Source organism: Alternaria ventricosa (genome assembly GCF_023758065.1).
Source record: "Alternaria ventricosa strain BMP 2768 chromosome Unknown scaffold_10, whole genome shotgun sequence".
NCBI classification, from domain to species: domain Eukaryota; kingdom Fungi; phylum Ascomycota; class Dothideomycetes; order Pleosporales; family Pleosporaceae; genus Alternaria; species Alternaria ventricosa.
The window spans coordinates 2,835-276,241 of NW_026055690.1; the positions used below are offsets into that span (position 1 = coordinate 2,835).

Here is a 273,407-nt window from a genome sequence, read left to right on the forward strand (position 1 = left end):
CTGTCGCTTCCTCGTTTTCTCGAAATAAACACCCAGACGCATACATGTGTTTGTCGCTCCCTCTTTTGCTCTAAACTGAGCCTCGACTGTGTTATGCGTGTGTCGCTTCCTCCTTGTCCCCAAACCTCAAATTGGAGCGCGAAAAAGGTACATGTGCTGCGTTTTCGAATCTTCCTCTAGAAATTGAAGATTGGCGGTTGTATGAACTGGCGTTTTCTGGAAAATTCAAAAAGTCAACCATGATAAATCCACCTCAACACCATCCTTACAAAGACCAACGCAGTCTTCGACCAACCTTAGCCGCAGAAGCGATACGATCAGGTGAGGTCTGCCCAGAAATGATGTTACCTCAGCCCCGTGGCGACTGTAACAACGAACAGCAACTAAACAGCCTTTTGGTCGAGAAATGACGTTCCTCGCACCACCATCATGGGGAAATACGAGAGCGCACCTAGCGTCTCCACTGTGGCCATGTTGGCAACACTGGTAGACTAACTACATAGCGGTGGCACACTCACCTAATCAGCTCACAATCCGAGGGCATGGCCTGCACCCAATATCTTATCGTCCGTCCATCTCACCCCAGAAGACGGTGAAGGAGCACACTGTTCGCATCGTGGGAGAAGGGCATAAGACGTTGACGCCAAATATAGGCCACAGGTGGACCGTGATGCGCGCGTTGTGGTTAGTGGACGGGGACAGCCTTGTCTGCGCGTTAGTGCGTCATGCCGCGAAGGGCAGTCTCGGCTGGCGATCTCGGCGCAAAGTGACGTCTAAATGCCCGAACGAGTAAACTTTGTCCGTCCGTACGGCTAATAGCCGTATTGGCGATTGATTAATCGGCACGACTATGCCTTTGGCTGTGGGTTGGGGGCTCGTATTGCGAAGATTGGGGATTGTATATTAGACCTTCGTCGCGTCGTTCGTTCTGCTGTACTCACAACCTCACACAATCACGCCTCACACCTCTACATCTAATACCAACCCACCAAACCCACACATACCAACCGCAAACATGGTATCCTTCACCGCCCTCGCCCTCCTCGCGTCGACCGCCATGGCCGGCCCCGTCGCCCGCCAAATCGCCATCCCAGAAGGCTGGACCTGGCAAGTCGAGAACTGGGAGGCCGGCTGCTCCCGCCAAGGCTGCTACTACAACTTCAACATCACCGTGCCGAGCGTACCCGAAGGTCCCGCTGGCGTCAAGGCGTACTGCCACGGCTACGAGCAGGGTTACGACCAGAGCTTCATGATTCCTTCTGCATACGAGAACTGCCAGTTGCTTGAGGGTGTCAACAACGGTGTTGCGGCTAGGCTCTCCGAGAGGGTGCACGATGGTCAGGGTCTTGGACCTAAGGAGATTGAGGTTAGCTTTGAGTATGGCGCGTATGGTGACCGGTAAGTTTTGTTCTCTATCTTGGAAATGTGAGAGCGTGTAGACTGACGATGTCATAGCCCTGCGTACAACTTCTCCGGCACCCACGAGGCTAGGTACAACCAGTTTGTCACCTACCCTCTCAACTTCACCATCACCCCTACCAAGGTCTTCGGTATCGCATAGATGGGGATGACGTGGAGATCATAAGACGCTATCCTCGCGAAGTCGTACCATAATGAACAGAATCAGCATAGAATAATATTAATGACTGCAAAATGCAATAATTGAGCCCCCAATCCACGACGTGCGTACTCTACTATAATTGTCATGCCACGTCATTGGCCAATAGGCGCAAGCCTTATTATTAGTAGGGAAAATAACGTAGAAGACTAAAAACAGTATTTACAGAGATATTTTATTACCTATAAAGCTATTTTATAGCTTTATAAATCTATATTATAATATAAAAAGATCTAAAAACGCTACTAAAGTAGAGGTATTATTTAAAAAATAAGCTAAATATTTCTATTAATAAAGAAACTAGCTTAAAAGTACCTAAAACTACTACTAAAGCCTACTATATAAAACCTCTATACTAATCTAGTTAACCTTATTAATTAGAAGGCAGAGCTTCTTATAAATAGAATAGAAGCTCTCTAGAATACCTATAAAGGTTAGTAGAACTATAAATAGTATAATATAGAATATAAACTTACTACTAAAGGCTCTAATAGAAGAAGAGTTATATAAAAAAAGAGTGTTTTAAGATATAGTAGAGTTAAAGCTAAGTATAACACTAGTACTACTATAATTATAGAAGCTAGAAGAGATAGATAGCTAAGCTAGAATAAATATATCTTAACACTTATAGAACTTATAAGATCTAAATTCTAGTAGAATAAACTTATCTTTCTTATCTAAATCTCTAAAAATCTTATTACTATAGCGCTTTTAAGAGGTAGTCTTAAAGGCGCTCTTCTTTTTAGACTTAATATAACTATCTATAAAAGTATTAATAGATAGCTATAATAGTCTAAAAGTTTATAATATATACTATAGATAGTGTAATAGGTACTAGAAGAGCTCTAGTAATAACTACTATATATACTAAAAGTAATACTCTTAACTAAAATATAACTAGTAAACTAACTACTACTATTTACGCAAGAACTATAAGTAGTAGTATTAGTTTTTCTAGTTAACTAGATTAAATAGGCTTTAATATTTATAGTATAATCTAATCTATAAAGTTAATAAAATAGTCTATAAAAGATATTTTTAGACTAAAATATATACTTATAATCTTCTTTATATTAAATTTAACCTTCTTATAGAGATTAAGTACTCTTCTATCTCTCTTAGTAATTATATCTATAATATTCTTAGTCTACTTATTTATCTATCTAGTAGCTATATAGATTAGCTATAACTAGGTTTTTAGATTCTTAAGGTTACGCTTAGAAGTCTTATTATCTAAATTAAAGTCTAAATAATTACTTTTTAGCTTTTTAGCGTTCTAAGTAGTAATATAGATATTCTATTTAGAGGTCTTCTTCTTTACTAGATTATTCTTCTTAGATATTATAGACTAAAAAGTAGCTATTATAGACTAAAAGCAAAGTATAGTAAACTATAAAATAGAGTTTATAGATAGAATAGTGTAGATATAGAATAGATTAATAAAATTTATAGAGCTAGAATCTAGAAAAATATTAGTAAAAAAGCTAAAAATTAGATATTTCTAGAAGAAAAAGGTATATAAAAGTATAGAAAACACTAAATAGGCTATAAAAATAAAAGAGATAGAATAGTAGAATATTCTAAAAAAAGATAGACTTACTAGGCGCGTAGGTAATTTAGAGTAGAAGATAGAAAAGATAGAGAATTTAGAGTAGATAGAATACTTATATAGCCTATACACTAAAGGCTTAGTACTAGAAATAGCTAAAAACACGTAGTAAAGGTAAGTAAAAACTAAATAATAGTAAATTTCTAAATATTTATTTACCTAATTAGAAAATTACTACTAAAAAAAGTAGACTGCGCTAAGATAATAATCTAAATCTATATAATAAGCTATATTATATACTACTATAATAGAACCTCTTTATAAATAATATTCTAGATAGCGCGCGCCTAGCCTATAATACTAGAATCTTCTAGTAAAAGAACTAAAAGTTCTGTAAGTATTATTATACGTAATATAGTAATATATAACTAACTATAAGTAAAAACTATATAGTAGAGATCTAGCTCTATAGTACTTAATAACTAACTCTAAGACTTATTTATAGTTATAGCAAAAGAAAGACGCACTAGAAACTAAATCTAGTTAACTTAGAATAGAAGCTTATCTTCTATAGATATAAGTTTTATATATAGAATTAACTATAACTCTTCTATAAAGTTACTAGCTAAGATTCTAGCCTTAATAATATAAAAACTAATTTATAAAACTATAAGCTAAGTTCTATTATAGAGCTCTTAGCGAGAATATAAGTTATATAATAAAATAATTAGAGTCTCTACCTTAAGAAATAGCTATATAAGAGAGAGACTAAAGAGCTTAAAAGACTATAATACCTCTTTAGAAGGTATATTCTAGGCTGTATAATTCTTAATCTAAGCTAAATTAGAAGATATAAGCTCTTTTATAGTACTTAGAGAGTTTTATAAGATATTAGAATTAATTATAGCTATATTATTATTCTAGATAGCTAGAATAGCGTAACTCTATAACGCTATATAATCTATAGTAGCCCGCTAGAGTAACTTAGAAGAAAATATATAATTAATAAAACTACTCTTACTATATATAATAGTTAACTAGCTAAGTAATAGAACTATTCTATCTAACTAGGTAGTAGCTAACGTGTGTACCTAATTAGTAAAATAAGTATTTTTATTTTCTAAGAGTACTTATATATTCTAATAGAGGTAGTATATAAAAAATCTAGACTATAATAAAAACTATTATAAATACGTATTTACTATATTAGGCTGCTAGCTACACTTTATAACTAGTAACGTCTAGGCCTAGTCTCTACTAGTAAGAAATAGAAGACTACTAAAAGGCCTATTACACTAATAGATATTCTATAATATCTAATTTACTATCTTAAAATAGTAATAGTGCTATATAGAAACCTTATTCTAGATAATAAAAGTAGTCTATCTTAGTAACTAACTAAGATCTAAATTGTAAAATACGCTATAGATTAATTTATTATATATTTAGATTAGAATCTTAAAACAAGAATAAGTAGTACGTCTACTAGGTAATAATAAAGCTATAATACTAGAAAACGCTATATAAAGATGTAAAAGTAGGTTAGATTAATATAGAATTATATAAACGCGAACCTCTACTAAATAATCTAAGTAGAGCTACTACTTATAAAAGAGCTCTCTAGATTTCTGCGCTAGTAGAGCCTACTTTTACGTAGACTAGCGTAGTTTAGAAAGGTCTAAAGAGGTCTAGAGTAGTCTATAGCTAAGTAGCTATAATAAAGTCTTTCTTCTATCTAGAAGTGTATTCTATATAAGATAGAAGATTAAAAAAATTTAGAGAATTATATAAGCGCTAAGCTCTAGCTAAAATATAGCCTATATCTTAATATTAGAGAATTTCTTTTTAGACTACTTACCTAGACTTCTTACTTCTATCTATTATTTAGTAAGTATTTCTAAATTCTCTATATATTAAGATTAGTCTAGACTACTCTAGATTAGAGTAGATCTAGGTTAGCCTAGCGTAGTCTAGCTTTGCCTTTTTCTTTCTTTTACTAATAAAGATAGAAGCCTATTAATTAATATAATCTAGTATAATTTAGTACTTTCTTACGCTATTTACACTCTTCTTACACTATCTAGAGCTTTTTAGTAATAACTAGTAGTTTCTAAGACTTATCTAGCTTAGTACTTCTTAACTTAGTCTTATCTATACTAATCTAGCTATAATATAAAACCTCTAGACTTAAAGTTTTAAAGCTGCCTATACTACTACTAAGTTTAACTCTAATAGCTATATTTAATATAGTAATACTCTATATACTACTATTAAGAATAGTTAACTATCTTCTCTAGCGTCTTACTACTATCTAAGAGATAAAAACTATAAGATATAAGTTAGTGTCTCTCTCTAGAGCTATCTAGACTATTCTATACTAACTTAGACTTTATAGAGTAGAATAGTAGTTATACTAGCTTATAAGATTAATAAGAAGAAGGCTAAGACTCTTCTACGCTACTATAACTATAATTTAGTTAGCTAAGATTACTTTTAGATATATAGTACTACTCTAGTATAATTTAGACTAATCTAGGCCTATCTAGCTTTCTAAGTACTCTATCTTTATAATTCTAGTAATCTAGGCTAAGATTTATATAATATATTCTAGAGTAGCTTTAAATACTATAGTCTATAACGTCTTAGACTTCTTTAAGAATAATAAGGTAGCTCTAAAGAAGATAGTTAAGGTCTAGACTACTAAGTTTACTATATAAGTAATCTAAGCCTATTTATACTTATCTATACTAATCTAGATAGAAATACTATTTAGTACGTTAATAATAAGTAGACTCTACTTTACTCTAGTAAGTATATCTTCTTTAATATTAGAATTCTTAGCATTACTTAGAAGTCTAAGCTTAGCTATAGAGGTAATATTACTTCTAAGACTCTATCTAAGTAAGTAAGTATACCTTTATCTATTCTAGTCTAAACTTATCTAATCTAGTCTAGAAGAAAAAAGTTATAAACGCTCTAGATAAGAAGGTTAAGCGCCTAGAAGCTAAAGTTAAGACTCTTATAGAGTTACTATTTATAATTAAAAGTAAGCTATCTAAAGCTACTAGAGATAGCTTTAGAGATAATTATTCTACTCTCTTCTAAATTAGTTTAGTCTAGTTTAAGTCTATCTAGGTTATCTCTAGGTTCTCTTAGGTTATTTTATTCTAGTTTAGAGTTATCTAGTTATAGAGTTTAGCGTTTAGTATACTCTAGTGTAGATTAGTCTAGGTTAGGCTCTTTAGAGCCTTCTCTAGTTCTAATCTATTTTATCTTATTCTTTATATAGTCTTTAGGTATTATCTAGCTCTAATAGGTCTAGATTAGTATAGATTAGTCTTAGCCTTAAGAATATAATTATTAATTTCTCTATACTTATAATTTAAGATTTAAGTAATTTTAGAATTTTTTATACTTAGAAAATTTATTAGTAATTTATAATCTAATTCTCTCTATAGCCTACTCTCTTAGAATACTAGACTAGGTTAATCTAGGCCTATCTAGCCTTTTCTAGGCCTACCTTAGCGCGTTTATCTCTTATTAGAGTATTCTTAGAACCTTTTAAATACTCTTATTACGCTAAGAAAGATTTTCTCTAAAAGTAACTACTAATTATTAGAGTCTAGGTAACCTATCTACTTAACTAAGTATATTTAAAAGTCTTTTACTTTTTACTTCTTAAGTATTCTATCTATTTTATATACGTTATTACCTACCTATAAAGTAATATAATAAGGTAGATTTTAGTCTCTCTAGACTAGATTAGTATTAAAGGCGTTTTCTAGTAAGCTAATATAGAAGACTAAGTATATTCTACTATCTTTAGAGAAGTTTAGTTAGTAGGCTTACTTTTTAATCTATTTTGTTACTTTAAGTAGGCTCTAGTACTTATAGTTTAGTTTTTTCTTTAGTCTTATTATCTAGATATTACGCGTATCTAGTATAACTTAATTACTAATCTTAAACTTCTTAGGCTTATAGATTTTATTATACGCCTTTTATTAGTATTCTTAGGCTCTTACTAGGTTTTATTATATAGTTTTATACACTTTCTTATATAGTTTCTAGTCTTATAGAGCGTACTTAGATAGCTTAGTTAAATCTAGACTAGTTAACTTTAGTATAGATAGAATTATATAGCTATATACTAGTTTAAAAAAAGTAATACTAGTAGAGTTATACTTAGAGTTATTATACGCGAATTCTGTATTAGCTAGCAGAGTTACTTAGTTATTCTACTTATAGTTTATATAGGCTTTAAGGTACTACTCTAGAACTTAGTTTATACGCTCTATCTAGCTATTAGTCTAGAGGTAAAAGGCTATTAATAGTAGTTATCTAGTTTCTAGGTATTAAGTAAAGATACTCTAGTATGCTAACGTAAATAGTACTCTCTTATTAGTAACTACTAACTTTAGTAAGCTATAGAGGCGTATAACCTTCTAATAGAAGGTTTTAGCTAGTTCTAGCGCGTTTAGATTATCTCTAGATAGTATAAAGTATACTATTTTAGAGAAGTAGTATATAACTATAAGTATACTATTATACTTTTACCTCTCTAGAGTACTTAAAGGTAACTTAGTAATAAAGTCTATTATAATGTCTTTCTAGATATTAGCTAGTATAGGTAGTAACTATAGTTCTTTATATCTAGTATACTTAGTAGGTTTTATTCTTACGTAGGTTATATAGAACTAGTAGTAGTCTTTAACTATTTATTAAACGCTTAGCTACTAGAATTCTCTTATTATAAGATCTAAGGTTTAGATAAACCTAAAGTAACTAGCTAAAAGATTATTATAGTAAGCTTATAAAACTCTAACGTAGGCTACTTCTAGAATATAAAGTCTTCTCTTATATAGAAGTATATTATTTAGTTCTATACTCTAATAGCCTACCTACTATAGTTAAGCATTATTTAGTATTAATAGTACTTCTCTAGTAAGGCCTACGTACTTATTACTAAGTATACTTTCTCTAATAGCGTTGCGTATTAGGTATAGTAGCCTAGTCTAGTTAGTAAGTAATAATAGTTAACCTAGAGCTATAGCTCTAGTTATGCCTATAACTACTCTAATCTAGAGTTCTCTTACCTTTTCTAGAGTAACTGTGTACTCTTTAGAGCTATCTTTATTAGTTAACTATAGCTTACGCTAGAGCTCTATTAGTAACCTCTTATTACTACTAGCTAACTCTACTACGTTCTTACCTAATTTATAATTTAGGCGTCTAGATAGTCTATTAGTAGAGTTAGTTTATTTAGAGTAGTAGACTATAGTAAAGTAGAAAGCTACTAGTTACTCTACTTATCTAGTCTATCTATGTAATAGTACTTTAGTAGATATAAACTCTTATAGATTATAGTAGTCTATATAGAGAGTAATGTTATAGACTATACTCTTAAGGTAATATCTCTAGTATTTAAAAGCTTCTACTACTATAAGAAGCTCTCTATTATATATATTATAATTACACTTAGTAGAGGTTATCTTATATAAATAGTACGTAATTAAGTACTATAGGTTCTTACTATTAGGTTCTAGCCTAGATTAGTTTAGAATTCTAGAGATAGTAAAGTCTAAGGCGTTAGTCTCTACTCTATAAGGTAGGCTAGAGTTAAAATAGACTAGTATAGAGCTTATAGTAAATCTTTCTTTAAGAATCTTAAAAGCTTTAATAGTATTAGGTTCTAGCTTAATTAGACGTAATTTCTTCTATTATTAGTAGTAGCTACTCTTACTTGCCTTAGGTAGCTTTTAGGTAATCTAGTGTAGAGAAGCTACTATTCTAGAGAACTCTTTAATAAAGCGCTAGTAGTAGTTAGTAAAGCTTAGAAAGATCTAGACGTCTCTAACTAAGGTAGATATAGGCTAGAATTAAATAGTATTAATATAATTAGTCTCTATTTCTACTTCTTAGAAGGTAACTATAAAACCTAAGTAATCTACTCTTTAAGTATAGAACTTATACTTAGAGAGTTTTGCGTATAGCCTATACTAAATAAGTCTAGATAGTACTTCTTAAACCTAGCTAACGTACTTCTTCTTATTCTATAAGTAGATAAGAATATTATTAAGGTAGATAATATAGTAGATATCTAGTAGATCTAATAGAATTAAGTTAATATAATTCTAAAATACTATAGAGGTATTAGTAAGGCTAAATAGTATTATAGTATATTTAAAGTAGCTATACTTAGTGTAGAAAGCTATCTTCTATTTATTACCTTTCTTAATATAAATATAGTAGTAGACGTCTCTTAGGTCTAGTTTAGTGTAGATTAATATAGATCTAAGTTAGTTAAGAGATTCTTCTATAAGTAGTAGTAAGTAGTAGTTCTTTATAGTAATAGTGTTAAGACTATAGTAGTCTACGTATAGTTAAAGTAAGCTATTCTTCTTCTTTATAAATAGAATTAGCGCTTCTACCTTAGAGGTAGACTACTTAATCTATTCTCTAGTAAGATTCTTATTAATATATTTACGTAATATCTTAGCTTTAGTTACTAATAAGCTATAAAGTAGCCTATAGAGTAGATTCTTCTCTTTCTCTAGGTTAATAGATATCTTATAAAGTTTATATTTAGTAAGAATAGTAGTATCTTTCTTAGAAAAGGCTTTAGCCTAGACGCTATAGTACTAATAAAGTAGAGTACTATTATTAGAACCTACTTAGTCTACTACTAGTAGAAATCTATTATTATTCTTATTAAGAAGTATAGCTATAAACTACTTAGAGGTTTCTAGAGTAATCTTATAGTATCTAGCCTACTTTATAAATTATATAGACTTTAAGATAAAGTTTAGAGTAGGCTACTACTACTCTAGCTATAGTATATCTAGAATTATATTAAAACTCTTAAGATTTTCTAGGTAGAATTCTTCTTATTCTTCTTAGGTAGTATTATAGCTATTAGTTATAGTGTACTTTACGTCTACCTAACCTAATATAGCTAGTTCTTAGCTATTAAGGCTATAGAACTAGGTTATACTATTATAGTATAGAATATATCTAGCCTTATTAGCTATAGTCTAGCTAATAAAGTTAGCCTTAGCGCTGCTATTAAGAAGTGCCTAGATATAGATAGGTCTAGACTTATATAGAACTATGCCTTCTATAGTAATTAAAGATAAGCTTACTATTTCTAGTCTAGTCTTACGTTTACTACTTATAGTAGTAATAAGACTCTTAGAGTATATAATAAGTCTCTTAGACTATAGAGTTAGGTAGTCTAAAAGTACGCTTTTCTCTTCTAAGTACTAGTAGAGTTAGAATATTTTCTCTTATAGTATTCTTTATAGTAGTAGTTATAGTATTTAATCTAGCTAATATCTCTTATACTTATTTAGGCTACTAGAGTTATTATAGATTCTCTCTTAAGTAGCGCGCGTAGTTTTACCTCTTAGCTAGGTAGACTGCGCTAGTTAGCGTTATACTATATCTACTTAAAGAGTAACTAGTCTCTTCTAGTGTTATTTATACCTATCTAAGCTTATCTAACTTAGAGTATAGACTCTAGAGCTCTATATTACTAGTTAGCTTTAGCTTTTAGCGCTACTAGGCTGTACTACTTCTACTTAATATTATTTAGTTATTTATATATCTTTAGGTTAAGAGTAGAGTAGAAGTTATAGATATAGTTCTTATTAGTATTATTAAGAGTAGCTTAGACGTTAAGCTTCTTCTACTATATCTTAAGATAGTTAAGAAGCTTAGTAGAAGTGTAATAGTACTACTTTATATTCTTAATCTTCTCTCTAGCTATCTACTTACGTTTAAAAGAAGAACTAAAAAATTTAAGTATAGCTAACTTTAGAGTAGCTTAAGTTAGAACTAGCGCCTCTAAGTTAACTATAATAGCTCTAGCTATTCTCTTCTAGTAGTTAAGTTAGTAGTCTTTAAGCTATCTAATCGCGAAATTAACCTACGTAACTAGGTTAGCTAGAGTAGAGTTACTCTTAAAGAAGTGTTTATAGGCTCTAGCCTAGCTATTAAGTTATACTCTATTCTTACTTTTAAAATAAGTTAGAGAGTTAGACTTTAGAAGTAGAATCTTAAGAGACTTAGTCTAGTATAGATTACTTTTAATAGGCGTAGTTAGAGCTAGTATTAGTATAGGTAGAGATAGAGCGTAAAAGTTACTACTAGTAATTATAGCCTTAAGAGCTTTACGTTAGACGTATAGAGTAGTAATTTTTACGCGCTATTCTACCTCTAATAGAAGCTATTCTTCTTATTTAAGTTTCTATTAGAAGGTTAGTAGTGTTAGCTCTTTAATAGGTGCTTCTTTCTTAACTAGAGGTATCTTCTTAGTAGGTATTAGAACTTGTAGCTTCTCTTTAGTAGTAGTTATAGCTAATAGAGTATTAGCTAGCCTAGGCTAGGCCTAGAACGCTACGTTTTCTACTGCGCTACGTACTTATAACTAAACTATATTTATAGTATTACTAATAGTTATAGATAGAGATTTATATTATAAAAGTAGATTAAGTTAATATAGAATTATATAAACGTAAACCTCTACTAGATAATCTAGGTAGAGCTACTACTTATAAGAGAGCTCTTTAAGTTTCTGCGCTAGTAGAGCCTACTCTTACGTAGGCTAGCGTAGTCTAGAGAGGTCTAGAGAGGTCTAGAGTAGTCTATAGCTAGGTAGCTGTAATAAAAGAATAATTTTACCTATAGAGTAGTAATATGTATAGATATAGCGCTATAAATACGTTTTTCTAGTACCTACTAGACTCTATATAAAGAAATAGGCCTCTATAAAGGTAGCTATAATTATATCTATTATATTAGTAAAAACGCGTTTCTAGTTATTATTAAGTCTATTATAGAGGTCTATATAGAAGTTAGACTACTCTACTATATTATAATTATTATAAACTAGCCTTAAAGTGTAGCTATAATAAGCGTTAGTAAAGATATTATATTTCTTAGAGAGAGAGCTTATAGTAAGCTTTACTTTATATACTAAGCTAAGGCTTAGACTTTGCCTAAGCCTATTATAGTAATCTAGTTTAGACGTAAGAAGCGGATTAATAGAACTATTACTCTAACTATACTATACTATAGGTAACTAGAAATTAGCAATTTACTTACCTAACTTCTATAACTACTTATCTAATAGATATAGACTATAGTCTAGATACGCATCTATAGCTAAAATAACTTATAGAGTCTATATATAGGCTTATAAATTATTATATATATTATTATAGTTAGCTTTCTACACTATAGGTAGGTTCTCTATAGAACTTATTAAGAGCGCAGTAATAAATAGTAACTATAACCTATACCTAGTAGTAAATATAGCTACTTTATAGAAGTACGTAAGCTAGTTACTATTATTAATAAGTAATCTAAGAGTATTAGCAGTAGCCTAAAATATAAAATACTTAACTAAATTAATAGTATAAAAGTTTTAAAAGCTTATTAGTCTATAAATAATAGTTAGTAATAGCTATAAGTAGTACTACTTACTCTATATAGAACTGTAAAAGTACATACACCTAATAGTAAACTTCTACTATCTAGAGATTTAGACTTTCTTAGCTATATTCTATATAAACTACTAAGAAAAGTTCTAATATAGAATAGTATAGCTATACGTATACTAGTAATTAAAGTTAAAAAAAGCTATAAGTGTTATAGTAGACCTATCTAAAGCGCGCGCTAAATCTAGCGTAGTAGTATTCTTTTAAAATAAAACTATTTACTTACTTAGAAGATATATAGTAAGTAAAACTATAAGAGAATACTTCTTATAAACTAGAAACTCTATAATATACTAAATAGCCTTAGATAGACTAATATAATAGCTACTAATATACTATATAATCTTATTCTAGTCTAAAATAGTTAGGTTCGCTCTATTAGTGCTTTTATAAATATACTTATAGACGTATTTAATAGCTTTAATTATACTATAAACCTTTATATTAATATAAGCTACGTAGTAATAGAGAAGCTTAGAGTTATACAAAATAATCTAATAGTTATTAATAGTTACGTTAGCTCTATAGGCCTTAATAGTAAGCTTATATCTATTCTAGTAGCGCCTATATTTAGAATATCTATTCTTATTTACCTTTATAACGTTAGAATATAGCTTAGAAAACTACTTAGAATAGACTAGAAGCTATCTACTAGGCTGCTATACTATATAAGAAGTCTAAAAATTATACTTACTATATAGCCTATAAACTATATATTTCTTTATAATAGCTATTGTGCTAGTGCACAAGGTGTTCTTATATAAATTAGATCTTTAACAACCTAAGAATTATCTAGAGAGAGAATGTTTTTTAATAAGAGCTCTTTAGAATTATCTAATAATCTACTATTTTATCTTTTACTTATACTTTTTAATATTAGACTCTTATATAATACTTTAGATAATAGAATCTCTCTATAATAGAACTCTTTTTTACTAAACTAACGTCTATATACTTTCTTACTTATACTAACTACTTTGCGTCTTTATAGTAATATATCTTTATACTCTCTAATATCTATATAAATAGCAAAGCCTATAAAGATATATTCTACTATATAGTATAAGAAGTAGTTAGTATACATTAATATAATATAAATAGTAATAATAACTACTAAAAACACTATAAGTATAGACTTAGCTCTTTTCTTTAAGTTAGCTAGAACTATAATAGTAGTTATGTTTAGGCTAACTATATTCTTACTACTAAGTAATATTAGATAAGATAATTGCGTAGGTAAGGCAGCTACTTAGAAACACTAGAAAACAGCAATTTAACTAATACCTAGAATAGTAATATTAGAAGTATAATAAAATACTATATTAACTAGGTTAGTATAATACTATAAGAGTATATTTAGAACGCACACTAGTGCAGAACTATAGTTTAATAGAACTAACAACCTAATAGAGTATTATAGTAAGTAAAACGCTAAGCTATACTAACTATAAAGGTATTTAGAAAGTATTCTCTACTATTAGATAGAAGAGATTAAATACTATTAAGTATTTAGAACTTATCTTTTAATTACATAATCTCTATAGTATAATAGCTATTTAGTATTTAGTCTATTAAGTAAAGAAGTATTAGCTCTTTTATAAGTTATTTAGAACTATAATAACTATTAAAGAAATAGAAGAAGAAGTGTAAGAAGTTAAGAGATCTAGTAATTCTCTTACCTAAGCTTTTATCTACTACTTCTTTAACTACTTTAATACCTAAGATACTAACTTTTAGAACTATCTCTAAAGCAGAGAGCGTATTATTATTTATAATAGTAACTAATAGTATAGTCTCTATAGTTTACCTTAGACACGCTACTCTAGTCTTTACTAGTAAAGATATTACTAAGTTTCTTAAAGACTATAACTAATAAGCTAATAATAGAGGCCTCTTTAATAAGATAAGAGTCTCTGTTCTTCTAGATTATATTAGTAATAAGAATTACTCTATTACTTATATTGTTAAGCTTTTTACTAGTTATAAAGAGAAAAACTAGGCTAAGCTTAAGGCAAATATAAAGAAATACTAAGTAGATAAGAATACTACTATTAAGATAAGTAAGCGCTTATACTTATAGGCTTTTATCTATAAGTATATTATTAATCTACTTAGTCTTACTAAGTATTATACTTACTTCTACGTAACAGCTAAAGCTTACGTTACTAATAAGTAAGTTCTATAGAAGAAATTTAGCTTTCTCTTCTACTATAGACTTCTAAAGTATAATAAGTAGATAGTTACTTTTATAATATCTAATACTTCTAAAGGTAATAATTAGACTAAGTACTAAGTAGATAAGATCTATACCTTTCTTAAAGAATACTATAGAAAGGCAAATACTATTAATAATATATATACCTAGAAACGCAGTAGTATAGATACTAAGATAAAATATATTATACTTACTAATAAGCGCGCTACTTTTAACCTAGAGAAGGTAAAGAGCGCTATTACTAATCTTAAGAAGTAATAGAAGAAGTAAGAATCTCTACTTTCTTCTAGTATAGATTCTAAGGTAGAAGACTTTATAACTTTACTAAATAGATTAAAGCTTAACGTAGATACGCTTTATTTCTTTATAGTTTACTTATTAGTTACTTTATACTTTAGAAACCTCTATAATACTCTATACTTTATAGGCTATACTTCTAAAGTAGACTCTTTTATTAAGAGAAATAATAGTTTCTTTATTACTAAGACACCTAGAAATATAGCTTCTAAGAGAGAAACTATTTAGTATAGAAAGGCTAAGTATACTAATACTTACTATATATATAATAAGAAAGAATATAAGATTACTAATTATAAACTCTATAATAATTTCTATAACCTAGAATAGATTAGTTACTATTAGAATAATAAGCGTAAGTAAGAAACGTACTATTTTAGCCTACTCTATAATTACTTTAATTAAATCTCTAGTACTTCTCTATTAACCTATAAGCTTAAATAGCTTAGGTCTAAGATTAAGAAGTATTTTAACGTTACTAATAATATAATAGAATAGCTTACGTCTAGTGTTCTTTCTAAGAAGTTTAAGAGAGACTCTTACTCTAAGTATATTCTTAAGTAATTAAACATAGCTAATATAATTACTTACTTAGACTATCGCGTTAATTATAAGAACACTTAATAGTAGTTTATTTAGTTTTAGAAAGGTATTAAGTACTCTAAGTAGTTTTAGCTACTTAATAATATTAATTTTAATAGTATTATTATTAGTAGTAAGAACAGCGCGTTTCTTTACAGCGCTAAAGGTAATGCTATTAGGCGCCTAAATAAGAGTATTCTTAATAACCTTAATTAAGTTTGTAATAGCTATATTAAGAAGAGAGGTAGACTCTCTAAGTAATTATAGAGCTCTTAGCTATTACCTAAAAAGAATACTATTAGATAAGTTTCTAACTTATAGGCGTTAGATACTACTATAATACTAGAGAATAGTTAGTTAGAATAGCTATTTCTTCTATAAGCTTCTAACACACTATTTATAGTTATATATCTACTTACTAATATCTATATTAATAATAGTATATTAGCTAATTCTAGACATTTATTATAAGGCTATAAAAAGAAGGTAGTTAAGTTCTTAGACACTCTTTCTAACCTAGAACTTAAGAAGCTTATTAAAGAATAGCCTAATTATATTATAACAGCGCTTCTAAGTTAGAAAGTATAAGAGGTAATAGTTTTTAACTTAATAAATTAGAATAATATTACTAATTAATTGCGCAATCTTCTAAAGAAAAATAGTATTAGTATAGATAGTGTTAGAATAGTAAATAGCTTTAAGGCTAGCTACGCTATAGATTTTAGGTAGGCTCTATTTTTACCTAAAATCTATACGCTCTTCTACGCGTCTACGCTCTACTATTACGCCTTCTATAAACGTTTATTATAACTCTCTCTAACTATATAGTTACGTTAATATAATACTAACACCTTCTATAATATTATTAATATATACTACTTAAATGCGTAAACTTAATATAAAGTTACTAGTTATAGTAACTTATAGAGTAATACTCTTAACTATATACCTACTAAGATAGTACGTAGAGTATAGAGACGCGCTAGACGCGCGTTTATCTAGATAGACCTACTAGAGGCCTAGGTTTATATTTATAGTAATTCTATTAAATACCTTATTAATATAAACGCGTAGATAAATATCTTTTATCTTAGCGTAGCGCGCGCGTTAAAGATACTATATAAGTACTAGATATAGAAGCTTAGTAACCTACTATAAAGTATTACTTCTACTAATAGTAGCTATAAACTATTTATTAGTACTATATTTAACGTCTCTATACGTATTAGTACTATAGTTATTTATACTACCTTCTATATTATTACAAACCTTATACGCTTAGCTATACTTAAAGAACTATAGTATATAGTGTTATATATTAGAATATAATATAATATATTTAGTAGAGTATAATATTGTATTTAGTCTAAAGATAGAACTAAGTTAGTTTTCTTTATTACCTTAGACTCTAAGCCTATATACCTATTCTCTACTATAGATTATAAGTAAGAGAAAAATAATAATAATACTATAGAACACGTATAAGTTAGCACTATAACTAACTCTACTTTAGAACTAGCTAAGAATTCTTCTATAGTTTAATACCTACACTAAAGAGTGTAGTGCAATCTAATATATAGTTTTAGGCAATATAATATACTATTTCTAGTAAGTATCTAATAGATATAGAGAAGATAAATACGCTCTCTCTTTAATAATAGCGTAGAGACACTTTAGGTAGATAAGAATGCTAAGCTAATTATTTAGTATAAATAAGAGCTTACTAAGTATACTATTATATATAAGATTAACTATAAGAAGGTACTTAATTACGCGCGTAGAACTTATTAGTAACTAGAGGTTACTACCTTATATAAGACTATAGACAAGAAGGTTTAACCTATTAATATTTCTTAAGTAGATAAGCTAATAGAGTTTAGATAGAAAGACTAAAAGAAATAAGCTATTTAGTGTTAATAACTTTACCTATCTATTTATAAACTAGACCTAGAACTATATAATAATATATTTAAACTATAATACACTATATTCTTATAAGAAACTTACTTTATATCTAAGAGACTAGCTAACTTTTATATTAGCTTATAAGTTACGTAAAAAGAGAGAGATCTCTTTATCTAGATACTTTATAATAGAGAAGTAGCTTTATTATAGAAATTTACTAAATCTAGTAGAATATACTCTAATATATACTTACTATATAAGATCTATATAGTTAAATACAAAGCTTAGTAAGTATAAGGCTTTACTATTTCTAAGAAGCTTAAGCAGGTTATAGTTAATATAGCTAATACTTACCTTAATAGAGGTACCTAGAAACGCTATAATAGTTAGTATTATAACTTATAGTACCTAGTTTCTAAGAAGAATAGAGAAGCTTAATAGATCTCTAATACGTAAAAGATTAATACTATTAGTATACGTAATACAAACCTACCTCTAATAGTAGATAAGTTCTCTAAGCACTTTACTAGATATCTTATTAACTCTCTTATAAATCTCTATTCTAGTTATAATTAGATTACTCTTTATACTATAAGCTAGAACATAATAGCCTTTTAGATACTAGTTAGTCTTCTTTATTTATATACTATAGTTATAGAGGTAACTAACTTAGTTATAGTATTCTAGCGCGTTATAATAAAGATTTTTAAGAACTATTAGCTAAATACTATAGTATTTGTTAATAATATTACTTATAGAGGTTCTAAGATAGACTATAGTAGTAAGATAGCTATATCTAGTGTTTGTTACTATGTCTATAAATATATTCTCTAACTTAACTACGTTCTTATAGACATTAAGCGCGTAAAAAAGATAGTCTTTAGTAAGAAATACTACTTTCTTATAAAGCGCCTAGAGGTTATTAGCTATAAAATTAGCTCTAAAGAACGCTATTCTAATAGTAAGAAGGTTTAGAAGCTTTTAGACTAGCTACCTTACTACAATATATATAATATTTGCTTATTTCTTAGGCTATATATCTACTACTATATCTAGGTAAAAGAATTTACTACTATTACTAAGCCTCTCTTCTATCTCTTTTACAGGAATATAAAGTATAAGTAGAGTTTAGATTAGAATTAAGTAATATATACACTTAAATATGCTATATATTTAGTACTAGCGCTAGTAAGCCTTAACTACTTAAATATATTAAAGTATAAGGTCTTTCTTATAACTAACGCTAGTTAGAATAGAGAAAGAGCTTATCTTAAATAGCTATAAGCTAATAGTAGACACTACTCTATTTAATTTAAAAGTACACTCTAGTTAGTAAGAGAATATCTTTAGCATTCTACTAAGTTAGAATATAAGGTAGTGCTATAGGCTTTAAAGAAGTTTTATATATACTTATATAGTATACACTTTACTATTAAAACTAATATAGTAATACTTATTACCTAGCTTAATTACTCTTCTATAGATAACTTAGAATTAGTTATAAATTAGTAGATTTCTACTATTCTTCTTTAGAACTTTAATATTGTCTATATCTCTAGAAAGAAGAATGTTATTATAGACGCTCTTTCTTACTACTCTAAACCTAATAATTAGGTTCTACTAGAAGAATCTAAGAATAATCTTAAGAAGTTTATTAACTACATAATTAGAAGTATAGAAGAAGAGCTACTACTTATTAAAGCGTTCTAGGTACTTAAGTATAAGTATACTAAATAGTCTAAGTAGATTACTTAGTTTCTTATTAACCTTAAGGTTTCTAAGAGTATAACACTAAAAGAGCTTTACGTATAGAAGAAGAGAGCTCTAAACTTCTTTATACGTAATTGCGCGCTCTTCTATAAAATCTTAAGAAATATTACTATACGCTGCGTTATTAATAACACTAATATCTACTTATAAACTATATAGTTAATATATAAGACTATTAGCTATTATAGAACTAATACTATATACTCTATACTCTTCTAATATTACTAGTAGTCTAATATATATAAGAATGTTTAAAGAAGAATTTAGCGTTATTCTAAATACTAGCTTTACTTCTTAAAGAGAAGAGTTAATATATTAACTAATACGTATAGCTTCGCAATCTAGAAGTTAGTTATAATTAATATAGTTTACATACTTTACTACTAAGGTAAGAAATATCTTATTATTACTAGAGAATACTTAAGTAGATAGCTAGAGGCTAGAGCGCTTTCTAATAATAAGTCTAGTACTATTACTAAGTTTATTTATAAGAATATTATCTATTAATAAAGTATAATATATAAGCTTTTAGTTAATAGTAGACTAGACTTTACTAAAGTAGTTAAGTATCTTGCAGCTAACTATAAGATTAAACGCATTTAGTTATTCTTATATAACCTATAGGCTATAGATAAGATTAAGAGTAGATATAAGCTTATTATTAATACTCTTGCTAAGCTATTAGGCCTATAAGTAAATAATTTACCTACTATTCTTCTTACTAACTGCATTTCTACTTAGTCTTAGATAGGCTATTTACTATACTAGTTAATTACTAGTTTAAACCTAGTTCTTCTATTAGAATTAGAGCTTCTAATATAGTAGACTCTTCTATTCTAGAAAGTTAAGAATTACGCATAACTCTTAGTAATACGCGTAATATAACTAGACTTTAGAGACTAATTTACTAAGAATACTATTATCTATACTAATTAACTACGTTAAGCTAAGAAGAATTATTAGAATAATACTAAGAAGATACGCTATAAGAAGCTTTAACTTAGTAACCTAGTTCTCTTATAGAACTCTATATAGAAGATTAATATATCTAGAGATAAGAAGCTTAATGCTAGGTAGATAGGTTCTTATTATATTTAACAACTATAGCTAGAGTAAGGCACCTACTAGATTAAGAATCTTAATAGAACTCTACTTCTATACACTATTTCTAGTAAAAGACTAAAGCTCTTTTACTAATAAACACTAAAAGATATTACTAAGTAATATTATAGCTAGATAAAGCTCTATAACCTAGATAATTAGAAGAATACTAATATCTTTACTAATATACCTACTAGTTCTATTAATAATAATAAAGAAGATAGCTATAATACCTTTTTCTAACTATAACTTAAGAAAGAGAAGATAAGTAACGCTCTAAAGCTTATTAACTAGCTAAATATCTTTCTAAGGCTTATTAGTTAGCCTAGTATAGTTATTACTAAGCGTCTTATAGAAGAAGAACAGAGAGCTTTTAGACTAGACTTTGTTTCTTTCTCTAATTCTAATATATTATTAGCGTTAGATAGAGAAAGAGCTTAGGCTATAGAATAGTCTTTACTTAAGAAAGAGAAAAGAGAGCTAGCTATAGGCTCTCTTGTCTAAAAGTCTCTTTAATAATATATAGTAGATAATTACTAAGTATTTAAAGTACACTTCTTTATTTTCTTTTTATTTCTTTCTCTTTTATTATCTAGATAGCGCGCCTTAATAAGTATCTCTCTCTCTCTCTCTCTTTTCTTTATATTCTTTTTACTTAGAGAAACTATTCTCTAATAGCGTAATATAGTACTTACCTTTTAATAAGTGTAGGCGTAAGTATAACTCTAAGGTAGATAGTAGAGATTACCTTTTAGATATTATAGTACTAGATAATAAAGAAGATAATAGATTAATTCTACTCTCTCTCTTTTTAAGGCTAAAAGTAATAATACTTAGCGTCTTAATTCTAGGTTAAGAAGAAAGTATAGAAGTAAGAATACCTTTAAGTATAGTAAAGAGTATAAAAAGTAAAGCTTAATTAGCATTCTTATCTAAGGCCTCTAGAAAGTAATAGGCTCTTAAAGAATAAAAGCTATTATATAATAATATAGAATTTAGCTCTAATATAACTATACCTATATAAGAAAAGAATTTAGATAAATAAGAACTTAAGACTTATAACGTCTATAGTATCTAGTACACTATTAACCTATATAAGACTAGCTAATTCTCTTTCTCTCTTTCTCTTATTAAAAGAGCTCTCTTTTCTTTTTACTCTACGCCTATAAAAGAAGCGTCTAACTTCTTTATAGTTACGTACTATACTAGATAAAGTATTATAGACTATAAAATAAGTAGTAATAAAGATAGTATAGAAGCTACTACTAAGGCCTAAGGTAAATACTACTCTAAGTACTCTCTATCTACTAGTAGTAGGTAGTATATATTTAAATACTTTTAGTAAAAGTTAAGAAGATAGAGTATAAGTACTATAAGCTTTAAGATAAAGTAGAAAGAATAGCTACTATTCTTACTACCTTACTATATTCTATCTTATATTAGATCTTCTACCTTCTAGTAACTAGACTACTAGAACACGCAACTACCTAGCAATAACTACTTAGTAGCAGCCTATTTCTCTACTAGTATTAGCTACTTAGACTATTCTAAGCCTCTTAAGCTACTTAAATTAGAGCTTAGAATAGTATATTCTAGTTATATTAGTCTACCTATAGTTAGGTTTTTAGAAAGTATCTACTACTAGATAGATATAGACGTTTATATTCTACTACTATCTTAATATACTTAGAATTTCTAGAAGAGTACAGCTACTACGCCTGCTATAAGTAACTACCTAGAAACTACTACTACTACTATAACTACCTTACTTTTAGTAACTATATTTCTTCTACCTCTATACGCCTATAGAGGTAATAAAGATAAGAGCTATAAGTATTAACTCTCTAGTAATAAGCTAGAGAGTAATCTTATCTATAATCTATACGCAAAGAAGAGTAGAAAGACTAATACGCCTATAGATATAACTTTAGTATTAGAAATACTAGTGCTAATTGCAAGAAGTATTACTCTTTTAACTATTCTATCTAACTTTAAACTTTCTTTAAACTATATTTATATAGCTATTATAGTCTATTAGCTATAATACTAGTAGTTATAGGCTACAATAGTTCTAATATATAGATTTTAGGTAGAATAGAATTTTACTTAAAATCTAGTTGTTACTGCTACAATAATATAACGCTGTCTATTTACTAATACTATTATACGCGTAAGAACACTACTAAGTATAATAGCTAATTACGTAATTAATTATCTTATCTTTACTACAATTTTACTTTCTAACTTTACCTATTAATATCGCGATATTACAATACTATAATAGATAGATGTCTCTTAGTAGTATATATATATATACCTCTTTTTAGCTATTACTTCTTTCTTTCTTCTATAATCTTTTTAATCTTTTCTCTTTACCTTTATATACTATAGTTACCTCTTAGAAGTAGACTATATCTTTCTTCTCTTTTTAGTTAGCTAACCTTTCTTATATTATATCTTAATAATTCTAGTAATAACTATAATTACTACGCCTAGCGTAGAGTAATATAATAAGCTTATAAGCTACCTAAACCTTCTTTATAACTCTTAGTTACTACTAACTCTATATATAAGAGCGCGCGCTTAGCTACTATCTCTATAATTAATTTCTTAAATAAGTGTATAAGCGTAACTATATATACGCGTATAAGCTTAGTACTATTAGTTCTATACTATAAGCTAGTCTAGCAAGAGTTTCTTTGTAAGAGCTAGTCTTAGATTACTAAAGAAAGACACCTGCGCTGCTAAAGGCTTAGTAGAAGATAGCTAGTAATAAAAATAAAAGTAAGAATAAGACTATAAATACTAGATAGTTAACTTCTTTTTATAGCTAAAGCTTTTTTTTATAAGAGACTTCTTCTTAGAAAAGTTTATCTTTTAAGCTCTATATACTTAGTCTATCTAAGAGTTTTACTACTTTAGGTATCTAAAGTTAAGCCTCTAGAAGTAATACTAGCTCTTTTTCTACTACTTCTTCTAGTTTACGTCTAAAGAAAGATACTCTTATAATTGTCTAGGCTCTATATACTAAAGCTAAGACCTAAGTTCTTATCTTAGCTTAAAACTAAAATCTCTAGAATCTAAATATTAATAGTAAGGTAATAAAGTTTATTACTAGTCTTAAACAGTAGTCTTCTAAGTAATAGAAGGTTATTCTTAATACTTTTATAACTAACGCGACCTTTCTATTTAACTAGATTACTAACTTTATTCTTAAAGTATCTAATATAGTTAAGGCGCTGCTAGAGCTTATAGATAAGTATAGTAGTGTTAAAGTATTTAATAGCTAGTATTTAGTCTTAAGCTAAGCTAAGAATACTAAAGATAAGTGTATTATAGAGCTAACTAACGCTACTAAGTATATTAACGTATTAGAGCCTAGTCTTATAAGCTACGTCTTTTGCTTTTTAAGTAAGGTTCTATATAACTACTAGACTATATCTAATATATAGTTCTGCCTTAGGCGTCTAGATATCTATAACGCAGCTCTATTCTTAGTCTAAGTAGTAGCTATTTATATTTATACTCTACGTAAAAGTACTAAGACTAATATTATTATATAAGACTAGGCTACCTTAAAGAATACTATTAAGGCAACTATTTAGTTTACTAAGAAGAACTTACTTTCTAAGACACTATTTCTTTTAAAGCATTCTATTAAAGTATTAAAATAGAACTATAAGAAGTATAGTATAATACTAGGTATACTTAGCTTTACTACTAGAAATAGTATAGTTTCTTTTACTTATAAGTATAAAGAAGATAGTACTTATAATAAATAATATAAGTTTTAGTAATATATCTTTCTATATATAGCTAATAGGTATTCTAACTAGAACTACCTAATTACGTATACTCTTTATAGTAGTAATAATGTAATAATTACTAATACTATAGCTAGATACTAGATAAAGCTTTACTCTACCTATTAATTAGCTATCTCTATTATAATAGAACTTAGATTATCTCTATATAAGTTAAGAGTAATTAATAAAGGTAGTAATTGTATTAAAGTAGAGCTAAAGAAAATTAGAGTAAGGTAACTTAGTAGAGCTAGATTAGCTACTTCTTTAGTAAACTTAAAGAAGCGGGCATACTAAGAGCGCTAGGCTAGTCTTAAGGTAGTTAAGAAGAGAACTATAGTAGCTAAGTTATAGAAATTAAGGCTTTATAGTATATAAGCTAGTCTTTTTTAACTACTACTACTACCTAGCGCTAGCGCTCTAAAATCTACTCTAGCTTACTAATTATTGTCTAAGAAGATAGACACTACGCTTAATAAAGATAACTTAGAAGATAAAGACTAGAATTTAGATAAGCTTAAAGCCTTAACTATAGCTAAGAACTATTATTATCTAGATAGAACTTCTAATTTTCTTTAACTAATTCTTAATAGATACTCTAAGTACACTAAACTTAATAACTATAAACGTATTAAAGTTATCTAAGCGTAGTATTAAGAAGTCTATATTAGTCGCTACTCTAATAGCTTATTAATTAATAGTACTTATATCTATTAGACTTATATATAAGTAACAGCTACCTATATAGGTCTCTTTAAGTAAGCTATAAATTTAAAAGCTATAAATAATATTCTTCTTCTTCTATATCTTTTCTAAGATAAGTAGTATAAACTCTAAATCTATCTAATTATATCTATTCTCTTTGTTAAGCAGTATAAGCTTAGTAAATAAGACTTTAACCTTCTTAGCTATTACTTTTATTCTTAGATAGCTTATAATCTATACCTAATTTCTTTCTAGAAGAAGGTTAGTAAAAAGATAGGTTAGAGTAAGCTAGTAGAAGACTTTAAGTAGAAGAGTAATATTACTATAGAGAACTTTAAGTAGTTATTCTTTAATAATAATAAACTTAAGAGAATTATTAATAAATTCTTTAAGATATATTATTACTACCTCTAACGTATTAATAGTAATAAGAACCTTAGCTAGCTTTATATTATATACTATTCTCTTATTTAGTAAGCTATCTATACTAATCTTTATTACTAAATACTCTATGTAGTACTTTGTAAAGAGTATACTATAGTTTTCTACTCTTACTATACTAAGTATACTATACTAGATAATAAGACGTTCTTCTACTATATTAATCTTAATCTATTAGTTATTTACGCTTAAGGTCTAGGCGCTAATATAATCTAAGAATTAGTCTTAATTAATAATAAGAACCTTTAGAACTATATAGAGGTCTTAGAAGGCTTCTATTATTATGTAGAGCTATACTTATAATAGTATAAGACTACTAAGAAGAATTCTAGTAGTTTTATTAAAGAATAGAAGAATAATATTAACTAGACGCTAGAAGTATAAGTAATAGCACTAAGTGTAAAGTAGGCTAAGTTTATTTATAGAGAAGAAGACATTTATATTACTTACTTTATAACGCTCTATAGCTCTATAGAACTAGTAACTAAGACCTATTAAATAATTCTTCTATAGTATATTATAGTACGCTAGAGTATTATAGAGAATCTAGCTATAGAAACGTATAATAAGATCTTAAAAGCTTATTATAATCTTATAGCACCTTCTAGGTTACTATCTAGATATTATAATAAGTATAGTAGTATTAAGTAGGTATTTCTAGTAGATGTATATATTAACTTCTTCTTTTAGATCTAGAAGGCTATTCTTATATAAGTCTCTTAGAATAACTCTCTTATACGTAAGAAGATCTATAAACTTTTTAGTAAGAATAAGAATAGTATTTTAGAGTATATTAGAAAAGAGCGTAAGTATATTATTAGAGAGATTAAGATACTATAGCTAGTAGTCTAGAAGCTTAAAAAGACTGCCTTTACTAAGAGCGCTAATAGTAAATACCTAAACGTTTTCTTTTTTACTAATAAAGGCTAACCTTCTACTTACAAGAAATAGTAGTATATTTAGAATTATAATTATAGTATAAAAAATACTATTAAACATCTTATTAATAAAATTAATATAGAACTAGATATTTATTACTACTTCTATAACGCTGCTAACCTTAATACTATACCTACTTCTTTCTCTCTATTTAAGACTTCTTAGGCTCGCGCTAGTAGTCTAGCGTCTAGTTTATTATTACTCTCTAGCTCTTTGCGCTCTCTAATAATATTACTACTACTAGTTCTACTACTTTCTTCTTAGTTTAGAATACTAATATACGCTCTATTAGCTTCTACTACTAGCCTATCTAAGCTATATTGTAGTAGATAAAATATAAAATAGACTAGACATGCTAGTAATATTACTAGTACTTAGATTTTAGGTAAGCTTCTTATTTTACCTAAAATCTAACTACTACCTACACTATAGTAGTGTATTACTAATATTTCTACTTAATTATTTATTTTGCTTTTTACTTTCTTTTCTATATTTTTTCTTTATCTTTTCTTTATACTATAAGTAATTAATATACTCTAGATAGTATAATAAAACTATACTACTAGAAAGAGAAGGTTTATACTAGTATATAAGGTGTTCTTATATAAATTAGATCTTTAATAACCTAAGAATTACCTAGAGAGAGAATATCTTTTAATAAGAGCTTTTTAGAATTATCTAATAATCTACTATCTTATCTTTTACTTATGCTTTTTAATATTAGACTCTTATATAATACTTTAGATAATAGAATCTCTCTATAATAGAACTCTTTTCTACTAAACTAATGTCTATATACTTTCTTATCTGTGCTAACTACCTTGCGTTCTTGTAGTAATATATCTTTATACTCTCTAATACCTGTACACTATAAGTACTCTAGTAGAATTATTCTCTATACTTAGAATCTTAGCTAAAATATACTTATTAATATAATCTAGACTTATAAACTTATTACGCTTATCTATAGGTATAAAAAGTAGTAAGTATATATATAGTAACCTTTATTTCTAATACTTAATTATATATACGTAATCTATATATTATCTAAAAAGACCTTATTATAGCTTATAAAGTAACTATTGTAACTTTATATAGAATATATAAGAAATAATATTAGGCTAGTTTATTCTAGTTTCTTCTTAGCAGAGCTTATAGTTAACTTCTAGCTAATATCTACTAGCTATAAAAGTAATAAATAGTAAAGAATATCTATATTTTTAAATAATAGCTATAGAATTCTAGTAATATTAACTTATAAACTAAGAACTACTAATATAGAAAGATAGTAATATAAGCTAAGTACTAATAGAACTAGAAGCTTAACTATCTACTTAACTATCTACTATAATAGTATCTATAATACTACTATATAGTTTAGAATAGATAGTCTTCTAGTTATACTTAAACTAATTTAGACATAACTAATCTAGAATAGCCTAAACGTTAATAACCTACTACTAGAATAGTTAATAGTAATAAAATAAAATAGTTCTCTAACCTTATTATAAGTATAAATAATACTAATAGAATATGTGTATAGTAATCTTCTTCTATTTCTATTTACTACTTTAATCTATTATATCTATTTTAGGCATCTACCTCTTATTACTATATAGAAATATTAATAGATACTCTAATAGTATATATAATAGATAATAGATAGATAAATAATATAACTAATTAGAGTTATAGGCTATAAGCACTACTAAATAAACTATTTTACTAGCTATAGTATCTAGAAGAACTAGTCTAACCTTATTAGCGCGCTGTATATTCTTGCAATAGTAATCTATACTTTCTACTAGCTAAACCTTAAGACCTAAAGTTAATATAACTTATTAGTTATTAACTACTTTACGTAAATAGCTTCTAGCAGTCTTATAAATAAAAATATATAGATTATTGATCTTATATAATATATTTAAGATACTCTAGAATACTTTAATTCTTAAATCTAGATTATACTTTTAGCGCCTAGCAGCTATATACTAAAAATTAAAAAAATATAGTTACGCGTACGTTAGTAGTAAATTAGCTAATACGTTAAGAGAACTAGAATAATAATATAGCGCTCTATAGATAGTAAAAACCTATATACCTAAAGCTATAATACCTCTATTAGTTTGTTTATAGTCTAAGAATATAAACGTAAATATAGTATTATATACGCGTAAGTCTTTATAGAAGTTCTTTACCTCTAGATTATTCTATTATAATAGCTAGTATAGGTAGTTTAGTAGTATATAGAATAATAGAAGTAAAACGCGCTTATTTTTATAATAAGAACTAAACTATAGTTCTACTATAAATAAATTTAACTTCTTTTTATCTATCTAGTAGAGTATATAGCAGAAATTATATTTAAAACTCTATAGCTCTAGATTATTATAGTTAAAACTAATTAGTAAAATAAGTTTATCTCTCTATAGAAGACCTACAAGAACATTTTTAGATAGTAAATTATTAATATTATTACTATAATTACTTCTAGTTAGAGATAGCGTGCGCTTATAGAGTAATAATATAACTAATATATTAGGTAAATTAGTATAGTAGCGCTAGCAAGATAGCTTATCTTATAAAATAGAATTAGAGAACTATCTTTAAGTAGTGCACGCTCTATAACTATTAGTCTATATTTATTAGTAAAAAGGTCTACGCAATTATATAAAAATATATACTACTTTATAGCTCTTATATAGCTAGAATAGAGCGCTAATATAACTAAGTATAAATTTATTCTCTAAAAAGTATAACTTATAGTTACAACACTAAATTAAAGATAATAGCTAACTAGTAATAAGTTTAAAAGTCTATATAATAGCTAGCGTAGTAGCGCGTCTACATTATTATAAAGCTATACTATTAGTTACTAATGTTTTTAGTAAAGAGTAATATAGAAAAAAGTCTAAAATTAAGCTACTCTAATAATAATTAGCTGCACGTAGCTCTAATCTAGCTACTAACTATATATAGTTAATAAAGATAGTAGTATTAATAAAAATCTTAATATAGTATAGATAAAAAGTAGTATATTATAATAATAACTATAACTACTATAGGCTATAATAAACTATTAAAGGTCTAAAAATAAAAGTATTACTAGCAAAAGGTTGCTTTGTAAAAGTTATAACCTGTGCTAGGCTGCTTTGCAGGTGTTAGAGACTCTGTATTGTATTGTTAGATTAATTCTTCTCTTTTAGTTGAACATAACTAGAACTAATAGCAAGATACATGCTCTCTTTAGTCTCTCGACGGAGAATAGTATATAAGCTCCACGAGCGCCGGCCTTTCTGACTTCTACATTACCTTTCCACACGATGTTCTCCAAAAGTCGGAGATGACAATCCGATGACCTTCTCGCCTGCACTAGAAAAACACCGATGATAAGGATATGTGCTTTCTCTCCAAGACGTACTACGACACGGTTATGTCCCACTGTGTGCTCGAATCTAAAAGATGGAATTACCGTGTCATGGCTGGCAGCTCAAAACCACTCGCCATGTCCACATGTTGTGAAAATCGACTGAAGCACTGGATATACTTCCTCGAAATGTACACAAACAACGCACATGGCTTCGGCGAGTGGAGAAAGTGCCGCTAGGCAAAGATATATAAAAGCTACCCCTACGGATGCTTCTCTCTTCTTCCTCATTACCAACCCTTCAGTCGTACACACTGAAATCGAGGCAGAGCTCCACAATGATCTTCTGTGCTCTCTTTCCCAAAACTTGCGGCATCAACCCCATGTGAAGCAGCAGGAAACATATCCGCTTCATCTCCTGGCTTAAACGAGTATCAAAATCATGGTATTGAAACCAGTACATCGATACCAGAAAACAGCTGTACCACAGTTCATGTCTGTCGTCGCGTCGAGAAGAAAACAAGCTGGGCAAGACATTCATGCTGTCTGCGTGCGACGATCGAAAGATTTGGAAGTTGTGAAAGCTGTTTCCTTCACACTCCTGATTCCAATCCATAGTGACTGCGAAACTACAAAATTGTACCTAAGAGACAAGCTATGGCCTTTTCTCGTGGTTTCTCTCGAAGAATACACCGACACATGGTACTTGAGACCAGTACTTATCTCTCAGCAACATCATGGGTACCGACGGAGCTTCAAACTCATCCACAACGTCATCATGCGCATGTTGAGGCTCCGCAGCCGCTAGCACGATATTTAAACCGCAATTGAGTCTACCCAATTGCTTGTTTCCTTCAACACCACCGTGCTGCTTTGCATACCAAAATCAAGGATGCAAGAGCTGATATTTTGTGCGAGCTCGTTCCGTCAAAAGCGGAATTGTCGGTCGCATGTGTTCAAAACGCTCCTAGACGTGGACATGCTTCCCATCGATCTACTTCAAATTTCCACCTTATCTTTCGTATGCTGCAGAGCACGGAGTGACAAAACTCCATTGCCTTGGAGTATATTTCGCTTCTTTTGGCTGCCCATTCTGCTTCTTCCTCATATTCACGCGAGGCCCATGATTATCAAACAAAAACCTATATTGGTTCATGTGTTGGGGTTCCGCTTCCAAAATCTACTTAGTCGGTTTGCATGATTTCTGCGAGAAAGAAGACTGCTCAGCCATCTTTATGTCATCTGCCTGGCAAGACTAAAAGTTTACGCTATGGGGCTTTTATGAACCTTGAACACTCCCAAAAGTGCTCCGAAATAGGCACCAGGCCTCCAGATGCTTTCTCTCTCTTCTCCCAGCTCTTGTACTTCGTTGCACTAAAATACAAGATACCACATTTCATGATTTGGCGAGTTGATCATCTACAAAATACAGAAAGAAACGTACATGTCTCAAAACCACAGGATGAGCAACTTATGGCTCTTCGGCGTCGCCAGAAACAAAAGATTTGGCATCTTGGCCCGATGCGTTCCTCGATTAGTGGCACGAGCCGTACGCACTTCGAAACATATACGATGATATTATATAAACTAGAAGCCTACTATGCTTAGACATGGCTGTAAGAGCAGAAGTGCTGCGTATTAGACCTGTCTCCGGTGCTCTTGGTTCCATTCTTCCTTACTTCAATATCAAAGCGCAGCTCTTGCCAAAACAAAGAGCAAAGCAACGTTATGTTTTCTAACCTCCTCGTTCTCCAAAAACATAGCCCCGTTCGTTCTGACATGACGAATCCACTGTCGACTCACCTAAAAAAGCTGTTCAGCTTGGCTGCCATCAGAAAGCGCTACAACTAGAGCGACTACTTCAACTTCACCACCGCCCTATGACCGAAAGTTAAGCAAAATGAAAAGATGAGCTCTGGCGGCGAGTCTGCTATAGACATGTGACGCATCCGGCGATTCTGGGGTATTTAAATCTTTCTCCTCTTTGTCGGGTTCTTCCTTCCTATCTACAACTCTCGCATTGTGCGACCAAAAACATCAAAACAGAGTATCGATGTCCTCGCCTGTCTTCTTCTTCTCTACTAAAATGGAAGAACACTCATCCTATGTCGCCGCCTCTCTTCTTCCTCACAACTCTTCTCGTTGCTTGTTCCAAAACACAGCAAGAGGTCAAAGATGTTCCGCGAGGTCGAAAGTGGGCGAAGAAGACACCAAGAAGCACGAGAAAACGTGCGATGGTACGGCTCGATAGTGATCAAGCTACATGAATTCGAAAGAGAGCTGCGGTGCTACTTTCACTACCTCCTTCATACCTTGGTCTCGTCGGATGAAAGCGTCCTACTGGTTATGGGCGGTCACGCAGAGTCATGCGTACGTCTTTTGCGATGTCAATTAATGAGACTAAAATGGAGGTTGTATGGATATAATCGGTTGAGTTACAGTTGCATAGTGCCTGCTTTATTTCCTGTATTCCAATCATGAATCTTTGCGAAGATTTCCTTTACCCAATACTATGTATGTAGCCTCTAGGAGGTGATGAAAAGTTCATAGCGGAGAATGAAAGAGACCATGTCGTCGGCAGTCTCATATCGCAGAATGGAGGTCGTATCTATATGATCGTAATCGTGTATTTCCCCTCATCATCGATCGATTCGTACTCCAACCACGACTCGTTCTGGAAGCTATCAAGCTGGTTCCAGTCCACAGGTTCCTTCACACCGAATGGCGTGCGGAAAATACCCACCCTTCGAAACTGGCCGCGTGTGTCTCGCGTAGGTACAAGTAGAAGAGCACACAAGTACCCGAGACAGTCGATGAAGAGCGGCATGCAATGCAACTGAAACGAGGATGGCCGGCGATCAAAGTGAAACTTATAACTACTCATGCTTTTCCATTTCCCATCGCAGTGAATGTCGAAGTTTTTCTCGAGTCCGAAAGTTGGGTGCAGCTCCATCGTGGTCAGATAACCGCATAGCTGCATAGTAGCGTCGGTGACGGCACCTGTTCGGTCTCCTGTCGCAGACTGAACTTCCCAACGGACGACGTCAACCAAGCATTGGCCTTCCGCCCGGAAGTATCCATTCCACCATATGTGACGATCCGTACATGCCCATGACCATGAAGGTGCCCGGTAGTGGATAGGATCTGCTTCCGTTTGGAATATGTAATCGTTTTCACTCTTCTTGGGAGCATACCAGGCCAGTCCTTGAACAATGTCATGACCCCAAAGGCCTGCACAGTACTCTATCTCGAGAAGCTGCTCCATATGCTTTGCGACTCCCGACAGTGCAATCAACTTGTCGCTGGGGAAGGTCAGGTTGCATAGACTATATTCCGCTGTAACCTTTCTCCATAGAGTCCGGAACGAACTCATGTTCAGCGTAGCGCTCTTGTCCGTGGATATACGTAGAGGCTCGATGCCATTAGTGGACCTTGAGCCAAAGATTTCGATACCTGCAGGGTACCCCGTGGACTTCAGCGAATGCTGTATTTCCATGTAGCTTGGCATGCCGGTCGGCCATGTCTCACATGCTTTCAACCCGTGACACTCCCAGAACATCTGAGTACCGCAGAAATGAAGGATTCTGGGAGCTAACACAGTTTCCTGAAAGACCCATGCGCGTGAATTTAGAGGCATACGTTCAAAATTCTCATACCAATAGGCATCGTTGTAAAAGTAGTAGGTGCCGTTCGAGTGGTCCGTCCATGTAGTCTGAACGACGTAAGGTTCAACAGTCGAAGCTCTTTCGCGGAAGAAGCCGGCATCGCTATCGACGGCTATACTGGCAGCAATGTTGAGGAAGCTGTTGCGATACACCTGGCTCATGAGACCAGCCTCTTGTGCCCAATCTTCTTTGGAGTCTTGGAAGATGCAGAATGAGTTTATCCATAACAGCTTCATGCCAAGAGATTGCGCAGTGAATATAGCATTCTGAAATGTCTTTGCCAAGTCAGTGACTGCCATGCCATCCCTGAAGCGTTGGAATGATTTCGATGTCAACCTAAGTGTTTTGGATTTTCCCCAACAATGGCTAAGTGTTGCATAGTGTGAAGCAGTGCTGTCTAGCTCAGAGGACAGCCGAAGGCGTACCTTACCAGCTTCTGGGGAGCCGAGTTCGAGGAGACGCGTTGGGAGATATGGAGCGGGCTGGACTACAGAATGTGGTGTTTCGCTGACTGTGTGCCCGTTCGAGCGAAATGCTGGACATTCGCTGTGGTTTTCCATGCACTCGGCTATCCAAGTTTTCGCACACGTCATACTGGCATTCCAGTCTGAATAGTCGTATGGTTTCTCATTGTCGGAAATTCCGCCGTTCCCCGTTTCTAATGTCAGCACGTACTGCTCTACTATGTCGAAATGCGCGTACCATTTGTGGGCTCGCAAAAAAAGTTCCAGTCGCGCGTGTAAGGGGACAAAGCAGCTGTGAACTCCAGTAACTTGGCGCTTGTATCTCTGTAAGCACTCAATTTGTATTTCGTTGAAACCTGAATGTCCTCATAACCTGATGCTGACATGCTCGGGATCTCATCCCAGAAAATGCGACAGAGTTCACATTTCTCGAGAACGGAGCGCTGCAAGCTTTGGACCGAGCCATGGTGCTCAGTGTATCCCGTAGAAAATGAGCCTCTGAAGATATCCAGACAGACATCGCACAGCATAGTAAAGGCCTGCCGGAAGTGACGATCGATCCTGAATTGTCAAGGAGTTCAACATGCGGCTACATCAGTCGATGGCAGGTATGTTGTTACGGAAAGGTGCGTCGTAGTTCGGACGAGGTGCATTTGTTGTTGAGAGGAAGGGGAGGAAGGGGAGGAAGGGGAGGGAGGGGAGGAAGGTGCCGATAGCTGCCTAAGCGGGGTCAGCCACATCAAGAAAGCGCAACTGCCCATCCCAGTCTTTCATGTCAACATGCCTTCCTTACTTGAATGCCATAATCCGAACCGCTCGCATTCGCGGCCAAAGTATTTCCCGCATCCGATCAGGCTTCTGTCACTCACAAGTCAAACCTTATACCTAGCGTCCTACGCCCTTGCCTCAGGCTGACGCGACGAACCCACCTTGGCAACCGCCACCCGTCTCCAACATCGTACGACCTCGTACATCACTTTGTATACTAATCAATGCACCAATCACTAATCCTTTACTTTGCTTAGCAGACTCAATACTGGTATACGTAATGGTATTCATTGAGGGGTATATTTTACGCTATGCTACGCTACGACAACTACAAGAAAATCTGTAGTGGGGGATATATGTTACAGAAAATATGGGGGTTCGGTTTGCTCGCTCAGTGCGTGGTAAGATGTGGGAGGAATGTGTGAGTATAAAAGAGAAAAAGAAGCGATGGAGCCCGCGGAATACTTCCTGCCATCGAGAGAAAAGATCGTGGGACGCCGTCCGTGTTGTTGCTCATTATGTCTTTACGCGTCCTGTGCGCGAAAGAGGTCCTCCGTTGTGACATTTTGTCATCATCGTCATTTCCTGCCGTTCGGTCCCCATGGTGGTGGCTTTGTACTGTCTCTCGGAAACAAGCCATAGTTATTGGCGTCTGGCGCCGCGTTGCCCCAATTGCCGACGCTACTTGTTCGTTTACTTCGTGTAGGTTGCCGCGTGATGTTTCCGGCCACTTCTTTCCTGTTGATGTTGAAGACGCTTGTAAAGCCAAGAACTTCAGGTCGATCGAGGTCGAAAGGATCGGATTGTCGGACGGTACGACCAGTTGGCATCGGGGTGAAGAAGTTGGTGGCGGGCCTGCTCGGTCCTGGTTCTCCAAAGAACATGTCAGAGTCGCGAGAGGCGAACGTGGAGGTTGCATCCACGGTCGATAGCGCGTTGAAGCCAGGTAACGCCATTGATGAACGACGGGTATGGCTTGGTAGAACAGCCTGACTGGGAGCAGGTGGCGCATAAGGTGGATCTCGGAACGGGTTATCGGCCGTGTAGAATGAGGACACGGGATGTGAGCTCAGGGCTGATACTGAACTTATAGTACGTGTATGATGATGAGTCGGTACTTGAGCCCAAGCTGGTGTAGCTCCAGGTGGATCCTGGATCGATGCGAAAGGATCTCTGGGTTCCGTGTCGGCAGCAGCAACAGGGACCTGCGGTGTGACGGGCGCGCTTCGAGGATCCGGGTTGAGTACCAACAGCGTACTTTTCGGGTCGGCAAAGGGATTTGGCGAACCTGTGTCTTCGACGATCCCTGGAAATCGGTAATTTGATGAAATGCTGCTCGGCTTCTTCCGGAGCAGATTCCTCTCGCTCTTCTTGCTTGACATGCTGTTGCTGGAGCCCGCGCGCTTGACGCCGAGGAATCCCTGCGGCTCGCTGGTCGATCGACCTCTGCCATTAGAGTCCCTCGAATACACGGAACCAACGCTGGTTTGCGCAGCATGGCGTTGGTAGGGATTGCTGATCGGGCCGGATTGTCTTCCTTTGATTCTCGCAACGAATGCTCCTACCCCATTAGGTATCGTCTTCAACCTGGTCAGGAAGCTTGGGCCTGTCTCTTGCTTCTCGTTCCATCGTACTGGTCGCGACTTCCGTTTCCGCAAGCAGAAGAAGAGCAATACGCTAATCAAGGCTAACGCAGCCACACCACCAAAGACGCCCCCTATTATGCCTCCTATGTTTCCACCGTTCGCAAAGGTCAACGGGCTGTTGTCGCTAGAGTTCCCTTGTTCCGGTGCGATTATGCCAGCCGATCCTCCGGTCGGCGTGGAGTCTACTAGCGAAGTAGTGGGCTGTGGTTCTGCGATAGCAGGCGCTTCTGTCACAGACGGTTGTGCATTCGTGTCGGTTTCTATCGCCAGCGGAGGGCTCGCATCCGATGTGGCACCTTCGGATATCGCCGGAGCTGTGAAGCGAGCCGGTGCGCGCGAAGATGCAACGAGTGACGTTGGAACAGCTATTTGTTCTGTGTCAGAACTTGTTGGTATGGGACTTGGAGGCGGAGGCGGAGCTGAAGACACCGCCACAGCATCCTGTGAAGCCACAGCAGCTTGCGAAGACACAGCCAGAGGAACAGCAGCGGCCGCAGAAGACACTTCCGGTGCCGCCTGAGTTTCTGGCTGCTTCTGAGCAGCTGCCGTTGCACGGGCTGAAGATGCGAGAGCCAGCGGTGTCACCCGCTCCGAAGATGTAGGGGCCGGGCTACTCGTACCTATCGCGGACGTTGCTGCTGCTTCCGTCGTAGATGTTGTAGGCACTGCGGAGGGCTGCTGTGCTGTCTGTTGGGCAGACGTAGTCGGGGCTGGTGCCGGTGCCGTCGAAGAGGGAGGAGGTGGCGGAGGAGGTGCTTGGCTGGTGCTGGTTTCTATCTTCGGGGCCTCCTCAACGGTCGTGGACGAAGTGACTTGAGGAGGGGCGGCGGCTGCGGATGTTGCTGGAGTCGTCGAGGTTGTAAGGGCCGTTCGGGCCCGAGAACGAGTACATCGTCTCCCGTTTACCGTCGTAATGGACTCTTGAGGGGTGGCCATGCGAGCAGTAGCTCATGGAAAGAAACGCCAACAAGGGCTCAGAAAGAGAGACGAAGAGGAAGGATACAAGGCGCCGCGGACGCTTTGTGCATATTAAACTGGGAAATTGGAGTTTACCGCTACGTGATGCTGAATGAATGGTTAACGAAGAGAGGTGTTAGTAGGCGTTCGACAAACGGCCGGGTGGTAGTCAACCGTTGGCACAGTACGGTGCGCTTGTATCCGTCTGAAACGCGGGCGGCTTCACATCGCGCTTCGAACAATGCACATGAAGCGCGCTGAGCCTCGCACACTTGAGCGGCACCGGCCTGGCCGTCTCAGCCGAGTGCCGTGCCGCCCGACAAAGCACTCTGGCAGCCATTCTTGCGGACGCGATGACATATGTGACGATGCGCGATGGGGTTGGATGGAGTGCAGTGATGGAGGCTGGTGCTGCCCAGGTGGTGTTGCGCACCTGGCGGGCAGGCGTCCTCAGCACGTGACTGAACACCAAAAGCAACTCGAAGATGGAAAATACTTCTATTCGACCTCTCGCACCTTCCAAATCGCTGAGAGGCATCTTCCTAGTCTGCCTTGTCATCCCATGATTCATTTGGCCTCAGTGGCACCACTTGACAGTCGCCTTCGGGGTAATGCATGAACGTGCTCTTAGAGTTTAGGTGGCTACGCCGCGCGTGGCTTGCGGAGAGGCGCTGTCACAATACTCATATCTAGTTTTCATGAAGTTTGGTATAATGCATCAATATCGCATGCTCGTGCGAAGCTCTAGCAGAGAGTCGCTGGTGGGTGTGGAGACGTTGTTGCGTTGGGTGCGCACGTCCGGTTTGAAGATCCGCGGCCCTCGCTCGACGTCGACATTCCATCGCCGATTCCATCACGCCCCTAAGCATCACGGTCCTCGTACCACGACCCTGTGACAATGTTCAGCTTCAGCGGTAAGTGTCACTCTCATCTGATTGTTCTTCATCGATCGCTGTCGTCTCTTCGTCTTGCGCAGAGGTCTTGTCCGCCCGCTCCAAGTGGACCTCGGGAGTTTACGCCAATAACATCATCCCCAAGCTTGGTTCACGATGACATCTGAAATGGCCTTCCAAATCCGCATACATGTTTTCTTTCTTCTAGGGTTAAGCTGCTTGTTGTGGTAGCTACTTGGCATGCTTCTGTCAGTCAAGTGGGTATATATTCCACACATGTTTCGTCTGAGACGTGCGGCGCACGTGCAATATTGTTGCTGATATAGGACAACTTGTTCATAGGCAACCTACTTGCGGGGCAGCATGATACACAGAAACAGAGGTCGCCACCTTCGAAACCGACACCCGTCAAGTTTCCTTCCCTTGAGCCGCCCGAGCCGTCAATAAACACGCTGCCAGCCACCTGGACCCAACCAGGAGCAAGGATATCAGAGCACTTTTTGCGACTCAAGAAGCCGTCTGATGTGAGTGAAGAGACCTTGGCCTTGTTGAATGTCACGTTTCAGCCCCAATGTGACTTGGAAACATTATTGTCATCCTTGCCAAACGACGCAAAGTCGTTCCTGCCTCCAACCTCCTGGTTGGAATTACCGGGAGAGAACGACGCCGCAACCAGTCCTGATACCCCGGCCACACTCTTGAGCAATGGCAGAAGGGTACCAGATCAGAGAGAGTTCTATGTCCGAGCAAGAGAACTGTTCTGCAAGAACGCTGATGCTTACTCAACACTCACGCGCAAGAGTGTTGGAGATCAACCACAGCTTCGACTAGCGCATTTCCGAAAGTTCTGGGAGGGGCTTGACAATCTAGCTTATTACTGGGATACCTCACTAGACGAATATCTCCCACCAGTGCAAGAAGCTGGCAATGTTAGCGGAGAGGCAGTGGGTTCAAGCTCCCCGCAAGAGTCTGCAGATGCCCAAAGTCAGGACGCCAAACGTGAAACTGATTCGAATCGAATATCCACAGCGAGGCCAGGGTCTCGTACGCCTGAAGAAGAGGAACCTCGCAAGAAGGCCAAGGTTGAAGATGCTGAAAGTGGGCAGCGACCAGCCGAGGTCCAGGGCGCCAATGGCTCCAGCGCCGCACCAGTGAGTGCACGTGTCCCGTCAAATACTCCAAACCGCATATTACCAGCTCGGGCTGCACCACCCAAGGCCCCTTGGGCTGTGAATATGGAGTCTCAAAACAAGGTAGTTGATCTCTCAAACGGTTCTTACCGAGGCTATCGTATCGGAAGTGGTGCCGAGATGCCTGATCAGTACCGCATTGATTGCGTGCGTGCTTTCATAGAGCCGATTGCATGGGCTTTTGGTGTGACACTTTCACCACACCGCCGTCCTCCCGTCCTCACAATCGAGCACATTAGATTCCCTGTTCGCATGAGCTCTGTCGCTTGGCAAGCACCTCAGGATAGGGCTAAAGCCAGGCATGGCTATATGGAAGGTCCGGTATTGGGGGTACAATGCAGGGCAGACGTTGGCTTCGGACTGACGGGAGACCTGAAGAAGCAATCTAATCTTGATGCTGTGCGCGAGTTAGGTGGGTTGTTGTTGCTGGCACAAGAAAGAGCTAGAGAGGGGAAAGCTGAACGAAGAGGTGGCGAGGATAGATGGTGGACAACAAAAGAGCGGTGGGGTGGAGGACCCGGGGGCGAGGTTGGCGAAACAACCGGGGCGATCGAAATACTGTCCAAAGATGCAGCGTCCAAACCTGAAGCAAAACCCACCGACAGGAATCGTGACGGATCCAAGGCTCGCCGCAGGCCGTCACCAGCAGAGATTTGGAAAACGTTGCGACCAGGAAACCCACTGTGGGATCCAAAAGTGACCTACAAGGCCATCGGCAAAGACCAGAGTGTTGAGTGGGACGATGTAGGGCTTCGTACTACAGCTCTAGGAAGCTCATTCCGCTAATCCGACAATCTAGGTCTTCATGGTTTCGTCATTGAACCACCACATCAGCCTGTTAAAGCTACGCATACATCCGGCTTATCTTGAGTACATCACCGAAGGTAGACTGCCCAAAGAAGCGCCAACAGACTCCGACTGGTTTTCCCCAAAACTGCAAAGAACAAAGTGGTTCGATTTGTTCAACGTTGATGACCGTACTGAAGCGATGAGAGGCATCTGGGGTGTAATGGCCTATCTCATGCGCTCAGATAAAACTGATCACGCTGATCCCGATGGCACTGCTACGAAGCAGTGATAGTTGCTGTCACCGGTGTGGCTCTTATTGAAGGAACTGAATGGCCAATAAGGGACGACATGGATTTGTGAACCTCAAACCCCGAGATCTATACTAGAATACCATCACTTCCAAAGACCGGAGATGCTTGGAGCGTCTGGGACAGCGTACAATCGTTCTACCTATTCACGAACTATCCTGTTCGGTTCCTAACTCCTCAAGTCATCTACATGAGACTGAGCTAGATAAACAAAGGCCAAACCATTCCGTGTTACGATCAATCTAGAGTTACGCCTTTGCTGCGCTTGCTCTGCGGCCAATCCTGACCTGGAGGAAGTACCATTGCGATTGTGATACTACCAAAACATCTCTCTTCGTGGTAAGTCATTTCTCCAATGCGCTCAAAGCTGCACAGCAAGATACACAAGATACTGCGCAACGATGCGGGCATCTTTTTCTCAAACTCGCGTCGGGCTAACCAATCCCTGCACACCAAAGCCTAGCCGCCCAAGAGGGCAAAGCTAATGCAACGAGGCCACAACGTGACTGGCGCGTTGTGTTTCTTCCACAATTACACGCACATCTGTATCGCCGTTGGTCGAAACTTAGCGTTTGAACGACCAATGGCGCAATCTTCCAGTGCGACGGTGTCACTAAGAATATCGACGTTCCTCCACCAACAATCTTGACTAAGCTCCGCCTCGTTCAGTAGAACTGTGGCGTTTTTAGCCAGTCTGTACCCAAGGGGCGCCTGACGCAGCCATGTAAGGCGCCTGTCAGAGTTCAACGTATTTTTCCGCTTCACGGTAGCTCGAATGCTGTTGGGCTGCACAAGGCCTACGACCATCGACTGATATGCAGCACCACCCTGGACCCACTCATCCCCAACAGCACGCCTACGACCCCCAGAAAACGCGCACAAGCTCCATTTAGTTACACTGAATCGTTATGCCTTCCCAAGTAAAGGTCCTATCAACAAAGAGCAGGTGATGAAGCTTCTCAATCACACGCCTACGACCACTTCTTGTTACAAGCGAGTTCGCACAGAAGCTGCAACTTGCCAGTAACAGTCGGAGAACTCAGCATAGCAATCTATCACACCCCCATCTAGTTAAGCTACGCCACGCGCTATGTTGACCCCGGTCCCTGGTCCAATGCGGCCGCACACATGGTGCGAATCTCGAGCATCGATCCGTAAACCGGGTTTGCAGGCAAGTGAGATGTACCTATGTACCTAGGTACCTCACAGAAGCAGCAACACCCGGGGTCGGACCGCTTCTCACATAATCTTCACGATGCGTTATATGCAGCAATCACCAGCTCCGCCCGTCGGAAGCAACAGTGCCGTCAACAAACATTTTCGGCTCAAACGAGGACATTTTGACAGCTGGTCACGACACAAGCTGGAAGGGAATGGCGCTCCATAGTCAGGAACGCTCCAATGACCGATCAACCTTCCTAGCGACGCCTCCACCGGGCAAGAGTAACAGTGGCTTGAAAGCCTACGACGATGAGCAAGACAGAGCGGTCAGCAGTCCAGTCTACCGAACACGCCCTGGCCCTTCGCCTTCTCCACTGCAGCGAGTCCCAGCCTTCCATGCGGCCGCCTGATCTATATAAGTCTGCATGCATGACTTGGATAGACGGCATCGAAGTCGACAAACTCCACAACTTGCTTACTACAATTTACCCATCAACGCAACTCAGCCCCAAAGTCAGCACGCCTTATTCCGTCTCTCTACCCTTGCCGATACGATCGATTGCCTTGCAGTGTCCCAGATCTATCAGCCCCACTTGCCAACATCACGTCCTGTTGTTCGATTGTCGGTATATAAAAGCATATACCCATCGTCTCAACATCTCGACATCTCAAGCACTCACTCCTCCCATACTCTACACTTCAGACCTTCCCTCCAAACCCCACCAACCCCCACCACCATCATCATGTTCACCAAGGCCATCTTCCTCTTCGCCTCCCTCCTCCCTACCCTCATCACCGCAGCGGACGCCAAATCCTCCACCGTCAACCCCGAACTAAACGCCGCCCTTCGCATGGCCGCCACAAACTTTGACCGCAATGCTCTCCTCCCCGCCGATGAAGACTGGTACTTTGACTTCGACTCCAGCTCCAACTACGACTCGCCCACCGGCGCTGTCATCAACGCCAATGCTGCTAGCTTCCCTGCTCTCACTGGCCTCGGCTCCAGCATGGCTCTTCTCAAGCTAGCTCCCTGCGGCATGCTGCCACCGCATCTGCACCCTAGGGCTACCAACTTGGTCACTGCCATCACGGGTAACACGACGACTTACATGATTGGCGAGAATGGTGTTAAGACACGCAAGGTGGATATGATCCCCATGCGTGTTACTATCTTCCCACAAGGAAGTCTGCATATGATGCAGAACAATGGTACGTCTTCTTCCACATCCCTTCTACATTCCCGTCTATCTATTACCTGATCGGGGATGCGGCTCTCAGCCTCAAGATCCAAGAATCAACCCTTGCATTTTACCCGGAACTTGATTACACTTTCTCCCGTATACACATCTCACTAACCCCACCAACAGACTGCGAACCCGCCCTCCTCCTCAGCGCCCTCAACAGCGACGACAGCGGTACCCTCAACATCCTGCCCAGCCTCTGGTCCGTCCCTCAAGATGTCATCAGCGCTGGCTTCGGCGACGCATCGTTCAACCCCGCCAGCATCGGTGAAATGATCCCTGAAGTGGGCACTGGAGCTATTATCGGATCCGCGGAGTGCAAGAAGAAGTGCAATATCCAGATGTAAGGCTTCCAGTCGAAGTTGATGTTGGTGGAGACTAGGGCTGTGCCGTGCCGGCTACTATTGCTGCTGCTGCTGCGGCAGTAGCGCGCGTGGCGCAGACGGTTGCAACGGCTTTGTTTCTTTTTCTTTCTTCCACGCTTTTGGCTTCTTCTGTTGTTTCAGTGGGGATAATGTTTTCGCATTCGCTTTGCCCTTGCGTTTGCATGCTGTGGTCTTGGTTTTCTTGGTTTCGATGTTAAACATGATGTCATGATGCATGCATACCGAGATATGACAGAAAAGAACAACAATAAAAAGCTTCGTGTTTTCTGCATACCAAACAACTTCATCTTGCTTCTTTCCGTCCTGGTCAGATCTTGCATTGATCGTGCATCTAGATTACGAGACCGTGTTGCGGGCCGTCACCCCGCCCTGGTAGTGGGGACCTCGCCGACATAGCCAAGTTGATGTGTAAGGCGCCCGGGGCAAGCAAGGGTGTTCCATCAGGGCCATGAGTGCGTTGGCCCTCCTTGGCACTGGAACCACGACTTAACCGACACCGATAGAAGTCAAAAGACTGATGTCTTGTATAATAGCCGCCGTGGCTTGCCTGTACCGATGGGCCGGTTCACACGTGGAGAAACGGGTCAGCATCTGGACCACGATGTGAGAGCTAGGTAGTCTTTCGCCCCCACAGTAAGCGTAGATTTGATGACGCATCGCCGGTAGCCGCATGCAAGTCAGATATAAGTAAGACATACTGCTCGTTCGTGTCCAAATTCCTACCTAGTTGGGCTGTCACCCGCGGGCGGGCCGCTGCTGGGTGCCCAGGTGGCATGATATATCCTACGACCTCGGCGAACTACGAGTAGCCTGACAGAGAAGGTAGTAATGATTTAGAGAGAATGTGGTACTTGGAGCGATGGGCACTAGCGGGTTGAAGCAGGTCTACTACTGAGCTGCCCCTTCCTCGGTCGGAATCTCAAAGACATCATCCTTCTCCATCAGATCGATGTACGTCTGCAGGCTGTGATACTTCGGACCAGAATCTGACCAAAGACCACTCACCCTTCCTGTGGGAGTATTCGGAATCCTTCTCCATGTTCACTCCGCTTCGCACTGGTGGTATCGATGGAGGTCAACGATATTTTCAAACACCATAGCTGCACTGCGGGGCTCTCCCAGAATTGCAGCGTTCGCTGCTTCATCCATGTTCTTCCTCATCAAAAGACCCGGTTCCGGATTTGCTGAAATGTATGCGAACTTCGCTAGATGGGCGCAAAGCTACACGGTTCGAAGACCACCTGGACAGGCTGCATATCTTTATGAGCAATCAAAGATATGCTAGGGATGATTAACGGATCAGAAGATTCCCTAACGTTGAAGCGAATATTGCGATAAATCAGACAGCCTTGTAAACGCGAATAGGGAAGAAGCTGTAAAATCGGGTAGCGAGGCGTTGAGAGCTGTGTCGAAAACTGTGTCTGTATCGCTGCCTGAATACTGCGAGCATCTGTCAGGGCCATAGGCACCTGCGGCGTCGCGCATGCTCCTGAATGACGCCTGGACCTGATAGCTACACTGATTACTTAGATGGGTTACTGAGATGCTGAGGGTGGGTGCCGACATACCGTAGGCAGGCTCAAAAATGAAGAGCGGCATTAAGATTTTTCGACAAGAGTCGACGAATACAGGAAAAAAGCGGGAAGAGCAGTGTAGTGTATTCGGGAACTACCCAGGTATATGTGATACTCATTACCTGAGCAAGAGGGGCAGTTGCTTGAAGATTAATGTATGAAGTCAGTGAAGGTCGCACAATAGTTCGCACACGGATATTACCAAGGTACCTAGGTACTCACAGAGCCACATGTCCGCGGCTTAGCATTGTTTCGGTCGCATTATACATCTGTTAGCATCAGAATAACCGTCTATCGACAGAGAAACCCCGACATCAAACCTTGGAAGATAAGGTTGCCGATGTAGAGATATGTCGGCTTCGAAGCTCGCCGACACCCCTGATTGGACGTGTCTTGGCTACCTACATGTATTTAGCGGAAAGGTTCCGCTGCTGGCAGTTAGGAGCCCCGCCTTTCGTGTTGCTGTATAAGATTAGTGGACCTCTGTATCTTCGTGCCCCTTATCTTATGGCGGCAGTCATTTTGTTGCTAATGCCATAGTGATCTGTACGGTCCTTTGTGTTTCCGCAATCAATACCCTCTTTGAAATACAACGTGATCAGATACCTTTTACTTTTCTACGCTCAACACACTGTCCACGTCATGTCGCATCAACCATCATCCACTGTTCGCGTTGCTGTCGCTCAGTTCGAGCCAGCATGGCTTGACTTACCAAAGGCTGTCGAGAAGACCTGCCGTTTGATCCGTGAGGCAGCAGAGAATGGCGCAAAACTTGTGTCGTTCCCCGAGTGTTGGATCCCAGGCTACCCTGCCTGGATATGGTACGTTCACGAACACAGTAGTCCTTTGTCGATGTCCAAGGTATACTGATATGTGGTACCAGGTCAAGGCCCATAGACTTTGAGCTCTCGACAGCTTACATGAAGAATTCTCTGCAAGCAGACTCAACCGAGATGCGTCGCATCTGTCAGAGTGCTGCAGACCACCACATCGCCGTTGTGCTTGGGTTCAGCGAGAACTTCAAAGGCTCGCTTTACATCTCCCAAGCTATCATCAATGCCGAGGGCAGTATTGAAGTCCTGCGTCGGAAGCTGAAAGCGACGCACATGGAGAGGACGATATTTGGAGACGCATCGGGCTCTTCTCTCCAGAATGTCGTGGAGCTGCCGGGCGTGGGACGCGTCGGTGCCCTAGCTTGCTGGGAGCACACGCAACCACTACTCAAATACCACACTTACCACCAGAGAGAAACCATACATGTTGCTGCGTGGCCGCCGCTGTACGCTCACGATGGCGGTCCAGGCTTGTACTCCATGAGCAAAGAAGGTGCGACACCATATTGTATACGACCAGAATAACCCTTAGCTAACGTACTTGGTAACCAGGTTGCCGCAGCCTCTCTCAAGTTTACGCCATGGAGTCGCAATCCTTTGTTCTGCATACTACAGCGGTAATGAGCGAAGCAGGCATCGCTACACTCCGAACAGCCTCCGGCGTCACCATGAATGCCCCTGGTGGGGGTAGCTCAGCTATCTTTGGCCCGGATGGGCGCCTGGTGGCTGATGGTCCACCAGAGACAGAAGAGGGGTTCATTTACGCAGAATTGCAGCTTGATGATATTTTGAAGGCAAAAGGTTTCTTGGACGTTTGTGGCCATTACAGTCGACCTGATCTACTGTGGCTGGGTGTTGATAAGAAAGAGAAAACACATGTAGCTTTAGGGGAATAGCGTACAGCGTACCTAACCGGCGAGTGACTGGCACCGGCGAGTGACCGATCGTCTAACCACCAATTCCCCCGTGGCCTTTAATTCCATCTCTCCCATGCAATTGCACATGGAAAACAACAGGTACTGCCGTTACCTTAGGAAGGAAGTAAACATCCTTGAGCCTATACTAACGTTAGGTTACCTACTTTACATATTTATGTCTCAATATCATCTACATACCTGTTTAGCTTTCTTCTTGTATGAAGTGTAGTAGCCTTTGTAATTCACGCCCGTCAACCTCTCCCATTCTTCTTCTTACTATCTCTTTCCCAAAATTTGAGCCACTTCATCATCTTTTCCTTTCCGTGATTTGGGTGCGGTCTCTCATTATGCTGTCCTCCTGGAGATCGACGGAAAAAATCGTCGCTGCCATATGCGTCAGATGTTGACTGTCTTCCTGGTGTATTGAAGGAGGCCCCCAGTGGTGCGGCCATCGTAAGGTGTAATAACAGTAGGTTTCGAGCGTTGTGTGGATTGTGAATCCGCGCAATGGAATAGGATTTGAGAAACGAATAATGCAGCCCCTTGAGTATTGTTCAAACAATCGGTTTCTGTTGTAAAGTGTTCGGTGGTTTATGTTGTCGTAGAAAATGGAGAAGAGATCGAAGTGGGCGAATTTCCCGAGCGAAGACGAACACTCAACCTGCGATAACTATTGCGCCACGCTCCTATAGTATGCATTGAAAAGGTTGTTTTGCAACTGAATCTAGACCTGAATCATTTGCGGAGGCTGATGTGGCTGACCTCCGCGGACGCTCACTGGTCACAAACCAGGCCCGGCTTCCAGAGCTGAAAATCAAAGTTAACCGGATCTGGGCAAAACAGACGACGACACCTTCGAGGCTGAAGTGATAAGACTACCAAGCGCCTTTGACTGAGAGTTGCGAACAAGCCTTTTCAACCTTCTGACCTTGGTCCTCGCACCTTTCTTGATGGGTCTCCCGGATCGACAGAACACCCCCGGACAGCCCATGGATCCGATACAAGCGTTAGGTATAGCATCAGGGATAGCATCGGGGTTAGCATCAGTACAACCTTCTTATGGCATTAGCGATACGCGAAACACGGCTATTCCGACCACGGAAGATATGAATAGCGGATACCAAAGACACTTGTTGCGAGAGGGTCCCTTTCTGATTGCCGATTACCTCGCCCAAAACTCCAGCAAGTCCGCTGCAGTGTTCCGAAGATACGACAAGCTCGCAATTTATCGGCTCATTACGCTGAGCAGAGAACTAAGAACCTTTGAAAAACGACATGATCGGTGCGTGGAGAGTGAATTAGACGTAGAGCGTTTGGGAGATACATGGTTTAGCGAGGAGTTGGGTGGAAAGGTTCTTGAATATTGTACGAGGTTCCTCCATATTCGAACGATAGGAATGATTTGCTAACGAAGGGTTTAGACAAACTTTTGGCCGCTTATAGTAAGGTGCTGCATCTCGAGGCCCCCGCAGACCGGACAGTCGAGGCAATTGATCGGTTCATCTCCACCGATAAATTCCACGACCACGAAAAGCCCTGGCTGGGTCATCAGCTGAAGTATCGAATGGAGGGGGATGAAAACAGAATGACGTTCACCGACCTTGTCAGCCTGTACACGCCTGCGGAAAACGATTACCTGTCAAGATTTGTCGACAAATTTCTATACCCCCTCTTCTTGGTATGTCGACACAACATCATCATTCTCGTTCCTGTTCTTCCCTTCTCTTGAACAGTCTCTGACATTCACAGACCCCCGGGTCAAGCAAAGAAGCGAAGTACGTCAACGAACAAAAGATGCAGAAATTCGTTACTTTCGTGGGCACGATCATCTCAATTGGCTTCCTTGTATCTGCGATGTGGGTCCTATGGCGACTAGATGACCACATGGTAGCCAAATTGGGGACGGTCACTGGCTTTGTTGTGGCTTTCGCAGGATGGCTAGGCTTCCTGACAACGGCGCAAAGGAAAGACGTCATCGCAGCAACGGCGGCATATGCAGCTGTACTGGTTGTGTTCGTCAGTCAACAGAGCCCGACGGCGGTTGTGGCGCAAGGCACTGGTGCTGCGGTGACGCAAAGCTGAGTGGCGAACGAAGCGCACAGAGTAAAGAGGAGGCGTAGGCGACATTTGAAGTTCTCCACTCGTATGTCTTTCGAGCTCGTTTATCTATTGGTATCAGTAATGGAATACAAGTCTGAGAGATCCGTGGTCTGAATGCATGTAACCTTTGACAGTAATACCATTCATTCACCGCCCCTCCCCCTCAACCCTAACATTCGAGAACGCAACCGCCGGCCCCTCGCCTGCAAGTTTCTCCGCCATACTAACAATAACCTCGTCCGACCAACGAAACGCATCGACCTGATGGTAATCCAGCAGAGAGTTCAAACTCTTCACTATCCACGATTGGACTTCAGGTATGCAAAATTCGTATGCCACAACAAAGCTCAAGCCAGTGTGGAACGCGCCGATCGGTCTGCTGGCCCAAGCGTCCTCCCATGTTTTACAGATTTCGACGGCGGCGCAGCGGCATTCTGATTGAAGTCCATAACGCGCTTGGTCGAAGGGTGGGAGGAGGCGCATTAGGACTTTGTTTGTTAGGATGATAACGGACCAGAAGCAGTTGTAGGCGGTCATGTCGCGCCAGTTGTTGAAGTGGTAGGTCGTTTGTATGGGACTGCTCTTTTCTTTTGCCGGTGTTTCGGAGACAGCGATGCCGTTTGTGAGCTTCGTGTTCATGTGTTCGCCTAGACTGCGGAGTGCGTCTTTGAGTTCATATACCTTGTACAGAAGTGCTGTCCGTACAGATTCGTATTGAGATGTGTATGGATTTGAGCTGATTGGGTATGATGTTTTGACTGGCCGTATGTCTTCTAAAAAGTCGATATCGTCGAAAGAGTCGTTGGAGAAGTCAAGTGATGGTGGCGTGTCGATCGATGGTTTATGTAGATCGCCGTTGGAGCTGAAATCAAAGCTCGTAGTGTGGGGCGGTTGCAGGATGCAAGTTTCGTCCAACTCTTTCAGCGTGTTGAAGATACCAGGCAACTCTGCCATGTATTGCATCAAGTCGGTGTTCAGACAGTCGTCGAAACTTAGTCCAGTCTTGTCGAAAGCGATCTCTCGCCATTCAGGCGACGCAAGAAAGCATGGCTTCCGTTCGTATATGCATGTAATAATCTATCGATACATTAGCTGTGACCTGGCTTTCTCGTGTATGCATGAGTCAATAGACCCGATCACATCGTCGTGAGTGTGATTGACTTACTATACCGCCTCTATTGAAGCGTAGCATTTCTTTCGTGAAATTATCCGTGTATCTAGAAGGCCCTTGTAATTCCATTAATCGTCCGGCGCCGCCCACATGCGTCAAGTACCGGTTGCCTGTTCTTGGACCTGCGAAAGCCTGGGCATGTAAGTATGGGTGCAAGCTCAACCAGGCAAGACTTACTTCTACAAGACCAAGAAGTATTGATGCGCAGAGAGTATTGGGCGACATGCCTAATTGCTGGCTTTCGAGGCATCCCTGGAGCGTTTTGATAGCCCGGATATAAAGCTCTGGCGAGACGATCTCGTCGGCAGTCTTCTTGTATACCAGCGAGGTATGGACATTCACCAGTACTGTAACTGCTGCGTCAAGGGCAGCATTGTGTCCGATTCTAGCTGGTACTTCTTGGATAAACCGACCAAACACCGACATGCGATGCCCAGTACTGCCTGTTGTGGTAGCTGCGATCAAGGAGCGTGCGAGTTGTTGATGCTGTGATGGCGATGGTTGTCTCAGAAAGGGCGATTTTGGTGGAGATAGGCTGATCGAACTTGATCGTGGGGATCGCTTCCGCGGTGTTGAACTTTTGTTCGAAATCCTGAATTTGTGGGTGACGGACCCATTGTCGGCAAACTTCTCATTCAATTGCGTTAATTGTCTGTCCGGATCTGTGACGAACTCAGTATCATAGTCGTGTGCACTGAATACCAGCTTACCTGGTGATGCAGTTTCTTCTACAGAGGAATGTGTGGCGCCTCCACTCAGCCTATGCCCGAGATCTCTGAACGTGTGTCGCGCGGGGGCTCCTGGACATTGCTTTCCATTCTTCTGGCAGTTTAAACAGGTAGGCCAACTTTCGTCTTGGTCGTCACTAGTCAGAATGGTTGAGTCGGGGCGTTCTGGTGGAGCTAGCCTTACCGCACTCTGTCCTTAGTCAGGCGTTATCCGCAAGGAAGAGGGCCACAGACGACTTACTAATCTTCCTCTTGCGGCAGATGAGGCACCCAGTGCTTTTCGGAACACCAACCATACTTCCACAATAATGCACCTTCCAAGGATAAACAACAAGCGAAATGAATGACGCAAAGATGAGACGGAGAAATCAACAGGATTTTGAGAAGCTTGAGCTGAGACTTTTGCTGTCAACGTACGTCTGTGGCCATATGGCTGCCGAACGATGCTGTGTATGATGTATGCAGACTGCCTGCCTCCGTTAGGCGTCTCGGGGGAGTTCCATACCGTGGCTGCAGGCGAGGCTTAGGTCCACAGGGGTTATTGTTCGGCACCCTGATCTGGCGGTGGACGGATGGCTGAAGAAGACGCTCGTCACCCCACGTGTTCGCGACATGGAACCTGATCAGGCTAGATGGAATGGAAGGTGGAGATGATTGGTTAGATTTTATATGAGTCCGGGGCGCGACGCAGACAATTGTATAGTGAGTCTGCTATGAGTGGTCGTAGTCGTTCCCGCCGAGTGTGTTACATATGTCGTCAGACCGCGTATGCGTCTTGTGTACAGTAGAGACGGAAAGGCAGACTGGAATGCAAGAGCAACACAGAGCGCCAAGCCACTAGGACCGAAATAGACTCCTCCCACGCCAGAAGCCTCGATCACTCCAAGAAGCATCAGTACTTCTCCCTATCTGGCCAGTGAACTGAGACTATGGCTTTCGGTATGCTGACTGTTCCTACTTCATGTTACTTCACTACATGCAGTGTGTACTGCAAGCGATGCTAGTGTGGCTGCTTCACCGTACACCTGGGCATCATCGCGAGGTCTCTCTCATCAGTGTGCAGTAGCAGCATCTCGAAGACCCTAGACAGTCAGTCGCTCGGAGACTTTCCATGTGTTGACGCATGTTTCACCGGAGGTAATCCTCCAAACGATTGCTACCCAAGCATCAACGCGTATTCTCATGACCTGAACACTGGAAATCCTCACTCCCATACACTGACCACAATCCCACAATTCCCCGACATCCCACCGAACAAACATAAACCGCAGGCAAGCTTGGCCATCCCGATTACCTAGTTAGTCATCGACCTCACCAGCTAAACCAGACGCAAAGTAAGCCCCCGTATCCCATGCGCCCTACACGTCGAATCGGCACGAACACGCGGCCTCGGCACCCACGCTCGGCATCTCGGTGACCCAGCTAGGAAGTCAAACTTCACCGGAGAATTAGGCGTGCCGATGCACTGTCTGCAGAGCCAAGTGATGCCTAAGCAATTCTTGCACATGCGCGTCGTAGAAGCTGACCTATATGATGCAGCCACCCCCCAACGGCTCGCATGAACAAGAGACAGTGAGCTCCACGCTGAGATCACCTGGCATCCAGTATTACATCGGAACTCTGATACGAACTTCACTCTGATCTCCTGAGTCTTCACAGTGCATGTCCCCTCATGTCTCCAGGTCTCATGCCTGCTACCTTGACTGCGTAATGAAAACAACCCAATCTTCCATGAGAGACTTGCTCATGTTACGATAGTCATATGGTAGTGGTATCGGCATGAGGGCATGGTTGCTCGGGTAGTTGGGTAGTTGGGTCGAAGATGGGGGTTTGGTGTATTAAGACTGTGGGTGAGACTTTTGTAGTAATGGGATGATGATGACGGTCTTTCTCCTCCACTAATACATCCCCCACCTCTTCCTATGCGGGAGTCTGTTCTCCTCCTCCTTCATTTTAGCTCTCTGCAGTAACAGAATGAGAATGGGTTGACGCTTCCTTCTCCTCCCCCTCATTCTTCTTAGACCCACTCTAAAAGTCCGCCTTCCCACCCATAACCTTCGCCGCATTAACCGCACTCATCTTGTTCGCCCAGCCCTGCGCAGGCACAATCTTTCTCACCGTCCTAACCTCATCAGACGCGTATCCTGGAATACGAATGTTGTAATTGCGCTCGAGTATAACTTGGATATCGCGAATGTCGAGCTGGGGCGAGTCGCGAAGCTTGCTAAGCTTGCACGCGTTGCTGATGACGTTGTCGACGAAGTCGTCGGCGAGTTGGAGGACGGCCTGCGGAGTGGTTAGATATAGTTGGTTTTGGTAGATGGGGAGGGGACTTACCTCTTCGACTTCTGGTGTTAGGGCCTCTTCTGAGCCACCGGTTACCTGTCTCACGAGCTCGTCTAGCTTCCGCTTGCTGAGCACCCGATCGCCTTCGCCTTCGAGTTGGAATGGTGGTGGGCGTGGGATGACGGGTTGGCCCATGGGTCCTGGCGCGCCATTGGTGGGACCACTCATAGTAGGTCGGGACTGGCCCATGTGAACGGCTTGTGGTGAGGTTACATTGAGATGGCGTGGGATAGGCATCTTAGGGTTGTTGAGCTGCTCGCGCTCGCGACTACCAAAGTTGCCGCCTTGTCCGCCTTGCTGCATAGGTGTGTTTGTGCGTTGCGGGTCGGTGTAGGAGCGGTTCGCGGCGCTGACGGCGGCGCTGTGGGAGAGAGGGATTGGTGGGCCGGGCGCGTTGGAGGCGGCGGATTGCGGGTGTGGTGAGTTGCTCTGCTGGTGCGCGTTCGCCTGCATGGGGTTGATCTGAGGTCGCTGCTGCTGTTGCTGCTGGTGAAAGTTCTGCTGCTGCTGTCCTTGCGCAAATTGCGGCATCTGGTTCGGAGGCATCGTCTGCGAGTGAGGCCCTGGCGGAGGTCGAGCTTGTTGCTGTCCTTGCTGCATTTGTTGCTGCTGCGGAAGTGAAGGCGGCATCTGCTGGTTGTGTTGTTGATTGTGCTGCTGTTGCGGCGGGCCCTGCTGGTGGTTTCCCTGGTTTTGTTGCATGTTGAACTGAGGTTGGGGTTGGGGTTGAGTTTGCGGTTGCTGTTGGGGTTGTGGCTGTAGTGTCTGTCCGCCCTCAATCTTGATCTGCGGTTCCTCTTTCACTTGGGGCTGCGCGGGCATGTTAGGTTGTGAAGGCTGGCGCTGAGGCGCTTGGGGCTGTTGTTGCGGCGGTTGCTGCTGCTGTTGCTGCTGTGGGGGCGATTGCGCTGTGTTCTGGCCCTGAGGTTGCGCCTGAGCCTGGCCCTGCGCATTTCCCTCGCGCTCCTCCTTCCATTGCTTCTGCATTGCACGGAACTTGTCAATCTGAGCCTTGATCTTAGCAGACTCCTTCTCGATGTTGGCCTTCATCATGAGCTGTTCCTGGGGTAGTTCCTGCCCATTGTTCTGCCTTTCGGTAAGCTGATGAACAAGCCTCCGTCTCTGTTCGTTAAAGGAAGCTTGTTTGGCAAGCATATTAAGATAACCAGACCGGTACTCCTTGATTTTGGTCTCGTACTCGGGTGTGCCTGGCGCCGGCCCATTCGTGGGTCCCTGCATGGGGAACTCGTGGACATGCTTGACGATAGCAGGATCAACCTGGCCGCGTCCTGGGTTCTGGCCTTGGTTGGGCTGTTGTCCTTGGGATTGCTGGTTGGGTTGCGCGCCGGCACCACCAGCTCCTCCATTGGGACCCTGGCCTCCTTCCTGCTTGACCGCGTTGGGGTTCTGCTGGCCGGCTGCACTCGACTGTCCAGCTTGTGCTTGGTTCTGATTTCCTTGTTGCTGCTGCGCCTTCATCTTTGCGCGGTATTGGCGTTCGCGCGCGATGAACTTTTGCGACCAGTCCGTCAGCTTCTGACGCGCCGTGGTATTCTCCTGGCTGCCCGGCGGGTTGTTGTTGAAGATGTTCCACGAGCTCTGCATGATCAGGCGGTACTTCTGCTTCTCATCTTCGGGAAGACATTGTAGCTTGAGGATGTCATCGGGGCGTAGCAGCTGTTGACCTTGCTGCTGGCCGCCGCTGGCCTGCTGTGGCTGGGACTCGCTCATCGCGAGGGCTGCGGACTTCGGAGCCGCGCGTTGGAGGGTCGAGTCGTCTGCGAGGTATGATGCGGGAAGAGGCCTTGGTGTTGTCGCGTAGTTGCTGTGATTAGAGAATGTGTGGCGGAGATGAATTCTTGGTTTGTGAAGTTTGATGGTGGGAGTGGTGAGGTTTGGAGTGATGGTCCACGGATGGGGCCAAGCACCCGACAGCGACCATGTCGCGCGTTTGTACGACCGCACGTGCACGCGTCGGTCCTCACTAACACATGCGTAGATCAATCAAGCAACTTCTCTATTACCTTGCATCTAACTAATGCTACCGCTCCGATGCAAACGGTATCTCACTACTCTGAGAATCCACCTTCGAAACTTCCCCTTTCGCGAGCGCCCGCTCTCTGGTATTCCGGACCTCCCACTCGAATTCCTTGAGTGCCCTGATCTCGCTACCAACAAACAACAACCCCATCAATCCATCGATTACACCCACGCTAAATCCCAGTGTGCTCAGCAGCATCAGTATGAAGGCAACGTAGTTCTTGGGTGACCACCAGACACCAATCAGACAGCCAACGGAGAAAGAGAGCTGGTAGAAGAAGTGACCTATGCGCAGCTTGCGCTGTATCCTTTCTCGGACCTGGTACTTGAGTATGGTTGCCATGATCTCGTCATAGACCTCGATGGGCAAATATTGCTCCGGCAGTGCCCATGGAGAGAGCCGTATGGCTGACGGGTCAGAAGAGGTTCTCGTCAATGTCGCTTCGACAGAGAAGTGGTCGCTCAAGGAGCAGTGTAGTGTAGGATGACGCATCGCCATGCCTACGTTGGCTTCCTTGAGCTCCCACTCCGCTGTCTCCTCCTTTGTCTCTGGGTGGTGGTATCGTCCGCTGCTGAAGAAGACGTAGTCAAGCCGCTTCGCGTTCGGGTCTGGGACGGCAGGATCTATTTGCACGTTCTCACCCTTATTGAGACGCTTCTGTTGTCCTTTGTTCCACCGCCAAGAGTTCAGCTCACTATCGCATGTTGCTCCATTGACAGTCATGTTGAACTGCGCAGATGGCATTGGCACGCCGCGAACTTGCTCGACCTTGTCTTTTGCCGCGCCGATAGAGGATTCAGGGTGTAGGATGCGCCATACGTCTCGAACAGGCGAATGCGTTTCTATGATACGGTGTGCGAGGGATAAGGGGATCATGTTGAAGTCGCCCATGCCGATGACGAGATGTCCGCGTTCAGCCGCTGCGCGCATAAGTTTTGTGATCTCCCACGCTTGGGCTGTCCGGTGGCAGATGTAGGAGTCGTGTGGTTCGCGTTCATATGGGGCGTGAAGCTATTCAGTCAGTGTGCATACTTTGTAGTTGAACGCCCAACCTACATGTGTGCAGAACACCTCTGCAATGTCCCTCTTCGACGGACCCATCTGAATCCTCGCACATGCAACTCCCTTTCCCACGAACCAATCGCCGCGATAGAAAGCAGCAGGCCGTCCGTTCAGAGGATACCGCACCATGTTGCTCTCGAGGATGGGCCATCGTGACAGAATGACTAAACCACCGCCGAAGATTCCGCTGTGGTAGAACTTGCCATAAGGCAGTATATGTTGTGTCTTCTCCCGAATCGCATTGTAGTCCTGCTGCGTCCAGCACTCCTGGAGTCCTACAATATCTGGCTGGGGACTGGCGGCGGCGATCTGGTTTCCGATTTCGGTAAGGCGCTCGTTGCGCAGCTTGGAGATAAATTTGAGGCCCCAGCAATTGAGCGACAGGATGCGTATGCTCGAGGGTGGTGGGCCGAGTGGTGAACCCATTGTGTAGGTGGACGCGAGTTGAACTGGCGGGTATGATGCAACCCAGGAAATGTACCTGAGATGCTGCAGGGATGCTGGGGACCGCCTGCACGCTAACTTTCCATTGCCGATCAGTCGCGTTCCGCAATTCACTGCCCAACATCAAACAACTACCACAATGGAAATGGACAACACACGGTCAACCTCACCCAAAAGACGGCGCGAAGACGAAGACGGCTACGATAACGAACGACCGCGCAAACGTTCCGCCTCCCACGAACCGCCCAATGCCTCCCCCAGCTACAGGATAGCGGAAAGACCCGCGCGCCGATACAGCAGAGGCGGCAGCGACGACGAACAACGCGAATACCGAAACAGACGGCCTTCCTACTCTCGCTCGCGATCACGGTCACGCCGCTCCAGCACCTCCTCATCCTCGCACCAGCGCCGCACATCACCCTCAAAACCCACCACCCTAAACTATGCGCCCACCCTCATCCTACGCGGCCACAAGAAAGCCATATCCTGCGTCAAATTCTCGCCCGACGGCCGCTACATCGCCTCTGCCTCAGCCGACTGCACAATCAAGATCTGGGACGCCCACACCGGCGCCCTCGAACACACGCTCGAAGGCCACCTCGCAGGTATAAGCACGATATGCTGGTCCCTCGACTCCAAGATCCTCGCCTCAGGGTCCGATGACAAGAGCATACGTCTCTGGGACACGACTACGGGACTCGCGCACCCCACGCCTTTCATCGGCCACCACAACTACGTCTACAGCATAGCCTTCAGCCCCAAAGGCAACATGCTCGTCTCCGGCTCCTACGACGAAGCAGTCTACCTCTGGGACGTACGCGCCGCCCGCGTCATGCGCTCTCTCCCCGCACACTCCGACCCCGTTGGCGGCGTAGATTTTGTCCGCGACGGCACGCTCATCGTCTCGTGTTCGCACGACGGCTTGATTCGCGTGTGGGACACGGCAACAGGTCAATGCCTCCGCACCCTCGTCCACGAAGACAACGCCCCCGTCTCCTCTGTCATCTTCTCGCCAAACGGCAAATACATCCTCGCGTGGACGCTAGACTCCTGTATCCGCCTGTGGAACTACATTGAAGGAAAGGGGAAATGCGTGAAAACGTATCAAGGTCATGTGAACAAACAATACTCGCTTTCCGGTGCGTTTGGCACGTACAAAGGGAAGGAAGAGGGCGTGGAATACGCATTCGTTGCGTCTGGGGATGAAGAGGGGCAGGTGGTGTTGTGGGATGTTAGTAGTAAGAATGTGTTGCAGAGGTTGGAGGGACACGGTGATGCGGTGCTGAGTGTGCATACGCATCCGACTGAGAAGCTGATTGTGAGTGCGGGGTTGGATCGCACGATTAGGCTTTGGAGACCGAAGGAGGGGGTGGTGGGAAATGGGAATGGAGAGATAGCAAACGGGGAAAAGGTGGACGGGCATAGTGAAGGTGTAAATGGCGTGGATGGAGAGGGGATTCAGCAGGAGGCAAATGGGTTTGATCCTGATATCCTGCCGCCGAATCCGTTTGCGGAGGGCTAAAGGGCAGGGTTTGCTGAACATTGGCGACAGACAAGATGAGGAACGTTGAATAAGACGTGGCGTAATTCAGATACCCCAAGTAACTAGCATGTGAAAGCTAGCACGTATTGTATCTTCCCCCATCTTATACTGCGTGAATCGTCATATATCAAAACGCCTGTATAGCCACGCTTTTTGGTATACCCCAAAACGCCTCCCATGCAGCAAAAGTCTCGGAACGCCAGGAAATGCAGACCACCTTATTCTCTTCAGCTTTTCCATGTCAACTGAAATGGATACCCTCTTGGTTGAAGGCGTACAATAGCTTCAAGAAATCCCCCTCATCACACAACCGCGCCCGCTTATCCGCCAGCTGCGTTTCGTCCTCAAGCACCTTCCTGACCTTCTCCCTGACCAGTTCACTCAACCTGCCCTTCCTCTTCCTATTCACGCCATTCACCCTCTTCTTGCTCTCCGCCTGGAGTTGTTTAAAGAAATCAGGGAGTTCATCGTCCGGGTCATCGGGATCAGAGAAACCTTTGAATTCGTCGTCGAGGTCCATGTCCGCATCGTCGTTATCTTCCGTCATCTCACTCGGATCGACAGGTGAGTCGTCAACAGGAATATCATTCTGCGCACACCATAATCGGTAATTGCCCCCTAGCAACTCCAACACCGCTGCCGTGCCTAGGAAACTAGCTCGCAACGTCCTGTTCTTCCGCACGAAACAGATGCGTAACAGGCCATCCCACTCCTCATACGCAATCTGCGGCCGCGGGTTCTTCGGCTCGATGCGCACGACGTTGCTCTCGACCTGCGGGGGTGGGTTGAAGTTGTTGCGTCCTACTTTCATGACGTGCGATACTTTACTCCACATTTGCACGTTGACGGAGAGACGCGAGTAGAGTTTTTCGCCAGGGCGCGCGAAGAGGCGCATGGCGAATTCGCGCTGAAACATGAGGATGCAGCAGCGGGGTGGGTGGGCGAGGGCGAGCAGTTTGAAGACCAAAGGCGAGGAAATTTGGTAGGGCGTGTTGCTTATACACACGTCGAAACGAGGTAATTCGGCTTTTATCACATCGCCCAGCCGGATCGTCAAACGCTTCTCCTCTGGGCTGCCTTGGACTCGTTTTGTCAATTCAGCAGCCATTCGGGGGTCCATTTCTACGGCTGTGACTTGTTTGGCGGCTTTCAGTATCAAGACTGTCAAGTTTCCTGTTCCTGGACCGACTTCGAGGACGTGGTCGGATTGCTTCAAGTGTGCTTTTTGGACGATGGCTGTTGCGACACCGGGGTTTTTCAGGATATGCTGGCCGAGATCTTTGTCCATCTTGAAGATTGAGTGTGCAGCGGAGGCTTTTGCGGAGGTGGCGGCGGGGCGGGCGTAGGGAGAGGCATCTTTGTCGCCGCCTTTGCTGCGCTTTTGCTTTGCTTTCGGCATGATGGGTGGTCGTGGGGAGGTTTGATGCGGTCGAGTAGGTTTTCTTTGGCGGAGAGAGATTGCGCGAGATCTGAGTAGTACTGCGACGAGCTTCAACGGGTAAGCTTGGCGGTTGTGGGTACTGGCCGAACTTGCGATCGGTTGGCGTGGGCTGTCGGATCTGGCGACGATAATTTTTGGTGTTGCAGATCGGATTTACCGCGGGGTTAAGACATGTGAGCGCGCGACTAGCGTAGTCGCGTTCGCCCTCTGAGTTCCATGACGTTGATGCGACTTTCAACGCATTCCATAATCATTGACCAAATTCGACTATTCCTGTATGAGACACAGTTTCGCGAACCAAGCCTTCAGCATTCTGTTTTTGTCGCGTTGCCACTCTTCCAAAGTTACCACACACGGTCGTTCCCTCCTGAAATACCCATCCCTGCCGACGCGCTCCTTCCTCGATTCTCGCAGCAATTGCAGTCGCTTTCAGCATCGCAATTACACTCACTTCATACCACGTGCCCCTGAACACCTGATAGCACAGTCGCAAACGCAATCGCTATCTCGGCCTTCACCCGATCCACGGTCACCTAGGAATGCTATCAGGAGTAACGCCCTAATCGCCTCCTCTCACCTTTACCTTTGTTGCTCGCGCCCGTTTGTCGTCTACAAAACAAGCTTTTCAGCCTTCATACTCCGTCGCTTCTACACCTCACTCCGTACTATCTCGGGAGTCGCAGGAGCCTCAAGAACCTCTTTGAAAGACCTTCAGAAGCGTTTGGCTACAGGAATCATGGCCAGGAAAATCTCTAACGCACCCTCAGACTCGTCCCTTTCACCTCCTCCTGAGAACCTCATGTCGGCTACCGAAACCACTATCGTCACCCAGCCAGCAACGAACGGCAAGAAGCGAAAGGCCGAGACAACACCCCGTACAAGGAGGACCAGAGCCCAACAAGTCGACGTCGAAGATGCTGTTGATGGTGTCGAAGAGTCGCCTCGACCCAAGCGTCGCGCCACCAAGAAGATAAAGGTCACAGAAGAGGTGGAAGATGAAGTCATGGCCCACGAGAGCGGTGATGGCGAGGGCAAGTCTAAGAAAGCCGTTTCGAGACGCAACAAGAAGACTGCTACCACGAAGAAGGCCGTAGCGGAGGACGACTCAGTTGAGGCCGAAGTCGATGTAGAGGTAGAGGTTGACGCAGATGGAGATGACAAGATCGCGGCCAAGACCTCTGTCAAGAAAACCGCACGAGGCAAGAAGAACAAGGCCAAGAACGAAGACAGCGACCATGAAGACAAGCCCAAGTCTAAGCCTAAGCCTAAGGCAAAGCCCAAGGGCGGTACTGCAAAGACCCTACCACCACTTGCAGGCCGCACCAAAGACTCAAAGCATCTGATTGGCGCCCATGTCAGCTCCGCTGGAGGTTAGTCCATATCACACCCTCATCTCCTATTTGCGAAGACCACTGGCTAACATGGACTCGAAAACAATCGTTTAGGCGTACACAACTCCATCATCAACCTTGTATATATCGGGTATGTCTTTGATCTTCCACATTCACCATTTTGAGCCATCGCTAACACCCACAGCGCCAACGCCTTCGCTCTATTCCTGAAGAATCAACGCAAATGGGAAACCATCGAGATGGATCCAGAACATGCAGCGCTTTTCATCCAAGGCTGCAAGGATCACGGTATCAACGCTGCGGAGTGCTGTCTGCCGCACGGTTCCTACCTGGTCAATCTCGCTCACCCCGATCCCGCTCGCAAGAAGCAGGCCTACGACTCCTTCTTCAACGACTTGACACGCTGCCATGCACTTGGCATTCGGTACTACAACTTCCACCCTGGGAACGCCAATGCGACTACTCGCGAGGAGGGCATTCGCATCATTGCCGAGAACCTCAACCGAGCACACGCAGATCCAGCGACTGGCAGCGTTGTCACCGTACTTGAGACAATGGCAACTCTCGGTAACACCATCGGAGGTACATTCGCTGACATCGCCGCCATCATCAACCTCATCAAGGACAAGAGCCGTGTCGGTGTTTGCCTAGACACCTGCCACGTCTTCGCCGCCGGCTACGACCTTCGTTCCCCAGAAGCCTACGCTGCAACCATGGACAAGTTCGACAAGGAAATCGGACTAGATTATCTCAAAGCCTTCCACGTAAACGACAGCAAAGCCCCACTATCCAGCTTCCGCGACCTCCACGCCCGAATCGGCACCGGATATCTCGGCCTCCAAGCCTTCCACAACCTCATGAACGACGAGCGCTTCCACGGGCTCCCCATGGTTCTCGAGACCCCCGTCGACAGCGTTGACGCAAACGGCAAGAAGGTGGAAGACAAGGGTATCTGGGCGCGCGAGATCAAGATGCTCGAGAGCCTGGTCGGAATGGACAACACCTCGGATGAGTTCAAGCAGTTGGAAGCAAAGCTTTTAGCTGAAGGCACTGCTGAACGCGAACGCGTCGGCGATCAAGTCCAGCGCAAGGCTATCAAAGACGCCAAGCCCAAGAAGAAGCGCGCTACCAAGAAGAAGGCGGAGAGTGAGGTTGAGGATGAGGAGGACGTGGAGGAATGAGACACAATCACTTGAGTACGTCGAGTAGCGTCATCGGAAGGGATGGGTGGCGTATGAACTGCTTTGACACCAGTTAACAGTTCCGGCTCAGGTGTTATCCCTTTGATTTTCTGGTGGAAGATGGAGGATGAGCGTGGGTTGGTGAGAGTGGGAAAAAGTGGTTTGAACACGCGTTGGTTTGACTGCATCTTGGCTCCGGCCGTTTTTATGCGATACCCGATTTCATTGCATGCAAGGCATCTTGATATGCATTCTGATAGTCAAGTACATTGGGCATTTACTGTAGAGAACCATAAGTAGCTTGCATTCTGAACTCGACGCCGAGCGACCACCCATTTGCGGGGTATGGACAGTCTTGTGAAAGAGAGAGGCTACGTCAAGCTCACCCGGGATCCGAACCACATGACCGACAGCGCGAAGTTTCATTGTGTGCAAAGGTGAATGCGTAAGTAAGTTCATTTATGTAAACACTATGCTATCTCTCGTCTCAAGCACCAGAAACGCCCATAAGATGCTGCTAAAGCCGACTTTTGGTCCGAACATCATCAAAGCCTGCAAGAAGTACGCCGATGAAAATGCGCAAAACAAGTCTCAAACACGCGCGTCGTTCCTGTTTCCTCATATCGAAATCATCAACTTCCATTCTCCTCACGGCCCAACGTTGAACTTCAACCTCACACCCATGCTAGCAAGTTCAATGTCCAAGAACTTGAGCACACCCGGCACCGCCACAACGGCCACATCCTCACCACCGCTATACCGCATGCCCTGCGCATCCATCCACAAGTCTGCTTTACTGCTATTCGCATCAGCTAGCACCGCACACCTCCTGCAGCGGATCGTGAGATCCTTGCCGCTCCTATCCTTCTTACGACCGTACTCCGCGACGGTGGGAGTAGTGCTGAGGAAAGAGCCGCAGGTACGGCATATGGATGCTTTTGTGTAGTCGGAACAGTTCATGAGGCGGTCTTGGAGCAAGAAGGCTGTGCCGTGGGCGAGGAGGGAATCGCGTTCCATTTCTCCGACACGGATACCACCGCCCTTGCTGCGTCCCTTGATGGGTTGGCCGGTGGTGGAGACTACGGGGCCTGTGGTTCTGGCTTGGAACTTATCGTTCACCACTACGGAGTTTGTTAGTGAATGCGTGTGGAAACTTGTGACGTGTGGAAACTTGTGACGTGTGGATACTTACTGTGACGTAGACGCTGGTAGTAGACCACACCGATGTAGATGTCTGCGTGTAGTTCTTGACCTGTTATGCCAGAGTACATGGGCTCGTTGCCGTAGTAGTTGTAGCCTGCTTTCGATAGCTGGTGGCCGAAGTAGTCGACGGCTGTGTTTTGCTCGTCGAAGCGGAAAGGCGTTGAATCTTGAGCCATGCCGTGGAGCGCTCCGGACTTTCCGGCTAGCGACTCGACGAACATACCGATTGTCATACGCGAGGGGAAAGCGTGAGGGTTGATGATGACGTCGGGTTGCATGCCGCTCTCGGAGAAGGGCATGTCTGGCGTGGGAAACTTTTGACTGACGACACCCTTCTGTCCGTGACGGGAAGAGAACTTGTCACCGACGACTGGAGAACGGGGAATGCGCAGTTTGATGCTGAGCTTTTGGCAGGGTTGGGTTCCGTCTTCGGCTCCGATGATGCGGACTTCTTCCACGAAGGCGAGTTCATCGTCCTTGTATTTGAAGAACTGTGTCTGGCCGTCACGATTAACGTACTCGCCGGTGGCTGCGTCGTACGAAACAATATGCCATGCGGCAATAACGTCGCCGTGACGCAGCATGGTGCCAACACGTGGAAGACCATCCTCGTCAAGTGTTTCCTTGGAAGCGGCCTTGACCAACCCCTCAGGAGCAAAGCCGAACAGCTTGGTCACTGACTTGCTTGATCGGCTCTTCCGGTTGCCTTCTTCGAGGTCGCAGATCTTCGTCTTGTATACGGTTCCATGGCCGAAACCGCGCTCGTGTGATGATTTGTTCAAGATCATAGCGTCGTCCATGTCGTATCCAGTGTATGAGATGACAGCGACGACGGCGTTCATTCCGTTGGGAAAGTTGTCCATGCCGTATTCGTTGTGCAGCGGAGCTCTGGCGATTGGAGTCTGGCCAGTTTGTAGGCGGTAGGTCTTGTTGTCGGTTCGGTATGCTGTAGCAGTTCCTGGTGTACCCATCGATTGTTTACCCATCTGACACTGGTACATGTTACGCGGAGATTGGTTGAAATCCGAGAAAGGCGTTTGGTTGGCGATGATACTGAAGATGTTGGTTGGATCAAACTCAACATGGGTCGAATCGCCAGAAACGATCTCGGCATCTGTGCAGGCGATGGACATGTAGGGCTGCTCAAAGGGTCCTACGTAGTCGAGCTTGCCGAGAGGCAGGTACTTGACAGGTCGGTACATTCGCGAGCTTTGTGAGAAGAGGTAGACACCGGGGTATTGGCCGCCGTTGGATCCAGGAATGAAACCAATCTCCATTTCCAACGGCACGTTGTGCGAGCCTTCGACCTTCCAATAACGGAGCGTATCGGCAATGGTCTTGGCCTGCTTGGGCGAGCAGAAGCCTAGGACACGACCGTCCAGCTGTACGACCACACTCGCTTCGAGAGAGGCGGCTGACTTGCTCGATACGCCTAGTTGCGCAACAAGGTTGGGAATCGTCGAAACATCGACGTTGGAAGTCGCGATCTTGCACTTGTGCGCGAAATGGTTGAGAAGACCACAGGGCGATCCATCAGGAGTGTGTACAGGGCACATGAATCCCCACGCCTCGGGAAGTAGCTTTCGAACTGTCGTTGTCTTCAATTGTGCGAAGAAGGCACCTCGATGCACCATCCTGAAATGTGAAATGAAACGGGGAAAGTTGAGTTTCTCAGCGACCACGACGTATCCAGAAGTTTGCTGCAGATCCAGACCCGTTGGACTGACAAGATTACCAGTACTGAGGAAGTATTCCATAGCTTGTCCAAGGTTCATGTTTGTTCGTCGGAGGATCTTGGAGTTCCAGTCCTTGGTGAAGTCCTGGGATGTGAAAGGCTTGTACTCGTTCTTCCTTCCCCACTCCCTTAGCACAAGTTGGAAGCTGTTGAGCCACTCTTCTAGCTTCTCTTTCAAGATCATGCCGTAGAGTTGTCCACCTAGTAGGATCTCCTGGAATTGTACAGCATCGGGGTTGTCGACAGCGCAGTCGCCTTCGACCAAAGCGTAGAGTTTCCTGGTCATGAAGAGAAGCATCCTGAACTTGTCGGCATCCTGAGCTGGTGTGACGTTGACGCAGCCTAGATGGGGCAATACGATCTTGCGGAGGAATTCCGTACCGGCCTCCTCGTCGGCGACGTCGGCGGGCAGACCAAGTACAATCTTGAACTTTCCACCCAGATATGCCCGCGTTTTCGCCTTGGTGTGTAGCCCGTAGACCTTGTATGTGCGGAGTAGCAGCTCTACTCGGTCGGTGACGAACTGCTTCTCTTGAAGACCTTCGGAACCGGCTGCACCGACCAGACCCTCGAAAATTTCGCGGTCATTCGTCTCGACCAGAGCCTTCATCACCATGAGGATGGGAACCAGGTATTCTGACTTGCGCCATGAGAAACGGAAGTTGACGTTGCCGTCGCTGAGGTAGTGCAGGACGTTCGTTTGCGAGGTCTGGTCGGGTCGCATCGATCTGAGCTGGATACCGAACTGGGTGTAACCGGGGCCACGGTTGGTGAAGGCGCCGCGCTTGATGGCCGCGGGGTAGTTGCGACGGTTGACCTGGAGGAGACGGATAATCTTCTCGATGCCGTTGACGATAAAGTATCCGCCCAGCTCGTCGGACTCTTCTTTCGCCTTGACCAACTGCGCTGGCGACATGCCTTCCAGCTGGCAGCGGTTCGATCTCAGCATGACGGGTATGCCACCAAGATCCACGACGTCCTCGTTCCAGTCTCCGTTGTTGACCCTCCACTCCAGTCGTGCGCGCATCTTGCCGCGGTATGACGCATGTCGTTCGCGGGCCTCGGCGGGATAGATGTTACGGTTCTTGAGCGCGACCTTGTTCGAGGGCGGCAGGACGGGCTTGTCGAGGAAGACTTCCGATATGCGCAGGTAGAGACGATTCCTCTGGCCTGCGTATTCGGGCGCGGCGTATGGGTCGCCATCGACGAAGATCTTGGTGCCGATGTCTTTTATGCCCTGGTCGAGTTGGCCGCCGCGGGTGAAGATGGTGTTGAACGAGTTGATGTGGGGGTCGACGGCGGCAGCGAGCATAGGGTATGCCGTCTTGTCCTTGGGGGGGTTGCGGAACAGGTCATGCCGCCTGAGGGTATCAAACTGAGCATGTTAGCCTGGCATCATGATATCGAAAGTGCTTCTCTTGCCTTGGTCGACCATTCCTGAGGGCTGTCGGCCCGTGCGGCAGGCGCCATGATTCCGTATGCGGCTATTACGGTGAATGTACAATCAAGGCGCAATCTGTAGCGGCATGCGCAGTATAGTATTAAAGAATGTGAGGTCGCAAGTGCAGCGCGACTGTGAAGATGCGACGCTGCGCTCGAACTTTTTTACTAGACTAGTCCGATCCATGGTTGGGTCACCCCTGCTAGCGCCCTGGCCAAAGTCACACGCCGCGGCGGCTCCATCACTCTGCTGCAGCGTGAACCACTCCGGGCCTTTCTTAGGGCGGCACAGCTCTGCTCTCTACTTCCTCACGGCATTGCCTGCGCTCTTTGCCCCCCGAAGCATCTCAGGAGACGTCGTCCATTTGCCTGTTGTTGCTGCTAAGTCTACGGCGATCGCGCCTACTATATGCCCCGCAGCAAGGATCAAGGTTCCCAGACTTCCCTCCATCGCCCGTACATCACCACTCCTCCCGACCAGACGACAACACCACCGAGTCAGCCCCTGCCCTGACGACGGCCATGGCGAACCTCTTCCGCCGCATCTACGACTGGCTGCTCCGCCTGTTCTGGTATGCCTACCTGTCCTTTTCTACTGGCCCCATTGCGCGCCTCTGGCTGCCTGATGCGCTATTTGATACTCTCCCAACTGTTCAGCTTCCGCCCAAGAAAAAGCAAATCACGGGCGACGATAACATGGCATTCCTGCTAACCTCCGACACCATCCAGGGCGACTGAGATGGACATTACCATGATCGGGTTGCAAAACGCTGGCAAGACTTCGCTGTTGAGAGTTCTGGCGGTGAGTATCTTCCTGATGCGGAAAGACCCTCCTGCGTCGACATCATCAACTTTGATGAATGCGAGCTGACCCATCCATCCTAGGGAGGAGAGTTTACTGTCGAGTAGGTCTACATCCGTCCCGAGTTGCGCCAGCCGGCGGCGACGTTGTTTCATCCGTGTCCCGATGCTACTGCTTTGCGCAACCTCGGGCGTCATCGTAGTCGGGCTGCGCTGACTGGTTCTAGCTCCATCCCGACGGTTGGCTTCAATATGAAGCGTGTCCAGAAAGGCCATGTAACCTTGAAGTGGTGAGTGCCTTCCATGTTCTCCCTGGTCACGCATGTCCGGCTCTTGCAGCGCCAAGCCCAGCCTTGCGGGGTGCAGCGCAATCTACTAGCCTCGAGGCGCATCTGCTGACCAGCGGCAACAGTTGGGATCTCGGAGGCCAACCTAGGTTCCGTTCCATGTGGGAGCGGTACTGCCGCGGTGTGAACGCTATCGTGTACGTCTCCTCTCTTGTGATGGCGGGGTGTCGCTTATCGTCATAGGTTCATCGTCGACTCCGCAGACAAGGAGGCTCTACCCGTCGCTGGCGAGGAACTAAAGCTCCTACTAGAGAAGCCTGCGCTGGAGGGCATTCCTCTTCTCGTCTTGGGCAACAAGTCCGACTTGCCCAACAAGCTTTCCGTCGACGAGCTGATCGAGGCGCTCGACCTCAAATCCGTGTCGCACCGGGAAGTGAGCTGCTACGGCATCAGCGCAAAGGAGGAGACCAACCTCGATGCCGTTCTCCAGTGGTTGATTGCCCGAGCCAGCAAGTGAGGTATTGTGTTGTTCGTATTCGGTCGACGTAACGTGACCGCGACGGTCAGGTGCCGCTCGAGACGCATTCGATTGGGTTTGGTGTTTTCGCAACTTCACGACGCCGACGTGCCTACGTTCTTACGAATTACGGTCGTCAGCTTTACATGACATCTTTAATGATTCTTACGACTTGATGGAAGAAAAGACGGGCAGATCGCTCTGCAGGCTAGCGATGGCCATTCCAGTTCCCCAGTTCGACACATTTACTTCTTCTCGTATCATTATGACGGCGACTGCCCCTCCCTCATCTTGTATCATTCTCTTTGTTTCATGTTCCAGCGAAGACGTAGCGGCTAAGAAAAGACGGAAGATTTTGGTCCAGGTACGAATGACATGTATGGTTGCGCGCGCTTCGTCTCTTGTTCGGCTCCAAAAAGAGTGACCTGAGTTGCAGCGATATAATGGTATCCTTGTCTCTGTCATGTGTCGCCCAATGCTGTCTCCGTGCTCGTGACTATCGCATGCCTCGTGGACAGGTGCGCGGCATCCGGCTTGGTACTGACAATTCGTTTCGACGGATGTCTGTCGAGGGTTCCAGCGCAATTGCGTGCGCAAATTCGCGGTGGCTCCTCTCTCCAGCGGCCTGGCCTTCCAAATCCCGTGTTGCACGCAGCTCAATGACTCCGGTACATGGTAGCGCCGCGGAAGCAGCACCTTGCGCCAAACATTGCAACGAAAAGAACGAACAAGTCCGGAGGGGAAGGAAGAGAGATCAATGCACCGAAAGCAAAGAAGAGAACAAACAACTAAATTATTCGCACAACTCACGCCCGCTGGCAGAAAAACGGGGTGGGACCCAAGCAAAATCCATGGCCATGAACAATTGAACAACTCATCCTGCATTAGCGCCTCCCAGGGAATCTGTGAGCAGAGCCCGTCTGATTGGTCAGACGGCGGCGAGAGCAATGCAAACCCTTGTCGCAGAGCTGGGAGTCGAATGGCAGGATGGATTGGCAGCCGAAGAGCTGGAGGGGTGCACGGGGAAGTGGGTGGATGTTGCGATGGGGATGTGGATGGTATGGGTTGAGGGTTTGTGGCGTTGGTTTGGGTGGGTGTGGCGCGGTGAAGATGAGGGGTGGTGGGGTTATTGGGGGTGGATGTACAGTACTTGATGCTATGTGTGAGCATCCTGTACCAGACGCCAATTGTGAGAGGATTGCATTCTGAAAGCACCAGGTAAGATGAAAAAACTTAGGTATGATTGTTAATGGTTTGCTGTGACTGGAAGACTCACGCAGCATCAATATCGTCGCTGAGCACAAAAGTCCAAAGATTCTAGCTACACAACTTTCGTGCTACAAAGGTCAGACCATCATCATCGACAGCGACCTACAAATACCGTGCAAGACGTGCAACGCAACCATCTCATGATGGCAACAGCTAAGCGACCACGCAGCGCAAAAGCTTCACGCGCACTGCCGACCCGAACGAAAGCCAATGTCTCGGAATCAAGAGGCTAAGGTACGTACCTTTAGCGCCCCGTTTTAGCTAAGGGCTAGAACCTAGTCCTACAAAAGCACCTATAGTTATATGCTTTTACTACTACTCTCTTTCTTTTTTCTTCTTTTATACTAAGTTAAAAAGTTTTTAGATCTTCTCTAGTATATAAGCTAAGTTAAGATACTCTTTTTTATAACTATTAACTTAAGTAGTATTTTTTAGCTTAGCTAGCTACGCTAGTTAAGCTTAAAGAAAGTTAATTAAGTCTTAATTATTAGAGACTATATTAGTTAGTTAAGTATAGCGCTTTAAGTAGTATATAAGTACTATTTAAAGTACTATAGTATACTTTAGTAATAAAGTATATAAGCTTAGCTTTTAATTTTTAGTTAAGCTTAGAAAAATTATTACTACTAATATTTTTAGTAAAGATAGTAGTAGTTTTTTTATCTATAGTTAATAAGTAATTAATTATAGCGCTACTAGCTACTTTATAGTTAAAAAGTAAAATAGTAAAGTTATTAAAAGTAGTATAGTAGTAAAACTAGTAATATAATAAGAGGCTAAACAGCTATTAGACTTAAGAGTTAGTGCGCTAGAGAGAGCTAGGTCTAAACAGTGTTTAGACAAGAATAACAACTACATACATATATATAATATAATTAATTTGCATTAAGTACCTATTCTAATAGAGATACTACTAATCTCTCTACTATAGTAGTTATAGCTAAGTATATAATAGATAGAGAAAAGATTAGTTTAGCGTATTACTTTTATACTTACTACTACTTACACAACTATAATATAGCTAGAGAAGTACTATAGTTTATAAAAATATACTTAAAGTACTATTAACTAAACTATAGTTCTACTGTAGTAGAGAGATTAGTAGTACTTCTATTAGAATAGGTACTTAATGCAATTTAATTATATTGTGTGTGTATATGTGTAGTTCTTGTCTAAACACTATTTAGACCTAGCTCCTTTTAGCGCACTAACTCTTAAGCCTAATAGCTGTTTAGCCCCTTATTATATTACTAGTTTTACTACTACACTACTTTATAAAAGAAAAAGAATAGCTTATATACTTAAATATTAAGGTTAGAACAGGCTAGAATAGACGCAGTAGTAGTAGTACCTTTAGCGCAGACTCGACACACGATTGCGAAAGCAACGGGCGCAGCAAACCTCATGATCACTCCAGAACCACCGTCGGCCGACCAAACCCCTCCAAATTCTCACTCTACTAATCAGAGACCGCCCAAATAGAATGCAAATGGACACGTACCTAGGTACCAGCTCAGGATCAGTCGTTGACAGATCGGACCCAACCACCCACAGTGGTACTCTGGAAAGTCATTGCAATCAGATCGTTACGAGACGAGCGCAAGAAGATGCCTAAACACCATGCGCACCACAACATCTCGCCGCATTCTCACTCCACTCTTCTCGAACAAGCTAGAAGCCGGGTATCCCATCAGCCATCATCCATCTCCACTGCGCCTCCTCACCCACAATCAGCAGTTCCCAAAAGCCTTTCCAGCCCACCCAATAAGCCCAAAGCACGCATCGTAATCGTCACCAGCTTACCCTCTCGGTCTGCGCTTTACCCGTCTAAAGCCTAGATGCGGGCCCCAAGCCATACTCCGGGCTGCGTTCTTGGCTAATTGTGGCTGAGCACCAACCATGCCACCGAAAAGACACATCATTCCCTGGTCGAGCGGATATCGTCATAAGCAGTCAGCCGGAACCCTGTTCCTGCGGATTCGTTCCATCCCATCTCCATCGCGTCTTTCTGAACTTTTATCATTTCGAACATTTGAAACAAACGTCGCATATTGTTATACTTCACACATTTGAATATCATCATGGTAGACATTGAGATTGCGCATCCCCACCACGTTCCTTACCGTACGAGACAGTACTACGGGCCAGACTATGGCGACAGGTACGTTTATTCCATGCGCTCATCATCGTCATCCCCAATCCTCTCCTTCTCCATCATTCGCTGCAAAGTGGCTGTGCGACACACTTTAGCTGCGCAGCGGCGCAGTTAGTCTCTGAATTTTCTGGGGAAAAGGCACGCTTGGTGGATCAACGGATCGGCTTGGTCCTGCCCAGGTGGCTTCGCGTTGGTGCAGATGGGTGTTTGCGACAGACGACGTCACAACGTCACTGCGCCCAGCCTGGCGCCCGCATCACTCGGCATCTGCGTACTGCTAGAATGGCCTGCCTTGCGGTGGCCCTTGCCACGGACGTTTCTTGGTCTTGCTCATAATACGCTGCTTTCGTTCTCTCTTACTTTTGTTCTTCACCCACTCGAACGCACTACGCCTTCCACCACTCCACTTTTTACTTGCGCATCACGATACTGTCAAGTGATCGAGAGATACTGGCGACGCGACACACAAATACACAAACGAAGCTTCTAACACGCCATGGCTAGGACGTGCTATAGCAACAGCCGGGGCTACTACCGCTGCAACTCAGCATGGAATAACTGGGTTCGCTGGGTCGTCCTCGTAGTCGTCGTCTTGGGCTTCCTACTCCTCTTCGTACTATGCTCGTAAGTACCCCACCCATCCTGTCCACTCATCCACCCACACCCGACCTCCCAACTCACGCCTCTAACAATTCTCCAGCTGCCTAACCGCCCGCCGCCGCCGCAAAGCCGGCCGCCAACCCTTCTACGGCACAGGCTGGGCCGCGCGCCCAGGCAACAACAACTACGGCAACAACACCACGGCACCCTACTACAACAACCAACACAACCCCGCACCCCCTTACTCTGCCGCTACAAACAACAACAACAACGGATACTACGGCGGCGGAGGCGCAAACCAGGGCTACTACGGCCAGCAAAACGGCGTCGAGCTGCAGAGTCCGCAGCCAACATACGGAGGCGGGTATGCGCCGCCGCCGGGCCCGCCGCCGACCAAGGGTTAAGCGTTGTACGGTTGATGGTGAAGATATGGTTCATCGATTCAAATGGGATGGATTGGCGTTTGAGGATACTGTGAGGCTTGGAATCGTGTTGCGATATGAGATGAACGCGCGAGGAGGATACGGGCTTTCCTTTTACATTATGGGACAAGACGCTCGATACCTCTTATATGCTTTGAATGTCTTTTACTCTGATTATTCTCTATACATGTTGAAGATATGATCTACTATTGTATGTAATACGAATACTTCATGTGGAGCTTTTCGAAAGACCTGTTTGTGCACTTTTCTTGCTTGTGATGCATCCATATGGATGAAAGGCTCAGGTATCTTAGTACGGCACTTTGTCATTGCATGTTGAGCGCCGTGTTCAGGTTTAAAATCTGCATGTATTTCATCAAACCACGTTACTCTACACTTCTCAGTGTTAAGACTTGTAGTCTTGTCCAACTCACGGGCAACATCGAAATTCGTAAAAAGAGCATGTGAACACGCTAAGCATACACCTTTTCAACCGATCCTGCAATGCTACCTAGCCTCCAAGCGCTGATCTCTTACTTCCAACCAATCTAACCCACCAACCTCAAACCACTGGCCGGCGCACCGATCTGTGTGATGCCGTCGATCCTGCAAACAGTGCCCTTGTACCTGGCGTGATACTTGGCTCCGCTGTACGGGCTGGTAACCGAGGGCATGCCGCTGTAGATGGGTGTGAAGCTAGCTGCGCAGATGTCAAAGTCGGCGAATTGATCAAAATCAATCTCGATGACGTCGCTGGGGTTTCTCTCGGCGACCGTCTTGACGCGGTTAGCCTGCTCCTTCATCTTGGCATTGCCGGTGCGGTCGAGCAAAGCGTTTGCAAAGTTCAGCGCCGTGTTGAGCTGCTTGTTCTTGTGGGCAAACATCATGGCTGCTGAGAGCGGGATCGAGTTATGGGGACCCTCAAGGTCGGGGACGGTGAAGTAGGCAGAGAGTTCGAGGGCGCGCTTCTTGTCCGCGTCGGAGAGGGCGGAGATGTCGGTAGCGCCATTGAGCAGTTTGCGACGCTCCAATTCGATGGACATAGCAAGGATATATTGCGTGGCCGTGTTAATTGCCTTCTTAGCCTACGTCAATGTTAGTATGCGTTGGCTGGTTGTATGTCTGTGAAACTTACATCAGAAAACTCAGCTTGGGAAGAGACGACGTTGACCATGATGAGCTGCAACAGGCTCTTGAGGACTGCAACACCCTCTTCCAATTTGTTCTTTTGCAAGAACTGCTTGCCAGTGGTCAAGTCAGTTGATAATATCGACTCCAAATCGCGTGGGATGATGGGCAGGATCTTGCGCGAGTCCGTCTCGTCCACCGTTCTCCGTACGTAGTTGACCAGCGAAGGCATGTTTGGTGTCGCTGGCAAGTAAGTTCGGGTGGCTTGGTAGATCTCCTGGAAGCGCTCTTCAAGAGGAGCGAAGTTGACAGCACCAACCTGTCGGTTGAGTAACTGCATGGCAGTATCGAATGATCCTGCAGCAATGTGATCCGCCGCCAAAGGTGAGTTGCGTGCCCAGAAATCAGCTTCGCTGCTTCCTGCACCAGCATCAGCGCCCTCGACCTCAACGAAGTCGTCGTCTGCCTCCACATCGCCATCATCACCCATGTCCCAGCCACCGATATCGTCGTCCTCGCCACCTCCAAGTTCAGCAGCCGCACGGGTAGGCTCGGCGTCGCCCATAAGATCCTCGTCGCCAAAGCCATTTGCTGTTGGCTCTTCGGATCCAATGCCTTCAACTTCGCCTTGGAGAGCCTTTTCAAATACCGTCGAAGAAGCTGCGTGCGTTGGCCAGTTGGCTTTGTGGGTCGGCACGATAGGCTTAGCAGGCGCCGAAGGGGCACCTATTGAGGGAAGGTTAATCTGTTCCTCCGATACACCGGCAGCTTCCAGTATCGACTGTGCCTGTTCGTCGAGACCTTGTGCCTTGGCAGTGGCATACGCGAGGGGATATAGATCGAGCTCCTGGAACATCTCTATCCGGTTTTGTACGTCTCCCAGATAAAGCGCGTTCTGAAATCGTGCTGTCATGTCACCGCGGTGCTCTGCGATCTTAGCCATGCGCTTTAACTTGTCCTGATCTCCAGTCGTGAGGTATAGGAATGATAGCTTGTCGAAGTTGCGCAGCTTCTGGTAGGTCATCTCTACGGTTTGGTGGTTGCCGTGTGCTAGAGCTTCGGTGCTCAGCCGTTGCCAGAGCTTTGGTCGGTCGAGCTGCTTAGCCATCTCAACTGCAACCTCTAGATTACCGCATTCGATAGCAAGCTCGAAGCGTGTCTGAGGATCCTGCACGAATTGAAGAGCAATCTCGGGATAGCCCTTCTTCTGTAGGTAGGAGATGATGCTCTGTCCAACCAGACTTGAAGTCTTGATGATGTTGAGCATTTCGTCGTAGTTGCGCTTGACAAGGGCGAGCTTGAATCGATATTCGGTGGGGTCGATTTGGAGAATCTTGGGCTTCGCAGCACGGTCTAAGCAGTATACGTTGCGACCCTTGACCCTCACAAGGTATACTGTTTGCTCCAGCGTGCGCACAATACCATTGTCGCCGTTCATCAGACTGTATTTGATATGGTTCAACGTGGAGTAGAGAAGAACACCCGTGTCGTCGAAAATTGCACTCTTGATTCGGATAGTCTCGTGCAGAGTGCTGACTTGCTCCAGGTTCTTGTTCGCAATGGTCACATTGTGTTTGCTCAGTAATGCGACGTGCAGTCCATCTGATGACCAGACGACGTACTTGACGCCGTTGACAGAGAGCTCAGCAAGATTCTTCTTGGCCTGGATGTCGTAGAGAACAACCGACGTAGGAGTGATCAAGAGCAAGTTACCGGTGCCGCCGAAGTAGATGTCGGTAGTTCCGTGCGGGGGTTTGATGGTCTTGGTAGTGGAGTTGCTGAGATCCTTGATGTCGATCTGTTGGTTAGACTGGTTGAAGACCGCAAATCGATTCCTAGCCACGAATACAGCCGAGTTACCAGATCCTCGCTTGGTGTCGGTCGGTTCTACCGCTCCTGAAGCGTCGCGGGGAAGGCTGATCAGCTCATATGTTCCGCTGTCAGCTGGAGATGTGACCAAGATTGAGCGTTCGGCAGGGTTGTAGGACAGTGTTCGCGGAGGTACCCAGGCGCTTCCCAGCTTCTTGAGAGACAGCATCGATGGGGACTCGATGTTCTTCTGGAAGTCGTAAGACCGTACGTGCTTCTCTTTGGTTATGTAGAAGAGGTTGTTCTGGTAGACGGCGGACGCGGGCCGCTCGCGTTCCAGTTTGAATACCATGACACCGTTGTCGTGACCGGCAGCGAACAGGTTGATCTCAGGATGGGCTGCGATGACCCAGAAGCGGTCGTTTTCGCGCTTGAAGGACTGAACAGATGTACGCCTGTTGAGATCCCATACGCGAATCGTCTTGTCTTCTCCAACGGACAGAATCAAGTCCTGGTGTGGGTGGAACAGACACGCAGACGCGTTCTGGAAGTGCCCTCGGCAAGTATCGACTTCCCATGCCTTTGTTTCCGACATCCTCCACAGCTTGACGAGGCGATCGTCACCAGCGGAGACGATCAATGGGAGCGTAGGGTGGAATGCGACCCAGTTCACACCTCGGTCGTGGCCTTCAAGAACGAACTTGACAACAGCATCGGTGTTTCCGAACATATCCGCCTGGTTCTGGTTCGCGCGTGCCATCTGGTCCTCGAATGACATAGCTTGCGGTGCCGAGTGCTTCTTCCTCAGTCCAGAGATATCCCAAACGCGAACCGACTGATCGAGCGAGGCGGAAACGATAAGGTCTTCCTTCGGGTGGAATTGCGCGCACATGGTGTAATGGTTGTGACCGGTCATAGTACATACTTCGGAGGGTTAGGTGTGTCTTTGCGAGGCTTGCGACGAACTTACTTAGTGATCCTATGAACGTTAGTTGTGTACCAAACAGCAATTGAGGATGTCACTTACGGTTCTGCCAATTCCATATACGAATGGTCTCTGGTTTGCGTTAGTCATTGCACATCGAACCCATAGCATGCGCTTACGGTCGTCGGAACTACTCAATATCCATGGCAGCTCGTGGTGGAAGAAGACTGTGCGGACATAGTCCAAGTGGCCGTTCAACGTGAAGAGACATCGCCGAGTCTGGTATGACCAGACCTTGATCTTGTAATCGTCGCCACCAGACACGAATCTGTGCAGTCTCAGTATGTTGCTGACCCTCCCAAGGTGTCCACGGGATGCTCACAATGGCTGGGTCTTGTGGAAGTCAACGCCGCGGACCGGCCCGTCGTGTTCTTCGAAGCGATCTATAAGGGTACCCATGCGGTAGTCCCATAGCTGGATGGTCGACGAGTGTAGCGACACAAGGATCCATGGCCTGGAAGCGGTCAGCGGGGAAGGGAGCCGCGTGGTAAAGGTATGAGCTACCTCTTGGGGTGAAAGGCAATGCCTTTGGCACGCGAAGACTTGGACTCAAACTGCCCAGAATTAGCTAGCTACACGGTCGCATAGATGAGAGCTGCTTGCCTTGGTCAACATCGAGGGAGAGGAGGCCATGGCGGAATTGGGGACGAAGCCGCAGCTTCACGGTCGTCTAGAGTGGCCTCAATGCAAGAGACAGCGAGCGCGAAGGGATACGGGTATAAGGTAAGGAGAAAGAAACACGGTGTTGACTATTATCTTTGGTATTGCTGCCTGCGTGAGCTGCTCTTGCTAATGTTCGATATGCCACGCAACATTCGGATTAACCGCCTAGCCGTCTTGGTCTCTAGCGCGCTTTCCCCACCAAGGTCACGTGAGATCTGCCAGACATCGCCTCAACTCCGTCTGAAGCGCTCGGGGCCTGTTTCAATTTCAAGCGAACCTCGAGTTCCCACACTAGTTGCCATAAGGCAGAGCCTCACTTCTTGACGCTGCCTCATCTCAATTTCGCCGCCGCTGCGTGGCTCGGCTCCCCTGGTCTGGCGTCCTGCAACGATGCCCCGCAGAACTCACCAATGCGACTCCGTGTGCCAGCTGGCATCGTAGTGCCAACCCTACCTACCCGCCCTGTGCAGGACAATTTTGCTCGCTGACCTCATTGGGCATCCATCCTGTCTGACGCAAGGTAGATTGCCCGAGTCTCTGTTGCGACTAATCGTTCGCAAACACGCAGCATCGGAGTCATGGAGGAAACCGATGCTGCGCATGCAAAGGGCAGCAATGCTGCAGACCCGCTCCGTGGCCGGCCAGCTCATCGCTGAAACGCAGGTGATAATTGGCGACAGCCCGCACACATTTCTGTCTCTGCAGGGAATTCATACCTCCTCCAGTACTCTTCTTCCCCTTTAACGTTCCCATTCGATCACCACAGACGCATCGCATCCGAGCTGACCTGCACTTTGTGGCTGTTACCGATCTGCGAGCTACGCTGCCTGCATTGCTGCCTATAGTACTCCAATTCTACCTGCACGATAAGCCAAGGCGTTGCAGGGTTCGACTTGTCAAAACTCTCCACCTCTCCGCTCGAGCTCGCCGCTCAGATATCCCAGTAAAACACTCCCGGGCCACCTCCAGAATGATACAGTCGACGCAACTCCTCTTCCGTATTTCAAAGATTAGACACGCCTGTCGGACTTTGATCCCTTAAGAAGTCAGCATAAATTCCTGAAAAGATCATCGATACGTACGCGATCGCAATTGGCTGCAAGCAAGCCTGACGCAACTTTCCCGTCAAACCACCACGACACCCTCCTGGCCATGGCAACACACCACGAAATGCCAGCCGCTGCGCTCAACGGCCATCCGCAATCACCACCCATGACGCCGACTCCTCATACCATTAGTCGCTTCCCGCCACCAAAATTCCAAACCTCTCCAGTACATCGGCGCGTAAGCAACTTCATCCAGACACCTCCACTGGAATACATTGAACCGACCGGACACGACTATCACTTCAGCTTCACACGCCCGCAATCGTGCCCGGCATCTTCGCGTCTGTCGTCAGAGTCCGACAGGGCTTATCCGGCAACAACGTTGGAGGGATCTGAGTACGAGACCGACTCTGAGGAGGATTGCGAATCGGATCAAGAAAGTGAACAAGAAGAGGAGATACCGATGCGTCGGGTAGAAAAAGCCCAATTCGTACTCGAAGAACTGGACAGCGATCCAGGCTACGACTGTGACGTAGAGGTAGTGCGACCAGACCATTGCGAAGATGCAAGGAGCGAAAGGAGCGGCACAAAGGCAGCGATATTCGCCAGAATGAACGAGCTACAGCTCGAAGAAGACACTTCAGAAGACGAGGAAAGGGAGCGCATTTACCTGAAGAAGAAGAAACGATGGAGTGCAGGCATCTTCAAGCGCAGCCACAGCCAGAGCGTGGAAGGAGACAGCAGTTACTCCGACGATGACCCTCTCGATGACAGGGACCAGAACGCTCGCCGACTGCGCCGTCGCGTCCGAGGGCCTAGAAGAGGCTCACTGATCTTCGAAGACCGTGGTTTCTCGAACACGAATAACATTGCGGAGGTTGAGGAACCTGACGAAGGAAGGGTGCTACACTCCAAGGGACCGCCATCTATCCCTAGTGATGACGCCTTCACTCTAGACGAGCTGCCGTTCTGGGGAGGGCACAACATGATGGACATGGAGTTTGAGTCTGACCAGGTGTCAGAATTATGATTGACGAATCTTAGAGGCCATTGCCATGACCTTACGGCTGTTCTCTTAGCTCATTGCGTTCACGAGCGACACGCTTGCTGTCGATTGTTTGATTTAGCGTAGCGTACTATTTTCTGAATGCATCTGTTTTTACCTGCACATTGCTCAGCATCCGCCAGACCGTGAGACATGGTCTAGATGCGAATTTCAAATTCACCTGCGTCTAAGCTCTGGCTTTGTTGCAGTTTGTTCTTAGAGACGCGTTGGTCTCGCGAGTCAGTGCGGGCTAAACTTAGCCATCCTTAGGTAAACAGACGGCCCACCTGAGCAGGCGTCAACGGCGGAAGCTGACGACCATCCGCACGCGACTAAATCCACGCACCGCCAACTATCAGGCAACGCGCATTCTCAAAGGACGCGGATACTCGCCGTTCCGTTATTTGCGCCTAGTCAAATGACCGCAGTCACAGAATGCAACTCATCTCGCGCGAGACTACCCCAAGGCTAGCCTCACTATGTGATCGTTTACCGGTAGATTGCACACGCAACACCATCCCTTCGCACGGTCAACCTCGCTAGACGTTTCAGCTTCATCAGCGCAAGCGTCAGGAAGTAATTTCCATCCTTTGTTCTATCTATTTCGTGCAAGCGATGCCGTGACGCCGAAATACACCGCCCCCACAAGATCCACGCCCCATCAGCACTCCCGCTGTAAGGCTGACGGACCGCCAGACATAGTCGCACCGACTCCCGATGCCAGCCAATGATTATTCTTGACCCCAGGATGTCTAAGCATATCGCATCCCTCGCTGAAGAGCGCACACAATTAGTCGGCAAGCGTCAACACCGTACTGTACAGCCCTCCGGAATCGTGACTTCCGTCCAGAACAGCTGATGGTGCTGGTAAGACGGATGAGAACAATGGAGGTATAAGTAAAGCAGTGTAGAACACCCCGTTGGAGAATCATCTCCTTACACACAAACAAGAAACTCATACTACCATCTCAACTTTTCCTCTTTACTTTCCATTATCTCCTTGTTTCTTTACTGTCTATTCAAGCCTTCGCTTCTTAATCAGTAATCATGTTCACCATCACCAACATCGTCGTCGCTTCGCTCGCTCTCGGTGCCGTTCAAGCCCTTCCTCAGCATATTCATGCGAGACAGGACAACGCTACTTCCACTCCTGCTGCCCCGGCAGCACCTGTTTCAACGCCTGACATCTTCGATGACCTCCTGACTGCTCCTACAGCCATCAAGCGTTTCCAAAGGCTTTTGACTGTGGGAGAAGGTCCTGAAGGTCCTGAGCTCCTGAAAGGAGACGACCTCCGCAAGGCGACCGTCTTCACTTTCGACAGGAATGCAAAGCCAGCTCCTGGCGCAGAGGGCGGTGTCGCAGTTGCAGCCGTAAGTCTTTCGTTCCCTCAAGTGACAAACCTTATACTAATCCCCTCCCCAGAACATTGGAAACTTCCCCATCCTAACCGGTCTCGGCATCTCCACCACCGTCGGTTTCCTCGAGCCCTGCGGCATCAACACGCCCCACGTCCACCCTCGCGCTACGGAGATGCTCACCCTTGTCGAAGGCGAGAAGATGGAGTTCGGTTTCGTCCTAGAAAACGCCCTCGTCGGACCCAAGCAGAACCCAGAAGTCGCAGGCTACCTCAACGCCTTCGAGGCTACAGTCTTTCCTCAAGGCTCCATCCACTACCAGTTCAACAACAACTGCAAGCCGGCGACTTTTGTGGCGGCCCTCAACTCTGAGGACCCTGGTACGAGCCAGATTGCGCAGAACTTCTTTGCGCTCAACTCGGAGGTTGTTGATGCTACTCTTGGTTTCCCAGTATGTTCAATATGTCAGAATGGTGTGGGGTTTGTGCTAACATGAATGCAAGGGTCAAATCAATAGCAAGAACATCGACGAGTTCGGTGCTTCACTTCCTGCCAACCTGGCCCGTGATGCTAGAGCTTGCATGGCAAAGTGTGGACAGTAAATCCACCAGGGAAGTAATAACACGTTGAGCAGATCTGGTAGGATTTAATATGACGGGACGACATCTTTGAGTGCAGCATACATAGCGACGGCGCGATTCAGATTCTTTGAGCGATTGGTGGGCATTAGTTATTGGTTTTACTTCTTTGTGCATTTACCTTGGATTTGTCGATTGTTTAGATGTACACTCATTATACAAGCGAATAGAAAACACTTGTTTACTAGCTACTGCATTTTGTCACGCGTGAGTGTTGGCAGCCACACATGTGGCACAGCAACTGGACCCTGGAAATGTTATTTTGGTGACTGTTCGCGGCCCCGCAACGACTCATCCAGTTGGGCGCAGGGCGCAAGACACACCAATAACCCACCCGCTTCGACTGAGCTTGATAACGACAGCCCTAAATCGCTGTTCTTACCCACTCCTCTTTCCTCGAAACCACTCCATCACTCTCCCTTCAGTCTCAACTCAATTGGCACACCAGCTGCCCCTCGTACCCCACCACGGCCGACACAATGGCAGACCCCGCGGCAATCCAGCAGGAGATCGCGGACATTGAGAAGAGAATCGAAGAGGCGCAGACACAACTCAAGGATGCAAAGTCAAGATTACAAAAAGCCCAGGCAGCTTCCTTCGTCAACCCCGGCGCGAACATGTCCGAGGAAGAGAAGATGGCGCTCATCAAGGTCAACCTGGCCGAGGTCTTGAACCCAGAGATCATGGACGAGGCGCTGAAGAAGCAAGGACACTTGAAGGTTTACTGGGGTACTGCGACAACAGGACGGCCACATTGCGGTTACGTATGTTTACATCGCGAGACACGGTCGCGTGCAATGCTGACGATGTATGCTGTAGTTCGTACCTATCCTCAAGCTCGCGCAATTCCTCGCTGCAGGCTGCCACGTAAAGATCCTGCTCGCAGACATCCACGGCTTCCTCGACAACCTCAAAGCGCCCATCGAGCTCGTCAAGTTCCGCGCAGAATACTACCGCTACACCATCACCGCACTGCTCAAGGCCGTCAAGGTGCCAATCGACAAGCTAGAGTTCGTACTGGGATCGAGCTATGAGTTGAACTCGGACTACACCATGGATCTGCTGAGACTAGCGAGTATAACAAGCGAGGCAGCAGCAAAGAAGGCCGGCGCAGAAGTCGTCAAGCAAACCGAGAACGCGCCCTTGAGCGGCCTCATCTACCCACTGATGCAGGCCCTCGACGAGCAGTACCTCGACGTCGACGTCCAATTCGGAGGCGTAGACCAACGCAAGATCTTCGCGCTCGCAAAAGACGTACTCCCCAAGATCGGCTACAAGGAGCGTGCCCACTTGATGAACCCCATGGTTCCCGGTCTGCAGGGAGGCAAGATGAGCTCATCCGACCCCGACTCCAAGATCGATGTCCTAGACGACGCCGACGTCGTAAAGCGCAAGCTCAAGAAAGCGCACGCAGCGCCCAAGATCGTCGAAGAAAACGGCGTCCTCAGCTTCGTCGAGTACGTCCTCCTCCCCGCCAGCCACCTCAACTACGGCGAGCCCAAATTCGTCGTAAAGCGGCGCGACGCCGAACCCCTCACCTACACGGATATCAAGAAGATGCAAGAAGACTACGCAGCCGATATTCTCACACCCCAGGATCTCAAGCCCGCGGTTACGGAGGCGCTCAACGCGCTTCTTGAGCCCGTGCAGAAGGAGTTCCAGGGCAACCAGGAGTGGAAGGATATCGAGCAGAAGGCTTACCCACCGCCGCCGGTGGTCAAGAAGGAGAAGAAGGTTAAGAATAAGGGTACTTTCCATCCGAAGCAGAGGAATGTGGAGGCCAAGCCTGATGGGCATGTTGAGGGTGAGGATAAGGCGAAGGTTGATGTTGGGACTGAGGGTGGGGATAAGGCTATTGAGGGGCTGAGTTTGGAGGAGAAGAAGTAGAGGATTCGGATAGATGTTTCGTGATACCGCGTAGATGAGCATACTAGTTGCATCCGTCGTTGCACATATCTACAACGTCCTGTTTAGTAGTCTCCGTGAGGATTGCGTACTCTGGTTGGTACAGATATCTCGACCTCCATGGAGCCTAGAGAGCACTACCGCGGTATTCCACATCCAGCTGTCGTGAGTCTTCCTGTTCCTCCAAAGCCGCCAGTGCAACTGAAGGCTGCCGACTTCGCACCTCAACCATCCCAATGAATATCTGTCCAAGTATCTCCACCCCTCCCTCAAGAATACAGCTCCGCCTCATCCACCCTCCTCATCTCCATCCCCCCAGCCCCCTCCCCATGCATCCCATGCTCGGGTCTCTTCAACGCGGTCCCCTCCTTCAAATACAATATCAACCTAAACGCCGCATTCCCATTCAAATAATACCGATGCAGCCTCTTACTCCGTATAAACCCCAGCCGCTCATAGAGTTTCAAACTCGCGGTATTCGACACCTCGGTCTCCAGGACGATCTCGTCGGCATCGCGCGCAGTCATGGCATCGATGGCAAGGCGAACGAGTTGCGTGGCTATGCCGCGGCCGCGGTACTCTTCTTGCGTGGCGAGCATGGCGATGTAGCCGCGGTAGGTGCCGCTGCGGTGGGGTTCGAGTTTGCAGGTTATGACGCCGATGAGGGTGGATGTTGGGGAGAGGGCCTGCGGGGTTGGGGTTAGTTGGGTGTAATTTGGGGGAGGGGAGGATGGGGAAGTACCATACCATGTAGCATAAATCACCCCATTGGTATAAGAAGTACCGGTATACATAGATACTGTATGGCTCGGAGAGGTCTTTGGAGATTAGTTGGCGGATGGCGGGGAGGTATTGCTCTTCTTTCGAGGGTTCGTATTGGACATATTGGAGGTCGTCGGTCTCTCTCAGCTGTTTGGTCGAGGGTGTCGCCGTCGACGCATCAACTGTGACGTCGCCATCATCATTGTTGGCCATGGCGCGTAGGAAGGAGAGCGATGCGCGTATGCGAAGCCCCTCATAGCGGCCGGCTTGGCCCGCTGTGTCAGGAACGTGCTTTCTCGTGCATCCTTGTGCCGATCATTCCGTCACATGCCGAGGGACGATAACCAAAAACAATCTCGTGGCAGGCGCTCCCGCTCCCTCGTACAACCCCGCGTACAACTTTCAACGCTTCGTTCATGTCTTTCCTGAGACGCCGCTTCGGCGGTGGCGGCGGCGGCGACGACAGCGAGATCTCGACGCCCGAACTGTCCCGCGAACCTTCTCCCGGACCGGATGGGAGATTCAAACGCCCTGCGAACTTGCGCCTGATTACCGCGGAGCAGCTGCAGACGCTCAAGAAGAGGGGGCAGCATAAGAAACGGAGAAACTTCTGGGTGTTTGGTCTGGGAGGCATATTCGGGTTGTTGCTGGCGGGCTTCTTTGCGAGCAGTAATGACATGATTGATCTGAGTAGTTTGGAGGGCGTCAACTTGGAGAGCATCATGGAGGCGCTGCCAGACAACTTTGTGAAGAGCGCGCAGCAGATGCAGGTACGCGCGACTTTCGCTTCCTCCATACGAGGACTGAAAGGGAGAACCTGCGCATCGAGAAGAATCGAGGCTGACTGCCCCAACTCAGTAGAAATCAGAAAAAGACGCCGTAAACTACGATTCCTTCGCCGTCGGGCTCCACGCGCAGAAACAAGGCATCAAAGCCAAACACCCCGTTATCATGATACCCGGTGTCATCTCCACGGGTCTTGAGTCTTGGGGTACAGAGGAAGGGTCAAGACAATACTTTCGCAAGAGACTATGGGGGTCGTGGACGATGATGCGCGCGCTCGTCCTCGACAAGGCGCAGTGGAAACGACACATCATGCTCGACAAAGACAGCGGTCTCGATCCACCGGGCGTGAAGCTACGAGCAGCTCAAGGCTTCGACGCAGCCGACTTCTTCATAACAGGATACTGGATTTGGAATAAGATTCTGGAGAACCTCGCTACCATCGGGTATGATCCAGGGAACGCCTTCACGGCAGCTTACGACTGGCGCATGTCGTACATGAACTACGAGATTCGCGACCAGTACTTTACGCGTCTAAAGTCGCACATCGAAGTCGCCGTGCGCGTGTCGGACAAGAAGGTCGTTCTCCTTTCACATTCTATGGGCTCGCAGGTCCTCTACTACTTCCTTCACTGGGTCGAAGCAGAAGGTTACGGCAACGGCGGACCAAACTGGGTCGACGAATACATCGACAGCTGGATCAATATCTCCGGCTGCATGCTCGGCGCCCTAAAAGATATGCCCGCTGTCCTCTCTGGCGAAATGAAAGACACAGCCCAACTCAACGCCTTCGCCGTCTACGGCCTCGAACGCTTCTTGTCACGTTACGAACGCGCAGAAATCTTCCGCGCAATGCCCGGTCTCTCTTCCATGCTGCCCCTCGGCGGCAACGCCGTCTGGGGCGACGAAACCGGTGCGCCCGACGACCTGCCAGGCCAAAACGTAACGTTTGGCCCTTTTATCCGATTCCGCAACGCAAACAGCACCATGACGCAGAAGAACATTACTGTGGACGACAGCCTCCCCTTCCTTTTCCGCAACACAGAACCCTGGTTCAAGAAAATGATTCAAACTTCCTACTCCCATGGCGTAGCCCACACCACCAAGCACGTCGAAGACAACCAGTTCCTGCCTGCTAAATGGGTCAACCCTCTCGAAACCCGGTTGCCACTCGCTCCGAATCTAAAGATATACTGTTTTTACGGTGTGGGTAAGGATACGGAGCGTGCGTATTATTACCGCAGTGACGACGATCCGTTGTCCGGATTGAATGTCACGCTCGACACGATGTTTACCGAACAGGAGGGCAATGTGGATCATGGTGTTGTTATGGGTGAGGGAGATGGCACAGTCAATCTTCTGAGCAGTGGATACATGTGTACGAAGGGGTGGAAGATGAAGAGGTATAACCCCGCGGGGGTCAAGGTAACGACGTTTGAAATGAAGCATGAACCTGATCGGTTTAGTCCTAGGGGTGGACCTAATACTGGTATGTCTTTCCTCTTACCTTCCTACTCGACTTCTTGGAAGATTTCAGGATTCGTGAGTATGTGCTGACGATGCATGCGCAATAGCGGATCACGTAGACATACTGGGCAGAATGTCGTTGAACGATCTTATTCTGCAGGTGGCGGGTGGAAGGGGCGAGTTGATTAACGATACCATCCATTCTAATATCAGGGAGTACGCTGAGAAGGTCAAGATCTATGAGGAGGAAGACTAGGGTAACGCGTCGGTTGGAATGTTTGGGATGGCGCGGGGTGTGTATATGATTATGTCGACTCGTGAGGGCGAGAGAGCGAGCATACGGTGAGCTTTCAGGCTACGATTGATACCATAGACCGACAATTCCTTTGCGTATGTTTTTCATTGCCTATTATTATACTGATCCGATAAAGGCTTCCTCTATTCACACCCCTTCCTTACACAAACGGCAGGATAACATGAGACTGATACTCCCCACCCACATGCACGTTATGAACCCCCTTATTCCTCTCCTCAAGCTCCACTTTCTTCCGTGGACCAAACTCCTGCACAAGCGGATACTCACCACTAACCTGCACCGAAATGCCTTCTCCAGCCTCAAAATCAACGCCCATAGCCCACAGCCCTATCTCCAGCTTCACCACCTCGCCCGGCGTGACCTTCTGCACCTCGTCGTGCGTATGAAATGGATACTGCGGATGTATCGACTGCGCTTGATCTATTTTCCGGTGCGAAGCGCGCAGCACGCCCGTGGGCCCGTAGTATACCATCAAATTCGAGTAATCCTTGACTGGGATTTCGGACGCGGACTTGTATGGCGCAGCGGACCAGGGGATGTTGATGGCGATCATGGGCTTACCGTCTTTGTCTAGTTTGCGGATCAAGACGTAGACGATCATGTCGTTGAAGTCGGGGCAGGACATGTAGAGGACGGCTTTAGGTAGGCCCATGAGCCGGGTGTGTTTGTCGAAGGTCATTGTGAAGGCGGCGTGGGAGACGGGGGAAGTGTTGCTTTCGGAGTTGTAGGTTAGGGTACTGGGGGTGGTTGGTGCGGTGGCGGAAAGCGTGTTGTTGGCGGAGAGGAACAGGGTGCGGTAGTCTGTTCGCGGGATGGGGAAGTCTTCTTCGACGATGGGGTAGATGGCTTCTTTGTCGCCGTAGTTGAGCGAGGACATGCGTACGCGGGGTGTCTTTTCCCAGTCATTCTTCTCGCCTTTTAAGTAGCGGTCGAAGAAGGAGGCGAGTTCGTCGATGGATTCCTGCACCGCCCAGAGATCGTACCATTCTTGGTACGGGTCCCATCTTAACCACTTATCTTTGGTGTCGACTTGCATCCAGCCGCGTATCGAGCCCATGGTGTGCACGAAACTGGAGTAGGATGCGACGATGTATGTAGGTATCTTTATGCTGGCGATGTCGGCGCGTTTATCTGCCCAGTATGGGTTCATGGTTGAGGAGCGGCGGTACATCTCTTTGAAGTCTTCGAGGCCGTTTTTGCCTCGGATTACGTGCTCGGTTATGAAGTCGAAAAGACCGTTGTCCCAGGCTCCGCCGCGCACGAATTGCTCGCGGTAGAGGTCGCCGCAGGCTTCCCAGGGTGCGATGGCTTTGAGCGAGGGGGGTTGTGTTGCGGCGATGAACCATTGGACGATGCCGAGATGTGAGTTGCCTGCCAGTCCAATTGAGCCGTTACACCTGTATCATTGTTAGATCCATGTCGTTTTATAGATCGATGGAAGACTTGCCAGTCCATCTTTGCGAGCTCTTCGATCACGTCATGCCCATCTTCACCTTCCTGCTTTCCCATGATGACAATATCTCCGTCGGAGTCTCCCGCACCTCGTGCATCCACATTGACGACTGCATACCCACGAGGGACGTATGCCGCCGGATCTGGTCCTTCGAAGCGCTCGAGACCGCTAAGGCAACCTTTCGGTACACCGCAACCCCATTTCACCTGTACCATGTTAACTTTTGCTCATATCCGAAAATTGTTCTGTACGGTGAACACAAACCTTGGACATCATATCAATACCCGTATGCTTTTTGCCAAAAGGACTCCAAGCCACGATCGCAGGCACTTTCTCGCTCCCATCGCTTCCGACTGGCCGGTAGATGTCGCAGTACAAAGTACACCCATCTCTGACTTTGACAGCGACGTCATGCTCAGCGATCATGTCTTCAGAGAGTGCGCGGGCGCCATCTCGGCTTTGGTACCCCTTGCGAAGAGTCTCTTTGCGCGGGTTGAAGCCTTGATAGCCATTCTCACCCACCTTGGGCGGCTTGACAGCGAGATTGGCTACCTGAAAAGCGAGAGGCATAGTTCTGGTATGAAAAGAACGGATAAGAAAGTTGTTGCGAGTAACGTGCAGCAACATGAGAAGGAGGCTGCATCATGGTTTTGAAAGTCCATACTGTCAACGGATGGACCCCGTGGGAACCGCTGAAGCACCGCCCGACCGTTCTCGGCCGCGACGTTTCTGCCGAGCGACTTGCCTTTTGAATATTTTCCACGGCTTCCAAGGTGTAGCGTCGGCATGTGGAGTGTTTCGAGATGCACATGCACGCTAAGGCTCGCCCGATCTCGACCGTGATGCCGTGAGCCGCAGGGTCCGCCCCACAACGAAGCTTGTCTATCCCCGCATCGAGCGGCCGTGGACGGGCGAGCCGGGGTAATGTGACCGAGAAGATTGTAGAGGGGTGTGAAGTATATCACTGGAAGACTTTCTTGCCTACTCGACTCGGTATTTCAAACTCTACTTCAAACTCAATACTTCAAGACATTGCGAACATGGCGCCCTTCCTCGACGACAACGAGAACACGAGCACTGCTCAGCAAAAGTATGGCGACTGGCGAGATGACTTCTACGAGAAGGGCTACGTAGTTCTCAAGGGCGTAGTGCCCAAGGAGCGAGCCCTGAAGTACCGTAACAAGATGATGGACTGGCTTGGTACCTTTCCCAACGACTTCGATATCAACAAGCCAGAGACATGGACCAAAGAGAATTTACCCCAAAGCTTCAAGAACGGAATGTACCTCAACTACTGCGCTGCACATGAGAAGTATGTTTGGGAGGCAAGACAGTAAGTACACCCCTCCAGTAAAGACGCGTCGATCGCGGTAGCTGATGCTTTTGCGAATAGGGAACCAGGTGTTCTAGCTGCTTTTGAGAAGTTGTGGAACACAAACGAGCTCATCGTGTCGTACGACACTATCAACCTCACACTGCCAAATGCCGGCAAGATGGCTGGCAGCAAACCGTGGCCGCACGTCGACCAAGCACCCGAGCGACAAGGCCTGTCTTGTGTCCAGGGAATAATCAACCGTACGTCAAAACTCCTTCCTTCTAATCATCCAAAAGCATCCTACTGACACACCCTCAGTCTCCGAGGCCGGTCCGAAAGACGGTGGACTCGTTGTGATGGAAGGCTCAGCCAAGCTCTTCGACAAGTTCTTCAAACAACACCCCCCGGACCGAACCAAGGGCCCCCTCGCCGCCCTCCACTACGACTTCTACCCCTTCCAAGACACAGACGTGAAGTGGTACGAAGACCAAGGCTGCAAGATGGTCAAGGTCTGCGCCGAGCCCGGCGATCTCATCCTTTGGGATTCGCGACAGATGCACTACGCTGTGTACCCCGAGACAGACAACATCCGCACCATCATCTATGCGTGCTACACACCGGCAGCCATGGCGTCCAAGGAGGATCTGGAGAAGAAGAAGGAGATCTTCGAGAAGTGGGAGGCGACTACACATTGGCCACACATCAACATCCACTCGCAAGGGAAGGCCAAGGTGGATGGTGAGATTGATCCGTGGGAGCGGACGGAGCCGCTTGAGAAGCCGGAGTTGACTGATAAGCTGCTCAAGCTGGCGGGCGTGAAGCCGTATTGAGGAGGGCATAGTGTATGACCTCTTTTGGTAGAGATGAATTTGTATAGCGTTGTGTAGCAATCATTCACATTTGAGCAAATACTTCGTCCCAGTCGTCGAAGCCGTATGTTGCATTGAGTGTGTTGCCGATCCCATCGAACATGTCGATATTCTCGTAGTTGCCGTGGTGGGCAAAACCGTCCATCGGAGGAGCCGAGTTGGATAGGTCGTTGGTGTGGCTGTGATCGGCCATCGACAGCTGCTGCAGTAACTCATGTATCGTACGTGGCGCTCCAGGAAGCTCTGTATCGTGTCGTTCTAGCACGGGCAGGAGACCCTCGAGGACAGCCGAGCCCTTCGCAGCATGAACGGCGACGGCAGAGTGCTTCCGCAGCTCAGTGAACGCCATTCGGAGAAGGTTGATGATTCGAAGCTTAGCATCACCTCGATAGTCATGCGGGTTTGCGAGCATGTCTAAAGACACGTATATAGCAGCTGCGACAGTTGACGCAGATATAACCCATACTAGCCTGTACACTCTTGGAGCAGGCTTAGCGTAGTAATTCAGAATATTGTTGGCTGATTGAAGAGCAAGCTGCCTGGAGTTCGTCGGGTCTTCATCTGTGTTCGTCGGCAACAAAACGCGAGCGATAGTCAGCAATATGAAATCAAGGACGTAGTGGATTTGGTAGCGCTGAAATGGTATCCAGGGGTACTCCATCTCCCATATCCGATCGTCTTCATTGGCTGGGAAGTTTGGCGATAGATGCAGGGGTAGGTCTCGCCGGAGAGTCTGAACTTGCTCGATGGCTTTGATAAACTTCAAATTCGTCTGGTGCGTGTTGGCTTTGATGTAGAGGTAGACTATGTAAGAGACACGGCACATGATTGAATGGTAATGAGCCGGTGAAGGAGTAGCCAAATTTCCAGATTCGAAAGAAGCAGGACTATCAGCCATGGGCGCTCTGGGTAGTATGTAGTCGTCTTGGCTGGTAATGGTCGATACATGGCAGCAAAAGCTGGCGGGTGAGATTGATGGCGGTCGAGACCAACTTCCAAGCCTAAGGAAGGTCAGTCAGATCGATTGGGACAAAGAGCACGTGACCAGTACTTACCAATCCCGGATAACGCAAGCCCACCATAACCGACGCCCCATTTCTCGCTGAGAAGGAGATGACCACTCCGGTCTTTTGCATAGGTCTTTGGAGATGTTCACTTCGTTCCCTAGCTTGTGCATATCCAGACATCTGGCCATGTTGGTCGCAAAACCGGTAATGAGCCATTCTCGCTGGTGTTCTCCAAAGTTGGAATGACATAGTGTCAGTACTGACAGAGCCTGAACAACAGGGAGAGAAGGTGATCCAGCAAACCCATACCTCTCCAGCTCTTTCAGCGCAGCCTCGTACCAGAGACGAGACGTATGTACTGCGATAGAGACGGGGTTGTCCAATGGCATTCCAAGTTGAGGCAACTGGTTAACATCGGGAATTTCGTCCGGATTGGAATAGAGTATGCCCACAGCCAGGACAGCAAGGTAGACAACCAGCCAAGGTCTCCGTGCGCGATCGATACCAGCACCGAGCTGCGTACTCTGCCAGAACTCTTCATGCTCTCGGAAAAACACATCTGCATCCACGGCGCAGTGCAGCCAGCCCAGAGTTTGCAGCGAGAAGGTGACGAGCTGGATACTAGCGTCTTTACTGGGAAGAAGCAGATAGATGGGATCCGCAGCAGGTTCGTATAGTCTATCTATGAGATCTTTCTCGCCACCCTCGCGCGCAGCATTGGTCGTGATACCGATATCAAACTGTTCAAACGCCGGGATCAGGTCCTCCAGGGAAGCCGACGGGGCAGAATAGTCGGTAGATTCGCTGGTCCGGCTATGAGCACACGGCTTAGACAGCGCGAGAGCCGTCTCGAGCTCAGCAATCTGGGCGCGCAAAGCGCCTCGTTCGCGCAGCAGATCCTCGAGTTGCACGTCGTCGGCGCTGCCAGCATCGGAATCGGCGTAGACGGTTAGCTGTCCCCTGACGCGGACGATCGGCCGCCGGCAGGAGTTTCCGGCGTTGCGGCGCACGCAGGGCGCGCAGGGGGACTTCTTGTCGCAGCGGATTTTGCGACGGCTGCACTCGACGCACGAGCGGCTCACGCGCTGCGATGTCTTGATGCCGGCTTCGCTCATGGTGCGTGAAGGTGACGTACGTGGTGTGGGTGGTGAGCATTTGCCGAGGAGCTTGAGGCTCAAAATCCTCCAGGCCTGTAAGTACGCGTACCCCGCATGTCTCGTCTCGTGTCCCCCATGCCGTTCCCCCTTGCCAGGCAGCTGGGCCGGGCTTTCCCCACACCTATTATCGGCCTAGCCCGCGCTCCCTCCACAATCCGTTCGCATACTTATTGGACTGGGCGGCCCAGTGCGGGCGAGGTCCGGGGTTGCACTGCGCTGAGACTCTTGTTCCAAGTCACGACGCAGATGCCATGGCGCTGGTAGCTGCGTCCACTTCGGAGCTCGAGGTGTACAAAATCTGGGGAATGCCTCTCTGTTTCGAGGCATCAGCGGCTGTCCATCATGGCGCCTCACGACTCCAAGAACGAAGCCAGCGCTCACATTGAGATAGTCGATGCTCATAAGAAAGCTGCCAGGCCGGTGGTTGGCACCATCAGGCTGTACGACGAGGATGGCATTGTGCTGATCCCAACACCAAGCAGAGATCCCAATGGTAGCTTCAACCCATCAAACCCAGTAAGAAAAAGATCTCTAACGAACATAGATCCATTGAACCTTCCAAAATGGCAAAAGTACATCATTCTGATCATCGTTGGCCTGTACGCTGCCACCGGAAATCTAATGGCCAGCGGTATCACCGCCATTCTGCCCATCGTACAAGCCTCGTACGGCGGCGACCCAAAGACCAGCGACCTCGCAACCTGGCCAGCCTTCTACATGGGCGTTGGTAACCTCCTTGCGATCCCCGTAGCCCATGCCATCGGCCGCCGACCAGTCTATCTCATGTCGACCATCGTGCTCTCCTTCGGATGTCTCTGGTGCGCCTACAGCGGAAGCCTGGAATCGCACATCGCAGGCAGAGATGTCATGTCGATTGCCGCTGGCCAAGCTGAAGCGCTGTGCCCCATCATTGTGCAGGAGATTTTTTACCTGCACGAGAGAGGCCATGTCATTGCGTGGTTCTGCGCGCTGCAGACGCTTGGTACTGCCGCGCTCATCGTAGCCAGTTCGTATCTCGCGAACGATCTGGGCTGGAGGTGGTGGTACGGTGTGTTTGGATGTCTAAGTGGAGCTATTGCAGTTCTCAGCATCATTTTTGTCGCCGAGACAAAGTACGAGCGCACGCTTGAGGCACTGAGTAAGTCGACCTACACCACATTATCAAGCACATGTACTAACATGCCCCAGACGGCCAAGGCATCGACGAAGACGGCACCCTCGTCCCCGTCACAACCAACACCAAGCGGACCCTCGACACTGTCAACTACGCGCCCCGCAGCTTCGTCAAAGACATGCTTCCCTGGAAAGGCCATGCCCACTGGTCTGAAGCAATTTCCTGCTGGAAGCAAATGTTCCAAATCATCTGGTTCCCCAACATCCTCTGGCTTATCCTCATCAACTCCGCCGCCCTCGGCATCTACGTCCTCATGTCCGCCCTCTTCGCCGGTGTCCTCGTCCAACCACCTTATCTCTGGAACTTCGACATGTTGGGCTATGTTTTCGCAGGACAGGTCGCGACAGCTGTTGCAGTCCCGCTCTTCTGCGGTTCCCTGAGCGATTTGATCGTCAAGACGATGAGTAAGAGGAATGATGGTGTGAGTCAGCCGGAATACCGTCTCCTCGCTCTCATCATCCCGTTGGCGTCCATCCTCATCTCGACCATCATCTACGGCATGACGGCACAGAATCCCAACAACTGGAGCTGGGCTGGCATCGCCGTCACGCTAAACGTAGAGTACTTTGGTTTCGTCGGCATCGTCGTTTCCAGTTTCGTGTACTGCATGGATGCTTATCCTCAGCGTATTGATGCGGCGCTTGTGCTCATCTGCTCGCTCAGAGGTTTCATTGGCTTTGGAATCTCATTCGGATCGATCGCTTTTGTGGAGAAGGCCGGGTATGAAGGTGCGTTTAATATCTGCGGCGGCATTGTGGCCGCACTGATGTTCTTGGGCATCTTTGTTTATCTGTTTGGCGAGAAGATTCGCAGTATGACGCAGAAGTGTGCTCAGGACGAGTAGACGTCAAATTGCGACTCTCGGGATGAGGTTAAAGTCGTCTTGGACGTATTAGCGTTCCTGGAGTGAACAGCGCTGCTTCTTGATTATGAGAAATGAGAATGAATCTGCAATTATCCCAATGGCATCGCTCTGTGCTTAGTTAGCAGTCAATCGTGCAAGATCAAACCGACTCAAATGGATCTTAATGTACGATCGTTATGGAGCAAAAGTATATTGAACATGCTCTTGACCGTGTGGAAGGGTATCGCAATAACTCATTGAGTCGCCGCTCTGTAAATGGCCAAAACTCCTGTACTATGCCCATGCCGTTATACGCCTTCCATGCTATTACTCATACATCGTCATCATATAGACGTGGTTGATGGCGTTAATCCTCTACAAACTCCTCCTTCATGTCATCGTCCACCTCGTTTCCTTCGTAAGCGTTCACTAGGAAAGGGTGGTAGAGCGCTTCTTCTGCTGTGATTCGCTTTGCAGGATTGCATTCCAGTAGGCGGTACAAGAATTGGACTGCCTCCTTCTCATCCTCATCCAGCTCCCTCTTTGGTTGTGTCTTGTCGCCTGTACGGCCTGTGCACCAGAGTATGATCTTCTCCAGACTGTGTCCGCCCTCGCTGTAGCTGGGTACGTTTGTCTCGAATACCTGGCCGTGTAGGAGGGCTGTTTCTCGCATCTTCTTTCGTCCGAAGATAGTCGTGATTTCGAGGAGCGCGTCGATGTCGTCTGCACTGTGGAAGAACGGGAAGCGCTTCGAGAGCATAGTCAGCAGAATGACGCCGACACTCCAGACGTCGATGGAACAGGTCTGCTGTGTGCACTTGAGTAGTACTTCAGGCGCACGGAATCCACGGGTACCTGCGCGGTTGGCACGACGGCTGTTGCGCGTGTCATTCTTGGGGTATGCGGAAGCGGTGTGACCTGCTGACTGGGTCTGCGCGTAGACGCTATGTGATATCCTGTATCGTCGGTCCTCCTCCGACATGTGGCAAGCGCAGGTGTGCCAGTCTGTACCCTCTCGCTCGGCGAGGCCAAAATCGACAAGGACTCCGCGCGACTGCGAGGTATTGTAGAGGAAGTTGGTAGGTTTGACGTCGCGGTGAATGATGCCTTTTTTGTGTACCGCTGCGAGTGCAGTGAACAGGCTCTTGAAATAACAGCGCATGTCGGAGATGCCCATGTCGCGGTAGTAATCGCGGAAGTCGCGGTGCTGGTAGTAGGGCAACACAGCAACGACCTGGTCCTGGTGTCGGAAGGCAGTGATGAGCGGGCATACTGAGTCTGCATCCCTCAGATCGAACAGCAGTTCTAGCTCGTTGAAGATGCGTATCGGACTGCTTGTGACGTAGATCTTCTTGATAGCGACGTAGTGGGGCTTTCTGGCGGGTTGCCTCTTGTGTGCTGGGAGGGATTTAGCCTCCTCCTGCTCGTCGATGTCCCATTTGTTGTTGTATTTGGTGTATTCGAGATCCTCAGCCTTGTAGACGGTGGAGAAAGTTCCTGTGGAAAGCGTGAGTCCAGCCCGCGACCCTGCATGCTGCAAGCCAATGATGTAGAACATACCCTCTCCAATGCGGTTAATCAGTCGGAACCGCTTGCTGATTCCGACAAATGTCTCCTCGAAGCGCGCCATGTCTTCTTGAACGGAATCTTCGACTTCTTCGTCGCTGCTATCGGCAGTGCGCCCGCTTTCGTCAAGCGGGTTCATGCTTTCGTCCTGTGTCTCTTCGGCCTGGTCCTCTCCCATTTCGTCCTCATGGACGTCAATTGCCTCTGCATGACGCAGTGAAGTGCGTGCCTTTGCCATGGTGTGTGTGGCTTGTGATGTTGTGTTGGACGATGCGTGAATCTTCTTCGCGGTATGCGGCCGACGCGTTGGACCCTGGCACGCTAGACTGGAAGGGGAAGACTGATGGCAGACGCTCGGACCACCAACAAACAGCTGCAACGCGCCTTCCTGGGTCGGTGCATGTGCGACGGTTGCGGCCGCATCTTAACTTTCACGGCGCAAACACCCCCACCCTAACCCTGACGCTCATTTCGTCGCTTCTTGTTTCTGATTTCTGATTCCCTCGAGCGATTCTGACCATCATGGACGCCCGGGTGGATTTTGACATCAATGAGGCGGTTAAGCTGTTCGACAGCGATCCCTCCGCGATACCCACCCCCGAGGCCCCGCAGGCGCTGCAAGACTGCGAAGATGAGCCGGAATCGCTGTCGTCGCCCGGATTGATCAACAGCGAGCTGAATCCTGTGGTTGATGCCGTGGCAGAGAGTCCAGATGCGATTACTCGCAGCTCTGTGTTTGACACGCTGCAGTTTCTCTTGAAGTGCGTCCCCGCATATCCAAAGGATACAAAACAATATGACACGGAACCTAATTCTAAACTGTTCCGACTATCTAGGCACTCGTCGCAAATACCGCCAGCCATCCTCAGCAAGATCCTCGACCTCATCTCCTCGGCGCTGTCCACGCAAACCGACATCATCCACGCCGACCTCGAAGCCGAAGACCAGGATGCGATACCACACCACAAGAACCTGCTGGAGATGTATGGCTTCCTTCTCCGATGGACCATCTCCGCCGTCGAGACAAGAGCCCTTGAGAAGTCTGCTTCTGCGCCAGCAGCGCGGTGGCGGGGTAAGGCGACAAAGACGAAAGCGGGAGGCGGCAAAGACGTCGTCTGGGATGCCTCAGCGCAACTGGAGACGGCTCTTGACCGCATGAGCAAAGTGCTGAGGCTCAAGCTGGGCCGAATCTTCGTTACCACCTCGGAGCGAGACACCTTCATCGGCCTCTTCACCAAGCCAGTATACCACATCCTCGAGAATGAGGCAAGAGTCAAGAACAACGCGATACGGAGTCACTGCTTTAGGGTTCTGTGTTTTGCCGTCAAGTCTCATGGACATGCCTACAGTAGGTAGAGGAAGACTCAGATCAGTGACTGTACTAACGCCTATAACAGCTGCCCAGACGTCCATCAACCAGAGCTTGACATACTTCGAGCATCTGTCAGAGCCCATGGCCGAATTCCTCTTCACACTAGCCGACGCTTTCGACTATCCACAGCTTACCGAAGACGTCTTGAAGGACATAAGCAGCAAAGAATTTAGTTCTACCGATCTGAAGGGGCCCAAGTCCATCTCGACGTTTCTTACCAAGATCTCAGAGCTCACGCCGCATCTTGTCATTCGCCAAATGACATTGCTCGCCAACCTACTGGACAGCGAGTCATATACCCTCCGTTGCGCTCTTATTGAGGTGTGCGGAAACTTGATCATCATGCTTAGCAAGCTGAGCCAGGACGACCGCAGCGAGCAACACAAGCAACAAATTCGCATCTTCTTCGACGTACTACAGGACCGCTTCCTGGACATCAACCCCTACTGCCGTGCTCGAGTGATGCAAGTCTATATCAAACTGTTAGATCTAGAGCAGAAATACCCCAAGCGCAGGCAGAAGGTCGCCGAACTCGCTGCGCGTAGTCTAGAAGACAAGAGCAGCAACGTACGTCGCAACGCAGTCAAGCTACTCGCGAAGCTCATATCAACCCATCCCTTCACTACCTTTGATGGTGGATTGCTATCGACGAAGGATTGGGAACAGAGGTTGGCCGATGTCGACGCTCAGATCGACGCCTTACAACCCCCGGAAGAGCTACGCGAGCGTGCCCCTGGTGAACAGACTGTAGACGAGACTCTATTGCAAGACGCAACCCAGGCCGATAACGATGAAGCACCCCAACATCCATCAGAGATGTCCGAGGAAGAGAGAGCTGCTGTAATTGCAAAGGCACAGAGGGACGCTGCGACTGCGCAAGAACTGGAGAAGTTCCAGGCAGTACGCAAGTATCTTATGGAAGCGCTCAAGTTCATCGAAGTCCTCAACGACGCCGCTGAGGTGGTCACTCAACTGCTGTCATCCAAAAATAAGAGCGAAGTCATCGAGGCCATGGACTTCTTTGTGACGATCGACGCGTACAAGATCGCGAATGCTAAGCTCGGTATCCGGAGGATGTTGCGTCTTATCTGGACCAAGGGCAACAGCGACGAAGGCAAGGGTGTTCAGACGCACCTGTTGGAGTGCTACAAGGGCCTCTTCTTCGACGCGCCACCTGGTTTTGATGCCAATGCAGTTGCTAACTACATATCGAAGAACATGATCAGTCTGACATTTGGCACAACCCCCGCTGAACTCACGTCACTCGAGCAGCTCCTCAGCACCATGATGAAGCAGGGACTAGTCAACGCATTGGTCATCCAGAAGCTTTGGCAAATATATGGATACCAGAAGAAAGACATTTCCAAGAACCAGCGACGTGGAGCGATCATTGTCCTGGGTATGCTCGCACTCTCGGCTCCACAGATCATCGTCGAGGAGATGGAAGTTTGTCTGCGCATTGGTCTCGGGGAGCTCGGACGACGCGATTTGGGTCTGGCTCGATACACCTGTATAGCTCTGCGCCGCATGAGTCCACCACCTGGAAAACAGGCCTCGAACGACAAGCCAGTACAGACCGTCAAGCTTCCAAACGATCACGCAGTTCTTGTCAGACTGGCCGCCATCACAGAGATGCCATCCGATAGCAAGGAATGGTTTGGTGTTGCAGAGCAGGCCATCAGTGCTATATACGTCCTCTCGAAACATCCCGACGTCTTGTGCTCCGAGATCATTCGCAAAGTCACAAAGCGTGTGTTTGCGGGACAGGCCAAAGTTGAATCACGGCCGACATCGAGTTCCAGTGCCGCGGAACCAATGGAGGTCGATCAGGGAGATGAGGAGATGCCCGACGCGCCTGCGATTGAGGAACCACAACCAAAGAAGCAGAATTCAGCGCTTGCATTATCACAGCTGTTGTTCGTTGTCGGTCACATTGCCATCAAACAAATCGTCCACTTGGAGCTTTGTGAGCTTGAATTCAAGCGTCGCAAAGCTGAGAAAGACAAGATGGCACCGACACCTCGAAAATCTATGTCTTCTTCAGGTCCCACACCACTCAAGAAAGGGCGGAAGCGGGGTTCGACCAAAGAGCCAACACCGGCGCCTGAAGAAGACGACCTGGATCTAATGGCGGGTACGAACGAAGACGACTTCACGGAAGCTATCGCACACGTCCGTGAACGCGAACTTCTATACGGTCCACAATCTCTACTCGCGAACTTCGGACCTCTCGTAGCAGACATTTGCGCCAACAACACGTCGTATAACCACCCAACGCTACAAGCACAAGCTGCACTGTGCTTAGCTAAGCTCATGTGTGTCAGCTCAGAGTACTGTGAGACTAATCTTGGCCTGTTGCTCACCATCCTCGAACGAAGCCAGGACGCTGTTGTGCGTAGTAACCTTGTCGTCGCACTCGGCGATATGGCTGTTTGCTTCAACCATCTGATCGACGAGAACACCGACTTCCTCTACCGCCGTTTGAACGATGGCGACCCAAGCGTCAAGCGAACATGTCTCATGACCCTGACCTTCTTGATTCTAGCCGGACAGGTCAAGGTCAAGGGCCAGCTGGGCGAGATGGCCAAGTGTCTCGAAGACAGCGACAAGAAGATTGCAGACATGGCCCGCATGTTCTTCACCGAGTTGTCGACCAAGGACAATGCCGTGTACAACCAGTTCATCGATATGTTCAGTGTACTTAGTGCTGATTCCGGACTGAGCGAGGATGCACTGAAGAGGATCGTCAAGTTCCTTGCTGGGTTCATTGAGAAGGTATGCTTCACTTCGTCTTACACCGCTGAAGACTTGATACTAATTATTACCAGGACAAACACGCCAGACAGCTAGCAGCCAAGCTAGCATCCAGGCTACCGAGAGCAGAGAACGAGAGGCAGTGGAACGATGTCGCATATGCACTCAACCAGCTCCAGCACAAAGATGAAGAGATCCAGAAGATGGTCTCGGAGGGTTTCAAGGTTGTGCAAGCAAATGCTTGAGCTGCGTATTCGTCTTCATCTTCATGTATCTTGCTGAAATTCTTTATGATTGTATGAACGCGATGATACCCTGGGTTGGGTTGGATCTGGGGGTAGAAGCTTTGGCGTTTGGAACTACATAGGGTATCATTCATGTATATGACAAGCTCCCAGTCCACAAATGCAGTGCCTCAAAACACAGCCACAGCGCAGCAAGCTTCGTATTTCCTCCCGTTAGCCGTCCAGAAAATCTCCCGTATGTCTAAATTGGCACGCCTTAATGCCCTGGATCTTCCCTATTTTGTCCTAGTTTCCTGCCAAAAGCTCTTGGCGTATCGGGCGCCTGACTCTAACGGGTTACGCGCGATGAGGCTCTTCGTACGATGACAACTACGCGAGGGAGATTGGAAGTTAATAGGGGCCCAGGCGTCGGTGAAGTGGGGAAAAAGTCTTCTGGTGGCATGGTTGGTATAGAGGTTGGATGAGAGCCTCGGGATGGGCATTGCTTGAGTAAAGTAGTAGAAGGAGAAAAGTGGGTAAAGTGCCGCTGGTGCCGGTGGATGGGATGAGTATAAGGGAAAGGTAAAAGTAGGTTAGGTACGGGTTGAACAAAGACGGAATACTATATATCTCCCGCACGACTTCGGATCCACGAAAACATCTCTTCGTTCAAAATATAGCGAAAACATCCTCACCCGCACAACACCATCCCACAACCATGTCTTCCCTCACCTCTTTGGACACCTTTCTGTTCCCCTCCCCAACCACCCCACCCCCCTCGGGCACAGTCATGATAATATCTGGCACCCCCTACCCCACGCCCCTAACCTGCCCCCCCTCATCACAAAACATGTACTTCAGCGACGTGTCCGACGCGTGGTGCATGTACAATATCGGCAACAACGTCAGCAACAAAACGATCCCTTACCTCGCCTCGTGCTGCAAACCCGGCGCCGAGGTGAAAATGTGGCAGGACTGCATGCTTTACTGCGAGGTTACGCGAGAGCAGAGGAATGAGTGGAGGGAGTGCGTCGAGGAGATTTATCCGGAGGCGAAGACGGATAAGAAGTTGAATCTTCAGCAGGGGTGCTTCGGGTGGAGTGAAGAGTTGGAGGGGATAGAGGGGCCGAATGGGACGAGGGCTGCGGAGGTGGCGCAGAGTACGACGGCCGTGGGGAGTGCGGTGCAGACGGGGGATGGGGAAGGTATGTTGAGACTTGACGAGATGCGTGTGGAATGTTTGACTGACTGACTGGTGTTAGGTAAGGCGGGTGGAGATAGAGCTTCTTTGAGGCTGGTGGGATGGGCGGTGGCTTTCCTGGCTGTGGGAGCTGGGTTTTTGGCTTGAGTGTCAGTTCGGTGTTGGGCTGAGCTACGAAACAGAAGATGTCCCGTTATATACCCATGGAGAAGGAGAACAGGCTGTAAGATAGATGTGAGGGCAGCTTGAGTAGCCCAGTCACCACTGTAGTAATGCTGAGCAACAGTGACATCGTTCGTAAAGCGTATGCCATGCGCTGCTACCACTCACCATGCAGGCGGCCTTGAATGCGTCTGATGTATACACAATATGTTTTACAATTCCCACCTCAAAACTACTTCAGGCAGTCTGCTTCCTCGCATTCTTAACCTTACTCTCCGCCTTAACCTCCGCCTTCGTCTTCTTGCCCTGTTCCAACCGCCTCTCCTTCGCCGTCTTTTGCTGCCCAGCCTGCCCACCATGCGCCTCAGCCCGTGCCTTTTCCGCCTCGGTATGTATCCTCATACCCTCCATAGCCTCCGCCAATGTGGGTATTGTTAAGCCTTGTTTCCGCGCCAGCGCCAGTCTTTGGATACTCGCTTGCCTGCCCCGCTCCGCTGACCGTACGTCCTTCAATAACCGCTCTCTGATGCGCTGTTCGTCGAGTTGTGCTTGGGTGAGGACTGGTGGTCGATTTTCGACGGGCTCGCCAAAGGGCGCGACGATGGAGGTTACGACGTGGCGGATTACTTTGGAGGTGCGGTACCCGGATGTTATGCGCACAATGTCTCCTTCGACGACGGAGTTGTTGGGGTCGCGGGCTATATATGTTTTTGGGGCTGGGAAGTGCTGTTTTGGTCGTCAGCACTGCTATAGGCAAATGTGCGATTGTCGTGCCAACACACCTTCCTGAACTTCTTATTCCATTCTTGTTCTGCGACGCGCACTCGTACTGCTCTCGCCATCTTGCCTGCTGAGACTACAACGCCGACTTTTTGACTTGTGAAACATGGCGGTACAATTGGCTTTCCGGCTATCGCCTTGGTCGCTATCGACGCCATGGCGGGTGGTGGTGGGTGTGGAGTCGAGGCGTGGTTGGTGTGCGGTGGTTGCGGAGGTCCTGCGGAGGTTTGCTAGCGCGGGCTGCGCACGCCAAGGTCGACCTGAGGGTGCGTATATGGAGACGACAACTCAATGCGTCCTTCTATTGTATGCGATCGCGTGTCGGAAGCGTGTGGGGTGGTGCAGCCTCGTCTACCGTCGTCGCGTGGGAAATGCTTCGCATGAAAAGTGAAGTCGGTAATGCCAAGGCTTAACTCCGATTGGCCGCATAATCTACGTTACTGCTATCGTGTCCCATTCGCAACATCCACTTTCACATTCCAAGTCGCCCTTCCGCTTTCACTCTCCCAATTCTTTCTTTTCGGGGTCGCTCGTACCTGAGTTTCACACGCGAACCCCATGTAGAAGTTTGCTCCTGCATTTATCTCGGATACTTTTATTCCGTCCACTCACTTTCGCAACTTCAACACCGCTGTTGGCGCAACTCACAGGACAAAATGCTCCCACGGTTAGCGCTGTTCTTTCTGGTCGCCTTCCTGGCGCTGATCGTTGTTGGCGCAGAGGACTACTACAAGGTATGTAAAAGCGTTATCTGTACACATGTGTACTTCCGCCAAAGTTGCAAGTTGAACTGCACTTGCTAACATGATACTGTAGCTACTTGGCCTGAAGAAAGATGCCTCGGAGCGCGAGCTCAAGAAAGCCTATCGAACCCTCAGCAAGAAGTACCACCCAGACAAGAACCCGTACGTTCGTAAACCCATCAAATCAGCTCACATCTCTAACGTTCAACAGTGGCGATGATGAGGCAAGTGGGAAGTTTGTCGAGATAGCCGAAGCCTACGAGGTCCTCAGCAAGAAAGAGACACGCAAGATCTACGATCAGTACGGCCACGATGGCATCAAGCAGCACAAGGAAGGCGGTGGTCCTCGCCAGCACGATCCCTTCGACCTCTTCTCGCGGTTCTTCGGCGGCTCAGGACACTTTGGACACCAGGGCGGAGAACGACGCGGACCAAACATGGAAGTGCGGGTTGCACTACCCCTGCGCGACTTCTACAACGGCCGAAGGACGGAGTTCACAATCGAGAAGCAAGCGATTTGCTCAGCCTGCGAGGGTTCAGGCTCGGAAGATGGACACGTGGAGACTTGTGGTACATGCGGCGGACGTGGTATCAGGATACAGCGACAGCAACTCGCCCCCGGCCTATTCCAGCAAGTGCAGGTACATTGCGACCAATGTCACGGTAAAGGAAAGACGATCAAGAAGCCTTGTCCCGTCTGCCACGGCAGCAGAGTCATCCGCGAAGCCGAATCACACGATCTCGAAATCGAGAAGGGTATGCCAAAGGGCGTACGCATCACCTACGAGAACGAAGCAGACGAAAGCCCCGATTACGTCGCTGGCGACCTCATTGTCCACCTCGTCGAGGCAGAGCCCGCTATGGGAGAACAAAACCACGAGCGCACAGACGGAACCTTCTTCCGGAGACGGGGCAAGCATCTCTTCTGGCGCGAAGTCCTTTCTCTCCGCGAGGCATGGATGGGCGGCTGGACACGTAACATTACCCACCTGGACGGCCACATTGTTCAACTCTCTCGTAAACGCGGCGAAGTCGTTCAGCCCAACATGGTTGAAATCGTCAAGGAAGAGGGCATGCCAGTATGGGCCCAACAACTCGAAAACCACGAGGGTCTGCAATACGGTGACCTGCACGTCGAGTACATAGTCGTCCTCCCCGACCAAATGGAGAAGAGCATGGAGAAGGAGTTCTGGAGCGTGTGGGAAAAGTACCGCGCCAAGAAGGGCGTCAGCATTGATGCTGAGCTCGGTAGGCCGACGGAGCCTATTACGATGCCAGAGCCGGATGCGCACGACGAGTTGTAGGACGAGATTCTGAAGTGGATGTCTTCGGTGTATGTACAGCGCATAGAGCATGCGTGGAAGAAGATGCTGGGATGAAGCAATATGTTCAGTGCTTGTATGAATTGAGCGTGGTATACCCGGTGATGATGTGGAGTTGGGGAGTCGGTTAAGGCTTTGTGCTGTGTTGCTTTGGCATATAGAGAGTTTTTTGTTATTCGGATATATATTAGAACAATGGATGAATACACTATGCGTTGATTTCATGAGGATATATGGTCAGTGACGCTGATGATCATCGTCGAGAGAGATGTGCGTCGTACAAGCACGTACACCTCCGACCCTGTCTTCGAACTCATGCACTGATCGTCCAGACTTTTTGGAAGAATGAATACGTAACTAGTCGAACCTTTGTTCCAAAACCCGAGAGGCCACACACACAAAGAGTTTGTGGCTCAATTTTGAGAACTCCCGGCTGGCTCATACATAGTCTAGCTTGTGATTTTGCAACCGGGAGTCGTGCATGAAATTTTCGTATGTTTATTTTCGCGTGGTGCCCAGAGGAACAAAAGACTCCATGAAGACCTCGTCCTTCAATTTGGTTCTGATTTTGAGAACGACGGCTCCCACATACGAACTTGACCCCGGAGTTTTGATGGTAAAGTGAGGGGTGTAGGCAGGAAGGCAGGAGCGCAGAAGACATCTAAAAAGCGTGGGAGGTATTTAGGTTCACATGCGTTGGTATTTTGTAGTTTTGGAACTTTTCAAAGACGCAAGGCAGGCGGAGGGAGGAGCATATGCGATGACCCAGGCTATTTCGGAACACATGACGAGGTCATATGTGGTTTTAGAGTTGGCACAACATGATTGCAGTGAAGAGGTGAGAGTCGAGAACTGGTCGAAGGGAAGCTTTTATACATCGTGGAGACGAGAGGAACTCAGACATGTCCTGTACCGGGAAGGATTTCGGGAAACAGCAAAAGCTCGAACTTCCATGGTGTCTTGCGTGCGACATTTTGTTTCCAGACGCGGACATGCAAGTGTCAACCAGATGATTCTGGCGGCAACTCCATCAGATTCTTCTCTTGTCTTATGAATGAGTTGAGCTGCTCAAAGACTCAGACACAGCATATTCCGCAGCTTAACACTTTTGGAAGCTTTTAGAATTTTGAACTCTGCTTCTCCATGTGGTCCTCTTCGGTTTCTTTCGGAGGAACAGAGCGCCATGTATTTGCGGAATGGAGTTTTGATACTGCTGGCACGAACTTGGTGGAAGTAGCAATAAAGAAGTGCAGCAGAAATAGAGAGGAGCTTGAAATTTTGGAAGTAAGATGGACAGAGCTGGCGAGGCAACAGACATGTCTCCATCCAGGTTCGTTTTTGAAACATGGTCCTTGTATGCTAATGGTTTGGGAATTCCAGTGGCTTTAAAAGGAGTGCGGTAGAGAGATGGAGAGAATGCTAAAGGGGGATTTTATACTTGCGAGAGGAAACACCTGGGCACTTCCTAGCAGATCACGTGAAGATGAGTACGTCAACCCGCGATAGAGCGTTTATCTCTTTGCTGAATGTGCGCAGTTCGGTTTGGAGAGGCTGCCATGATCATAATGTTTAGGACTGCGCTCTCGAAAAGAGAAGTATCGTCAACACAAGAGCTAAGACTGCGCAATGGATGCGACATCTTTTGAGGTGTGTCGCATGTAGGTGAAGAATACGGTGGCTGTTACGACTACACAACTGAAGAGATGACACGCCGTGTCAACGACTTAACCGGCTTCGAGATGCAGGTACGTTTTGCTAGACCGACGGCACCATCAGCTAGGCCATGCGCTGTTATGATCGTACCCTTCCTTTCGGGCCTTTGACATCAAGAAATTTCATAGACACGAGCCACGACGGGCACTTGCAAAGTAGCGCACTCAAGAAACGATGTAGAGCTGGCACTGGACCGTCTGTCGATGAGTGCCGGACGCGTGGTCGAGACCCCACGGGCTGCGAGGTGTGAAGGTCAGACCAAGCATTAGCGGGGTGACCCGTTCAGGCATTAGCGACCCTCGCTGATTGGCTCAGGACGAGCTTAGCTGCAATCATCTCTCAGGGTGCAGTTGCCCGATACACAAACACATCCCACATCCCGCCAAACTTCAGCTGGTCCTCTTGCATGAAGTCTGCAGGATGCAAAGCTCGACCTCTGACGATGGCGGCTGATGATCGCTCGTCACCACTGTAATTGACCACACTGCACTCTTTCGAGTGCCCGTGTATTGTGTGCTTCTCCAACAGCTGAGGATCAAAGCCTGCTTTTAGCCATTACTTCTAGCAAGTCTTCACGGAATGCGCGATTTAAGAGCCTGCGACATTGCATCAAGGGCGTTGCGGCGCCGAAAAGCAAGCGCTGCAAGTCACATCCCCGCGCGCCGACGCTCAAGAAAATCCCGCAGTGCTGCGCCATCCGCCTAAACAATGAAGCAGCTAACTGCACGTGGGCATTCCGTTCTCACGATAAGCACCAGGCTAAGAGCCAACCAAAGCTTTGCGTCAGCGGTAGAGCTTGTTACCAGATGAGATTGTCAGACAGCCACAGTGTCGGCCAGATAACGGGATTGTATAAGTCCTGCGAGAGTGCGTTACTGTCGTTGCGTACGACACCGACAACCTGGCATGGATCCCTCAATACACTTTGCAGATGCAGAACTGCATCCGGTTCGGTCGTCGCAGTCCGTGGGCGGAGTGTACCCTATGCGCTCACGCACCAAGTCGCACGCGAACCGGACTTCGGCTGATGCGAAGATCAGCGAACTGGAAGACGCGGAAGACGAAGATGCAGGTCTGCGCGATGAGCGCGATTTTAAGCGCAGTCAGGTAAGGAGGCACATGTCGCGGTGTGATCCAGCTCACTAACGCGACGCAGGTCTTCAGTCTGACACAGATCCTCGTCCTTGCATACCAGTCTACCGGTGTCATCTATGGCGATATTGGAACATCACCGCTCTATGTTTACTCTTCGACTTTTACGGAGGCACCTAATCGGATCAACCTGCTCGGTGCCCTCTCCCTCATACTATGGTCTGTCACCTTGATGGTCACCGTCAAGTACGTCTTGATCATCCTACGCGCCGACAACGATGGAGAAGGAGGAACGTTTAGCACATACTCTCTTCTATCCAAATATGTACGTCAAACAACCTGTGTGAGATCCTCAGTCACTGATGTATGCAGGCAAATATCGCGAACAGAGATCCACGCGAAGCCACCCTGATACGTGAGTGTGCATTCCGCCCTAGGTCTCCCTCTACTGACTTACGTACAGGAATGGAGAGGCACAATACCGATACTCTGGGCCGGTCCACAAGGAACATTCGCTCAACCATCGAAAAGTCCAAGTTCTTTCGCGGTCTACTGCAGGTCATCGGTGTACTGGCCGTATCGATGGTCATGGCTGATGGTGTTCTGACTCCAGCTCAATCCGTCTTGGGTGCCGTTCAAGGTCTTAATGTCGTGAAGCCTGATATCGAGAAGTCCACCATCATCGGTGTCACATGCGCCATCCTCGTTCTGCTGTTCGTCGTGCAGCCGCTTGGTGTCACGAAATTGACGTTTGTCTTCTCGCCCATCGTCATTGTATGGCTGGCCTTGAATGCTGGATTTGGAATATATAACCTTGCCAAGTATGTGTTCTTATGACTTCTTAAGTACTGTTGACTGACGACCACAGCTATGACTACGCGATTCTAAAAGCTTTCAATCCTTTCTACGCATTCGACTACCTGATACGGAACAAATACGAAGGCTGGCGCAGTCTCGGCGGTATACTCCTGGCCTTTACAGGCGTTGAAGCCCTGTTCGCAGATATCGGTGCCTTTAGTCGCCGTGCTGTACAGATCAGTTGGCTCGGATACGCCTACCCGTGTTTATTGCTTGCCTACAGTGGCCAAGCTGCCTACATCAGCGTTCACCCAGAGGCATACTCCAACCCCTTCTACAACTGCGCCCCGCCGGGATGGCTCATCTTTTCGCTCATCGTAGCCATAGCTGCTGCTATAGTCGCGTCGCAAGCCATGATCACGGCGACATTCCAACTCCTAACTCAAATCATGAAGCTCTCGTACTTCCCACAGATTAAGGTCGTCCACACTTCGACAACGTACCACGGACAGCTGTATATCCCAAGCATCAACTGGCTACTGATGATTGGCACTGTACTTGTCGCTGCCATCTACAACAACACAACCTCCTTGGGTAACGCCTACGGCGTATGCGTAATGTTCGTCACATTTTTCGACACTTGCATGGTTACCCTCGTTGCAATCTTAGTGTGGCGCATCAAGCCGTACTTTGTGCTTCTTCCTTGGCTGACCATCGCTTGTCTGGATGGTGCCTACCTGTCATCGGCACTCACCAAAGTACCAGACGGCGCTTGGTTTACTATCCTCCTCGCCTGCCTCCTCGGATCCATATTCATCCTTTGGCGATTTGGCAAAGAGCAACAATGGGGCGCGGAAGCTAGCGATCGCTTTCCAACAACGCACTTCGTCAAGACACTACCAGACGGCCGCCTAGAGCTGACCGAACAGTATGGCAGCAAGTCTGTTGGAACCATGGAAGGTTTCGGCATCTTCTTCGACAAAGCTGGCGAGACAACTCCTATCGTCTTCAGTCAGTTCATCCGCAAACTAGTCACCATCCCCGAGGTCATCGTCTTCTTCCACCTCCGGCCGCTAGAGGTACCTTTCGTCGCCCCAGAAAACCGATACAGTGTTTCGCGACTCGCCGTCCCCAACTGCTACCGCCTAGTAGTCCGCCATGGCTACATGGACGAAGTCATTACCCCAGACCTAGCATCTTTGATCTACGAGAAAGTCCGCAACCACATCGTCGCACGGGCTCTTGAACGCGATGGTGAGATGTCCGCCAAGGCTACCGGCGCTCAGCCGGAGAAGACCTTGGCTACCGAGACTGTTGCCGGAAGTGGCTTATCGACTCCGACACGTAGCTCAACTACTTCTGCGCGTCTGGAAGCACTTGAGCGTGCGTACAACCATGAGGTACTGTACGTCATTGGTAAAGAGCAGATGAAGGTTAAGGTCGGTACGAACATCATCCGCCGGTTCTTCTTGAAGGCTTTCTTGTTCATTCGGGACAACTCGAGAGCGAAGATTGCGAGTTTAGATGTTCCTATGGATAAGGTCATTGAGGTTGGGTTTGTGAAGGATGTGTAATGAGGTAGTCTGGATCCGTAGTGCCATCCCTATTACTAAGTGGTCGATGCCAATGCGTCGCGATGACGTGCCTTCCTAGTCATTGTTTGGACCCTTCCGACGTTTGCTGACTAGCCACACCTCCACGCCTCACCCTCCAACATCTCCAATTCTCCTGCAAATCTCCTAGACCCCCCAAATCACCCGATTTGCGATCATGAACAAGTTACCCGACGATAGTACCACCTGACACGTGTACGTTGCCAAGGCGGCGGGACCGTTGGATAGGTCGTCACCCCCTCGCGGCCTCATCCGCGCTCCTCAGCCTGTGCCTCTTCGCGTCCTGAGCACGCACGCCATCTAGATTGCCGCCCCAACGACATAAGATCAACATTCGTCTCCCCTGAGATGGGGTACAATACACATGGCTTTACCAGGTCCGGGTTTAATTGCGCCGCATGTCGTGCCGTGGTGCGCATTCCCGGTGCGTCAGGCAAATCAGCGAGCCAGATGAAAGGCGATAGAGAATTTCTATCGTGTCGATGCGTGAACTCTGTTTCGGGCATCGTGTAGGGTGGAGGTTCGATCTTCGCGCAGTTGGATACAAGATGCATCCCCTTTGTTTCTGCTTTGTGGAGGTGCTCGTTCATCATTCTCCTCCAGCAGTAGCTCCGACCCTGCAGCTTCAGTATGGTGCTCAGCCTCTTCGAGTGGGCTTATGTTGTCGCCTACATCACGTTCGTAATCGGCTTGCTGTCTTCGGTCGCCCGATTCTACTCTCGCGCACTAGCCTTGAGATCATGGGGCTGGGATGATACAGCTTCATGTCTTGTGCTGGTAAAACATGACCAGCTTTGCGATGTCTCCACCGTTGCTTATTCTTCCAGGTCGTCAGTATTGTTCATCAAGTTGTTTTGCAGCTGTTTTTGAATTTGGGCTGTGGCAAGTAAGTTTGGGGGTAATCTTCTGAGATTTCGCAAAGACTCACCGTCGACTTCAACAGACCAGGCAATGTGAATTGCAGTTTTCAATCGCTGGACCTTCTTCGGGTAAGCTCTCCACCAGCGTACTCATAAGCGATGGAAGGACTAAGGAAGCATCCAGATATCATTTATCGAAGAGATCGTGATCTATGGCGCACACTCCGTCATCAAGATGACCTTTCTCCTGTTCTATCTTCGGCTCTCTGTTGGCCAGACCTTCCGCGGCTTCGTATATCTTGGATTCGCACTGGCCTTTTCGGTCTTCCTCTCCAGCTTGTAAGTTGGGTGGTATCCGCAGTTCATACGGCCGCAGACTGACGACATCTAGGCTCATGACAGTCCTACAATGTATACCGTTTGAGAAGATTCTCAATCCCATGTTGCATCCCGAGGTTAAATGCATCGATATGCGTGTCATGATGCTCACTCCACCTATTCTTGTACGTATTGGCTACCTACGCTCAGCCACCGCACTTTGCGCGCATACTAACAAACCGTGCCCTTAGAACATCTTCATGGACCTCTACATTATCTGTCTCCCGATACCCTCCGTGTTGACTCTCCAGATGAATCTACGCCGCAAAGTCACCGTCGTCTCCGTCCTCGCTTTCGGCATCATCTCCGTCACAGTCGCAATCCTCCGCCTACCCATCCTCTTATCGGTATCCTCGATGAAGACAGACCTATCAATAGACGCTGGAAGAATGATAATTGTGGCATCATTCGAGGTCCAATGTGCGATTGTTGCGGTGAATTTACCCGCGATGAAAGCACTTTGGGGTAAGGTCAGAGGCAAATACAGCTCTGCGGGCAGTTACGAGCGATCGAACGAAAAGCCATACCATCTCTCATCGATACGCCGAGGACTCCGAAACAAGCGCGCTTCTATGGGGACTATAACGAGGCTCGAGCAAGGACTGACTGGCAACGAGTCGCAAGTGGAGCTCGTGGAAGGGATACGCAAACAACCAGCTCCATTGGCTTTCGGATTCGGGGAGTCGCATTCCAACTCTGTAAAATCTTCCCGGCAGAACTCAATCATTGTGACGACTGAGCTGGACGTGCGACATACACCGCGCATGTAGCGACCATAAGAGAGACGCCTGAGGAGCTTGCGCTAAAGCTGGGTCGATAGTATACTCAGCTCGGCATATCGATTCACTTTTGTATTACTCAGTATTGTAGTGTACTAAGCGGCCTATCAAAGGGAGGACTTTAGGATCCCGTCCTCACCCGCGCTAACGATCCGTAATCTATGCCGCCTCGACTACATGTCGCTAAAGCCCGATTGGGTTAAAGCCGCATCCCGCTACTCCAGAAGTATGCAAGTCTCAGATCCTTCCATCCCACTCAGGTGCCACGCAGCATGTCTTCCCAATGTGCAGATCAAGCTCATGTCGACATCAGTCGTCTCGACCGAATTAACATGGACTGGCTTTTAGTCACTTCAATTGCAGGCATCAGTCTCTTGACTCTACTTACATGGCGCCGGTACTTCTCCGCCATCAGCGATATACCAGGTCCATTTGCTGCTTCTTTTACTCGTCTTTGGCATATGCATCGGATCCTAAAAGGCGATCAAAACCTCGAACTCATACGCTTGCATGAACAACACGGTAAGTGTACAAGATATGCAGCAGCGCTTGTCGATGGCTCGCTCACAATTCCCCTAGGCCACTTCGTTCGTATATCATACGACGAAGTGAGCGTTAGCCATCCAGATGCAATTGCAAAGATCCTCGTAGCCCCTCTACATAAGGTACTACTTCGAAAGGCACACTGATCTAGTAGACGTCTAACACGAATGGAAGGCAAACTGGTACAAGATCCACGCTTTACCAGACTACCGCTTCCAATCACCCATGAGCACCACCGACCCCAAGCAAAAGATCGAAAAGTCAAAATACATAGCAGCGGCATATACCGTCTCCAACCTCCTCCGATCCGAAGAGCACATTGACCGCACCTTCGAATCATTCTTCGACTGGATGGACGAGTACGCATCCGCGAAGAAACCAATGCATCTCAACATCTACATATCCTACCTAACCTTCGACGTAATCGGCGAAATCGTCTTCTCCAAACCCTTCGGCTTCCTCGCCCAAGGCAAAGACATTGGTAACTCCATCTCAAACTCCCTCGCTCTGAACGCGTATATCGCCGTAGCGGGCTACTTCCGCTGGATCAACATCGCCCTGCTAGCCAATCCCATCATGACGTGGCTGTCCATCTTACCAATGGGTCACCTATTCGATACTGTTACGTCTGTGTTGGCGGATCGAGAGAAGAATGAGAATGTAAGGTATGATGCTGTTCAGTATTGGTTCAAGCAGCATGAGAAGCATCCGGATAAGTTTACTAAACGCGAGATTGGTACACAGGCGCTTGCGGCTGTGGGTGCGGGGTCGGACACAGTGGCTGCCGGGATACAGTCTTTTGTTTATCATATGATTCGGCATGAGAATGCGTGGGAGCGAGCGCATGAGGAGGTTGTGAAAGCAGTAGAAAAGGGATTGTGTGGGGATCGGGTGGTGTCTTATGCTGATGCACAGCAACTTAGGTGGGGAGGCATTTCCGTCTTATCGCCGTAGAAAACTATGCAAGACTAACGATGAATAGTTTCGTGCAAGCCTGCGTAAAAGAAGCGCTTCGTATCTTCGGTCCAGTGCCCATGGGCCTTCCGCGTATAGCGCCCAAAGGAGGATTGGTAATTGGAGATCGCAAGATACCTGAGGGTACTATCGTTTCGATCAACCGTGAGTGAACACTTCCATGCTTTTCCTTATTGACCAGGCTGACCTCAAACTGCAGCATGGGTGGTGCATTACTCAAAGGAGATATGGGGTGCTGATGCGCGCGTCTTCAATCCAGATCGATGGTTGAGAGCAGACAGCGCTGCCGTAAAGAAGCATTGGATACCTGTGAGTGATACTTGTACTTGTACTGAGTGTACACCGGCGGCTTCACGTATATGCTGACTGATCACCGCAGTTTGGTGCAGGTTATGGAGGCTGCCCAGGTCAAAACATCGCTAAGATTGAACTCGCGAAGATCGCAGCAACGTTGGTTAGGGACTACAAGATCAAGCAGTTGGACCCCGCACAAGACTGGCAGTGGAAGGCCTACTTCACGGTTGTTCCGCATTCATGGCCCGTATACGTCGAGAAGAGGGTATGAAAAAAGAGTAGCATTCCACCTCAATTAGCCACCGTCAGTATCCTACCTCTAGAATCCAACGCCCAATTAGTCTCAAAGCCATCCTCATCCACAACCCGTTCCATTGCCCAGAACTTCTCTTCCAGAACGTTTACCCTCCTCTTACTCAGCTCCTCCAGCAAGCCCAAAAGACGCTTATCCGTCCTGCCCAACCAAATCCTCACAGCCTCTCCTTCGACCCTCGCTCGTCTCGTCACCCACCAAAGCGTGCCATCGCGACACATGCTAAACCACCAGCCCAAAAGAAACACAGCTTTAGGGTCTTTCTGTTCTAGTAAGGCCAGGAATTCGGGCGTGAGAAACGCGGTGAAGTATAGGAAATCCAATACATTGCCATGCGACAGGCGTAGATGCTGGATCCGCGAGAGAATGAGGACGGGGAAATGGTAGACGTTGTTATCCCTATTAGACTCTTCCGTGACACCAAAGACTAGCCTGACTTTCTCAGGCACGAGACTAGTGTCGTTGCTCACCATCCATTCGGGCGGCGTAGGACACGGGCCTGTCTTCTTCTTTAAAACACGGTTGAACACACTGTCCTCCCGCGTCGGATCTGCGATACGCCATAGATGTCGTTTCCCCTCTCCGATCTTCATCCAGGCGAGGTCACCTGGTTCGGAAGGCTTTAGCGGCCAGACGGCGTGGGGGTCGTCCGATTCAAGGTACCAGAAAGATGCTGCGCCCAGGTGGACGCCTGTGGCCCAGATGGCGTCGCGTTGGGATGGCGGAATGGCACCGGAGAGGAGACGCTGGTACTGCGTTGTGGCGTGGGACCAGTGGCGAAGGGAGGCGCTTTGGAGGAAAGCAGCTTGGGCGGGAGAGTGGGCAAGAACAGAGTCATGCATCAAGGTCAAGCCGAGGATCATGTGCATTAGGAAGGGGTGCTGGACCCGGAGTTAGTTTGTACAGCTGAGAATGGATGTGGGGAGGTACATTAAATGTGAGGCGGCATACTATGTCTCTGCATGCTGGGGCCATTCTCTCGCCTATGCGTATTCCGTCAGTTCGATCGCATACTCAAAAGGCCTCAATGTTATACCATACCTCCAACAGTCAAAGACGTCCTACTCTGGAACCTCGCAAGAATCTCGAGATGACTCTCGGAAAACTCCCAGGACGGCTGCCCAGTACCCATATGCGAACTCAGTTCCGACGCTCCAGATCGAAGAGAATCTCCAATCATAGAAGTCACAACGCTGTTAAACGATATCGGGCTCCACGGCGTGCGAGTCGCTCCGCTAATCTCATGGTCCAGAGTAATCGTGGATAGCTCGCCGAAATCAACTCTCCCCACGCCCTCCATATGCACGTCCAACTGTCCCTCCTGACCCTCAAAGTCGCACGCCACGCCATAAGTCACGCATTTCGCGCACCGCGGCCTCGTCTCATCACACTACCCAAGGTCCATCAGCCCAATCAGCCCAAACCATAGTTACTGTCAAGACAACTAACCTTAACCCGTCTCAACTTGCAATTCTGGCACCCATTCCTCGATTTCGCATTCCAGCGGCGTTTCCTTACACCCTTTTCCGCTGACAAACCGCTGCGTTTGGGTACGAGAGCAGGCATAGCGTCGATTCGATTTGAGTTCCGTTCTTGTTGGAGTGCCTATGAGGTGTGCGGCAAGCCTGCGAACAGGGAGGGGATTGGAGGTGGGTAGATGCAGTCTAACCTGCGCTCGTATACAGAGTCCATGCCGTCGTTATATACCTAGACATGCGTGTAAGACTGTACGAGACGGAAGAAACGCGGGGTTTAGCTGCTTCATCGCCGGTGGCAGCAGGGCGTAAGCGATGAGCTCGTGCTGCATACTACGACTGCAGGAAGGGTCCACAGGACTCCGCGCTAAGGAGCGGGTCTAACCCGCGTTCGTATACAGCAGTCGCGAGGCGGTCTGATTGGTTGATTGGGTAGCAACGACGGAGGTGTGGTGCGAGCATGATTCAATCGCTAGGATGGGGCAAATGTATTAAGGTATGAAGCGCGTAATATGCGTAAACTCCGAGGGAAGGTCGACGGCCTTTGCGCGAGAAGGAGATAGGTGAGTAGAACGAGTTGGATGACATGGCAGGGAGGGTGCACACCAATGTGGTCATGGATAGGTATAAGTACGGAAAACCTGGCAGGTAGGATAGAGGAAAGGGTACATAAATCTGATTCCGAATTGTGTCCCATAACAACCACTCATTCATCAAGACGTTGACAATTTCTCATACCCAAACATGTCCACCAACACCCTCCCCCCAACAATGAAAGCCCTCCTCCAAGAAACCAAAAACGGCCCCCTAATCCCCAAATCGATCCCAACACCCACCCCCGGCCCGGGCTCCGTCGTCGTCAAAATCCTCGCAAACCTCCTTCAACACCAAACCCCCGGTATCCTCTCCGGCAAAGCAGGATTCACCTACCCCACCCCCATGATCCCCGGTGGACGAGCCGTGGGAAGAATCGCCGCTACAGGCCCCGACACCACATGTCTGTCAGAAGGCCAACTTGTCCTCCTCGAGCCCTTCATCCGCGCCCGCGACGACGCTGACACTTGGATCTTCTGGGGTGCAATGGAAGGCACGAGTGAGGGGAGTAAGAAGCTCTTTGCGGATAACTGGCGGTACGCTACGTTCGCGGAGTATGTTAAGGCGCCCTTGGAGAACACCTGGGCGCTGGATGAAAAGAAGCTTTGTGGGGAATTGAGGTATACGATACCAGAGTTGGTGCAGCTCAGTGTTGATGTTGTGGCGTATAGTGGCCTGAAGGGGATTGGGCTGAGGCCCGGGGAGAGACTGGTTGTTACGCCTGCTACGGGGCTTTTCTCAGGTGCTGCTGTGGGCGTAGCAGTTGCGATGGGAGCGACTGTTTTGGTGACGGGAAGGAATGAGCACGCGCTTCAGCGACTGGTGGATGCGCATCCGAAGCTTGTGTCAAGTGTCCTGAGAACGAACGACGTCGAGGTCGATGTTAAGAATCTGCAGAAGCATGGTACCGTGGATGCGTTTCTCGAGTTCACGCCCATGGGAGCGGAGGGGAGTACACACGTTCGTGCTGCTTTTGGCGCGCTCAAGCAGTACGGACGAGCGTGTATCATGGGCTTTGGTGGCGGCGCGATGAAGGATGTGGAGATTCCGATGATGGATATCGTGTTTAAGAGTATCACGGTTCATGGTCATGCCATGTACCGGGGTCAAGATGTGAAGGAAATGATCAAGGTGGCCGAAGCGGGAGTGTTGAAACTTGGAAAAGAGAGAGGGTTTGATTCGGTGACGGAGTTCAAGATGGACGACTTTGAGAGAGGCTTCGACTGGGTTGGCGAAAACCACGAGCTCGGCCAGATGGGGGTTCTAGTCCCGTGATGCAGCCGAAAGTGGAAGGTGCGAAGAACCTTGAGGAAGTTACCTTCAAAAATCAGTGTTAGCATGTCACTGCGTCATATGTAATTGCTGGAACCAGAAGTCCTTGATTCCTAGTCGGATGAGTACCGACTGCCCGCTGTAGAGGAAGCCGGGGCCTGTTGCAGTCTGTTATAGCCCTATGCATCACCAGCTATCCTAAGTAAAGTCCCACTCCAAGAAAATGCAGCAATCTGTCATGGTTCGTGAACATTTCATGACCTCTTAACGCCGTGTGCCGACTTGAATATACCCTTCAACGATCGTTTTACAGTACGCCAGTCGCAGCTACGGCAGGCGGGTGTAGTCGTCGGGGAAGGAGTGCCGGTCTTTTCCGCTGAAATCGAATCGGTCGTCGAGGTACGCGTGTCGCCGCGGCGGCTCGAAGAGCTTCTAGAGATTACGCTATCGGTCTTGAGGCCCTCAGGAGTTTTGTCTTTACTTCGCTCACGCGATGTCACCTGTTCCTGAGTCCTCGCGCACCCCTAATCAATACCGTGTTGTTTTTTGAGCTTTTCTAAGTTCTCTTGGCGCTCGGCGAGATCATTCGCGGCCTTGAGCATCTTATCTGGCTGGTGATATAATACTGCTGCTGTTAGTGATTGCTGTGTCGGAGAAGCGCCTGCCACGTACCAACGAGATACCGGTTCTGGAAGTTGAAGCCGTTGAGCTTGTCGCAAGCCGACTTTGCGTCCATTACGTCTTCATAGACGACGAAGGCGGTGCCCTTGGTGTTGTTGGCGATGCCCTGGCGAATTTGGCTGTGCTAACGTCAGTGACCGGAAATGACGGCGAAGGCCAAGATGCGCCAGCGCATGAGGGAGACGACGTACCGCACTGGGCCGAACTTGCCAAAGAGGTCGAAGAGTTCCTCTGGGGTGACGTTGAAGCTGCGGAGAATTAGCGCGTGACAGATTATATACCTCGGGCATCTACTAACCTCAGGTTCTTTACGAAGAGAGCTCTGTAGACGTGACATGTTAGCGCAGATATCGTGTGAGTTGGTCGCATGGGCCTTGCGACTGGCACGCGATGCGGCATGGCGGACGTACCGGTTGACTTCCGGGGCCAATTTTCCTCCTCGACTCATACTTTGGCGACTGTGATGAACGGTAAAGGACGGGCTGCAGGGTTTGTAATGGGAGGCGGGTGGTGGGGGGGTTGTAGTGAGAAGTGAAGTTGGTGAACATGCGGGATCAATCGTGGATGGCGTGCACGTCCGAGCGCCGAGCTGCATCACGTGGCGGCCGCATACCAAGAACAGCGACTCATGCAGCACCGAGATGACGATGCACATGCGCCGCAAACGGGAGGCTGTGAAATGGGAAAATCGGCATCTAGTGATTATGGGAATGCACTGAAATGTAGATATCTCACTTGGAGGTGATATGGTGATGGGTGCACTCCTTGCCGTAGAATCGAGCGCTCGAATCGGAGACGCGGACTTGCAGCGAATGAAGCGGCTTGTCTCCTCCCCAGAGCTCCCGCAGCGGCCAACCATCTGCACACCACTGACACATGCGCTTAGAGCTCTCTGTGAAGCCGCCGCATTCTCGCCTACCTATCGCGCGCTGAGTGTGTCGTCGGCGCTGGCGTGGCCGAGTCGTGGTTGGATTGTGCTGGTCGTGGTCGCAACATTCCCAATACAATCCCCGCCGACTTCTCCACCACCATCGTTCTGCTCCCAACCCTCCCCCTACGCTCGTTCATCCGCGACCGCGCCCACAGTCGCATCGACGCAGGACATGCCCATGCTAAGCTCCTACTCCGCCCGTCTCTCCGCCGATAGTGCCGCTGCTCCATAGCCGCGCATCTGTCTGAGACGCCAAACCGGCGAGTACCTCGCACCTCCGAAGCCCCAGTCCATCCACCTCCGCGCCCACGACCACCATGAAGCGCCTCTCGTCCTTCAAGGAGCAGTACAGGCAAGCTTCGGCGCGCGCTCCTACACCTCCGCCGCCCATCTACGAGCCGCTGTCGCCCATCCTACCGCCCACAGAGCCCTCGACAGGGCACCCCGCCGGCAATGCGAATATCCCAACCGCGTCGCTAGCAGGTACAAGGCATATCAATGATGCTCCACACAGGGCTTTCACTCTCAGAGAGGGTGCGCGCGCGTCCGCGGAGCAGTCGTCCCCGGCTGTGACGTACGGGCACTCGTCGCGCTCCGCACCTCCGCCGCCGCAGTATTCTCTGGCGCAGGCATCGCCCATTGAGGCCCTCGCAGATGTCGCTGTCACCAGACAGCACACAAACCCGCCCTATGCTGACTTTTCGCGCCATGCTTCACACCCAGCGACGTCGCCCACGACCCTCCCTTACCCGATCGGCGAACGCGCCCCCGTACACGCCTCCCCTAGGGACCCCATATATTCTTACGATGAGAGACCTGCGAAGAGAGCGCGCTCCGAGGTCTACGGCTCTCCGCAGTATGGGCAGTCTCAGTCGAGACCGGCTACGAGCCACATCCCGGGCTGGTCCTATAGTGTCGAGCACATGGCCGACGGCGGCAATGGCATGCATCAGATCGGCGCCGTGCCTGATGACCGGCGTGCTGAAGCTGAGCTGCTGCTGGATTTCTTCAAGGTTTCTACAACACAACTTGCGCAGTCTCCGCCCTCGACAGCAAAGCGGTTGGTCTTTTCACAATCAGCGCCGGCCGAGCAGCCTTCACAACCTTTACAACAATCGCAACCAGTCCAACAAATACAACATAAGCAAGCGCCCGAAAATCCTTTTCTAGCGCCTCCGCCGCCACCACCGTCATCCGACCACTACAGCCAGCCTACGCAGGCACCCGTCGACCTGAAACACCCTTTAGACGCACCCTCCGACATAGCCCAGACCACCTCGGCTGCGCAAACACATACACCGCCTGAGGAAGTCCCTACAATCGTTCCACCGCCTGAGATGCAAGATGCCGTTCCTTCAGAAGAGCCAAAGGCGAAAAAGGGACAGGGCTTGCCAAAAGGGAAGGCGCGCGCATCTCGTAGCACCCCCTCAGCCAGCAGCAAACGGAAGAAGTCGACCCCCAAGCCCAAAAGTGCGCCATCTACAAGTACTTCTGGAGCCCCGGATCAGCTTCAGTCGCCGCTGAGTCTGCCCGCCGACCAGTCTGCTGCGGTCCCAACGGACAGCTCCATCCCTACGGCACCTTTAGCTGAACCAGCCCAAACCTCGGTCTCGCAAGCACGTCGTCATTCCTTCTCAATATCCGCTCTACCAAAACCAGACGACCAGCCGCTCTCGACTTACTCACGAGCCAAATCACTACCTCTTGGGAACCAAACAGTCGTCCCTGCTCCCGCTGCTACTGTCGCGCAGCCTGCGCCCGCTCCAGTCGAACCAGAACTCATTTGCGCCCATTGCAAATCGACCGAATCACTTACCAAAATCGGCGACGGCGAGCAATGGATCGGCTGCGATGGCTGCAAAGAGTGGTACCACTACCCTTGCGCTGGTTTCAACAGCGAACGGGAGGTACGGGAGGTAAACAAATTCTACTGCGAACCGTGTAGACCCAAGTTTGGTGAAACAACGAGTAGGTCTACCGACGCACATTGGGCTTATAGTTCTAACATGGTCCAGAGGTTCGTAAATCCGTCAGAGCCCACACAACTGTTGACTACGCCGGTCTAAACGAGGGTGTTCTCAAGACCTCAGACGATAACCCGGAACACCACTATATCTCAGCTTTCAAGAATGGCGATATCGAATTCACCCCCGAGACCTTTGCGCGGGTCCCGGCCCACCTCATCACCGGCGACTTCCTCGAGAAGATGAACGGGTTCAAGGAGCCGATTGTGATTCCTGGCGACATGAATCCTTCGGCGGTGTCAACGGAAGAAGACGTTGTCATGGGAAACACTGAGGGGCAAGGAGACGGGCCGGGATCACACATTGGGTACGATACAGTCGCCGACGACGGTCAAGACAGTTTGGATATGGTCATACCCAAAGGTCTGACGGTTCGCCGTGTGGCGGAACTCTACGGCCCAAACGAACCCGTACCCGTTATCGATGTCAAAGCACAAGAAGGCGAAGGCAAGAAGTGGACTATGGGGAAGTGGGCTGACTACTACGAGCAACAAGGAGAAAAGCCAGTACGGAATGTCATCAGTTTGGAGGTATCTCGAAGCAGGCTCGGAAAGCTCATACGGCGGCCCAAGGCTGTTAGAGACATGGACCTCCAAGACTCCGTGTGGCGGGAGGATGACAAGTCTGCGCCGCCCCCAGTGCAGTTCTACTGCCTTATGTCTGTCGCAGACTGCTTCACCGACTTCCACATCGACTTTGGCGGCTCATCCGTCTATTACCATATCGTCAAGGGAAAGAAGGTCTTCTTCTTCATCCCACCAACAAAGCAAAACCTCAAGAAATACGAAGACTGGTGTCTTTCTCCAAATCAAGGACACGACTGGCTTGGCAAACAGGTCAAGGAATGTTACCGAGTTGACCTGTACCCTGGAGATACCATGTTGATTCCTTCTGGCTGGATCCACGCAGTCTGGACTCCCGAGGACAGCCTCGTCATCGGCGGTAACTTCCTCACCCGTATCCATTACGGCATGCAGATTAAGATTCTGGAAATCGAGAAGAACACCAAGGTGGCTTTGCAATTTCGGTATCCGTTCTTCCAGAAGATCATGTGGTTGACCGCCATCAAATATCTGGAAGAAGATCCAATTCCTGGTCCAGTTCAAGAGCTTCTGCAAAGCGGCGAGCAGTTTACACGAGACACACCCATCTACTGCGAGCCAGACAGTTTCGGTCATAACTCGCACCTCGGCGCACAGAACTACAACAAACGATACTACTCTAAGCACGAACTTGAAGGACTGAGCGATCTCTTGAACTACATTTGGAGGACTGTCCTGATCACCGAAGGAAAGATTGATGTGCCTCAAAAGACTCGAAGTGCCGTCAACAAGTCGATCCCCAAGGGCCATGGCGAGCCGCTTGTGCTAGCGCGACGTTTTGCAATGTGGATCGCATGGAAACGCGGGAACGAGACCATCCCATCTTGGGCCTTCTCCGATGCTGTCCTTCCCGAAGTGATGGAGACCACAGAGAAGAAGCTCAGTGCTGCTCAGGTTAAAAGATTGGAGCGTGAGACGCTCCATGAAGCCTTACGAGCAACGGCAGAGAGGTCTTCGGCACGCATCAAAGCCTCTGATGTGGTTCCCGAGCCTTCGCCGCCTGTTGAGGTGGAGAACTACAATTACGACATGGTGCCTGTGACGTCCGGACCATTGACTGGTTTCCTACGACCATCAGCGAACAACCCGCACATCACCACACCCAAAACATCCCAGCTCGGACCCAAACGTGTTGCATGCGATGCATGTAGGAAGCGCCGTATTCGATGCAAACACAAAGACGAGCTTATTGATACATCGAAGCCGGGCATGCACACCATCGACCTCTCTGGCTCATATGGCATATCTGTGAAACGCAGGCTTAGCGATCACTCTGTTGCAGATAGCTTGTCAAACGCCGCCACTGGGCCAGTGAATGGCGGTCCAATCATGGCTGATGTGAACGGCGACCCTTATGCACTCAAGTCTGGCAGAGTGAAGGCTTGTGCGGACTGTAGGAAGAGCAAGCGTCGATGCATACACGATGAATACGGCAACGTCGATCCTGTCAAGGCCAACGAGATCCCCATTCCGCGGGGTTCAGCGTCAAAGAAAAGAAGAGTCAGCGATGAGGACTCGGGATCAACAGCGAAGCGGATGAGACACGAATCTTCATACGACGACGAATATCTGAACGGAGACATGCACGCGCGGCATTCTCTTCCGAATCAGTTCAGTGGCGGTTCGTCTTTCCTCCAAGAGATGGCCTATTCCGCCCAGCAAGCGTTAGACCAAAGTCCCGAGAACGACGATCTAGTGCCAGTTGATCCTGCCCTCCAAGCATATACGAACGGCGACTACAACCATGACGTGGCGAACTCGTACCACCCAAACAGCGATACGGTCATGTCGTCCGTGGAATATCAGCCAACCGATCCGATGCTCATGGAAGGAATGGAACCGACTGGCCGCAACGGTGAAGCCCACGGTCCTAGCATAGAGCCACTCACGCCGGGGCCGCCACCCCACAATGATACCGCGCACGCGCACACGCACACCAACGGCTTCACGTCAAACCCCGGACCAGAACACCACGCCGTCCGCAACCCGTCATCACCCGTCTCGCCCAGACACGTCTCCGCTGCATCGCCCACGGCAACCACCAACAACAACCACACATACAACCCATACATCACCTCCCCAGCCACAAACAACTACAACAACTTCACCACAAACTCCGACTTCCCTCCCCCACCTGTCACACCCACGCTCAACAACTCATACAAAGCCCGTACCCAGAACTCGTCCGGCCGCAAAGCCAGTCAAACGCCCTCCCGCGCTGGCCGCAATAGCAAAACACCCAAATCCACACCCAGCAAACGGCAAGAAATCGGCAATGGGAACGGCATCAAATTGGAGCATGGCATGAGCATGGGAACCGGTATGGGCATCGGCGTAGGCATGAACGGCGGCATGAACGTTCCTATGGGTAGCATGATCAACATGATCGATCCCAACCTCGACCAAGCAAGTTTCGATCTGATCAAGCAGTTGCAACAAGAGGATCTGGGATTACGGAGGCGGAGTCGTTGAGCACACCACCTCGCACCACACCATTTCTTGGCACTACTTCACTATCATTGGAGATGTTCTCCTTCTCTCTCTTTGGGTTTTCCACATCATTTTCTATCCTGTCTTGCATCAATTCGGTTTAACGGCGTTCGAACATGTCCACGTATGGGGACAACGGGACTTGCGCGGCGTTACTACTTCCTTATTAGGAGGCTTTTGCTTATACCCAACTATTCGGCACTGGGATAGTGTACATTGCAACTTTTTCTTTTCTCTTTCATGTTCATGTGGAGGGGACAGTAGGCGTTCGTTAGCCAGCATGGACTGCGGCTCTTTCCTTGTTCAGTGGTTCGCTCTTGGGGGTCGCATGCATAGTATCATAGATAATGGTGACTAGTCGCGTATGATTTGGTAATGCAAATGCAAACATCACAATGCGTGGTTCGCTCCATGGGGAAAATATCGTGATGTTCCGTTATTTCATTGGACATGTCTAAGTCGTGATTTGAGTGACCTGCTACACTATAGCATTCATGGGCCATCTATGACCTACTCCACGCAGTATCCGCATGCCAGGTCTCCTCTCCTGCTCTCCGTCGCCACACTACTCCAACGCACTAGTAACATTCGAGAACTCGCCCTTCTTGAGCTTCGTCTCCCAGAAAATCGGATTCGTGTCGTTGAAGCCGTGCTTGACCCAGCCGTCCTCCTTGACATGGTACAAGTTGATGAAACCACCAGAGTACGCGTCGCGATGGGTGGCAGCGAGGATACTCCTCCTGCCCAGCTCGAGCGCCTCGTCGTCTTCGAGTTCGTACTTGTACTGTGCGTCGAGCACACCGTAGGCGAAGGTCTGACCGGAACCGACACAGAAGAGGTTGCCGGCGAGGCGTGTGCCGTCGCTGTCGATGTAGTAGAGGGCGGGGCCTTCTTGCGGGGTTACGCCTGCGCACATTGTTCCCTGGAGCGTGTGTTAGATGGGGAGGGAGATAGTATGGCTGAGTGGGGAAGGCGTACCATACTCAGACCCATGCCCTTGTACGAGTAGACGAGGTTGGCGAGGATCTTGGAGGCTGCGGCGACGGAGATACGGCGCTTGTGGCGGAGCTCGTGAAGGCGACATTGCATTCCGAGGTATGCGAGCCAGTATTGGCAGTCCTATCGCATGTCAATACTCCACTTCTCTTCAGACCCTCTCGTGTTGTTGTCCTGTACGTACAGCAGCGCCACCAGCCATAGTTCCCAACAAGCAGTTGTTGATCTCAATGACCTTCTTGACCGTCTGACTGGCTATCCAGTTTCCAGCCGTCGCACGCGAGTCGGTGGCTACGATGATGCCGCCCTTGAAGCGGAAGGCGAGGGTTGTGGTTCCGTGGGCGATCTTGATGGGGCAGTTTGGGTTGGAGTAGTCGTCCGTCATTGCGCGGAGCCATGATGCTGACTATGAGGTCATCAGTACATTCCACTCCTCATAGATCATAGTAAAGGGTGAGCGCACCTGAGCTACTGGTGGTAGGGCAAACTTGAGAGACAGCTCTGGGGTGCCGCTGTAGAGCTGCAACTGCTCCTCCTCGGACGGGCCTTCCTCTGTATACGCCGGTCGGCTGTACTGCGATACTAATGAATCCATGGTTGCGACGGTGTGTATTGGCGGGATTCAGAAAGTATCGGAAACGTGATCGAAGGGTTGGGGTGGGGTTGCTTGATTGTTTGACGTGGTGATGTGAGCTCGAAGCTCCGGCGTTGTCGGTAATGCCAAGACATAGCCGCGTCTAGCTGTTGCCTTCACCAGTCCGGTGGATCAGCGCCCATGACATACACTACAACCTGCGCATTTTCGAGCTGTCTTTGCGCGTACACTTTACTGTGGGTGATGGTCACTATCGCTTGCTTTGTTCCTTGTCATGGCTACGTCTTCCTCTCTACTACTGACCTCCCAGTGATCGCCACTCATACGAGCAGCGATGCTCAGTACCGCGCGCCTGGCGTGCGTCATCACCATTCATCGCAATAGCATCTACTCCATTTAACCAAAGAGAAGGAATTCGATCATGCTCACAAGCATGCGCATGCGCGAAGAGTGTAGAGATATCTGCAGTCATGCCGTTACACACAGCGACGGATCAGCGTGGCGCAGACGCATCGCAAGAGAAGGAAATGCCATCGGAAGGACTATTGCACGACCTTAACACATATCTACGTACGTCATCAGGTCCTACAAGCTCCCGCATCGCGCAAGTCAGGAACGGGCGTTGGGGCTCAAGCGTCACATGCCGCTCGTTGAGACTTGAGGTCAGGCAAGACATGGCGCCGACCCACGCGCGCATCTCGCACCCATGTCAGCCTCAGTCACTCGCCCAGCGGACTTGAACACATGTTTGCATTGCCTATATGCAGGCACCAGCAACAATCATGCAGGCACCGTTTTCACTCACTCTGTCTCATTTGTCCTCTCACGTATAAGCATACGTGCGGCCCGCGTGCAGGTCCGGCGCAGCGTGCGTGATGGTAGCAAATGATCGTCGAGGGCAACAGTATATACATAGGTGGACGCCATCAAGAGAAGGAGTGCAAAAGGACTTGATCATATGTACATTGTGTGTCAGCCATAGGATAAAGTACCGCCTGCACCCCATTGTCTGTTCTTCTTTCAAGTCTTCTGAATGCCCCGTTACGACACTACACCTTATTCGTACTATCAACCTTCGAGACCACCTTCAACTTACACCCCATCTTTTTCACATACTGCTTACCATCGTATTGCCCCACCTACACGACTCCACCCCTTGCCCTCGCGCATCGATTCCGGCGTTGATCTCTCCTCGCCGCGCACCAGAAATGTGCTGGTTCACCCTCACACCAGCCAAAGGCAAAAAGCAACAACGCCCTTCTACCGACTCTTCATGTGCGGAGGAACTCGTTCGCATTCGCCGTAGCCCAGCGTCACCCCGGTTCAGTGACGTCCGCGTCAGAGTACCGAGTATGAGCCTCGAGGTAGAAGAAGGGGGTGGTCACGATCACGTGCACTTCGATGCGCACCTGAATCACCACCACAGACATCCGCATCTACATCCCCTACTCATGCATCCGATCCACGGTGATCAGCACCACCACCACGGACTCGGCATAGTCGACATCAAAGAAGGCCACCTCCGCGGCTCTGGCAGAAAACGCACAATCTCATCCCCTTGTCCTCCTCCACCAACCCGCGAACCATCACGTTGTCCACCACCAACCCGCCCGCGCGAGCCCACCTATCACACCCAAATCATCGAGCCTAGGGTATCGACAACGACAGTCCGGGAAGGCACCCGCGCAGCCCTGCGCAACGTCCAACAAGAGCGGACTCGAGGTACTCTACGCAGAGTAGCCGGCTACGAGGCTTTGAGCAAGAGCATGCCGTGGGATTGGGATTGCGTGAGTAGTACTGTGGGGAGTAGTGCGAGTGGGGGTGGGAGGTGGATGAGGAGGAGGAAGCCGAGTGGGCTGAAGTATCCGCCGTTTGGGAGTATGGATCATTGGCTTTGACGCCTTTTCTTATGTTCGGGATTCGATTTGGTGTTGGGGTTTGAGCGGGTAGTTCTTAATGATCATGATAAACTTTGATGTTTGGATATCTGTGATGTTCGTGGTGGTGACGAATCATGAACGTGAGGCTGCAGGTGGCGGCTGAGAAGGGGCTAGATTGGCCGCCTGCCGTCCAACTCAAGAAGCCGCCACCCAGCCTGATTACCCCGCGAACACGATCTGATGTCAATACACTCACGCTCGTCATACTGCAGCCTGTGCGATGTCCGGATTCGAGGTAGCTGGCGTCGTACTCGCAGTGCTTCCGCTCGTCTGTAAAGCTCTGGAAAGTTACTCCGCGGGTGTAAGAAGACTAGACCAACTTACAGGAGGCATTCGCTGACAACAACATTCTAGTACTCAATCATCAAAGCTGTGACGAACTACAAGTTGCAGTATGATGAGCTGAGCATCAAGTTCGAATTTGCATACACGATGTATCGTGCGTCTTGCGAGCAGCTGATTTCTCCACTTACGATCTCACCTCAGGAAAAGGAGGAGCTGATCGAACATCCGGACTCGGAGAGGTGGAAGGATCCGCATCTACATGAACAACTGAAGAGAAGGTTAGGACTGCGGTATAACAAGTATTTGGCGGCGACGCAGATACTGCAGACAAAGGTTAATAAATTGAAGAGAAGACTAAAGTTGAGTGACGACTATCTGGTAAGATGTTTAATAATTACTCCTTTCATCGCTAAGAATTAGCCATCTTGGATCACAAAATCAGGAAACCAGCTCCTTGAAGATGAGACAAAACGAACGGATTTCTTCATGCGAAAAGGGTTATCGGAGATATACCAACTCAGGCGCTGCCAAGCCATCATCGAAGATATCAGCAAAGAAATTGAAAGTATTGGTAGCTTCGTCGACAATGCAGTCAAATTGGAGGCCCCACGAAGAGAGCAGCAGACTCAGACCGACTCCACGCACTGGCTGGTTGTTCGTGACCATGCGAAGCGTGTCTTCAAAAGTCTCGAATCCCGGTTATCATGTCCTTGCTCATGTGAACACTTTCACCAAGCCAGCCTGCAGCTGCGCATCAAGAATGAGACGACTCAAAGCGGCTTCCGTGTTAAGTGCATTCTGTCCCTGGAGAAGAAACCCGGACACAATCTATTACCTCCTTGGAATTGGCGTGACATTGACATAGAACCTGAGCGTGTCGATTCGTAAGCACGCTACCGAGCCGGTGTGGTTGGCATGAGATAAAGCTTACGCATTGATCAGATCACAAGGACGGTCCGTGGGATTGGGTACGCCATCGGTACGCTTTGCAACCTCGACCTCGTCTGCTCCCAACATATCGCCCATCCCGTCTCTAGCACTGAAGTCTCAGAAGACTTATACTGCACCAGAGATACGTAATATCTGCCATACCCTCAAAACTCCTTCAAGAACAGGGTCGTGTATTGGTTATTTGAACGACGATCCATGGAGATTCCACATACACGAGTCACTGCACTGTCATCGGTCACGGAACACACGAACGATAATGTCTTTGGGGGAGATAATGCGCAAACGGCTACAGAACGGTGTATCCCCCAAGGAAAAGTACGCAAGGTCAGCTTTCGTTATGTAGACATTGTTAACAATAACCAGAATAACTGTGGCGCTACAAATGGCTGTGGCGGTATTGCAGCTTCACGGCACCCCGTGGATCGGCTCTGACTATGGCCAAGACTCAGTATTTTTTCCTACGAATGTGTCTACTCCAGATATCCCGTTGTTCGAGCCAGCCTACGTATCACGAACTTTTATCGCCACCAACGCGACGAGTGCAAGTCTTCCTGTCATATCTGAGGGGAGAAAGCTAGCAAGAAATCCGTTGCTGTATGGGCTTGGTGTGTCGCTTATGGAACTAACATACGGCCAACGATTGTTAGCTTTGGCCCTACCTGATGAGCTGGATTCAGATGGAAACGCGATACCCACAACCGAGATGCTCGTCGCAGCAAGATTGTTAGGAGACATCCAAAACCGTGAGCACGATAGATTCGCGCTGGCGGCTGCGTCTTGTGTTCAGTGTGATCTCGGGTACCCGTTCAACTATAGCTTGGATGACGACAAATTTCGGGCCAATTTCATTGAACGAGTCGTTACGCCACTGAAAGAGGACTACGATGCGATCGCTCCAGGAAAATGAAGGGAGAGTCTGGTAGAGGTTGAACATAATGGATGAAGAGAGGTTCGTTCAATAAGTAAATGTGTTCTAACTTTGAACCTTCCCCATTGTTGATGGGCTCCATGCATTAGTATCTTCAAGGGTTCTAAAGCTATATATAGTATGATGCAAGATTCTTGACTGGTTAGTATTCAAAAGTACAGCGGTATCGCTAATGATTGCACTTGCCTGCCAGCTACATTGGGATACAAAGGCCGAGCCACAGGAATAAGAGTGCTGGTTACATCAGTCTATGTACTGATATGGCCTAATATTTACCATATGGAGACTACTGCTACTACTACTGGGTCTATTCCAGCCCGTTCTGACCTCAATATTTGAGTATGCAGGCTATTGAAGACTACTGCGTATGCTACTTGGTGCTGTACAGCCTTCCCGAGGTCATGCCCAGGTGGCTGACTGGCATATGATTGCCCTAGGCCGAACGCAGCCTAGCGCAGCCTGACCCGTCATGCCCCCGCCTTCAGCCTTCCTACTCTCAACACCTTACCTGAGTAGACCTATCGATGGGTTCAGTCGCTACCGCGCCTCATCGCGATGGCCTCCCGACTCGCAGACCTCTATGCTTCTTGTCACGGCTCTTTCCAGGCCCTATTGTCCGCTGTTCGTTCCCCGAAGCGTGACATAGGCAATCAGATGTCACCCAGAGATGTCGAATCGGAACTGGACAAACTCATCCTATGGGCGAACAATGTGGGCGCCATGTACTCCGGGGACTCATATGAGATTTCCCTCGATTACCGCTTACGCAAGTCGCCTTTCTACCAAGAAAGGGTATAGCTACCACCTGTCGCCCTCTACCACAACCAAGGCTTACGGTGAATAGGTAGTGAGCTTTCTCAACAGTCTGAACAAATATGTAGGTAGCGTTGTATTCTTCATGGTCCTTTCTCAGAGTTTTCGGTGTTCGAAATATCCTTCTACGCCAACGAGTTCCCGTGCTCTCTTTGTCATCTTCGTCGGTCAGCGTGGTCATTTATATCGCTAATGCCCAAGCTTACGAAACAACATAAAAGCTCGTGAGAGGTAAGTAAACTGGAACTCGGCGCCTCAGCCTACTCAACGTTGACACTATCAGCAACTCAGATAGCTCAAAATGAGACGAAGCCTTTCGAGGAAATGGTGGATGTCAATCTAAGTGTTGAAGCTATTGACTCTACAGCGAGCTCTGGTACTATCTCTGGCCCAGATTCTGATACGAGCGAAGAACAAGACGAGAAGGCAACTAAACGGCATTCTGAAGGTTCGGATGTATCCTCTTCAGCTAGAAGCAACAATCTGGAGCTCCCGAAAACGTTGGAGTTGATACGTTTCATCATCAACTGTTTGTACAAGATGCCTATTCGACGCCCAGCCGCACTTGAACGAATCACGGAACGAATCTCGACCCAATTCGCGCTATATCAGCAGTATGATGCGCAATTCGTACGCGATTTGCATCCTGAACTCGATCCTACGATAGCCGCTCGACTTGGGCGACTTGTATCTCTCAGAAGGCAAATTCTGGCTTATCAAGAAAACCACAACCAGAAAATACAGCCAGAGCGGGCACAAAATAGCCTCTCATCTAGACCCACTGTTGATGTGAACCCAGGAACAGAAGCTATAGTCTACACAATACCCCCCTCTGAACAAGCCTCTGGCATCTCACGTCCATCGAAAGCTACGACTCATCAAAGTCCTCCTGATCGCCCTGACTTACAGAAGTTCGACTACCCCCCTTCTATTGCATCTTCACATCATTCTCGGGCATCCAGCTACGCGATCAACAGCATAGGCCTTCCTGTACCTCCAATACCGAAGAACGTAGACGGAACTCCGCTTACCAATTTTCTCTGCCCCTACTGCAACATCATACAATACATCAAATCGGAGAGGTCATGGAAGAAACACGTCCTACGCGATCTTCAACCTTACGTCTGTACCTTTTCCGGCTGCAGTCTTCAAGACCACTTTTTCCCAAGCAGAAACGCATGGTTCTTGCATGAGACTCAAGACCACCGCTGTGTATGGCACTGTAACGTTGAAGGACACGGCATACACAAAACCCAAGAGCTTTTCATGGATCACATGTTGCAGAGCCATGGCACCAAGCTTTCATGGGAGCAGATGGCTAGCTTGGCACCTATGTTCCGGTGTTCCGACCGCAGTTCTTCGGGAAAATGCAATCTGTGCTTCAGGAAATCTAAAAGCCTTTGCGATCATGTCGCTCGCCATCTGGAAAGAATCGCCTTGTTCGCGCTACCGCGATTGTCCGACGATGACGCAGACTCGAAGTCTTCACAGAACCAACAGTCTCTGGAGGCTTTGCTCAGCGACGATGGAAGTCGCTCCGAATCAGCGAAGCATCGGTCTAGCGATGAAGACAGTGGTTTGGAATCAACGGGTCAGGCATCTGAACCTGATACTCGACCTACGTCTGACCTCTTCGAAGATGGCGAAAAGCTGTCAGATGGGCCTGGCAACCCTGTTCCAGATTCTCAAGATGTCGATTGGGGTGTCATCACTACCAAATTCTCTCAGGCTCAGAAGGACGACACGGCGCCTCATGCTTCGCCTGAGAGCCTTCTGGACCGATTCTTTCCAGAGACCAATCCTTCTACAGAGGCTGTCATCTTTACTGAGACAACCATACGAGAAATCGCGACATTATTACGGCGGTGTTCAAAGGATACATGGAGTCGCATACCCAGAATATACACTGTTCTTCGATTGATTGGCCAATTGGATGCTATCGATAAATTCATCGAGGAAGAAATCACCGATATCTGGTTTCCATTCGATGGACGTAGCCTGAAGACGTTGCTCACAAAGGAAATTGCTCGTGTGGAATTCCTCGAAGTTCAGCATGCTGTCTACAATTCTGGATCTCTCAATTTTCTCAATTCGGAACCATTGGAAGCTGAACATTACCACTTCAGCGATGAGGATGAGGTTCCATTGGACTTTCGTGGTGTTCTGGGTAGTGGATGGTCTGCGATTGTTGAGCGAGTTTCGAGCAAGACTACACATAGAGAGTATGCCCTGAAAAAGTATCAAAGGGGACGCTCTCTCCGTAAGGGAAAAAAAGCTATGAGGAATTTTGTGAGCCATACCCACATCATGAGACTTGCATCTCAGGTCCACCGTCATATTGTTGACCTTGCCGGAAGTAAGAGAACACATTCAAAGCTTGAATGAGTCTAATACACTGACTAACCATGAACAGGCTACGCAACTCCCTATACGATGGTCGTTATAATGTCTCGTGCAGATCAAGATCTGTCGAAATTTCTTGACGAGCTTGAAGACAATAGAGTTGACGACAAACGTTGGCAATTACGTCCGTATTTTGGCTGCCTAATGTCTGGACTGAGGTAAGCCTGCTTTTGAATCATAGTTGTTAGGTCTGGAGCCACTACTGATTTCATGCACACTTTGTAGCTTCCTTCACAAGAACAAAATTCGCCACAATGACATGAAACCTTCGCACATTCTACTCAAAAACCGCGAAGTATACATCACCGGTTTTAGCTCATCTCTTGACTGGTCGGACCGTGATGGCGACGAATCTGAGGGACGGCCGGAGTCCATCACACGACGATATGCCGCACCTGAAGTAATTAGTTATGAAGCACAAAGTTCATACTCAGACATCTGGTCGCTGGGCTGCGTATATCTGCAGATGTGGACAATACTGAGAGGAGGAAGTAAGGATGATCTGGAGGCGCACATCGGTGATGACAGAGGGTATAGCTCAACAGACATCGATCTTGAAGCTTGGATCGCACGCATGGAGGCACTCCCAGGCCCACGGTCGGACAACTTACCGAGCGAATGGATACGAAAAATGTTACAGCACGACCGCAAGCAGCGACCGACAGCACATGCCCTCCGCAGCATGATTCAAGAAGCCAGCGCGGAACTCGACGCAGAACACATGTTCATTGGTCAATGCTGCCTCCATGAGGACAAAGAAACCGAAGGCGTTGCGCCAAGTACCGAAGATGTCTAACAAGACGGTTGAAGACCGAGTGCAGAAGATAGGTCACGTACTCGTGAGTTGCGAGGGACTACCGAAGGCGCTTCACTAGGCTGTCGCTATCGCAACAGATCCGGAAACATACACCAAAGAGGGTTTGCACTAATGAAGGGTATCACATGTCATTCACAATCTAACATCTCCATCAACTATGCTATCCATGTCTTATGCAATGCTAAACTTTTCTTTGCCCCAATCCCAATTCCCCCAAAACGCCATGAAAATGCACACATGCCATCACACTACCACCCCTGCCTCCTCCCCTTCTCTCCCGCACTCCTCGCCTTCTTATTAACCCTCTTAACATCATGCCTCCTCCTCTTCTCTTTCATCACCTTCTCAGGATCCAACACAGCATCTACCTTCCTCTTGCGCCTCCTCTCTTCCCTCCTTTCCCTGACCCCGCGCTGTACCTCCGCCATAACGTTGAGATACTCCTGCGTACCCAGACGCTTCTGCAACGTATTCATGACTTCGCGCGCCTTATCCGATAGCGCTTTGTAAGGGTCTGTAGGCGGGTTGTTGTTGGAGGTGGGGGCGAGCGCGGCGCTGGCTTTGGGAAACGTGGCGTCGGTGGATGTTAGGGTGGAGAGCGTGGTGAGGAGGTGGGGGAGGGATGATGAGAGAGGTTCGAGAGGGAACTTTGCGGCGATGGTGTCGAAGAGGGACATTATTGTTGTTTTTGCGTTCATGGTGCTCTTGTCTTTGCGGACGATGCCGGAGAGGCGGATCATGAGGCGGTGAATGGCTGTTGGTGGGGCTTCTTCTGTTTTCTCGGGCTTCTTCGTTTCGGGTGGAGGAGAGAAGCCGGAGAAGTCTTCTTCGTCGTCTAAGGCTGATGCGGCGCCGTTTGTGGGGGCGGCGACTTCTCCTGCCTCTTCCTCGTCGTCGGTTTTCTGCCAGTGCCATTTTGCGCCGTTGACAGCGAGGCAGCGTGCGAGGAAAGCGATGTTCTTTACGCTTTGCATGCAGAGTTGTTCTGAGACCTCGGGATTGAGCAGGTTTCTCAGGAAGGCATTGCAGAGCTGCGTCATGCTCTGCTCTGTTAGCTGCAAACCACCTGATCCTTCCAAAGGCAGAGCTCCAAGACCAGTGTCCTTGTTCGATACACCCAGATGGGCAAAGTATGTACCCAACAGCTCCGCAGCCTTGAGCTTAACCCACAAGTGTGGGTATGTTGCGCTGGCTTGCACTGCGGTCCATAGACTATCCTTGTTCGATGCAAACATGGTATCGGTGTACTTCTTGCAGATCTTGGAGAGCAAAGTGAGAGAGTAGTACAACAACTCCCAGTCGTCTTCGTCGCGCCGTGTCAGGCACTCATCGATCGTTGCGTCCAGCCGTTCAAGCACGTATGCTACCTCTTTTGGTTCTTCCTCTTCCTCCATTGCTTCGAAGTAGAACCCAAAGCACTGAATACCCAGACGCTTCAGACCGACGTTGTCGTCTTGTTCCAGCCAACTCTTCAGGTCAGACGCGAAACTTTGTAATCGCTTGTCGCTGGCATGTTGGAACAGCCTCTTGATGAGCAAGCTAGCCATCTCTCGGCATTTGGGCGAGTCGTCATTTGCCACGGTGTTGATCAGCGGGAGGAACATGATACCGTGGTACTCGTACTGTGTCTTCTCAGGGAAACGAGGCAACGCCTTTCCGATGATGAGATCGAGCGCCTCCATGACTGACTGCCTGCCTTCCACATGCTCGTAGCGGAGGTTCTTGAGAAGGAATTCGATCTGCTTCTTGAAGCGCTTCTCGCTCTGCGTGTATGACGTCAAGAATTGGAAGTAGTGGGAACGGGCGATGTCGCGCGCGGATTTCGTCTGGTTGGTAACCATCATCTCGGCCACCTTGTCCATGGCTTCGTACATCTCAGGAACATCAATGTGACGGTTCATGACAGCCTTGAGGAAACCGAAAGTGACACCTGATCGATCTGGCTCATCCAGATCGGGAATCATGCGCTTGAGGAGGTGACCAACGTCTCTTTCCTTGATTGGCACGTTTGGTCGCTCGCGTAGGACTGCTGAGACTAGCTTCAATGAGGCTTGCGCAAGCTCCGTGTTAGACGACAATGCGCCCTTGATGGCGCGCATCGCTTCGTCGATGTACACTGGGCAGTTGGTGTCCAGCTCCGTCATCGGTACCTTGATGATGGTCGTGAGAAGGCGAACAGCCGAGACCTGCACTTCTTCTTGTCCCTGTACCATGGCGTCACCAATGATCGGAAGGAAGCCAGCCAAGTTCTGGGGAGTTTGGAGATCTTCGTGTTTGCGGAGCACAGTCCGAAGAATATCCATACCGAAGCGGATCATCTTGAATAGATAAGAGTTGGTGCTAAGTCTCGCGCCAGACTTGGCTGCTCCGCGGTTGTTGATCAGATACCGCTTGTTCTTGGGGTCGATCTTGGCCTTCTTTTCAGTGGTCGTGGTTGCAGCGTATGCCTCCTGGATGAGCTCATAACAGAATACCAAGATATCCCTGTTGTTCACCGTGGGGTTTTGAAGAACACCGAGTCCGATGCGTCGCAAAAGCTCGTCGATCTTTTGAACCATCCTTGCATTGAGCTTCTCGATCAGAAGAGACCTGATCGGAAGCACGAGCTTGATGATATGCGCGGGGGTGGCACACCGTGCTACGATGTCCATAGAATCGAAAGATTTGCTGCTCTTCACCTCCTTCATCTTAGAGATGTATTCTTCGGCATCCTTCTCCTGACCTGCAGCACCGAAAGTGTCGTCCATGATCTGAATACTACGTTAGTTTGTTCCCAAAGTGGATGCATTCTGTCGGGACACTTACAACATCAACTAGCTCCACTAGACAGTAATCAAGATCACCTGGGTTCGTTTGGTCGGCGAGCTTGACCAGAATGGTATGCAAAGTGAACGACAGAACGTGGAGTTGGTAACCGCGTTGGAGCGCAGTCCGCAAAGCCTTCAGGATGAAGCCCACGTAGCCAGGGCCCAGTATCGTAGCAATATCACTGAGCGTATTTCTCGACATGTCGCGAGCTTCTTGCGCGCGGCTCTTCAGGATGTAGCAGATGTCCAATAGAACGCCCGGTAGACGTGTCTCAATCTCGAGCGGCGGCAGAATCAAGAGAATCTTGGCAATCGCGGTTGCAATTGGCACTCGTAAACTGACGGTAGCCTCATCCTTCTTGTGTAGGAAGTTGGTCAAGTCGGGCAAGAAGTTGCTGATCAGATCCGTGCTTAGTTTGTCCTGTTGTGGGAGCGTCTTGGCCAGAGTCGATAAGGGTTGGTCAACCTCCATAGCGTCCTCAGCTTCCTCGGCCTCGGATGCGCCTTGAGAGGAGGGTTTAGCAATGTAACCTTTGGCACGTCCTGCTTGGTTCAAACCGTCCATGAGGCCTGCGATCAATCGGATGATAGGCTTTTGCAGGTCTTCCTTGCTTGTCAGGTAGCCGATGTAGCGTTTGAGCAGGGAACGGAACTGCGGCCACTCCAGACCTTCGGTCAAAGATGTGAGTGTTTTGATCGTCTCACCCAGAAGGCTGTCCGCAGCTTCGTCGTCACCCTTGTTGAAGACGAAGTGCTCGAGAAGTGGTATCAGGATGTGGTAGATGTTGGTACCTCGGAGGCGGGACGCGTGGGTAGCCAGACGACGCAAGGCTCGCAGTCGTCGATGACCCTGGATGTGTAAAATGTTGCCAAAGAACGATGCTTCATCGTCCTCCGAGAGGAGAACATGCAGATCAGCTACGGGAGCCCAGTCTGAATGTGTCTTGACCAGATGTTCCAGGACGGCAAGGTATTCGACCCGCACAAGCTCCGAATTCTCACGCATACCACTCTGAATTCCGGGTAGGACTGCAGCTGATACGAACTCCTTGAACTGTTCGTTCGACGCGACCTCGCTGAAACGGCGTAGAGAAAGTGATGCATTGACTCGAATGCTGAGCTCGTCGTTATCCTTGATGAGATACAGCATGTTGTAGACTAGAGGCTTCCACTGTGTGAGCGTGTATGATCGATAATTCTCTTCGTTTATGGCATTGAAAGCTTGCGAGCGGCGTTCAAAGTCTGGTTCATCGAGCCGTCCAGTAGCGAATGAATTCAGATCATGGCACAGCTTTGCGATGACTGTGAGATCGCCGTTGGTGTCGGAGAGATCCTGGAGAACATCGCAAAGCAAGCTTCGGGCTGTTCGATCCTGAACGAAACTGAACATAGGTGAGATAGCATCGTAGGTTGTGTCAAAGAGCTCAAGCAAACTCTGGCTATCACATCGCTGGATGAATTCATGAAGGATCTTGAGTAAGCCAAGCTTAGTACGTGGGTTGACGCGCTTTGAAGGCTGGCGAAGCAAGAAAGTTGCGATCTCGATCATGCTCCGGGATTCCGTGGCACCGACTACATGGGGCGCTAGGTCTGCCACCGTTTGTACACCGGCTTCGAGCACTTCTTTACCAGGGCTTTGGCGAAGTAGTTGACCAACTCGGTGGAGAATCGCAGTTGAGTATGGCTGGATGATATCGGTATGGATACGATTCCTGAGGAGTTTCGACTCTGTCGTCGGTGTCTCATCTTCTTCGGTGACAAGAGAAATGATGCTTCGAACGATGTCGTTCAAGACAAAGCACTTGACCTCGTCCTTAGCCGATGGTATCTCCAGGCAGTCGATGATCTTGTGCAGAATGGCAGGGTTGAGTTCTACCAAGAACGGAGCTGTCCGGCTTGATTTAGACCATGCCGCGAACAATCGGAGTAGTCCTGAGACGGACTGGGCTGTCTGAATGGGCAGCTGCTCGAGCCTGGGCTCGACCATCTCCTTGACTAGAACACTTGCGTACGGTTTCCAGTCAAAGTCCGGACAGTTTTCAAACAGCCTACCCAGAATCTGCAGCGCCCGCTGCCGGATAGTCTTCAGTAAGGAGGTCTTTGTCGCTCGACCTTCGTCATCTTCGCTTTCGCTTGGTCTTGACAGTTCTCGCGATGCCTTGATGGCTGAGTATAGAATGGGATCCACGACGATTCCGGCAAAGGGCGCGAATGTAGTTGCAAACGTACTCAGCAAGTCATCAAGTAGGTTCAACATTCCCACCTGCTTTCGCGGGTCTAACAGATCTTTCTGCAGCAGCTCTTCATCGACCGTGGAGTCTTTGAGAATTGAGATGCGACCTAAAGGCCCGAACGCGATCTGCAAGAATTGGCGTATAGCGTCATCTCCGAATCTGGTCTTCAGGCCGACGAAAACGGCCTTCCTCTTCGACTCCAGACCTCGCTTGCCAGCTATGACTTTTCCGTATAAGAGTCGCAGCACAATCGGAAGCACTTGATCGACGTCGGTATCCTGAAGCTTTCCTTCGCTGAGGAAGATTGGTAGCTCGTCACGGAATCGCTCATCATCAAGTAGATTGAGCAGTTGTTCCTGGTGTTTGACAATGACTGGATCTTTCCACGTGAGAAGTGCCTTCAGAGCGGCTTTCTGGATTTCGATGTCTCCGTTTCCTAGTAGAGCAAGCAGAGCTTCGCGAACCTCGTCCGTACGGTACAGGACCTTGGGGTTGTTGAACTTGGCGAAGATTGAGAGCATTGCTTTCTGGTCTTTCCTTGACCAGCGATCCTGCAGAATGGCATCCGTATTTTGTTCGGGATTGGGCGCATCTTCAGGCTCCGGTGTGGCCTGGTTCAGTGCCCAGTTTAGCAGCACGGGAACAAGAAGGCGAGAACGCTTCTCCGCGATGTGTGGCAGGGAATCCAATACTCGGAGAGCTTGTGTCCTGCTGAAAGGATTCTGGAAAGGTACTTCGGCATGGTTGTCCTTGAATAATGTCGCCAGCTGTTCCTCAGTACTGTCAGCCTGTGACTGTACATTGGCCACCTGCTCTTGCAGCCGCATAAGGTTGGTGCACTCGAAGTCTGTGGCGTAGGGTCGCTGTGTGGATTCCGGTTGAGATGCGTTAGTGAAACTGTCGCTGGCATCGGAAGCACTCAACCATTCGAAAACATTTTGGGTGACGAAAGCCTCGCCATCTTTTGTCTGGCAGATAGCCTTCAAAGCTGCGCAACTGTCGTTCCAGACCGAAGCTAGTTTGACATGTAGCAATCCTAGACAGAAAGCGGGTATGGCCTCCCCTATCCATTCATCAGAACATACCCCTGGGTACAGCTTCGCGATTTGCCCTATGCGCATCGCAATGGATCTCTGAGTCTCTAGATTTAGTGGTGTCTGCTCGATCAGCATTGCGGTATGCAGTATATCTTGATGTTCCTGGCCCTGCCCCGCAACGATCTTTAGGACTTGTATGGCTGTGAATCTTAGGTCATGTGATGGAGATCCCAAGCAGCGCATTAATGTTCGCTTGAGAGGTTCCATGTGCGAGCCGGTAATGTCCAGTTTGGTCGTTTTACGCTTCAATAAGTCCAGAAACGCGCTCCAGAAAGCTAGAGAATGGCCATATACAGGGGATGCTTGACACAACGCAGGCCACAAACTTGTCGTCAAGTCATTACTGTCGCCTTTACTGATGAGGGCCTGAAACCCGTTGCCGGTGGCAAATATGTCTACAGACTGTCGGGGCTTTGCGCTGTCGGTGTCTAAGGCGTTCTTGAGTAGCTCTGCAAGGTCGGTCATTATTCCGTGGGTCTTATCGTTTCCTAGACGCAGAGTATCTACAGCGAATAGCAAAGCATTGCAGTAGAATGTTTCGTAATCTGAATTGACATCGCCGCGTACAGACTCAAGAAGCTTGTCGAACGGTTCTTGAACGGTCGCTTGCCATCGTTCAGAAGCCTGTAGAGGCACATTCGCCAGCGCGCTGTTGTCGCTGTTGTCGCGCTTGTAGTAAAGTCGAGGGAGAATAGCGCAAAATTGGGGTCCGTGCTCGTGTGCCTTCTGCGCGATGAACCTCTTGAAATAAGGAAGTAGCAACGTCCTGAACTTCTCCACCCCTAGGTCAGCAAAGAGATTGCAGAGGGGTAAGAAGTATGGCTCCCAGGGGCCACGGGTAAGCCCTTCGAGCAATTTTTCGTATCGTGTCGCTGCGCCAAGAGGACAGTATTGGAACACAACCGAGATGACCGACAAGAGCTCCCATGCATCAACGGAATCGAGCGTAGATGATTCCTTGGTTGAATCCAGTAAATGACTGACTAAGCTCAGCACGGGTTGCCAGTCGTCGACACGATCACCTTGTCGCACACCACAAGCGACTAGCAGCAGACGAGAAGAAAGGCCCATGTAACGCGTGTCGGAAGATGTCTTGTCGACCTGTGCGAGGATCACTTCGAGGAGGGGCGCGAAGTTTTCTGCGTCGGTATGATGAATAGCAGCGGTGATGACGCCAGTCAATACGGGCTCCAGAGGCGGAATTCGGAGTTGGACGTGCTCTTCGTTGTATGTCTCTGCTAGAAGCTCCTGTAGTATGGCCGTCGCGCTCGAGTGGAAACCGCGCTGTACGCCCTTGAGCGAGTCGGTCAACAGGTACATGAGACCCTGCTGGAACGCGTAGTCCTTGCCCGACTCTTGCTGGTCCTTCAGCTGGTCCGATATATGCTTGATGATCGTCCTGAGAGGCATCTTGTCGCGGTGGTAGCCGGCACCGGCTTTGCGGACGAGGAAGCTGAGCGATTCGGCAGCGAAACGGGAGACGAAGGCTTTCTGGCGCTCTTTGCCCAGCAGAGGCGACATGAGATCGAAGACCGGGCGCAGGTTGGGGACTAAGAGGCGCGAGAGGTACTTGAACAGCCATGCGAGACAGCCAAAAGCCCACTCTATGACCTCGACATCAGCATGTGTGGCTGCCAGATGCGACACCGTCGTGACTGCCTTTTCAAAGTACTTCTCGAACCGCTCGCCCATGTCGTGTGCCAGATGCGCCGTGAGACTGAGCAGCGGTTCTTGGCTGAACTTCTCCCCCTTCTCGATGTATTCTACAAGCAGCTCGAATATGCGGCCGCTGTGGTGGAGGACTTGTGGGAGGCTGTCGCATAATGGCGCGACCTTGCGGGCGAATGTGGTGAAGCCCTCGGACATGTTGAGCTCCCGCCACTCATTGAAGGAGTCGCGGAAGTAGGAGAAGGTGGATTCGAGTTCGGCATCGTCGAGGATGGTGCTGCGACCGCGGCGGATGGGCTCGATCTTGAGCTGGGCAATGCGCTGGGTGAAGCCTTTGAAGACATGATTGCGCGTCGATTCGGTGCCGCCCTTGACTCGTTTCTGGGGGCGCGCTGGTTTGGCGACCTTGGATTTGGGCTTTGCAGCCGGCTTCGCGGTTTGGCCTCTGGACATGGCGGCCATGGTATGGAGTTGAGTTGTGGTGGTGAGGGCTGCGGCTGTATCTTCACTCGATGATGCTCCACTAGAATTTCCTGGCGCTAACAAAAAAGCTGGACCCTGGCACCACCGAGGCCTCCGACGCGCCAATCACCCATACTCAACACCACGCGTCGGCCAACATCATCGTATCGAGACAACCACACGAACGGCGATACGCGTTGCAGAAAACGCGATTGTCTTGTGCTTGCTGAATCGCGAGATTATACCTGTAGTCGTTGTCACGACCAACACCACATCGACGACCAACCGCCTCATCAGCTACGTCATCAAAAATGGCCTCCAAAATGTAAGTGAATATACCGTCGTCATTTTTGATTGTTCTGACGCGTGCAGCGTGGTCGTTGGCGGCGTGAATGGCCAATTCAAACCTGTCTTCCAGAAGCTGGGCGCTTTACACGCGAAGAACAACTTCGCCTTCGCCATTGTCGCAGGCGATCTCTTCGCAGGGTCAGTCGAAACTGAGGGCACAGATGCAGGTGATGTGCAAGCGCTCATCGACGGCAACATCGACGTGCCGTTGCCAACGTACTTTGCTCTTGGCAACCATCCCCTCCCAACAGCAGTCGTCCAGAAATTGGAATCATCAAGTGACGAGCTATGCCACAATCTCTTTTTCCTCGGCAAGCGGACGACTATGAAGACATCGGAAGGTATTCGCATCGTTTCTCTAGGTGGACAACTTGACCCCAACATTGTCGCTGGCCAATCTAAAGACAAGTACCCTCCATTCTACAGTGAAACGGATGCGAAGGTATTACGAGGTGCAACCACAGCAGATATCCTCATCACCAACGAGTGGCCAGAGGGCATTCTGAAGCGCTCCAAGGTCGAGTTCAATCCTGAAGTAAAACCGACAGCGCAACAGTGTATCGCCGACTTGGACGTAATACTCAAGCCCAAATACCACTTCTCCACATCGGGCGGCAACTTCTACGAGCGAGAACCATTCTTCCATGCGCCCAGCGATGAGACTGATAATCTCTACCCGGTGACTCGATTCATCAGTCTGGCTTCCTTTGGCAACCCAAACAAGCAAAAATGGATATACGCCTTCTCTCTCGAGCCGTCGGCCAGTCATCCAGTCTCACCGCCAGCTGGCTCTACTGCTTGCCCAGTGACACTCTCAGAGAAGAAGCGAGTCGCACCAGAGCATCGCGAACAGCATCTCGTCTACGATGACGGGAATCGCGGTCGGAGAGGTAACAAGAGGCGCAAGGGTGAATCCCGAGGACCCATTACAGCATCAGAGTGTTTCTTCTGTTTGGCAAACGAGAACATCGCGACACATCTAGTGACTTCGATTGGCGAAAACTCTTACCTGACTACGGCCAAAGGTCCCTTGCCAACATCGCAGACATACCCGAAACTTGGCTTCCCCAGCCATATGCTCATCATCCCCTTCACGCATCAGCCAACGCTCGGCTCTATGGAAGAAGAGGAACGACATGCAACTTACGCAGAGATGCAACGCTACCGACGTGCCATGAACAGCATGCTCAAATCCGTTGCGGATACCGAATATGGCTCCGTCACATGGGAAGCTAGCAAATCAAGCTTACCGCATACCCATTGGCAATATCTCCCAGTGAGCGCGGATCTCATCAGTAAAGGGCTTGTTGAAGCTGCTTTCAAGGCGCTAGCAGAGAACCTACACTGGCCAAAGTTTGAAAAAGAAGATGTTGGCGATGGGTTCGAAGAAACCAGCGACTTCTTCAGAGTCCTGGTGTGGAACCCGAAAGATGACCCCGAAAAGCAGACAAGCTACGTCATGCGCTTTGATGAGAAGATTCGCTTCCACAACCAGTTCGGACGCGAGGTATTGGCAAAACTCTTGAGGCTCGACAACCGCGTTGACTGGAAGAACTGCGGGCAAACACAGGCCCAGGAAGAGCAGGACGTTGAGAAGTTCAAAGAAGCGTTCAAGGATTTCGATTTCGCCGCTTGATACCCATAGTAAATGGCTTGGATGTACAAGTCTCGATCAATATGACGATAGCAGACATAGACACTGGAGTATATCTGCGCGTTTTACAGCCTTTGTGATAGCAATGTGGTTCTCACGTAACTTCCACTTTGAAATTGACTCACGAGCCAAGTCTCCAAGGCCCGACGTCGCTGCGAACATACTCGAAACGGCAGTTCTGGCAGGAAGGTGTCCAACACAGCACTAAAGATTGGCATACCAAGCTCCGGTCTCGCCAGGCTTATTCCCGAGCCGCCGAGATGTCTCATGTTCGTCGACACTCTTTGCGCAACTTTCATTGTATCGAAAAGCTTTCACTCTGCAGCATCAACTTCAGAGTCAAAATGCGTGCATTCCAGGTTTTACGCCATTCAGACAGCACTTCACCATTCTTGGCTTGGCACTTCCTCTTGAGGCTAACGGCTTTCTTCTTCCAGCCAAGACCGACGCTTGGCCTCACGTGTCAGCTAAGGTGGGCTAGCGCCTGTCTCTTCTCGGCGTTTCGGGTACGGAGGGCAGCTGCACCCGGCGTCGAAGCGCAGCGTAGCCCACTCTCGCTGGAAAATCTGCCGAGCCCCGCTGAAACCCATTTCCCATCTTCGCGACTGCGCAAGAGGCCCGGCTCCGGAAGGCGCACGCTCCGTGGCGCAGTTGAAAAACGTTGCAGCGTAAAGGAAGACCGTGCCCGGGCCGCGACAGCAACGTCTAATGTCGAACTGTAGGGAAACCCGGTACAGAGATAGGAGCTTACTACAAAAATGAGATCAATGGCCACCTGTCGCATCAATTTGCAAATCTAACCTTCCCTTACTACACTTCCCTTCATGTCTGCACGACCGTACCATTTGCGTACCAACAGGCTATCCAGTCCGCTTGGGATCGATGCCTTTCCCGTGGAATTCAGTTGGCAGCTAACAGCTAAGGAAGGCTATCATAATGTCACACAGTCCTCATATGAACTTCAAGTCTCTACGTCTCCAGCCTTCGAATCCGGAGACATCGTTTGGGACAGCGGGAATACAGCCACAAGCAAGATTCCGTCACTTACCGCCATCTACGCAGGCGAAAGTGTGAAAAGTCGCACTCGGTATCATTGGCGCCTCCGCGTATGGGATCAAACCGACCAGCCCAGCGACAAGATCTGGGACACAGCCGAGCAAGCATGGTTCGAAACAGGGCTTCTGGAGCCATCCGACTGGAAAGCGTCCTGGATCAGCGCTCCTGTAATGACATCAACCGGAAATTCAGTAAAAGATGGCAGAGTCATATACCTCTCTAGCCTCTTGCAGCTCGCACGAGAGCCAGCCCGAGGACGAGCTTACGCCACAGCTTGCGGATGGTACAAGCTTTTCGTCAATGGAAACAACGTCACCGGTCCGGCGTTGGTACCACGCTGGACGCCTTTTGATCAGTTCACGGAGTACCAGACTTACGATATTGCGAAGTATCTGAAGGCTGGCGAGAATGTAATCAGCGTCGTTGTTGCGGATGGACGATTCAGAGGTCAGATCGGCGTCACCGAAGGGCGCTGTCGTTACGGAGACCGGCTTTCTGCGCTTGTACAGCTTGAGGTGGATAAAAATGACGGAGAAACTGTTACATTCTGTACCGACGAGACATGGCGGTGTCAAAAAGGCTCCATCCTTCGATCAGACCCCGTGTGGGGTGAGCATACTGATTTCCGAATCGCTGACGAGTGGCTGGAGAAATGCGATACTGAGTCTTCGGATCGTGCCGAAAAGGTCTCGGTTTTGACGAAGAAGCTAATTGCAGAGGAGGTCGAACGCGTCGAGGAAGTCATGCGCTTGCCACCCAAGACCGTATTTCGTGCTCCGTCAGGCGCACAAGTAGTCGACTTTGGACAAAACTTTGCCGGCATTATGGCGATCAAGCTGCGCGGTCAAGCGGGTTCTAAAATCGCCATGACCTATAGCGAAGTCCTGTCCAGCAACGGAGAGCTCGACATCGACTATCTGAAGCTTCCCATAGTTCCGCATATCGTACAACGGGACGTTGTAACGCTTGGAGACAACGAAGCTGACTTTCAGCCTTGGTTCGCCATCCATGGATTCCGCTACGCTGAAGTCCGAGGCTTGGACTACGACCTTGGCCCCTCTGACGTCCAAGGAATTGTCATCGCTTCCAACATCCCAACTACAGGATCCTTCACCTGCTCAGACGCCCGCCTAAACAAGCTCTATCAAAACATTGTTTGGACTACCCGAGGCAATTTCACTGACACGCCGACTGACTGTCCGACTCGAGAGCGAATGGGTTGGACTGGAGATATCCAGGTGTTCACGCCTACTGCGACCATGCTATTCGACTGTCAGACCTTCTTACGTCGTTATATGCGTTGTCTAGCTGCGGAGCAATTGGCCGACGGCAGCATACCATCATACATCCCCAGCGCTGGTTCACAGTTCAGCAGCCAGCTTTCACTCACCACGAAGTTGATGTCAGGATCCACTGGATGGGGCGATGCTTCTACAATGGTGCCTTGGGCTCTTTACCAGCACTACAATGACAAAGTAGTGCTCTCACGGCAATACGACAGCATGAAGAGCTGGGTGAATAGCTTGACCCATCGAGCACGAGAGAAGATGAGCTGGAGACGATGGTTCTGGTCCAAACTCGGTGCTGGATGTGGTGACCTCGAGCAGTACATCTTGGATACTGGCTTCAGCTATGGTGAATGGCTCCGAGTCGGAAGCGGAGTTCCCACAATCATCAAAGACGTCCTGTTTCCCAGCGCCGCTATCTCCACCGCTTACCTGGCTCACTCATCTCGCCTACTCTCCAACATCGCCAAAATCCTTGGCAAACAGGACGACTCTGCACATTATTCCAACCTCTCGGAAAAGACATGTGAAGCATGGCGCGCTGCTTTCGTCCAACAAAACGGTGCACGCATCGCATCCGACTACCAAGACGACTACCTCCGCGCCCTAGCCTTCAACCTCATTTCAGCAGAGCAGAAGCCCGCCGCTCTCGAACGCCTTGTAGAACTCATAGCGCAAGCTGGGTACCACCTAAAAACCGGCTTTATGAGTACAGGCCTGCTACTTCCCGTACTCGCCCAACACGGCAGAGCAGACATCGCATACCGCGTCCTACTTCAAGACACCGTTCCATCCTGGCTCTACCCCATCACAAAAGACGCAACAACTCTTTGGGAAACATGGGAAGGCTACGACGGCAAAGGCAACGCGAAGATGTCGCATAATCACTATGCGTTTGGTACTGTGGCGTCGTGGTTGCAGGAGAGTGTGGCGGGGCTGAAGGCTGTTGAACCCGGCTATAGGAAGATCAGGGTTGAGCCGCTGGTTGGGGGTGGGTTAGAGCATGCTGAGGCGACGCTGGAGACGCCATTGGGGTTTGCGAAGAGTGCTTGGAGGTTGGACGATGAGGCGGGGATTGTGAGGCTTGAGGTCGTGGTTCCGCCTTGTGCGACGGCTGAGGTGGTGTTGGAGGGGAAAGTTGAGACTGTGGGGTCTGGGACGTATTGTTTTGAGTATAAGGTAAATTCATAGCGGTCTGGCTTGAGGATAGTGCTCCCTGGATATCCGGGTACTCAGCTGGGATCACGTGTATCCGAGGGGTTCCGGCCGCCAAGACAGGGGTCGCTGAACACCGAAACCTAGTAAAGGCTCCCCCAAATCATCTCAACTCCTCTGGACCTCCATCCTCACGTTTACTATTCCTTATCACCCATTCGCTCTCCTTCACAACCCCAAAAGGGATAACGCGCCGAACCGCAGGAAGCGCCGGTACGTTGTCGGAGGTTTCATATCGAGCCCCAATCAAGATGACGATCATCGCCCATGCCAATGCGCCCCGCCACCTATCACACCCCGCGATAAGAGCACCTGCGATCATCCGCGACTTTGCTTGCTACACAAGTCATCTTACCTCCTTCCAGTCAGGTCTACGCTACTATGCAGGTAGGGCGGCGCCGCGCTCCTTAGTAGGAAGGCAAACCAGTCGTTGTGTGTAGCGGCCTTGTAAGCACGGCTGATCAGGTACACATCCCCAATGGGGGGTATGATGGGCGATGTGTCGGTGACTTGGCCGTTACCTCCACCTGCCTCTTTTGGGGTCGTGAGAAGAGTAGCGCATTGGTATAGTATGCTGTGTGATGCGAAGACGGGGTGAGCGGTGCAAAAGCAAGGGCAAAGGGGTTTGGGAAGCGCGTGGTGCTTATCATTGGAAGAGACGATGTCCGAAGGGAAACGCGCCGACTACGGCCCTGAAGAGGTAGAGTATATAACCGCCTAGGAATCTGTGTTGTATCGAAGGACAAGTCAGAGATCATCAAGCAGCTCTACTTCGCAGCACAGCCTCCTCTCTCACAAAAGCAAAGCCGCCACCCTTCCATCCCATCACCATGAAGGCCTCCATCTTCGTCGCTGTGGCCTCAGCCGCCCTCGTCTCCGCTGCCCCAACACCAGCCGTCCTCGACGCTCGCGCTCCTCCCAACATCCCCAGCAAATCCGCTGCTACCACTCAGCTCGCTGGTCTCACCGTCGCCGCCCAAGGCCCGCAAACTGGTTACTCCCGTGATCTTTTCCCTCACTGGATTACTCAGTCTGGAGCCTGCAACACACGCGAGGAAGTCCTGAAGCGTGACGGCACCAATGTCGTTACTAGCAGTGCATGCGCGGCTACTTCTGGATCGTGGTTCAGCCCCTACGACGGCGCTACATGGACTGCAGCCAGCGATGTCGACATCGACCACATGGTGCCTTTGAGCAATGCCTGGAAGGTGCGTCTCCCTCTCCTATCCCCCCATCCTCCCATCATCCCCTCTCCAACTTCATATACTAACTCCCACCCAGTCTGGCGCGGCATCATGGACCACAGCGCGCCGTCAAGCTTTCGCCAACGACCTCACAAACCCCCAGCTCCTCGCCGTGACCGACAATGTGAACCAAGCGAAGGGTGACAAGGGTCCTGAGGAGTGGAAGCCCCCGCTAACGAGCTACTACTGCACGTACAGCAAGATGTGGATTAAAGTTAAGAGCGTGTATTCGCTTACTATTACGACTGCCGAGAAGAGTGCGCTTACTAGTATGTTGGCTACTTGCTCGTCCTAGAAAGATGGTGGAAAAAGTGAGAAGGGTTGTATATATCAATTCATGTTTATATTTTGAGCCTGCTTGTCTACGTTACGTTGTTTGTGTGCCAGAAATGCAGAGAATGGGTTGAAGCACCTTGTGTATCTAGGTAAACTTTGGGGTGTGCTGATGATCTAGCCTTATTACGTTGTGGTGATGGGTCGAGACTGGTCTCAGATGGGTCTGAAATCCCGTGGTAATTCTCCAGGCACCCGCAATCAACGGTTTTCGTTAAGTTGCCTGATTCGGACTGGACCAGCGGCGCGACGCTAGCCATCCATGGATATGAGCTCTAGTGGCTTGGCACCTGCCTGTCGCAAACTCGGGGTTTGACGCGTATCGAATTGCACGCATTCATCTGCAACAAAACGCGATTTCTACATTAATTCCGTTTTCTATGATTTGAAAGCATTACAGATTCATCCACATGTCCTTACACAGTTGGGTCACGCAATTTCGAAAGGTGGTGTTGAGATGATTCATTCGTCGTCACTGCTCGTCACCCTAGGGGTATAGAGGGCACGTATTACTCCGTCGACTACATCTTTCCTGAACAACAGAAGACAGCAAGCGCATAACAACGCATTGCTTCCGCAGACTCAAAAACTCCGCCGCAATAGGCGCGTCTCCATCTACGAGTCGTCGCCGATATCGACGACGGTCTTCTTCCACTTGCGGGCGGGGACCTTGCGCTTGAACAGAATGTCGATCTCGCGGTAGGAGCGGCCCTTCATCTCGGGGAGGAAGAAGTACGCAACGACGAAGCAGAAGAAACCAGTACCGGCCCAGACGTAACCGCACTTGCCGCCAAGGTTGGCCTCCTGGAATGATTGTTAGTAAACGTTCGTTATACGATTCAGAAGGGGTAGAACTTACGTCGGGGTTGAGCATGTAACTGGCAAGGAAAATGCAAGGAATGTTGACGACGTAGTAAGCACCACGTCCGATACCGGTAGTGAGGGGCCTGAGACGAATGGACGAGGTCTCTCCAATGATGACCCAAGAAGCGGGCGCCGGTCCGAGGGTGAACAGAACGGAGACAATCAGACCCAGAGAAGCCTGGGCAAGAGAAGCTGCGTTGGAGACACCGACGGAAGCAGCAATACCGAGAGCGACGAGGAAACCGACGTTGATGAGAGATCCCCAGACGTAGATAGTGCGGCGGCCGAGGTATGTGGTCAGAATCCAGGAGAGCATGACGAAGATCATCTGAAGAGCGGAGGTGATGAGACCAAGGGCGAAAGCGGTGTTCACTGAGATACCAGCTTGACGGAAGAAGTAGACGGCCTGGTTGGCAATGAGGTTACCAGTCAAGTTCTGGGCAGCGTAAACACCGCAAACGATGAGAGTACGGTAGCGATCGGTGCCCTTGAACAGCTCCAAAAGGCTGGGCTCCTTAATGGACTTCTCGAGATCGATGGTACGGCGCATCATAGCGACGGCCTCGCTGAGGTTGAGCTGGCCCTTGCGTCCGAGACGACCAACGGCCTTCTCAGCCTGCTCAAGCTTGCCCTTGCGTACCAACCACCAGGGAGACTCTGGCGCCAGGTAAATGAGGATAGCGAGAGGAGTGGGGAACATCCATTGAAGCGCAATGGGGATTCTGTAGGCGCTCGCGTCGGGCTTGGGGTTGTAGTAGTACGCGACACCGTTAACGATGATAGCACCGATAGCCCAGAACATTTGCAACATCTGTGTAGCCGGGGCACGGAGCTGGATGGGAGTGATTTCACTGCAGTACGCGGGGGCGTTGGCGATGAAAATACCCCACGGGACACCCTCGAGAAGCTGGGAGACGAACATGATTGGGAGCGAGTTGGCGAAGTAGAAAACGAAGATGAAGGCGTTGAGAAGCATCAGACCGGAAATGGTCGCCCATCGGTAACCGATGCGGCTGGTAAGAGGACCAGCCAGGCAGACACCGATAATGGCGCCAACGGGTCCTCCCATCTGAAGCGCTGATTGCCAGCTAGCCGCGATAATCTTGCCGTGTGGTCGGTCGGGATCCGGGTGTGTGAGCGGGATACCAAATTCCTTCTCGAATGCGGGCAGAGCGATGAAGTTACCCATCAAGAAGACGCAGTAAGCTTCCATGATCTGGAAACGTTTGTTAGCAACATGTCCTCAACTAAGAGGAATCGAAGCGTGGAGACTTACAATAGTGCAAGACATGATGAACGCCCAGAGAGCAGCCATAGGGTACGCCTTGACAGCTTGAAGGACACCCATGTCATGCTCAGCAGTCTCAGCATCCATAGCCTGCGTCTTGAACATAGCAGCCTGAGCCTTCTCGTCAAGCGCAACCGAGTCGTCAACATGTGAGATGGCCTTCTCGACGTGCACATCGCCGCCATATTCCTTGGGAACGTCACCCATCTTTGCGAAAGGGCTCGTGCCGGGGTATAACAAGAAAAAAAGGCGAGGGGTATCAGATCAGAGAAAGGAACTCTGGGCTGGCAAAGAAGACAAAAGCAGAGCAAGACACGATAAACCGGGGAAACGTCTCCACCTTATAAACAGCACGGGGTGCGCACATTCAACGCGGGGCGGCTTAAATCCAACCTTGCAGAAACGGCATTTAGGCATGGTTAGCCATCTGGTGTACAGTAGTCACCCCCGGGGGGCGCTTGAACCATCCACCCACCCCTCCACATCTCCGAGCGTGCATTGTCTAATTCCCCAGAAAGATGGAAAATCCGTCGCTGGTGACTGGTGGGTCCGCCGTCAGCGCTATGTGCACATGGAAGGAATGCACGAGACAGATTCCATCAATCACGGCTTCTGGCTATCAAGCTGGTTCCTTGCGCCGTCTGCGCAAGGGCCTCCAAGCCGTGCAAGGCGGCTGTCACGACAGAGTCGTGCTGTGTCGCTACGCTGGCCTAGCAGCGGACCGCTCACCAGATGTATCCATAGCGCTGCGTGTTGGTTTGCAGGTGGCTGTTTCTTGTCTGCTCTAGACTTCGTATTGCTGGTTGCTCGTCACCTATCAGAACTGTCGATGCAAAGCTTTGTTCCGGTGCTAAAATACGCGCGCTAATATCCCCGCACCGCGACAGGCTTGTACGCTTGTTAACTGGAGTAGACCCGTTATTTATCCGTGGGCTCCCCAGATGGGTTGCCCTGCTGCTCCAGGAAATTTTTGGGTCTCTCCACTCGTTTTCTCCACGCTGAGGGCTGGGGTGAGCACGAAGTGTCTGAGTTACACGGCATCTGCGCGTTCCACTGATATGAGCCGTCTGACCACCCCGTTAGATCTCGCTACCATGAATGTCGGACATGCCTCTACTCTTTAGGACCTCCACTTCGTGTCCAATGGCGCTGTTCATCCTGCCACTCTTCCTTCCCGCCCCATGGGGAGCTGTGGGAGCGGTATTGAATTACGTCGCGGTAGTGATAGCCCGAGAACACCGCACTCATTTAACCCCAGATACGGAACTCTGCCGGTGCAGGCGGGCGGAATGCAGAGTTGAGCCTGGTGTCTTCCTCTACGAGCTAGCCGTGGCGTGATACTAATAAGTCTTGAAAACGTCCGCTGACGCGGAGCCGCCGCATGTGCGCAGATGGCCGCTACTACCACCGCTAGTACTTGACACGTGAAGAACCGTACGAGGTAAATGGGATAGGTACCGTGGTTTATCTGATGGATGACTGATCTTGGATCCTTGCGCGTGTTTAGATGCAGCGCTGGGGGATGTGGCCGAGGTAAGGGAAGGTGGGTGCGTTGCTTGGGACTGCGTGATGATGCTGCTGTTAGACCTGGAGCCAGGACCTTGGGAATTGACAGGCGCGCTCGACGTCTCCGACGCAGCGGCACAGTTTGGCGGGTATGCTGCGTGGCCTCCACGTTCCGGCTTGGTTACTGGCATCTGTCGGACTGGGTCGCTTGAAGACAACTTATTCTACATGACTTAAGCTATCGTCGTGCAGTGTAGTACTTGAAGTCGCTTCAGCACATGGTGCGCGTAACAACGCGATTGCTATGGGCGTGCCCCTCCGCGCCTGGGTATCTCGATGCCACGCAAAGAGTACTGCTGAACATGCCAGTACACGATCTCTTGAATGAGCCTGCAAAGAACAAGAGCCCGGTACAAAGATGGATCAGCGCATACGGCCCAATACATTGGGTCGTACCAGCCGTATTCCATAGCCGTTCTTCCAATGTTTATGATGCACATGACCCGTTCCGAGGTTGCCTTCGTAGTGATTCGGCACCAGTGTCACAAGCGCATATGCTGAATCAGTAGCTCGAAAAACGAATTACCACCCGCTGTTACGAGTGCAACTGTACCACGCATCACCACGATATTCATTTTCCATCTTTCCTTGCCTCCATAGAAGGCAGATAGCGGGCAAAGGTGCGTAATCCGGCTCTCGGCACACCCAGGGTTCGCAGATCAGAAGTCAATCCGGCCAACATTGCACACTCATACATGGCGTATGTACCCGAGCCAATCCAAGCCGGCGGGCGCCGTGCTTTTACGACCGGGAGTATGCAAGGCGCCTGAGATGTGACGGGTTTGCGCACAGCGGAAGGTTGGTGGCGTCGATATCACGGCTCGAAGAGGTAGAGCATCCTGCGCGCAGCTGCCCAGGTGGTGGAAATAACTTAAGCGAAATATACACGGCCCTCAATACTTCGAGGCGACTCTATGCGGATGCTGAAATATGGATTGGAATGAGATGTGTCCGGAAAGACCTCGACGATGAGGAGAAGACGGCGGGATGACGCTCGAGTAAGCTTTCGCACATGCAGATGCGACGCATACACAAGGCGGACCTGAGTACTCGCGAGCGCCTCACAAAGGACTTGAGTAGTTGCTTCTCATAACCTCATGCAGCTACTTTGAAACCCAGTCTAAGGTTTTGAGCTGCAGCACGGAACCATTAAGGCGCAATAGCTACACACGCAAAAGGAAGCTCACACTGTTGCTACAGTAATTTCGATAGAACTCAATAAAGCGCCATCGCTGAACCCAAGACTCAAGGCACGATACCTCTCGCCCACAATCCGCCTCTCATCTCGCAAACCATCTTTCCCTCACGAACAAGTCCCATCACCCAATTCTCTGCGCACATCCCCAAAGATAAGCTCTCATGGGTTGGAGGAGCCGGACAGCAGCTATGATGCCAAGCACATTTCGCGCTCCCATCGTCCGTGTGCTAGTGCTAGGCAGCATTCTACGCCTAAATCAGTTGCTTAGGCCTCTTCCCATCCTCGTCCTTCGAGTCCATGCGTCCGCCATGTTCCACCAGCAGTTTCATGGCATCGGCTTTACCAGTCGAGGCAGCAAAGTGCATCGGTGTCCAGCCCTTCCAGCCCGGAACGACCTCCTCCACATCCGCGCCATGCTTTATCAGCAGGCGCATAGTGTCGAGTTCACCGAATCGCGCTGCAGTATGCAACGCAGCAGTACCCGCTATAGGCGTACCGCGTTCCAGCAGCATCGCAGTCGTGCGCGGACCCTCATTCATGGCAGCAAAAGACATCAGAGACGAGCGGAAGTTTCCGAGTTTCTTGTAGCCCGGCGCGACGGGATGTAATGGATCTGCCCCAAGCTCGAGCAGCGCAGCAACTACATCTGGTTTCCCTCGCCTCACGGCCTCGTAGAGTGGCCGCTCGTGGCCGTGGCCGATACGGATGTCGATGACCTTCGGGTAGGCGGCGCCTAGTGCCTCGACGACAGCGGCATGCCCACCGTCGATGACCTTGTTGACGACGTCTCTCGTTACGATATCGGAAAGGGAAATATCAAGCTCTGTTGCGAAAGCAAGTAGTGCGGTCACAACAGCAGCGTGGCCATTCTGAGCCGCTACCATCAAGGTCCGCTCAAGATTCGGGATTGGTCTTGCCATGACTTTCCCACGTGGATCTTTACTATAGATGGTGTGTGGTTTACTGAGCATCGTCGTGATGTGTTGTGGCTGTGATAGCAGACTCCATAAGGCCGCGTCGTCGCCAGACGAGCATGTTTCGATGAGACGGCGAGCGTCGTCTTGCCCTACGAGTACATCGCCTACATCTCTGGACGAAATATGATTTTGTAAAGTACACAAGGGGTATTGAAGCTTGTAGACTTCCAGACAAATCAAATTCACAAGAAAACAGGCCCTCCGCCTACCTGCGGCAACAAATGCTTAGCGATAGTCTTAGACCTTTTAGCCTAGGTAGAGCTATAAATAAAAAAATTCTTAAATTATTAGAAAGTACCTCTATAATAGTACTATAAAACTCTATAAGCTCTTTTAAGTATAAAGAAATAACTAAAGTTATAAAGTATAGTTATAGTAGTAAATAGTAGAGGCCTTAGGCGCATAAAATCTAGCTCTAATTCTTCTCTTCTTTCTCTCTTACACTACATTGCCTAGAATACTAAGTAAGTACTACTATTAGTTATTACTATTACTCTTACTAACTTAAAAGCTTTAAAAATATCTTCTATATTTAACTACTATACTCTAGTAGTTCTACTTACTTCTATAGAGCCTAAAAACCTTATATCTATAATACTATAATAAACTAGTATTAATACCTCTACGCTATAAATTTTTAAGATAATCTAGACTTTGCGTAGCTCTCTTAGACTTAAGCCTAATATTAGAGTAGCTATCTTTATACTTATAAGCTTTAGCTATAAGTAGAAGATTTATAATATTAATAGTAAAGCTATATAAGTACTAATAGAATAAGAAGTTTATTTAGTTATAAAAGTAGAATAGTAGGTTTTTCTAGATACTATAAAAGTTAATAGACTTAACTTTATAATAGTAACATACTACTTAGAATACTAAATGCAAAGTATAGAAGACCTAATATTAAAGATTAACTTTAATATTATTATAAATAAGAATAAAGCAGCGTTTATAAAGTTATTATTAGATACTAAGAATATTATATAAGTTAGCTTAGTGTTAAAGTACTTTAGCGTCTAAGGATACTTTATAGCGTATAGCGTATAGAAGAATTACTACTAAAATAAGTATAAATGTTAAATTTAATAAAATTAGAATAAGTTTAATTAACAAATCTAGTACTAAAGTACCGGCTAAAACGCGACCCTAGACGAAATATAGAGGCCTGGGAGGTCCTTGAGATTTGCCATGGTCGGTTCCGCCATATTTGAGTCGCGGTGGTATTGGCAATGGCGATGATGGTGAAAATGTTGGTCAAGACGGTGAAGACGACGTGTCCGCAGGTAAGCGAGGGCTTGCGTAGTTTTAATTCGTGTGAGAGCTATACAAAGCTTCAAGTATTGTGTATTTCGGCAGTCAAGATAAAGGTGCAGATGCGGCACAGTCGAACGAAATTTGGAAAGTTCTGACCTTTGTTAGGCAGCAGCAATAGTAGATCGGGTCTAGCGCCCTGGCGTAAACAAAGGTACCCGTGGACCTGGGTACCAAAGTAGTCTCCATGTGGACTTCGATGTACAGACATGTAAATTGGCTAGCTATAGCACTATTCTCTAGGAAGAAAACATTGTTGGCGACTTGTTGCCGCTGGTCTCGACATAGTCGGACGTTGAGCGCAAGGCTGAGTAGCGGTGTCTACTTCAACAATCCTTCAGCCCCAACACCTTGTAAAGAGAAAAGACTGAACACCCTAGAGCCTACGTTGACGTTAGGCCACCTGCTTTACACGTTTTCATGTAGACTTCAGGGTGTTCGGCATTTCCCTTGGAGGTGCTGCCAAAAGGGCAAGACTCGTTTTTCGCGCGCTACGAAATAGCCATTCTGCACGATAGGCACAAGAACGGGAAGATCAAGTGTATCACCCACATGCAAAAAGATGCGACGAAGCCATCGCAGGCCATGGCCACGGAAGACGCAGACGGGAAGCTGACGTGGGAGAATGGCTTCAAAGAAGGTGACTCGAACGCTTCTGGTACCTACGATGTATGCGCATCCCATGGTACAGAATGCGACGTACCCCAACCCAACAAAAAGTGCTCCAAGCCCAGATCAGAGCCAGAAGCTCCGGCTAGTACAAAGCCCTGCAAAGGCATGGCCCTCTCCATCGCCATGGTCACACACTACTCGGGCCACGGAACCTCCGTAAGCGTCAATCACGAGTGGAAGTTTTACACCACCAGCGTCGGCAAGGCCGTGGGTAGTTGCGGCGAGACTGACGTCAAGGAAATTGTTGCGGTTACCGAAGAGACGCCTCGTCCTGGTTCCGATAGCAAGGCGCCATTCCCTGGCGGTGTCTTCATGCTGGATATTGAGGGTGAGGCGTGCACGTATAAGTGCGATGGGAATAATCCAGGGAGATTGTTCTGCCCGCAGAGGGAGATTGGGTGTCGTGAGGATTCGAGTAAGAATATGGAGGTTGGGGCGATAAAGTGTGGGAGGGATCAGTTCTTTGCCCCGAGTGTGTTTTGCGATTTCTGAGATCTAGGCACGTCAACCTAGGAAAAAAACTAAACGTTTAGCAGCGTACATTAACATGGATGTAGCCTCTAGGCCTGTTCGATTATATTTATACACAAGGTGGAGGTAGCATAGAGACGAGTGTTGTATTGCAGTATGTTGTTGTGACTATGTCGACAGAGGATTGGGGTTTGGAGGCCCACAACTATCCAGAAGGTGCTGCTCTAGGATTGTATTATCTACAACAGGACGTGCAATTCGAAGAGACGCCGAGTTTGACAGTGGACGATGTAAAGTCATACATGATAGCTGCGAGGGCAGTGCCATCACTAAGCCAGTTATCTGTGAGTCGCAAATGGTGTGTAGCCGCGAGGCTTTTGAGCTTCACGTGACAGTCTTGAAGTGGGACTCGCATTCGTTCAAATCCGATGCGTTACCCAGCAATTACCAAGCCCTGAGCCAAGCTGTAGGATGCAACGCCACGCATCCTTAGGCTGCGATCCTTCATGCCGTCGCGGATAACTCGGGACTATCAAACGAGGTCCACGGATGATCTCTTCCACAACTCTTTGTCCGGCCAAACACGTTCTGTTTCAGAACGCATGTTCGAGCGGGGAACTCAATGGAGAGACACGAACTGGTGTGTGTATGCACCAAGCACCTGCAAAGTATGTTTGAGGGCAGTATGCCTGGGCATCAGAAATCAGGGCAGTGATCTGGGGTGAGAGGTGGTTGCGGAGTGTAGCGTCTGAGGTGAGATGCCTTGGTATCGGGATGACGGGTGATGATGTATCTCACACACCAAGACTTGTCATTGGCAAGTAAGTCCATTATTCCAACAAATGGCTTGGTTGCGTAAGGCCAACATGCAGGTTGTTCATAGTGCGGAGTCGTGGACTGCAGAAGCGATGCTGCTGCCACAAATTCCGTATCACCTCCAACAAAATCGAAGTGACGGCGTAATTGCTTGTGCGTCATCCTTATGCGAAAATAGATGGAAATGCCTTCCAGAAGAGCACGTCCGCGATTCCATGCCGCGGGCAAATATCGATATACTATACGTTCCTTGGCGCGGTTGAGTGCTTGGTATGGCGCTGTGGCACAGACGGAACAAATGAGCAGGCAACAATAGATTGAGCAACTTGCATCATGGCACCGCGAAACCGGGTTCTCGGTCTCGCAACGAATTTCCCTCATCAAGAGCGGCTCGACGCGCGGTGGTGAGCACCACAAGGCATGCCGGCCCTGCACGGATAAACACAGGCCGTCAGAGCGCCGGTCGTCGAGGAAAGGTTTGGGGAACTGGGGGAATAATCGGACGCTATCGGACCAACGATTGCTTGGCCTACCTTAATTTTCCACCGGTTCCGGACGACCCCTCAAATCGTGGGCTAGGGGCTGCCACTATACGGTACGACGCTCCGATGGCGCAGTTCTGGACTTGCGGCTCAGAGCACGTGGGCTTGCAGTCGCTCCAGTGCTCGCTTTCGGCAGGTGCTGCAGCATGTGAAGACGGCAAGTGGACACGTTGTGTGTGGAAGCTGATCTGAGAGGATTGATAATACGAGAAAACGGCCGATGGGGCGCTGCGACTCATCGTTGTGAGGGGTGCCTTTGGCGAGGACCAACCCAACACCGGGGATAGCAGCGGAAAGGAAATTATGCTTAAGTCTGCGCCAACCTTATCTGCAACCATGCAAATGTAAGCGAACGACAGATTACTGAGCACACAGATCGACGTTAATTCGTGCTCACAGTAATCTCGAATTGAACATGTCGGCCCGTGAAGAATTGCAACGGCTTTCCTTGCGACTCGTGCTTGAGTGATTGAAACGTAGCTGCCTGCAATCGCGACCCCATGATGTAAATATCCGGTATGTGGAGAAGCCAACGCTGGGCAGGCTTGACAAGTCGGATGACGCGGCTTCGACCGTGTGAGCTGATAAGACAAGCAGCGAGCGTTGTATGAACGTGGAGAAGGGCGGCCTTGGCCATCCATCGAAATAACAATCCTGTTTGCTACTTGGCAGGCTTGAGTGCGACTGAGCCAATGGTTCCACCCGGAGGTTTACCTTTCTCGGGCAGCTGAGACGCCATGTTCCATGGCATCTTGCACAAGTGCTCGTCCGCAGTCTATGGTCTTGGATGAGTTTTGACAAGAGAAGACGGTCTGGTGAACAAGGTACTGCGCTGCACACTTGGTAGGCAGCAGGATTTCGCGCGAAGTTGGATGCTGTCATGGCGCAACACTGCCACGATGACGGTCAAGGGGCGGGAAGTCTCATGGCTTCGATGCTCAGCTCTTCTGTTCTGGAAGCGGAGAAGCGACGGCCCTGTGATACCGCCAGTGTGGGTAAGTCGGATCCTCGTGGCACGGTGGTAAGCTTAAACGCAGACACCAAGCTTAATCAAAGTGCTGGCCGAGCCTTTAAGCGAATGAGCTGAGAAGTTGCAAGCGCCGGATTACGTTGGTGTGGATCGGAGCGGATGTCTGATCCAGAGCGGAGGGCAGAAGAGGCTTGGTTGGCGGGCGAAGTTTCCACGTATGCCACAAGTTTGCGGGCGGCCGTTCACTTGCGTGAAGCAGGCAAGGGCAGACGGCACAGAAACTCTGCACTTAGCCGGAGCTGTGAGGAATCCTTCGAGACTAGGCAAGCTCCTTTGTCGCGCAGGTCAGTTGTTTGTCCGCTTCCAAGGGCGCCGAGAGCACGACAGGTGGAGATTTCTTAGAGGACCGAGGCCAAGCATGCCATGGCCTGCCACAATCTGAAGGCGACGCGAGCGTGGGTTGGTTTTGGGACGACACGGACTTTTGGAACGCCTTGGCTGTGCTTGGTGTATTGGTGCTAGCGGGGGCCAAGCAGGACAAGACGGATTGACGGACTGATGGACCACACCGCGAAGTCTTGGGAGGTGTCAGCGCCGGGGTCCGAGTGGGGCTGCCAAGGGATCGAAGGCTTGTCGAAAATAAAGATTCGTTTAGAGTTATCCGGCTCGCAAAGCTTGGCTGATCGAGCCAACGCCGCCAGACGCTGGGTGGTGCTGGGCATGCCGTGGCTTCGGCGTGTGCGAGCCGCTGCGAGGGCCACTCGCTGCAAACAATTTTGGTGTCGTTTGGGGACGCTGGCTGGTGGCACCGGGCGGCATGGCAGATATTGGGGGCTGTGTGTGTGGGTAGACGCTGCTGGGGCTCCGCTGGAACGGAGGGCCAGTGAGCAGCTAGCTGGGGTCCAAATAAAGCTTGTCGTGCGCCTTATTTCGCTATCAGACGCCACTCCACGTCTCGGCGGGCGATCAAGACGACGACCCCAGCGCCCAGAAAGGGCCAGAGACGCCAAAGGAGCATTGCTGGGTCCCAAGCCCGCCTGCCTGCAAGTACATGAGGGCGGATGACTGCTGCTGGCTTTCCCAAAGTTTTGCCCTCGGACCCGTCTTCCCCAACTTCCAACTTCCGTCACTTAACGCTGCCTATACCAAGTGGACCACTGCCGCGCACGCCTATCAGACGCTGACTCCGTTTCATTGCCGGCCCGTTTCACGTCACCGGACCTCGACACATTTGACCTCATCGCACTGCCCCATATAGGCGTTGCGACGGCTTTGCAGACACGCTCAGTCACAGTCACACACCCTATTGTAAGTCTCTATCTATGTTTCGTGTCTCCATGCCGCTTTGCATGCCCCCCCTCTGGTCTGCTGTTCCTTGGTTCGCCCTGTTCCAACATTCATGCGCACCGCGTTTTCCGAGTTTGCCGGAAACCCTGCATACCAAGATTATTGCGACTGTTGCATTGCCTTGAACCGGAGCACTCGTTCCACGGCTTGGACTAACAGACCCAAACAGCATCTATGAGGTCTTGACACCTCCACACTATCTTCCACACATTTCTCCACACGCGTCTTCACAATGGAGACGTACCACGGACACGTTCGCACGCCAAACGATGCCATCATTCTGTTCGAGGCCTGCCGCATCGGCATACTACCGCGGGTGCAGCGCCGCCTATCCGAGAAGGAGCGCCAGCAGATCAAGTCAGGCTCAGTATTTGTATGGGATGAGCGCGAGGCCGGCATGAGGCGGTGGACCGACGGAAAATCATGGAGTGCGAGTCGCGTATCAGGCAGCTTCCTCACATACCGAGAAATGGAGGGCAAGCGGGGAGGTAGCGCAGTACCCACAGCGCCAGTAGCGAAGAGGGCGAGCGGAAAGTCGCCAGACGGCACAGGCTCAGGTGAATCGGACGGCGAGGGACCAGACGGCTACCGGTACAAGCCGGATGGTCTTATGAAGCAGTCCTTCAGCATCACCACCCAGAGCGGACAGCACCTCCACCTCATCAGCTACTACTCGCGATCGAATTCCAACAACCTCCCACAGCCGACCAACGACGCGCAACTGCGGCACATCCGCCCGCCAAAGAACATGTACCCCGAGTCGGCAGTGAACGAGACCCAGACTGTGCCTGCCGTCACTCGCGGGCCCATGCCTGGCTCACCATACAGCGCACCCGGACACAGCATGGCACCTTCCTCGCCGTATACCCGTGGTGGCCCCGTCGCACCCATGTACGCGATACCCATGTACCCTCCCACACCACCAAACGGCACACCTCCAATGTACTACTCGCACCAGCCTTACTTCTACCCCGGCGTCGTCTACGCGCAGCCTCCATACCATCCACAACACGTTTTCGACCGCCCGCCAATGGCCCACCCTCACGCTCCTCAAGGGCACCACCCCATGCTGATGCAACATCCCGCCTACGCCGCGCATGCCGCACATGCTGCTCAACAATACATGGCAACACCGTCACTTCGCACACCATCGACAGCTGAGCAAGCTCATCAGCAGCACCTTCAACGTGCCAGTGCCCCTGCGCCTCCTCCAGCACCAACAACATCAATTCCCGAGCAAGGTCCGCAACTTCCAGCGATCAACGGCGCGGCCGCCTCAGCAGGTGCGAACAAGCCACCGACACCAGAGCCTTCCGACAAGTCAGAGTCTCGGGCACCCGAGTCAAATAGCACCGCCACAGCCGCAGCATCAAGACCGCTTCCTACACTGGGGTCGCTACTCAACGGAGAGAACCAAGATAAGGACAATCAGAACAGCAGCCGTTCTGGTAGCCGCAGTCCTAACACTGCAACGAGATTTCCCCGAGACTTGGCACCGGAGAGACTCGCCAAGAACAGCACTGCTGCCGACAGCAGCGCGTTGAACAAACTCAACAGCGTGTTCGTGCGATCATAGCGATATCGCGACTAGTGTCTTATTCTTCTTCCGCTGCCAAGCGGCTTCCTCTTGTTCTTCTTCCACATTTACATCCTGTTCTCCCCACTTTTCTTTCCGAGTACGGGTGGACGTCTTCAGCATTTACGAACGGCATATGGGCGGCGTTCGGGTATCACGGCTACATGGCCAAATCATGATAAGCCTGGGGGGCTGGGAAGATGCGCGGTTCATAGCATCGGCCGATAATCGGGCCTGGAGTTCAACGGTGTAATCATTCACAACTTTGTTGGTCAACGAAGTTCTTATGTGTATCACGCTAGCTATGATGTTTGTCGCTGCTGCAATACAAAATTTCATACCGCAATCGCATGCTATACTTTCGAATCCGATCGTCTCGTGATTGTCCTGACGTCCAGTTTAGAGTTTTAACGTTGCTTTATGCTTAACGTGTCTAATCGCGACTAGCGATAAGCTTTCAGCACTGACATCATCACCATCACGCACCTGCCTCCCTATCAACTCTCACTCCGTCCAGTAGACTAGCCAAGCCCGCTATCATCACCAAGCCGAATTCTTGCGACTCTTGCGATACCTTGTCTGACGCCTCCGCTGAGCTTTCACTGCTTCTCTCCCGGCAATTACCCAATCACCCCCATTTTAACGGAACTAGCCACCCATCGCAGCTTCCTGTTGCGGAAGGTACGCTTGTCTATCACGTAGTGTCAGACCCTATCTTGAGTAGTTCCGCGGATCAACATGAGAGATACCCCGCAGTAGTACGGCAATGTGCGGGCGTGAGCGTATCGCGTGTAGGGAGATGCAGGGGTGGCTTATCAACTATGGATGGGCGGACGTCAATGGCGCGTTGGGTAGGTCGGTTATCGTTTACGGAGGTTTGTGCGTCGACGTTGACGTCGCATCGGCTTTTGGGTGGGTTTATATGAACTTTCGTGACTGCGACTTGCGCGGTTGAGTATTGCGCGTCTTTGTTCTTTCGTTGTGTCGACTATTCGAAGCGATCGAGCGCCCTCGAGATATCACGTCATGGCGTCTGCGACTGATCACCCACCTACTTCACTGCATCCCGCGCCCATGGATGTCGAGAAAGAACCGATTGTCGAAGACAATGGCAAGGGTCTCAAGAAAGTTCTCGACGAGAAACTCTTGAAGCACTCGCACGATGCCGATGCGGCGATGAAGGCGTTTGAGGGCATGGAGGGCCAGGTCGTGGAGTTGACGGAAGAGAAGAGTAAAGCGCTGCTGAGGAAGATTGATATGCACATGATGCCCGTACGTTCACTTTTGCTTGTTCTGAGACTTATCGGTACATTCGTTGGCATACGCGAATGCGGGCTAACAATGTCTATAGATTATGTGCATAGTTTACGGGCTCAACTACCTTGACAAGACCACATTGAGTTACGCAAGTATCATGGGTCTGAAACTCCCTCCTTCAGACAACATACTAGAATCCGGTATCGGTCTAGTCGGAGACCAGTACTCGTGGCTGGGTAGCATGTTCTACTTTGGATATATCGCTTGGGAGTATCCTACCACGCGTCTACTGCAAGTCTTGCCTTTGGGAAAATACTGTACGTCTCCTTCCACTTTCATCCTTTGACTATCCAGCGTGTCGCGATAGGGCTAACTCATCAAAGCGGCCTTCAACATCATAATGTGGGGTCTCGTCCTATCCTGCTTCGCAGCCGTAGAAAACTACGCCGGAGCAATAGCCATTCGCTTCTTCCTTGGCGTCTTCGAAGCAGCCGTAACGCCCGGTTTTGCCCTCTTCACCTCGCAATGGTACACCAAGAAAGAGCAAGGCTCACGCACAGCCATCTGGTTCAGCTTCAACGGTTTCGCACAGATCTTCGGCGGCTGCGTTGCTTACGGCATTGCTGTGGGATGTCGTAAGTACGGAACTATCATGGAGCCTTGGAAGATTGTTTTCTTGGTTACGGGGCTACTTACTACATGTCTGGGTATTGCATTCCTGTGGATCGTGCCGGATAACCAGTTGAACTGTCGGTGGTTGAGTAAGGAAGATCGGATCTTGGCTATTGAGCGTATTAGGATTAATGCGCAGGGTGTGGGCAACAAGCACTTCAAGTGGTATCAGTTGAAGGAGGCGTTCCTCGATCCGTTGAGCTGGGCATTCTTCTTCTACGCGCTCATCGCTGATATACCCAACGGTAAGGCATCTGACCACAAACATCACTGAAACATACACTAACACCCCTTCAAGGCGGCATCTCAAACTTCTTCTCTCAACTCATCGTCGGCTTTGGGTACACGCCCGAAGAGTCCCTCCTCTACGGCACCCCAGGCGGCGCAGTCGAAGTCGTCTTCCTCATTGCCTGCGGCTGGGCAGGCGACAAATACGGCTACCGCCTCCTGATATCCATGATCGGTCTTACCACTGCTATGATCGGCATGATCCTCATCGTCGCATTGCCTTTGACCAACAACTCCGGTCGCCTCGCTGGCTACTATCTCACCCAGGCCAGCCCTACCCCGTTCGTCGCCTTGCTCAGTCTCATCTCGAGTAATGTAGCGGGGTACACGAAGAAAACGACTGTCGCGGCTATGTACTTGATTGGGTATTGTGCTGGGAATATCATCGGTACGTGGTATTCTCCGTACTTCGAACGAGCTTGACTAATAAAATGAACAAATATAGGTCCCCAAACTTTCCGCCAGCAAGACGCGCCTCGTTACGTTTCCGCCGAGATCACGATCATCGTCTGCTATGGCGTTTGCTTGGGCATCATAGCATTCATTCACTTTTACTGCGTGAGGCAGAATAAGAAGAAGGCGCTGATTCGTGCGGACCCTGGATATATCAAGCTTGAGAACCAAGAGTAAGTTTGATCGCTCGAATCCGTTGCTCAAGTTTGCACACGCTAATCGTTGATGCAGGTGGCTTGACCTTACGGATAGGGAAAACCCCGAGTTCATCTACACGTTGTAGGGGGTGTTTTGGGAAGTATGAGAATAGTCTGAGACGAAAGCACAATAGACGGTAGACCTATCGCATGCGAGTATAACGCCGATGAAGTTACAATCTGCCTCTCGCTCGCCCAGATCAAGACTTGCTTTTCTTGTGTGACAAATCAATCAACTCGAAAATGCTCGAAATGCCAACCCGTCATGCCGCAACACTCCACCTTACGGCTGTTGTGCAGGCTTCACCTTGACCATCATAGGCCCTTTATCCCAGAGCGCAAAAACCTTCTGGTCCATCCAATCCCTCTCTTTATCCACAAGTTCCAAATCATAAGCGAAGAGCACCTTGGTGAGAATGAGGCGCGTTTCCGCGTGTGCAAGGCTAGATACGGTCATATTAGCCTAGCGTTCTGCAAGTCAAAAGGTGAGGAAAGAAAAGGAACCTTACGTCTTCCCAATACAATTCCTCGGCCCAAAGCTAAACGGCTGATGGCTCGCCCTCTTATCATCCCTGTACCGCTCATCACCCAACCACCTCTCCGGCACAAAAGCATCCGGATCCCTCCAGTTACGCTCAGAGTGACCCATGGCATGCATGGAAACATATACTGACGCCCCGCCAGGGACATAGTAGCCCGACACCCGATCACCGCCCGCTGGCACCACACGAGCAAGGCCCGTAGCAGCAGGCGGATAGTACCTCAACGCCTCTTGGAATACAGCAATGAGGTAATCCAGTTTATTAACTTCATCGACGGTGATTTGATCCGCAGAGGAGAAGCGCGACCGGATTTCCGTAACCAGTTTCCTGTACGGCTGCGGGTTGGTGAGGAGCAGGTAAGTTGCGCCTGACAGGGCAGTGGCACTTGTCTCGCTGCCCGCAATGAGGAACGAAACAGCATTACTATCCATTTCCGCGCGGGTGAGTCGCGTGCTTTCTTTCTCTTGGTTCTTGATTATGTGTGTGAAGAAATCGGGGCGTGTGTCTTCTCCGCTTTGGATCTTCTCCAGTCGCTTGCTGGCCATGTCGTGTGCGCGTTTCGCGAATTCGTAGCGTGCGCGCATGGGGCCGGTGTTGTCGGTGAAGAGGCTGCGGACGAGGTCGAGGTATCGGAATACGAAGTGCTTGCCTCGCGAGACGTGGAGGGCGATGGCTTGCAGGCTGCGGAGGGTGATGGAGATCCAGAGGTGTTCTTTGGAGTCGCGGAGGCAGTAGAGGGGTTCGCCGAATGTGAGGTCGGATATGATGTCAAAGGTCGTGAAGTCTATCTTGCGTAATCAGTTTGAGTTCTGCAGAAGAAAGCGCTGCGTGGATTACGCACTGTACCATGTCCTGATATCGATATCCGTGTCTTCGGCAGCGTGTTCGCCCAGGCGTTGGACTAGAAGATCGACATAAGACTGTATGAGACTTTCTTGTCCTCGTAGAGCCTTGTCGCTGAAAGCATGGGATAAGCTCCGTCGCATTCGCGGGTGTCCCTCTTCGTCTGCTATGAGAAGTGACAAGACGCCATTGACAGGCCGGGGGCTATCTTGTCGTCAGCAACTCCTCGCTCATAGATTCAAATGGAAGTAACTTACAACCACTTCAGGTCCTTAACGAAGTTTCTGCTTCTATCTGTTTTGTGACCGTAGATATCTTGCCATGCGGTCTCTCCAGAGATGAAACTGACTTCATTTGGTTCTAGACGAACGGCATCGCCGTACTTCTCGTGGCATTCTTTGATCCATTTGACCACACTACCGTCGCGTATGTGTAGGGCGAAACACAGACCGGTGGCGCGTGCGAAGAGGGGGCCAGGTATGTGCCTGAGAGGATGGAAGAAGATGTTGTATACTACTGAGCAGATACCGTAGGTTATGGCCTATTCGGAGTCAGTAAAGTTTTAAAGGTGTGTCAAATCAGAGTAGTGGTCAGGGAATTGATTAGTCTCCTGATGTCACGATTGTGAAACTCATGTCAGATGCGAGGGCAAGGGTGACCGCAATCCCAGGAACGTAAAGTATGCACTCACTGAAGCCAAAACCACTGCGAACGCATTGAAAATGCCTTTCAAGCTGAGCAGCGTAAAGCCCGTCGTTGAGATAGTGGTCAAAATCGTCATGATTGGACTTGAGCGATAATGATTAGAATCAAGATACTCCCCGCGTTATGTATCTGGTGGGCGGGGTTTGACTTGAAGATCTCATGGAGGAACGCATCATCTACCGGGTCAATCAGAAAGACCGTGGAACGACCGCGTCATACCCTTCGGCTGGTTGTCAACAAAGTTCACGACATGGGGTTGTACATCGAACGTCCGTGCGCGAAGGTCGTTGATCCTCAGGCTGGTGCTGGCATAAGCAGGCTAGCGCATATCGATATCTGATCATCACCGTTAAACTCGATGTACCGCTCAAACAGCATGTAAGAATCGGCCAGACTGTAATTGACACCCCGCCTACCCCACCTCATCCGTCCATTCACCTCATAACCTCGAATGTCGTTCTTGTATCGTTCCCGTAGCGGCGCGTGGGATGCCCACCGTGCTAGTAACTCCATGCAGGACGATTGTATTGGGGTTCGATGTACGCTTGGTGACATGTGATGCTGACCGATGAGCGAAATACATCAATCCGGGGGTCTAGATGAAACGTCCTCGGCCAAGACTGCAAGCTTCGAATGTACCCCGCTCCCAACAGCGGTCTTATGGGGGTATATAGTCGAATAGGATAGATACGCTGCCAATCGAAGCTGCTGTTGAGCTGGGTACGAGCAGCAATCAAGATTCGGCATGTCGGAGCACAACTCGAAACCCAATGTTCGATGGCTCTCGTATGCTTATCAGCTTGAGTGTACGCGTAATCGGATGATACTCCAGTCTGCGCAAGTCGTTCGAGGTGACGTCGGCAGGTACTACTCAGTGGTCAGATTTCGGAAGCAATAGTCCTCGGCTTTTCGTGCCATCTATCGCACGAGCGGTTAGCAGTACGACAGAAAAGCGTGCCATGTTGATAGGGCCTCGATAAGCGTCGTCTCTTCATTATCCTGCCTAGAAGTACTGCATGTGGATGCACCGAGTGTGTCGCCGCAAGCGTCAATCATCGTTGCCGTACCGAGCTATAGACCTCCAAACGCCTGTCCGTGTAATCTGCCCATCCTCCTCGCGACAGCCGATGCGAATAGGGTGATATCGTCCGCGCATGCCCAGAGCAAAAAGGTATCGTAGAAAAGAAAATATCCGTTCGCACTCGAATCGTGTGTCGCCTCGTAACTACCTCGTAGGTCTTCGCGCAGCCGGGGATCCCCTATCACGTAGTCAGCAATAATACCCCATAATCGTTCATGACGACCTACCCTTCATGCGCAGTATTCCATGTCTTGACGAAGGCACGTTGCGTCTTATCCGCATAGTCTTCTGCATTGACTTCCTTGACTCCGACCTTAGCGCCGTCTTTGGTGAAGACGACGTTCTTCTTCTCCATCTTCTTGACGCCGCGCTCGGCGAGCTCGTTGGAGTAGAGGAAGATCTGTAGAGGCGCGTGGCTTAGCATTCCGTGCGCGCGCATCAAGAGGGAGATAGAATACCTGATAGCCGACCCATCCTACGCCTCCGACAACCGCGAAGAGGATGAAGAGCGGGATGAGGTTCAATGCGCCCATGGTTGTGGTGGTGATGACGTAGCGAGGCTGGTGTTGCGCTGAGGGTCGTGTGGCGGGGTAACCTTGCGAGAGCCGAGTGCGTCTCTGAATGAGGCTGAGGATGAAGGGATGCAGATAGACTTCAGGGAAGGAATCTTCCAAGTTTCTGCAAATTGCTGTAGGGCTAGGGGCCCACAGTCGCTATAGATGCCGTGGCTGTGGCTGGGCAGATGAAACCCCGAACACGAATTGAAGGGTCAGCCTTGGCACGGAAACGGGCCGCAGCTGATCGCCGCGGATGATGCCTTGATCAAAAGTCCGGACATGTGAGCGGCCAGGACGAACTTTTTTGATTCTGGCATGATGGGTGCTGGTGATGTTTTGTTATCACGAGGGTTTCGCTTAGGACGCCTGACGATTGACATGTTGCATGTCTCCACTGATCATCCGCGTCGAACGCGTGGGTCACATGAACACTTACTAGATACGGATGACGATCCATGGAACAAATCATTCGGCTTATATTAGACCCTCCGCGAAGTCCCATTCACTGTTATCTTAGAACCTAGGTATAATACAGGTGCGATGCTGCCGACCACGAACTGGAATGTTTTCTCTCCTCCACCTATTCTTACAGATCCCTTGCGCCATCCTCGCCTGCGTCAAGGGAACATGGGGCCACATGTCAGAACATGTCTTCTCGCTAATACCAGCACCTGAGCACTACTCAGCCCAAACTTTGTGCCAATAATGGACAGTCGACCTAGCAGCCAGTCGCGTTGCTCTTGTGGTACGGTCTCGGCGTTTGCTGCGACGTATAGTGGCCATACCAGCGAGTATCCGCCGAATGCCTCCGCAGCTGCAAAAGAGTTAGCGCCATGCTTCACACCATGTTAGCAGAACTTCGGCATACCATTTTGCTCTTGACCCATTTCCTTCGCCACGGGTTGCAACTCGTAGTTCATGTGAAATGGCACACATGCACTAATCTCGTCCACCATCATCTGGATGACAAATACGCTCCTACTCCACGTCTCATCGCCATCTGCATAGTTGCCACCGATGCTGAGCCATGTCACACATGCCATGATGACTCTTCGACAGAATATCCGACAAACGCGGTAGTCGTTTATTATACTTGCCAATGACACGTCGTGATATACGTGCTGCTCGCCTGGCCATCTTTCAGCCAGCGCGATCTCCTCGGGTGGGATTGTATCGCTGGAGACGCCGATGATCCGATGTTTCCATTCTAGAGGCAAGGTGTGGTACCATTCTTCGAGGTTTCCGTCGACCATTTGCGCAAGGTCGAGGATTTGCTTAGCTTCTGATCCGTAGGCAGGGTCATAGGGTGTGGTGGTGAGGATATTTGCACGGGCGCGGAGGTTTGGAAGGTCGATACAGATGAGTGTCAGGCGATTGGCAGCGTTCTCCTCTGAGATATCGCCGTTGCCGACCCAACCTCCGGTACCGGGAAAAGAGTCGATGGGTTTTGAGCGTTGAACGCAGCTTGTAATCTGTTCTTTGTTAGATTATAGTATGTAAAAGATGCGTTGTTGGTATTTACCATCATTGTTCGCACGGCGCGGAACATGGCATGTGACATGGGGTCGTTGAACTGTTCCATGCCTCTTAGTTTCGTTAATGCCACAGCACCATCGACATGATTTCCCCATGCTGTGATAGTGTCGTCTGTACTCATTATGGTCTGATGTTCGTTAGCTCAACATATGCATCTCGGGATAGACAGCCAAGCTGTTTGGGCCTGCAAGAGATGGCTCGTCCACTTACTTCATACAATGAAAACATGAGAATAGCCAGCACTGTCTCATCGCTCTTCGCCATCGCAGGATCTTTTAGATCGTCGTTCAGTTTCTTGATAGCCTTGCCGTAAGTGGATACCGCTTCACGGAGGAGCTGCTGTCGGCCAGGATACTGACCGCATGTTGCCATTGCCACAGCGGTAGTGGCCAAATGAAGGACGGAAGATGGGCGAGCACGATTGTACAGTGGCACCAGATATTCTAGATATCCTCGTGTGCTTTCGGCTTGTTGTGGCAGGGTGATGAAGTTCTTGAAGAAAAACGGCACGGCTTCGCATTCTGGCGCGAGTGTTATGGTTGGAGGTACAGCATTTTCCAGGTTCCACACGAACGCTTCGAAGTCGAACGACTGGTCTAGAGACAGTGGTGGTGTTGTGTAGTTGGACAGAGCAAGTATTTGTTGTGATGGGCTCAAATCCGAGGGTGTTCTTGATCGCGAGGTGATTATTTGGAAGGCTTTCTCCCCCGGTACTGCATTCTCTCCTGGGGATACATCGAACGTCGAAGAAGGTGACCTATTAGTGTTAGCGTGTACAAATTGCAATGTGGGTCTTCGGCTTGCGACAATCACATGCGAACACTTTCAGAACGCATACCGCCTGCGAGGGTACCCATTTGCTCGGCAAAGCTTATCGGTATCCCCGGGCACGAAGCGGGTCAACATGAGCAGAATGGTGTAGTACATACAGATGCGGAGAAGTGCTGGAGCTTGACGCACCGTTGCTATTGTTCGACGCGGTCGTTCCGGAAGACTTCCTCGCCTTCTTGGCCATAGCTTTGTTCTCATCTCGAAAGACCAGGTCGAAATCATCAGGATAGCCGGGACATACTCGGGCGGACTTTTTGCAGTTGCCACATGTTGGTCGTTTCTCGTCGCACTATGCACAGTCAGTCGGCGAGCCAAAATGCGGCCTCAGGCAAGCGCATCCGAATACGCTCGGAGGCGATATTGCTAGTCAAGAGAATAGAGTAATTGTCGCGAGGTAATACATACCTTTATTCGGCGGCTTTTACACATCCCACACCCCCGGCTCGGCTTTCCGGTGTAGACCATGGTGATACGGTATTCTAAAGAATGGAAGAATAGAAGAAAGCGACAGGAACAAGACTTAGGCACCAAAGACAACACCTGCCTTCCAGATTCGGGCCTTCGTTTCTGACTATAAAGATACCGTAGGTAAACAACGATATTCCTAATCGGATCTCAGGCAACTCCGCCTCTGGAGCCTACGACTACGATCAAGCCTATATTACCAAATGATCCAAGCGACAAGCTTCAGCTCGCCTATATCTGACAAGCTCTGTAGATGAGCGCAAGGCCGACTCCCATGCACCGAGGTACGCGACGATAAGCTCAGGAAATTGACGTCGACGTAGGTTGGACAAGGCGTTCGGCCGGCAGTGCGAAGACTCGCTAGGGAAAGAATTCGCGATCGGACCACCCAGCGTGTAAGCAGCGTGTATGACTGGACCTATCAGAACAGGAAGAGAGCGATGACAGGGCTGCAAACTTCATTCTGAAACCGGACGAGGGATGGCATGGCAGTCCGAGTCGATTGGTCTGCCGCACCGAGATGCCCACCGCAGGAAGCAGCCGTTGTGGTGGTTGATTTTTCTCGCAAGCACCACCAGATTAGGCTTAGCGCTGCGCCAAAAACAGTGGCGCAGCATGCTGTCATCCCTTTCTGCTATCACCAGGAACGCGACAAGACGTGACAAACACAACTTGAGGCGTTTCCAAACGTTGCTGCCTGGTGTCTCTTCCGCAGGTACCTCAGGCACTGACGCAACCGCTTACGTATTTCGCGTTTTGCGCTTCTTTGGGGTCGTATACGCACTATGGGAATCGCCGGCTCGTCCGAATTCGCCGTATGAGCCGGATGTCAGCGATTGCGCCATTTACGCAACGTGTCCTCTTCTTCAGACCGCGATAAGAGATGGATTTCGATGACGGGGTGATGCAAAGAGACCGATGAACGATGAGGAACGAGGAAGTACGCCTCCAGATCTTGGGTAGTAGAGGGGTTTTGATGCAATTATTTCGAACACCCGTCGCAAACGCGCACAGCGAAGCAGAAGTCATCTTGGCTGGCAGGTGCTGGTAGGATGGTAGTCTGCGAAAGTGCATACAGAAAGTGCAAGAAGGTTGTGCATTCGACGTGCGCCAAGCCAATAAACTCTGGTCAATAACGTGGCCTCGTTGCTCTGTCAAAGTCCAACCACCAACACGAACTCCGGCTCAGCAACAGTCCCCAATATCATACAGCATGCTTCAGGAAAGAGACTTAGTAGAACGCAACAAATCGAGAGTGGCTGGAAGCCTAAGAAAAAGAGATGGAGAACGGAATGTCCGGACACAAAGGTTTTGATGATCCTCGCCCCGTTTCTGAGTCCATCGAACTATCAGCAAGAATGCGCTACTACCAGTATTGCGGCACTCTAACAGTCTTGGGTCAAGAAGAAGTATCACCGGTAAAGCGTAACCGCAGTGAACGCGTTGGGCGACCATAATGCGCGCTTGCGAACTTCTCGAGGTCCGCATCCTCCTGCTTCGTGGGCCAGCCACGCCCTGACCCGGAATCTGGTATATATGACAGAAGGCATGAGATTACGACTGCTTTCCCAAAACGCCTACTATCGACCAGGGTATCCCATCTCAACCGGAGATTTAGGCTCTTGAGATGGTAGTTCGTGAGGTTGATAATGACCCTGGAGCTCAGAGATGTGATATTCGTATTCTTGAGGGGGTTGATATGTTTCCATCGGTTTGGGTTCGCTTCCGGCCACCGGAACGGGGGCGTCAGGCGTGTTTGCTCGCTTTCCATTTCTTCGGCGAAGCAACAGCATAGCAAAGATGAGCGCCGCAGTACCGATCACACCTAGTGTAACACCCAAGCCAATGCCGATCTTCTCGCCCGTTGACATGCCGCCGTCTCTGGCAGGGCCGTTTGAACCGGACGAAGTTGGTGACGGACCGCTTGTCGACATAGCTGGCGATGCGGATGTGAAGGGTGAGCTTGCGAAGCTTGTAGAGCCACCGGAAGGGTTTGGTGTAGAGGTCGGAGGTGCACGAGCGACGTTGAAGCCCACTACTGCGATAGCTCCGACGCTCGAATCTCGGGCTGCCGTCGTTGTCTCAATAGTCCAGTCATTGGGCACGCCGTAAGGTGTAGATGCGTACGTAAAAACCATGCCTTTGGAGACAAGGGAGACGCAATCACCGTTGACGGGGCCGCCTGTATGGAACGGGTTGGTGTAGCCTCTATGAGTGGGTAAGTTCAAGGCCGAAAGGGTGAGCATGGCTAACTTACGAGGGACAGCACATTATCTGGGTTGTGGAGGTATCCGTAACGTAGGTCATGACGGTCGTCCACAGGTTCGGGCATATTAGGGGCTGAATGCTCAGCGCTGTATGCTCTTCACCGCCGACACCCAGTCGTGCCTGTTCCCACCACGTTGTCACCGCGGAAGGTACGCAGTCGACATCCGAATCGATGTCGAGACCATAGCCTGGATCAAACGCTACCAGACTGGGTCCGTTGAGCCGGAAGATGGATTCGCAGCCAGACGATGGCGTGAAGGTACTTGTGAGCGGAATCCATGAGGTTACTTCACCAGCGTGAGTCACCGGCGTAGCTGGCATCAAAGAAAGATCTGCCATCGTACAATAACCTCCAGGGTTGAATTATCTGAGCTGTATGGGTCAAAAGGCTGGTCTCGTATACGAGACGATGGGTATCACTGACGGAGTCTCACTTCATGGTACCAGGGCAGGGGATCAGGCGCGTCCCCTAAGCGCGTTCACACGCCTGCGCCGCATGGAGAATGGATGTCACTTGTATTGGTTCGCGAACGCTTTGATCATCGATTCGCCTTCTGATTAGCCTGCTGCAATGATCATTTGAGATATGCAGTACGCACGGTTTCAATTCCCGGCGCTAACGTGAGAGTGTGGCGTGGTTGTAATCCTTCTGTCGAACCGAAGGGGGATGCCAACAATGGCTACCTGTGGAAACTCGATTCTACTTCCTCACTACCCATCAAACCTCGACTCCTTAGTATGTCGCGTTCTTCTGTGCGCAATCGCAAACGCGAGGCGAGCCATGCTCGAAAGGCAAATGGCCATACGACATCCTCGCCAATTTCATCCCCCTGGTCGATTCCCAAAACACCATACATCACAGCTGCGATTGTCCTCGGAGCCTCTGTCTGCCTTTGGCTTTCAACACAAGCCATCCCTTCGACTCTTACTCGGAAGTGGCTGCCCACCCCGCCTAGCGAGTGGGAAAATCGACGGCAGCAAGTCAAAGATGCTTTCGTCAGCAGCTGGGACGCGTATTCCAAATACGCTTGGGGTTTGTGAGACCCTTCCCGCCGTAGGAATCTCACGCTTATACATGATGCAGGCTATGATCAATTTCACCCCATCGCCAAGAAAGGCTCAATGATGAGTCCGAAAGGCTTGGGTTGGATTATCGTTGATAGTCTCGATACGATGATGATCATGAATCTTACATCGCAACTAGCTGATGCAAGGATTTGGTTGCATCGCAGCCTAGATTATGAGCAAGATCAAGATGTCAATACGTTCGAGACCACAATTCGCATGTTGGGTGGTCTTCTCTCTGCGCACTATCTCACGACAGTGCTGCCCGGTGTCTCCTCGCGAAGAGACAGCATCTATCTCACTAAGGCTGTGGATCTAGCCGACAGACTTCTCGGCGCATACGATTCGCCGTCCGGTATACCATACGCAAGCATCCACTTGGCAAGCCGAAGAGGGCTTGTATCACACGCTGATGGTGGGGCTTCATCGACGGCCGAAGCGACAACACTACAGATCGAGATGAAGTACCTATCGAACGTCACTGGCAACGAGATATACTGGCGAAAAGCGGAAAAGGTCATGGAGGTTGTCGACAGTGTCAACATGCACGACGGTCTAGTCCCGATCTTTATCACGCCCCATTCCGGTCAATTCACAACACGAGAGATACGTCTTGGAAGTCGAGGCGACTCCTACTATGGTAAATTATCTCATGTACTCGATCACTTCCTCATATACTAATTCACGTAGAGTATCTCATCAAGCAGTACCTACAGACTTCCGAGCCGATCTACCTCCAGATGTGGGAGGAGGCTTTGACAGGCATCCAGAAACATCTCATCATCCCTACCAAGCATGCAAAGCTCAGCATCGTCGCTGAATTACCCAGCGGGATTGGCGGCTCTCTGTCACCAAAGATGGATCATCTCGTTTGCTTCCTTCCCGGTACCATCGCACTCGGAGCAACAAACGGACTCACCGAGGCTGAAGCCCGCCGCCTACCCAGCTGGAACACCGAGAAGTCGCAACAAATGGAATTGGCAAGGGCGCTTACAAAGACCTGCTGGGGCATGTACAAGGTGACCGACACCGGCATAGCACCTGAAATTGTCTGGTTTCGTGCGAGCGGCGAGACTTTGCAGTCCAGGAAGAATATGCCGCGCGCACCCTTAGAACGCAGCTCAAACTCCGAGGAGATCTGGAAAAAGGACTTCAACATCAAACCCCTTGATGCGCATAACCTTCAGCGGCCGGAGACTGTCGAGAGTCTGTTCATGATGTGGCGCATTACAAAGGATCCCATTTACCGAGAGTGGGGTTGGGAAATCTTCCAAGCCTTCTTGGACTACTCCACGGTCCCGCTAGGAGAGGGCTTCACTTCTCTCAACAATGTGAATGCTATCCCGCCTCCGCGACGAGACAATATGGAGAGCTTTTGGCTGGTACGTGACGCGTTGGTGTATTTGGTCTTCGTACTGACAAGTTCTGTTAGGCCGAAACGCTCAAGTATCTATACCTGCTATTCTCGCCGGACGACGTTCTTCCGCTCACTGACGTAGTGTTCAACACCGAGGCGCATGTGTTTCCTAGAATGGGCATGGGGAAGTTTAAGACAGGTTGGCAGCGCAAGCCTAAGGAGAGTGCGTGAGGCCCGTGAATACGAGATGTTCTACTAGCGTTGAGATCATCAACGCCTGGAATAAGCATTCTTTGGGGCGCTGGCGCACCAAATACGTATTAGTGCATATGGAACTAAGCGCCACTTATTGAGGGATACAAAGTTGAGCTTCATTCGAGTCTTCTGCTACATCTTCCTCTTATCAACCTCTGGCTTTCGCGCCATCACCCAAACAAACTCAGAATCGTAGTCTGGTTCATCCTCGTTCAAATTACCACCGCCTGCCTTTACTTTCTCCACCTCCAACAGCTCGAAGCCTACTTGTTCCAGAATGTCGCAATTCTCGTGCACTCCATAACTGCTCCAAAACATGCCGTACCCCATCATCTCGCCATGTATCTCTTCTTCATCAATGCCCGCAAGGTTGAAAGCGAAGAGACCGCCAGGCTTCAGCCAGCTGTGGATCTTGATGAGCATATCCTTTAGCTGAGAGCGAGGGAGGTGGAAGAGCGTGTAGAAGCTGAGCACACCGTGAAAGCTCTCGGCTTCGAACGTGAGTGTGGTCATGTTACCAGCGATGAACTTTGCACGCGGGCAACGAGCTTCAGCCATCTTGACCTGCTTCGCAGAGATATCATTGGCTGTCACTTGAGCTCCGTGGTCTACCAGCATGCTCAGTACTGGTACGCCTGGGCCACAGCCGAGTTCTAGAACGCTTGGGGAAGGTGGCAGACTGTCAAGTAGTTTCCTTGTGTATCTTTCGCGTGGTGACCTATCGCCTTCGACCCATTCTAGATACCATTGTGCAATATGGTCGTAGGCGTGTTCGACGATAAGTTCGGGTGTTTCAGCCATGTCAGTGAGATATTCGATGACCAGCTGCTCAGAACGCTGGCGGAAAATGCGTGTGCTTATTCCGGTTCGACGATACTGCGGGCGGAGTCAATTAATCGATGCGTTGATGCCTGGCACGATGGGGCGACACTAACTTCGGGCGTGCTTTGGAATCGGATGATACTGAGCGACACGAATGATTGTCGGGTCAACGAGCTGCAAATACGCTCGGGATGTATAGAGCAGATCCTGTTGAAGGATACGATCTGGTTATTGGGCAACTTATCCAGTACTTTATTGACTTGGTGATCTCAGGAACTCCGCACTTGCAGCGGAACACCGCAATTACATGGTAACTCCGCACTCATATGCGGAAAACACTGTCGAAAGATATCCAACATGTTTTACACTGTTCACACATGCTGCAGAGTAGTCAGTGTGAGGTGGAAGCCTGCCGCCCACAGTGCTCCTCTCTAAAATCAGCATGGTACCGTGACCTTCATGACGTGAATGTCGAACTACATCGTACCAAGCAGTTGTTGGAAACGCAACTAGTGATTATACTTGTGTTTCCAGGGCGTCAAGTCGCTGACTATCAAAGGACAAAGTGATTGCCCCTAATCCGAAGTTCTCCGGCTTTAGCCGCACATGCGAAGCATAGGTACTCGCGCTTCTTTGTCTGACAGGAATCTGGGGTAGCACATACCATGAGTAGCTCAGCCAAGACCTATCGTGTTCCTGTCGTGCAAACTTAGTGCGTGGAGGCCTATGGTCGATTCTGGTATGCGGAGACGGCTTGCGATACATGCCACTCTAAGGCTGACCTGGTGTGACTTGGGTTGCAAAGCAGCAAGGCATACTGTCTCATTCTGGGTAGATGATGCGGAGCTATGCAAGCCTTTGGTCGCACTGAGATATGACCTTCTCACGTCCAAGCAGTCAGCAATCTGGCAGACGACACGTGATTTTGTCCGGAAGGAGGTCGTATAAAGGAAAGCTAGATCTTCATTGCCTGGAGAAAACCAGCACTGCACGTCAACTACACAGCTACCGAGTCTCTTCTCACCCCTTTTCTTCAGATACCAACATGAAATTCTCTATTGCAGTACGTAAGCTAAAAACAACACCCCTCCAGGGCTCCAACTCGAAGTGATCACACAGCACAGATATTGACCCATGACGTTTCCAGCAGGCCTTGCTGGTGATCGGCATAGCAAGCCCACTCACAGCTTCCCCTACCCTCAGCGTCCGCCAAACCGACGCAACCCACAAAATCACCGTCTTCATGGTGAATGACTGTCTGAAAATATTTCCGCCTGATCCTGATTTCCCTACGGTGTTCAAAGAGCAGGACGTTAGATACGGACAATGCTACGACGCGGTCGACTCCAACTGGTTCCTCAGCGGATTCCTCAGCGCGAAAAGCATCGCCTTGGCAGGGAGCCCTCAGCCACCAGCATCAGATAACGTGATCTGCGAGACGAGAGTATATTTCCAACCTAATTGCGTGGGAGACCCAGTTTTGACAGACAATTATTCGGGGAAATGTGTGAATGCGCGTTTGAGCGTGTCCAATCAACCGGTTGATGATGCCGGGCTGAGTATCAGAGTGGATTGTTGCAAAGGTGCGGCTGATGGGAAGAGTTGTTTGTATGTTCCAAAGTGAATGGAAGGCTGAGGGCTGAAGTCAGCAACGTATGAACTGGAGACGTGTTCTCGGTATACTGTTGCTGACCTGCAACGAATGGTGTTTTTGGGAAGTCTCTTCCACTGTATTCAACACGCTCATTTAGCTATCTGTCATTTTCTTGGCTTCTTCAGACATACTGCAAGAAGCTTACACCTTCTGGCAACGCCTTCCGACAGTCAAACTTAGCCGATCCAAAATATCAACAAACTTGCGGGCAACCTGTGTCGCAAACATGTTGTCCAGATAGTCATTATTGCAAATACTGAGAAGTGGATGTATGTTGCGATACCAAAGTCCGTAAGCACCTGATGGTCCTGACGCACTGAGCAGGCATCAAAACATCGCTTCGGCACGTCCGCGACTAACCATTAGGCGAGGTTGAGGGAAAAAGTAACTTCGGACAAGATACAACACACTGACTGTGAAGACAAACAAGCCTGGACTTCGTCGACAGTTCACGATGTGTTTCAGGTCGGCTACTGCACGTACTCTCACGGCACATATGCAGGCTGCACCTCCGCTCCGCTCCGGTCTCGTCGCATGACCGATTCCACGCTATCGGTCCTACCTCGTATAGAACTTCATTGGAAAATTCCTTAGGTGCCGGTGCAGATAGTCCCGCATACGCGCATCGTAAATCTTTGATACCGGATCCGCACGATCAGGTTGAGACTGCGGAACAGCACCCTGACGATCAAGTCGAAGACATCTCCATGGTGACATCCCCTTAACACATGCGCTGTGCGTCCCGCGTGCAGATGTAAGCTGCTTTGTTCCTGCGTCGATCCCCGACAAAAACTCTATTATTAGCTAGCCCTGCTTACAGCTTGGCATGGTGGTGGGGTAAACTGTAGTCTGTACCGTAGCGGAACAACGCACGCGACGTGTTGTCTGATTGAGAACAAACGACGGCTCGGGAATGAACCGATGATAATTGCCAGTCCGTCTCCCCTAGTGTGAAGCAGCTCAGTGCAGCGATAAAGAATCGCGTGACGAAGCGAGGAAAACACGAAAGTAAATCTCGGTAAGCAACCTAATCGAGTGCCGAATAACCGCGACCATTGCACTCCAGGGCTCTTAATGCGCGAATTGTTCGGTAATAATTTCTTCCGTCTGATATTCCTATTGGGTCAGCGCAAAGCTAAAACCGTGGACTAGAAGAATGCAACGACAAAGCTATTCTTATCGTCTCTTTGTTGACAGGCTACCTATCTTAGCATGAGGATACAGAGTCTTGGTGGTGTACCTGGGCGGGCCAAAATAAGGTAAGGCTCGAGCGAACGCCGAGCTGTCCGCAAAGTCTTGACATGAGCGCTATCGCCGCTCAGGGGAATGATCACCGTCGCACAAAAACCGTCGCGTGTTAGCGCTGCAGAGAAATTTGGGACGGCAGCGTGCGCGTGGCCGCAAGTTTTGTGGGTGTGCTGTCAGGGACCAACCAGGGCCAAACACTGCATGCTTGCCCTGGATGGGACTCGGGGCTGCCGCTTATGACGCTGAAGCCCGCAATTCTCTTTATTTGTTGACGGATAGGCGTTGTGGGCTTGGCCAAACCTGGAGTAAGACGGAAGGATGTCGGCACTGCAAATTCTCGTGATCTCGAATGAAAGGCCGTTTCGTGGCTTGAGGGATGAGGAAAAAGTCCGTTCGCAGCGCGCTTCGGTTGGAGGCTGCCGATTTATCTCCCGGCGAATCAGGCGACCATGAGCTCGTTTAATGGCTAGCGGTGCGTTATTGGCGCATGGCATTTCAGTCGGTCGCATGAGCAGCGCATGAGCAAAGTTCTGGCATCGCGGCTGACTTTCCTGGAACTGCCAAATGCGATGGTGTTCTCATTGGCGGGGCCAAAAACTTGGGCTGTGTGTGTATGGCAGCCAATCCTGTGGGAATCCAATACGAAGGCCGCCCCTGGGCAAGGCCTTGGGGGATGAACACATGATCGCCCAACGGATAACAGATCCCAGGCAGTTGGTAAACGTCCTATCGCATTGTGGCGCGCCGTCAGTTGTAAAGCGCATGGTGCCTGTTGGCTAGTTCGGCTGTAAGATCGAGCCTGATTAAACCCCGTTAGCACCAGCGATATGGGCACAGCCAGTATATAGACTCGGGGCGCCCCTCTGACCCTTGGCAGGTATACTGTCGTATCCTTCCGTCACTCGCTTTTACATTCGCGCGCCTGCGTTTGCCATTCGTTACTCTTGTTGAAGGTCGCCGGTCATTCAGTACTACACCGTGTAACAATCGTGTAATACCTATAACCATCGCTCGGTACCAGAAGATCTACTATTCCCACGACACACCACATCTCAACAAAATGTCTCTGAAGTTTTTCTCCCTCGCTCTTGCGGCCGTCGCAACTGCGTCGCCATTCGACTCCATGGCGAAAGCCACGAACGACGACCCTTACGAGGCATGCCAGCCGCAAGGAGCGACAGGCACAACTCCACCAACAGTCGGCACAGAGCTCAGCTCGCTTTATATCGACATCCTCTCGTCGATTCAGGGCATCTCTTTCGACAAGCGATCTGTACACGGACGTGCGGACGGTTTCGGGTGCCGTCAGAGCCTAGACTGTGTCAACGTAAAGAACATCAACATTCCCATGTGCTACGACAAGTTCACCACCAACTTCCAGTTCCCAGACGGATCTTACGGAAACGTCGCTGCCGGAACCTACAGCTCCGGCGGCACCGATGTCAACCTCGTCAGCGGAGATTACACAAAGGACGGCCAGAGCGCCAACATCTACGCGAACAACGAGGCTGAGAAGCCAAACACTTCGACCCTCTCGGTCCCGGCACAGTACACCGGTACTGGTGTTGGTGGAGCGGTCCCAGTCACAGAACTCGGAAAGGTCATCGTCTACACAACCACTGTCCCGGCCGTCACATACTCGGCGCCGACAACTGTCGCGGAGACTGTCGAGACGGCGACTATTAGTGGAGTAGAGGTCAAGACCACCGTACCCGCTACCACCGTTACGCAAGCCACAACAATCGCCGCTAAGACCAACGTTGTGACACAAACTCCCGAAGCTTCCGATGCCTCGCCGCAATCTACTGGAGCCGCCGGACAGGTGTCTGTCGACACAACAAGATCCTTTGGAATGTCGGTGGTCGGTGCTTTGCTATACGCACTTTTGTAAGCAGTTTGCTTTCGGGAGTCATACACGTCGCAGTGAACTGTTTGAATGGAGGAGCCTCAGGAGTTGTATTTGAGGCAATTCCGAATGGATGATACCCGCTGGAGTCTTAGCACATGCATGTCGTATACATCCTGTGGCAGCCCAGTATTGATGCGCCACGCTTAATGAATAATATCGTACCCTTCATGTCCACGTCTCATTGCTTCCATTTGAGTTTTGACAAAATATCCTTCATCTTTCTCACTTCCTCAGCGTCAACATCTTCTCCAGGTGTTGTGATGGCTGCGGAGTGAAACCATTCTAATGTGGTCCTCCTCTTGAGATCCTCAACATTGGTGCTTCTGACCCCGCCTCCAACAATCAGCGAGACCGTATTGGGCCGAGAGAAGTGCAAGAGATGAAGAGCAGTAGCCCCTTCCGCTGCGGTCTTATATCCGCCACTTGTCAAGATGCTCTTGAAACCGCAGTTCTCAACGGCCTCCACGGCTTCCTCTAAATCGTCTGTTTCGTCAATGGCCCGATGGAACGTGCAAGGGAGCGGAGCAGCAATCTCGACCAGGTCGCGATTACGAGTGGGGTCTACATATCGATTGACCATCAAGATGCCAAAAACGAAACCGCTAGCAAAAGGCTTAAGCATCTCTATCTCTTTCTTCATGAGCTCAAACTCATCGTCGGAGTAGTTGAAGTCGCCTCCTCGTGGCCGGATCATAACGTTGATCGGGATCTTGACTTTTTTCCGTACATCCTGCAGCGTTGAGAGGGAAGGCGTTACCCCGCCAGCTGCGTAGTCGGCACACAGCTCGATTCGATCAGCTCCAGCTTGAGCTGCTGCGATGGCAGAGGTAGCATTGAAGCAAGCTATCTCAAGCATTGTCGTGTTGGTGGAACGGGAGAAGTGGCGATGAGGTGAAGAGGAGAATGGGAGGTGAGCTGCGGTGCTAAGCTTGACCCGGGCTAGTGCTGCAAGTAGATTGGCTGACGACATGATGCGCTCTAGGCAAGTAGAACATCACATTTCCTAATTCACCTCATACAAGGAAAAAGCTGAACAGGTCCGGAGCCTACATCAACGTTGGAGCACCTGCTTTGGTTTTTCCCTAAACTGACGTGGATTGTTGGAATTGACAAGGAAGATACGGCATAAATCTGAGACAACTTCGAGGATGGCATGAGAAGGGTGGACGGTGATTCGCAGTGTGGAACTGAGATTGATTACCGCTACCTACCTAGATAGATACACTTTCTTTGGACCGCTTAGAGACTGGCGATTCGAAGGGCTTCTACAGATACAATGCTGTCAAAATGCAGAAGAAAATGATAGACTCAAGCAGCAAGAACCAGCACGGTCTCTCATAGCGCAAATAGAAAGCCCAGTTCACCATGATTAGCTGTTATGTTCCGAGGTCCACGCCGTCACCTCATTTCACCGTTCACTTCCCTATCAAGGACGAACGGGCTCACTTCATCGCAAATGCGACGTGAAGGTGAGTTCAAAGCTGCCGATTTCCCATCCCTCCGTGCCCGTATCTACCTCACCACCTCCTCCTGCTCTTGACCAAGTCTTCCACACCACATCGACTTCTACGCCAAAGACGTAGAACATCCTCACACAAGCTCCCACAACACCCAGAAAACATCTCCAAGATGTCCGACACCGACCCCAAGACCCCCAACAAAACTGGCGCAAGCGGTGCCGCCTGGTCTGAAGGCGAGAAAGTGAGTCTACCCTCCATGAACTTATTCCCAATTACCTCGGCTAAACGTACCACAGATCGCATACCTCATCGTCCTCTGTGAGAACGAAGGCAAGATCGATGCAAAGATCGGCTTAAGTGCCCCTCCCTCTGACACTACCTCCCGCTCACGAGCTTCCAACTCAAACCCCAAGCTCGCACTCATCAACGTATCCCAAAACTAACAACCCCACAGAACGCGCCCATCCCCGTAGGCCGCTCCGTCATCTCCTGCAAGAAACTCCTCGTCCGCCTCAAGGAAAAGCATAAAGACGACATTGTCAAGATCAAGAACGGTCAAGCCTTTGCCCCTGCCGCTTCTACTGCTACCGACGTCTCTCCCGAGAAACCCAAGGCCAAAGCTACACCCAAGAAGCGGAAGAGCAAGCTTGATCTCGAGGCCAATGATGATGGCAACGGTGGGGATGGTGGTGAAGCAGATGGTTCTCCAAAGAAGAAAGCTACGCCCCGGGGTCGCAAGAAGAAGGTTGAGGTTAAGGAGGAGGTTAAGGAAGAGGAGATGCTGGAGGAGGAGGCTTGAGGGATACTCACTCTGCGCTACGCTAGTATGCGTCGCAGACGTCTGTCGACAGATATGAGACTGAGTCATCTACACGGCAGGCTCCACTAGGGGTGTAGTCAGTCTGAGAAGAGCTGTTTCTTTTCCTACTTTGGGGACGGGACTGGATTAGGACTGAGGTTATATGACACTCAAAGAGAGATTCAAAGATCACGTCTGGGAACAAATTCCAGATAATTGAATGCATGATTCTCTGTTACTTCTATCATCCGTACGCTACATCTTACACAGTCAAGAACCATTGCCCTTCTCAGGAAACACGATTTACTCCTCCCCCGCCTCAGCCTCCAACTCATCCGGACCCATCTCCTCCATCGCGCCCCCATCCCCACACTCATGAATAATCTTCTTCCAGCCCAACGGCTGACTCGCATCCTTGACATGCTCAATAGTAGGAAAGTAATGTTCATTCTTCTTCATCGTCGCAACCCACGGCACATTGTCAAAGGTCATGACCTTCATGCGGAAGTACTCGTTATCCTTGATCTTCTTGATTTCGGTGAGAAACTCGGAGAGGTTGGGCGTGGGTACGTTGTTTACGTGTGTGACGAAGTTGGTGGGCGCGAGACCGTACATGTAGGCTGGGGAGCCGCGGGCTCGCGACGAGATGTAGACGTCGGAGTGGATTTTGCTGATTTGTTGGCGCACGGCTTGGTGGGGGCGGTGGAAGGTGGCGCCGCAGAAGCTGACGAGGCGGTCGGTTTCGAGATCTTCAGTTGCGACGGTTGAGACTTTGATGGTCTTCTCCTCGCGCTTGCGCACGACGACGGCGTCGAGGAACTCGTTGTTGTACATGACGTCCAGATCGGGGGAGCGGGTGACAAGCTTGCCGTTGAGGGTGAGGAGGACATCGCCTTCGTTGAGACCGTCGCCGTGGCCGGAGTCGACCTTGCGGACCATGAAGAGCTGGTGGCGCTCTGGATCGGCTGTCTCGGTCTTCTCGATCCATTCCTCTGAGACGCCCATGACGCGGGCTTGACTCATCTGGACGGTCTGGAACTCGACATTCAAGATACGTAGCTTGGGTGTGTTGCCGCCGCGGATCTCGTTGAGCACCGGGAGAAGGTTGGGTGTTGCAAGACCGAGGTGATACTCAACATCCTTGCCGCTGTGTGATGTCCGCTCGCCCAGGTATGAGAGCCAAAGAGCCTGGACGGTACCATCCTCCGCGACGAGTACACCAGAGCCACTATGCGAGGCTTGGTTGGTGTCCACGGTGATGGCGTCGAAGTTGGTTGCGCGGTATCTCGGTGTTATCGCGCTCGCTGGAATCGCAACTGTGGTGATATCAGTGACGACAGTCTTCGCTACGACAGGTCGGAAGTTCTGGTTGATGCCGAAGAAGATGGTCTCGGCTCCCTTCTTGATGAAGTCGGTCGCGAACTTGGGCGTCTTTACAGGGGCGTTGACAAGAGAGGCATCGTACTTGACGATGGCATAGTTCTGCAATGGGTGCATGAAGACAACCTTGGCATCGACGAAAATGCTGTCAGCGATGATCAACGAGATGTCGCAAAGGTCATATGGCAGAATCGCTCTTGAGACGAGGACGAGACCCTGTTCAGCGTCGACAACAAGACCGTAGCCTTGTTTGTTCATCTTAGGAAAGCCGTCTAGCTTAATGGGCATAGACACATGAACGCGTACGAAGCTGCGGACGATGTCTACGGCCTCAGGATAGCTTGAGCTCATCTTGACGAAGTTCGCACGGCGAGGAACTGGGGGCACAGATGGAATGGCATCGGCAAGGGGCTTGAAGTCCCACAGGCCAGTTTCGTCATTACGTGTTGCTACGCGAATCTTTGCATGCCAATGCCTGTCGACAGAAGTAATACTAGTGTTCGCAGTGTGCAGATCGCGCAGATGCTTGTACATCATAACCACTCGCTTGCGATCTGGGATCTTCTTCATGACTTGGATGAAAGTGTCAAGGTCGGGTGTTGGTTGGTTGTCAACTTCCTGAATCAACCACCCTGATGTGTAGCCGTCAGCGAACCTAAAGGAGCCCGCTGCCTCACAGACGTATACACCTGCGTTCTTGAGCGAGATGGCGTAAAGACGCGCTTGCTGGTATGAGAGGTCGTGGAAAGAAGCGCCTGCGACGGAGACGAACTTGTCGGGGGTGATGGCATGTAGGTCGCCAACGTCTAGCTCGACATCCATGTTCTCCCCAGCACGCTGTATGGTTACAGAAATGGTCTTGCCGACGTTGTCGTCAAGGATCGCATCGAGTCGGACAAACTGTGTAAGCAACTCTCCGTTGACGCGTAGGAGAAGATCACCTTCTTCGACCTTGGTAGATGCGGGCCCTTGAGGAAGGACAACCTCAGCTACGAGCATGCCTGTCTCCTTGGGAAACTGAGTGCGGATCTCCTTCTCCAGCTCAGGCGAGAGACCTAACCTCCGGCACTCGTCGAACGGCTTGAGTATCCACTGAGTCTGAATGGTGCCTCTGGTGACATGTCGGCCTTGGCGGATGAGCTCGAGAGCACGTAGCGGTCGGTCTAGCGGCAGGAAGTAGTCGGTCGCAGCACCGTCAGCACGTCCACCGGCCTGTAGCGCAACGGCAAATCCGTCGCGGTCCACAACAGGACTGCCGGAAGAGCCTCCACTCGCTGCAGCTGCCGCCTGGATGTAGTTGGTGTTGAAGTCGGAGTAGCCCTCGCCGTATTCGGGCGCATTGCGATCCAGCCGACTGATGACACCCGACAAGATACTGAGCTTCTCTCCCGCATCGTTACCGACGACGCGAATCTCGACACCAACCTTGGCGTTGTCGGGGCGCAGTTTAAGGGCGGTGACGGGCATGTACTTGATCTTCTTGGGGTCGAAGCGCAGGATGCCGAAGTCGTGGACGGGGTCGCGGTAGACGGGGTGGACGTCGCACTCCTCGTGGTTGTCGAATATGCAGTAGCCGATGAAGGGGCCGGCGCCGACAACGTGCCTGTTGGTGAGGATGTAGCCCTTCTCGGCGTCGACGACAAAGCCCGTCGCCTCTGAGCTGATGGCCGGGTCCGTGTCGAACGAACACGTCTGGCAGAAGTGTATCGATACGACGCTCTTGACCACGTTCTCAATCGTCCGCTGCCATTCTGCCGTGTCCTGCCCCGTGACGGCGGTGATGTGCGCTGACGACGGGAGGGCGTCGGGGGAGCTGTGGGCGCTGTACTCGCTGCGCGCATCGTCCATGGGCTCCTCCAGGTCGGGCGAGTGCGACATGACGCCGTTTGAGGTATGCGAGTCTACTTCGGGCTTGATCTGCTTGTTTGGGCGGTCCGTTGCGGGCGAAGTTGGCGGTTGCTTGCGCTTGCTTGTGCCATTTTGTTCCATTGGCAGCGAGGTATTTATAGGCGACGACGTGTGGAGGGAGCGTTTGCCGAGGGGGTGTGCGCTAGAGCTAGACAGCCTCGTGAGGTGCGGCGTTTGAAAGAGGGAGCGCGGGCGTGATGCGGACAACGGTAGGGTGCGTGAAGGTGTCGCAAGGAAGCTTCGTTTGCAGGCGGCGAGTGAGACTCGGCCAAGCAGCATGCCAATCGGGATGACGCGTGTAAACAAAGGAAGCAGGCGCGATGCGGCTGCTGTGAATTAAATGTAGAAGGCGCAAACAAGAAAGGCAAAAGGCAATTGATGAGTACGGAATGGCTTTCGATCGGCCAAGGATGAAAGTGCACGAAGAGCCCTGCAGCTGCATGCGCCACGGTCCCCGGTCCCTAGTGCCATCGCGAACGTCAGACTCCGCCCCGAAGGTGTTGAACCATCAACAAAGGTCGTCAGGTACGGGACAAGTCAACTGTGAACATTGATATAAACAATAAGGACGATGAGCTGATTCATCCGGTCAAAGACTGTGAGGTACAGCTTCGGGAGGCTTGAAACCGCTCTCGCCCCATTCTAGAAGTGACATCATTCAGCCGTCAATCGCGCATTGTTTCAGGAACGCATCTGTATCCGCATCGAAGACGCATCGCTTGATCATGGCTAGCTTCAATACATCTGTTCAGTTGTTCAACATTCGAATGAATCCTTGCGCCGCATGTCACCTGTCAGGGTCTCGGTGTCACCCACCCACCTGTGGACGCATTGAACGGCCAACTCTCCGATGAAAGCTTTCCGACAGCACGTCGCAAATAAACCAACTATCACAGCCATATCAACTTCCTCGTGCGAGGATCGGTCGGCACCGCCCCGTCGTATGACCATGATAGGCGTTGCAGAGTTTGAAAGTCGCTGGTCTCTTTGCGAACCGAATTCCCCATTGATTGGAGCCTGTGACTGCCTTCAGAGTATTGCTAATCGAATATGTTGTTCTGACGACGCGCCCAAGCTGCCCTTATCTGGTATGGTCTAGAATGCTTGCGATATCTCTTGCTCGGGGGTGGTTTTGCGCACACATTGCGAAAGATGTCAATGGCTCGGAGCTCTAGGCCGACAAGACGCAATCAAAAGGGAGGATCTGAGTACGCTCAAGTGACTGTTGGTTGCACTTCTCCCTCCGATGATATGCCGAACTCCTCTAAGGTCTAGTCTAGTCCTTGTAAGCCAGAAATGCTCGACTATACCTGGGATATCTCTGGCTGGAATGCTCCCGCCCGAGCCACGACCAGGTTCCAGTCTGAGCCAAAAGTGAAGTCTCTTCCTCGAGGCTGATATGCAGATCCTGGTATCATGGATGACCCAAGGCCTCTCAGTTCCGGTTCAGCCGTTTAAAAGGATGTGACTATCTTTAGAGCATGAGTAATCAAGAATATAGCTCAGTCCAGGAAAGGGCTGGACATCCACCTATAGCAGGTGATGGAAGTCAATGACCCAGGAGTCCACATTGCGTCAGCAGTTTGCAGACTTTCGTCTCAGCACCTATGTAGACTACGAGATGTCCAGGTTCGGCTCAACCGCTTGGAGAGCTGTGACTATTCTTAGAGCGTTAGTAACCTGGAATCCTGCTCATTCCAGGAAGAAGCTGGACGCCGGCCTATAGCAGATGGGAGTAGTCAAAGATCCAGGAGCCTACGTTGCATCGAGATGTCACAAAACTTTCGTTCTGAGACCCACGTATACTCCAGGGTGTTCCGGTTCTCCCATGCATGGTGTGAATCTGAGTTTGAGTACCCGCCATAAACGCCACATAGCAAGGCCTTGAGGCACTCAGTTCAACGCAAAACCTGAGCAGCCTGGAGCCTACCTCGACCTTGGACCATATAAGTTGTTAGATTTCAACTCGATGTAGGCTGCAGGGTGCTCCGGTTTTCCTGTGCATCGAGTGAATCCAAGTGCAAAACCTGGACAGCGTGGGGCCTACATCGACCTTGGACCATCCAAGTTGCTAGTTTTCAACTTGATGTAGGCTGCAGGCCTATTCTCTGACTCAACCGTATGGGGGGCTGTGACGGACTTCAGTGTATTATTAATCGAGATTTGAAATGTGTTGATACGCTGTAGTCTGCAAAGCGAAAATCTGGTAGGATCATATAATAAAACATTATTGGTAGGTTACCTAGGTAGTGGTTCGGAGGGGTCAGGGGTCCGGCGGTGTAGCGCCGGCAATCGAAGCGTTCAGGGGCCTGTGCGCGGAAACTAGCGCGGTGGCCTGTGCGCGCGGAGCAATAACTCGCGTTCTGAACTCCGCTCTCCTCCATCAACTCTACACTCTTCTCTCACCAGACCCCACACTTGAAGCCACACCACAAATCACAACAATGACTTCATCAATCTTCTATAAGTTCAAGAATTCAAGGGAGAGCGAGCGCATTATCTTCAACGGCACCGATTTGAGCGTTTTCGAGCTCAAGAAGGAGATCATCAGCGCAAGCGGCCTCGGCGATGGAACCGACTTCAACCTACACATCTTTCCGCAAGATGACCCCGCCTCCGAATACAAAGATGATACCACTTTAATTCCGCGCTCATCAACAATCATCGCAATTCGGCGCCCCGCTCCCAGAGGACAAGGCCGAGCCGCCCGCTACGTCACCGGCAAAGCGCCTGTACGCGCTTTCACCACGCAAAGCAAACCCGTCGCACCTTCACCTCACACAAATGCCGAGGATCCTGAAGCCGCATTCTTGGCCGAATCAGCAATTGCCTGGGATGCACAGAAAGAGGCACTTTCGAACGCAAAGCCTGTCTATCGAAAGAATGCCTCCAAAAATGTCGTTGTCCCTTCACATCCTCCCCCTCCCGGCTATGTTTGTCGCCGCTGCAATATCAAGGGTCACTGGATCCAAGCCTGCCCAACAAACGACGATCCCGATTTCAAGCCTGTTTTCCAAGCGAAACGTACTACTGGAATTCCTCAATCTTTTTTAAAAAAAGTTGAAAAGCCAGTCGACGAAGAAGCTGCAAAGGGCATCATGTTGAACGCCGACGGAGAGTATGTTCAGGTCATGGCAGACACAAAGACTTGGAATAAATTCCAAGAAAAGACCAACCTATCTCGCCAACAAGCCGCCAACGCTGATGCAGCAAGCAAAGAGCTTGCTGAACGCGGTCTGCAATGTCCGCTCGACAATCAAAGATTTGTCGACCCAGTCAAAACCCCTTGCTGCGGCAAGACATACTGTCGCGAATGCATCGACAACGCGCTAGCAGATGGTGACTTAGTTTGTCCAAACTGTTCAAAGGAGGATGTTCTGATGGATGATCTCGTTCCTGATGACGACATGGTCAAGTCTCTCAAGGCATACGACGCAGAGAAGGCAGAGAAGGACAAGGCAGCAAAGGCAGTTGCATCAACAAATGAATCAGTTAATCAATCCAATGCTACTGACACCGCATCTCCCTCTGTCGCAAATGACGATACAACTGCTTCCGCCACTGCTACTACTACTGCAGCGGCTGAAGAAGTCTCCGATACTGACTCAACCTCTTCAAAGAAGCGCAAAGAGCCTCCGACAGACATCAAACCTCCCACCGCGCCGAAAGCCATGCGTCAAGCCGCCGACCCCGCCTCGAAGATGGAACAAGACTTCATACAACAGATGGAGATGCTCAAGAACACACCGATGGGCGCCATGGGAATGCAAATGGGTATGCCTATGCAAATGGGTATGCCTCAGCAGATGGGCTTCCCGAATAACTTCCAGAACGGCTACCAGATGGGCTTCCAGCCGCAGCAACAGCAGCAGATGCCGCAACAGCAATGGTATCCCCAGCAGAACTTCGGCTACGGCGGCCAGCCGCAGTACGGTCAACAGTACGGCCAGCAACAACCTCAGCAGCAACAGCACGGATGGGGCGGACAAGCGCAGGCACAAGGACAAGGACAAGGACAATGGGGCAACGCGCAGGGCCAGGCACAAGGGCAGCAAGGGCAGCAAGACCCCAACGATGCGTACGACAGGCAGCCCGTCAACCCTCGCGGTCGCAACCGCAGGTCTCGCGCACCAGACTACCGCTATCTTTGAGCAGCAGGAACGTCTCCAGTCCGTCCTTATCGCGTCACGACACTACCACACTCAGACCACACCACATATCACAACAACGGCTTTATGAACTTCTACGGCGAGCATCGGCATTAGGCGGGCATTCACACGGCGTTACTCTCACCTTCACGACAAGCGACCATGGGGCATGCATCAAGGGCGGGACAGGGAAATACCGGTCTAGCATGGAGCGAGGGCGTTTTTGACATTTAGCTGTTCACGGCGTTTCTGGGATTACTTTGACTTTTTATCGGGGTGTTTCTGAGATTGCTTTGGCTCTCACTCGGCGTTTCTGGGATTACATTTGACATTTTTTCTGCGTGCTTTACGGACTTCACATTACTTAGTTACCATGAAATGCAAACCACAAAACACACAATATTACACCTCTTCTGCTTTGTCCTCGGTGAAGACAGCTCGAAAAATGATGCGGCGTGCAGACTACTTGGGTTCACGAGCTCATCAGTTGCGACGTATTAGTGCGATAAAGCCCTTACGCTTCACTAGCATCACCCGTCCAAGAGAGTCAGTGTTACATATCCGGTTACCCCATGCCGACCACATGGGCCCATGGTCTCATCAGTTACGACGTGGTGGTATGATGTAGCCCTCACGATCCACCCTCATCACCTGTCCAAGAGGGTCAATGTGACATATCTGATTTCCCCATACTAACTACATGGGTCTATACAATCTATCATTCGTGATGTGTGAAGGTCACGTAGCCATCAACCTTTCCCACCGTCACCCTTCCTAGAGAGTCCATTTTACTTAACCAGTTGACCCATACAGGATACATAAGTCTACGACCTACCATTCGTGACGTGAGAATGCCATGTAGCCACCAGCCTTCCCCGTCATCATCCGTATAAGAAAGCCATTGTCATCTACCAGTTACCCCATACAGGCTACTTAGTCCTGTCATACATCATTTGCGATGTAAGAGCGTCATGTAACCGCCAGGCAACACGCTTATCATGCCCTGTCCGAGACATCTCCTGCCTACTTCTTTACCCCATATAGGCTACATGAGTCGACCATGTATTGTTTATGACGAGGGAGTGTTGTGTAGTCTCCAGACATCGCGGTCGGTATGCCTTGTCCGAGCGGTCTCGTGCCTAACTCTTTATCCCACTCAGGCTGCAGGGGTTGACAACATGTTATCTGCAATATGTGAATGTGATATAACCGTCCGGCCTCATTATCACCATGCCGCATCCGAGAGGTGTCCCTCCTACTCAGATACTCTACACAGGCTACATGGCTCCGCGATCTATCATTTGCAACTCGAGAATATCATGTAGCCATCAACGTCCACTGTTGTCATGTACCGTTCGAAGGGTCTCCTGTCTTCCCTGACACCCCACACCCTGCCCTTGATCCATCCTTTGGCCTAACCCTGATACTGACATGCATTCCCTGTTTGGATAAGGCTCACTCTCGGTGCGGTCGGACTGAGGTGTGAATGCCGTTGCGAGTACGAGGTTCAGCGGATAGAGAAGGTATACAGTATCGATTGAGCGCCTTCGGGTGTCACTGAGAGATCAGATATCGTGAAGAGGTCAGGTCGACACGATAGGGGTAGGGGATTGCGGAAACTCTACTTTTCTTCTCCTTGCTCATGCTGCAAATCTTTGCGCTGTGTCATGTGAATACTATGACATTCGGGAGGTTTAGATATTATGCACGCCGACAAGACTGGGCTTACGAAGATTGAGATGCACTTCGAGCAGGTACACGGGATAGCGCAACGATGAGTTCTTTGGGCCTCCTCAAAATCACAGCGAAGAGACGGGTTTCCGAGGGAATGCAACTGCTAGATTATAGACCATGAGAAGTATTTTGGGGGTCTGGTGGAGAAAAGAGCTCGAGATGGTTTGGACCCGCGTGTTGTCGCGATGTAATGTGAATGCGCAGTGTTGCGCACTGATGTCGCTGCTAAGTGGTCAAATATACTAGAAGGTATACGCAGTGCCAAGTTACATCTCGTATAAGTTACACTATCTGGTACGAGCGTGGCGGAGGAGTGCAAACAATGTATGGCGTGGACAACCTCAGGCATCGTATGCGGCCATGAGTCTCGAGCTTTGGCGATGCTGATACGAAGCCCGGCATCCACCTCCCCCACTGAGCACAGTCAAGGAAGGATAAAGATGTGTACCGCATAAGATACTAGTCTAGGATCGCGACCTTATCGTTCAGCGACCTCGAGATGATGTCGCAAGAGCTTGCTGGGAATGTATTATATGCAGCGCAGACCATCTGTAGAATTATCAGAAACCTCAGGCTTGTCATCGGCCAGTATTTGCAAGATGTCGGATACGATAAACGAGAAGACTGGTGGTGGTCGAGTGGCCCCGTGCCCAGGTGGCGTTGATGATTGGGAGAGGCAGCGACTACTCCCAATGAAGTTTAGTCTAGCAATGTTGCACTATCCATGGGTCGCTTCTCCATACTCCACTCCACTCATCACCTGTCCCATTACGACGCAAAGCTCTTATCGCGTTCGTTGATGTCTGTCGCCACGACTTCCAGTACTAGATGCACATACATTCACCACGCACGCAACTTCTCGATATGCCGTGTACGAAGATGCTCGCTTTCCAACCACCTGAGGAGGACATGAACTTACTATCACGCTCTCTGCGGTCCCTGGTCTGCTGACTATAGCTGCGCAAAGAATCGCGAACACCTTCTACATAAACCTTGGTAATGCGACACCGGAAAAGCTCCCGCAGTGAATTTCGTACTCGCGGCGGCGAATCAGGAGGCAGCCGTCACCAATCCAGCCTGCATGTACCGAGGAAATCTTCCTCTGGTCCACGTGTGCGGTATTACTATTCTGGTCCAAACGTGTCTTGTAAAGGACTGGCCACTAAGATGGCACTCATTGCAGTTTCCATCATGTCCTCTTCGCCTACCTCGCTGACACTGAACCAAACCTTCCTTCGCTACCGCGCGCAATGGGAAAGAGCAGGAAAGCACGATGGCACAGAACAATATCCAAATATGCAACTCCCATTCAGCTCGATACTTCACGACCCAGCAACATCTTGGAACTATCGTTTTCGTCTCAAGCAAATCGTATCAAACACGCTCTTAACCCAGTCATAAAAGATATCATACTACTCACGCACCCATCATGGTGGCCTTCGGAAAGCCAATCCTTGTCCTCGAGACACGGCCACCGCCGCCACCACCGCCGACTGTCCGCACGCATCCCCATCTTTTTTGTAGTTCACAAGCAACCTGCCAAGCGCCCGCGCCACCAAACCGGCAGGCACCATCCCGCCCTCCACGCCCGGGTTCATACATACCACGACTCACGTGTCCAACCCCGACTGTACCCTCAATCTCAGTGCCATACCCCCAACAACCTCTACAGCCGCCTCCAGCTCTACACGCACAGCAATCATCACCACAACCACCAACCCAACCCATCATACCTAGTGAACACGTATACACGGCCCCGACCCGTCCCCCCGGCCTCTCCACCCAACCAGGCCAATACCCTTCCCAACTCTTCCACGCACTCAACCACCAGCGCGAATGCCCAGGCTGTGTGCACGAACGCTTCTACAGCAAGGAATACAGCACGTATCACTGGCCGGCGTGTCGATGGTTGGAAGCGAGGGCGAGGATGGGGAATGCGGTTGTGGAGGTGGGGTGTGGGGGGTGGAGGAATCTCGCTAGGAAAGAGAGTGAGAAGGGAAACGGGAGTGGAAGTAGTGAGGGGAGTAGAGAGGGGAGCGGGGATGGGAGTGCGGCGAGTGGGAAGAATGGATGCTCGGTTGGAGATGGAGGAGCGGAGAGGGCGGCATGGGAGAGGAGAGGAGTAGATGGAAGGGGGGTGAGGGCGTGTGATGGGGCGGAGAGCTGGAGGAGGGAACAGAAATGAGGAGGGGTTTGGAGGTGGGGATAGAGAAGGAAAGGGGCTGTTCCTCGATAGGGTTCGAATCGCTTCGCCATACTATACCTGATTCTGTTTCGCAGACTTGTGAACTCACAGGTCTGGAGGCCATGATGTAAGAAAACACAGGTTTCTGCAATGAGCAAGAAAGACCAAAGGTGTTGGGTAGAGATAAGAATGAATAAAACTGATCGTACAAGTACAAACACCACGTACCTACAACGCCATAGCACAAGATATCCACTCCAACACTCCTTGATGGATGCATGTACTCAACGCCAAAATTCAAACCCAAAGTGCCCCTAAATACTCTCCCCCGTTTCCGCCCTCGGCCTAAACCCATCCGGCGTAAACGTCCAACCCCTCCCCTCCGTAGGCGTCATAGCCCTCCTCCTCTCCACGGGACTCCAATCCATCACGCCCGGCGCCGGCAACCCCGCAATGGCAGCATCATCCCTCGCGCGCTGCCTATCCATACTCTGTCTCTCCAAACTCTGTCTTTCCACCACACCGCCACCACCACCGCCAGCCGCCGTCGCAGCACTCCCCTGCATAACCACGCCGCCCGGACTGCCCAACCCCTCGGTATCAGTAACCAGCCTAACACCCGCGGTACGCTGGCGTTCCCTCTCCTTGACCGCGCGTTTCCCCTCCGCCTTCTTCTTCTCGAACTCGATGATGAGGGTTTTGAAATACGCTTCTGCGGCACTGGTGGCGGAGTAATGAACCGGTGTCCAACTATAACTATTGCTTGCAAGCGGATTCGCGCCGTATTGCAATAACATCCTCAGCGCCTTTAATTCCCCTGCCGCACTCGCATGGTGCAGCGCTGTGTTGCCTTGTAGATCGCTCGCGGAGAGGAGGTTGGGTCCATGGAGGATGAGCGTGGGAATGAGATGCAGCGTCCCAGCGCCAGACTGACACGCCAGCATAAGAGCATCGAGCCCAGATTTATTCTTCCAGTCCACAGCCTCAGGGAAGCGTTTGGCGAGGTAAACGCCGCATTCCTCTTTACCAGCAGAAGCGGCAAGCATGAGGGGGGTTTCCCAATCGTTGTTCCGCGATATCATGCCGTCTTCGTGGCCGGCGTCGACGAGGAACTCGGCAATGGTTGTGAAGCCATGTTTGGCCGCGAGGTGCAGGGACGTGTTGGAGCGGTCGTCAAAATCCGGGTTGCGCAGGTACTTGTGGTTGTTGCGGATGATGCGCTGGACGAGGGTGAGGTCGTTGAGGAGGATGGCGCGCCGGAGTCGCCGGGGTACGTCAATCCTGAGGGACGCCATTAGGGACGCGTTCTCGGCTGGGAAGGCGTGTGGAGGGTCGCGTTACTCTGTGGGATACGACTTACATGACTGCGGCAGTGAAACATGGTGGGATGATCAAACGGCGAGGAGACGCGCGGGCAATCGCGTAGTGACGTTGGGAAGCTGAGCTGCTGTGGGGCGGGAGCGTTGGGCCTTGGACAGGCTGCGGGGACCTTTCACGGAATCTTGCTGCAACTGGCCTAGTACTCGCGTGGATGCGCTGCATGGATCCGTCCGTCAGATTAGCGACTCTTGTAGCATCTGCACTGTCACATGTCACTGGTGGGTGATAGTGTGTGATGACGTCTCGGATCTGGTCTATTCACGCATCATTAAGATGTTTGTCCCACATTGTCAGGAACTTCTATCAATGCCAGCCCACATGCGGCTATCTTACACGCTCACGGAATGATTCGTCCAAGCTGTAATGCCTCTACAAGCCCTCAAAGTCTCCAGCCGCATCGTCCTCGTCAATGTCGCCATCTTGAATCTCCTTGGCCAACTCGCGTTCTCTCTCGCGTGCCTCCTGAGCGTTCTTGAGTTCCAGACGATGTTGGTTCATGGGGTAGCGCATGGCCTTGACGCACTCGTCGTGCAAGGTCAAGCACGCCCGAATGCGCTCGTGGAATGCCTCGCCAGGCTCGCGGGTTGCATAAATGTCGCCAGCGACCTTGGTCTGCATGAAACCCTTCTCGTGATCGATTGAAGCCTCTATGACTCCGTCGCGGATAGCCTTGGCAACGATGTACTCGGCAGACTCCTCGCTCTCAAGACCAAGGCGGATGCAAATGTCACGGAGCGAAATGCGCGAGTATGAAAGTGACAGCATGCGAATGCCGGTCTTGATGACGTTCTGGCGTAAACGGAGGATCAGAGTGTAGGTACCGTCACGGTGGAAGACGGACGAGGATGTTTGCACAACCTTGAGGAAGCCCTGTAGGTCACCCACACGGACTGCCTGGACCAGGCGGAAGTAGGGCTCCATGGCACGCTCCAAGCGGGGCTGGCTGAAGACGTCGCGCTCGGGGATATCACCCATCAGCAGCTCAACGACTACCAGGAGCTTCATTGAAGCCTGGTAGAAGCCAGTTGCGCAGTGGGCAGAAGGCGACTTGCGGGTGGCGCTGATCAAGTGCTCATGTGCCTCAGTGTAAGACAGCTGGATAGCCCGTATGCGACCAAGGTAGTACAGGTACCTCGCGACCTGGTTGTTGGGGGCGTTTGGTGGGAATTGTGTCTGCGCAACGAGGAGATCGGCTTGTGTGATGTCGGCGGTCGAGAGGTAGTTTCGGAGCAGCAGGGTGGTGACGGACGCCTGCGTGTCGGGGTCTTTCCTAAGCACGGCGCTTCGGAGGGCGGCGAGCAGCTTTCCGCGGATGTTGATGACGGGCGACTGCTTGGACGGGGGCTTGGGGTCCATCTCCTCGTGGAAGAGAGAGAAGTAGAAATAGGCCTTGGCCGCTAACGAGTCCAGTGTCCGCCTGTTGAGCTCTCGGATCTTGTCTACCAGCGTCTCGGCGAACTCGGCGCCCTCTTCAAACTCCTTCTGGTCGTAGAGATATACCTGTGCTTGTTAGAGATGCACCATTGCAACCGTGACCAAACATACCTGTATCAGGATGGCTATGTATACGTCCACCTCGGGCAAGGGCTCCTTGGTGTTGTTCTTGTTAAGTTGCACCTCCTCCTTGTACTGGGAAACGACGCTCTGTATCGCCTCGCCATCCATGCCAATGTACTCGATGAAGTTGCGCGCCGTGGCGTTGTTGGGCGAGTAGGTCAGGATGATGACGGAGCATAGTACGCGGTCGGTAAGCCTCTTGCGGAGCGACGATATGGAGCGGAGGGCGCGTAGGGTGAAGCGGGTATCGAACTGGGCGACGGCTCGCTCGAGGAGCACGAAGTTGCTGCGGATGTCTGTCGTCGTCGGATCAGCACGCTGGTACAGATACTTGCACGCCGCAACCTCGGTGGCGATGATGTGATTGGGACACATCTTGCGGACCGGCCACGAGGTGGTGCAGTTGGTACAGGGGCACTTTGAAGTAAAAGGCATGCTGCGCGGCGGAGTGGCCTACAGTGTCACTTACCAGCAATCGCCTTCTGCTCGACGTTCTCGGTTTTGGGCTGCTCGCCCTCGACGACGACGCCTTCCATGCTGTCCGCCATGATGGTCGCTCTTGACGTGGAGGTGGGGGGACGGAAGGTGCGGGTGTTTATGGGGGGAGTGGTGGGTGGTGAGGGTGGTGTTGATGCTTTGCGGAGGTTGAGCTCCCAGCTTCACTGACGCCAGCGCGGCGGAACATCGGGGAATAGTTATCGAGCACCGACGCGCCCTTGTTTACCCCCGCGTCACCCCAGCATACTCGATATACGCTCAGTTCCGGCATGGCGCTTCTGGATGCACATCTAGAGCAGATCTCGCTCTGCGCAGCGTCAATTGGAGAGTTGCCGTGGGTCTCCCGTCCTTCACACTCGATAGCTTCCGACTGAACACCCCCAGGTTCGCCCCGCCCAAGATCTTCACCAACGCGTTACTGCAAAACCATGATATCACGAGCTTGATTCGAGACACCGAACTTCACGAACGCGCGCTATTCTCCGTTCCTCCGCCACCCGCAGCCCCGAAGCATGCCGAACCAGCTCCGTCTACCAACAGGCGCAACACCATCTTCAACCCCAATGGAGGCGGCAGCACCAGCACAGGCGGCGGCGGTGCAAATGCCGTGCGAGCACCCAGACGTAACACGGCTGTAGCAGCAGTGCTTGGCAATGAGCTGGTAGAGAGAATACGCCGAGGAGGTGGTGGAGGAGCAGGCTCAGGTCTCGGCTACAGGATGTACAACGGCAGCAACAAGAACGAGATTGACGTCGAGTCACTGTTAGAAGGAGCTGAGAAGCTTCTTGGGGTCTAGTACGTCGAGAACACCAGGACACGTACCTTGAGCTGACCATCTGTAGTCCCATACCAGGCGTCCACGACAAAATCGCAGCCATGCGCCAACGACACGCCCAAGTCTCCGCCTCGTTAGAGTACTACGAAAACCGACTTGCCGAACAACAAGCTCAGCTCGGCAAGCTGAACCGCTCACGAGGTGACTACGCGGAGGAGGATGTGGATGAGCTTGAAGAGGAGCCCGAGCCAGTAGTCGTGTTGACTGAGGAAGACCTTCGGCGAGAAGAAGAGGAGACGCGTCAACTTGAGAAGAAGAAGAAGGAGCTCGAGGATCGTGTTACTTCCATGTCGAGAGATATATCTGGTTTGAGGTGATCTGGAAGTGGTTCAGAATGTGATTTGAAGTTAGGCTAGGAGTTGCAATATGATACCCCATGTTTTCGCCTCAGCAATTTGGACTATACAACGATGGACTACATGCTTATGCACGAGCAGAGAGAGGATCATGCAATCATTGTTATTCGTCAATCGTTACTAGGGATGTTTCATGTACAAAAGAGGAAACTCGCCAAAGTCTCTATGTTTTCCCTCACTAAAACAGCGCACCACCCAGCATAGCGCCACCAAGGAAACCAGCTGCAATGGGCAGACCAGCACCACCGCCATAGCCGTATCCATACGGCCTACCGTACGGCCCAGCAGGACGCATATACCTCACACCAGGATTTCCATACTGGCGGGCACCATACGGGTTATATCCATAAGCTCCCCTTGGAGCATACGGTCCATGAGGCGGCTCGATATAAACATCCCTGCCCTGACGGTCCTTGCCCAGCAATTGCGGCTGCCCCGTCTCCATAGCACGTATCAGAGCCTGTCTTGTACGCAGATGTTGAAGATACGCCTGTCGTTCCTGCTCCGCACGCTGAGATCGAGACTGTTCACGCTGCTCATGTGTCTGACCCGTGATCTTGTCCTTCAGCTTCCTCGAAAACTTATGGATTCCAGTCGGTTCGCCAGGGGCCGCAGCGCCTTTACCCTTCGATGTAGGTCGCGGGGGTAGTTGGTCTTCCGCGTCGGAGTCCTCAGCTGTGAGGTCCTCCAGTGTCATGGTTCGGTGCATGCGCGTGTGCTTCTTACGCTCTTCAGGAGTTAAAGTGTTGAGGTACTGCTCGTCGTCGTATGGATGTGTCCATATGCTACGTGGAGGATCGGCTTTGGTATCGACGAAGAATTGGTGGGAGGTCTCTGGGTCGAAACTACGGACCCAACCATCAGGGAGCGCGCGCATCTCGTCTTCCATGGAGCGGCGGCGCTCGGGTGGGATGCCATTGCGTTCGGTGCGTGCTGCAGGGCCGTCGGTCGAGACGCGGTGGATGCCTTGGGAGGGTTCGGCGTCGAAGATGGCGGCTTCGTAGCTGGGTGGTGGCTCGTTGGGATGTGAGGTTGCCATTGTGGAGGGTGTAGGTAGTATGAAGTTTTCAGAGAGGTTCCTCGCACTTTTCTGGAGACAATGTCTTCAATTTGAGGTAGTAGAGCTTGTAGGTGAGTAGATTAAAGGCTGTTGCAGTGTAAGTGGATGTAGTGACATCGTTCGAAGAAGGAAGTGGCGTCGATGCTCATGACGTCAATGTGGCAGTGCATCTCAACGGGGCTAAGGGGCAGCATCTCCGATGTGTTTCTGGCATGTGATCTTCGCCACCTTCCTGTGCATCGCCAATTTACACCATTCTGGATCATGGCTTTGCCACACATAATGCAAAAGCCTGAAACGCATGCGCAACATCCGGAGAAGCCTTTTAAGATATCCATGAGTGCACACCAGCCTCGTCTCTCCACCATGTGCGCTTGTCACACTGCAGAAATCCCCACAGGGACGGATGGCGCGTGTCCCACCGTGGTCTCGAGACCGACAACCGAGACCCCGGCGCTGGCTTCGGTAGTCTGAGATCTCGTGTTCGACGCTTCTTGCACCCGGTAATTTCCCAGCTATGTCCGCAGCATCTGCATTTGTTGCATCGGTCGAGCTGGACCGAGGATTACATCACGAGCGTGCTGCGACGATGCCAAACATCTTGGACGAATCGATCCCAACCAGGGAAATCATAGTAGCACCGCCACTTTACTTGACAAGAGTTCAAATCTCTGTATCATTCTTACACACATCTCAATCAACATACCTTGCTCCGATGATCATGCGGCTGAAGCACCACACCGAGTTGGGAAATACTGTGTCAAACACGCAGGTCAGGTGCAGCCTTCCCATCCCTCTTCTCCTCTACCAAGAGTATATGGTCTTACGTCTACCGTCGGAGCAGTCAGCCTCGCGCGCACCTTGCTATCATTCGGAACCACCCACAAACGCTTTAGGAGATCTGCGCCGGACTCTGGCTCTTCCTTACCAACCCTCGAATAGGCCTGGAGATGCTTGGGGCACGTTGTTTGGTCATGCGAAGAATCCACGATACCACATTTATGGAAACTATACTGTATGCATCTACTGACAAACGTGTAGCTTCTAGATGTGTGTACTCCTACCGCTATTGAGCCGTATAGCCTCCCCTATTTTCATCGACTACCACAGCTCCACAGATCCATTGTCTGAGGCAAGAACGTATATCACCATATGTTAAGGGTTACTAGTCAAAGAATTATGGGACGACCCGGGCGCCACGGTCGATTTGTGCGCTCGAGCACCCGATGAGCTGGTCGCGAGACCTTTGGCGGGGTGAGGCTTCAGGTACCCGAGAGCCATATGTGCTACCAGGCGAGTGCATGTACTTTCCGAGGAACTGACTTGGGCAATCTCCCCGCGTTTGGAGTATCCACCCTTCACGGCTTAGGTCGATGTCTTAGATGGACAAACCGACCTTCCTATACTGAATATGGTTGGCCATCCCCCGGTAATTAACGCTACGGTACTGTACCTCATGGCTTGCTTTCCCAGGTTATATAGCTCGCTGCGCCCTGCAGCAAGGCAATATTTACCGGGTCACTGTCCATCACCGACACATTCCTTCATCACACACACGATCCAAGGACATTCACTTACTTGACCTCGTCTGGATTACAATCCCTATCTTAACTTCTCGTACACCTATACACTCTCAGCTGTCAGCATGGCGAAGCTGACACCTTTCCTTCTGGCCTTGTTTTATCTTTCGCCTTCTGTTCGCAGCCTGCCTGCGGGAGGAGTAGTGATAAGAGAGCCAGCTAAGGTTGCGGCCCGCGAGATCACATTGACAGACGTTTCGGTCACTACAAGTTATAGCACAGCTATTACGTCGTTGCAGTCGGCCTCTCCCACTGTAGAACCATCCAATACTGGTGTACGTTACGATGCCACACACCGGCGTTGAAAGGGTAGAACCTGACAATGACTAGAGCTTTTTGACGGGCCTGCCTTCAGGTGGTTTCACAAAAGATCCAGTCGATGGCCCAGGCACTACAACAGCCACCAAGCCACTGTGTCCCGATGAAACGCCTCTTGAGCCTGGTCCTACAGCACCCTTCAATCCAGCTTCGTCAAACATCTTCCAATCTATTGCGAGCGCAGTAATTCCGTCGGCTATCCCTTCCAGAGCAGACCACCCCGTTCAGAGACAGAACATCGATGATAGAGACGTACCAGCCCAGACGAACAAGTTTTATGCCAACTTCTTCCTTGGCAGCCAATCTTTCCCGACCTGGACACACCCTTACTCTCTGTCGTGGGCTCGCCGAAGCGATGGTGGCCCAAATGGTACGTAAAAACATACGCAGATGTCAGGCGCATACTGACATGAACTTCTACCCATCTCAGGTATTGCCATTAGTCACACAACTCGGGACAGATTTGCTTTCGTTCCAAATGCTGATGATACTCGATTCTTCATCTCACCGCTCGGTATCCAACACATCATACTGTCCGCAAAAGAACTAAAGGCGGATACACATCTCTCCCTTTCACGTTTGGGGGCCTTCTCCACGTATGTGAACTTGCGACCGAACAACCTCCAGGGAACCCGCATCATGATGTCTCTTCCTGTCGTTCAGGGCATGGGCATGATGACAGCCGTTTACGACAGAGCGACACCAATGATCAAGACCACCGTCTTCTTCCTTTCCCTGGAATACGTTGCGCTCATCAATGGGATCACGCACAAGTATCGCATTGTGCTCAATGATGGCTCACACTGGCTTCTCTACGCCACTTCGGATGGGTCTATTGGTACACCTCCCTTCGTATTGGAGAACAGCGAGACCATCACCGGCCCGCCCGACTTTGTCGGCAAGATCCAAGTTACCAAGAATCCATCGGGCGCGGCAGTAGAGGGCATATTTGACAATAGCGCTGGTGTATACCCAGTCAATGCCTCTATCTCCGGGAACGTCAACGGAGCTTTTGGAAATTACACAATAAGTTGGGCCAAAGGCGGTGCAACAGAGCGACCGTTGTTGATGTACGCGCTACCTCATCACGTCGAGTCGTTCGATCAACAAACTGCGGCCGCATTGAAAGACATCACACTGGTCACCACGACGAAGGGCTTTGCACGAGCTATTGTTGCCGACAAGATGACAATGGTGGAGAACGATCTGCCCGACAGTATTGGTTTTGCCCCGTGGGCCAAGAACCCCAGCGCAGCTGGAGGCTCGGAGAACATTAATCTGAACGCCCAGGCCCTCGCGCTCATCAACCAAGCGGGCATAGCTGAGCTCAGCCAGAACATGATTCCGCAGACCTCACTGAACAGCATGTACTATTCCGGCAAGGGATTGGCCAAGTTTGCTGCAATCATCTACACAATGAACACCATGACGGGCAACAGTCAATACGCTTCCGCTGGGTTAGGTCGCCTTAAGGACGCTTTCAACGTTTTCGTCAATAACACGCAGCCCGAGCCACTTGTTTACGATCAGGTCTGGAAGGGTGTGGTGTCACGCGCCAGCTACTCCGGAGATCTTGGTCTGGACTTTGGAAACACGCTATACAATGATCATCACTTCCACTACGGGTACTTCGTTTACACCGCTGCCGTCATCGGCCATCTCGACCCTACATGGCTCGGCGAAGGTAGCAACAAAGCCTGGGTCAACAACCTAGTCCGCGACTTTGCAAACCCCGTAAGTGATTCGGAATTCCCCTTCCAGCGCTCCTTCGACTGGTTCCACGGTCACTCCTGGGCAAAGGGCCTCTACGAATCCGGCGACGGCAAAGACCAGGAATCCACCTCGGAAGACACTTTCGCCACCTACGCGCTCAAGATGTGGGGCCGAATCATCCAAGACGCGAATATGGAGGCACGAGGAAATCTACAACTCGCCGTCCAAGCGCGCAGTATCAAGAACTACTTTCTCATGGAAGCCGACAACAGGAACCAACCCGCTGGCTTTATTAAGAACAAAGCCACCGGTATCCTCTTCGAGAACAAAATCGACCACACCACGTACTTTGGCGGAAACATCGAATACATCGAGGGCATCCACATGATCCCGCTCAATCCCTCCTCCGCGTACACTCGTCGTAAGCAATTCGTCCAAGAAGAATGGGACACATACTTCAGCAACGGCCGCGCAGAGCAAGTCCAAGGCGGATGGAAGAGCATCTTGAAAGCCAACCAAGCGCTCTTCGACCCACAAGCTTCATACGACTTCTTCGCCAACCCCAATTTCAACGAGCAGCTTGACGGCGGCGCGAGTCGCACGTGGTATCTGGCGTACTCGGCGGCGCTGCTGGGTGCGGATGAAGCTGGCGCGCAGCGCGATTACCAGATGGATTACGTGGGGCCTGAGAACGAGGGACAGAAGGTTGAGGCGAGGGGAGGCCGTGAGGTGGCCATTGATGTGGATGAGAAGTGGTATGGCACGAGCTCTAGTGCGTGGAGTTCTGGGTTTAATTGGCCTAAGCCTTCGAGCACTGGGTCGGCTTCTACGTCTTCTAGTCTTTCGCGTACTGCATCGATGACTACTTCGTCGAAAGCTTGGTCTTCGGGATTCAACTGGCCTACTCCGACGGTCGTTGTGCCTACTCCCGGTTCGACGTCTAGCCAGCCGGAGATGAAGACTATGGTCGCTGGTGCTGGTAGGAGGGATGCAAGGGGTGAGGGAGAGAGCTTGTGGGCGTTGGGTCTTTAGCGTGGAGGGTCAGTTGAGGTGGATTGGGGTAGAGCTGAGGCGTTGGTTTCTTCTTGTGGGTGAGTTTTTGTATATACTTATTCGTGTAGATGCTACGTTTAGAAATGACCACAGCCAATATCTCTTACGCGCGCCTCTTCAACCAGTCTATCCGCGCTTGAAGACAGGCAGAAAATGTCTTCACCGCCTCTCCGTTTCTTGTGCAGAAGGCCAGAACGGCAAAAACGATCTCGAGCTCCGCTAGAAGGAAAGAGCGGAAGACCTATCGTTAACGGTCCGCTATAGTGGAGTACGCTGCTGTGTCGCGTCATGCAAGTGGCGCACCCATGTGGGTCGGGATATGACCCCGGAAACGCCTCTATAAGCTACAAGCCTGCATACCACTCTCAAGAAACGGCTTTTGGAGTAATTCCCCCTTCTATCGGGCCGCATCATATAGCGAGTTCTATTTAAAGGATACTCGTGAACGGAACGGCGGATGAAGTTTGGGTCTGATCACTAATCCGATGAGCAGATATGTTTCGCGCTTTGCCATATGTGTGTGAGGGGAATAACGCTGCCTGCAGGTCCCCGCTGCACCCATGTCTTCTGTGAAAGCTTAGCAGAGACATTGGTGTTGCTTGCTTTTGTGAAATATTCCTGTAATGCCAGTCATCGAGAGCCCGTGAGGTATATAGATGCAGTCGGGCTATGCGTCGAACGCCTCAATGTTCTCAAGACTCTCCGAACGTCCTCCACCATGTCCAATAGCCCACTCGATCTGACCGCTGTCGCGTTTGTGCCAAGTATGAACACGCGCTCTCACCGTCTCTTGACCATGATACCCATGTGCTCATCCCTTCCAACGTTCGTATTGACAGCCAATTAGTCAACACAACGCACGACCGCCGGAACTGATGTTGAGGGTACGAAGTAACGTGGATACTTCTGACGTCGGAATACGAGATGCTGTAATATATAACCACCACATCCGCATCCCACTACCAGCAACTCACCCATCCACCTCAATACCAACTCACCCACCACCAAGTAACCAACCAACCTACTCTTCATCACCATGCACTTCACACTTCCCGCCATCACCCTCGCCCTCGCCGCCGCCGTCAGCGCCAGCAACCCCATCGAGGCCGCTTGGAACGTGACCCGCTCCTACAAAGACGTCAGCCAACAAGTCGTATCCTTCGAAATCACCGCCGTCTACGTCGACGAAGAATACCCCGATGGTCTCGAATCCAAGTGCACCTGGGTGGAAAAGGGCCAGGTCTACGGCGTCCAATGCACACCGGACACGTTCTCAGTTGAGCCCCAGCGCGATGGTCTGAGTAAGTTCACGTCGTATCGTTATGAATGAGAGGAGCGTAGGCTAATGTGCGATTAATTTTGTAGCTATGAAGGTCCAGCAGACTATCGAGAAGCCGAACCAGCAGGTCGTATACGGAGAGGGCGAGGTTCCTCGTAGTGGGCATGCTGTTATTCCTGTTAACGCTCGTGTTGCTTAGACTGGCAATTGCAATTTCGACGAATGCATCGAAATGCGGAGAAGATGCGGCACGCAAGAAGGTATCCCGAGGTCTTGAGTAAGAGTCGTGTTGTCGGAAACTAGAGTAGCACTTTCCCTCAAGACTCCAGGGCTGAAGTGAACAATGTAATTTGTCCCCTGGACTAATTAAGCATAGCTCAGCGATGCTCGGTGACGCGCAAAACCTTGGAAGCGGGCCGAACAGGTGTCTCTTTTGGGTTATTCAACTTGCAGGTGGGCCGAAAAGTTGTTATAGCTTTAGATCTGGACGGCGTCTTAGCAGTGACGACTAAGTCAACTCTGTAGAAAGATCGACGAAAATCGACCTCGGGATCATCAAGGTTGCACACGTGCCAGGGCCTAAGATCGATCTTGCCACCCAGATCTACGAGCAGACTGTGCGTGTAGCGATAACAGTCGCCATGATGAATAGTCATTAAACACACAATTCGCTGCAAACCTGTCTAATATTCCCATGAACAGATCTCCCTGATAGTCATGTATTTCTCCACGCGATTGACATGGAGCCGGCTTCTGGTTGTATCGCGCTTGGCAGAATAAAGCACGCGCTAGGGACGGCCCTGATTCGCACATGGGTCCAGGGGGAAACCAGCGTGACTCGCTGCCCTCAGCGCCGAGGGTGACCGTACACCATCTCGCTTTACCTAGTTGACAGTGAAAATTGAGTTTCGTGCACGGCCGAACGACTAGAGAACGCAGATGGCGCACGTCAAATGTGGGTAAAATGTTAATAACTGGTTCCCCCATAGACCATTGTGTCCGCGGAGGAGTTCTTTCATTCCACTACTATGGCGCCGCTTTCGCGACTTCTTACACGGCGTGTAGCCTTGCTTTCGCTTGTTGCATCGACACTCGCACAAACGACAGGCAACCCCATTCTCGACCCCATTCTCGAAACCATTGGATCCGGTCTTCAGGGGGATGGATTGATTGACGGTACACTTGGTGCTATCGGCGGAATACTAGGCGACGAGCAAACCTTCGACTATGTCGTCGTTGGAGGAGGGACGGCAGGTGCTGGCGTTGGAGTAAGACTAGCCGAGGCAGGCTTCACCGTTGCTATAATCGAAGCTGGCGGCTTTTACGAGATCGCGAAGCCGGTCTTGGGCACCACACCAGCAGGATCCTTCTTTGGAGTCGGAGCGAGCCTCGCCGACATGGTACCGACGACAGACTGGGGTTTCGCCACCGAGCCACAGCCGCAGCTGAACAATCGCCGGATTCACTATGCTCGCGGCAAATGCTTGGGTGGGAGCAGTGCCTTGAACTTCATGGTGTACCACCGCGGGACCACGGCAAGCTATCAGATGTGGGCGGATGCCGTTGGTGACCAGAGCTATACCATGGCAAACCTTACTCCATTCTTCAACAAAGCAGTGACCTTCACAGCCCCTGGAGAGCGGTCGCTCAAAAACATCACGACCACTTACGACGCATCCAGCTTTTCAAATAGCGGTGGACCTGTGCAGGTTGGCTACGGAAACTGGATTTCGATTTGGGCATCATACCTTGAGAAGGCTTTCAATGCTTTCGGTATCCAGGAGAACACAGACTTCAACAACGGGAAGTTGCTCGGGTACCAATGGTCGCAGAGTACCATCCGATCCCGCGATCAGACGCGAAGCTCGTCGGTCGCTTATATACACGCTGTACAAGCCAATTCCGAGGCCTCACGCAATCTCAAGGTGTTTACCCTTACTCAAGCGCGGCGAATTTTGTTCGACAAATCTTCTACCAGGCCTAAAGCAAATGGAGTCGAGGTGTCAGCCCTTGTTGGACTGGCAAAGTATACCATAAAGGCTCGTCGCGAGGTGATAGTGAGTGCTGGAACGCTTCAGTCTCCTCAACTACTCATGCTCTCGGGCGTTGGTCCGACTGATCAGCTTTCAGAGCATGGTATCGACCAGATCGTTTCAGCCCCGGGTGTTGGTCAGAATATGTGGGATCACGTCCTATTCGGTCCTTCATACTCCGTAAAGTTCAAGACTGTAGGTTCCATACTGCTCAGACCTTTGGAATTGGTCAACGCGCTTGTCGAGTACACAACGAGAGCCAAGGGTTTACTCACCTATGCGGCCGACATATTGGGCTGGGAGAAACTGTCGAAGGTGGAAGGAATTCGCGACAAACTGAGCCAAAGCACGCTGGATGCCCTGGAAACTTTTCCTGACGACTGGCCCGAGGTGGAATACATCGCTGCCGACGCGTACGCAGGAAATTTCCGTTATCCCCTGGCGCAACAACCTCTGAACGGCAAGAAGTATGTCAGTATCCTTGGAGCCATGGTGGCACCGCTGTCGCGAGGCAACATTACACTCAAATCGGCAAATCCACTCGCTGCGCCGGCCATCAACCCAAACTGGCTGTCGGATCCAGCCGATCAAGAGCTCGCTATCGCCTGGTACCGTAGGATGCGCGAAGTCTTTGCGACTAAAGATGTCGCAGCACAACTGGAATACATGGGTAGTGAAGCGTACCCAGGCCTCGACAAGGACAGCGACGAACAGATTCTTGCAGTCATCCGAGACAGCGCGATCACAGTATGGCACGCCTCTTCGACCTGCAGAATGGGCAAGAGTGTACTCAGAGATGGTGTTCGCGAGCGAGTCAATGAGATGGACGTCGTTGACTCTGAGGCCAAGGTTTTTGGAGTAGATGGGCTTCGTGTTGTAGACGCCAGTATTTTTCCTTTCCTGCCACCTGGGCATCCTCAGAGCACCATTTATGCATTAGCAGAGAAGATCTCGCAGATCATTGTTCGGGATGGTCGCAGTAGTACGTAGCGCTCACAATAATGGAGTGGGAAATTGAAGATAATGACTGTGGGGCTACCAAACGGGTGTTGAAGAGACGTTGTGATGCAACTTCGCGCGGGTCGGCAGTAATTAATGTGATTCATTCGCTAGCCCAACTAGGCATAGTCAGGCGATGCCCCAGAACGCGCAAAAGTGGGCCGATGTCAGCGCGTCGCTCACCCAACCCAACCCCTTTGTCCTTCCCGAAGTCCCCGCATGAACAACTTTGGAAACACTTTCGTCAACCTATGCATATAGCCGTCCAGATATTGGTAACTCAACTGGCAAGCTCGAGAAGCTACAATGACCAACTGTCTCCTGGCAATAGCTGTCCCACCCCGAATGTGTAGAAGCACCCCACTGCACAGGCCGCAGGCTCGCATCTTGGTCCACCATAGGAGGATGGCATGCAGCGCTAATAGCCACGGAGCAGCTTGCAGCCAAAGGAATACCAGCAGGATATTTGAAACACGAGAGCACTGCCCTGAAACCTGCGATGATGGTCGCGATGACAAGCGTCAAGATTATGGCCATTGGCGAATATCCGACCGTCGAGATCTGGTTCACAGGTTGACGCGTTTGATCCGTGATCGAAATGCGGACCATGAAGACACTCTGGGAAGCGAGCCAATGGAAGAGGCCAGAGATAATCGTCATGGGGATCGCATATCGAAACGGCACGTTAAGCCAATGGGTATCTCGCTGTCCTCCACGCGGAGAGGTGACCCGAAGGGGTTTGCGCTCGTTCAGATACGAGGCCCATTCGTGTGCGACAAGCATGTTCGTATAAAGTGCGTTAAAGGCTAGGTAAAAGTAGGACAGTAGTACTTGTGGTGTGTTTGCAAGCATGATACTACCCACGAGCGGAAGATTGGAGCTGAACAAGTTGGCGCCGTTTACGGTGCCAAAACCGATTTGCCATAGTTCGCGTGGGTCCGAGGGCATACCTACGAGAGAATAGTAAAGACTTGGAATGCCGAAAACGAAGACGGCAAAATAACTGTCCCGGGCATGATAAGCTTAGATCGTGGGTTAAGGTCTGCTGACTTACGTTGCGTATGTCCAGATCCATCTGCTCTCACTAGGAGCCTTCCTCCACCTCTCCTCTTTTGCATTGTATCTTTGGGGAATGGATTTCCGCGCTGGTTGTTGGGGCTTACCCTCTTTTTCCCAAAGAGACTCGATAAGCTGTCTGGAATATAGACAGCGATTGCGGGTTGTCGGATCTGGCTCATCGAGATATGTCGCCACTACATCGCCCACCGTAACGAGAGGAGCATGGTCTCCACAGATGAAGAGCGTCGCAGCTATACAGGCCACCTTGACGATGTTTGAAAGTATGACAGCGAGTGCGATAGAGAAGCTGAACTGTAGTTTGCAGAATTCTTCGACTTGCTCGACTATGCAATGATTGATTCGACTGCCGTAAGGTCGCCAATCTGACCGATTGTGGGGCACTTCATAACGACTCCGGACATCGCAGCCTTTGACTACATGCGAAGGACAGCGCCACGTGTTCGATGGATAAACCTCTGGTGAGGCTATTTCGGGTAGTCTCTGCGTTGTAGGCGTAAGCTCGAGTCTGTGCGGCGATGTCCGGTCTATACGATCTGACGGGGAATGAACGTCATCCCAAACAAAATACGAGGTGTTGGGGTTACGCCAGAGTTGCCACATCGTGTTGTTCCGCCACAGTGTTGGGTTGTCTTGCACAAGATAAACATTACCCACACCGGAGACGTAGTGGTTGTCGTACTGGGTAAAGCAATCCGACGTGCTGATATTCTTGTATCTCGGCATCGTGCCGGCCTTTCTTAGATAGACGACATCAGAAAGATTGGGCCGATATTTGTCCATCTCTAGCACCATTTCCTCGGTAATGTCTTTCGTGAGGTTCCTAAAGTTGGACGTGTCATATGGCGCTCCATGGAACCAATCATCTGTGATAGGAAGGACCGCGTAGTTGTTGGCCTGAAGTTTGGCGAAGACCACTGAATTGAAAAACAGGTGGAGTGGCACAGAGGTGCAGAGTAGTAGAAGCCAGACGGCTAATCTACTGCGTCCAATGTGTCTGAAGTTGCGCAAGTTTGGTACCCCGATGTGCAGCCATACTCGTTGCGCATGAGCCCGGTCAAGCTCTACCCTATTGGGGGCGCTGAGGACCTGCATGCAATAGTTGCTTGCGCATAGCAGTAGTGTGCTGAGGATATTAACGAGCAGATGAATTCTGACGTTCAATCTTCTTGTCCGTCCACAGTTACCAATGCTCAATGTTCCGATTGTCCCTTCAATGGTGTTTTCAGGGTTCTTCCATACCCATATCGTGACGACGATGTTGAAGATGGTGACTATTATCGCTCCTACGAGCGACAAGACTGCTCCGGGTCGCCATCCTGTCAGATATGGTCGCCTGGCCGGCCTCCGAGGCTGAAACGCCGCGGATCGGGTTAAAAGCAAGAAGTCGTCGTCGTGCGATTCATTTCCATTACTCGTGGCAAAGCTCTCCGGTTTAGTTGAGCTAGTACGTGATTCATGAATAATATCAATGCTGTTGTCGCTGTCTTGCTCGTCCGTGGGCTTCCTACGCTGGTTAGCAGTAATTACAAGGTTGCAATGACGTCATAGCCACATGCCTAACTCCCGAGGTCGTACCTTTCGAATAGCCGAATCCCCCCAGGGTCGACACCCACGCCCGAACGCTCTTCTCTATATGGAGATTCATACATCGCGTATGAATAGTGAATCTTGTGTCGCGTTGGAATGGCATCGCAAAGCATCTGAACGCCCATGGGGTTTAATTGTTACCTGCCTGCCCAGGTGTGATCTTATCTCGGACCTGAAACTCCGCCACACTTTCTACTTCCCGCTCGAACTGCGCCCCAGCCGCGCCAGACATTTGCCAGGTATGGAAACGCATCTCGATCATTCGCTGCGTGTTGGGTCGTGGGGGCCGAGCAGAAGCGAGCGGGCCGCATCTTGGTTCATGCCCAGCTGTGGTCTGCCTAGGGACTTAGGTAGAGTGCCTATCCTGCAACGCCAATGTTCTGCTCAGCCTCATCTTCTGAATATATCCCCGTGCTTACTGTACTGCTATCCTCACCGGTCGCTGCAACTGCGTGGGAATGAAAGGGGGATTAACGTTAACTCCGTGTCACCAGTACCAGTGCACTCACCAACATGACACCTTCTAGAGGTTTACCTTTCTCTTTTGTCGCAGGCCAAGTGGAGTATCTCCTTCGGTTGCATACGCATGCTTCGCGACTGGCCATATATGATATGCGTTCGAACTCTGATCCAGCTTCCGAACTCCAGGGCTGTCAATGGACGTTTGTTACGTCAGAGGGCGCAATACAATGTGTCAGCCTTGCGAGTCATCTACGTGAGTGCAACAAGCGGATGTCCCAACAGAGTATGCCAGAGATACAGTCTGTATTATTATTCGCTGTACCGGATGTCCTATTGCAAGTCCAACATCATCGCACAACATCACTTCGGACGATTGGTTTACTTCCAAATTCGAACCAAAACTGGAATACCATCCTGAGGAAGTACTGGCCCTTAAGACTGCCTACGCCAAGGGATCATCGTAAGAAGCAGCTTAGACAATCACTCGCTCGGTAATAACCTCGACTCCTCCCAAAAACATTCTAGCCTGCCTGCAGGGTCTCCTACATGATGCTCTCCTACAGGTACCCGCCTACACTCAGCCGTTATTATGCCTCCTACAGGCCATCGAGAACCTCCCAGAACCCGGTTTTACAGCGGCCAAGCCGATCGAACGGCCGGGGGAGAAGCCCTGGAAAGGTCTACCCCATTTTGCCAATATATGGTACGACGGCTATCGATCCGAATGCTGGAAATTGGATGCCAAGAGGTCGAGTGGGCCACGACGTGAAAGCTGAGGTGGAGGCGCGTTTAATCGCGGCGAGGTTTGCAGATATTCCCATTGGTTGAGTATATGAAGTTATCGAAGATGCCTCGGGAAAAGACGCGCTGTTGGATTTTGAGTTTCCGGCTGCTGCGGAGTGGCTCGAGGTTTGTGCAAAACGGTTCCGACAGGGCGCGGTGGAAGGTGAGAAAAGCTGTGTAATGAAGGATGAACGAATGAGTTTCGAGCGGTGGTCGGCGTGGGAAGCGTGATTCAAAGAGCTGCAGATGCAACCAGGAGTTGTTCAGCGGGGTGCGACGAAGGCACTCATTGCCATACGTGAAGCAGATGGAGAGAAGTTGTAAGACTATCTGGCAGAGCATCATGAACGCCCTTAGCGCAACACAAATTCCATCAACTCATGCCCTTCCGACATGCACTCCGCATCCATTTTACCATCGATGTAGGCTTCACCAAGGAATCTGTACCCCTGTGGTCGATTATAACTACCTGAAGGACGAAGAATGACAGGTACGCTGCACCCATACAATATCGCAATGACATCGTGCTTTGTGGTGTCCAACGGGCCGAGCCCTACGAGGTCCTCGGAAGTTCTCACCGAAATTGGTGAGATTGGCGATGTCGGGATTGAGTGCGAAGGTGGCGAGGCGGCTGGAATAGTCGATCTTCCTTGAAGGATTACCCTGTTGGAGGTCACCGCTCGGACACGCTCCAAGTAGTCTTTGACAATGCTCTGGGGTGATACAGATTCATCTGCGCGCAACAGGTCGGTTGTATCGATATCGCCGTTAGGAGTCTCGTTAAGTAGGCAGTAGTTGCAAGCTCGAGAGTAATAAGTCGGTACATCTGAGCCGTTGGGTCCACGACCGGCTACCAAAGTACGGCGGAGTTGATCGGGCGCCGGCTTATTTGCCGACGCATCTCGGTAAGTCCACCCCAGTTTTTCCAGCCCTCGTTGCGGAATAAGGCCGGATCGTATCGGAGGTGAGCTCCAATTCACTCTCCCGATAAGATAGCCAGATACCGTCAACGAATCGTCTTGTGGGTAGACGGAGAGCCGTGGACCAGACTTGGGACTTGGTGACCACTCTCGAGCATCGCCATCCCCGAATTGAACGATCGGAGTACTGCGCCCAGAAGCGTTGTACACCGCCTCCCCAGGAAGGCCTACAAGGCTGTCACCAGCTTTGCGGCCCCTGAATACTGCCTCGCCCGCTCCATAAGACCCGTCTTCTGCAGTTAGAATCCAAGACGGGAGTGTTACAAGCCGTGGTGCAGCTGTGGGGCCAATGTCTAGCTTCTCCTTTTCTTTCAAAGCCCAATGACGGCAGATGATGTCCAGAGATTTAGATTCCCCTACCACCCATTCAACGAAGTCGCGATAGACTTCGAAGAGATCTTGCTTATAATTAGGTTCTGGCGGCTGTCTATGTGTACGTGCAGGTGAGCTTGAGCTCCTCGTTTTCACTGCATTAAGCTCCTTGGAAAGGTTGCGCAAACAGTTGATAGTGTCGCGCGGATCGGATGTACTGAAGGTGGATAGCTGACACACCAGCTTTTCCAAGCTCATGGTCGATTCAGACGCGCCGTTCGATTTGGTTCGAAATAGGTTACTCGTCATCTCCACAAGTAGTTTGGCTCCAAGAGGTTCTAGATCAGATATCGGACTACCGCCGAGTCTAGGGTTTTGTATCCTTGGTTGCAGTGACTTGAAGTAGCGGTGGAAAATTCCGATGGCGTCCCTGAAATCGTTCCAATGAACTTCAGACTGACCGCAGTGAACGGTAGCCTGCTGAGCTAGTGCTAGTTCCTGGATGACCCAACGTCGCGAGAACCAGCTCCACTTGAGCAATTGGAACAGACTCGCCCATTGCGGGATGTAACGATCGTCTGTGAGGAGATTGTTCAGCTTGTTCAGGTCGACCACATCTTTGATGAAAGTCATCGCTTTACTCGAATGGAAGTCCGGATCGTCCAGACCTAACCAGATACAGACGCTGTATGCTTTTTGGTATATCTGATTCATCTTCATGACCTGAACCGTCTTCTCAGCATCGTTTTCCTGGTTGATGCAGAGTGCATCTACCCACAACGCCACATGCCTATCCTGTGCTCTCAGCCGTTTCAGAGCACTATACAGATTTGGTCGCACATAATGACGCTTCGCATAAAGCTTCTTCTGAGCACTGAGCACCGCGGCCGTGAAATCCTTTATGGGCTCCGTGGCCCATTCGTCGTTGATGATGATGCTGTGCAAGTCCTCGCCTTCGCCCCAGTGATACGAAAGAGCTTCGTAGCAGTAATCATCGTTCCCAAGTTGATCTTCATCAACGACCTGTAGGATTGCGTTGATGTCGTCGTCTTCTTGTCCTGGCTTGACGATAAGTAAGCGGACCTGCTTAGACCCAATGGATGAGTATTCGTATGTGTCTTCGAGCTTTTTGAGGGCGTTCAACATTCGCGACTTCGTCTTAGTGGGCTTTTCACTACCAGCAGGGTTTCGAATGCCTTGGTTCTCTTTGCTCTTGACTGCGGTCGGCTGAATCCTCTGATACCTCGTCAATTTTGGCAAAGAGGTCCCGACCTTTTGTGGTGGAGAGGAGGCTTTTGCTTCACCGATGCCGGATCCTTTCGAAACAAAGATGGCCGATAGTCGCGAGTCATGGCGATTCAGTCCTGGTCGTTGGTGCGTAGCGCCTGGTTCGCGGGAGTCTGATGCTTTGTTTGGAGTCTAGGGCGGTCAGATGTCGATGAGACATCGAGAACTAGCGATATAAAGGCGAAGTCAGCTCACCTGATAAGTTGTCTCATTGTCTTGTTCGTCCGCGCCCGCCATCGTGTCCACATGGTCTTGAGAATTATCATCCAGCTTGGAACGCTTGTGTGCTTTTCTATTGCTGTTCGTTTTCCCACCATCATGGACTCTTTTGTTAGACGGTGTCATTCTTAGAGAATGCGTATTCGCTCGTGCAAAATATGTGGTTCTAGGTCATGCCAGGTACCATGAGCGGAGCAGGATCTCAACAGATATTATGCATTTGGCAAGCTTGCCAGAGGGGGAGGTACACGGGACGGTGGTGTGGAGCTGATTGGATGTCGTTGCAGCTCCCCCATCCCTCGCTTCACCAGACGAGGGTGACCGTACAGTTGCTGCATACTCGCGTCGGATGTAGTCTGCTCAGCGAAAGTCAAAGTTGCTACCCAGTCCAGACTAATTACCTGTCCACAATCTAGCTGGATACTTTCCAGGTTCTGTGCATGTCCATGACATGATCCGGTCGTGACTTTCCCTGTTTTGGCTCTGCGCGCACGCAGCTATAAAGTCTGATCTGCTCTCGAGTATCTGCCGGTCTGTGGTTGATGGATAGAAGTCATGCATGTGACGGCATGATCACCAGAACTTTCCTCTTTCCGAGGTCATATCGAGCTGAGCCAGCTGATGAATCCATGCCCAGGTGGCGTTGATCCTGGGTTTACCAGGCCCGTTCCGCTCCAAGGGCTTATCGAAACCGCCTGGGCAATGCAACCTTTCAGCCATGCCGGCGGTAGCTGGGAGGATGATTGCGATTTTTCAGCCTTGGCGGCAAAGTACCTAGGCATGTGAGCGAGACCAGCTATGAGAGCAGGTCTCAAAAGATTAGCTGGGTGGAGATGTATTAATAGACAGTACGAAGTGGGTGCAGTTGACATGTTCGCCTTTGCAATGTGTGTCTGTTTGCGATAGGTAGGTGGGTGGATGCGGAATGGCCCCCGCAGATGTGGGTAATTGCGATCTGCATCGCGCGCTCCGGCTTCTTTCGCGTCGTCTTCGCGGGCAGTCCACCAACACTTTCTGCCCGTTTCAACTATTGCGCGCTTGATGGCTTATCGTTCTGCGCGCTCGTCCACCAGCCTGCGCAAACGATGCGCGAGGTCATACAAGCTTCGCTGTATGTTCGACATTCGATCGCTGATCGGTGTGCAACTACCTAGGTACTGAATCCTGTTTGCCGAAGGCTTTCAGCACTCGATGACGGAACGGCCGTGCCATGCATACTCCACTACGCGCGCCTGGCGCGTTGGCAGTGTCGGTGATGCAAGTACTGCAGCCTAAGGCTCTTTCAGCCTTGGTGTCTACGGCAAGAAAGTGTCTTTCTGATATTATGCCTCGCTCAGCCTGGAGGTTATCACGTTGTTGGACTGCGCCACAACAGGTGCAACGCCACCGAGCTCATATAGACCTTCCGTGATCGTCGCTGAGCAAAACGTTGCCATTGAACGACTATGGACCCTCTTAGTGTTACCGCAAACGTGATCACGGTATTACAGGTCGCCAACTCCATTATAACAATATGCTACGAAGTCCGTTCAGCTCTCAAGCAGAGTCCTTGGTCCCTCACCAGAACCATCGACGAGATAAGAGACCTTCGAAATGTGTTGGAGAGCTTGGAACAGGTCTGCCGCGCGCTCGACACATCAAAAGAGTCTAACGCAGCACGTTTCCGCACATTCCAACTACTATGCGAGTCCGAGACCAGCCCGTTAAGTCGCTGCCTGCAGGAGCTATTGGATCTAGAGAAGAAGATCAACTCCGACAAGCAGACTCCTGGAAGGTCAACTCTGTTGGCGAAAGCGCGAGTGTTCGCCCAGGTTATGGGCTGGCAGCTAAAAGAAGGTGACGCGAAAGTTTGTCTAGAAAGAATGGAGCGGTGCAAAAGCACTATACTTCTGGCGTTGACCGCAGATGAGACGTAGGCTGCCCCCACTTCATCATTCATCTCACTCTCAGCTCATCTAGCCTTGTAGAGCTTTGCTCCTTGACATCAGGAAGATGACCATCTCTCTGAACGAGACCACGGCCCATGTGCATGGCAATGTTTCCAAGCTCCTCACTAGGATAGAGAGCGCAGAACTAGGTATGTCTCTTTACAACATCCGACTTGCAGCTGCTGATGCGCACAGATGATCGATCCCGAGCTCTTACACATTGGCTTGCTCCAGTAACGCCGTGGGAGAGTCATGAAGCAGCCGCTTCTGCAAGGAGATCTGGAACAGGCGGCTGGTTCATCGAGTCGAAGGTGTTTCAAGCCTGGGCTGTCTCTGGCAATGCTGGACTATGGCTGAGCGGCTTTCGTATGTAACATTGTGACATCAGAAGTGGCCGTGCTGACATCTTCGCTTAGCTGGGTCTGGCAAAACTATCCTCTTGTGAGTATGTGTTGAACTCTCGAGTATGCAACAATTAACTTGACCGAAGCGCAAACGTCATCCAGTCTCTCGAGAGTTTACTGCCTTCTTTGCCGCAACCCACGTTGGCGGCGTTCTTCTATTGCGACTTCCGCAAGGCCGAAGCACATGACCCCACTAATATTCTAGGCTCTTTGGTCGCGCAGATATGTTCCCAAACTGGGGCCAGCTATGACGAGTTAGAAGCTGCTTTTGACCATAGTCGCCATTCGAACAAACGGCCATCCATTGCCTTGCTGAAAGATATGCTATGTTTGCTTTCCGCGTCGAGAAGAATCATCTTACTAGTCGATGCGATTGACGAATGCGTTCAGCGGAAGGAGTTACTGTCATCCATGGCTTACCTTCAGAGCCTGGGAAGGAATATCAGCATCTTCCTTACCAGTCGGCATGAGCTCGATATTCAGGATGCACTGGCTTCATTCGAGCTCATTCAGATGGAAGGCTGGACAAGAGAGGTCGATGAAGACATCAAAACGTATATCGACTACAGACTACAAACTGATCGAAGTTTGTTACGACTGAAACCGTCTGTGAGAGATGAGATTAGTGTATGTTTACACGAAAGATCTTGTGGAATGTAAGTGCCTCTTTCATGGACTTGCGTCACATGTAAGTAACAATACAGGTTTCGATTGGTTCAGTGCTGTCTTGATCAAGTATCTGCGCTTCGTACCGTCCGCGATATCCGGACCACTCTCCAGCACCTCCCACAGGAGCTCGGACAGATTTATGAAAGCATATTAATGAGAGTTTCCGCAGCTGATACACCCATCGTTCGCAAAGTCCTACTCTGGCTCTCATTCACGGTGTTGCCAGTCACACTAGAGGAGCTTCACTCTGCTATTGCTATTGAACATGGCTGCGAAGAGCTGGATGAAGACTCGTGCCTAAGCAGCGCAGAAGAAATAATTGCTGTTTGCGGCAGTCTGATCACAGTCTCAACGAATGGGCCAGGCCATGTCCGTCTCGCTCACCTTTCTGTGAAAGACTATCTGCTTTCAGAAGACATTCGCAACGGCCCTGCGACAGCCTTTGCGCTCAATCGGACAGCAAGCTATCGCGAACTTGCTTTGGACTGCCTAACCTATCTCTCTTTCCGGAGCTTCCAGAGCGGCCCTTCAACCTCTAAGGACGAATTCGCTGCCCGCTTGGCAAACTATCCTTTCCTACGCCATGCGACCACATCCTGGACATACTATCTACGGGCAGCTGAAACTCCAGAGAAAGCATCAATCCAACACGACGAAAAGGTTCTTGCGTTCTTGTCTCCGTCTAATCACGAAGCGTTCATGTCCTGGATCCAAACTTTGAACGCCGGGTCTTCCTCGGCCGGCAGCAGTTGGTCTTCGTATCCAAAGCATGCAACCGCTTTGTACTATGCAGCATCTTTCGGGTTGCTCCACGTATGTCAGCATATCATCCACCAAGGAGTAGACTTGAACGTTCCAGGAAGTCGATACGGAGGTACCGCGCTGCATGGAGCTGTATGTCGTGACCAATTGTCGGTTATTCGCGCACTACTAGAGGCGGGTGCGGACGTCAATAAGTGTGATTTTGACAAAGTTACTCCACTGCATACTGCTTCAGCAGAAGGCTATGTGGGCTGCGTCAAGCTGCTGCTGCATTATGGGGCGAACAAAGATGCGCTTGACAGGGGTGGAGAGAAGCCCATTGATTGGGCTAGGAATGCGGAGCAAGATGACTGTCGGGATGTACTCGATGCAAATCTTGTAGAAATTGCAGAGCCCGTAGCTGGTGCGGATGAGGCGAAGATGTGGACTGGATGGAAGGGGACGTACGTTCCTGTTTGGTCGTCGCGAGTATAATGTCTCCGCTGCGCAAAACCCTGGGTAGGCCATCTCGAATCATACTTGAAGTGTCGCTTGCGAGATCATCTCTATTGGTTATTTCTTTTGGTCATGAAGCGGACGGAGAAATCGTGATATTTTGATAAATGCATATGATGCGAGAGCCTTTTGAAACGCGTCACTCAGGCTGCGTATCACATTTGGTCATAAACCACATGAAACTCCTTTTGCACCCTCACACCCCCTAGCGAGCCTGCGATGTCTTCTCTAGTCAAGCCCTCCCTAGAACTCGATAACCATGTCGCTGCCGATCGACTCTGCTCCACATTCCTATGTGTAGCGTCGCCCTTCCCGGAGTATACGGTTGTGGATAGCTCGATGCCTTGCTGATGACGAAGAGGCTCTTCAGAGATGCTAGGCGTTCTGTTAAGACTCCCGGTGAGACGGTTGCATAATGAGTTCCAAGCTTTATCGGAGGTCCGCCCCATTTTCGAATCGTCCTGGGTGGTTTTGGCGGCGCTGCTCCTGCCCTTGGACGTCGTCCGTATACCACCCCGACTTGCTCCCATATGCGTGCTCATACCGCCGATCTGTAGATGCGAGAGGAAGGTCTGGATACGAGGTAGTGTAGCGTGATTGATCGAAAGGTGAACAACGATTTGATCCATTACGGCCCATCTCAGTTGCGATCCTGGGATGTGATTAGCGATATGCTTTGATGAGAACATGGCTCCTTACGTGTTTGATCCTCTAGCTGAAGAGCTTTATGAATGACTACCATCCGTCCAATATCCACGACGCAAATGAGTAAACGCGATCCGAACAGCCAAAATACAATGGATTTGGTATGGGCTTTCATTTGAACACCCCGGATAAGTGGAAAGATCCAGAAAGCAAGCACAGTGTCGCTTAATATGTTAAAGATAGTGATCGGATAGTACACGTTGCCATGTGTAGAGCAATTCTTCGGACTGAGTATCCAAGGTTGTGGTAGCTGGCATTGGAAGGCGATCAGAAAGAGAGAGAGTAGTGTGTAGACAGCGACCATAGGTATAAGCCATCTGGTAGCTTGAGGCCCGACTTGTTTTGGAGCGATGCGTTGGAACAGAACAACGAGCGATAGTTTAGCAAGAGCGAGAGCAATGACGCCCGAGATTTGTGCGGTCCAAAAAAGCTATAAGTATGTGTTTAGTATAGTCCGCAGCCCTTGATACAACTGTTTACCTTGAAGTAATGAGCCATTTGCCTGTCATCAAGCGTATCCTGGTGTCTGCCCAGGCCTGCTCGGACGCAGAAGTGGGACAGGATGGATGTGAAGACACCAAAACACTGAGATTTATTAGCAAAGTGAGTACAGGAAGTTGAGACGTGAATTCGTACAAGTCCTGCACCAAAAACGATGTCATCAGACTCGACCTGATGGAACTTTTGCCGCCGCATTGCCATGCGGACAGTTGCGATGAGGATACTTGTGACTGGAAGAACGATGGAGACAATTGTGTTGATCGGGCCATGGTCTTCGGCCGTGAGTGCGGCTATGGGTTGAATAGTGCCAGCCATGACAGAGCGACGAAGTAGTGTTGGAGTTGGCACGACAGAAACGCTGACGTCTAAGATCACTCATACTAAATGTCCTTCTTCACGACCATGCAGCTTACTGGGTTCATTCGGGCGTTCATTCGTGCAGGCACGGCAGGAGCAAAATCCTTCTCGCTGACAGCCAACATAGGAGTTGGCGGGCAGTACCCTGCTCGCATAAAACAGGTGCCTATGATAAGAGAGTCGCCGCCGCTCTTAGGAGCCTCATCTCATACGCGACTATGAGGCGCAGTAGGAATGATATTGCTCAGAGCCCGTGCCGGCCTCGATGATCACGTCAGAAGGACTCAAAAGGGACATGGCGGTAGGCGGTGTCGCCTGCGAGCTCATCTCTCGTGGCCTCATCTCGTTCCTTCCTTTAAACTGAGTGACAGCTGTCAGAGGTCAATTAGCCGAGGCGTAAAGTATATGGTGCTATTCAAAGCAGACTTAGGCTTGCACAAGAGTATCATGGACGGTGCAAAGGTTCTAGCAAGGCCACAAATGCCCACTTACGCGGCCTACCAGGGTGGGTGTGATGGCGAAAGGCAGGTCGCATCGCTCGAGAGTGACTTGGGTGTGCATCCTCAGGAACCGAGCGGCTGGGTGCCCGCCGCCGCGCACGGCTTGAAGCGAGGTTGATGAAAGCAGTAGAGTACCGTCAACGTAGGAAAAGATTGAACAGGTCTGCAGCCTACATTGACATCCATGGGTGAGAACATGCAAAGTAGGCGACCTGACTTCGATGTAGACTCCAAACCTGTTCATGTACACATCCTAAGTCCCTTGCGATGCGAGAAATGATGAATGAAGCTCGAGCGCGAAGCCCGGAAGGAAGGTGGAGTGATGATTGAGGCGACGGCCGAAGAGCGGTTAGCAGTGATAATGCGCCAAGACCCGAATGAGGTTAAAGTCCCGCGCTAATTTCCATCAAGCCCTCGGGAGGGTCGGGCCCGTGCCGTTGCTGTTCCCCCACCCGCACGGCAATGCTTCTTTCACGCCGCCTCAGATCTGAAGAAGACAAAGAGCTGCGAGTTGCAGCTGCTAGCGCCATCATACAATGATATTCCTTGTTAATCAGCAGACGAGCTGCTGTGCCGCGCGCGCAGAAACGCCAATCCTTCAATTATTGCTCTGCTACCTAGGTATCTCTTCTACTACTACCTAGAGTGCGATTGTCGAGACTCCATAGTGCATCTGCTAGCAATTTATGTCTTACAGGGAGATGATGAGGGGGACCGTTCAGAGGCGACTTGAAAGCAAGGAACTTACCCTGCCAATGCACATTCAAGGTAGCATTCGAACGCAGCTTCCGACCACCCCAACGAACTGTTTTAGACACCTCGCGTCGATGCAGATTTGCGGCGCGGACATCCTGCGACCCCCACCGTCTCTTTAGCGACTGGGTAGGTCTGCTTCTCGAGCTTGACTACATGTTACAAGTTGGAATCCTGAGATCCGCCCGGGCACGGGACGTAAACAGGAAGTATACCGCAGCTCGCTTCGCAGATGTCAGGATCTATGCCGCTCAACAAGAGGTCGGCTCTAAAGATCGTGTGTGGTCAGCCCCAGGATAAAACCTCCGAACCTCATGTCCAGTGAAATCCCTTACCACTCACAATGCTTCGTACTTTGACGGTATCCCACGACCACGACGCATCTCTACGACCCCTTCCTCGTTTCATCGATATGGACAAAGATGCGGCGCTTGTCACGACGACCGTTCCAGATTATCATGACGGACTACGGGAGAAGACGGGCAAACCCAAGGATGACACACTCCCCACTGGTTCCTCAAGTAGTGGCGGATTTCAGGTAAGTCCCACTGATCCATTGCTCAAAGATTGGCCAGCTGATTGCTCTCTCAGCGCTACATAAACCAACTCGCCATCAACAACTTTGGCTTCACACTCCAAGTAGCATGGGAGGCTGTTGGCTTGTCATTCCAGCTTGCATGGCTGAATGGTGGCCCTGCCGCGCTCGTCTGGGGGTCTATGATCGCTGGCGTTGGCTCTACCCTCGTCGCTACAGCTTTGGGGGAGATGGCCTCCATGGACCCCACCGTAGGTGCACAGTACAGATGGTCGGCGCGCTTCGCTTCATTCGCTCCCGAATTCTGGGGGTTTATTCAGGGCTGGATCACAGTCATTGCCTGGATTTGCAGCTGCGCCGGCGCCTTCTCCTTCATGTCGAATACTTTATCCGGCTTGATCATCTTTAACAGCCCAAGCTACGAACCAAAGGCCTGGCACTCGACAGTGTTTCTGATCGCCTTCCTCATTGTTCCGCTGGTCCTCAATCTCTACTTGCGAAAGATCATCAACTATCTGGAAACGATTGGTGGCATTTTCCATGTTGTCTTCTTCGTTGCTATCGTTGCGACACTCTGCACGCTTGCGAAGCGCAGTACACCCGAATACGTCTTCATGACCTTGCACACAGACGCCGGTTGGGACAATCCCGGTGTCGCGTTCTCTATTGGCATGCTCGCTGTAGCATATCCCATCAGCAGTTTTGATGGTGTCCTCCACATGAGTAAGTTGCGCAACCCAACTCAACTTCCAATCCCAGTGCTAACATGGTCCACAGTCGAGGAGACCAAAGAACCTCGCAAGCGGGTACCCAAAGCTATGATCTTGGCAACCTCTCTGAACGCAATCATGATGATCGCCTTCTGTATCTGCTTGATGTTCTGCATTGGTGATGAAGAAGCCGTCGCGAAATCGATCTTGCCGATTACGGAGGTCTTCTACTCCGCGTAAGTGCACCAACTAAGAGGCGACACACGTTGGATACTAACATACTGCAAAAGCACAGGGTCTAAGGCAGCATCAACGGCAATGACAGTTTTGATGGGGCTTCAACTCATGGTTGGCAACTTTAACATCGTTGCATCCGTGGCTCGATTAGTCTGGCGATTCGCATCCGACAAAGGTCTTCCTTTTCACCAGCACTTCACCTACGTGAGTCTTGACCATGCCCATGGTGATCGACTGAAACTGAAAAAGCTCTAGATCCATCCGACGCTCCAAGTTCCAATACCCGCACTCTTTCTAGTTGGCTTCATCTGCTGCCTTCTATCACTCATCAACCTCGGTTCCGCAGCCGCCTTCAATTCGCTCATATCCCTACCTACCATCGCGCTATACGTATCATACCTCGTCCCAATCTCGCTATTCACGGCTCGACAGCTTGCCGGTAAACATCCGAAGTACGGGCCCTTTCAATTGGGCAGATGGAGCATTCCGATAAAGCTCTGCGCCATTGTCTACTTGGTATACGTTATCATCTTTGTATCGTTCCCAGCATCAAGACCGGTGACAAGCTTGACAATGAACTATGCGCCACCGATTCTTATCGGGTTCATGGTCATTGCGATGGTGGATTGGTTTGTTAGAGGTCGCAAAAAGTTTGAGGTACCTACAGCTGCACTCGAACATGGAGAGGACGAGAGGTAGTAGGTGTGCATGTTGGAGGCTGTGTGGTAACATAGAATCAAATTTTGACTCTGCTAGTAGGCGAAACCCGTCCTATTAGTAACGTCTAATCGATATTGATCCCTGAACGCCTTCGCAATGCCATACATCTCTCATGAGCCCTTCACTAGCTAGCTGCACTCCATCAGCATGCCGTTCTGCAGTGGAAACCAGCTACATTCTCACTTCTGTCTGAGCCAAAAAGACATCTCAGCCCACACGTTGGCCAAGCTGCAGCTCTAAACAAAGTATGAGAACACCATCGCCACGAAGCCCAGAGCGAGAGCGCTAGGTGCAGCTCCCGCCATAGAAGCACCAGAAGCCTCAGGGATGTTGTTCGTAGCCGCACCACCCATGTACCACGACCCGATGTCCGTTAACTTTCCGTCCTGGGTAAGCATCGCAGCGTTCGCACCCACATTGCTAACATCCGATCGGAAAGCACCGAAGTAGGAATAGTGTGTGATGTTCCTGAAACAGCATTAGCCAACATTATCACTGCCTAAAGCCACATGGGGCGAATACTCACGGCCAACTATCAAAGCTCTGCGCACTCATATTATAAAAACTCTGCGTCTCCTCAAGCGGCTGATTCGGGTATCCATACTCCGTAACCCATACTGTCATATTCGGCCACATCGTCGTAACACGTCCAATGTGGCTCATCATGCCCTCGAAGTTGCCATACCAGTGCACAGGGATGAAATCGGGGTTACATCCTCCATCACACTCGTTGAAGAAGTTTTCCAGCCACTGCCATCCGGATTCCGCGCCTGTGACACCCGGTGCGCCTAGCTTGATGCCGAGTTCCTTGAGGGGCTCGATTTCGGCTTTCCAGCGTGCAGCCGCGGTTGTGACGGCGAGGTTGGAACCGCCGGTGCTGTGGCCGCCGTCGGGTTCGTTGAAGCCGAGGACCGCGGTTATGTTCGCTCCGTCTTTGATCTGCTGCTTCACGGAGTCGAGGAAGGGGGTGCCGGTGTCGCTGTCAGAGGCGCCCCAGAGCATGGGCACGAATTGTATGTCTGGGTTGTCTTTGTAGGCGGATGAGGGGTCTTTTTGGTAGTTGTAGTACCATGTTGGAGGAGAGGGACCCGTTGTCCAAATCTTGTCGTCGTCGGGGTGGTCATCGGAGGGGACGTAGACAAGGCCGCGTTTTGACGATGTTGAGGCCGTGGATTGTGCGGTTGTGGAGGTTGTGCTCGTGAGCAGCACCGTTGCGGCGCTGAGGAGCGCGGTTCGTCGCATCTTTGCTGTGAGGTTTGTGTGAAGTGCGCTCGGGCGTAGCGGTGTATGAAATTCGACTTTTTTTGGAAGTGGATCTGGATGTTCGGTACCAGCGATACGAAGATAGGTCGCGAAGGGGTCCGTTGCTGATTGTTTAGTCGCCGTGCGATTGGGTGTCGTTATTCGGTGACACCTCAAGATACCTCTTTGCTCGTCGCAATGGGCAAAGACAAAGTAGACAACAGGAGGCGATCAGGAAGGCAACGAAGCAAGAGTATCTTCCAGGAAATTTCCAACTCTTCTAGCCAGCTCAGCCACGAAAGAAATCCAAAGCTGTCAGGAGAAACCTCGAAAGCGAGTCGTTACGCAAGCCACAAAAGCGCCTTTGCAACCGGGCCAAGGCGAGACAGTTAACAAGCCGGGTATCGTACACAAGTACAGAAGTCCGGGAAAAGAGAACAGGAAACGAACGATCAGCTACACAGCGAGGGCCTTTCTTCCCAAATAGATACCCGTACGAGTCAAAAAATTGTTAGCTTCCAACGCCGTCAAACGTCAGGACCTCAGCACCTCAGGTACTTGAGAAAAACGATGCGCTACAAGGCTGGAGATAACAATATAACCCCACCGCCCACCCACGCTACACCTGCACCATGGCTGTTAGCATCTATCGAAAAGAGATAAACCGGCATCTTGGGAGCCGGCTAGATTGCTGCCGCGCCGCTCAGAAAAGCGTAGTGGCGTCGCCTAGGTAGGTTTTGGAACTTCTGGTGACGCCTGCCGTGACGCAGGTACAAGCGCCCATAAGCCCGCGCCACACAAGGGGACAAGGGACGACCCAAAGTAAATTCTCGGGAGATCGACTTTGCCGGAGGCGTTCGGCGGGAAAAGCGCGGTTTTACGGTGGGACGAGAGGATGATATTGGGATGTACATCGAGCGATCTGAGTGATCGGCAGGTACGAATCTGCGTCGGGCTGTTGAGAGTTTTGCGTCGTTCATCTCTGTTCACATGCCACATGTCGCAGCCCAGGCAAGGTACGTCGCTAGAATGTATTGGCTCAGGGGTGGCGCATGCGAAGTGTGTCCCAACATTTCGGGGCTGCAGCGAGTGTTCAGCTGGCCGGCTAGGTAGGCTTTCTGCCTGCAGGGCTTATCGGCGAAAGTCAACATCGCACGTGCCCTGGACGATTCTAGCCCAGATGCCGCCGAGCCGCGTGTAGTGAGATCTCAAGACATGGCATTCTCTGGGCAGACATCACTCACAACCACGGAGAGCTACACGAAGCTGCGATATAACAGTTGGGTATTGGTATTTACATCTTGCGCTACATCCTAGTTCACATTGCCATTCCCTTTCCATTTCCAACTCCTCTCACTCCAGCCCTTTTCCAACCTTCTTCTCCTTCACTCCACCTTGACGATATAGCAGAAAAGATAGTGGTATGTGTGCGCGAGCCCCAGGCTTACCGCTTTGCATGAGATTACAAGAGCTTGTATCAGATCTTTCTTTACACAAAAAAAACTCGATAAACACAAGGAAAAATTCGTAAATACACAGACGTGGAGCGCAGGTATGGCTCGGTCCGTGTGCGGGAGATAGATGACTGAGGATATGGTTTGACCGCTCTAGGGTTTGTCAAATGCGACCACCGCGATGCAGACATAGGAACAAAACAAATAGGAGATTATGCCTAGATGGCGAGATGTTTCGCCTCTTTAGGTCTTCGCTCTTGGATGACTCGAAAGGTTGTTGGCTTAGTACGCATAGGGGCCAGGGGGTCCTCGTGGTTGTTGAGGCTGCCATGGCGCGTTGGCCACGTAGCCGGGTGGTTGGTGGAAGCCAACTTCCGCATCGCGCCCTGGACTGCTCTCGCGGCTCAGGTTCCGCTCATGCGTTGCTGTGCGACCGAATGTGGATGCATCGGCAAGCAAGTGTCCTTGGTCATCACCGAATGAACGACCACCGGGACCGTTGTATGCGGTGTTTTGGTCCGCGAGAGGAACGCGGTCGTAGCCGGCGGTGCGGGGACCGAACGGCGAGGGAAGCGATGTTCGCTTGTACTCTTGAGGGTCCATGAGTAGCGAGTTGCGTGCGTCGAGAGGAGTGAGATTGTCGAGGTCACGAGCTTTCTCTGCAGGGGCTGTTAGATGGTGTTGGCTACCAGGGGATTGAGAAGACTTACCAGCTGCCTTTCTCTTCTTACGGTGAGGGTTCTCCTTGCAGCAGATAATGATCGCGTTGACAGCGATGAGGATAGCGAGGACACCAGTGAGGGAAGCTTGTACAACAACAAGAACCAGACCGGTGACGGTCTTGGTGGTCTGGCTCATGCCCAGTTCTTCGACAAAGACCAAGATGCAGACGACCGACAGGACGCGAACGACCGAGATAGTAATGTTGATCCAGGTGCTAGACTTGAGCGTGTACGGACGGGCCCAGAGAAGCATGACAAGAAGAAGCGACTCGACGATGAGTTGACCAGCAGCCTGTGCGAGACCGTGGCCATCTGCTCCTGCGATAACGCAACCACGAGCGAACATGAAGATGATGGCAGGTACGAAGATCCACCAGTAGCTCTTCTTGTAGTTCTCGTAGAACATGCTGTACTTGCGCCAGATTTCCTTGTCCTCGTAAAGAGCGTCGGGCTTTCCCTCCATTTTCTTGAACTTGTCCGCAGTGCTCCAAATCTTCCAGGTGAAGAAGGCCAAAACTCCGGTGAACGCGGCTAGGGTAACACCGGCGAGTGTCTTGACAGCCCACGAGTCTCCGTTCTTGAACTGGTAGACACAGTAGAGGACCCAGATACCGTAGAGCAGGAGAATCAAGTTGGTAATCGTCTTGGCTAGAGTCCACCAGTATCGCTTGCGGAAGCTAGTTAGTTTCTTAGGGAAGCTGCCGAATAGTGCCCATGTCTCCAGAATGACCTTGAAGAGGAGGATACCAACGGTGATGGCGGCAATAATGATGGCGAAGATGAGCAGAACCGTCATGAAGGCGTTACGATCGGGAATAGTGTACTCCTGGATGAATCCCTGCATGTCCTTCGCGTAGACAATGACCTTGTTGTCACCTCCCTCTTCGGCAGTATCGTTAACGTTCGTGTTCAGTTCGTCGCGAGCGAACAAGACGTCAAAGCTGCGCTTGGTCAAGGTCATATTCTGGTCCACGTGTACGAGGGTAGCGTTCTTGAGGAACTCGACACTGCTCTGCGTGAGGTTGCCGCCGGTGCTCGCACGGAAGTTGTCGATGGAGTGCTGCATTCCCTCCCAGTAGATAAGACCGGTGCTGAAGGCAAAGTTCTGGGACCAACTGCGGTATACACCGGGAACGTCAGCGCTCATCATGCCGTTCAAAGCCATGGCCTGGAACCATCCGATGACGTCGCCGAAGGTAGGACTGGATTGGGCCGCACCAGGGTGTCCAGCGCCAGCGAGCGAAGCCAGACCAGTGACAGCCAAGGCAGCTCCAGCAATTCCAGCGGCGATGTATTGTACTCCTGCGGTGGAAAGTGATTGTCCGTTGCTGACTTGAGAGGTAATACAGGCCAGGTCCTTGCCTCCATCTTTGGCCTTGAGCTGCATCCTGGCTTGACTGTCGATGTCGGGAATGTTGAAGGCGATGCTGGGGATTTGGGACATGATGCTGTCGGGGATGCTCTGCTCGCCCTGTGCGCCGAATGTGCCCTTGGGAACTGCTACATGTTAGCTTGTACATTCTACGCATATCGTCGCTATGTGCGTACCTGGACATAGCTGGTCGACCTTGTATTCGCCATCGCAAGGGTCGAACTCTTTGTTGTACAATTCTCTGCCGTATGCGTTGACGGTGAGAATTGCCATGACCTTCTGCTCAACCTCGTTGGTGCCGGACACATCGAATTTGACCTTCTTGATAGAGCGGTCGAACTCGATGTTCAGCTTGTTGACCTTGATGTCTCCTGTGCCTTCCAGACAGGAGCTGAAACCGTTGGTCTTGAGAATGTCGGCAGCCAGTACGCTCAGTGGCGCCGATGCCAGTAATATGAAAGGTGCGAGCATGGTCGAGTATGTCGCGTGGGGCCTCATTATCGGTGTTGTGCGCCCGGGGGCGTTCCTCGAGGGGCGGGTGTCGACAGCGAGCGACGGTCGCAGCAGCGAAAGTGTCGGGCGACGTTGGTATGCGCGGGTGCTTGGCGACAAAAGCGAGTGTAGCAAAAGAAACAAGCAGTAGATTAAACGGGGGTCGGCCGCAGGTTCAACCTTTCTCGTGCCTGATGGAAAGCGGTAAACAAAGGCAGCGTCCAGAGGGAAGGCGCGTCGAGGAAGCGGCGAGCCGGGAAGAGGGTTTGGGGTCGAGTCGGCAGGTACGAGGGACGCAAAAGTGAAACGACTGACGAACGAGGGAGCGATGTGGTTGAAATGAGGACGAGGCGCTGAAGCCGGTATTCTGCCTCTCTTCTGAAACCGTGCGGCGACAGCCAAGGGGGTTCACTCCAATCAGGAAGGGACGCGCGGCGCTAGCCTCGATTAATTCCGCGATGGCGCAGTCGCTGGATCCGACGCTATCGAAGGATGATGGGTGTTGGGCCGCGTTCGAGAACACGATGGGATGCAGATGGGGTTGACGTTGGGGACATGTCAGGGACTCTTGCGCGAGCCGGGGAAGGAATGCTTTTTATCGTTGGGTCGTCACTATCCGCTGCTACTGCGAGACACGCTGCCCTCACACGCCAGTACACCACTACTGTCGTATACTGGCAGCTGAAGACTGCTACCGTGCAAGGCGGGCCTATCAGACTACCCCGGTCCGCTCGAGACCGTTGCCGTCGCCAAGTCAACCATCGTGTCATCGATGCGGAGTCGCAAAACTGCCTGAAGCTTCAAGCCGTGCACAAAGAGCTTATCTCGCCATCATCATCTCTTGTGCACGCAAAATCACAGGAGTTCATCATCATCAAATTCACTTTGGTAGCCTGCGCCGATGACCCCATGGACGGCGCCAGCGTGGCTGTGCAACACCCCAGGGTGGTAAAAATAGATGCTCGGCCACTAGGTGAGAATTTGAACACTGCAGCTGCCCAAAGAGACCAAGTGCTGCATCGAGGGATGACGTTCCCTCGTATACTGTAGGCCCGAAATACTTTTGTTGTGGTTCAACAATCTGCATCTGTCTTTGTTATGATGACGGTACCCCTTTGAAAGGAGATGAACATGATACAGTCAGAAGAGGAGCTATTCTACACCTTCTGTCTTTGTGTTTGTGCTATGCGATCGGCGTCTGGTAGTTGCGCGGTCTAGAAACTTTGAAGGCTTCGAGACCTCGAGAGCTGCGTGATTAAGCCGATCACTAGCCCCAGCACCCGCCAGCCGTCACATCAGCCGTGGCCAGGCGCCCTCGTCATCTGCACAGTGAGACCACCAAGACCTACACAACAGCCACCACAGTTGCGCGCCACACTACAACCGAGTGCAAACCTCACGAAGAGACGTCTTCACTGCTTTCATCTTCGATTCATTATCCTGCTATCTTTCCCATGCAGGTTTGGGGGCCTAATCATCCGCTCATGTTGGTGCAATCTCACGCGCAATTTCATACGCCCGCCAGTATCGCTCCTTCACTACCTGGGTATAGCGCTCTGAATTATACCTCTCATCTCCGTTCCGTCGGTCGCAACAGATCGAGGTGATCTCTGATGATAGTGCACTCTGGTACCGATGACCGTCGACTGAGATGCATTCTGTCACGTGAGCTAGCAACCGAGCTCGTGCCTTCTTCTTACGCATCCACATGCTATACCTTCCACAACCATTGAATCATCGCTGCTATCAACGCGAAATAGAAGTATTACGTGTCTTCCCTTCAAGTGCCTACAGTGGCACAAACCCAGCTGGAAGCTGCTTCCCCTCAACCCACGCTACAACAGTCTCCGCCCAAAGCCGAGGATTCTGCCTATTCCAAGGATGCCTCATATCCGGATGCGTATAAGCAAGAGTCAAAGTGTTGTTTTCTTTTCCAATCTTGACGAGTTTGCGAGCAGCCTCCGGGCTATCGCTAGATGGAACCAGCCCACCCTTCCCAGCGACAATGATCAGGGTTCGTGCAGACCATGGGTGCGTTTGCTCTGCTGCGCTGTCGGTTTGCGCGACCTGTGTGCAAAGCGATAACGAAGGACTATTTGTGGGGCGGAGATCGGTACCATCCATGAGCCAGCGAATCCAAGGTCGTGGGACAGCGTTTTCAATGCGATTTGAGGCCCAGAGCAGGTAAGGTAGTAGCGGAGCTTTGGACACAGGCGCTTCGCTGTATCCAGAGATGAACATCGATTCGACGACATGACGGTAGTTCGCAGCAAGGCAGACTGCGATAGAAGCACCGAGACTGTGGCCAACAACGTGGGCTCGACCGCCGATAGCTTGTGCCTCTACCAGACGCGCGATATGCTCTGCGGATGTCTCGATAGAGAACGGTATGTGCGATGAGTTACCGTGTCCAGGACAATCTGGTAGAAGGAGATGGTAGTCATGAACATAAGGTACCACCAGTTCCCAGTCGTGGGCGTCTACAAAAGCGCCGTGTATGAACAGAATGGTGGAGTTGCTGTCTTTGTTGATGGATGTATGCCAAAGGAGTGGGTTTCGGCCATCCTGGACAGCTTCTTGCATTCGTTGGGTGGCCATTTGCATGCTCTCTCTAAAACATGGCTATCTTCGAACGAGGGTTGTGATGTGAAGATGGAGGTTTCGCTGACCAGTTCAGACACAAAATGCGTCATCGCCGTCATCGCCAAAACACCTCCGATGTGGCGTAAAGATACTGAGAGGCGTTTTGACAGACCAATGAGTGATGTTACAGGCAGTACGCAGTAAGCACGGGTGGTTTTAGTGCTTACGCAAATGCAGCCATCGCTATCATTATTCGATATCGGATATAATATCTCTGGCTTTACCACCCGCGTCCTATCGCATCCAGTAGTGCTAAGGACCTTACATCTCTGGCCTTCGTGACTGAGCAGTTATATCTGTATTCGCCGTCGATAGCTATCTCATACACATACTCGTCTATACTGAAGGCCACTTGTACGACATCCATTTCTCCAGCGTACGATTCCACCCACCACTCCCAAGCTGAATGTGCACAAACATATCCACATACTGCTTCCACACAATATCCCGTCCAACCATATAACCCAGCTCTTCAAACGTGAATGTGGCGTTCGGGTTAACAATGCACAGCACATCAGGATGCAGCCGAACCTGTAACTCAACCTCGATGATATCGCTAATCATCGCATCGGCATCACCGTCCATGACAGCTTTGTAAACAGCATTGTTGTCCTGCACCAACATGATAGTAGCGGCCTTCAAATTCGCCCGATCAAATGCTTCATTCGTACCGCCTGGGTTAACAGCGACTTTAACACCCGCAGCATCAATAGCCTCCAGAGACGAGAATTTGTCTATATCTGCGCATCGCACGCAGGCCGCCTTACCAACGCGCTGAATCGCGGTAGAAAAGAAGACCTTTTGCGCGCGAGCTAGAGTAATGCTGACGCCGCTCATCGCGACATCGAACTTCTGCGACACGAGGTCTGTCGTGATGTTCGTCCAGATGGTAGGAACGAACTCAACTGGACGTGGGAGGCCGAGGGAGTTGGAAAGTGACTGCGCCAAGTCGATATCGGCGCCGATGTAGGTGGTGTTGATGGCTGGGGTGGCGGGGAGTGCGGTTTGGTTTGTTACTTTGTAGGAGAAGGGCTTGTAGTCTCCGGTTGTGCCAACTTTGAGGTAGCCGCGTGCCAGGATTTTGTCGAGGATGGAGGTTATGTTGGTGTATGCGGTTGGTGTTGAGTAGCTGTGGGAGATGAGTATGGCGGCCTGCAAAATCGCGGGTATTGCATTACTTGGGAGAGTATTCCGCGTCATACTCGTTGTTTCCACTCGAAGCCGCGGCGAGAGGGTTGATGAGCAGGGACGCTGCGACGAGCACTGATGTAGGGTTCACCATGTTCACGAACCTTCTTAACCGCCGATGTTTAACTCACAACGGAGATCGTGGAAACTTAAGGGAGCTGGCACGTAGTTATACTAATCTCCGATCTCCGCAATTTGGATGCTGACAAGCTCCGCCCAGCCTCCAGTAGATCCTTCATAGCTCGAAATTCTTGCCATCTTGAAGATAGGTACCCGGGTATCGTAACTCGCTAAATACCAGTTCCACAATTGGGAGAACACACGACTGACTGATGAAATCAGTCATAGGCTCAAGTCTTGATACTTAGCGTCCGCGACGTTTCATCGTACAAACAGTATCTTGGGTCCTGTCTTGGCAGGGCTCGAGCGATGACGGGGTGTTGTAATCGGCCGACGAAGGCCCGCTCCGGACTTTGATACGAGATAGACATGGGCATTGCTGATTACATGATTGTCCATTCTAGTGTCGCACGTGAGCATTGCCTGGATCTTTGGTTTGACCTGCACTAGATGCACTAGTGAACATCTTGAGGTCCATCTAGCCCCCTTGCCTGCAGGAGGATATCAGCGTGTGCCAGCTATTGTCTCAAAAGCTCTTGGGTTGTAACGAAGAGTAAGCAACCGCGAGGCCCATTCTCTACTAACTTCTCATCAATATTGCAATTTGTGCCTAAATACCACCCTCATTCTTCCACATACCACCATATATATAGCTAGTCTTCTTGCTAAACCTTTGAACCTGTTAGAAGGTCCCCCAAAGCTCGAGTTGCATCCCAGTCTTCGGCTTTTTGTACGTATTTGCTCATATGTTGTGCTTCCCCCAGCCACTGGTTCCACGCGTTAGTCGTTGGCACCCATTCCCTTGCCCAGTCAGTCTTTTTCGTAGTATGAATGGTTGTCCAAAGGCATTCTGTATAAGTCTCATGTTTAGTGATTTGCGGTGGATCGATATCCAGATCGATGTGCCATGACAAGCGGAGCGGGAGGATTGCGGCGATCCAATACAAAAGATTCAAGACCGTATATGTGACAGCAAGTGCTGCTTTCATTGTCCAAACGGCATTACCGAATAGTACAATGGAGCCCACAAGAGTGAGCCCACCCACGGTACCGGTCAAGCCGCGCCCTGTGAAGGAGCTGACCGCGTAGTTGATGGTATCAGGATGGAAGTAAAGAGCACGCGCAATCTCCTCGTTGCATTCCACAACCGTGAAGGATCCGTTTGGAGATCTGATAACAACCGTACCTGGCGGTATTTCAGCCATTGTCTGTCTGACATGCGGAAGATATGGCGTCCAACGCATCCCGACGCAAAGTAGAGGTGTCGTAAAACTCATGACCAGGATACCAGTAAGTGCGACTGCGTCCCCAAGCACAAGAGCCCATGCTGCCAGCCCGAAGCTCAATGCGCAGCTGAAGACAGCGATCATGTTCATTGGCGAAAAAAACATGGGTCGAAGTGGACTTCTTTCATGCCGTTCATGTGCTTTCTCTTTCAATCTGATCTTCACCACACGTGTCGTGGATGGTGGTAGCTCAGGCCCGTTCGTGTATAACATTCGACCGAAATAGTGTAAGCCGGGCCTGGTATTGCCTGAATAAATCCCTACCACCGGTGTATCCTCTTCGGTTTCAAATTTCCTTGGTCGTCGCGCAAGGAGACCCTGAGGCGCGGGTATCAGTCGTGGTAGGAAGCACGTCCACGACATGCAGATCTGCTGGCTGCAAGCTTCGATGTTATGCTCGCCTAAGAAGGCTAGGATGTTGACGACGTCGAGGCTCCAGTCATCGCGCAGTTTGGGGAACGTGATATCGATCATGCTGAATGCTGCTTGTAATGTCGACGTCTCGCAAGATGCGAATGGCGAGTCGACAGATAACTTGAACAGGAGCACGACAGATGCTGGCCCCTATGTTACAGTTAGGTTTTATACTGGTTCAGCTGCACGAGGGGCGTCATGCATGGCTTTGGGGCTGAGTTGGTGGGCGTCAAGGCTGAGTAGGTAGGCTCAGCTGAAGCCACCTACTTATGCTCGTTGCCTAGGTAAGTAGGCGTGTCAACCTGACGGACCTCGGGAACCTTGGAAGGGTCGAAATGCATATCTGAGCTTTCTGTGCACTGAGATGCCTAGTTCTTGCGAATCAAGTAGTCGCAACAATGCGATGCCCGCGAGGTGATTTACGGTGATAGAGTGACAAGACCGCTAATCAATCAGCCACGGCCAGACTCATGGTGGCGTCGATCTACAGTACAAACCCCGCTAGTGGAAAGTCCGTGCGCACCAGGCAGTCACTCCGCTCTGCATCTCCAAAGACGCGAAAACCAATGAACGGTCATCAAAATTGCTACCATTTGTCCTCTCGCTTATCCGATTTTACTTCAAGGCTTCGTTGCATGCATCGCTACCCGTACTTGAACCCGCTTTCGGCCGGAAGATATCAGATGGGAGATTGGAACGGCAAGAGCCTCGTGGCTACAGAGAAGACTACCTACCAGCCTGTCTCCCGTTTCCCACAACATCCCGACTCTCAGTCGCAAATTATACTGCCATTGCTGCGCATTTCGTTCTCGCTTGCGCTCCCCGAATGTTAGGGTCTAAGACAACGAGAGGTCGCCAACTTCAGGCCCCACTAGCCGGTTTTGCTGGCCGTTGATTCGAGCGAACGAAATCCTCCGCCTCCCGTAAACTTGCTACCCCAAGGCTCCATCTCCACCTTTGCAACGTCACTTGCGGAGAGTGGTTCTTTGCCTTCCCTTTCCAGGAACCGTTACCCATCTCAGACTATCCGACCGGACGGATCGTGGTTCGCGACAAGGGTTTCGCTGTAGGAGCAGCATGAGGCGCCATTCGCTCACACATGGCACACAAGATCTGCCCAGGCGCGAGAGACAGATCCGCATCATAGACGGATGGCGGTATGATACCTGGGCATATAAGAATAAGTGATTCCCCAACGAACACCGAGGTTTATATCTGCACCGCTTCGCCTTCCACCCATCATGTCGTCCACCAAAGCCGGCCTTACGGCTCTCGCCTTGGGGCTCTCATATCTCTTCACCCCGGCCTTTGCCGTCCCTTCGCCATCCTATAACTCGGTCAAACCTGTCAAGGACCCATATTCTAGGGACTACTGGCCTGCGCCTCGAAAGATCACCGGCCAGGACTTGAACGGTACGCTCGGTGGTGTCCACATTCATGACCCCAGTGTTGTGCTCGGACCAGACGGCCACTACTACTCATTTTCCTCTCATGGCTTGGCAACCACCTCCCGTGCTTCGAAGAAGAACAGTCTGGAAGGGTACTGGGAGGTTGTCGCTCAAGTTCTGGAGCCGCCTGGCAGCATTGATGATCCCGCTCAGGCAAACCGTCTTTGGTAAGAGGCAGCTACTTTGCAAACACCGTAAAGAATTGTGTACTAACACTATAATGCAGGGCCCCAGATGTTCACAAGGTCGGTGATACCTATTACTGCTACTATACCGTCTCCGACTTCGGCGTCTCGGAGTCCTTCATTGGACTTGCCACCTCGAAGACCCTGCAAAACGGGTCCTGGACCGATCACGGCATGGTCGTGTCTTCCAACAGCACCGACGCTCCCTTCCCGCTGAGCAAGACTAACACCATCGACGCGGCTTTCATCCAAGACGCCAAGACCGGCAAAAGCTACCTCTCCTACGGCTCCTGGTGGGCCAATCTCTGGCAGTTCGAGTTGACCAAGGACCTTAAATCTGTCAAGATCCCCACTGCCCGTCAGCTGAGCTATACCTACAATCCCGCGCTACCGACTAAGGAGCAGGCGTACGCGAACATGTCTCTTTCCTGGGGCGGTGCATCCGCTGAGGAGGCCCCATATATCAACTACAACAAAGGGCAGGGCTTCTACTACCTCTGGTACTCGGCAGGCTTGTGCTGCGGCTATAACCCTGCTGCGCTGCCTCCTCCTGGAGCCGAGTACACCATCTACGTTGGCCGCTCAAAGGCGCCCCGCGGACCTTTTGTGGACCGTAATGGAAAGGATCTCGCCGAGGGTGGCGGTAGCATGGTCTACGGCAGCCACGGCAACACGTACGCACCCGGAGGACAGGCGGTGATTTCCGACTACCGCGGAAGTGACGTTCTGTACTACCATTACGTCAACACGACATTCGACCCGCTGTACCGGGACAACTTCAAGTTTCTGGGATGGAATCCGATCAAGTACGTCAAGGGATGGCCGGTGTTGCAGAAGTGAATGGGGGAAGGACTCGGACTCCAAGCAGACTATGTATCATAGAAGAGAAATGGGTATAGTATGAGCAACCGAATCTACTGGTCTTCCTACACCGCATCACTTACTAGACCTATCAGTGTTGTGGTGGCAAGAGCGGGGACTAGCGCCCAATCTCGATTTCCTCCACCCTTCTAGTAATACCGCTGTTATAGTGCCACGCATCAACCAATTCCTTCACATACGACCATAGGACACTGAGAATTAGGCTTCCCGTCCGCTCAGCCATATACAAGCAGTGTACCGGCGGATTAGTAGTTAGGTGGGTGACCACTAGCGAATCCCCGCTGTTGTATGTTTTTGCCCTCTTTTTGCCCATGCAGCATCGCCAACACCGGCGCGTTCAAGTAAGAGAGCCTCGCATCTCTTTGCTTGAAAGCAAACCTTTTTGGAGCCCTGAGCCCAATATTGCTATCCGGAAACTGCAAGCCTTCAGCGGTCCCTAAGAGAGGTATGCGATGTACACGTAGGGATATAGGGACCAATACTGTAATTCGCGCGCCAAAGCCTCCATCAAGACTACCACTTATAAAGCTCTGCTCCTTGTGGATTGCTAAGAACCTTAAAACTCTTCTCCATAACCGCAAGGTCATGTAGACGAGTTTGATGTCCTACTCCTAGGTATCCCAAACAAGGTTTTCCTGGGCTTCGGTGTCGCAGCTTTCTTGATACCAAACAGATCATCCGCGATCTTTTGCGCTTCGGCACCTAAGTACTTCTTGCGCTTCTCATAGAGCTCGGGCGGAAATTCGAAATTACTGCGATGCTTTCGGATGCAATCAAGAGCTGCGGGCTTTCCCAACTCTAACGCGAAATCGAGCGCGGTTCGTCGGCTGCAAGACAGATTCGTGATCTCAAGAGACGCGTTCTCAAGAAGTACATCGAGAGCTTCATATGCGTTCTTGAACAGTGCCAAATGGATTGGGTACCTCCTTACGCCAGGGCATAAACGGCCTAGTATCTCAGGGTTTTGTTCGAGCAGGGCTTGCACGCTGAGGGCATGATTGCCCTCAATCGCGCGGCGAAGCTCCTGCATCTGCGCATCTTGCTCCTGCGTAAGGCCTCCTTGGGGCGCCACTATTTCAGTCTCTGGGGGATGAGGAGATCCAGGCGCAACAGCCGTCGACAAGATACTGTCATTTGAGATGCGGGGGGTGCTTCCGTATACCGGTGAGCTTGGGCTTTGTACAGGGTCCAAATCTGCCAAAGCATCCGGATAGACGTAGTTCTCAGATGCGACATCGTACTTTTCCCACTCTTGTTGAATGTAGGCAAGTCTGTCGCGCAGCTCAGATGCTCCTATCCGTCTGCCGCGATCGATCAGAAGAACTCTACCGATAACTACTTTGAGTATGTATAGTACGAACTTCTGCTCGGTTTTGAATGCGTATGAGTCCTCGATCAAAATGTTGGACCAGTCGATGAGACTGGGGTGTAGTGCGGCACGAAGCGGTCCCGCTGTATGAGGTATCACATCATCGCCCGGATCCCGACTTTGGAGATAGTGACAAATGTGTGAAGTTCGGTGTTTCCATGGGTATGAGTCGCTCCTTATGTAGAACAAAGGCTCTCTGCCGCCGAGATTCTGGAATCTGACCATGAGGGAACTCTCCAACTCTGTGACTTCCGTTGATTCGCCATATATGAACGCAAGTACCATAAGTGTGACACAGCCCATAGACCAGACATCACTTCCACGTCCTGCATGACTAGTCTCTTGCTCTTGTATTTCCGGGGCTTGATATAGACCGGTTGGTCTTGTTGCAGGTAGAGTGGACTCTCGAGAAGTAGCTGTCGAGGTCTGCGCAGATCCAGCCTTTGGCTTTTTCGCAGCCTTCTTTCCAGCCAGACCAAAGTCGCTGAGCTTCCAGGTGAGTTCATACTGCTCTTCGTCTCCGGAACCGGAACGAGTCTCGAAGATCAAGATGTTGTCAGGTTTGATGTCGAGATGGAGAGTGTCGAGCTTGTCATGCAAGCACTCTAATGCTTCGATAATGTCTACGAGGCTAGCAAGCAAACGAGATGGTTTGACGGCTTCCTGGGGTCGATTCCTGCCTTTGAGGAGATCACCCAAACTGAAACTTGCCAGTTCAAAAATGAGAGAATGTCTGGTCGGCATTCCTGCCCCGTCGAGCTCAGTAATACTACCCAAATGCAGCATTATCATTTTGTGCTTAGTCTTGTACGTTCTTAGTTCCTCCAAGATCCTGAGCTCGATCTTGAAGTCCTGAGTGGCCTCGAGCATATTGCGCGCAGGCTCCGCCGCCTTGAAGACTTTGAGCGCCACAACTTTCGTGCTGTTCGGATTACCAGGTACAAAGTCCGATTTTTCCTGGTCCTCGTTCTCTCGAATTTCCCAGTGACATTGTGCTATCTCAGCTTTGAAGACTTGGCCTTGAGAGCCGCTCTTGATGGGTTGATACCGGCCCATGAAAGGCAAGCGTTCGCTGGTGGTGACGTCGTGGTGCTCCAGCTTCTGAATCATGACTGGTTTGAATATCGCTTGATCCAGGAGGATGAGTCTGTGGCACCAATTTGGAACATCATATCCTTTCAGGGTGGCCTTCGTGAACGGTATCGATTCATCAGACGGTATAAGATTGTGAGACTTGGCTGTAGGATGATCGAACATGATGACCATCCATTCCAGGAATAACGAGAGCAATTCCTTGTTGTTTTGGTACAAAAACAGAGCAAGTAGAGCTCTCCAGGATGCTTCATCCAGTGGTTTGCGCTTCGTCGCGTCAATGCAACTATTGATGAACACCTGCATGTCGTCATTTATGGAATCTGAGCCCTTCTCTTCATCAGCAGTACTGGTAGCACTAGCTTGTAAGAACACGCCACCTCCGAAGGAAGAAGTCTCAGTGACCAACTCTGTGAACAACAGCTCCAACGACCTATCGTTGAGTATCTGGTCGAGGTCGGGTTTCGGCAAGAAGGCGCTGCGCTGCGCATCATCTTCTGCAACGTCCTTGGTAGTCCGTTCAACAGCATCTTGTAATTTCTGGGCCAGCTCCTCACACTGAGCTTTGCGTGGTATGGACACGCTGGTGCGCGAGGTTGAGAAACTAGGCCTGGCGCTCATCGAACCGGGCTGCCCAGCGGATCGATTATCAAGGATTCTTCGATCGTGGCACGCGACGGGACTCGCGTCGAAATGCAGGATAGACGCGCTTGGTGGAACCGGCCATGCGCGTTGGTCCCTGCAACGCAGAGAGAGGCCACACGAAGCTCGTTAGCTTGTTGCTTGACGGGAGCCACTGGTAGCAAAGTTGGGGTAAGATGTCCACTGGCACTCAGAACTATGGGGCAGCGATGCAGTAAGACACTTCCGGGCTGTAGGCAACATCGCCCATGTGAACAGCGTCATCGCTTGATTGCCAAGGGGCCGCGTCGCGCGGGGCCCCGGCGCCCGCGTGTCGCCAGGCTCCACTTCCAATCTTGAAAGGCTCGACCCGCCCGCAGCAGCGTGGCGTTCCAAGTGGCAGGCATGACACCGCGTGTACTGTTCCGCCTTCGAATACCTGCCTGCCGAGCTGCAGGCCAGTATTTTGACAACACGACGCCGGTGTATAGATGATGAGCAGGACCTACCCAGGTATGCAGGTAGGCTTGCGCCAACGCAGACATCCCCCGGCTTGATGGAGACCGAGTTGATCTTGTCTCAGCCTTGTACAGATTACATCAGGCTATAAAGTCCCCCAACGGCGGGCAGATGCTATCCTGCCTTGTCTCAGCTTCGCCACCACCAAGCCATGATCAAACAGCAAGCCCTCCAACGGTACTACAGCCGGGACAAGCTACAAAAGTTCCTCAGAAACAAATTCGGTGATAACATCAATTTCAACATCCAAAGAGCTGGAGAGGAGTACTTAACGTTCGAGGCTCCTGAGCTTTTGACGGCGGTAAGTCGCTCAGAAAGGCTCACTAGGCTGTGCTGACATCATTAGGATGACTGGAGGTAATACAATGCGCCCATTGTTTTCGCGACCGGTGAACGCTAACGGGAGGCATTCTACTAGTGATGCAAAGGACTGAGGCGCTGTGTCTGTCAGCCCGTCCAGGCAGTGCGGGGCCCCTGAGGATTGGATAAGGCCATGCCGCGGTTTTGGGAAGGCGAGGAGCGAACACGTACTTATTGCAAATATCACGGAGCGTCTCTGCGCAAAGTCTTACTACCCTGCAATTCACAATTCCGATATGTCTTTTAGTACTCGGCAAGACGACGAGAGTGCACATGACCTTCATGCACTCGCCCTATCAAAATCACAGATACAGGCCTGCATCCTCGGCTGCCATCAGTTGTTCTCGAAGCGCAAGGAGAGCCATTTGCTCAAGGTCACTCGCTTCGCACGTGATGCGTCGCATACTCCATCAACCCAAAGCTTTACCAGCAGTTCGCAACTGTCGGCTTACTTTGACAATAATCCAAACGATGCAGATGGACAGAGTAGTGATTTGGAAATATAGTGAGTAGACTTGAATAGTTCTGCCTCCAGGCTGATGAGATTTGTTAGTACGGTTCACCAAAAAGACACATGGGCGCCTCTCAATATCAGCAGCGACATGATATCGCTTCTCATGGATCGTTACCATCTGAGCCCTGGATTCCTTCAAATTTTGACGTGCTTCAAAGATCGACATCTGCCGACGGAAGAGGGATTCTCCAGCGCGTCGCAATCGCATTTCACGGATAAACGCTCTGGTATGTCATCTCTAATCGACATCCAAATCCAATGTGGTAACGATTGTTTAGAGTTCGGTTGGGTCTTCAAATATTCGGAACAGAAAGCTGTCACCACGGGAAACCCATGGCGCATTCGACAAACAGGGATTTACCACTTTGCTGACCAGAAGCGGGCGAGATCAACATTGTTCATTATACATCCGAGCCCGACCGCTCACTTCGACGCCTACATTCATCAGGTACTACAACAACCGGACGCCAGACTTAGGCTGCTGTCAAATCCCATGCTGGTCCACTCGATGCTGATATCTACACATCTCAGCTCTTGGCGTGACTATCTTGGGTACCACGAGGCTAAGCTTCTGCGATTGGTGAGCCTTTACGTCAATGATATCAATATTTCGGGGCGCCTACTGACCGATGCAAAGGACATGAAGCCAGCCTGTACGTCGCTAACGCAATCTTTGGTTACATTCGAAACCCTCAAAGAAGTCCGCGCGGTTGAGAACAAAATCTTGCCGCTAGAACCTATCCTCTTGTCATTCGAAAAGTTGATGAAAGACCTCGAAGAAGCCAACAGCGTCTTCTCTGAGGTGGGCAAAGTACAAGATGGCACTTCTGTAGTCATAAAAGCGGCACTCAGACAATTTCGCAAGGATGCCACATCGTACCGAAGACAAGTCCTCTACATGAACAAACGGGCCCAGTTGACTACTCAGTCAATGCTGGATACGTTAAACCTGAGTCAGAGCAAGAACACGTTTGATATGGGCAGATCGGCGCGAGAGGATTCTGTCGCCATCAGAGCGATCACGCTGGTCACGTCGTTCTACCTCCCATTCTCTTTCGTTGCCGTAAGTATAACATCCGCTATACACCTTAACTTATGCTGACGACTTACAGACAATGTTTGGCATGAACCTTGTGGACTTCGATTCTGAGTCTCGCAATCTTGTCCTCTCGAAACAACTCTGGCTTTATTTCGTCATATCAGTTCCATTGACTGCTTTGACGCTGGCTTGTTGGAAGTGGAGAATGCGGATGTATCGCGATGGCGACATGAATGAGGAGAGAAGATCAACGGTGAAAGTGAAACCGCTGAAGAGACATTCAGATATCGAGATGGGTCAATTCTGATACAGTAAGGGTTTTTCTATACCTCATTTCATTAGAATCTTTGACTGTCACGAAGGCGTAGTATGTGAAAACGATTGATGTAGATTTGATAGCGCTAGAAAGCGACGTAGAAGAGGCAGTAAGTAAACAGCAGACGTTGTGTATCAACCTAGCTTGACATGGGAATTTCGCAAACAAAGATCATCTGTGTCTATCGATTGCGGGACGTGATGCTTCAATTGGGTTCTGCATCGTGCGCAACCTCGGGTTGTTGGGCTGACGATACTCCTCGTTCGAGAGAACCTGATTGGATGGGCGCATGTGGATCTTGGAAGTTGTGAGACGCTCGTCGGCGTCGTATGCGCATCATCTCATCTACCTCATCTTCGCTCGAGTATGCAGAACCCGCGGTATTGGTAGGCATGGCCTTCGATTGTTGTGCCTTCTTCGCATTGTCCCACTCCTTCCTTGGCGACCCGAGTCTCTCTGGGTAGCCACACTCTTTCAAAGGCTTAGAGAACAACCGCAGGCAGAATTCTACTGGCTTGGTGAGTCCACGCGATATCTTCTTGAGAGTGTAGATGAACATGAACCCCGTGGTGATATCGAGCTGCTCGAACACTTGTTCCAGATCCTCTTTACCAGTACTGGGAACAAGCCAGAAACATAGGAACCATGCGAGGATATTAGTGCCTGCGAACAACAAGAGCACGCTCAACGGACCAAGCTTGACTAGAAGCCATGGGGATAAGACAGCGAGAAGTCCGGCCCCAATGAAATTCCAACATACAGCAAGACTCATACCAAGTTCTCGATTGACAAGCGGGAATACTTCGGCTGAGATAACGAAAGCTGCTGGGCCTTCTCCGATAGAATATGCGATCATGAACACGACCAAGAAAATGTAGTGCCCAGCGATGGCTCCAGTATCTGGCCGGGTCGTCCGATCGTTCCCATCGGTTATGATCTTCTCCGGTATCTTCAGAACTAAGGCAGAGCCCAGCAGAGACAAGGCCATGATTGGGAATGACCAGTTCAAAACTCGTCGCCGTCCATCAGGAACGTCGATAACGAACAGAGCGGGGATTGTAGCTATAAAGTTCAAAAACATCAATCCAAGGGAGGCGCCCAGTAGCTGCATTTTCTGGTCGGTTGACGTGTCACATTTGTTGTTGAAGAAGGAGTACCGAAAAAAATGGTCAGCCATGAAAGCTATCAAGTTGATACCGCAAAGTTGTTGTGAGACCATTACCGCGATTGCAGCTCGATGTGCTCTGTTCGTGTAGCCAGAGCGGAAGAAAATCAACGTGACTCTCTCTCGCCAGCTAATATGTTGGATGACATCAAGGAAAGGGCTCTTTGCGTTTGTAGTCCTGTCGGCCGCACTAGACGTGTACGATCGGCGACCCAATGCTGCCTTCAGTCGACGCTGCTCATCGATGAGGCGCGTATGCATAAGGAACAGCTCGCCAGCGGCGATTATGGGGACAGTTTCGCCTCGAAGATCGACAAGGGACTTGTACGCCTCTCGAATGAGGTCTCCTCTGCGAGGATCGTTCTTGGAACGTTTGCCGTTTGAAAGTTTTCCCACGGCGCCGCTTTCCTTCAATAGCCATCGAGGGGATTCTGAACAGATGTCAGCCCTCGGGGACTGAGGATTTGGATTTACATGAGTCACTTACCAGGGGAAAAGAGGATCAATGATAGTAATATCAATGCGGGGATGAAGGCAGAGATGAACATGTACCGCCAACTCGAATTTACATTGAGGCGATACACGGCCATGTTGGCAACTGATCCAGCGGCTAGCCCAAATGCGACAAAAAGTTGCCAGAAAACCAGCAGAAAGCCGCGTACGTCTTTGGGCGAGGTTTCGGAAAGCAGGATAGGAACAATAGAGGCTTTGCCTGCCATGCCGGCGCCCAACAGGATTCTGAAACCGAGGAGATGCTCCCATTTATGCACGGAAGCAGAGCCTACAACCGATATGAAGCTGAATATGCCAGCAACACATATAGCCCCTCGACGGCCAAAGCGGAGGATTCTGGTGATTGGGTCGGTAATGATTAGACCTAGTATTGCACCAGCGAAGAATGGTACTCCGACTGTGACTCCCAGCAGCCAGGCATTACGATCGAGACTGGCATTGGGCTGGCCGTCCGCTGTGTTCGGGACGTCGAAGCCGGAGCATGCGGCGGTGGTATTTCTACCTAGATCATGCATTACTTCGATAGCAGCTCCTTCTCGTTGTTAGTTGACATGAGACGTCCGCTTCTCTCGGCGTGTCTTACCAGCCATAGCAGCTTGATCCCAACCCCTGGAAAGACGTTAGACACAAATCGTATGTGCTGAACACCACAAAGTCAGCACTTACTGTGTCATTGCTGCAAAAATGCAAGCGACAATCAAAAGCCGATGCAACCTCGAAAGACTTCGCAGCGTTTCCCACCTACTCTGTGGCAGGAAGGCCTTGTATAGAACTTCACTTTCCAATCTTGTGTATCTCTGCTCGCCGACATGCAACTCGATGGGCCTGCGCGGTTCGTTGGGGTGCTCTCTACGCCGCGTTTGGATACGTTCGAATACAGGCTTTATGTCGACCTGCGACCGCAAGGCAAGAACGCCGCGGACAAATACATCCTGCTCGACTGGTAGATCGTATTTCATGTGAAATCTGATGGCATTTTCCTGTGTGACTCCATTCAATGGATTATCCTCTTCAACACTGTCGATCATGGTTAGGAACTTTGCAAACACAGTGCGAGTAGTGAGGTCGTACCTGGGATTGTCTTCGATCGTCGGCTCATGTACAGACGCTTGAGACGCGATGGACGTAGCCATAGTTGTCGGGTACCAACAGATAAAACAGTGGAGCAGCACGCAAGGAACAGGGACCGGGTGTGGAGAAGATGTAACATAGCTTGTACCTGGAAACGCGTCATATATCTATGCAGCCTACATCAGAAGCTTGCCAAATCTCACAGCCCGCAAGAAGGCAACGAGGCGCCATGAGCCGCATGCCAGCGGGCTCTGCTGCGAATAAGCGACAAGTGTCTAGACTGGTAACCTACGCCTCGGACGCGATCGCAGAGGCACTAGTGGTATTGCCAGCTGTTCAGCTATCCAATATGGGATGTGGCGAACTCAGCCTGGCTGTTGTGCGACACGAGGGCGTGAGAGGTCGCGTTTATGGCCTAGGCAAAAGGTCCTTCTGTTCTCACCGGTCATCCAACCACCGCGGTGCGAGGCACAGGGTCAGACATTTTGTTTAGAAACACTTTGTGATTCATAACCGACCTCTTAGATCATCGACAAGGAGATAGATGGAGTTGTCGACATAACAATCTGAAAATGGTCGAAAATGATGTTGTCGCGATGGCCCAAGTAGGACGCGCAGATGGGGACGCGGCTCTAATGGCCCCCGCCCCCCAATATTTCGCGCTTATGCCAAGCCCAGTCCTCCTTTCACAACTACCGAATCTCCGACGGAGTAAATTTCTTTTTGCACGCCCAGGGCCGCGCTGATCGAGATCGAAACGGCACTCTTTCATCCCGCTTCTCTGCGTTCCGGCTTATGGTAGCCTAGCAGAACCTTTGGTCTGTTACCAGTACACTTTTCGCGCCAGATTGCCCGCTGATGATGCGGCCGAGTTGAACACCTCCAAGAACACGTGACGCGGCACAACGAAAGCGCTGCACGTGTCAATAGAGGGAAGAGCTTCCCTCGCATGTTTCGCTATTGCCTCCTGTCAATGTCAAATTTGATCTTGATTTACAACAGTGGCACCAGCCAAAGTCTGATGGAAAGGCCTTCTCGCCAATATTGCCTGCCACCACGTTGTTTGCGAGCTCCCGAGGCCAACAAGGCCAAATAGCCCGCGTCTATTGCTACTACGGCGCGTGCCGAATACCGCGAGGTTTTAGCTTGCATGATGTTTCAGATTCTCCTTTGAGCGATGGTACGAAAGGTAGGCTCGGTGATTGACCGATTGCGGAACTGTCAATGTTGTTGTCGTTATTCTCGAACGTGAGCTTTCTTGACAGGTCCAACGCTGGTCTAGTGGACGACCTCCAATCTCCAACGTGTTGTGCTGTCGCAGTCGTCAGAAACGTTCGCCCTTGCATCTGGCGCCCGAAAGGGTCTCTTTTTGGTCCGACCGCTACTGGCATCCGACGTCAGATCCCTAGAAGAGACTACACGATCGCATACTCCCTGCCACCCTCTGCAGCGAAGTCTATCCAGGTCCCCGGCTTGCTGGCCGTGAGTTCCAAATTGTATTCGAGAATGCGGGGACCGTATCCCGGCACGTAAGCGACATTGATTATCTCGTGTGACTGCGTTCCTGATATTGGTGCCAAGATGAAAGGAACCTCTGTCCCAAATAAACAGACTAGTATAGCGCCCTTGGGTACACGTCTACAATTATAATACCATGAGACGCCGAGGTGTCCTTTTTCAGTGACAAAGATGTCACGGCCTCCTGTGTGTCTATCGTCGTACCAAGAGTAATCAGGTGTACCGGATATATTAAGCGTGAAATTCAGGCGGAACCCATCTCTACTTCCGAGCAGAAGGCTGGCGAATTGCTCAAGTTCTTCGTCTTTTATACTTCTTCTTCGAAGTACTTGTAGGAGAGTACGTGGCGATATATCTCGAGGGCTTAAGATATCATGGTAAAAGTCGTATATCTCAGTGTTCGTTGTCTGATCTCGAACACCTGTGCCTTCGTATTCCCCGGACCATGAAGCGTTTTGTATGTCACCAACAGTACCAACATACCTACCATGTGCATAAAGCGTCTGGTAGTCCGTGGATAGGCGTATCGAGCCTCGTCGCTGGCTTCGCTCCTCCATGTCCAACTTGGAGTTGGACACGTTATAAAAGTGGCCGAACTTAGGAATAGAAGTGAAATCCAGTATCCAGGACGAATTGGTCATATGCGTCCGATCAAACATTCCGGTAGGCTTTCTGCCCTTAACAATATATGGAAACGCACTCTCTTCCAGAATACAGACAACTGTAGCCTCAGCCAGCACACGTGGCAGGGATTTCGAGTAATCAACTGCTATTGCGTCGACCATCTGGAAGTCGCATAGTCCCAAAAGTCCATAAACCTTATCGAGCAGGTTTGCACACATCCCGTTTTGTGACGCGACCAGGCACCAGTACAAGCCTCTGTGGCTGCCAGAGCGTGATCTAATATCTGTCAATGCCCAGACGCGGACACTACCTTCCGCCCACCCCCTATAAAGCTGAACATCGTCCGGTCTTAGAAATTTGTAAGCGGAATTATATATATACAAGACTGATTTCGAGAAGCTTGACCAACGTGTGCTCAAGCTACCGATCAGCACGATCGGGTTCCTTCTCGCTAATGCCAGCTCCTGAATGACCCAAAGGCGACGAAACCATGGAAGCTCCATAATGTCCACATAATGCTGCAATACATGGGACAAAAGCTGGGGTGGAATTACCCACTCCCTTTTGTGTAGCATGTTTAACCAATGCGCTTGGCAGTCGGAGATGTGCGAACAAGCTGCATTATCCGGCCACTCGCCAAGCCAGATTACGATGCTCTTCGCAGATCTATAGATCTTAGCCATATGCTGAACTTGACGAGACCTCTCCTGTATGTCCCGCTGATTAATGCACAGCGCGTCGATCCAGAGCATACGCCGTTTGTCGCAAACTCGAAGACGCCGCAGCCCCCGATCGAGACTTTCCGTGATGGGCAGCTCGAACTCATCGATCAGTGCTTTAAAAGGGCTTATTGCTGTACCCCAAGCATACGAGAGAGCTTCATATTCGAATTGGCAGTAGAAGGCAGGCTCGTACCAATGCTCATCGTCTGATTTCTTCTGATATGAATATGCCGGGGCGTATATGCTCTCGTATGGTACCTCGTCTGATTCCTCATCTGATTCCTCGTCTGGTTCCTCGCCTGGTGTCTCCTTATCTGTTGCCCGCTGTTCTAGCTTGACGGTGTGTAGCGACAGCCTAATCGGATCCTCGTACCCACCTGGCAACAATTCAACCAAGCGAATCTCTCCACCATCTGAATCGATGGGCTGATATGGCGATCTTTTTGAGCCTATGGGAAGTGGTGCGTGGAGGGCTTCCATTGAGCCTGACCTATGGGGCGACGCGGTAGCTTCAAGCGTTCGAAGATTCTGTGTCGCAATCGACTAATGATCGTTTCGATATATTTTGGGTATGGTTAATGCATATGAGTACAGTCGCTAGGGAGATGTAGGTGCGGTGAAATGTTTGGTAAGAGAAGTGAGATGCGAGGAAGCGAAGCGGGGAAGGAGCGATTGGATAGGTTTAGGCAGCCACACGAGGCTGATGACTAAGTGATGCCAACACGCATCTTCGGTGAACGAAGTGAAAGATCTACTCCTCAGCAGAAATTCCGTCTATCTCGAGGCTGACATGCTGACCTCTTTCTCAGCCGTTTCATATTTGAAGGGCGGATTTAGTTATCGTGTATCTCGTGTGTGTTGCGGGAGTGCTAATATGCTGAAATAGAGTAAACGTAATCATATATCAATCCAATAATTCGCAAGCGGGCAGCAAGAAACAACTTGTATAGTTGGCTAAAGGTACAACCTGTGCGCCCACAACCTATGATATATACATAACGAAATTCTTCAGGCACATTCAACTTTTGCACCGTACGTCTTTCTCCTCTCCCCTCAGCTTCCAGCGCGTGATCACCAGCCACAACCCGCAAAAACCCCCTTACTGCAACAGAGAAAAGCCAGTACCCTCGCCCGCAGCCTCCATCAGCGCACGAGTGAACTTGGTACGCTCGCTAGTTTGCATAACAGTCGGGCGGCGGGTCCAACCGATCTCAGTAGGCATTCGCTCGTTTCCTGCATCACATGCGTTAGCAACTGCTCTCTATCCATCCGCTCACAAAAAGATTGAAACTTACGCAGCCAGTACTCGATAAAGTCTTTCCTAACAGTACTCGTAGTCCCATCCGCCATGATCTCAAAGAAAGAAGCGCATTCACCCCAACTAAACCCATCAGCCAACAACGACGCCTTGTGCTCCGGGTTGGTTTTCTTAGATGTCTCGAGGCGTGCCATGCGGGCGTCGGCGAGCTGCTGAATGGTAATCTCTGGTGTTGTGAAGAAGGAGGCTGTCTCCGCCCACACGGTTTCGTTGAAGGGGAGGGGATTGGCGAAGAAGCGGTCAGAGCGACTCAGGCTGAAGTCGTGCTCCAGCACGCCCTCACGGCCCAGCGTGTCGAGGTCGAATGTACGTGCGAACGGCTCTGGGTTTGTGCGTACGGCTTGTGAGAAAAGGATGATGGCGTCGCTTTTGGCGATGTTGAAGCCTTCGAGCATGGCGTCGGCGAGGATGTCGCGGGTGATTCGCCGTCCGTCGTGCGGTAGGTAACCGTGGTTGGCGAGAGTGTTCATGCCGGGGCATGGGCCGCGTGCTGTTGAGTCACAGGTTAGTTGAGTGGTCTTATCACGACCAGATATCCCCACTAACCATCAGTGGGACCTGGAGCTGTCCAGTTCCTGGGTACCCAAGCCTGGCGAGAGACGTAGGTCGGGAAAGCCGAGGCTGACGCGACGATGGCGAGGAAGCTGATAGTTGATGAGACCTTCATGGTGGTTCTAAATGAGAGAATAGGAAGAGTGATAATGGGAATGGATATCAAAAATGAATGTTAACGAATGAACGATGAAGTTTGACTGTCAATGAGTGTTTTGCTTGAAGTGATCTCTGCTGGTGCCTATGAAGTCTTTGAGCATTCAGATTATATATCGACCTGCTTCGAGTGACAGCTACACATCGTTGTCAGGCGTGAAACTCGTCAATGGCATCGCCAGCCCTCGGCCCCAACATCTAAAGGACGTTGCACCACGTCATTTGGGGTGCCTCGGCACACAAAGTCGACGAAGAGATGCGATACGTGAACTTTTTGACAGTTTTCTGGGATGTGCTTGATGGATTCGTGATGGGGAGAAGTAAAAGAAACACTCGAGGACTTGGCGGTTGGAAATAAACAACCGACAAGCCACAACTCATTTCGCGTGCGTTACAACGATCTCGGCGTACGTAGGGAAGTGGGTCGCATCCTATCACATCGCGATGCGCCGGTAACGTTCCTCGGTTCGAAAGGACAGACCCATAAGTATTAGGATGGGAAACGACGTATGGGATTCTTCCTAGTCGGCCATCTTCTAGGGAGATTGGACATGGGGGTGCGCAGAGTTCGAAACTCTCACTACCATACAACAAAAGCTTTGGAAGTGATAAGAGATACCGGGTTCGGCAAGCTAAATTGAGTTTGTTGCAACACAAGCTCTGTAAAAGGCGATCCAGTTTGCAAATCGCTGCGATAGTCCGCCTGGTTGTTGTTGATGATCGTGAAGTGCCTAGCCTAGGCGGGGTGCTCTCTACCAGGTCAGCTGACGATGGCTCTGCACAAACAACAGTTAGGCCGACCATAACATTTGCGGTAGACCGTTCTGAATATTACCAGCTGATCGGTCGTGTTTCTCTCGATCTGAGGGTCGCGATTTCACCTCAGACTGGCACGAAACATCATCCCCACAAATTTAGGCCTCGGCAGTTTCGAGACATACCACATCCTCCGATGCTTTTTATCCAGTCCGATGAAGGACTCAATTTGTTTGGCAATAACCGTCATGTCCGCTTCGGACGCCTGCTTGCGCGTGAAGAACCAAGATTGTGGCACATACATCGCCCAGGTTTATCATCCAAATCTAGGCATGGATGCGACTGACATATGTATATCGCGGTAGGGGCAGCACGATCTTGAACGAGGGTGAGTCTAACATCACTGTAAGTACTTCTTCGCGTGTACAAAAACGTTCCACGGCCATTTGTTTTCAGGATCGTCCGGCCATCTGAAAAGGTTGTATCGTAACGAAAACTCCGAGTGGTATTCAAACAATGTTATACAGGTTGTTGGCGGTTGTGCGAAAAATCGACCGTGTCGACAAAGGGACATGTTTATCTCGAATGCGTAACGTTTAGTCCTGCGAGGGTTTCGGTGGTTCAGGCTGCTCGGCCAGGCGGTTGTCACCCTTGGGCTTCGATTCGGCGTGGAATTGTGCGGATCTGGGTGTGGTGCTGCCGTCGTCCCAGAACTCAACGTCGCCTTCTGCACTGAGGGAGCCTCTCTTGACTAGGCTGCCTTTCTCCCGCATGAAGTCCTCGATCGTGACAGACTTATCTGAAAATACCTGCAAGCTGTTAGCCTCCAGTCATGCCAACTCTTGATCGGCCATACCTTGAGGTGGTCTGCAATGAGATGCCGGTTCTTGCAGCCCGGACATTGGATCAAGACAGTCCCATGGTGGTACCCTTGCTTCGACAGTCGATGTGAAGAGCGTGTCTTGCAGACGTTGCAGGTAAATGTGAGTTCGTATGACGGGACTTGTTCGCGCTCTAGTCGTGAGTCTGGCGCATCTGTTGACGTGGGAGGGGCTGCGCTTGACTCAAAGCGGACTGTAGAAGGTAATCGCGCACGTGATAGTATGAGTGAAGGTCGTATAGCAGCTGACGTTCGCGGTGTGTGGAAGAGGCGCTTTGCGGGCGCTGGAATGCGCTTGGCATGGGGGATTCGTGCAGTTCGGGGCGCAGTGCTTCGGGCGATGCCACGCAACAAAGAGGTGGAGGAGCGCATGACGATATGACACAAACTGACGCGACTCAAAGATGGTGAAAGAGTGAGCTGGCGACTGTGACACGGCGTGTTAGGTATGACGAACGGAAGTGCAGCGGGCAAAGAATAATTGACCGAGCGCCAAGCCATGACGACGGCGAGCTCTCGTGCAGCGGGGACCCTCGCCCGCAACACGCCCGGCACTTGTACTTCACCATCACTCGCGTCTGCCGCCACGCGTGCCATTCCTTCACTACCACCCTCTCCGTGCTGCGTGTTAGTCCGCAAATGTTCCTTTGAACCACGGGCCTCTACCTCTCACCCACGCCACACCGGGCATCTGCACAACCAGCCTGCCTCCGCCTGCGACCGTATCGAGCTTTCGAAGCTCTAGATAGTTTACGATCAGAACAAGGCAGGAGCAAAGATGATCGCAGGACGAGGAAGACAACGGATACGGCCGCCAAGGAGGGTACGTACTGCGCGCTCACCTTCACTTTCACTTTCACTTTCCTCACGTGCTAGTCTACGCCGCTCAACCTCGCTGTCATACGAAGGAAATCCACTCTGTAGACTCAAAACTGACAATGGCGCGTTCGCAGGGTCTGCACGGCGACGAGGTCGATTTCGAGAACACGTGGGCCACCATCGAGGCGGCCTTTAGAGAGATCCACACAAAGAACGCCTCCAAGCTGTCGTACGAGGAACTTTACCGCCACGCATACCGAATCGTTCTGAAGAAGAAAGGCGAGGCTCTCTACGAGAAAGTTCACGAATTCGAGCGAAATTGGTTGAGCACCGAGGTCCGAGCCTCAATCTCGCAATTGCTATCAACGAACCTACTTGTAGACGCGCAGAGTATCGGAGGAACCACACCAAATGAGCGACGTGTAGCGGGCGAGAGGTTCTTGAAAGGGCTAAAGCAGGCATGGAGCGATCACCAGATCTGCACCAGCATGCTGGCAGACGTACTCATGTACATGGTAAGATGATATTTCGACTGTCTAAGCAGAGTCTTATAACTAACACGGCCTGCTTAGGACCGTGTCTACTGTGCTGACCATCGCCGCCCATCAATTTACAACGCAGCCATGGTTCTGTTCCGCGACGAAATCCTCAATTCCAAGATATCCCCGACCGACGCTCGAGCGATCCTCAACCTCTTGAACAACATTATCCTCGACCAGATACAGATGGAGCGCGACGGCGACGTCATCGACAAGCAGCTTATCAAGTCCTGCGTGTATATGCTCGAGGGCCTACACGAGGGCGAGATAGAGGCGGAGGACCAGCGACTGTACAACACGTCTTTTGAGGTGGAGTATCTGGACACCAGCAGAGCCTTTTACCGCGAAGAATCGGAGCTCTTACTACGCGACGCGCATGCCGGCGCATACTGCAAACACGCGCGACGCAGAATTTACGAAGAGGACGAGCGCTGCAAGCAAACACTTCTGGACACTACGGGACCCAAGATCCAGAAAGTCGTAGAGGAAGAGATGATCAAGTTCCGGATACACGAGCTTGTAGAGATGGAGAGCGGTGTACGCTTCATGATCGACAACCATAGACTTGAAGAGCTGAACCTCATCTACGACCTAAACAGGCGAGTAGATGACAAGAAGATCCAGACAACCAGAGCCATTCAACAGCGCATTGTCGAGATGGGCTCAGACATCAACAAGGACGCGATCGCGGCGTCACTAGCGCCAGCCGTTGCACCTACTGCCGATGCAGCGGACAAGGGCAAGGGTGCCGCACAAGAGAAGAGCCTGAACCAGCAGACTGTCGCTGCGATCAAGTGGGTCGAGGATGTCCTTGCCCTGAAAGATCGGTTTGACAAGATTTGGCGAGAGTCATTCGAGTGCGATCCGCTACTGCAACAGGCGCAAACAGCAAGTTTCTCCGATTTCATCAACTCAGTGACATTCCCACGATCATCCGAATACATCTCCCTCTTTATCGACGAAAACATGAAGAAGGGCATTAAGGGTAAGACCGAGGCTGAGATCGACGCTGTCCTGGAGAAGGCTATCATCCTGCTACGATACGTGCAGGATAAGGACCTTTTCGAGCGCTACTACAAGAAGCACCTGTGTCGCCGTCTGTTGATGAACAAGTCCATTAGCAACGAAGTCGAAAAGCAGATGATCTCCAAGATGAAGATTGAGCTCGGCAACAATTTTACCCTCAAGCTGGAGGCCATGTTCAAGGACATGACCATCTCCGAAGAGCTTACCGCCGGTTTCAAGAAGCATGTAGAAGGTCTCGGAGAGAAGGATCCCAAGCGCATCGAGCTGTCTATCAACGTGCTGACCAGCATGACATGGCCGCTCGAGACTATGGGTGGTGCTGCTGCCGACGAAGAGGACAAGCGACCTCGATGCAACTACCCTCTTGTTGTGGACAAGCTCAAGCGCGGTTTCGAGAAGTTCTACAGCCAGAAGCACTCTGGACGACAGCTTACCTGGCTCCCCAACATGGGATCAGCAGACATCAAGGCCGTCTTCCCCAAGGTCCCTCAGAAAGATGGCTCTGTTAAGGAGCGTCGCCACGACCTCAACGTATCGACATACGGCATGATTATCCTGCTTCTCTTCAACGAGCTTGATGCCGGCGAACGCCTGACATTCGAAGAGATTCAGGCCCAAACAAACATTCCTCCCAGTGATCTGATCAGGAACTTACAGTCGCTCGCCGTAGCACCCAAGACACGCATCCTGATCAAGGAGCCTATGTCCAAGGACGTCAAGCCCACCGACAAGTTCTCATTCAACGAAGGCTTCCAGGGCAAATTCGTTAAGATCAAGGTTGGTGTCGTCAGCGGCGGTAACAAGGTCGAGAGCGATCGTGAGCGTCGCGAGACCGAGAAGAAGAATGACGATTCACGAGGCTTCTGTATTGAGGCTGCCGTGGTGCGAATCATGAAGTATGTGTCTATCTACATTTATCGCGGGGAAGACACTAATAACCAAATAGGCAACGTAAAGAACTCTCGCATCAACAACTCATGTCCGAGACGCTCAGTCAACTCGTCGGCCAGTTCAAGCCCGAGGTCAACATGGTCAAGAAACGTATTGAGTCACTTATTGAGCGCGAATACCTGGAGCGCGTAGACGGAGTGCAGATTGATTCGTATAGGTATCTAGCTTAGAGAGCAGAAGAGGGGTATTTGCACAGCACTTCAGCAGCATGTTTGCAGGCGTTTTCGGGGTCCGTCGCTAAATTTGAGGGAGCGGACTACCCTTACGGAATGAATGAATGCATAGCTTGGCGTCGATGGAGTCAGGGTCAGGGAGTCATGTGGGAGATTTTTGTAGATACCTTTACAATCAACAGAGGTGAATTTGGTAATGAAGAATATGAGGATGTGTATACGAAGCACTTTGCCGTGAAAGCATGTGTTTTCTGATTGCAAGACATCGGCGAAATGTCTGCCTCCTCTCTATATCTTGCTCCATTGTTAAGATCGTCCAGTCCATCACTTATACCTCCCAACAACCTTCCTCCTCTTCTCAAAAGCATCCCCAGCCATACTCCCACTCCCCCTTGGCCCATCTCCGACAGGCCTCTTCCGGCTCTTCTCCAAGCTCCCCAACTTCCCACTCTTCTTCTGCGTCAACTTCTCAATCCGATCAATCCCCGCGCCCAAACTGCGCCACTCCTCGCCACCAAACCCGCCATCCCGCTGCTGCCTCGCCTTCTGCTTCGCAGCATCCTTCTTGCTACCCGGCGCCAAACGCGTAAAGTTCGCTTCTTCGTACTCGCGCCTCTCGTTCTCTTCGCGGCGTTCGCGTTCAGACTTTGTGTGTCGGCCGCCGTGTGTGATGGTGCTTCCGATGCTGGGTTCGGCGATGGGCGCGCCCGAGAGTTCGGTTGCGATGAATTCGTCGAGGGTGGCGGATTTTCCGGGGCGGCGCTCGCGGCGCTCTTCGCGGCCTTCGGGTGTGGGCATCGCCATGGGCGTTATCTTGGGTGGGCGGTAGATGCCGTCCTTTGCGGTTTCGGCGCGCGCGCGCTCTTGGGCGGCTTCGGTCTTTTGACGTGTTACGAGGGCGCGGCGGGGACCGTATGCCATTTCGTCTTCGTCTTCAGAGGTTTGCGCTGTGCCTGCTGATTCGGCGTCGCTGACGTCCGAGTCTGAGCCCGTGTCCGTCGTCTTGGTCTTCTTTGGTTTCGAAGCGGGTTTTGCGGTAGCTTGGGTGGTGCGGCGTGTGGCATCGTCGGCTGTGCGGAGAATCTTGTCGATTTGATATTTCAGGCGGCTTTCCAGCGGTCGTACACCCTTTTCTAGGTAGATTCGCAGTTCTACTAGCTTCTGGACGACTTCATCCTGGGGGTGGAGGTTCGTTTCTTGCTGGTCGTCTTTTCGTGCTCGGAGCTTTAGGAGGATGAGGAAGACGAGGTTTTGTAGGTAGGATAGGAGCAGCTCGTTCTTGACATCCAGTAGGGAAATGCCTTCCTTTGGTGGTAGGATATCGTCATTTGGGAGAGCTTCTGTAGCGGATTGAATTGATGTAGTAAGAGTCGCGAGGAGCGACTCCAGCGAGTTGTCGACGGCCATGGTTTTCAAGGACGTTGTGGTGGTCGTTGCTGCCGCGCGTCGTACCTATTGAAGTTGCAAAGAAATTTTAGTGGGGCTTGAACGCGCCAAACGCACGGGCCACTGCGGTCATCGCGTCGGTGGTGGACTGCCTGTCCCAAATCCTTCGTGTGACCTCATAATGTCAGCATACCAATACTCGCCGTGTTCGACTCCAACCTCGATACGGCTTCTCTCCGTCTCCGGCACTCAAGATGCTCCTGCATACAAATTAGAGGAGGTGGATATCAGGCAAAAGCCGCGTTTCGAGGCGCTCTCATACACATGGACCGACTACGATAACGAAGAGCCGGAACCCATACTTGGAGATACCAATACTTATTCGTCTATTCAAATAACCGGCGCTGGCTCTCTCAGGATAACGGTGCATCTAGCGCGTATCTTGCACCATGTTCACGAGCTCCTGACACAACCTGATTCAAGCGGGAAGATTTGGATTGATCAGATTGCTGTGAACCAGCATGATCTGGACGAGCGAGGCCACCAGGTCTCTCTGATGTCGCACATCTATGGACAGGCGGAGCGGACGCTAATGTGGATTGGCATGTCTCCTGAGCATACGCCTGTACTACTTGATCTGATAAGAAACTTGGGCGAGCTCCCACCGCTTGATGTCCATTGGACTGAGGAGATGCACAAGGATCTGGAAAGCAGATTGATTGCTCTCTTTTCTCAAGAGAACGATACAGGCTATACAACAGCACAGTACATTCAAGCATTGACTTGGGCCATTGGTCGCCCGTACTTTAAACGTGCATGGATTGTCCAAGAGATCGTGTTATCCACTCGGCCCACGATGATACTTGGAACGACACCAACTGAAATATACGTACTTTATCGTATCATCTTCGTCATCAGATATTCCTCAAAAGCGGCCCTGCAAGTCGTTTACTCGCTAATCCCAGATCACCTCGGAGTCGATCGCTTGCTGAGCATGGACACGGCACGTAGATGGCTACGAGGCGACCCTAAGCAAAGCACCTTATATAGCGACTTCTTGGATGTACTGTTCTGGCTCTCATCATCGCGTGAGGCCAGCGACCCAAGGGACGCCATCAATGCATTTTTAGCTTTTCAAGAAAGAACCTCCGCTCTGGACTTCGTTGCAGATTATAGGATGTCTACTGGACAAGCATACCGGAAGTTTTGTGCAGATATGGCGCGGAAGACTGGCTCGCTTGCGTTCCTGGGGCTTATCCGCGGCAGCGCAGACGAGGAGATGCCTTCTTGGACCATAGACTGGCGAGTGGACGTCTCTTCTGCAGGAGACAGATGGCAGGGTTACAGGATTGGTGACACTCCACATTACCCGTACGCCGCCGCCAAAGGGCGTCTATGCCAAGCGAACGGAACAGAACAGGAACGCGATGTGCGTTTGGTTGTTCGCGGCCGGATCATTGACACGGTCCAATTCGTGTCAAGTGTTACCCGGGAAGAGATCGCAACTTTTGGAGTAGAGAATGTACGACTGGCCGAAGAAATGGCTAACCTCACAAAGACCATGCCTACAGTGGATATCGATACGTTTGACGAGATGAATACTGCTAAGGAACGTATATTCGTTACGCTCTTGGGCCATGATCTTGGTCCGCAAGCCCTCACAGAGCCTCTACAATATACTATAGGCGATTTGATCTCAATGTACGAACGCTTCATTGAAACGAAAATATCCGAGCCCGTGAGCGAAGCAGTTCACAAAGAGAAGTTCCCTCAGATGAACCTGCGACTCATTCACAAACGTCTCTTCCTCGGCCACAAGCAATTGTTTGGGCTTGGACCAAAAGCCGTTCAACCTGGCGATTGCATATGCATTATACACGGATCTACAGTCCCTCTGCTATTGAGGCAGTGTGAAGATGGGAAAGAGTACACGGTGGTCGGACAGTGCTACTACGAAAGCTGGATGTATGGCGAAAAGGTCGATTGGGATGAGGACGCAGCTGATGAGTTTGTACTGGTATGAGATAAAGGAGAGCTCAGCTAAATCACCGCTGCGTCTGAGCGATGATCTTCGAGCCAACGTCACATCCATGCTTCAGTTCATGCACACCATCCAGGAACCATTTCTTACCCCTGTCCAATACGAAAGAACATATCTCGACGTCATTCCCAAATACCTGTGCCTCGTTTCCGCTTCTCGGTGTCGTCTTTACGCAACCAGATACCTCTGGTGTTGTCATGCCACCGGAGCGCGCTCCCGTCTTTCCGCCTGTGGCGCCTAGTCAGGAATAATGCACCAATCACGATATGCCGTCCCAAACACTACCAAACGCTCTGGTACATGCGATCCAACCAGCGATCAGGGTCATGCATAAACATTAGACGCTAGTCCAATGTTTTCTGGAACGTTGCCTGACCTGGTGCATTCCCTACTCTCACCATCAGATAACCCAAGCCATGGTCTTCGCTGACTAGTCAGCACACCGTTGTACGTAGTCGGCGACGCGGCAATGTGGCTACAGAACACGATACCAACAAACGTTGAAACGATTTAGGGCTCTCAGAAGACTAGCCGATGTCGTCCATCAAAACATTGGTGAGAGACAAGTATATCCAACGTGGCTGTGAGACACGGCGTGCTCCCAAGCCACCACTACAGAAGCCAAACATCCCGCATCCAGCACGACGGATCAAAACTGCTTCGACTCACATAACAGTCAGCGTCATCACCCCATGGTCCCTCAAATCCGTCGTCTGCCTGCATCTCATCCCCCAACAACCCCTGTCCATCTCACCCACACTCCACGCACGACGCCCGTATAACGCATCTCCGCACCTCGGCTTCTCGAAGGCGTTCACAACATTCCACTACGTTTCCAGAAGGCCCGAAAAGTAAGTGGGTGTACGGGTAAAGTCACAGGAGAACCCCAACATGTGGGGTAGACCAGGCCACCTACCGCACCCCTGGTCTGCTCTTGCAGGATCTATATTACATTTCTACCAGGGGGTGCGCGCCTTAGCTTCACTGTGAAGGACCGCGCGGCGCGCGGGCTATGGTCAGAGTTGCGATAATGCGTTTCACGTGTACTGATGGCACTATGGATGGTGATAGGATGGTATTTCGCTATGTGTGTGGGCCGCATATGTGCGTTCTGGTGGAGTAGCCTCATGCTTCATGCATGCGAGATGCCTCGTGTGGACTTCGGTGGGACGCTTTGGTCACCGTAGAAGTGGCAATGCGTAGCGGAGCAAGCCACCGTGCCGTACCGAGCCCGGATTGATATGGGGTACATCGTGGTACCCACAGATCATCTCTTCAGTTCATTGCGGTGACCCACCCAGTGGTTTCCTGGCTGTGCTTCGCCACCACGCGAACTTGATCTAAGCACCTAAGAAGATCAACGCAGCGGCTTGCTGGTTGCCTGAGTTTGCACAAGATCGTCTCAATTGGTATGATCAGAATCTCGGTGGAGAACTAGTTCTTGTCGAAAGCCGATCTAGACACTGTATCATGCCAAACTGGCCTACATTGAACAGTGACTCGCCAGAAATATCCGGCACATATACTCGGGGTACGGCAGATGTGAGGACCTGGTTCATGGAGACCTAGTACTTATTTGTCGCAACGTCCGATACAGGATGTCGGGGATGAAGGTCTGTGCTGGACCCAGAAATGGGTTCGTCGAGAAGCGCCGAGTGTGTCGTGTAGATGATAGTCGCTGTCGCGTGCGATCGTCGCTCGACTTGCTGATCCATCATATGGTACGCGGAGGCTACCAGAAGTGGAAGGTCGCTTCAGCTACTCAGGTATGGCAAACAGGTGGATCCGCGTTGTAGCTTTCCTGCTTTGAAGAGACGACAATCGTGGGCATGTACTGGGTGGCAATCTGGTACTGCGAGATCAGAGTCATACGTCAAATTTGAGTCCTGCTGTCCGTAGCCACATCTGTCGTTTTCCTTCGGCTTCGCGAATGATCTCAGCGGAAAGCTGTAGGCTAGGTGCGAGGTGAGCGTATCGCTCCATTTCCAGAACAACGTTGTTGATGATATCGTCCATAGTCGCTGGTGGGGGAAGTAGCTGAGATAGCGAAGGAGTCATTGTGGCGCCCATGATGAGCAATGTCTGGGAGATGATGCTACAAAACTGTCAGCAAACGCAATGTTGGCAGCTGGTGAAACTTACGAGAGAGCGCCCTGGAACAGATAAGGCAGGTGTCCAGCGTGGTGCGCAGTGATGTACTCCAATTGACGAACGCATGCCTCCAAGCACTTGTGGCAATTATCCTGCACACTTGAATCCATGGCCAAAGTCTCGTCCTGCAAGACCAAAAGCACGTATGGACGGAATATGATGGTACGGCATGCGAAGTAGCGCAGTCTCAAAACGGTCTGAACCGGATTCTGCAAAGGCACTCTGTCGAGCGGGAACTGCATGGCTGGCGGTAGCCCAGCATACCATTGGTTCAGTTGGTAGTCAAGTTCCACAACCAAAGGATCCAGCTGAGCGATGGATGTCGCAGCTGGGCCTTTGGAATAGGGTGTCGTTCGGATGTAGAGCATGGAGCTCACACGGTTGAGTAGTCTACGAAGGGCAATCTCTGCAAGGAAATACCACAGTTCATCTCGGCCAACTGCTTCTGTTCCTAGATCCTCAAATCCGGTGGGAAGTGCAAAGCCTTCCTCAAATTGAGCGAGGCCGGAATGGGGAAGATCGAGCTCTGCTAGTAGGTCGCTTTCGATCATCACAGCATTCCAGTACACTCTTCTGCCCAGCTCCTCTTCCGCTGGAGATACGCGACCAGGCGCGCTCAGAAGAAGCTGCAGTTTCATGCTGGCGCCTGATAATACGTTCCAAGCTTCGACTGGGCGTACAAGATACACCAAGTATGCTGCGGCGAGGATTTGACATTGTGCAGCTACCATGTTGTTTCTTGTCATGACGGTCGGCAGTAAGCTCCATGCTGCGGTAAAGTATGCCAATCCTGGGGGATCTTTTTCAGGGTTTTGCTGCGTAATACTGCCGGTGCTTGCAGCATGACCTAGCGCAAGAACGAGAAGAACTATGCAGCTCTCCGGCCCATCTCGGAAACCATGGCTGAGGGCGGTCTGGTAGTGGCTACTCCATGTATACGGATTTACAACCGCGTAGAAGACATTCACTCTCTCAAAATACGCCTGCACGTATGCGCCAGTATTCGAGAGATCCAACCCACGGCTTGTCCCCAGGCTTACTGACTCTCGAGTCATTTCAAGCTGGAGAAGAAGCTTGGCGTCATATTGGCGAGACACAAGCTCTCTGATCATTGGAGATGACAGCAGATTGAGTGCCGCAGTATTGTGGGTTTTCGGCATGGTCGAGATGTTTGACGGGTGGTTGGTCCATGTTCCTATGCCGTTGATCGGCTGTACCATGCCGAGATGGGGTATATTGCCGGTGCTACGGGCGAGGAAATCTTCGCTGGTGGAATTGCTCGCGGCTGGCGAATGCGATGATAATGAGAAATTACTAGTGAGGCCAGATTGTAAAAGACCCTCGATGCGGTTCAGATGCTCTAGGATCAGCTTGTCACCCGCGTCCAGCTTAATGCCCGGCTCTCGGTATATGCACTCGGCATTCAGCTCTGTACACAATCTGCACTTTGGCCTGTTTCCGTCGCATCGGCTTTTCCGTGACCGACATATTTCGCACTATTAATTGTCAGTCTTCTGAGATGGACAGGTCGAATAAGGATGATGTACAGCGATCGTCGCACGCCGGCGCGGGTAGTCTATCGTGTCGGTACTTGGGCGCTTCTTTGTGCTCGGTCGGGGTTCGGTGCTGGTGCCGTTGGTACCATTGCTAGTAGGTGCGATTCCATTCGACGCGGGTGGGGTGTTGTCATTGGACATTTCCCGGTCTGTACCAGATGATTGAGACATGTTGCGGGGCCGCTTCTTGAAGGGATTACTCAAACCACCGCTTCCAGTAAACAGTCCATTCGGGGGGTCGAGCAGATGAGGAGACGTCAGGGCGGATTTGAGGATAAAGGTATTTGCGTCGGGCAGAGCGGAGAGATTGAGGCAGAAGGCGTCGCGTGGGAAGCCTCCATTAGTGGTCGCCGCTGACACGGGACTAACATCTGGAGAAGGAGTAATTCCAGCCATGATTGGTGGACGGTTAGACAGCGGCCGGGGCACGCTGCACAACTTCTGCGGCGTGCAGCCACGATATCGAGACAGAGTACTGGATTCCAAGGCGGCACAGGGTGTGAGACAGGCGTTGCTGATGAAAGCAGGACACAGCAATTCGGCGTGAAGATGAGACGGCAGGACGCACGTCGATTATAACCACACCAAATCTCGCCTCATCCTTAGCTCCTACACCTACACATGTCACGAAACGGGCTCTGCAAGATGAGCGAGGCGAATGCGGGGGTGACAAGGGCATCAAGCACTCCACATTTGCGCTCTGACAATCAAAAAATGGCGCCAGTGATCCTTCCAAGGGTCTCGCGTCGAGCCGTGGCCGGCACGGTGATGATGCTACCCACCCACGGCCGCAGCTTCGCCCGGTCGACGATAAATTGCCTGCAACATGCCGAACGTTAGGGTAGACACACGATCAGCGTAGTGGTGGTGGCAGCCTCGAACGAGTGGTGGCAGCCTGCTTACAGAAGGGTCTGCAGGAAGCACGGAGCATGCGAGGCATGCGGTGTGTCTGGAGAGGCCCGCGAAGCGAGCTGCCTGCCCTCCAACTCTCCAGCGTGCTAACCGCGTACAATAGGCTAATACACCAGGAAAACGGCCGACCTAAGATCGTACTGCGCATGCTATTGCCTTGGCATGGTGGGTTCAGCATGACTGTGATCAGCGAACGGCGGCAGTGGACCTGCATCAACAGCATCTCCTGATCACTCGCGCTACGCCTTCACAAGTCCGCTGCATTCTCATATTGCTACCAAGCCACTCGAACTCCACTCGAAGATTTGCGACCTGTCTGATAGGCGCGAGCATGCTTCCATGCAGCAATTCATATTACCTTGCTGCCCAAGTGCAATTACCAGGTACATCCTGGCGTCTACCTTGGTACCTGTAGGAGCCGTAGAACAAGTGGACTCTTCCACACAACGGCTGGGGTCTCAGCCAGTGATGTCCGCTGCTGACTCCGGCACTGCGTCCTAGGATTCATTGACTTCGACTATGCGTGTGCCGGTGATCCAACACCGTGTGCAGAACGCTCTTATCGACTGACTCAACGCTGAGTCGAACGGCATAACGGTAGCCATAGTGCAGTTCCAAGACACGGAATCGTCTGTCTTCGTATAGCTTAGCCTAGGGGCTGAATGACCTGCGATGGCGCAACCAGTGAGGCAAAGCTTCTAGAAGACGACGTAGAAGACATGTCTTGGACATGTTGATCTGCGCTTCGAGCGGTTGAACCCCAGTCGTGCGCCACATGATGGGGTAGACGCTCGGTAAGTCGACATGACCAGGATGCTTTCTGCTCAATGGCGTAGGCCTGGTGGTTATGTCTCAGGCTATGCCTTCTGCCTTCTGAGCGCAAGGTGAATAGCCGGTGGGTACCTGAATCTGACTACCGTTCGGTATCGTGGAGTCTGTTCAGGCGGCCACGAGTGGTTCGGTCGGCAGGAAAATGCGTTCGCTGTCTTTGGCAAGGCAGAAGATGCGATGCGTGACGCAGGAGTGGTCATGATCGGTATTGCGTCAGGGTTAGGCTTATCGGCTCCTCAATGCAACGGCAGATGTCGAGCCAACTCAGCAACGTCATGTACGCTCGTAGTACTCTATCTGAGCACGGTATTGCAAGGCTACCGATGCATCAAGTGATGCATCCTGGGAACGAAGCCGACTATTTTGGTTTTCTGGGGCAGACACTCGGACACGTGAGCTGGGCCTAAACAGAAGCCCTGGCTACTACTTCCAGATTGAACGTGGAATATGACGATGAGGTATTGAGTATTGAGACTCTCTGCCTCATGAGCTCGTCGATAATCGAACAGTCACCACATACGACCGCCATTCAGCTTTTGCGAATCCTCGCCTCGGCAGCCTTGGGGAAAGGATGCAGTCGTTTGGGTGAGGATGTTATCTGGCTCACTAGACGCTCAGGAAGCAATACTCACAGCTATTCAAAAAGACTTCGATGGCGTCGTTATCAGCGAGCAGGAGTTTGATCGTCTTCATCCGAGTCGTTTTCGTGGGGGTGCTGCTTCCTGTTACGCGGGTACAAACGCATCGCCATGCAGAATAGGAAAGAGCGACACAGCCCAGAAATGACAAACAAACAAACAAGACACTTCGAGAAGGGCCCACGGAGATCGCCGCCTGCTGGCATTCAACCACATGCACAAGCAACCTACATTGGCATACTTCGGAGGACCGCGCGATCGACGAAGTGACACAAACGCCAATCTGCAAGGGTAGCTCCTTTGTACGACCCAAAGCATGAATCCGGAAGCACTCGACGCTATCACGACACAAACCATGAGGCCGAAAGCACTTGAAGCTATCACAGCCCAAGACACCAAGGAGACGTCGCCAGGAGAAAGGTCGCCAGCTAGGCAGCGAGTATGCTTCTCTCACGTTCACCCTATTCCCAACACATACTGAAGCATTTCAGATTTATCCTCATGAAGACCTCGATACCACGAAGTCCTCATCCACATCCCCAAGATCAGCATCAAATAGCAGCACGATCAGCACAGACGGCACCTCCGAGGCCACCCCGACCGCCGCAACCATCGTCTCGGAAGTCGTACAAAGCGTAAAAACCGCAGTCGATGGAGCGATCGCGTGGGCCGAACAAAAGGTTGATAAGTTGAGTGCTGAGCAAGACACTACGGGTCCTTATACTTCACCGGCCACTTGCATGCCATCTGATCTCGATGCTATCGCCAGCGGCATTCTTCCGGCTTTGCCAGCTGCGAGGCAATATGATGGGGGTGTTGATGACGGGGTGAAGGAAGCAGATGGTACTGAGAAGAGTGTGAAGACTGGAGATAGAGAGGACGTACGGTGAGAGAAGTATGATGAAGGAGAAGAGCGCAAGTTTCAGGGCTTTGCAGACGGCTTGGATTACGACGAACGAAGACATGAGGTCGACGTTACGGAACAGCATATGATACCCAAGCATATCCCTGAACGACCAGGGCGAGTGTGATGTACTGGTCACAACAAATAAGAATAATAAACAATGTTCAACCATGTAGCAATCTTCGAAGAGAATGAGAGACCATAATCATCAGAATCAACCATCCAAATGATGCAGAAGAATTCGACTGTACCTACTTCTGTATCTGGTCATTTGGTCATGCTATTTGTCTCTGACCAGGTATTCATCCTGCATCTATTGCCCGGAAGCCGATCCCGGCCATATCCAGAGTATCTTGTGGTGACACGAAGTGGGGTACTCAAGCTCTACCTTCAGTATCTCCCTTTTCATTCAACTTTCGCCTTGTCACCATGGCACACCAATGTCCCATTTGCTCCAAGCACTTCACTTCCAAAATCACGCTGAGAAACCACACGGGTGCCAACGACGCCGCTCTCCGCCGGGCTCATATATGTCACAAATGCGAGCGAAGCTTCTGTAGCCAGAAAGCGATAGAGCAGCATCGCGACGCACCGTCTCATAGCGTTGCGTCGTCCCAAAGTGTTGCACCGTCTCACACTACCAAGTTTAGATGCGACGTGTGTAAGAGGTCTTTTGGAAGTAAGCAGGCTATGGAACAGCATAAGAAGTCGGGGTCACATGCGAAGATGCGGGCTCGCGCGGACGCTGTGACTGGAGAGGGAACGTTGCTTGATTCGAGAAATGTAGGTTTATGATTTTGTAGTACTTTAGCAAGTATCATTCGAACGCTGACACGTATTCGAGGCTTCATCTCACCAAGCACAATCCCGCATATTGGGAGGGACCTCCACTTCGATTGAAGAAGCCACGTTTAGCGACATCGACAGCGAGGACGAGTACTCCGAGGAAGGCGCATGGGCACAAGGACATGTTCGGATGGTGTGGGACGACGACGACCAGGATTAGGCGCTTTGCGAAAAAGATTGTGGGTGGTGCGGTCATTGCGCTGATGGCATTGATTACTGAGTCCTTGCGAGCATACCTAGGTAAGCTCAGAAGAGCTCTCAGTCTTTGAGTGCTACCGCCTAGAAATTGCACCAGTTAAAGCCGCCATACAGCGTTTCACGTGAAGCTCGGTTCGAATCAGCCATGGTGATCCTTTTCATTCGAATAAGGCAGTTATGCGCGACGGATATCTTCTCCCTCGACAATGTCGTCCTTGCCCGTGTGTCAGGTCTACCACCTTTGTGTTGATACTATGGTAAGAAGGAAAGGACCTTAGCTAAGCTTTGTATGGTGGCACAAATGACTTTCAAACGAGAGTCATGGATCTGCGTTCTCCAAACAAGGCCATCCTACTAATCTCCATTGTCTTATGGATTCCCACTTTACAAAGCCCTACTCGACTGTACATGTCTTGTTTTCCTTCGACCGCCTTCAGAACCAAGCAGTACAATGTGTTGGATCCCTCACATTTGTCTATCCCTCTCTTCAGTGACTCCGCCCACGAGGCTTTACCACTGCTGTATGAACCTTGATCAAAAGAGCCATGGGTTACACATACGGGTAGACAGAACAAGGGCGCTCTATCTGGTCTGTCGGACTTCCAGACGTCCGAGAAGAAGGTGAGTCCAGAACCATCGGAGAAGATGCGTTCAAAGTTATTGTAGAAGATGCGTTTAGAATCATCGACAACACGATTGTCGTCCTCGACCAGGATCAACCCGGATTCTACGCGCAGGTCCTTCATCACTGCCAACAAAACGCCAGACAAGCTCAACGATGCTTTCGAATTTACTCCGTACGGATGATCTTCGCAGGTCTCGGGGTCCAAAACATCGAGATCATAGACCAGTGGAGAGAATGTCATGCGTCTCGCGTCGGCGCCAGTCGACAAAGGATGGTCGTATGCCACATGACCATTGATTGAGGCCCACGACCATGACGGCGCCCTAGCTGATCTGGCTTTGCGAGTGACATCGACACTTGCCCGCCATAGGAGACCGAGGATCATATCGTGTCTCCACAGTCCTGCGTGGTAGATGTCATTTACTGCCACTCCAAATCTCTTCGCAATGCCAGCTACTGCAGATAGCCTATCTTCCTCGTATGTAAGATTTCGAGACGTGTATTCTGCTACTGTTTTGTACCAGCAGGCATAGAAGTCGATCTTCAGCTCATCTGGTATGGATGATGCTATGCCATTTACTATGCAGTATAGAAGACGATGGTTGTCGATTGATGTTTTTGGAGCGTGCGGTATCCCCAACGGGTACTTTTCGTTGGTCGATAGCGTTGGGCAACGCCAGATAAGACGGTTTTTCGAGAATATAATGGAGCGGCGAGACAAGGCTTGCTCCTGAAGAACCCAAGCTCTTCGGGTTAAGCGGTGCAGAATGTCATATTCAAGGTCTCCTGGATCACCGTCGATTTCTTCTTTCTGCGTTGGATACCGAGATAAGTAGCATGCCTTTCCGAATAGCAGTATTGGACAAGGCCAAACTGTTTGACCGAGACGCTCTTTGAAACATCCTCGTGTCGAATCTGCTGCTGCTAGCGCCGAGATGTTCAGACTCGAATTGCCGTACACAAGTCCCATTCTCGGTGCTTCTTTTGCCCAGTCTTCTTGCGTTTCCTGCTCCTGGATGATACATAGAGAATCGATCCAAATATATTCTATACCTAACGCTCTGCACACTTCGACTGCGTGACGAAATGTTTTTGGCAACGCCTCGTCTTCGATGCCTCGCTGTCGACAAGAAAGGGTCCGATCGGTTGTTAACAACGGTCGTTTCTGGGGATCTCCCCAGCAGTGGCTTAAAGTGGCGTAGTAACCGTTCTTCTTGTTTCCAGACACTAATTGGCATTTGCTAGCTCCTTTACTACCTACTGCGATCACTCTCGTTGGTAGGGGTGGAGGCTGAGAATCGGCTCGGGAACAGGCGGGATGTGAGCTTGAGCAGATATCCAGCCAGGTCTTGATCCTGGACAAACTTGCCGATGAGCCTGTATGAGTGTCATCATCTGATGGTAGGCATGTTCTCGGTAAGGCCATATACTCCGCTGTTTTACTAGTCAATTTCGAGGCACCAAAGCTGTTCTAGGAATGGAAAACGCTCACAGTCGATGGCCTTACAGATCAGACGTCCGCCCATCCTAGACGGTAATTCCCCGCATAGTATCTTGATATGGACCTCATCAACAGTAAGACCGGTTAGCGGCATCGAACCTTTTTTCCTCTGAAATTCGAGTCTGATGCCGTCATTCAAGGAAGCCACGTCAGGACCTGCCGTACCAACCCATCCACCGCTGGGATCTTGACTCAAGTCACAGTTCTCCTCCCAGGCTATCAACAACAATCCGCAAAGATGGCAACCTCCACGTGCACTCTCAAGCAACGCGTCGAACGAGTGATGATGATCCACAGTGACCTTGCGGAATTTGTCGATGCGTTTCCACAGCGTACGTTTTCGCGAGCCGAGGCCCTTACAAGCGGAACAAAGTCTGTCACTCTCCGAGCCCTTTGGAAAGCGAACTCGAATGCGTCCGAAACAGATGGGTTGAGCATAATCGCCGCAAGGAGCAAAGACCCATTGTGAGGACTTGGACATTATCATGCCATTATGCCGCCCGGCCATACTTCGCGACGCAAAGAATCCACGGTGTTGGGCCCGAATGCGTTGGAAACGAGTGTATCCGATCTATTGGATAGAAGCCCGACAGTTTCCACATGTATAGATTCTTGGAAGTCAGTGCCCTCGCACTTCACCGGGCTACAACGACCATGCAGGCCAATCAGTAGTTCTTGGATCCGGACAGAGAAACGAGCTTGGTAAATGATGGGATGGAGGTTTGATAGTGAACCAGAGGAATGGGGTAACGACATGATCAGCAGCTGGCAAGGCGCTGGACGAAGATACGGATGTGGGAGGCCTAGACATTGTGGCTGGAGCTGCGGGGCTGTGCAACATATCAGATGTAACTAGCGAATGAGATGCATTCCGGATCAACAAACCAAAACGTTCCTGCCTAGTTGCCGCAATACCGTAGGACGGCGTCGCAATGATCGGTAAGATTGTCGCATAGCTTGAGCAAATTGCAACCATAATGCACATCTCTCATGTATTCCGCATCCCATAGCGGCCTAGGTGCTAGGTACACCAACCTCCCCGCGGACCCGCAAAAAGTGGGGAAACCGT

At 49.8% G+C, this 273,407-nt stretch overlaps 79 protein-coding genes across 79 annotated transcripts; 42 read left to right on the forward strand and 37 right to left on the reverse strand.

Moving 5' to 3' along the window:
- Window positions 1–1,015: 1,015 nt before the first annotated feature.
- Window positions 1,016–1,561, forward strand: J4E93_006099 (uncharacterized protein; the record flags this gene model as incomplete). Its single annotated transcript, XM_049344017.1, has 2 exons — window positions 1,016–1,398; window positions 1,456–1,561. The coding sequence occupies 2 exons, from the start codon at window positions 1,016–1,018 to the stop codon at window positions 1,559–1,561; spliced, it is 489 nt and encodes a 162-aa protein (XP_049198452.1).
- A 31,554-nt stretch (window positions 1,562–33,115) lies between these two features.
- J4E93_006100 (uncharacterized protein) lies at window positions 33,116–33,690 on the reverse strand (the record flags this gene model as incomplete). Its single annotated transcript, XM_049344018.1, has 2 exons — window positions 33,116–33,201; window positions 33,429–33,690. 2 exons carry the CDS (start codon window positions 33,688–33,690, stop codon window positions 33,116–33,118), a joined length of 348 nt encoding a protein of 115 aa, XP_049198453.1.
- A 4,497-nt stretch (window positions 33,691–38,187) lies between these two features.
- Window positions 38,188–40,450, forward strand: J4E93_006101 (uncharacterized protein; the record flags this gene model as incomplete). Its single annotated transcript, XM_049344019.1, has 3 exons — window positions 38,188–38,203; window positions 38,525–40,116; window positions 40,172–40,450. 3 exons carry the CDS (start codon window positions 38,188–38,190, stop codon window positions 40,448–40,450), a joined length of 1,887 nt encoding a protein of 628 aa, XP_049198454.1.
- A 1,923-nt stretch (window positions 40,451–42,373) lies between these two features.
- Window positions 42,374–43,218, forward strand: J4E93_006102 (uncharacterized protein; the record flags this gene model as incomplete). The annotated part of the gene is made up of 2 exons (XM_049344020.1): window positions 42,374–42,839; window positions 42,998–43,218. 2 exons carry the CDS (start codon window positions 42,374–42,376, stop codon window positions 43,216–43,218), a joined length of 687 nt encoding a protein of 228 aa, XP_049198455.1.
- A 2,255-nt stretch (window positions 43,219–45,473) lies between these two features.
- Window positions 45,474–46,560, forward strand: NIT2 (Carbon-nitrogen hydrolase; the record flags this gene model as incomplete). The annotated part of the gene is made up of 3 exons (XM_049344021.1): window positions 45,474–45,652; window positions 45,721–46,157; window positions 46,217–46,560. 3 exons carry the CDS (start codon window positions 45,474–45,476, stop codon window positions 46,558–46,560), a joined length of 960 nt encoding a protein of 319 aa, XP_049198456.1.
- A 1,127-nt stretch (window positions 46,561–47,687) lies between these two features.
- Window positions 47,688–48,663, forward strand: J4E93_006104 (uncharacterized protein; the record flags this gene model as incomplete). The annotated part of the gene is made up of 4 exons (XM_049344022.1): window positions 47,688–47,863; window positions 47,915–47,946; window positions 48,003–48,259; window positions 48,331–48,663. The coding sequence occupies 4 exons, from the start codon at window positions 47,688–47,690 to the stop codon at window positions 48,661–48,663; spliced, it is 798 nt and encodes a 265-aa protein (XP_049198457.1).
- Window positions 48,664–48,828: 165 nt separating this feature from the next.
- Window positions 48,829–50,278, reverse strand: J4E93_006105 (uncharacterized protein; the record flags this gene model as incomplete). Its single annotated transcript, XM_049344023.1, has 3 exons — window positions 48,829–49,758; window positions 49,847–49,984; window positions 50,030–50,278. 3 exons carry the CDS (start codon window positions 50,276–50,278, stop codon window positions 48,829–48,831), a joined length of 1,317 nt encoding a protein of 438 aa, XP_049198458.1.
- Window positions 50,279–52,608: 2,330 nt separating this feature from the next.
- Window positions 52,609–54,657, reverse strand: J4E93_006106 (uncharacterized protein; the record flags this gene model as incomplete). The annotated part of the gene is made up of 1 exon (XM_049344024.1): window positions 52,609–54,657. The coding sequence occupies one exon, from the start codon at window positions 54,655–54,657 to the stop codon at window positions 52,609–52,611; it is 2,049 nt and encodes a 682-aa protein (XP_049198459.1).
- A 310-nt stretch (window positions 54,658–54,967) lies between these two features.
- J4E93_006107 (uncharacterized protein) lies at window positions 54,968–56,455 on the reverse strand (the record flags this gene model as incomplete). Its single annotated transcript, XM_049344025.1, has 2 exons — window positions 54,968–55,978; window positions 56,024–56,455. The coding sequence occupies 2 exons, from the start codon at window positions 56,453–56,455 to the stop codon at window positions 54,968–54,970; spliced, it is 1,443 nt and encodes a 480-aa protein (XP_049198460.1).
- Window positions 56,456–56,612: 157 nt separating this feature from the next.
- On the forward strand, window positions 56,613–57,995 carry J4E93_006108 (uncharacterized protein; the record flags this gene model as incomplete). Its single annotated transcript, XM_049344026.1, has 1 exon — window positions 56,613–57,995. One exon carries the CDS (start codon window positions 56,613–56,615, stop codon window positions 57,993–57,995), a length of 1,383 nt encoding a protein of 460 aa, XP_049198461.1.
- A 262-nt stretch (window positions 57,996–58,257) lies between these two features.
- Window positions 58,258–59,415, reverse strand: J4E93_006109 (uncharacterized protein; the record flags this gene model as incomplete). The annotated part of the gene is made up of 1 exon (XM_049344027.1): window positions 58,258–59,415. The coding sequence occupies one exon, from the start codon at window positions 59,413–59,415 to the stop codon at window positions 58,258–58,260; it is 1,158 nt and encodes a 385-aa protein (XP_049198462.1).
- Window positions 59,416–60,193: 778 nt separating this feature from the next.
- On the forward strand, window positions 60,194–61,990 carry J4E93_006110 (uncharacterized protein; the record flags this gene model as incomplete). The annotated part of the gene is made up of 3 exons (XM_049344028.1): window positions 60,194–60,827; window positions 60,903–60,939; window positions 60,994–61,990. The coding sequence occupies 3 exons, from the start codon at window positions 60,194–60,196 to the stop codon at window positions 61,988–61,990; spliced, it is 1,668 nt and encodes a 555-aa protein (XP_049198463.1).
- Window positions 61,991–62,638: 648 nt separating this feature from the next.
- ACR2 (DNA-directed RNA polymerase I subunit RPA2) lies at window positions 62,639–66,398 on the reverse strand (the record flags this gene model as incomplete). The annotated part of the gene is made up of 3 exons (XM_049344029.1): window positions 62,639–63,111; window positions 63,183–66,289; window positions 66,361–66,398. 3 exons carry the CDS (start codon window positions 66,396–66,398, stop codon window positions 62,639–62,641), a joined length of 3,618 nt encoding a protein of 1,205 aa, XP_049198464.1.
- Window positions 66,399–66,890: 492 nt separating this feature from the next.
- On the forward strand, window positions 66,891–67,973 carry J4E93_006112 (uncharacterized protein; the record flags this gene model as incomplete). The annotated part of the gene is made up of 6 exons (XM_049344030.1): window positions 66,891–66,940; window positions 67,098–67,170; window positions 67,254–67,273; window positions 67,397–67,459; window positions 67,582–67,653; window positions 67,700–67,973. 6 exons carry the CDS (start codon window positions 66,891–66,893, stop codon window positions 67,971–67,973), a joined length of 552 nt encoding a protein of 183 aa, XP_049198465.1.
- A 3,350-nt stretch (window positions 67,974–71,323) lies between these two features.
- Window positions 71,324–72,401, forward strand: J4E93_006113 (uncharacterized protein; the record flags this gene model as incomplete). Its single annotated transcript, XM_049344031.1, has 3 exons — window positions 71,324–71,403; window positions 71,902–72,021; window positions 72,098–72,401. 3 exons carry the CDS (start codon window positions 71,324–71,326, stop codon window positions 72,399–72,401), a joined length of 504 nt encoding a protein of 167 aa, XP_049198466.1.
- Window positions 72,402–72,967: 566 nt separating this feature from the next.
- J4E93_006114 (uncharacterized protein) lies at window positions 72,968–76,740 on the reverse strand (the record flags this gene model as incomplete). Its single annotated transcript, XM_049344032.1, has 5 exons — window positions 72,968–73,504; window positions 73,555–76,280; window positions 76,384–76,413; window positions 76,461–76,609; window positions 76,664–76,740. The coding sequence occupies 5 exons, from the start codon at window positions 76,738–76,740 to the stop codon at window positions 72,968–72,970; spliced, it is 3,519 nt and encodes a 1,172-aa protein (XP_049198467.1).
- Window positions 76,741–78,174: 1,434 nt separating this feature from the next.
- Window positions 78,175–79,080, forward strand: J4E93_006115 (uncharacterized protein; the record flags this gene model as incomplete). The annotated part of the gene is made up of 1 exon (XM_049344033.1): window positions 78,175–79,080. The coding sequence occupies one exon, from the start codon at window positions 78,175–78,177 to the stop codon at window positions 79,078–79,080; it is 906 nt and encodes a 301-aa protein (XP_049198468.1).
- Window positions 79,081–80,142: 1,062 nt separating this feature from the next.
- On the forward strand, window positions 80,143–81,053 carry J4E93_006116 (uncharacterized protein; the record flags this gene model as incomplete). The annotated part of the gene is made up of 3 exons (XM_049344034.1): window positions 80,143–80,466; window positions 80,519–80,902; window positions 80,955–81,053. The coding sequence occupies 3 exons, from the start codon at window positions 80,143–80,145 to the stop codon at window positions 81,051–81,053; spliced, it is 807 nt and encodes a 268-aa protein (XP_049198469.1).
- A 515-nt stretch (window positions 81,054–81,568) lies between these two features.
- On the forward strand, window positions 81,569–82,976 carry J4E93_006117 (uncharacterized protein; the record flags this gene model as incomplete). The annotated part of the gene is made up of 2 exons (XM_049344035.1): window positions 81,569–81,853; window positions 81,909–82,976. The coding sequence occupies 2 exons, from the start codon at window positions 81,569–81,571 to the stop codon at window positions 82,974–82,976; spliced, it is 1,353 nt and encodes a 450-aa protein (XP_049198470.1).
- A 287-nt stretch (window positions 82,977–83,263) lies between these two features.
- Window positions 83,264–83,969, reverse strand: NAA30 (N-alpha-acetyltransferase 30; the record flags this gene model as incomplete). The annotated part of the gene is made up of 2 exons (XM_049344036.1): window positions 83,264–83,680; window positions 83,742–83,969. The coding sequence occupies 2 exons, from the start codon at window positions 83,967–83,969 to the stop codon at window positions 83,264–83,266; spliced, it is 645 nt and encodes a 214-aa protein (XP_049198471.1).
- A 203-nt stretch (window positions 83,970–84,172) lies between these two features.
- On the forward strand, window positions 84,173–86,262 carry J4E93_006119 (uncharacterized protein; the record flags this gene model as incomplete). The annotated part of the gene is made up of 3 exons (XM_049344037.1): window positions 84,173–84,526; window positions 84,618–86,028; window positions 86,114–86,262. 3 exons carry the CDS (start codon window positions 84,173–84,175, stop codon window positions 86,260–86,262), a joined length of 1,914 nt encoding a protein of 637 aa, XP_049198472.1.
- Window positions 86,263–86,461: 199 nt separating this feature from the next.
- Window positions 86,462–88,345, reverse strand: J4E93_006120 (uncharacterized protein; the record flags this gene model as incomplete). The annotated part of the gene is made up of 3 exons (XM_049344038.1): window positions 86,462–87,719; window positions 87,770–87,981; window positions 88,040–88,345. The coding sequence occupies 3 exons, from the start codon at window positions 88,343–88,345 to the stop codon at window positions 86,462–86,464; spliced, it is 1,776 nt and encodes a 591-aa protein (XP_049198473.1).
- Window positions 88,346–88,815: 470 nt separating this feature from the next.
- On the forward strand, window positions 88,816–89,920 carry J4E93_006121 (uncharacterized protein; the record flags this gene model as incomplete). Its single annotated transcript, XM_049344039.1, has 3 exons — window positions 88,816–89,108; window positions 89,169–89,350; window positions 89,409–89,920. 3 exons carry the CDS (start codon window positions 88,816–88,818, stop codon window positions 89,918–89,920), a joined length of 987 nt encoding a protein of 328 aa, XP_049198474.1.
- A 64-nt stretch (window positions 89,921–89,984) lies between these two features.
- J4E93_006122 (uncharacterized protein) lies at window positions 89,985–92,081 on the reverse strand (the record flags this gene model as incomplete). The annotated part of the gene is made up of 2 exons (XM_049344040.1): window positions 89,985–90,960; window positions 91,015–92,081. The coding sequence occupies 2 exons, from the start codon at window positions 92,079–92,081 to the stop codon at window positions 89,985–89,987; spliced, it is 2,043 nt and encodes a 680-aa protein (XP_049198475.1).
- A 384-nt stretch (window positions 92,082–92,465) lies between these two features.
- Window positions 92,466–94,141, forward strand: J4E93_006123 (uncharacterized protein; the record flags this gene model as incomplete). Its single annotated transcript, XM_049344041.1, has 3 exons — window positions 92,466–92,616; window positions 92,668–93,261; window positions 93,312–94,141. The coding sequence occupies 3 exons, from the start codon at window positions 92,466–92,468 to the stop codon at window positions 94,139–94,141; spliced, it is 1,575 nt and encodes a 524-aa protein (XP_049198476.1).
- A 367-nt stretch (window positions 94,142–94,508) lies between these two features.
- J4E93_006124 (uncharacterized protein) lies at window positions 94,509–95,945 on the reverse strand (the record flags this gene model as incomplete). Its single annotated transcript, XM_049344042.1, has 2 exons — window positions 94,509–95,638; window positions 95,702–95,945. The coding sequence occupies 2 exons, from the start codon at window positions 95,943–95,945 to the stop codon at window positions 94,509–94,511; spliced, it is 1,374 nt and encodes a 457-aa protein (XP_049198477.1).
- Window positions 95,946–96,229: 284 nt separating this feature from the next.
- J4E93_006125 (uncharacterized protein) lies at window positions 96,230–100,078 on the forward strand (the record flags this gene model as incomplete). Its single annotated transcript, XM_049344043.1, has 4 exons — window positions 96,230–96,468; window positions 96,544–97,055; window positions 97,105–99,854; window positions 99,908–100,078. 4 exons carry the CDS (start codon window positions 96,230–96,232, stop codon window positions 100,076–100,078), a joined length of 3,672 nt encoding a protein of 1,223 aa, XP_049198478.1.
- Window positions 100,079–101,657: 1,579 nt separating this feature from the next.
- J4E93_006126 (uncharacterized protein) lies at window positions 101,658–102,358 on the reverse strand (the record flags this gene model as incomplete). Its single annotated transcript, XM_049344044.1, has 2 exons — window positions 101,658–102,146; window positions 102,203–102,358. The coding sequence occupies 2 exons, from the start codon at window positions 102,356–102,358 to the stop codon at window positions 101,658–101,660; spliced, it is 645 nt and encodes a 214-aa protein (XP_049198479.1).
- Window positions 102,359–102,856: 498 nt separating this feature from the next.
- Window positions 102,857–104,247, forward strand: J4E93_006127 (uncharacterized protein; the record flags this gene model as incomplete). The annotated part of the gene is made up of 3 exons (XM_049344045.1): window positions 102,857–102,934; window positions 103,017–103,105; window positions 103,155–104,247. 3 exons carry the CDS (start codon window positions 102,857–102,859, stop codon window positions 104,245–104,247), a joined length of 1,260 nt encoding a protein of 419 aa, XP_049198480.1.
- A 2,637-nt stretch (window positions 104,248–106,884) lies between these two features.
- J4E93_006128 (uncharacterized protein) lies at window positions 106,885–109,442 on the forward strand (the record flags this gene model as incomplete). Its single annotated transcript, XM_049344046.1, has 5 exons — window positions 106,885–107,085; window positions 107,135–107,395; window positions 107,443–107,485; window positions 107,534–107,891; window positions 107,939–109,442. The coding sequence occupies 5 exons, from the start codon at window positions 106,885–106,887 to the stop codon at window positions 109,440–109,442; spliced, it is 2,367 nt and encodes a 788-aa protein (XP_049198481.1).
- A 2,517-nt stretch (window positions 109,443–111,959) lies between these two features.
- Window positions 111,960–113,581, forward strand: J4E93_006129 (uncharacterized protein; the record flags this gene model as incomplete). The annotated part of the gene is made up of 6 exons (XM_049344047.1): window positions 111,960–112,020; window positions 112,078–112,163; window positions 112,216–112,964; window positions 113,024–113,160; window positions 113,216–113,325; window positions 113,396–113,581. The coding sequence occupies 6 exons, from the start codon at window positions 111,960–111,962 to the stop codon at window positions 113,579–113,581; spliced, it is 1,329 nt and encodes a 442-aa protein (XP_049198482.1).
- Window positions 113,582–113,601: 20 nt separating this feature from the next.
- Window positions 113,602–115,189, reverse strand: J4E93_006130 (uncharacterized protein; the record flags this gene model as incomplete). The annotated part of the gene is made up of 2 exons (XM_049344048.1): window positions 113,602–114,504; window positions 115,073–115,189. The coding sequence occupies 2 exons, from the start codon at window positions 115,187–115,189 to the stop codon at window positions 113,602–113,604; spliced, it is 1,020 nt and encodes a 339-aa protein (XP_049198483.1).
- Window positions 115,190–115,842: 653 nt separating this feature from the next.
- Window positions 115,843–116,967, forward strand: J4E93_006131 (uncharacterized protein; the record flags this gene model as incomplete). The annotated part of the gene is made up of 1 exon (XM_049344049.1): window positions 115,843–116,967. The coding sequence occupies one exon, from the start codon at window positions 115,843–115,845 to the stop codon at window positions 116,965–116,967; it is 1,125 nt and encodes a 374-aa protein (XP_049198484.1).
- A 521-nt stretch (window positions 116,968–117,488) lies between these two features.
- J4E93_006132 (uncharacterized protein) lies at window positions 117,489–118,093 on the reverse strand (the record flags this gene model as incomplete). The annotated part of the gene is made up of 5 exons (XM_049344050.1): window positions 117,489–117,571; window positions 117,637–117,764; window positions 117,837–117,893; window positions 117,944–117,967; window positions 118,056–118,093. 5 exons carry the CDS (start codon window positions 118,091–118,093, stop codon window positions 117,489–117,491), a joined length of 330 nt encoding a protein of 109 aa, XP_049198485.1.
- Window positions 118,094–118,893: 800 nt separating this feature from the next.
- Window positions 118,894–123,674, forward strand: J4E93_006133 (uncharacterized protein; the record flags this gene model as incomplete). The annotated part of the gene is made up of 2 exons (XM_049344051.1): window positions 118,894–120,544; window positions 120,592–123,674. 2 exons carry the CDS (start codon window positions 118,894–118,896, stop codon window positions 123,672–123,674), a joined length of 4,734 nt encoding a protein of 1,577 aa, XP_049198486.1.
- A 583-nt stretch (window positions 123,675–124,257) lies between these two features.
- On the reverse strand, window positions 124,258–125,283 carry PRE2 (Proteasome subunit beta type-5; the record flags this gene model as incomplete). Its single annotated transcript, XM_049344052.1, has 4 exons — window positions 124,258–124,614; window positions 124,671–124,811; window positions 124,873–125,094; window positions 125,152–125,283. The coding sequence occupies 4 exons, from the start codon at window positions 125,281–125,283 to the stop codon at window positions 124,258–124,260; spliced, it is 852 nt and encodes a 283-aa protein (XP_049198487.1).
- A 7,579-nt stretch (window positions 125,284–132,862) lies between these two features.
- On the forward strand, window positions 132,863–133,399 carry J4E93_006135 (uncharacterized protein; the record flags this gene model as incomplete). The annotated part of the gene is made up of 1 exon (XM_049344053.1): window positions 132,863–133,399. One exon carries the CDS (start codon window positions 132,863–132,865, stop codon window positions 133,397–133,399), a length of 537 nt encoding a protein of 178 aa, XP_049198488.1.
- A 269-nt stretch (window positions 133,400–133,668) lies between these two features.
- On the reverse strand, window positions 133,669–141,679 carry J4E93_006136 (uncharacterized protein; the record flags this gene model as incomplete). The annotated part of the gene is made up of 2 exons (XM_049344054.1): window positions 133,669–136,170; window positions 136,226–141,679. The coding sequence occupies 2 exons, from the start codon at window positions 141,677–141,679 to the stop codon at window positions 133,669–133,671; spliced, it is 7,956 nt and encodes a 2,651-aa protein (XP_049198489.1).
- A 320-nt stretch (window positions 141,680–141,999) lies between these two features.
- On the forward strand, window positions 142,000–143,672 carry J4E93_006137 (uncharacterized protein; the record flags this gene model as incomplete). Its single annotated transcript, XM_049344055.1, has 2 exons — window positions 142,000–142,013; window positions 142,061–143,672. 2 exons carry the CDS (start codon window positions 142,000–142,002, stop codon window positions 143,670–143,672), a joined length of 1,626 nt encoding a protein of 541 aa, XP_049198490.1.
- An 842-nt stretch (window positions 143,673–144,514) lies between these two features.
- J4E93_006138 (uncharacterized protein) lies at window positions 144,515–147,223 on the forward strand (the record flags this gene model as incomplete). The annotated part of the gene is made up of 2 exons (XM_049344056.1): window positions 144,515–144,539; window positions 144,672–147,223. 2 exons carry the CDS (start codon window positions 144,515–144,517, stop codon window positions 147,221–147,223), a joined length of 2,577 nt encoding a protein of 858 aa, XP_049198491.1.
- An 854-nt stretch (window positions 147,224–148,077) lies between these two features.
- Window positions 148,078–148,786, forward strand: J4E93_006139 (uncharacterized protein; the record flags this gene model as incomplete). Its single annotated transcript, XM_049344057.1, has 2 exons — window positions 148,078–148,455; window positions 148,529–148,786. The coding sequence occupies 2 exons, from the start codon at window positions 148,078–148,080 to the stop codon at window positions 148,784–148,786; spliced, it is 636 nt and encodes a 211-aa protein (XP_049198492.1).
- A 653-nt stretch (window positions 148,787–149,439) lies between these two features.
- J4E93_006140 (uncharacterized protein) lies at window positions 149,440–151,183 on the reverse strand (the record flags this gene model as incomplete). The annotated part of the gene is made up of 3 exons (XM_049344058.1): window positions 149,440–149,628; window positions 149,684–150,904; window positions 150,965–151,183. The coding sequence occupies 3 exons, from the start codon at window positions 151,181–151,183 to the stop codon at window positions 149,440–149,442; spliced, it is 1,629 nt and encodes a 542-aa protein (XP_049198493.1).
- Window positions 151,184–153,991: 2,808 nt separating this feature from the next.
- J4E93_006141 (uncharacterized protein) lies at window positions 153,992–154,711 on the reverse strand (the record flags this gene model as incomplete). Its single annotated transcript, XM_049344059.1, has 1 exon — window positions 153,992–154,711. One exon carries the CDS (start codon window positions 154,709–154,711, stop codon window positions 153,992–153,994), a length of 720 nt encoding a protein of 239 aa, XP_049198494.1.
- A 1,902-nt stretch (window positions 154,712–156,613) lies between these two features.
- On the forward strand, window positions 156,614–157,107 carry J4E93_006142 (uncharacterized protein; the record flags this gene model as incomplete). Its single annotated transcript, XM_049344060.1, has 2 exons — window positions 156,614–157,041; window positions 157,068–157,107. 2 exons carry the CDS (start codon window positions 156,614–156,616, stop codon window positions 157,105–157,107), a joined length of 468 nt encoding a protein of 155 aa, XP_049198495.1.
- A 3,971-nt stretch (window positions 157,108–161,078) lies between these two features.
- J4E93_006143 (uncharacterized protein) lies at window positions 161,079–162,422 on the forward strand (the record flags this gene model as incomplete). Its single annotated transcript, XM_049344061.1, has 1 exon — window positions 161,079–162,422. The coding sequence occupies one exon, from the start codon at window positions 161,079–161,081 to the stop codon at window positions 162,420–162,422; it is 1,344 nt and encodes a 447-aa protein (XP_049198496.1).
- A 1,074-nt stretch (window positions 162,423–163,496) lies between these two features.
- Window positions 163,497–165,375, forward strand: J4E93_006144 (uncharacterized protein; the record flags this gene model as incomplete). Its single annotated transcript, XM_049344062.1, has 6 exons — window positions 163,497–163,694; window positions 163,774–163,996; window positions 164,063–164,596; window positions 164,650–165,027; window positions 165,085–165,265; window positions 165,324–165,375. 6 exons carry the CDS (start codon window positions 163,497–163,499, stop codon window positions 165,373–165,375), a joined length of 1,566 nt encoding a protein of 521 aa, XP_049198497.1.
- Window positions 165,376–165,572: 197 nt separating this feature from the next.
- J4E93_006145 (uncharacterized protein) lies at window positions 165,573–167,455 on the reverse strand (the record flags this gene model as incomplete). The annotated part of the gene is made up of 5 exons (XM_049344063.1): window positions 165,573–165,732; window positions 165,799–166,615; window positions 166,673–166,878; window positions 166,932–167,215; window positions 167,381–167,455. 5 exons carry the CDS (start codon window positions 167,453–167,455, stop codon window positions 165,573–165,575), a joined length of 1,542 nt encoding a protein of 513 aa, XP_049198498.1.
- Window positions 167,456–168,683: 1,228 nt separating this feature from the next.
- On the reverse strand, window positions 168,684–168,993 carry J4E93_006146 (uncharacterized protein; the record flags this gene model as incomplete). The annotated part of the gene is made up of 2 exons (XM_049344064.1): window positions 168,684–168,860; window positions 168,919–168,993. The coding sequence occupies 2 exons, from the start codon at window positions 168,991–168,993 to the stop codon at window positions 168,684–168,686; spliced, it is 252 nt and encodes an 83-aa protein (XP_049198499.1).
- A 641-nt stretch (window positions 168,994–169,634) lies between these two features.
- J4E93_006147 (uncharacterized protein) lies at window positions 169,635–171,849 on the reverse strand (the record flags this gene model as incomplete). The annotated part of the gene is made up of 6 exons (XM_049344065.1): window positions 169,635–169,831; window positions 169,886–170,489; window positions 170,540–170,680; window positions 170,764–171,310; window positions 171,483–171,673; window positions 171,790–171,849. The coding sequence occupies 6 exons, from the start codon at window positions 171,847–171,849 to the stop codon at window positions 169,635–169,637; spliced, it is 1,740 nt and encodes a 579-aa protein (XP_049198500.1).
- A 3,552-nt stretch (window positions 171,850–175,401) lies between these two features.
- Window positions 175,402–176,770, forward strand: J4E93_006148 (uncharacterized protein; the record flags this gene model as incomplete). Its single annotated transcript, XM_049344066.1, has 3 exons — window positions 175,402–175,822; window positions 175,873–176,564; window positions 176,615–176,770. 3 exons carry the CDS (start codon window positions 175,402–175,404, stop codon window positions 176,768–176,770), a joined length of 1,269 nt encoding a protein of 422 aa, XP_049198501.1.
- Window positions 176,771–176,926: 156 nt separating this feature from the next.
- On the reverse strand, window positions 176,927–177,595 carry J4E93_006149 (uncharacterized protein; the record flags this gene model as incomplete). Its single annotated transcript, XM_049344067.1, has 1 exon — window positions 176,927–177,595. One exon carries the CDS (start codon window positions 177,593–177,595, stop codon window positions 176,927–176,929), a length of 669 nt encoding a protein of 222 aa, XP_049198502.1.
- A 3,983-nt stretch (window positions 177,596–181,578) lies between these two features.
- On the forward strand, window positions 181,579–182,409 carry J4E93_006150 (uncharacterized protein; the record flags this gene model as incomplete). Its single annotated transcript, XM_049344068.1, has 1 exon — window positions 181,579–182,409. The coding sequence occupies one exon, from the start codon at window positions 181,579–181,581 to the stop codon at window positions 182,407–182,409; it is 831 nt and encodes a 276-aa protein (XP_049198503.1).
- A 196-nt stretch (window positions 182,410–182,605) lies between these two features.
- Window positions 182,606–183,283, reverse strand: J4E93_006151 (uncharacterized protein; the record flags this gene model as incomplete). Its single annotated transcript, XM_049344069.1, has 1 exon — window positions 182,606–183,283. One exon carries the CDS (start codon window positions 183,281–183,283, stop codon window positions 182,606–182,608), a length of 678 nt encoding a protein of 225 aa, XP_049198504.1.
- A 773-nt stretch (window positions 183,284–184,056) lies between these two features.
- Window positions 184,057–184,686, forward strand: J4E93_006152 (uncharacterized protein; the record flags this gene model as incomplete). Its single annotated transcript, XM_049344070.1, has 2 exons — window positions 184,057–184,128; window positions 184,342–184,686. The coding sequence occupies 2 exons, from the start codon at window positions 184,057–184,059 to the stop codon at window positions 184,684–184,686; spliced, it is 417 nt and encodes a 138-aa protein (XP_049198505.1).
- A 303-nt stretch (window positions 184,687–184,989) lies between these two features.
- J4E93_006153 (uncharacterized protein) lies at window positions 184,990–188,055 on the reverse strand (the record flags this gene model as incomplete). Its single annotated transcript, XM_049344071.1, has 1 exon — window positions 184,990–188,055. One exon carries the CDS (start codon window positions 188,053–188,055, stop codon window positions 184,990–184,992), a length of 3,066 nt encoding a protein of 1,021 aa, XP_049198506.1.
- A 2,363-nt stretch (window positions 188,056–190,418) lies between these two features.
- On the forward strand, window positions 190,419–192,125 carry J4E93_006154 (uncharacterized protein; the record flags this gene model as incomplete). Its single annotated transcript, XM_049344072.1, has 1 exon — window positions 190,419–192,125. The coding sequence occupies one exon, from the start codon at window positions 190,419–190,421 to the stop codon at window positions 192,123–192,125; it is 1,707 nt and encodes a 568-aa protein (XP_049198507.1).
- A 4,230-nt stretch (window positions 192,126–196,355) lies between these two features.
- Window positions 196,356–197,336, reverse strand: J4E93_006155 (uncharacterized protein; the record flags this gene model as incomplete). The annotated part of the gene is made up of 1 exon (XM_049344073.1): window positions 196,356–197,336. One exon carries the CDS (start codon window positions 197,334–197,336, stop codon window positions 196,356–196,358), a length of 981 nt encoding a protein of 326 aa, XP_049198508.1.
- A 454-nt stretch (window positions 197,337–197,790) lies between these two features.
- On the reverse strand, window positions 197,791–199,526 carry J4E93_006156 (uncharacterized protein; the record flags this gene model as incomplete). Its single annotated transcript, XM_049344074.1, has 3 exons — window positions 197,791–198,921; window positions 198,967–199,274; window positions 199,448–199,526. The coding sequence occupies 3 exons, from the start codon at window positions 199,524–199,526 to the stop codon at window positions 197,791–197,793; spliced, it is 1,518 nt and encodes a 505-aa protein (XP_049198509.1).
- A 219-nt stretch (window positions 199,527–199,745) lies between these two features.
- On the forward strand, window positions 199,746–200,628 carry J4E93_006157 (uncharacterized protein; the record flags this gene model as incomplete). The annotated part of the gene is made up of 3 exons (XM_049344075.1): window positions 199,746–199,810; window positions 199,861–200,271; window positions 200,319–200,628. The coding sequence occupies 3 exons, from the start codon at window positions 199,746–199,748 to the stop codon at window positions 200,626–200,628; spliced, it is 786 nt and encodes a 261-aa protein (XP_049198510.1).
- Window positions 200,629–200,845: 217 nt separating this feature from the next.
- On the reverse strand, window positions 200,846–201,706 carry J4E93_006158 (uncharacterized protein; the record flags this gene model as incomplete). Its single annotated transcript, XM_049344076.1, has 1 exon — window positions 200,846–201,706. The coding sequence occupies one exon, from the start codon at window positions 201,704–201,706 to the stop codon at window positions 200,846–200,848; it is 861 nt and encodes a 286-aa protein (XP_049198511.1).
- Window positions 201,707–204,264: 2,558 nt separating this feature from the next.
- J4E93_006159 (uncharacterized protein) lies at window positions 204,265–206,370 on the forward strand (the record flags this gene model as incomplete). The annotated part of the gene is made up of 1 exon (XM_049344077.1): window positions 204,265–206,370. The coding sequence occupies one exon, from the start codon at window positions 204,265–204,267 to the stop codon at window positions 206,368–206,370; it is 2,106 nt and encodes a 701-aa protein (XP_049198512.1).
- A 1,057-nt stretch (window positions 206,371–207,427) lies between these two features.
- Window positions 207,428–207,869, forward strand: J4E93_006160 (uncharacterized protein; the record flags this gene model as incomplete). The annotated part of the gene is made up of 2 exons (XM_049344078.1): window positions 207,428–207,692; window positions 207,757–207,869. The coding sequence occupies 2 exons, from the start codon at window positions 207,428–207,430 to the stop codon at window positions 207,867–207,869; spliced, it is 378 nt and encodes a 125-aa protein (XP_049198513.1).
- An 829-nt stretch (window positions 207,870–208,698) lies between these two features.
- J4E93_006161 (uncharacterized protein) lies at window positions 208,699–210,693 on the forward strand (the record flags this gene model as incomplete). Its single annotated transcript, XM_049344079.1, has 1 exon — window positions 208,699–210,693. The coding sequence occupies one exon, from the start codon at window positions 208,699–208,701 to the stop codon at window positions 210,691–210,693; it is 1,995 nt and encodes a 664-aa protein (XP_049198514.1).
- Window positions 210,694–214,967: 4,274 nt separating this feature from the next.
- Window positions 214,968–217,430, reverse strand: J4E93_006162 (uncharacterized protein; the record flags this gene model as incomplete). The annotated part of the gene is made up of 2 exons (XM_049344080.1): window positions 214,968–217,325; window positions 217,389–217,430. 2 exons carry the CDS (start codon window positions 217,428–217,430, stop codon window positions 214,968–214,970), a joined length of 2,400 nt encoding a protein of 799 aa, XP_049198515.1.
- Window positions 217,431–218,857: 1,427 nt separating this feature from the next.
- Window positions 218,858–219,714, forward strand: J4E93_006163 (uncharacterized protein; the record flags this gene model as incomplete). Its single annotated transcript, XM_049344081.1, has 3 exons — window positions 218,858–219,259; window positions 219,405–219,489; window positions 219,536–219,714. 3 exons carry the CDS (start codon window positions 218,858–218,860, stop codon window positions 219,712–219,714), a joined length of 666 nt encoding a protein of 221 aa, XP_049198516.1.
- Window positions 219,715–224,829: 5,115 nt separating this feature from the next.
- Window positions 224,830–225,971, forward strand: J4E93_006164 (uncharacterized protein; the record flags this gene model as incomplete). The annotated part of the gene is made up of 3 exons (XM_049344082.1): window positions 224,830–225,024; window positions 225,078–225,744; window positions 225,799–225,971. 3 exons carry the CDS (start codon window positions 224,830–224,832, stop codon window positions 225,969–225,971), a joined length of 1,035 nt encoding a protein of 344 aa, XP_049198517.1.
- Window positions 225,972–226,924: 953 nt separating this feature from the next.
- J4E93_006165 (uncharacterized protein) lies at window positions 226,925–227,930 on the reverse strand (the record flags this gene model as incomplete). Its single annotated transcript, XM_049344083.1, has 2 exons — window positions 226,925–227,156; window positions 227,215–227,930. 2 exons carry the CDS (start codon window positions 227,928–227,930, stop codon window positions 226,925–226,927), a joined length of 948 nt encoding a protein of 315 aa, XP_049198518.1.
- Window positions 227,931–229,666: 1,736 nt separating this feature from the next.
- On the reverse strand, window positions 229,667–231,949 carry J4E93_006166 (uncharacterized protein; the record flags this gene model as incomplete). Its single annotated transcript, XM_049344084.1, has 3 exons — window positions 229,667–230,043; window positions 230,095–231,603; window positions 231,655–231,949. The coding sequence occupies 3 exons, from the start codon at window positions 231,947–231,949 to the stop codon at window positions 229,667–229,669; spliced, it is 2,181 nt and encodes a 726-aa protein (XP_049198519.1).
- A 3,000-nt stretch (window positions 231,950–234,949) lies between these two features.
- On the reverse strand, window positions 234,950–235,895 carry J4E93_006167 (uncharacterized protein; the record flags this gene model as incomplete). The annotated part of the gene is made up of 2 exons (XM_049344085.1): window positions 234,950–235,742; window positions 235,792–235,895. 2 exons carry the CDS (start codon window positions 235,893–235,895, stop codon window positions 234,950–234,952), a joined length of 897 nt encoding a protein of 298 aa, XP_049198520.1.
- A 2,967-nt stretch (window positions 235,896–238,862) lies between these two features.
- On the forward strand, window positions 238,863–240,094 carry J4E93_006168 (uncharacterized protein; the record flags this gene model as incomplete). The annotated part of the gene is made up of 2 exons (XM_049344086.1): window positions 238,863–239,236; window positions 239,296–240,094. 2 exons carry the CDS (start codon window positions 238,863–238,865, stop codon window positions 240,092–240,094), a joined length of 1,173 nt encoding a protein of 390 aa, XP_049198521.1.
- Window positions 240,095–240,719: 625 nt separating this feature from the next.
- J4E93_006169 (uncharacterized protein) lies at window positions 240,720–243,218 on the reverse strand (the record flags this gene model as incomplete). Its single annotated transcript, XM_049344087.1, has 1 exon — window positions 240,720–243,218. One exon carries the CDS (start codon window positions 243,216–243,218, stop codon window positions 240,720–240,722), a length of 2,499 nt encoding a protein of 832 aa, XP_049198522.1.
- Window positions 243,219–245,104: 1,886 nt separating this feature from the next.
- Window positions 245,105–245,957, forward strand: J4E93_006170 (uncharacterized protein; the record flags this gene model as incomplete). The annotated part of the gene is made up of 2 exons (XM_049344088.1): window positions 245,105–245,674; window positions 245,724–245,957. 2 exons carry the CDS (start codon window positions 245,105–245,107, stop codon window positions 245,955–245,957), a joined length of 804 nt encoding a protein of 267 aa, XP_049198523.1.
- Window positions 245,958–246,171: 214 nt separating this feature from the next.
- J4E93_006171 (uncharacterized protein) lies at window positions 246,172–248,777 on the reverse strand (the record flags this gene model as incomplete). Its single annotated transcript, XM_049344089.1, has 3 exons — window positions 246,172–247,562; window positions 247,691–248,142; window positions 248,359–248,777. The coding sequence occupies 3 exons, from the start codon at window positions 248,775–248,777 to the stop codon at window positions 246,172–246,174; spliced, it is 2,262 nt and encodes a 753-aa protein (XP_049198524.1).
- A 3,901-nt stretch (window positions 248,778–252,678) lies between these two features.
- Window positions 252,679–253,564, reverse strand: J4E93_006172 (uncharacterized protein; the record flags this gene model as incomplete). Its single annotated transcript, XM_049344090.1, has 3 exons — window positions 252,679–252,812; window positions 252,875–253,387; window positions 253,444–253,564. The coding sequence occupies 3 exons, from the start codon at window positions 253,562–253,564 to the stop codon at window positions 252,679–252,681; spliced, it is 768 nt and encodes a 255-aa protein (XP_049198525.1).
- Window positions 253,565–254,957: 1,393 nt separating this feature from the next.
- On the reverse strand, window positions 254,958–255,613 carry J4E93_006173 (uncharacterized protein; the record flags this gene model as incomplete). The annotated part of the gene is made up of 2 exons (XM_049344091.1): window positions 254,958–255,170; window positions 255,218–255,613. The coding sequence occupies 2 exons, from the start codon at window positions 255,611–255,613 to the stop codon at window positions 254,958–254,960; spliced, it is 609 nt and encodes a 202-aa protein (XP_049198526.1).
- A 566-nt stretch (window positions 255,614–256,179) lies between these two features.
- On the forward strand, window positions 256,180–258,746 carry J4E93_006174 (uncharacterized protein; the record flags this gene model as incomplete). Its single annotated transcript, XM_049344092.1, has 3 exons — window positions 256,180–256,575; window positions 256,633–258,521; window positions 258,572–258,746. The coding sequence occupies 3 exons, from the start codon at window positions 256,180–256,182 to the stop codon at window positions 258,744–258,746; spliced, it is 2,460 nt and encodes an 819-aa protein (XP_049198527.1).
- A 327-nt stretch (window positions 258,747–259,073) lies between these two features.
- Window positions 259,074–260,156, reverse strand: J4E93_006175 (uncharacterized protein; the record flags this gene model as incomplete). The annotated part of the gene is made up of 1 exon (XM_049344093.1): window positions 259,074–260,156. One exon carries the CDS (start codon window positions 260,154–260,156, stop codon window positions 259,074–259,076), a length of 1,083 nt encoding a protein of 360 aa, XP_049198528.1.
- Window positions 260,157–261,351: 1,195 nt separating this feature from the next.
- Window positions 261,352–262,158, forward strand: J4E93_006176 (uncharacterized protein; the record flags this gene model as incomplete). The annotated part of the gene is made up of 1 exon (XM_049344094.1): window positions 261,352–262,158. One exon carries the CDS (start codon window positions 261,352–261,354, stop codon window positions 262,156–262,158), a length of 807 nt encoding a protein of 268 aa, XP_049198529.1.
- A 1,884-nt stretch (window positions 262,159–264,042) lies between these two features.
- J4E93_006177 (uncharacterized protein) lies at window positions 264,043–266,279 on the reverse strand (the record flags this gene model as incomplete). The annotated part of the gene is made up of 3 exons (XM_049344095.1): window positions 264,043–264,271; window positions 264,319–265,823; window positions 265,875–266,279. 3 exons carry the CDS (start codon window positions 266,277–266,279, stop codon window positions 264,043–264,045), a joined length of 2,139 nt encoding a protein of 712 aa, XP_049198530.1.
- Window positions 266,280–273,407: the final 7,128 nt, after the last annotated feature.